Here is a 217,072-nt window from a genome sequence, read left to right on the forward strand (position 1 = left end):
TAACCAATAACCTGAAACTGACACTGGGACAAATAGAAGAGGACGCCTTCACCCCAGTATGGCTCCCCTATATCACATACACAGCCCAACAAGACAACAACAAGAATCCACCGACAGCATAGGAATCAATCTAGCTTCCCTGACCCAACAAGCCCCCCCCCACTCACAAATGCAGCCAACTACAGACAACCAGCCACACCCTGGACCCCCCCCCCAATCCCTCTCACTACCAATCAAATGTAATAAGCAAATAGAAAGAGAAGCTGCCCAGTTGACAAAACCCCACACATACACTACACACAGCCTCACCACCCCACCCCACCTCTCTCCCCTCTTCTTCCCCAACCTTAGACTGTACTCAACACTAATGTCTCCTCACAACAAACGTAACTGATGTGTGAGAAAGACTGCACAACCTGAAAAAGAGAGAGAAGGCATGTACTTTTGTAAACCAAGAAAATCTTTAATAAAAAAACAAGGAAAAAAAGAGGGGAAAACTTTCAAGAAATTGGAGGGCAGAATTCAGCACATGACTTCTGCAAATGATAGATACAGGAAGTGGAGGAGGAAATTGGTGCAGATGAATGGGGGGCGGGGGGGATGGAAGTGTGACCTTTGAACTGAACTGGTAGCCAGCCTAAGGCAACCTGCTGAGTTCATGGCTCAGGCAAGATCTGAACCAGGGACTTCCCAGCTCACACTTTTAGTCACTGTATGACATCACAAGCTCTGGTATAAAATTCCTATACACCTGAGGGGATTAAAAGAATAAAACAAAATGCATAGTACAGTCTTAAAATACGTTTCAATGGTAGGAGGGTTAGATGAGTATTGCCAAGTGGTTTACACCACAAACAGCCTGACCAAAGTCAACGCATCCAACCGTTTTGATCATGTATGAGCCAAAGTCATTTATGGGGTTATAAAGGGATCACTCACACTGTACTGGATCACATATTGCATTGAACTATGGTTTAGCAAGATGTGCATGAGCACATGAGAGCCTGTGAGCCTTGAGCTGACACTCTCCCTTCTCTTTCTCCTGTATAGCTGGGAGGAGAGGTTTCGCAGCCTTGTAACAATTCTCTACAACACTGGCCTTCAACTGGTGGGTCACTGATTTTGAGACGAAGTCCTGATTTCTTAGTTTCCCCTGAATGTGCCACTTTTCCTTAAAAGGTAAAGGACCCCTGACAATTAAGTCCAGTCGCGGATGACTCTGGGGTTGTGGCACTCATCTCGCTTTACTGGCTGAGGGAGCCGACATTTGTCCGCAGACAGTTTTTCCGGGTCATATGGCCAGCATGACTAAGCCACTTCTGGTGAAACCAGAGGAGCACACGAAAACGCTGTTTACTTTCCCGCCGGAGTGGTACCTATTTATCTACTCACACTTTGATGTGCTTTCGAACTGCTAGGTTGGCAGGAGCCAGGATAGAACAACAGGAGCTCACCCCGTCGCGGGGATTCGAACCACCAACCTTCCAATTGGCAAGCCCTAGGCTCCTTAGGATGTCTTTATTTTCATTGAAGAAATTTTGGAGGGTATGGAGTTATCCGATCCCCGAGCTGTCTGAAGGCAATCCTGTACAGTATAGGGAAGTTTTTTAAATGTTTAGTGTTTTATTATGTTTTTATATATGTTGGAAGCTGCCTCGGGTGGCTGGGGCAACCCAGTAAGATGTGTGGAGTATAAATAGTAAAATTATCTTTATGGAATGGTAAATCCCTATTTTCATCGGAGAAATGTTGGATGGTATGAGATTAAGAAACGGGCCCACAAATGCACGTTTGGGTTATAGGTGGGTCCTGGGTCTGAAATGGTTGAAGATACTTGCTCTCCACTGACTAGCTCTCCAAAGTTCCAGATAGGAGCCTTTTCAGGTTGTGCCTGGAGAAGCTGCCGATTGAACCTCTATGTGCAAAAGAGGATGCATTACCTTTGAGATATGGTCCTTCCCTAAAACATACTTCACTTTCCTTGGATCTTGGTCTGTTGTGCCTTCAGCAATGAACAGAATTTGGTTATCTCCCCCCCTTTTTTAAAAAAATCAACCAACAACACTTCTTTCCTGGCATAATTGTGTGGCTTGTGTGTTTGTGTGGTTCTGGGTGGTGAATTTTAACACCACAATTTTCTCAACCAACTAATCTACTTTTCTGGCATAATTTCTTTTGCTTTGGGCACAGAATATCAGGGTTTTTGTCTGCATGAAAAGCATTTGTGCTTTGTCTGTACAAATGAGATCAGGTTCATTATTTGCTCTGAGGCAATAATCAAGAGCAGAGGGAATGCTCCGGTGAGCCTGCTGGGGTGAAGACTGCATTCCTTTGGGACTTTGGCTTTTTAACAGAGGAAGTGAAGAGCGTCATGAGTCGTGGAAATTGAGGGCACAGCGTCATTAACTTACGTTGGAAACCAGTCAAGACTTTCTGGTTGACACCCCAAAATCTTGTTAAAAATGCCCTGTGCTCTTTAATGACTACAGCCACTCGTGATTTCAGTGGAGCGTTTCACCTCCAAACGTCACACCCACACTCAGCAGAGAATAGTTCAGCTAGCTCCCTGGTTTAGTTAGTCCAAAAAGTCTTTACAGTAGAATTCCTCTCCCAAATTGACCCAACCAATGTACAAAGATACCATTTCAAATTTCTAAGAGTGGGGAGATTTCAGGAAAGGTGTGCTAAGGAGCTGCAGGCTCCCAATTCAGTGGCAGACTTAACCGCAGGGAGAATCTCAGGGTTGCTTGTCGCTTGCAAATCCTAAGCATAGCTTTGGGGGACTAAGCAGAGGCACCAGGGGCTGTCGCTGGCCACGTTGGTCCAGGGACACTATCCGTGAGACCATGATGCTACAATCCATGTTTAACAAGAACAAAACCTGATTTCTCATTCGGTGCTCTAGTTGGCATGCTGTACCTAATTTTTGCCTATTATCAAAGCCTGCCATTTGGATGGCGGAACATCTGCTTTAATAATTAGTACCAATATTAGCCTGGTTCCAGATTTAATAGTTTTACAAGTATGCATTGAGTTTCAAAATATACATATGCATCATCATCAATACTTTATTGCGGTCCAAATACCCATAAAACATAAACCATAAAACAATTTCAAAACTAGATACAGTTAAAACGACCAAACATACAGATGGTAGAACCAAGGCAGTCATTTTGTTTTATCTAGGGCATAATCTTTCTTTCTTATATCCTCCGAAAGAAACCTTGCCATGGCCAGTGTAATATCATTTGACCTGTCTTCCAAAAGATATTTAATATGGGCGGCTTCAGATTTTCCAGGGAAATTTGCCAGTAAGGGTTTGATCAGTTGATCCCTTGATTGCTCATATTACCCACAATGCAGTAGGATTTGCTTCATACAATCGATGTCATGGGAACATAAACAAAGCCTATTCTGATAAGGGATGCCTCTCAGTCTGCCATTTAGAACCTCCGAGGGAAAGTCTGGCTTTGGTAAATAAATGCTAATAGGTAGGTACAAACAAATTCCTAAGGTGTGAGGATACCTATGCAAAATTCACACAGATATAAAAATAAGAGGAACCTGCAGGCTGCAGCAAAATCCTGCCGTGTTGGTCTCCTCTTCAGAATTCCAGCCCCTTCCTAGGATATTCCATTCCATTTCCTTTCTTTCCCCTTGTTTTCTGTCCTCTAGCCTATTTTCCAAATTTCATGCCCACTAAGTATACTCAGACTGCATTGGGCTGTTTTGAGGGTTCCCTCCTTAGGATTCCCCCCTAAGATGCTTTTGTACTTTTGCAAACTTTAGGGTTTTCCCAAAGTGAGCTGATACCCCTCCCTCAATGCATGAGTAGCACCATTTTAGCTGCGTGGGATTTAAACTCAGATAATGAATTTGCTATTTATATACAGTATAGCAGTTTTGGGGAACCTGAGGCTGGAGGCCAAATGTGTCCGCCAGGCTTCTATGTCTGGCCTTCAATATGCTGCCCAGGGCACACACACATAACTGGTGTGGTTTGGACCCTCCTGTAGTGATGTTACCTGGGTGGAATGTGTCCTTGAACCATGACACAACACATCTGAAGGCAGCGGGTGGGTGCGATGTCTGGTGCTATTTCCTTGTTCAAAACCAATGACATTGTGTTTCTGACCTCAGCCTGCTATTGACCTGGTTGTGGAGGGCAGGGGATTGCCCCAAACTCTGCCCAATAATTGAATCCTGGAGCAAGCAGGGACAGCTCAAGACATTTTGCTGCCTGAAGTGAAGGACCAAATGGTGTCCTCTCCCAAGGTTCATGCAGAGTAGAGTGGTAGTTGACTCTTACTCCAATACTGGTGAAAGGACCGTATCTTTTGTTGCACTTGAGGGCAGCAGGCTAGCATTGGGAGCACAGGGCGGGCAGCAGGTCCCATCACCTTACTTCGGTTTTTGCCTTCTGAGGCAACTGCCTCACTTCGCCTCATCACAGAGCTGGCCCTGAGAGCAAGGCACATAGGGAGGCATGTTGCTGCATGGGTGTGCTTATTTTTTATAGCACCTTTTCAGATACCATACTCAAGGTAGCAGATAAGCAGATACCATACACTTTGGGTGACTTTGAATTCCCACCATATGAAAACCACAGTGCTACTACTGCTAAACCATCACCATAGTCTCTTTGAATATGTCTAGAGTGAAGCTTAATTAAAAGGAAGCTAACCCTACATACACTTATGCAAAATCAATTATTGCTTCCCATCCAGTGTACTCCTCCCGCTCATGAGTTTCCTAAGGTGCTATTTACTCCCACTTACAAATCATTAATTCAAGCCTTTCAATCTGGATCTGCTGCAATGCTGACAAGACGCTTTGTCCACTTCCCCATGGCTTGACACACTTGGCCATCTTCTCCCTGTGTTTATAGTTCCACAGTCAGCTGCCTCTGCACGTGAAAGAGATCCTATCTTTCTCAGCCTCTTGAATTGATTAATAGTATTATAAGTAGGATTTGACAAGGCTCAGTAGCAAAGACTTAATCCAGTTTCAATATACTGCAAGCACTGCAAAGCTGTCTTTGCTCATCAGGAACACGGTCTGCTGGGAAGCTGTCCTATATGCAAGCCTCACTGAAATGAATGGAAGTGGCACGATAGATCTCCCGTTTTTGTTTTAGTTCTATCAGAAAAGGCAATCAAATTAATTTTGAGCAATGAGTTGTTCCCCCTAATTCTATTATCTTCATGCTCAGATCTAGTAAAAGCATTAGACAAAATCCACTTTTGAACCATTTAAACCAGCTCCCAAAGGAAGGTGATAATGTCAACATTAAAATTGTGGGATTTTGAATAACCAAGAAGGGGCATTATGGCCTGTCCACTCACTCATCTTGTGTCTTTTTGGACCCCTGCTCTTCAGAAGAACCAACATCTCTGAGTTACAGCTATTTTTAAGCGGTCTCAGGAAATGCTCTTAGAATGTACTGGAGTGGTAGCCCTTTAACTTTGCACAAAAGAGGTATCTGGATTTTATTCAAATGTATATTGTTTATTACCCATGTCCACTTCTTCAAATTTCATATACAGTGGTACCTCGGGTTACATACGCTTCAGGTTACAGACTCCACAGACAAATCCACATGCAATTCTCTTTGTTCACTTCATCTCTTGTTCACCTTGGCCCTCCTCTTCTACCCTTTCTTCCACTTTAACTTTATGGTTTCCCAACTCTCATCACTGAGGCTGGGGCCAACCTTTTTTGTCTGTGTACATCAATGGCACTACGGTACATTTATCAATGATAGTAATGAAATGCTGGCTTATGAACACCTGGATGTTAAAAGTATAACAACCTCACAATACTCAGTTCATTTCTTTGCAGCTGAAGAAAAAAAGGAGTTGGAACCATATTCTCTTCTTCACCATGAAAATATCAAGATCATCTTCATAATGTGAAAACTTTGATTGCAACAGTTTAATCCTGTAATGCCCACCCTCATTAATTTGTGGGGGAGGGATTAAGACTAATCCTGGAGAGCAGAACATGTCAGACTGCAACTCCCATCATCTTTGACCATGGGCCAGGCTGGGCTGGCCAGAACCACTGGAAAGCACCAGGTTCTCCAGTCCTGTGCTAGTCAGTTTTCTGTTCTGCTCCAATTAAGCACCAATTTACTGTTATTTTTAATGAAGTAATTTAATATTAAGTCAAAATGTTTTGCATGAACTAAAGCACATAACTTCATTTTGTAAGTCCTTGGCTCCAGATTATCCAGCTGTGCAAGTATAAAGAATGATTTATTCAACAGATTACATTTAGCATCACCCTTGATTAGCCTTGGAATTAAAATACTTCATTACCTTTGTGAAACTGGATTTCACCACCCAGCTTCTTTCTAAATACAGAAACATTTGTTGTATGCATGTATAAATAAACAAACAGGTAAGTTTCAGGGCTAATATTTCAGGTTACCAATGGGACAATCAACTCCAGCAGTTCCCACAGGTGAAGAGATGTTATTTTCTGTACGTACACAAGTTTATTTGGCAGCTGCTATGACAGGGCTAAGACCCACCCCCCACAGCATTACAGCAGTAAATCCAATGCATGCCCAACAGTAAGGTAAGGTAAAGGTAAAGGGACCCCCGACCATTAGGTCCAGTCGTGGCGGACTCTGGGGTTGCGGCACTCATCTTGCCTTTATTGGCCGAGGGAGCCGGCGTACAGCTTCTGGGTCATGTTGCCAGCAAGACTAAGCCGCTTCTGGAGAACCAGAGCAGCACACGGAAACACCTTCCCGCCGGAGTGGTACCTATTTATCTACTTGCACTTTGACGTGCTTTCAAACTGCTAGGTTGGCAGGAGCTGGGACCGAGCAATGGGAGCTCAACCCGGCGCGGGGATTCAAACCACAACAGTAAGGTAGAAAGCGTAAAATTTGTAGCTGTCATTGAAACAAGAGATGTCAGAGCAACACCAGCATGATGGTGATGGGTAGAGTTGCCATACACCCGGCTTCTCACAGACACATCCTCTTTTTCAGCATTAAAAAGTTTTTTCAGGCAGTTTTTTAAAAATCGGAAAACTGTCTGGGTTGTTTTGGGTTGGTCAGGGCTAGGGAGTCCCAGCTCCGGGTGTCCTGCCAGCTGATTGTTGGAGCTGAAGGGAGTGAGCAGGGCAGAGAGCGGGTGAGGAGCCAAGGGCGGGGTCGGGTCCACTGCGCTGCTCCTGCTGCATTTCAGCCTCCCTCCCTCCTGCCTGCCACCTGTCCATCCCTCTGTCCCTCTCCCTCCCTCCACGCCTGGCACACCCCACATTGGCGCCTCCCGGCCTGGCTCTGGCGGCAGCGGGTCCTAGGTGGCACACATGACAGTCAGCAGCTTGCAGGGTAAGGCAGCATGCCTCAGGAGCAGCAACCAGGCACAAAGCAACATTCCCGGAGTTTGTAGGCTGCACTTTACTTCCACCCCCAGCACACGCTGCCCGCCTTCTCCCCGCACAAGTCCCTGACTGGCTGCGGGGACAGGAGGGAGCACCCAGGCTGGGCAGAGCAGGAGGACTGAGAGGCCTCAGAGGCTGCGGAGGAGGCCTGCTCAAGACGCCTGGAGTTCTAGAGTAAAGCCAGGAAGACTTGCTTCGACACCTTCTAGTGTGAGGATTGGGTGGGAGGGAGTGTGGTATGTATTGAAGGAGATGAGGAAAGCGGGGTAGGGGCTGGGAGCTCCGTGTGTGAATAGGTGCTTGGGGCATGCATAATGGGCGACAACACAAATAGGGGTGCAAGATCATTCTGTGCCAGCGCTGCAGCTCCAATGTATGTCAACCCTGGTGATGGGTGTGTGCAGCAGTTTAGGGCCATGAGTTTTTAAATATGTTTTCCAGACCTCTGTGTCCCTGGCTCTAGAAGTCTGGCAAAAGCAGGTAGAGGAGGAGTCTTGAAGATTCTGGGTGGTTTTTAAACTGAGGGTGCATTAAGACACGCAAAATATTGCCTTCAATTTCCTGATTATAATGTTAGCATCTCTGTCTTGTTTCCTAACATTCCTTTCACTCTGTTATGTTGTGGAATTGTAGGTTTTTGACCACTTTACCAGACCACTCAGGGGTCAGATAACCAGAGTCTATACCCTCTAACAGAAAAATTGGGACATCCTAAGGGAAAATGGGACGTTCCGGGATCAAATCAGAAACCGGGACAGCTTCTCTAAATCAGGGGCACCCCTGGAAAATAGGGGCAGCTGCAACTGCCCCCCACCTTCAAGTAAATAAATAAAAATACTTAGGTAACTGACCAATTGCATCACAGATAACTTGGTTCTGCCCCCACCCCAACATAATGTAAGCAAAACATGGGGGTCTAATTTGAGCAGTAGAATGTTTGGTATCTGGCTTGTGTGTTCTGCTCCTGAATCAGCCCCTCCCTTCAGTGACTTCCATTAAGTTTCATTTAAGGGGGACCAATTAACTACCTCTTCTTGTTTCTTGCCTCAGACTTGCCTCATGTTGTTCTGTTTAGTTTCTCTAATTATGTTATTTCATTACACTTTTCTTTATTATTAAAGCTTAGCTAACATTTTCGTGATCCACTTAGGAAAGCTGTCGAATGTCCTCAACTGCGTGAGTGAGGGGATATTCCCAGTTTGCCAGAAGGATTGATTTTGTTAATCACCCCCACCTCCACAACACACAAAGCCTGCCCTCCCCTAAAAAAATGCTAGCTATGCCCATGAACATGGTCCTGATTAATATTGAGCCTTTGGTTGCATTTCAATTATAAGCTGCTAGGGAGGCTAATATTGACTCAAAAACAAGAGATAGACAGGTAGGCATTCCAGATAACAGACCTGGCCCGGAGAGAGATGCTTTCTCTAGACATCTGTCCTCTTTTCGGCTACAAGTGAGTTGTGCATGGACAAGTAGGCTACAAAGCCACTTTAGAGATCTAACTGCTAAGTTGCAATAGAGCTGGAGAAGGCAACACGGTACCCTCCAGATTTTGCTGGATTCCAACTCCCATCAACCCCAGCCAGCATGGTCAAGGGTCATGGATGATGGGAACTGTAGTCCAACAACATATAGAGCTTGTCAAAGTGTCTACTCCTGCCCTAAAGCAATCATTAGAGAAAGCCTATATCAGGCACACAGACCCTGCCCCCCTACCATGACACCAGAGGAGGATTGCTTGTTCTGCATACACCACCAGAGTAAGCACTGTCAGCTCCAGTTGGAGAGAGCCCTCAGTAAAAATTTCTGGTGGGATTCCATTTGTGAGTCCTAGTGGATTTATCTGGTGGCAGAAATAGTGGCATTCCAAGCAGTGGTCCAAACAGCAGTGCCTGGCAGCTGGGTTTAGCTGCAATATTAATTTCTGACAATGCTCTGGGGTGACACTACACTGGAAGCACTGTGGGAACACACCTCCAGGTCTGACCTGAAGTCTTCATGTTTACCTGAGCCCCTCCAGGTGATAGATGGAGGGCTGGAATCACCAGAAGAATGAGAGTGCCTTTAATAATCATAATAAAACATTATTAAGAAGACTGTGTACACAGCATGCAAACTTCAGCCTGACAGAAGCTAGCTACGAATTATAGCATAGTCATGTTGGGGAACCTGCCCTCCCTCTGCTCGCCTCTACCAATTAACTGTCTGCAGGCCCACCCTCCTAGGTCACAGTTTTGGGCTCTGAAATTAGAGGGCCAGGGATGCTCCTGACCTGGCAACCCTAGTGGGGAGCCACAGGCAAGGCATCCATAGTGAGCCCTGGGAGGAGGGCTCAGGGATAAGCAGTGGAATGAACGTTTTTGTTTCGAGTACAGTGCTACCTCAGCTTAAGAACAGTCCCGTTTATGAACAATTTGGTCTACAAACTCCACAAAACCGGAAGTAGTGCCCCGGTTTGCGAACTTTACCTCGGTCTAAGAATGGAGTCCAAACGATGGAAGGGCACCGGCAGTGGGAGGCCTCATTAGGGAAAGCACGCCTCAGTTTAAGAACAGTTTCGGTTTAAGAACGGACTTCTGGAACTGATTGAGTTCATAAACTGAGGTGCCACTGTAGTGAAAAAGCCAGGACTGTGCATGGAAGAAACCAAACTGAAACAGGAAAGTCTGGAGGCAACAGAAACTAAGGAGTTGCTGCCGCAGTTGTTATGTGAGACAGGTGCAGTGCTGTTATTTGGTGGGTGCTGCATGCGGTACAGCAAATCAACCTGGCGCAAAGCGGAGGCCTGTGGGTTCTGGCCCTTCAGTCAGTTGAGCCTTGCCACCTCCACCCACAAGCTCTCAAGCAAGTGAGTCTCTCACTTGCAGTGAGTCATAATCAGGTCAAAACTGGCACCAGCCATTTATCCGTCCCAGAAGGTAGTTGGCAGTGCCTGACTGCAAACTAATTCCCAGACCTGCAATTACAAATTAACACTTTCACCTGTGCTACAAGAGCACAGCCTCTCATCCCAAATGCTGGCTGGCCTGACTCACTCTCTGCTCCTGAGAACAGATAGGATCACAGCTCAAGGGGACGCAGTAGTGCCCGGAAACAACCCAGTTCCTCTGTTGCTGTCTGCCAAGTGTATTTTCACAGTGTATTTTTTCTGACATTTGCCATTGATCCATCACTGCTATTTAATTTCCTTAGCAAAGAGCATGCTTTATGCTTTATCTCACAGAGCCTGCAAAATAGAATGACTATTCACATATAATAGTGCTTTGGTGTAGTGGTTAGAGTGTCAACTAAGGACTCGTCACACTTCAGCTTGTTTCATGCCTAGAAAGCACAGGTTTAAGTGTTTTTTCTGCTTGAGCCATGCTTTCTAGAACTTCCCCGTGCCCCACCCATTTCCCAGGGAAAATCAGCTCTTTAGCTCTCAATCAGAGCAAACATCAATCCGGAGAATACCCGATTGCTGTTTGCTCTGATTCAGTGCTAAAGAGTGGTTTTCTCTGGGGGGAAGCAGCAGGACAAAAGGAAGTGTGGATCAGCCCTAAGATGTGGGAGACCAGGTTCCAAATCCCCACTCATCTGTGACCTTGGACCAGTCACTCCCTCTCAGCCTAACCTTCCTCACAGGGTTGTTGTGTGGATTAAATGAGGGCCACGAGAACCATGCACAGCACCAAGAGCTTCTGGGAGGAAAGGTGGGATACCAATGCAATAAATCAAATCAACCAACCAACCCTTCGATCAAATGTATGGTGCAAATGTGGCCTTAAAGAGAGAGAGGATGCTGCAAGATGTGTGCCTTCAACTTGGTGAGCAGAAGTGCTTTGCAGTGGGGCTGCTCATTTCCATGAAGACTGCTCCTATCTACTTCATGGGAGAAGGTGGGCATGGAACAACAGCTAGCATCCTCTTCTCATAGTGGCCAACTGAACGCCTATGGGGAGCCCATGTAGGGATGATCGCGGAGTGGGCAGTGGGGTCCGGAAGGAGCACACTCCCCACCAGCAGGCAGCCACAGTCTGCCTGCATGCGTGACCCTGGGATGCGGGGCACCCCACCCCACAGACAAGCCACAGCTGTCTGAACATCGTTCCCTCTGTCTAACCTTTTGCGGTCTCAGTAGTCTGTGGTGTCCTGTCTGTAACCTTTGTCTCTGAGACCTTTTGTCTCCTTCGTCATACACTGTGCAAGGGGAAAATGACGCGGTGGAAACAGGTGCCAAAATAACTTTGTACCACCCCACGATCTTGGGACCGGAAGATGTGTAAAGGTCACAGCCCAAAATGTATCTGCTTGGGTTTGCATATTTGTCTCAATAAAAGGAGGCTCCACAGGGCTGGCCGGCAGCTTGCATGCAGCCCACCTGTGCACAGCTCACCTGCATTATCAACTCCCTGCCTCATGTCCTTCACTTCAGCCCACAAGCAGGATGTGAGTGCAATGACAGCCCTCTCCCCACCTGTGTTCCCCAGTAACCAGGACTCAGAGGCATATGGTCACCATCTGTGGAGGCAAAGAATAAAAATCATGGCTACTTCTTATTTAATTTATTTTAATTTGTGTACCCCACTTCTCACCACATGTGGGTCTCAAAGCAGCCCTTTCCATCTATTGCCATAAATGTTCTATTTCCCTTTTAAAGCCATCCAAGCGATCCTATGGTTGCAAATTCCATAGTTAGATGCGCTTGCATAATTTGACTTATTTTATTTTATCTGTTTTTATTGGGTAGATTATGATCATTAGATATATAAATTTAAGCTTGTGTAACTTCTTAGGGACTTATTTTTTATTAAGTGGTTCAGAAATTTTGGGTTGTTTAAAACACACGCATGCACAGACACAATTCCTGTTGGATGAGGCCCACCTAGTCCTCATCCTGTTGGATGAGGCCCACCTATAGAAAGTTCACAAGTAGGACATAAGCACAACAGCACCCTCTCTCTCCTCCATGGTCCTAACAACTGATGCTCAGAGCCACACCATTTCCCATACTGGAGGTGGTTCATGGCCATCATGACTAGTGGTCACTGACGGCCTTTCCTTCCAAGTGGCTTCCTTGGCACCAACACCCTTATATTTTTGGCACCAGGCAAATAACTTTTGATTCTCTGATATCTTTCTCGCTACTTTTAATGGTAACTTTTATTGTTGTTTTAATGAATATTTTAATGACTACTTTATACTCATACTTAAAGGCTTTTGTTTGTTTGTTTCAGCAGTATTACAGATGGGTGGATCTTTCAAGTTTGGGGAATTTCTTGCCGATTTTTATATGCAGTTTTATCTAATATACACATTTTTGCACATTATTATACTAGTATAATCCATTTTGCATGTTATTTTCACTAATATAGGTATCATCATCACCTTGCTTAGATGCCTAAATGGGTTCTAAACAGTTTGCAACTGTAATACCAATATAGAATGCCAATACACAATTAACAACAACAACATCTGTCCTCCAAATGTTAAATTTATACCAGTTTAAATGTCATGTTTCCCCCACTCCCCAAAGCCAGAGAATTTGGTGAAGTTGCTGGGAATTCTCAACTAAAGATTCCTTGCTGCCTCACACTCCTCAGGGAGAATTCACTGTTAAACAGGCTGAAGTCGATTGTATAGAGATGCTCAGCACATGAAAGAAAGAGGGAGTGCAGTCATTACAGTGGTACCTCTGGTTAAGAACTTAATTTGTTCCGGAGGTCCGTTCTTAACCTGAAACTGTTCTTAACCTGAAGCACCACTTTAGCTAATGGGGCCTCCTGCTGCTGCTGCGCCACCGCCACACGATTTCTGTTCTCATCCTCAAGCAAAGTTCTTAACCTGAGGTACTATTTCTGAGTTAGCGGAGTCTGTAACCTGAAGCGTCTGTAACCCGAGGTACCACTGTACTGGTAACAGGACAAATGATCTTTGCTGTTTTATTAGTAACCACCTTATATTAGTTAATGGCTTGTATGGGTGTGGCAACTTTAGAATCTTCTAGAATTGTCAAAAGCAGGGAGCAGAGTTTGGAAGTTCCTGTGGACAGAGCCCCAGTCTGGTGATGTGGCTCCCTGCCTGCTCTCTCAAGTCTTTGGTCAACTTCAACTTTGGTCTACTTCATCCTCTGACTTTGAAGTTGGTGCTCAGCTCCAGGTCATGGCTGGCCTAATACCACCTCGCTTTTTCCTTAATCCTGCTTCTGCCAGGCCATCTAGAGCTAAGTCATGGTTTGGCTCAGTCTTACATGTGAACTCAGGCTTGTGGTTTGTCTCCCCTGAACAAACTGCAAGTAGGACACTTAAAACAAACATTGGTTACAACTCTTGGTTTGGTGGAAGTGAGACAAAGCATAGCTTAGAGGAGGAGGAGGAGGACCAGGGAGGAATGAAGCAGCCATTTTCACTCCAGTACCTGTACACTGTCTCATTCACACTACACGTATCACGTGTGAACCAAGACGTCGTCAGCACTGGGCAGGCTGCCCTGGACTCCTTCAGAAGAAAAGATGAGATATAAATAGAAATGATGATGAAGATGTGGCGTGATTGTTATATGCCCTTTCAGCATATAACACCTTTGCTCAGGCTCACACTGCTTCCCAATTTGCTACTGGGCCAGGTTCAAGGAATAAGTATTAGTATAGAAAGCCCAGGGCTTTTTTTCAGCCAGAACTCATCAGAACTCAGTTCCGGCACCTCTCAGGCGGGCGCCATTGCCATTCTAAGTGAACAAGGGAGGTGTTCATGGCGAATGCTATTTTTGCTATTTTTCTAGCAAAACATGGCACCTATTTTGCTAGCAAAATAGCACTGAGAAAGCCCTTAACAATTTGGGACCAGTTTACTTGTGCAATCGTATATCTACCTACTTGACTGCTTTGATTTGCAGAACTGTTGCTGGTGCCACATAATACGTGTTCTGCATTTGCAATAAATGAATCTCTGTACTCTCTTCAGAACATGCTAAAAGTATGTTTAGGTAAACTTATCAAGACATGTAGAATGTTGACATGTGTTTTAACCTGGCTTTTCACTTATTCATTTTAGATTTTAGTTTTCAAAAAAACAGTTACAATGGTTGTATTTAACTGTTTTTTACTGATAATTTCATTGTTTTATTCTTTTTGAAAACTACTTTGAGGTTTGCTGTTGTTTTTACAATCAAGTTGTATAATTTTTTATTAAACATATAGATGGCATTTCACAGGTGGAGTAGCCGGAGCTGTAAAGAACCTGAGCCTCTCTCAAAGGGGGCCTGTGGAGAAGGATCTCACATGATGCTAGTAAGGTCTAGGTATATTTTTATCCAGAGAGGTGGTCATTAAGGTAGGGTGATTCTTTACAGGCTATAGCCAACATCTTAATTTGGGTCTGGAAACATCTTTGCAGGCAGTGCAGGGTTTCAGGTGCAGAAAGACCTTGTATGTCACCTGATCGGTTTACTGGAGACACCTGGGAGCTTCTGCATGTACAGCTGATGTTCTGTCGCTGAGACACAGCCCCACCTCTCGTCTTCTGCCTGGAGGTCCTTGAAGGGAAGACTGGAGACACAGACGATGTGCTGAGGTCTGGAGACTGTTGTGCTCTTCTGCCATGTGCAGCCTATGGTGAGAAATTATACCTCTTACCTGGGCGGGGCCGAGACACAATGGCGAGGTGCTGGGGTGTCAGCGCCTGCCTCCTAGTGATGGTGACCTTCACCCTTAGGGCTGCCAACCCATCCAGGCTCCTTTCACCAGCAAAAAATCTCCATGCAAGCAAACCCATCCAACCAGTCAGACAGCAACACCCCCTGGGAACAACTGAGACAGAGCCAAACCAAGAATCTCAGGCACTAATTAGCTCCGCAGCCCAGTCCACGTGACACGAGACTACCTGGGCGGACAATTCTGTGCTGGGAACCACCCAGGTCAACCCTTCTGGTACCTTCTGTGCTGGATTTAAAATAAAGAAACCTCGTGGCCTGACAGGGATTGAGTTCAGGACCAGACAAACTGGCAACCACCAAGCCACATACTGTCTGCTGTATATATGGAGGCCCACACCAGGAGCAATTTGCTGCCCATGAGGGAAGCCTAAAATGGAGGGGGGGTTGTCAAGTGCTTGGCTGGTGGGCTGGGTTCAGTTTTGGGGGCATGTGCATGTCCAAAGTTGTGCCAGTGGGTGTAGAATATAGTAACTGTGGCTAACCCTAAACCGTATTCTCCATGCATTTATCCTCTTTTTGAAGGATCCAAGCTGGTGGACATTACTGCTTCCTGTGGGAGGGAGTTGCATCCTACTTCATTCCTACTTAAGTCAGCATCTTACTCTCCTCTCTTGTTACTTTCCCTTGTTTTCCCCCGTTTACTGCTTCCCAGCTCTCTGCTTCTTCATCCTCCTCACCACCACCACACATTCCCACTCCCTTCCAGTTCTCCCTTCCCTTTCTCAGTGGTTGGGACCCACACCCAATGCATCTCTCACCCCACCTTTATCCTCTGCTGGGCCTTGTGGTTCTGCATCCTCACTGAGGACTCCCTGGTTCATCCCTTTCAGTCTCACCAGCTCACCTTCTGGCCAGACCCCCAACTCCTCTACCTGCCAGAGAGGAAGCCTCCTCAACTTCTCCCGGTACAAAGGTGATGCATTTCCCCACTTTTTGGTAGCACCTGAGTCATTAATTTATAGAAATGAGCCAGTGTCCTTGAGGTCATGCTGCTTTATACCAGATATCTGCAAAACGTCTGAAGACCCTGGAAGAAAACCCGGGGGGCGGTGTCCGCTTCTTTTCTTGCCCGTGCTCAGAATTTTAAAAATGCAAAAATTGCAGGAAGGAAACCTGTGCTGCTGTGCGCGCACACGCACACGTACACACACGCACACACACACACACCATTTTTTACCTGGCCTTCCCCACTGTGCCAGATTTGGGTAGACCAATGAACAATCTTTGAGGGGCTTTTTTCACAATCAAGTAGAGTTTATAAAATAAAAACTGGATCCCTCCTTCTTCCCTGCAGCTTCCTTCTCATTGGTGTTGCTTCCGCCCACCTGCTTGGCCTCTTCCTTTGGGCTCAGTTCACCATGGCCCCCCACCTCTTCCCCCCTCCTCTTCCTAATATAACACTAATGTCTGAACAAATGAAACTGATCTGTGGAAAATGTAACTTGAAAAAAGAGACATTGCACATACTTTTGTAAACCAAGAAGTCTTTAATAGTAATAATAATAATGACTCACTCTACATGAGATACTTCTTAAAAACAATACTGCAATGAAGAGCTATTTGGCAAATGTCACATCAAGTTTCAAATGTCTGAGTATGAAAACAAAGAACTCTCTTGCTTCCACCCAGGGAGGATGTTTGTATGACTTACTGTAAAAAGATTCCACAGAAATACAGCTCCTTTTCAACTCAGCTCCATCAGTTCCTGAAAATTGTCTCCTTTAACAACAGTCCTGGAGACAAGATCTCCTTTGACCAGGATGGGGAGTTAGTGGCTGGATTTGTTATTATAAACTGGATTATTTCCTCAAACCAATCCTTCCATAGAGTGAAAGTTGGGAGAATGGATCTCCAGGGTTCTCTAGACCAAGTTTTCACCATCAACAAGAAGAAGAAGAAGAGAAGAGTTTGGATTTGATATCCCGCTTTATCACTACCCTAAGGAGTCTCAAAGCGGCTAACATTCTCCTTTCCCTTCCTCCCCCACAACAAACACTCTGTGAGGTGAGTGGGGCTGAGAGACTTCAGAGAAGTGTGACTGGCCCAAGGTCACCCAGCAGCTGCATGTGGAGGAGCGGAGACGTGAACCTGGTTCCCCAGATTACGAGTCCACCGCTCTTAACCACTACACCAGATGCCATCACATGGCACAATTGATTTAATCAGGTAGGACTCAATTGAGAGCCATCCAGTCTCGTCTAATGGACAATGTTCAGCCCATAAGAAATACCGAATTTTGATTAGAAAAGATACAACCTGTGTAGAAAGTAAGACACAAAAAACATCCGCACTGTTTCCTTTGCCATTGAATATATTAAATGTGGTGAAAAGAAAAAAGAAAAATTAACTTGACCAATGAGAGGTAAGGTAGAGATTGCTGCTGCTCCTCTCACAGCAGGAAGAGGGCAGGTAAAGAGGCAACAGGATGGTCAGCCACGGGTTGGTGGTGAGCTCCCGACTTGGCAGGTGCCAGCCCCAGACACTGCCCCTGTTACGCAGCACTCTATTACTCAAAGTGGCACTTACTGAAGTCCATGGCTGCCAGCCTTTTAAGGCCTGGAGGTGCACTTGGATTTTTTTTTTTCAAATATCTTTATTAAACAGTTTTTTTAAAAAAAAACAACACACACACATACCAGAGAAAAAAGGAGAAAGAAAAAAAAAAAGAAAACGAAAAAACATATACACTTACAAACAATAGACCTCCATTCAACTCGGTTTAGGGTTACATAAACTTGTACAATTTCTGCAGTTATTCTAACAATAGCTCTACACGTCGTAGATATTAGTTACCGTCTGCTGTTAAATTATTAATTCCCAAATTGATCTCAATATAGCTTAGAAATTTAGTCCACTCACTTTTTAGTTTAGCAACATTGTGATACCTAATTCTTTGTGTTAATCTCGCTAATTCTATGTATTGAAACAACCTCGCTTGCCACTCTCTGATCGTGGGTATGTCGGGGGATTTCCATTTTTGCGCAATTAATATGCCGCCGCCGTGGCATATTGGAAAAAGGTTTGATCTGCACCTTTTATCTCCTCACCGATCATACCTAAAAGGAACGCCTCAGGTAATTTAGGGAAGTTATACTTCAATATTTTTTTTAGTTCCTCATAAATTTGTCCCCAGAATTTCTTCACTACAGGTCCACCAAATATGAAAGAAGGTCCCTACCTTATCTTTGCATCTCCAGCAAGTGTTGTCTACGGTTCTGTACATTTTCCCCAGTTTTGCCGGGGTCAAGTACCAGCGGTACATCATTTTCTCTAAATTTTCTCGGAGAACTGCACATGCTGTAAACTTCATACCTTTCTTCCAAAGTATTTGCCATTTATTATATTCTACATTGTGCCCGAGATCTCTATCCCATTTGACCATCACTCCTTTCACCTCTTCCTCTTTGGTGTCCCATTCCAGTAATTGTTTATACATTTTAGAGAGGAGTTTATTATTGCTTTCTAAAATTTCCACCTGGAATCTCGACTTTTTTTCGCTCATCCCTAATTTCTTATGTTCCCCCCACAGTGCATTAATTTGATGAAAATGTAGCCATTCCTTGATCTTGTCCTTCATTTCACCATATGGCCTAACCTTCCACCCCTCTTCCGTTTTAACTAGAAGATCTTCATACGTCCACCTTTCACCTGTCATATTTAATTTTTTTATTTTAATAATATCAACTGGGGAAAGCCACCAGGGTGTGCCTTTTTCAATCAAGTTTTTATTTCTGTTCCAGACTTCAAGTAGCGGGCCTCTAATGATATGGTTAGAGAAGCCTCTGTGGACCTTACCTTTCTCCTGCCACAAATAGGCATGCCAACCAAACCTGATGTTGAAGCCTTCTAGATCTAATAAATCTGTATTCTTTAGAGTGGCCCAGTCCTTTATCCAGCATAGGCAGGCTGCCTCATAATAAAGCCTTATGTTTGGGACTGCAAAACCACCTCTCTCTCTTGAGTCTGTAAGATGTTTAAACTTGACTCTAGCCCTTTTCCCCTGCCATATGAACTTGGCCAAGGTTTTTTGCCAGTTCTTAAAGCATGTAGTGCCCTTAATTACTGGAATATTCTGAAATAGGAATAGCAGTCTCGGAAGAATACACATCTTGATCGCTGCCATCCTACCTGTCCATGATAATTTCAGCCTGTGCCAAGTATCTTAATTTCTTGCCATACCTTATTATAGTTGTCTTCCACTAGGTTTATATTTTTCGGGGATAACCAAATTCCCAGGTATTTTACCTTATTCACAATCTTAATGCCTATCTTTTGCTCCAACCGAATTTCATCATGGTCATCCAAGTTCTTTGTTAGAATTTTAGTTTTCTTCCTATTTAATTTAAATCCTGACAGTTTACCAAAATCCTCTAAAAGTTCTACTACACTACTGGCACTATCCACAGGGTTCTCTAGAGATAAGACCAAGTCATCGGCATAAGCCTTCTGTTTGTATTATTTTTCCCCAATTCTTATCCCCCTTACATTTGATGTTTCCCTTATTTTATTAGCGATTACCTCCAAGACCATAATAAACAACAGGGGTGACAGTGGACAACCCTGTCTTGTTCCTTTCATAATCATAAAAGACTTGGACAGATTATTATTAATAATCAACCTAGCCCGTTGCCCTGAATATATTGCCTTGATGCCTTCCATATAAGGACCTTCTATTCCTGCCCTTTTCAAACATTGTAATAAAAATTCCCACGAGACATTATCGAAGGCCTTTTTGGCGTCAATAAAAATCAGAGCTGCCGGGATGTCTGTCCTCATATCTAAATATTCAATAATGTTTAATATATGACGGACGTTGTCTTTCTGTTGCCTATTAGGGAGGAATCCCGCTTGGTCTTTATGGATATATTTCCTTAAATACTCCTTAAGTCTATTTGCCATAATATCTGCAAAAATCACTATTAAGCAATGAGATAGGCCTATAGTTTCTTATATCTGTTTTTTCAATTTCCGTTTTTGGTATTAAGGTAATATATGCCTCTTTCCAAGAATCAGGGATCCTCCCTCCTTGGAGAATATTCTTAATAACGTCCGTAAGCACCGGCGCTAGGTATTCCCCTAACGTTTTATAATACTTCGAGGACAGACCATCTGGCCCGGGGGCCTTTCCGGGCTTCATCCTGTTAATAGCCTCCTTGATCTCATCTACTGTAACCTTCTTATTCAGTTGTGCACTGTCCTCTTCTGTTAGATATTTCCCTCCACATTGATCCAAGTAGTTTCCTATTTCTACACTGTCTTCTTCTCCTTTTTCATACAACTTCTCAAAAAATTGGATAAACCTTTTTTCTATTTCATCTGGGTCTTCTGTGATGTTATCCTCCGTTGTTAATTTATTAATCACATTTTGTTTATTCCTTTTTCTTAACTGCCACGCAAGTAGCTTCCCCGTTTTATTTGCCGACTCAAAGTATTTCTGTTTCATAAATTTAACTCTCCATTCTACCTCTTGGTTTAGTAGGGCTGAGTATTCTGACTGCAACACTTTAGAGGTTTGATTAATCTCTTCGTCTCCCGGGCCAGTTTCCTCTCACAGTCTCTTAACTGGATAAGGATGTCCTCTTTCTTCTGCTCCCTTAATTTCCTTCTATGACTATTTTGTTGTATTAAAAAACCCCTTAAGACTGCCTTGCCGGCGTCCCATACTATATCTATAGGGGTGTCCTTATTCAAATTTAAATCAAAGTAATTTTTCAGAGTACTTTTGGCCTTTTCCGTCACCTCTTCAATTTCAAATAGATGTTCATTCATCCTCCACCTATACTGTCCCTTTACTTCATTTTTTATTTCCAGGACTAAAGGGCAGTGGTCAGAGAGGGTCCTGGTTTCGTTACATTCAATGATAATACCCTTGACACCCAAATCTGATCAATTCTGCCCCAACTCTGGTGGGGTTCCGAGTAATGGGTAAACTGTTTTATAGTAGGATTTTTATGCCTCCAAATATCAATTAAATCTAGGTTCTCCTCCAGGTCATTAAAAGATTTCGGTAATTTCCCCCGATTTGATTTCCCCTTCTTTTCACTTCTATCCAAATCCGGTACTGGGACACCGTTCATATCTCCGAGCAGGATTAATTTATGGTCTTCAAGTTCTAACAAAATGTGTTCTAGTTTCTCAAAAAACTCAGCTCTATTTGTGTTCGGGGCATAAACCGTCACAACATTAATTTTTCCCCCCCGGTAGTTTAATTGAATTCCCAATATTCTTCCTTCATCATCTTTACAAATTAATACGGGATCCCACTTTTCTTTAGCATAAATCATTACTCCTTTTTTCTTCTTTACCTCTGAATTAATAAATTCTACTCCCAATTTTTTATTCACTAAAATATGTTTGTGTTTCTTAGCTATGTGGGTTTCCTGAAAGCAAATCACATCATACTTCTTGTTTTTCAAAGCTTTCTCAATTTTATTCCTTTTAACTTTCTCATTCAACCCATTCACATTCCAGGACAAAAATTTTAATGTGTGCGCTATTATTTACCTTTATCTGTTACGGTCTCTCTGACCGAAGTCTCAAACTATAATCTAACGCCTTTGTTTCCTAGGAGCTCCTCCTCCTCTGCCGTCCCCTCTCCCACTATGGCCTCACCTTCTTCATCTCCCGAATCCTCCACTCTCTCTTCCCCCCTCCGTGCTCTCTCCTTGGATTTTTTTAACTGAGTGCTGTGGGCCCCACTCCCTCCAGGCACTTCTTTCTCCTCCCTCTGGATCAGCCTCTCTGCACACAGGGAAATAAGGAGAAATGTGCACACAGTTTGCTTTCCCAAGCAATCTGGAGGGAAATACGGATCCAGTAGAATTAATCAAAGTCCAAGTCAAAAGAAGAAGTAGAGCATCTCTCTTCCAACTTCCTGCTCCAGCTCTATGTCATTTTCAGGGATGGAAAAAAATCACTGTCCCAGGAGCGTAACATGGGGGTGCCAGGAGCCCCCAAGCAGGAGACCCCAGCATGGCCTGGTGTTCCTCTCTGCCTGCCAAGGGTTGCATTGGCTGTCCGGGCTCCCCCCTGAACAGGTGAGCAGGTAGCTCAGTGCAGTCCCACTTTGCTCCGGTGGAGGTGGGGTTACTCTGGTGGTGTTGGCGCTGAGGGCTGGGCTGGCACCCCCTGCCTGTTGCCCACATGTCTCCCCCCCCCATGCATGCCCGCTGCACTGCTGCACCATCCTCATTACCCCATGACCAAAGCAGCAGTGAAGGGTGAGGGCTAACAGGCTTTGTGGGCACCATGTTGGCAATCCCTGGTTCAATCTGTAGGTTGATTTAAGTCTTAGCTGTAAATCAGATGAAAGGGATAATACACTGGATGGGAATGTTGGCCCTGTAATATCCACCTTGCATGGAGAGATTAATGCTTCTCTGGAGGTCAGGAAAAGTCAGAATTCTCCAAAGCAAAAATGGGGGGCAAGCAAACTCTATGAAATTTGCACTTTCTGAAGCAATATGTGATTTGCAACTCCCACTCATTCAAATTTTGTGATGCAGTTCTCCAACCAATGTTTACCAAAAAAAAATGCATCTGTCTGGGAGAAAGTGTGTATAACATACAAAAATGTATTATATTTGGGGGAACTGCTTCAAAAAAGATGTACGTTAGTCAAAATGACTTATAACAATGTGTTAATTAGGAGACATTTGCACTAAAATGCTGGTGAATTTTCTTGAGGATTTTTTCTTTTAATTGCTGCAAAAGTGGAGAACAGAATTTAAGACCTGAAAAATTGCAAACAGAGAAAACTGAAATGGACAGTTCCTTCCATTCCTGGCTGTCAGTAAGGTAGGATCAAAGTCCAGTTTGTTCCAACAGGAGTTACGGCTGACGTGGCCTCAGCTAAAGGAGCTTGTTCTGAGAAAAAATGAAGGAGGCGCCCACACCTTCTCTATCTCAGCAAAGCACTCCTTCTGATTAGCATCCGTTTTTTTCTTCTACTGCGCTGTTATCAGCCTATCTCTCTGCATCCACAGTACTGATTTGAAGTGGCCACACTTGTCCCAGCTTCTGCTTAAGGCATTGTGGTAACTAAAGTTCTGTAACGGGAGAGAGAGAGAGAGAGAGATCTCTAATTTAAAGTTCCCTCCCAAAACCACAGTTCCCAGCACTCCCTCGGAAGAAGCCATGACACTTAAACCAGTTTAAAACCGGTTCAGTAGCACAGATATAGAGAATCAGAGAATCTTGGGTAACGTGGGTGAAATCCCTCACATGTCGGAGGAGAAGAGGGACAACAGCTGAGGCAGATTTGGGAGAGTACAACTTGTTCGGTCATACTGGGCATGGAGCATTGGGGGCACTGCAACTATGAAGTAGAATTGTGGGTGAGAGGCGGGGGGAACTCCCCCATCGTCCTCCATCAGCTGGAGGGAACTTCTGAAGTGAGGAGCCTTTTCCCTATCTGATCCCCACACAATTTAGAATCTTGATTTTCTATGGGCCCAGAAGGCTCTGCTTCAGAGTTATCCCTCCAACTTATGGAGGTGGTTTTGGCTGTTGGGCAGCAACAGGAGGAGGCAGAGTTTGTAGCCTTCTTTTTCACTCTCCTTCATCGTGTGAGGACCTCCATTATGAAAAAAACTTCTTGGCCTCAATTTTGTACACATGCCCTGTTTTCCCCCCTGTGGGCTAAATGATCACCAGATTTCAGATCATAGAATCATAGAATCATAGAGTTGGAAGAGACCACAAGGGCCATCGGGTCCAACCCCCTGCCAAGCAGGAAACACCATCAGAGCACTCCTGACATATGGTTGTCAAGCCTCTGCTTAAAGACCTCCAAAGAAGGAGACTCCACCACACTCCTTGGCAGCAAATTCCACTGTCGAACAGCTCTTACTGTCAGGAAGTTCTTCCTAATGTTTAGCTGGAATCTTCTTTCTTGTAGTTTGGATCCATTGCTCCGTGTCCGCTTCTCTGGAGCAGCAGAAAACAACCTTTCTCCCTCCTCTGTGTGACATCCTTTTATATATTTGAACATGGCTATCATATCACCCCTTAACCTCCTCTTCTCCAGGCTAAACATGCCCAGCTCCCTTAGCCGTTCCTCATAAGGCATCGTTTCCAGGCCTTTGACCATTTTGGTTGCCCTCCTCTGGACACGTTCTAGTTTGTCAGTGTCCTTCTTGAACTGTGGTGCCCAGAACTGGACACAGTACTCCAGTACAGATACTTTAGGTGGTGTGCAAGTATATATTATAAAATAATATATACTTAGGGTGGGAGGTAAGTAGGTACAAATACCTCTTATTTGGTTTGCTAGCTTAGGTTTGCTAGTAAACAGAAGCCTGATAACTCTGGGGACACTCTCCATGTCTCCATGCTTTGAGAGAGAAAGCAGTGCTGGATTTCTAAATAGGCAGAGTAGGCACCAAACTATGGTCCCCATGCCTTTTAGGGTCCCCGCGACAACAGATCAAAATTATATTGATTTCTTTTAAAAAATCATTTTTATTAAATATTTTATTGGGTTACAAAGTATGTGCATTGTCTCTATTTTCAGTTTGCAGAGTCTTTTCTACAGATCATTTACATTCAATGTGAGACATTAGTGTAGTACACAGTGTAAGGTTGGGGGGAAAGAAAAGGGAGAGGGGAGGTAAATTTATATTCTTTTACTTAGTGTAAGTGTGAAGTTTCTGTGTCCGCGTCACTTGGGGAGGTTCTCTTTCTATTCACTTATTATTTTTCCTTGGCAGTGAGAGGGGTTGGCATGGTGGGTTGCCTTCAGTTGACTGCAGTGAGAGCCCAGTGCCTTGAGGTGCTGCTCACTAAGGTGTCTAACCTATACCACTGTAAATAGCAGGGTTTTGGAGGGGTGTGTGATTGGGGCTCATCCAGACTTCCCTTGGGAAAACCCAGTCTTTACCACTGAATCAGAGCAAACATCAGTTGGGTTATCTCTTGACTGACGTTTGCTTCAATTTATCGCTAAAGAGGAACTTCCTGTTTCCACCTGCACCAGGAATGGAGGTCTCACTCAACACCACAGGGAGAGACAGATGGAGGTAGACAAAGAGTGATGGGGCAAACTCATTCATTGAATTCCTCCCTGGGTGGGAGAGGAGCCCTGTGGTCTGGCGCTTGCTTTCCTATGGAATGAGAGGGCAGGCAAAGGCACTGGCTGCATGGAGAACTCAGACTGCTGCGACCCCCAATTTGTTCCTGGAAACAGAGGATATCCTGCTAATTGGGCTTTAATTGGAGTAAAGTACAGGCATGCGCTAGAGGCGATGAGATTACAAACTGGGGAAAATCTCAGCTACAAGGATTTAATGGTTGGAATTGAGATAAGGTTTCATTTGGGTCCAGAGATTGGGGGAGGGGGGAGCCTACGGTTTTTCCCCAAAGTTTTTCTTCTACATTTTTGATTCAGCAACCCTCCTCAGAATGCAAGGTTAAAATATAATATAAAAAGTGAGGATGGAAGAAAAACATGAATTTTAACATCATACTGGAACTCTGTGTGTGAGAGGAATGGAATGGAGAGAGAGAGAAAGAGGGGGAAGTAACACCTTTTTAAAGGACTATGTTGGAATATAGAACGAAACCACCCCTGCTCTCCGTTATTTTTACAGGAATGTGAAGGAGACTGAGACAATTTGGAATGTAATCTAACTGGAAAGATAACTGACTATAAATTTTCAGCTGCAAGGAGGAAAGGAGTCTGACAGCTCCAAAGTCAGAGGTTTTCTAATTAATCATTGGCAGTTTAGAATCAGACCACTCTTCCTAGGTTGGGGGGGGTGGCGAGGACACTTTATTTCAGGGGTCAGCAACCTTTTTCAGCCATGGGCCGGTCCACCGTCCCTCAGACCATGTGGTGGGCCGGACTATATTTTTTTGGGGGGGGGGTGAACAAATTCCTATGCCCCACAAATAACCTAGAGATGCATTTTAAGTAAAAGAACACATTCTACTCATGTAAAAACACCGGGCAGGCCCCACAAATAAGCCAGAGGTGCATTTTAAGTAAAAGAACACATTCTGCTCATGTAAAAACAAACTGGTTCCTGGACCGTCTGCTGGATTTAGAAGCCGATTGGGCCGGATCCAGCCCCCAGGCCTTAGGTTTCCTACCCCGGTTTATTTGTTGGAACAGAGGGGTCTCTAACAAGCTCTTGAATCACAGGACAAAATGATGCAGAGGCTTTTGGAAAACTGTGAGACAATTGCTTCCCCAGAGTCATGATGGGAAATATCAACAGTTGGAAGAATGAAAGACACAACACCATATTGGGACAATATCATGGGGGGGGGAGGGAAATACCACACACAGGAAAGAATAGTGTTTACAGACTGAGTACCTCACTTGAAACTTTATAAATTATAGAATATATTAGCAAGAATCGAAACCATAAGATTGTAACTGTTGTATAAGGGATTACTATCTTGAAGGGAATGTAGTTGAAATTATTAAGATTTTGGAATGCAGGAAAAAAACAAAACAAAGAGGAACCCATCAAAACTAGCACATGAGGAATCACTTTAACTAAACTGTATACAGTGGTGCCTCTGGTAACGAATGCTTCTGGTTACGAACTCCGCTAACCCAGAAGTAGCTGCTCCTGATTGCAAACTTTGCCCCAGGATGCGAATGGAAATTGCACAGCGGGAGGCCCCATTAGCGAAAGTGCACCTCAGGATAAGAACGGTTTCAGCTTAAGAACGGACCTCTGGAATGAAGTTCGTAACCAGAGGTACCACTGTAATTTGGCATATAAATAATGGGTTTTAATAATTGTATTAATTGGATAAAATTGGCATTGTTATAATGAATCCGTTATTGGAAAGATATTGGAAAATCAACTTAAAATATTTATCACAATTTATCACCAAAGAGCAGGTTTTTTGGAGGGTGAGAGCAGCAGGGCAAGGGCAAAACCACTCAGACCTCTGCTTTCTAGACAAGCCCAAGTTTGGTTGAGCCTTTAATGTTGCTCCACTCTGAAATAAATGAAATTAAATGAAATCCCAGCACATAGTATGCTAGCATATCAGGGTAGAACTCTTTCCCCTGCCAAGGCACTGCTCACTTTTCTTGAAAGGAGGAACATTTGAAGATGTGAGCTGGCTGGTCTGGAGGCAAGTGGCCCTTCAGTGAAAAAGATGCCTCAGCTAGCCAGGCTCTCTGGATTTCACAGCCCGAGTTTCCCCATCTGCCAAGCTATTTCTTGGCTCGGGGTGGGGAGAGTCACTTAGAAGTTGACCTACTGAGACACACGTGCCGGGCAGAGGCTGGGAAAGGCTTGCCGTCTCCTGCGTTGTCAAACCCGACTCTTTCATCAGCGCTAAGCATATGCTTCCACGGCTGGAGCACATGGAGGCCAACCCACTTGGCTCTCCTGAAAATGCCCCTGAGCAAAACCAGCAAGAAACATTAACTTAAATATATAAGGCACTGTTGTTGTTGGTAATTATCCCCGACTTTGCCTGGCTGAGCTGCTCAACCTGCACGGCTTCTGCACGAGACTCTGGGGGTGGCTCTGGAAATTGTGGTGCGCCTCTCCGACTTGGTGGCCAGCCAAACAGCCGCCTCCCCTACAGGCAGCCCAGGCAGCACCAGAGAGTAGACTCTGCCGCCCTCGGCTCTTCCACCCTGGCTCCCTTTGAGTTCAGCAAGCCAAAAGCTCAATCCCCCAGCGGCTCAAAGATGGACTCAGCTCAGAGAATGTCACGAAGGATGGCTGTCAAAACAGCAGCAGTGGCAGGAGCGCTGTGTTCTCAGCGAGACAAAGGGCAAATGGGCTCCCACCCCCTGGCCCAGTCTGGCTTATGGAGAGCAGCAGAAGCCTTCTGTTCTATGTATTTTGTTTCATTTTTATTTATTTAAGACATTTAAGCCCTGCTTTTCACTACACAGTGGTACCTCAGGTTAAAAACTTAATTTGTTCCGGAGGTCCGTTCTTAGCCTGAAACTGTTCTTAACCTGAAACACCACTTTAGCTAATGGGGCCTCCCGCTGCCGCTGCGCCACCCGAGCAGGATTTCTGTTCTCATCCTGAAGCAAAATTCTTAATCCGAGGTACTATTTCTGGGTTAGCAGAGTCTGTAACCTGAAGCATCTGTAACCTGAGGTACCACTGTATTCCCCAGCTTGCGGGGGGAAAGAAAAGCATACCAAATTTAAAATGTCGGGAATGGAAACACTAGAACAACATTCACGGTGCAAAGGCCTCCCAGAATGAATGTACTTTACATGGCATCTGAAACTAAGCAGGGATGGTGCCTGCCTTGTTTCCAGTGGGAATTGGGCCCACTATACTAAGAAGATAAGAAGAGCCTGCTGGATTGGGCCACTGGCTGTCGAGTCTAACATCCTGTTCTCACAGTGGCTGAACAAATGCCTGTGGGAAATGAGCAGCAGGATTCAAGCACAAGAGCTCTCTCCCCTCTTGTGGTTTCCAGCAACTGAAGGCATGGATCCTCATGCTCCTCTAGGTGATCTCAGTGATCCACTTGGGACATACAGGATAAGGCATCCTTGGCCAAAGTTACTCAGGGCTTTGTACACTGGTACAGGACCCTTGAACCTGGCCTGGTAGCAGACGGGAAGCTAGGACACGTCTTTTAACACTGGTGTGATGTGTTGGTGGTAGTCTGTTACCATCAACAGTCTTCTACACTAACATTGTACAGTGGTACCTTGGGTTACAGACGCTTCAGGTTACAGACGCTTCAGGTTACAGACTCCGCTAACCCAGAAATAGTGCTTCAGGTTAAGAACTTTACTTCAGGATGAGAACAGAAATCGCACAATGGTGGTGCGGTGGCAGCGGGAGGCCCCATTAGCTAGAGTGGTGCTTCAGGTTAAGAACAGTTTCAGGTTAAGAACGGACCTCCGGAACGAATTAAGTTCTTAACCCGAGGTACCACTGTACTCTAGCTGAAGTTTCCAGACCAAACCCAAGGGCAGCCAGTCCTTATGGGTATAAACCTATCTGTGTTTTGGCCTTGGCCAAGTCATTTGCCTTGCTTGTGGAACAGCTCCTCACACTGAAAACATTTCTCCCGCCTATTTCTCGATCACAATGTATGTATAATTACAGGGCAGATCAAGCCTCTTTCAAATAGAAAGGTGCTAAAGGAAGCCTCCCTCCAATTTGGGAATTTTGGTGGGGCTGTTGTGTTACACCCCTTCCTCATGCACCACTATCCTGATTGCCCACAACTGCTATTTATAGTTTTTAAAAGATACACGCAACATGGTCAAACGTCTCGTGCTGTTTACCTCTTTGGGGTAGAAATGCAGTTTTAAGGAGGTCTTCCAGGCGTAGGCATCAAAATATATTGTGCCTTGTGTTATTTCTGGCCACAGAATTCTGGACTTGATAGACCATCGAAGTGATTTTTAAGTTCTTGGTATAACAAACAGGTATCCTGGCAAATTAAGAATACAGCCTGGCCATTCACAGTGGGGCGAAATAAACAAGTCATTTGGGTGAGCAGGCTAGTAACAATGCCTAGTAACAATGTTTTATTTTAATTCTTAAATATGGACTTGGAAAAGAGGTTACGAAGGTCTAATCGCCTTTAGAGCCCCAGCTGCTCAAAAGTTTGAGATGCAGCTATATGTACCACCAGATTCATAGTAAGATTAAGCATCATTGAGGGCCAAACTTGGTGCGATGTTAATTGTCCACAAGCAATTAATGTGCATGTTTTAAAAACATTGGTGAAAATCACCCTCTCCCAAAGGGCCTCAAAGGAGAGCTTCATCAGTGAGACTGTGCTCAGGCAGCAATTGCTGGTCTGAGAACACGTTTGTGAACTGAGCTTTTTAAATTAATATTATTTTTATTTTTATTTTCCCTGTGCAGTGTTAGAGGGTTCTGCATGCAATGCGGGGCCGGCCAGCAGGCTCAAGCTTCCTGTGCCCTGTGCTTTCCTCACTGGCATCTCCCCGCACGTGCAAAGGCCTGGAGCCAAAGGGGTGGAGGCGGCTTTAGAGGCCAAGATTGCAGATTGCGTGGTAGCACTGGGCTATTGCCTCTGCGGGGAAATGACAGGGTTTGGCTAATTATATGCCTGTGTTGTCATTTTCACTTCTTAGTCCTGGTGGGAAAAGCAGAGGAGTCACTTTTCACTGGGGAAATTTAAATAAATTAATTAAAAGAAAACAAAGAAATCAAAGAGTCATTCCCATCTCCACTGGGCTGGCCTACATCTGCCAGGGTTACCAGGTCCTCAGCTCCTTGCAGAGCTGCCAAAACCTCTAAATCCAAAAGACAGATTTGGATGCCACCCACAACTGACCTAGAAGACTTCCAATTTCAATATTTACACTGTGTAGTGCTAACATTTACATGCAAAAATGGAGGACAAAGAGAGTGCTGGAAATAAGATCGTTCGTGTTCATGTATTTTAAGGGATGGGGTTTCTGCCTTTAAAAGATCCAGTTCTGTCACCAGAAAACCCAAATCGGGAATTTGGCGCAAATTTAAATCTTAAACTATAGGTGGTGGCTTTCAACTAAGTTTTACACAATGGAAACCCTCTGAAACGATTGGACTTAACTTCACTATGTTCATTAATTTCAGTGGGTCTCTCTGAAACTTAGTTGAATGCCCCTTTGAGACTGAAAGCGTGAAACAGTGAAACTTCTGCTGCTTTTTCTGTCGGGATCAGAGCATACTCTCCGACATTTCTCTGATGAAATAGGAATGCCCTATCAGGCATGTCCAAAGTCTGTTTTGAGGGCCTAATCCGGCCTGCCTAAAGAAACCTTGACCTTGACAACTTCTATCCTAAAAAAAGCTCAGCAACGTTGGTTGGCCCTTTGGTCGGCCCTCATGGCCCTTCACTTCATCAAATCTGGCCCTCTTTGAAAAAAGTTTGGACACCACTATTCCATCGTCATTATCAGACCTGCTCATCTGACGGGGTTGCCCCAACCAGTCTGGGCGGCTTCCAACATATATAAAATATAATAAAACATTAAAGATTTCAAAACTTCACTATATAGGGCTGCCTTCAGATGTCTTCTAAAGGTTGTAAAATCTCCATGGCAAGGCGGTTGACATAATTCCATACCCTCCAATGAAAATAGGGATATCCAACTCTGGCATTTCTCCAATGAAAACAGGGATGTCCTGAATCAAATCAGAAACCAGCATGGCTTCTCTAAATCCAGGACTGTCCCTGGAAAATGGAGGGTCTGTCAGTAGTAAGTGGTGGGGACACATGGCAATCAGTAAAAAGTAAAGGTGTATTTTAAAGTTTGGAAACCCCCATTGTAGCCAACTGGGCAGTGGGTTCAGTGCCTTCTGAACAGCCTTTTGGTGGCTATTTTGATGTTCCATTTAGCACTTTCCCAGTGAACTGAAGTTATAAATCTCAGGTTGGTGCTCAGTCTGTGCCACCTCCTCCATTAAAATGATGAGAACGTAACATAAGAAGAGCCTGCTGGACATAGGAGTCAACTGCTAGGGGCCAAGGGTTTTTTTTGCCTCCCTCTAAAAACCTGAAATAAGGTACCGCTCCGGCGGGAAAGTAAATGGCGTTTCCGTGTGCTGCTCTGGCTCGCCAGAAGTGGCTTTGTCATGCTGGCCACATGACCCGGAAGCTGTCTGTGGACAAACGCTAGCTCCCTCAGCCTATAGAGCGAGATGAGCATGCAACCCCAGAGTCATCTGCAACTGGACCTAATGGTCAGGGGTCCCTTTACCTTTACCTAAAAACCTAGCAGTTCGAAAGCATGTCAAAGTGCAAGTAGATAAATACCGCTCTGGCAGGAAGGTAAATGGTGTTTCTGTGCGCTGCTCTGGTTCACCAGAAGCGGCTTAGTCATGCTGGCCACATGACCTGGAAGCTGTATGCCGGCTCCCTCAGCCAGTAAAGCGAGATGAGCGCCACAACCCCAGAGTTGTCCACAACTGGACCTAACAGTCAGGGGTCCCTTTACCCTTTGCCTTTAAAATATCTGATGGGCATAAAAGTTGATGGCCATTGCCATTCAAATGGTCTGCATGCGCTCCCCCCCCCCCAATATTTTATTCAAGTTGGCACCACTGCTGCTGGATCAAGCTGAAGGAGACCCATCTAGTCTGGCATCCTGAACCCACAGTAACCAGCTAGATGCCTGTTGGAAATCTACAAGCAGGACCCATGGTCCCCTGAAACTGACATTCAGAAGCACTGCAGCCCAGAGGCATCATGTGGGGGGAGCCAGGTTGACCATGGTGCCCAGCGCAAAATTCTGAGGGGGTGCAACCAGGCATCAGCTTCCATGGGTATCCCCACCCCACCCTGGCGAAGGCGGCAGAGCAGCTCAGGCCCTTGGTGAGTGGGTGCGGAGGGAGGGAGGCAGGCAAGGGGTGACCCCAGCACAGCCCAACCCGGTGCTCTTCTCCATGGGCGTTGTGTGGATTTGCCCTCAAAGTCAGCCAGGCTCCCCCCTACATGAGCAGGTGGCACAGCCCAGCCCCACTTGGCTCCAGTGAGGGGGTGCTCTGGGGGCTTCAGCAGCTTGCCAACCCTGGGCGCCAGCAACCCATGCTACGCCACTGCTGCAGCCTCCAACTGTGGAGGCTAGTAGCCATCAATAGTCCTCTCCTGCATGAATTTGTCTCATCCTCTCTTAATGCCATTTAGATCAGTGGCCATCCCTGCCTCCTGTAGTTTGACTAAGTACTCCATGAAGAAGTATTTGCTTTTATCTATCTTCTGGAATATTCCTACATTCAGCTCCACTGGATGTCCACAAGTCCTGGGGCTATGTTAGGGGGAGAAATCTTTCCCTCTATCCTCTTCTCCATGTTGTGAGGAATTCTGTAAACTTTTATCATGGCTTGCCAAGGTCTGGCATGTTCTGAACACATCAATGGTCTTTCCTTCCCGGTGCCATTTCATATTGCCAAAAAAAAGGGAAAGGTCTCACTAAAAAAAGAAGACACAGATTTACATAACAAGTGTATACAGTGGTGCCTTGGGTTACATACACTTCAGGTTACATATGCTTCAGGTTACAGACTCCGCTAACCCAGAAATATTACCTCGGGTTAAGAACTTTGCTTAAGGATAAGAATGGACCTCCGGAACGAATTAAGTACTTAACCCGAGGTACCACTGTATAGGTGTGCAAACTGGAGGGAGGGGGGATTGCGATAATTTGAATAAAAATGCAACACATCCCAACATAGCAAGGAAGAATTTCACCAGGTGACACAGGTGCTGCCCAGGTGCTGTTCCCTGCTGATGGGCATATTCACAGTCTCTCAGTATGTAGCACCTCTGCTCAGAGACCTGCTGACTCTATTACAATATTTGATAATACAATACAATAATAATACAATGAGACCTATTACAATATTTGCTTGTTAGGTTGCTTGCTTTTAAGTCACTTTGGGCTGCCTTGGGCAAGATAAAGCAACTAACAAATTTAATAATAATAATAATAATAATAATAATAATATAATAATAATAATAATAATAATAATAATAATAATAATAATAATAATAATAATTTTTTATTTATACCCCGCCCTCCCTAGCCAAGGCCGGGCTCAGAGCGGCTTACAAGCAATAATAAAAACAAGATGAATGATTACAACTTAAAAACAAAAATAAAATACAACATTAAAATAATGGAACATTAAAATATTAAAATGTAGCCTCATCGCAGGAGGAGAAGGAAAAATAAATAAATAAATAAATAAATAAAAGAGAGAGAGGGAGGGAATCAAATTGGCTCCAAGCCAAAGGCCAGGCGGAACAACTCTGTCTTACAGGCCCTGCGGAAAGAAATCAGATCCTGCAGGGCCCTGGTCTCATGAGGCAGAGCCTTCCACCAGGCCGGAGCCAGTGCTGAAAAGGCCCTGGCTCTGGTTGAAGCCAATCTAACTTCCTTAGGACCCGGGACCACTAGGGTGTTGCTATTTATGGACCTTGAGGCTCTCCGTGGGGCATACCAGGAGAGGCGGTCCCGTAGGTACGAGGGTCCTAGGCCGTGAAGGGCTTTAAAGGTCAAAAGCAGCACCTTAAATCTGACCCTGTACTCCACCGGGAGCCAGTGCAGCTTGAAAAGCACTGGGTGAATATGCTCCCATGGCAGAGACCCCGTGAGGAGCCTTGCTGCAGCATTCTGCACCCGCTGGAGTTTCTGGGACAGCTTCAAGGGCAGCCCCACGTAGAGCGAATTACAGTAGTCAAGCCTGGAGGTGACCGTCGCCTGGATCCCTGTGGCCAGGTCGGGACGGGAAAGGGAAGGGACCAACTGCTGGATGCGGCGAAGGGGGGGAAATGTCGCCTTGGCTGTTGCTGTAACTTGCGCCTCCGTGGAAAGGAGTAATAAGTAATAGTAATATATGAAGCCTTTAACAGCTTGGGACCAGTTTACTTGCAAGATCACCTTATTCCATATACACCCGCTCAACTGCTTTGATTTGTGGAACTGGCACTGTTTCAGGTGCCACATAATCCTCGGTCCACAGTTGTAAGAAATCAATCTTTTAGTCTTGCATTACTCACACTTTGGAACTCCTTACCTATTGACTTTAGGCAGGCTACCCTCCCTGTAATTTTTTTCTGTTCCTCCCAAAACGTTTTTGTTAAGGCAAGCCTGTCCAGACATGAGGAACATTGGCATGTGTATTAATCTAGTTCTCAACTTATGTTTTATTTTAATTATTTTTAATGTTCTAAATAGTTTTCTTTGCATCTGTTTTTAACTGGTAATCTTATCATTGTACACTTTTTTTTCTAAACAGCTTTGAGGCTTTATTACAATCGTGTGGTATATAAATCTTGTGGAAATAAATATATAAATTTCCAGCACCTTTAACAAACAACTTGCCAGGACTCTCCGTGACTATGAAAAAAAAGTGTAAGAGTCCTTTACAAGTATGGTGTGGATGTGATCCTGAGGAATAATCCTGAGGAATAATCAGATGTGGACTAAACCAATGGGATAGGGGGGAGAATGCTCCCCTGGCCTTCTCTGAAATAGTCTCTTCATTCTCACCCCGACACTCCATGGATGGCTATATTTTGTTTGCCACGCTGCCCAAGGAAGCTCGCCTGGCACCGATTAGTCTGTCATATTTTTGATGCTAGTATGAAAAATGTTTTTATTTTCCCAGTCATCTGGATTAATGGTCCTTCTTTTAACTGGTGCTTTTGTTTTCTGTTTCTGTGCTGGGTGGTGGCGAATATCCTTGTTTTTGGATGAATACTTGTTTTCTATTTGTACTCCGCTTGTGAATATTTTAATATGTGGGTTTGTATTCTATTTTCCTTGTAAATCGCTTTGGGACTCCTTTCATATGGGTGAAGTGATAAATAAACTAAACTAAACCAACAAACCAACTGAAGGGCGACAGTAATCGGCATGCATTTAAGGAATGAGAAGCAGCGAGAGTGCTCAGCTAATACGCAGGAGCATTATTAGATTATGTCTGAGCAGGAGGTTATTATTTCAACTGCACGGCAGCTGAGAGACGCTGCTCCCTGTGCCCTGGTGAAGGAGGCACCGCATCACCTCATTGAGCAAACGCTCATTAGCTGATCATGCCCCAAGGGCAGCCATGCCATTGCCATCCGCTCCTACAGGCTGCAATAAAAGGCAATGAACAGGAGGCTCCATGGGCAGAGGAGGAGAAACTGTGCTATATCAGATGGAGAGCTGTCTAAAGACGAGACAAGGAGATAAAATTCCAGCAGCAGAACCCTTCTGAATTCTGCACCTGGGCAATCCTCTGCTTACAGGGGTGCCAACGTCAGTAAAATAGGGGGGGAGTAACCCACAGGCCACATAATTGATCACACGACATGGCACAAACATATCATTTGAATGCCAATAACTTGGGGGGCTGGCCCCTTCAAATATTTTACTGGGGAGGTCTCCCTAGGAGTTGGCTTATATAGCTGCTTGCAAGCACAGCCAGGCTCCCAATTCAATTCAAGTTATAGGGTTTTGGGCAGGAGCAGTGGTGTTAAGGAAATAGGGAGCGACATGTACAGGAGGCGCACAGCATGCGTTTAAAGCACATGGCTTCTCTCAAAGAATCTTGGGGACTGTAGTTTACCCCTCACAGAGCTACAGTTCCCAGCACCCTTAACAAACCTTGGTTCCCAGGATAATTTGGGGAAAGTCATGCATTTTTTAGGTGCATTGGATGTGCTTCAAATGTTTGGTGCAGCTCTGCCCATAGCCTTTGCCACCTACGCCTCGCCTGCCCCCACCAGTGTTTTGGACCACATTACGCTGATGGGAGTTGTGGTTCAAGACAAACATCTGGAGGGCACTAGGCTGGCAGATGTGCAAGTTCTTCTTTCTTTCTTTCTTTCTTTCTTTCTTTCTTTCTTTCTTTCTTTCTTTCTTTCTTTCTTTCTTTCGTCTGTCCTTCTGTCTTTCTTTCTTTTTTTTCTTTTTTTGCCTTTTCACATTTGCCACCTCTTCCCTTCTCTTTTTTTTTTAAAATAATTTTTATTCGTTTTTCAAACACATAATAGAAAACAAACAAAACACAAAACAAAGACATACAAAACATTTAAACATGTATAATTTCATAATCTTATTTTCATGCACCTTCTTTCCCCTGACTTCCTCATACCTCCCATTCACTGCATCCTTGTTTTGCATTTCTTTAGCAACTCCTCCAGTCAGTTAACTATTTAAATCCCTTTCATTAAGTTTTCTTTAACTTGTTAGTTACAGCTGTAATTCTCTATTTCTTACTCCTTGACATCTTAACACTCCTCAACTTTACAACAATTTTTAAGGTATATTTTAAATTTCTTCCAGTCCTCTTCCACTGTCTCTTTCCCCTGGTCGCGGATTCTGCCAGTCATCTCTGCCAGTCCCATAAAGTCCGTCACCTTTGTCTGCCATTCTTCCAGAGTAGGTAGTTCTTGCATCTTCCAATACTTTGCCAGAAGAATTCTTGCTGCTGTGGTAGCGTACATAAAAAAGGTCCTGTCCTTCTTTGGCACCAATTGGCCAACCATGCCCAGGAGAAAAGCCTCAGGTTTCTTAGGAAAAGTCCACTTAAGGACTTTCTTAATTTCATTATAGATCATTTCCCAATAGGCTTTAATCTTCGGGCAGGTCCACCAAAGGTGATAAAAGGTACCTTCAGTCTCATTACATTTCCAACATTTATTATTGGGCAAATGATAAATTTTTGCAAGCTTGACTGGGGTCATGTACCACCTATAGATCATTTTCATTATGTTTTCTTTTAAGGCATTACATGCCGTGAATTTAACACCAGTGGTCCATAACTGTTCCCAGTCAGCAAACATAATGTCATGACCGATATCTTGTGCCCATTTAATCATAGCTGATTTCACCGTTTCATCCTGTGTATTCCATTTCAATAGCAAGTTATACATTCTTGACAAATTCTTAGTATTGGGTTCTAACAATTCTGTTTCTAATTTTGACCTCTCCTTCTGAAATCCTATTTTCCTGTGCTGCTTAAATGTCTCATTTATCTGATGGTAATGCAACCAATCTCGGACTTTGGACTTTAATTTCTCATAACTCTGAAGTTTAACCTTTTCACCATCTTGTTCTAAAATTTCACAATATTTTGGCGATTTAGAGTCCATATTAAGTTTTTACACCGCCTTAGCTTCCATTGGTGACAACCACCTGGGAGTTTTCCTTTCCAACAAATCTTTATATCGAATCCAAACATTGTATAATGCTTTCCTGACAATATGGTTTTTAAAACCTTTATACACCTTTGCCTTGTCGTACCATAAATATGCATGCCAACAGAAGTTATTATCATACCCTTCCAAATCCAAAATGTCTGTGTTTTCAAGAAGTAACCAATGTTTCAACCAGCAAAAAGCTAGACCATAGACCATATTTCTAGATCTTTCTTTACTTCTGTCCAACACTTTTCATAATTGTCCTTAAATAAGTTCACATTCTTAGATGTTAAGTTCACCCCCAAGTATTTCACTTTTTTCGTTATTTCCAAACCTGTTTCACTCTGGAATCTCTCTCTTTCTTCCATTGTTAAATTTTTTTCCAGCACTTTCGTTTTCTGTTTGTTCAATTTAAATCCTGCTACTTGACCAAATATCTCAATTAGTTCTAATACTCTTTTAGTACTAGTGTCTGGCTGTTGCAGAGTTAATACTAGGTCATCTGCAAATGCCCTTAGCTTGTAGTGTCTGACTCCGACCTGAATTCCTTTAACCAACTGGTCCCTTCTAATCATGTTTAACAAAACCTCCAGGACTGATATAAAAAGCAAAGGGGATATTGGGCATCCCTGTCGTGTACCTTTTTCTATAGGTATTTCTTCCGTTACCACATTGTTTACAATTAACTTTGCTTTTTGTTTAGAATATATTGCACCTATACCGTTTTCAAAACCTTGGCCTACCCCCATCCCTTGGAGATTCTTCTTCATAAAGCTCCAGCAAATATTATCAAAGGCTTTCTCCGCGTCCACAAAAATTAAAACAGCCTTCCTATTAATGTCCACTTCTAACAACTCCAAAATGTCTATAATGTTCCTCACATTGTCTGACATATGTCTCCCTGGGAGAAAGCCAGTTTGGTCCTTATGAATCTCCCCTGATAACACTCTCTTCAATCTTTTTGCCAAAATATCTGCAAAAATTTTATAATGAAACGGTGAAATCAGCTATGATTAAATGGGCACAGGATATCGGTCATGACATTATGTTTGCTGATTGTGAACAGTTATGGACCACTGGTGTTAAATTCACGGCATGTAATGCCCTAAAAGAGAACATAATGAAAATGATTTACAGGTGGTACATGACCCCAGTCAAGCTTGCAAAAATTTACCATTTGCCCAATAATAAATGTTGGAAATGTAATGAGACGGAAGGTACCTTCTACCACCTTTGGTGGACCTGCCCAAAGATTAAAGCCTTCTGGGAAATGATCTATAATGAAATTAAGAAGGTCCTTAAATGGACTTTTCCTAAGGAACCTGAGGCTTTTCTCCTGGGCATGGTTGGCCAACTGGTGCCAAAGAAGGATAGGACTTTTTTTATGTACGCTACCACAGCAGCAAGAATTCTTCTGGCAAAGTATTGGAAGATGCAAGAACTACCTACTCTGGAAGAATGGCAGACAAAGGTGACAGACTTCATGGGACTAGCAGAAATGACCAGCAGAATCCAAGACCAGGGGAAAGAGACAGTGGAAGAGGACTGGAAGAAGTTTAAATTATATCTTAAAAACTGTTGTAAAATAGAGGAGTGTTGAGATGTCAAGGGGTAAGAAGTAGAGAAATACAGCGGTAATTATTAAGTTTAAGGAAATTTAATGAAAGGGAAACAGTAGATAAACTGATTAAAGGGTTGCTAAAGAACTTTGGAAAAAGGATGCAGCGAAAGGGAGGTATGGGGAAGTCGGTATATGTTTAATGTTGGGTATGTTTTTGTTTTGTAATGTGTATGTCTTTTATTATGTGTTTGGAAAATCAATAAAAAATTTTATTTAAAAAAAAATGTATTAGCCATTCCTTCAGCGCTTTGTAATATCTAGCAGTCAAACCATCTGGTCCTGGTGATTTTCCCAGTTGCATGTTCTGAATGGCACCCTCTATTTCTTGTTCTGTTATTTTCTCATTCAGGATCATTTTACTTTGTTCTGAAATTTTTGGCAATCCATATTTTTTAATAAATTCTTCTATTTCTTGTTCGTTAACTGGCCCTTGTGCATACAATTTCTTAAAGAAACTTTGGAAACAATTACTTATCTCATTATGTTTGTGGATAATCTTTCCATCCATTTCTAGACTTGTCACAGTGTTCAATTTCTGCCTCTTTTTCTGTCTATCACTGCTCCTCTGCCTTTAACAGCAGCTGGACACACAGAAATATAGCAGTGAAACTTGGCGGGGGGGAATGGGGGTATAGATGAAGATGAAGAAGGCCAGAGAAAAGGTTTGGCCACCCCAAACACCTTCCCCCCTTTAATAAATGAAGCAAGGGTTTTAATGCAGAAATCTTGATGGATTTTCAGCCCCTATGACCAAGGTGTGGCTTTGGTGGTGCTGCTGCTTCCAGGGGCTGCCCAGTTGGTGCTGACCTATAACAACAGGGCTTTTTCTGTGGTGGTTCCCTAGCTGTGGAATCTCCTTCCCTAGTGAGGTGTACCTGTCTCCATCATTATTAAGCTTCAAGAGGAATGTGAAAGCATTCCTGCTCGGGTTGCCATATGTCCTCTTATTCCAGGACACATCCTCTTTTTCATGTAAAATGAGTGTTGTCACAGCAATCCTAAAACTAGAAGTCAGCAAATGTGTCCTCTTTTTTGCTCTTCAAAATATGGCAAACCTAATTTCTGTTTACCCCGATTCATTTGATGGCTGTTCCTGACTACCCTGAGTTCATTAACTGCTTCTACAATACTGTTGACTGTAACTGTTTTCATGTTTTTTGAATGTGCCTGTTTTTGGAATGTTTGCTATGTTTTTGTTTTAGATCCTGCATCTGTTTGCTGCCCTGAGCTCCTTGGGGAGGAAAGGATGGGGTATAAATTCAAAATTCTATTGCTATCTATCTGTCTTGAGAGGCAATGGAAGAGTGTGCCATTGGGGGTAAAGTCAAACTGTAGAGACCAATACAGGAGAGACATGTTTTACTGCAGCTGGGGCAGATGCACGATGCTGTTTATACTCTCTGTGCTGCTCCCAGCAGTCAGTCTTCCTCTGGTCACTGCTGTGGACCCGCGGCCTGACTGTCTCCTGGCACTCTGCCCATCTGCAAGGGAGAGTTAATGTTGCCAGCCTTCATGTCTCATTTGCAGACATATTTTTAATGCAGAGTTGGTTTGCTGTCAGACTCTTTGGACGCAGAGGAATAGTGGGAGGAACCAGCTAGAGAACCCCCAAGGAAAGAAGCCTTGGTGGTCAGAGGGAGAAGACTGGAAGGAGGAGGTGTTGGAAGCTGAAGAGCTAACCGGGCTTAGGGAGTGGGGAGAGTCTGTGGCAGAGTAAAGTTCAGAATCAGAGGCTGAAGCTGAAGAGCAAAGAGGCCAAGAGACAGAGATGAGCCAGGCTTGTGAAGAGGCATGTGTGTCTCCCCATCCTGCTGGGGAGGCTCCCTTCCACCCTGGTATCCCAGGACCAGGCGAGGCATGAAACAGGAGATTACTGGGGGCAGAGGGGACCCTGGAGAGGAGGAGACATAGCTGGCTGTGGGGAGACAGAAACCTTTAGTCTCACAACTGCCTCGTGGGGACAAGACCTGAGTTGCAGATCCTGCTTTGGTAAAAAAGAGTTAATTCCAGCTTGCTCAGTGTGATTTACTGCTGGATCGCTTCTGTGATCTGCCAACAGGCCTGGTGCCTGAATCCAGCTCCCTGTAGAACACATCCTGCCATCTTTCATTCTGTGTACTTGACTAAGCCAGCACAGACATTGCTGAGACAGAAGTGTGAACATGCTGGGAATGTGAGCTTGGAAGAGTTCATTTATTTATTTTTTGGCATGCAGTGCCAAAACTCTTCCTAATGCAGCGCATATGGAAGGCATTGAGGTGTTGCCCCTGGTGGTTTTAAGTTGCCCATGAGACTCACTTCCATAAAGCAGCATGTTCTACATGCAAGCCTGGTAGATCTTCATATTGGTCTTGGTCATTAGGATCACAGTCTTCCATACCCTTTTGGAGACTAGGCCATTGTCATAGCTGTATTACTAATGTGCTTCTCCAGCTCAGTGTCAATGGAAAGGTTGCTGGTTATGATGGAGTCCAGGTAGACCATATCATCTGCCACTTCAGGCATGTGGTCAGCAATGCTGATGTGTGGAGTGCTGGCAACATCCTGACTCAGGCCGGTCAATGGAACCAGCCAGATATCACAATATAGTGATACATCACGATGTTGAAAAGCGTAGGGAGGAACAAGCTGCATTGGGCCTGGGCCCGCAAGGGAGCAATGGCATTTGCATCCCGGTGCCTAATGGAGCTCCTTCCTCCCTTGGTGCGCTGGGCACTGGCGACAGTCTGTTCGCTGGCAACGCCTGGTGCGCCAAGGGACAAATGAGTTCCATCAACCACAGCACCTCGTGGGGCTGGGGCTGATGGAGCTCACTGCTCCATGCTGCATCAGCTGAGGGTCGAGCATAATGGCACCTTCACCTGAAGGTATATCACAGGTGAAACTGACTCAGAAGTGGTGGCAGTTTCACCTGTGATATACTGCCGGGCTCTGCCCCTCAAACCAGTCCTGGGCAATATATTGATACATTGCCCAGGCCTAGTCCTGACCCAAGATATTGGTTGTCATCGGGCTGATGGTGAGGCTGTACTCCAGACAGGCTTGGGGAAATGGTTGATGAGTCCATGCGCGGCTTCCTTGGATTGCACTGCCAAAGCTGCATCATTTGCAAACAACATCTCTTGGAGAGAACCTGCCACACTTTGGTCTTGGCCAGGTTGAAGAGACCCCCATCACCCCTTGAATGGAAGTACACACCATCTTCAGTCAAGCTGAAGGCACAAGAGAGTAGGGGTGAGAACACAACCCTGTTCCACACGGTTCCAGAGCCGTCTTTCCCATAGGGTTTAGTGGTTCGTGGTGCCAGGGCGCTGGCTTCTCAGGGGTGCCCAGTGAGTGGGGGAGCTGCATGGCTTTGCCAGCGGCTTCCCGTTTCCCTGACCACCCGCCAGCTGCGCCCCATCAACCATATGGCTGGCAGTGTGCAGCTTCCTTCCCAAGCCTCCGCGAGAATTGCTCTCCCGCAGTGGCATGGGGGTGAGTTGTGGCCCCCCCCCATGGCTGGCAGTGTGCAGCTTCCCCCTCCCCACTATCTGTGGTAATTTGGGGGTGCTGGGCAGATATTTGCACCCAGGCCGCCACATCTGCTAAAGATGTCAGTGAGTGACTGCATTATCTCCGTTTGGTGGGATTTTATTGAAAACAGAAAAAAAGAAAAATTACAAGTTTCACAATAAATTCAGAATAAGCAAGTTTCAAGTTACAGGTTTATATTTCTCTATATCTGACAAGTCATGGGCACCACTTGTTTTTTCATTTCTCACGACTGTACTCTCCACTTGCCTGCCTACATCTTATCACAAATATCTGGATAACCAGCTTTATAATTTCTTCATATGAATGTAACATCCCATGCCAACCTTGGTTTGGTTTGATGTAGTTTTTGTGTGTTTGTTTTATGAAGTTCTGTGATCAAAACAGAACTTGGGTTACATGGATAAAATCTGATAAAAATATGTATTAAAAATTAAAAGAAAGAAATTGGGTTAGCATACCCAGTGACCACCCCCAACGCCAAGAAGTGACGCTGCATATCCTCCAACATTTCTCTGATAAAAATAGGGATGTCCCATTCAATAATGATAATTTTACTATTTATGCCCCACACATAAAAGGTAAAGGGACCCCTGACCATCAGGTCAAGTCGTGGACAACTCTGGGGTTGCGGCGCTCATCTCACTTTATGGGCCGAAGGAACCGGTGTACAACTTTCCGGTCATGTGGCCAGCATGACTAAGCCGCTTCTGGCAAAACCAGAGCAGCGCACGGAAACGCCGTTTACCTTCCCGCCAGAGCGGTACCTATTTATCTACTTGCAGTTTGATGTGCTTTCAAACTGCTAGGTTGGCAGGAGCAGGGACTGAACAAGGGGAGCTCACTCTGTCACGGGGATTCGAACTGCCGACCTCCTATCGGCAAGTCCTAGGCTCTGTGGTTTAACCCACAGCGCCACCCGCGTCCCTTGCCCCACACATAATAAAACATTAAACATTTTTTAAAAAACTTCCCTACACAGGATTGCCTTCAGACAGCTCAGGTGTTGGATAATTCCAAACCCTCCAACATTTCTCTAGTGAAAAGGGACATCTTAAGGAAAACTGGGACATTCCCCAGAATCAGAAACTGAGATGGCTTCTTTAAATTAGGGATGTCCCTGGAAAACAGAGGCTCTGCCTCTCTTCAGCACACCAGCACATGCAGCAGAAGCCTTCTAATGTGGCCTTGGGGAGTCACAGCGGATGGGACAATGGCTTGGCTCAGTACAAGACAGACTCAGAACCAGTTTGCTTCTTTCCTCCTCCTGCCCTCCCTGCTCCTCTTGCCCCACTCTGGGCGAATGTGGGCCATGGCAGCTCTGAGCATAAGCACAACACGTGCAGCACCACCCAGCCTCTCCCATTCAGGAAGGACAAGACCACACCTGCCCTGTTCCACCCTGCTGGGGCCAGAGCTGACTCACAGGCCAGCAGCCAAGAGCCATGGCACAATAGGAGACGCAAGCGGAGGAATAGGATGGCGGTTTGGTTGGGGGCTTGGTTGGCAAGCTGAAAAGAGCTGGGGATCTCTGGCACACAAACACACGCACGTCCGCACACACATCGTGAAAGAAGAGCTTTGCTGGTGCTGAGTGGGAAGTGCTACAGCCAGCTGCTGTGGAAGACTCCCCAAATCACAGATGATAAGCAATACCAATAGCTTTTTAAGAAAGTATTCTTATTATCAAGTGCATACAGTGGTACCTCAGGTTAAATACTTAATTCGTTCCGAAGGTCCGTAATTAACCTGAAACTGTTCTTAACCTGAAGCACCACTTTAGCTAATGGGACCTCCTGCTGCCACGCCGCATGAGCACACTTTCTGTTCTCATCCTGAAGCAAAGTTCTTAACCTGAAGCACTATTTCTGGGTTAGTGGAGTCTGTAACCTGAAGTGTATGTAACCCGAGGTACCACTGTATTAAGAATAAGTAGGTGATTGCAACCACAACCCGTTTTTTTAAAGGTCTCAATGCTGGTGCCTGTAACCTGTAACAGGGGTGAGTGCATTCATTTGTGAAATCCCTGGCTGGTATATCATCACCCATAGAGGAGCCAGGTCACACTGGTTTATGCAGGATTCACTGGGTTCAACTGTAGGACTTTTAGAAGACATCTGAAGGCAGTCCTGTATAAGGAAGTGTTTAATGTTTGATACTTTACTATGTTTTATATATGCTGTAAGCTCTCTGGAGTGGCTGAGGAAATCCAGCCAGATGGGCAGGGTATAAATGACATAATAAAAATAAAAATAATACAGTCGTGAAACACAGCAATTTACCAAAAGATTACAAGTTAAAGCAGCGCTATAATCCAATCTGAACAACAATAAGAGGCTGGCATTTACCTTTAAAATCAGCTAAAAATTCAGTTCAATTTCAGCAAGGGATGCCATTGGATATTCTTCAAGTGGAGAGACCCTCCACCCAGGGGTGGCCTTACATTTACCACCTGAGGTGAAATGGGCATATGCTGTCCCATGCCCCCCCGTCCCCCCCAAGGGCATGAAAGACAAGTGGCAATGCCACCCACGAGAATCCCTCCCTCTTGTGTGTTCCTGGCAGTGGCAGAAGCAATGGAGTGAGTGGGGCACAATCTCTTGTGCTTTTGCCGCCTGAGGTGGGTGCTCCATCCTGCCTCATACAAAACAGCTCTGCATCTCAAGTCAAGCTTAAATAATTTTTAATAAGCCATGTCCAAAGAGGTTCTAAGCAGCTTCCCCAAGGAGCCTGGTGCCCTGTAGGTGTCTTGGACCACAACTCCCATGCTAACTGAGCCACATGAACCCGGCCTTGTCCAGGCAGCAGACCCCACTGTACTTAATGCCTGCAGCTCTTTAAACTCTGAGGATTTTTCAAGCTTTTGCAGTGTAGCTGGAGGTGGGGAGAGCGGCCTGAATCAGAGTGGGGACATTTCACAGCGTTGGCATGGCTCAATGTAGGGTTGCCATATTCAAAAAGTGAAAATCCGGACGCAAAAGTTGTTGGATGAATTGGATGAATTGACCTGCAGACCACATGAAAAGACAAGTCACACACAGGAATGCAGTGTGTGTGTGTGTGTGTGTGTGTGTTCCATTCAGATCTTTCTAAGTCAGTTCTTTTATGAAGCTCAGATCTCAGCCCCCACCTGCAGGTGGTGAAGGGAAGGAGCAGCCACACGTGTCAGCCAGCAAACTCCTTGCCAACAAGGAGTGGGAGCTGGGCTGAGTAGGCAATGGCTGGGAAGCCAGTAGTGCTTCGGCACAAGCAAAGTGGGTGAGGCTCCTCCACCCACTCCAGCCTGGGCGAGGTGGCAGTAGCGGGAGCTCGTGGCACAGGCAGGTGACAGGCTGGCCCACTTTAGGGTACAGAGTGGGAGAGCAGCCTGGGAAAGGTGAGGTCAGTGAGTGAGCATGGATACCAGACCATAGCTGTCAACGATTCCCCTTTTTTAAGGGAAATTCCCTTATTCCGAATAGGATTCCTCGCAAGAAAAGGGAAAAGTTGACAGCCATGTACCAGACTCTGCCCAGCATGTTGTCAGAAAGGAGGAGGCAGGGAGGGTGTGAAAGGGGGCAGCCATAGCCGGGTCCTTTGGCCAGGGTCCGCACTGCATGTTTTATGGCACATTAGCGGCAATTCTGATGCTCGTCTAGCCTGCAGGGTCAGGAGCATTGGAGGCGCACCATGTTTATTCAGTGGGCCTGAAACAAACTTGGTCACCTCACCACTGACCCATGACACTCTATTGTTCCCTGGAGGACTCCCTGGAGAGTCCTTCCATTGGGTGAACTCTCCTACTCTGTTTCCTGTTTCCTAACTGGTTACTGATCCACAAGAGGACCTCTCCCCTTATTCTATGACTGCTAAGCTTACTCTGGAGGACTCTGGTGAGGGACTTCATCTGAGCACGGTCAGAAAGAAGAATATTTGGCTACATCTAACCTCCATGAATTGGGACACGGGTGGCACTGTGGGTTAAACCACAGAGCCTAGGACTTGCCAATCAGAAGGTCGGCGGTTCAAATCCCCATGATGGGGTGAGCTCCTGTTGCTCGGTCCCTGCTCCTGCCAACCCAGCAGTTCGAAAGCACGTCAAAGTGCAAGTAGATAAATAGGTACCGCTCCAGCGGGAAGGTAAATGGTGTTTCCATGCGCTGCTCTGGTTCACCAGAAACAGCTTATTCATGCTGGCCACATGACCCGGAAGCTGTATGCTGGCTCCCTCGGCCAATAAAGTGAAATGAGCGCTGCAACCCCAGAGTCAGTCACGACTGGACCTAATGGTCAGGGGTCCCTTTACCCTTTGCCTTTAACCTCCATGATCTCATTCAGCAGGGCTCCTCTTATGTTCTTACAGCCCGTTTGTTCGCCTTTTTCCTAGATAGCCCGTGTTTCTGTGTGGAATGAAGACAGTCATCTAAGGGGAGACTTGAATTCTCTGCTTCCTGGACTCCAGACAAGAGCCTCGTCTCTTTGACATTGACTGCCCAGCAAAGCCCTTTCCAAATCTCTCCAAATTCAGTTCTTTCTCACTGGCTGGGGTGGCAACAGGCTGTCCTGCACTCAGCAGGCCTCCAGTGCTACAGTCACATCTCTGACCTACTGAGCTGCATTTTGCTATGTGCATTAATCCAGCGTCTCCCCTGGTTCCTGTCCCAGGCCTTGGGCATTAATAAGTCTGTTGTTTCAAGGCAATATATGCCCATTAATTTCAGCCAGGAGCTGTTAATGCAGCCTTTCCAAGCAGGAGGGAGGAGGCTGTCTATGAAAAGAGCAAGCTTGTTGTAATTTTGTTTTGTGTTTTTAATTTATTTTTATTGCATTTTCCATTTTTCTATTTGCATATCATACATTACCGTCAAGTATTCTTTCCATATAGACTTCCCAGCCTAGCCTTCCATGGCATTCATAATATACCTAGCGCTGCTGCATATCCATATATTAATCAACCCTACTTTTTCCTTTCTAGTCCTTCTTTGTATTTAACAGAGAGAATTACCGCTACTTGTAGCTTTGCTTTAGTATCAATTTTTCTTAAGTGCTTCCCAAAGGTATCCCATTCCATCCTGATACCTTGTTTTGGCTGCCATGCTCACGAGTTTGCCCTATTCTGTCAATTTATACAGCCATTGTTGATTTGTTGGTATTTCTTTTTCTTTCCGACTTTTGGCATAAAGTATTCTGGCCCAGCTTGTTGCAATTTTGGAACCTGCTTGGCGTGGGAGCCCCTCCAGGCACTGGTGATTCTGGGAAGTGTGGCAGGGGAAGGTGCTCTGGGCTGGCAAGGTGCCCATGTGTGGTTGGACAGGTAAGGCAGTCTCCACCAGACAGGGACAGGAGACAGCTGTGTGCTCCACAGTGCCGTGATGCGCATCCATTTGCATGCATGTGTATTAGCGGCAAAGCACCTCCACCCACAAACCCCACAAGCCAGAGAGATTTAATTGCAGAGACCTGGGAAACTATAACTGGCACAGACAAAATAGTACGTAACTGAACACCCCTAAAAGTAAGGTCAATGATTTATTAGTGCTGGAAACTAGGAAATTAGATCTGTCCTAAGTAACAGCAAGTACTGCACCCTGTATACCAGTGTTCCGAGGACACGGGGCAAATGGGAACTGCAGCCAGGGAATTTAATAACATTGCAAAAGCAGCAAGCCAATGCCAGATGATAAAATCCAACCAACAAAAACATGCAAATGCTAAACCCACTACACTACCTGCTAGAATGGAAAAAGTCCTTGTCTGGCACTGAAATGAAATCAGGGGAGACAACAGACAAGCATGTCTTTGGAGAGCATTAGATATGAGGAGTCACCACTGGGAAAGCCCCCTTCTTTCTGTTCACCTCCTGTCTGGCTTCCGCTGTTGAGAAGGGGTGTTGGAAGTTCAACAGCAGGGATCATTCCTTTACTAACCTAAGGGTTAATTCTGTTGACTGCTAGTCATCCGACCAAGAGGTGGTGTGGAGTTGTTGCCTAGCAAAAAATCAAAATGAATGATCCTTGCTTGCTACCCTGACTAAGGTGTTAACTACTGGATGTGCAGTTCTGAGGGAGTTTTCCCCTGTGTGTGTTGCTGAATACATTCCTGCCAGGAGTGGGATTTCAACCCTGTGAAATAAACCCTGTTGGGGATTGGGCAAGGCTTTCCTGAAACCTGCCTGTGAATGTGCCAGAGACTGCTTTGACCTTCGGTGGAGTCACACCATTGGTTCCTCTAGCTCAGTATTGTCTGCACTGACTGGCAGTGACTTTCCAGGGTTTCAGGAACAGGCACATCCCTGGCCTCACCTGGAGATGCTGGGAAGTGAGCCTGGGATCTTCTGCCTGGGCCTTTCCCCAGCTATGAGGAACCGTGGAAGATCTCTTCTATGGAGCCAGGCCATTGGTCCACAAAGATCACTATCATCATAGACACTGGCAGTCGCTCTCTGGCATTTCAGGCAGGGATCCTCCCTGGCCCTACCTGGAGATGCCAGGCTTTGGAGCAGAGGCCTTCTCATCAATGCACAGCCCTTTTCCATTTCGCTTGATTTAGGAATAAACCTGGCTGCCAGCTCCACAATCAAGCAATTTAAAGCCTGCAGAGCGTCCTTTTCTTTTTAACCACTCTAGGAATACAGGTCCATCGGTCCATCTAGTTTAGTACTGTCACTGGCTCTCCAGGGTTTCAGGCTGGATGCCTTCCCAGCCATAGCTGGGAATGCCAGGAATCAGACCTGAGGCCTTCTGCCCGGCAGGGGCTCTAGCCCTGAGCTGTGGCGCTTCCTCTTGAGCCACCTTGGTTAGGAGTATGGTGGGATGGTACACTCATGTCTTGGAGTTGGAAGGACATCTCTTGGGGTAGGCAGCAGTTAATTCAGAGGCCTGAGGTCCCCTCTCCAAAAGCACCAAGGAGAAAGGGAACATCAGACTCATTCTGAAAGCAGATAGCCTAGTAAAGATCACGGATGCATGTGCATATGAGAACACATGTGGAGAGAAATGGCACTGGGTAGGAAGTATAGGGAAGCCCACACCAACCTGTTACCCTCCAGATGCCAGTTGGCAAATGCTGGTCTAGGCTCTTGGACATTCCTGGGCCCCTCATTCCTGGGCCAAACATTTCAGCTTTCTTTCGCAAAGCGTCAACCAGCCTGGCATCCTCCAGATGTTTTGGCTAGCCTGCCATGGGTCATGCTGGCTGGAGCTGATGGAAGTTTTAGCCCAAAGCCTCTATACTTCTGTGATTCTGACTCTGTGTGATTCTGTAAGAGGTACCGGGTTGGCAAAGGCTGGTCTAGTGGCGCTGCGTGGCACCCACCTGATGAATCTTCCCGCTGCCCCACACCAGTTGCTAAGCAATGGGATTAAATGCTGCTAAGTCCTGCTGCCTCAGTCCCCACTGATCCTGTCAAGGCCAGCTAAAATTCTCCCACAGAGTCCAAAAGGATTAAGGAGCTGAACTCTTCCACCTCCTTCCTGTAGCCCAGGCGCCAGCAACACTCACAGGCTAAGCAGGATCAGCCAACACGATTTGGCAGGGAGGCTAATATAGAGGCACAAATCTAGCAGAGGGTGCAAAGGGTCACAGAGGTGTAGCTAACAAGGCCCCTTCTTTCGCCAACCCTTGGCACACAGGCTGTGGCATTTGCCAGCCGCTGCCCTGCATTAAGGAAGTGACCTCACAACTGAGCTTCCCACCATCCTCGGGAAGAAACACTGGAGGAAATAAAAGAAAGAAAACGCAAAAACCTGCTTCACACAGGACACTCTTACTCCGTGGAACCTGGTGCCACAAGAGGTGGTGACGTTGGCCAGGAGCTTAGATAAAGCCAGTGTGGTACAGTGGTTGAAGTGTCGGGCTGGGACCTGGGAGACCAGGGTTCAAATCCCAGTGCATGTGACCTTGGGCCAGTCACTGCCTCTCAGCCTGACCTACCTCACAGGGTTGTTGTAGGGGGTTAAACAAGGACCAGGAGAACTATGTACATCACCTTGAGCTTCTTGGAGGAAAGGTGGAATATAAATGTGATAAGTAAAATTAATAATAATAGTGTCAGAGGCTAGGTCTATCAGTGAGTACATTAGTCATGATGACGAAATGGAACCTCCAGCATCAAAGGCAATCAGTCTCTGAATACCAGTTGCTGAAGAGCTACCGTGTGTGTCTGGGGGTTGCTGTCATGCTGTGCTTGAGGGCTTCCTGGCTGCACCTGGTCAGCCACTGTGGCAAACAGGCTTAGGGCTCATCCACACCTACCTTTGCTCTGTGCTTTGCTTGCACAGGTCTGGGTTTTCTTGGTTTAACTTTGAGCGCTTTTATTCTGTCCGGTGCTTTCCCTGAGAAAACCCGCAATTTACCACTGAATCAGAGCAATGACAATCCGAGGAAAACCTGATTACCATTTGCTTTGATTCAGCAGTAAAACACAGTTTTTCTTGGGGAAAGCACCAAGACAAAACAACAACCCACTCAGACACAGACCTGGAAAGCCCAGACCTGTGCCTGGAAACGCAACACAAAATGGCGTGTGGATGAGCCTTGAATGGGCCTGTGGGCTGCTCCAGCAGGGCTCGTCTGATGTTCTAAAAACATGAGTTATATCCCAGAAATGGAGTTTTCTTCAGGGTTGTTATCACACATGTATTCTGCAGAGCCAGACCAAGATATTTTGCTGCCTGAGGCAAAGGATACAACACCCTATTCCCCCTGCAGATTCCAGCAGTTGACTCTTACTTCTACACTGCACATCATTCAGCTGTTCTGAATTGAGACATCATGGATTCACAGAAGCTGCCCTGGCTTTTGTTTGACCTCTGTGATGTCCCACTTCTGCCACCTCACCTTCTCTGGGTCAGCTATGGCAGCCTCCACCAAAGGCTCCACCGCCATTGAGAAGGCTTCACCGAGAAGGCTTCACGCTAGGCCACAAGAAGGCTAAGGCCTAGCCATAGCAGTGCAGAGAAAATCCATGAAAGTAAGCCTGAGGTGGGGTGGGGCGTGACAATTGGGCGGATGGGGAGGAGAGAGAGTGCCAGATGTCCTGCTTTCCCATCCCAGAAAGTCGGACAGTATGAACTGGCAACAGCAGAACAGCCTCCTCCCCTGGAACTCAGGGGGCATAGAGGACGAAGTGGCACACCCTTAGTCCGTCATGACACGGGAACCAGGAACATCGGATGAAGCTGAATGTTGGAAGAGTTGGGAGAGACGAAAGAAAACACTTCTCTACACAGCACCCTCCCTCCCTCAGGAGGCAGTGATGGCCACTAACTTGGATGGCTTTAAAAGAGCATTGGAGAAATTAATGGAGACGAAGGCTACCAATGGCTACTAAAGTGCTCAAATTCTGCTTGCAGGTTTCCCATGGGCATCTGGTTGGCCACTGTGAGAACAGGATGCTGGACTAGAGGGGCTGCTGGCCTGGTGCGGCAGGTCCTTTCCTTATGTCATTCTGTTGTCCCTTTCCTCCCCCCACAGCACCCACCACCTGAAGTGACTGCCTCCCTCTGCCAGCCCTGGAATTCTGTCACTTAGTGGAAGTTGTGTTAAGAGAAGGTGTGATGTGAGAATGGACTGGCACAGATGTGGCTCCAGGGCAAAGCTATACTCTCTGTTCACAGCTGCCTCTAGATGCAGTGCTTCCCTTGCCTAGTTTGGACAGCAGGAAGGAGGAGAATCCCTCAGTAGGAAAGGCAGAGGTGGAGGAAGGTGGTGCGTTGGGGCTGGCCCACCCCAGGTGTCATCCCTGAGGGGGGTGACATTCGGTGTGCCGCCTGCCCGTGACTCCAAGCGGACCCCAGCCATCGGGGGAAGGGGGGAGCTGCATCCCCCTCCTCCCAATGGCTTGAGGTACGCTTGGAGTCACAGGCAGGCAGTGTGCCAAATATCCACCATTGGCGTCTCTGCCTCCATGCGCGGCTCGCTCCACCTCTGGCTGCAGGGCACGTGTGCCACTCCAGGCACCCAAGCAGCTATCCCGCGTCTGGGAGGGCACCCTCCATGCCCCTCAGGAGCGTGTCCGCCCTGGGCTCCACCGCTGATGAAAGGCCCCACCTCACAGTCTGTGGCTAGCTCGATTGGGCATATATTCATGGGAAACAGCTCAGTAAGACTCCAGTGTACACTGTTCCACAGAAAATGACAATGAGTGCTCCACATTCCCAACTGTTTCCCTAAAAGGCCATTTCCTATCCCACACACTCATTTTTTGGGGTGTGTGCACATGTGATCCCCAAAAACTGGTGATCCCAAAAAACTGGAAGGTTTGATCCAGCAGCCGTGGCAGGAGAGAAACCTGTCTGGGGGAATCTGGAAGGAAACCAGTTCTCCTGCCCCGATGGCACATGGCAACCAGCCACGTGCGGGCAGAAGAGGGAGAGAGAGAGAGGCCTGCGTTGGTGGAGGGAGTTATCCAAAATGGCCCCGGGCACTTTCCCAGGTGGCAGCAGGGAAAAGTGAATCTGCTTAAGAGGGGGCGGAAATTGGTGTGACAGGAAAGAGCAGGGAAGTGGCTCTGGGCGGAAGCAACAAGGCCTTTCACCTCCACGAGGAAAGGGCAAGAGTGAAGCAGCAGCTGCGACAGGCCCAGCAAAAAAGCTCCTTGGCCAGTTGGCCTGTTCAGCACAGGAGCCTCAGGCAGCAAGGAGAGGCTGGCCTTTCTGCTCCCCTCTTCCCGTCACGCTCACACAAGGCCTGTAGAAGAGGGCACCCCCAGCTCTGCCAACAGACAGTCCAAATGGCAGTTTCTCTAGGGTCACCGCCTGACAGGAAAGAAGGCCAGGCCAGGCCGCTCTTGTGCCCTTAACAGAAGTTTGATGTGCATAAAACAGCAAGGGAGACTTTTCTTAGTCAAGGGAGAGTCACTGGCTTGCTCACTGCATTTATACAACTCCTTTCCTCCAAGGAATTCAAGGCACTGCACATGGGTCCATTCCCTCTGTTTTACTGTCACAACAAGCTCTTGAGGTAGGTTGTGGCAACAAATAGTGACTGGTCCAAAACATCTGCAGGGCACCAAGTTGGCAAAGGCTGCCTCAGACCACACACGGGGACCAACGCTTCATATACACTATCGTAGAATCATAGACTTGTGGAGATGGAAGGGACCTCAAGGATCACTTAGTGTAGTCCAACTCCCTGCACTGCATCCATGACAGGTGGCCATCCAATCTCTGCTCCAAGGAAGGAGAGTCTGCTATCTCCCAAGGGAGTCTGTTCCACTGTCGAACAACTCTTACTGTCCAAAAGTTTTTCCTGGTGTTAGTCAGAATCTCCTTTCTTGTAACTTGAAGCCATTGTTCGAGTTCTATGTTCCAGAGCAGGAGAAAGCAAGGATGTTCCCTCTTCCATGTGACAGCCCTTAAGATATCTGAAGATGGCTCTCATATCTCCTCTCAGTCTCCTCTTCTCCAGGCTAAACATACCCAGCTCCTTCAACCTTTCCTCATAAGACTTGGTTTCCAGACCCTTGATCATCTTGTAACCCTCCTCTGCATGCTTCTTAAATGATGGTGCCCAGAATTGGACACAATATTCCAGATGTGGTCTGATCAGGGCAGAATAGAGTGGGACTATTACCTCCCTTGATCTGGACACTAGACTTCTATTGATGCAGCCTAGGATAGCATTAGCTTTTCTTGCTGCTGCATCACACTGGTTGACTCATGTTAAGCTTGTGGTCCACGAAGACCCCTAGATCCTTTTCACATGTACTGCTAATAAGCCAGGTGTCACCAATCCTATATTTGTGCACCTGGTTCTTCCTCCCTAAGTGCAGAACCTTACATCTGTCCCTATTGAATTTCATTTTATTAGCTTACGTCCAGTTCTCCAATCTTAAAGTCATTTTGAATTCTGATTCCGTCTTCTGCTGCATTATCTATCCCTCCCAGTTTGGAATCACCTGCAAATTTGATTAGCATCCCCTCAATTCCTCCATTCAACTTCCTTATACAGACATCTTGCAACAGCCCCGTAAGGTAGGCTAGTGTTGTATCCATATATTAGAGAGGAGCTTGTCAAAGGAGGGTGGCGTTTCCTGTCTCTCCACCACCCTAACTCCAATAATATCATTTTCTGTTTGGGGACTGCTCCCCAAACCTCTGTGGAAGCAAATATGTGGCTTAGCTTTTTCCATGCAATGTTTAAGATGCCTTTTAAGACCTGGGTGTCAGCCAGGATCAGCCCAGCCCAACCTTTGGTCTGTCTTCATGAACTTCCTATCTACCTTCCACCCAGGCTGAGGTCTGGGATGTGTCACAGGGTTTCATGGTCTCCTGCTGCTGGTAATTACACAGCAGAGCAAGGCTTGTTTTCTTGATCACTGTCAGGTTAAAAGGTTGTCATTATTTCCCAATACTCAATATTCAGTACTTTATTATTATTTTAAAGAAAGCATGACCTTCTTTCTCTCCCCTGCAGAACTAGTTACACCTAAACCAGGAAACAATTTTCTTTGTTGTTCAGCTCTGAGTATTTTCCCACGCCGCCTGTCTGGTGTGGCAGGGACAGGAGTTTTGCCTTTGAAAGCCCAGAAAAATTCATTTCCCTACTAGGCAATTTACAATTCCAAGCAAGTAAGGCCTTTCCAGCCCAATGGGACTTTACAGCTCGGCAAATGTGTTTGCAGCAAAAGGCTTGTAGATGATAAATATTCAGGTGCTCCAGCGCAATGGGCGCTCCCCCAGAACTCTCTGCAAACGTCCATCAACTGAAGTCCTGTGTTCTGAGTCCTTTCAACACACAATTTAAGGCTTGCATTCTTTCCACAATTGTTGTATTGGTCTTCCCTTTTGTTTTATGGAGGTGCCATATTTTCTGAGCACACAAAGTGCATCATTTTGTAATTATTATTTTTTTAATACTGTACAAAAACCCACGGCAAGGTTGGGTGATCAAGAGTGGGTGATGTTTAGCCCTGGGTGGAGCCTTCTAAAAATCTAGATTTTATTGGCTGATTGGGACTCCAAGACCGACAGAACATGGTAGAATATTGGTCAGATAAGAAGATATTGGCTGGTTAGCAACCCTAAGAAATGCAGTATCCTCCCTGCGTTTCTCCATCACTACAGGTAACTGATGCAGTTCCCTTTTTGCTTTCATTAGGGGTTTACACCTGATTAAAACATTTTTTTATAGTCCTACACTTATATCAATGAATTGGTGTATTAAATTTCAATAAATCTTTGTGTTACGAAACTGTCCCAGTATAGATTTCTTTTTGGAGATACTAGAGGACATGTGAGAAGGTACAATTTGATTTATTTTGATTTCAACAAAATTTACATACCACTTGATTGTAACAAAAAATGTTTTAGCAGATGCTGGAAAGAGTACATTTCATGACTGCGTCCATGGAAAGTCCCAGCCTAGCCAAATATAGCTCCTCCTTCTTGCTTGTGGCTTCTTGGAGAACTGGTTTGTCCATTCTCACCTAAACTGACTGTCTCTCATTCACTTCCTCCAACCTCTGTCTGAAGAGCTGGCTTTGGCAACCCTGACACAGGGAAGTTAGATCAAAGGCCCTGCTGCAGTTCAGAACAAGGGCTATTGGGGGCTGGCCTTGGATCAGAAGAGGAAATCTCTCCCCCCCCCCCCCGCCGCCCTCCTGTCTTGTCCAAACTACTCTTGCTTGCAGTTTGTGCAACTTGAGCTTTCTGATGGGTGAAGCGTTTTCTAGCATGAATATGCACTTATGAGAAAAGCTTCACCTATTGACATTCTGCCTGCCAATCTCCTTGGTACTTGTGTTGCGTGTGACCTCTTGTTTATTTTTATGTGGAATATCCCATTGGATTATTCCGTTGGGTCAGATATATATCCACCTCTCACACTGCTGCCTGAGATTTCACTTTTCCTCATCGCAGAGTTGTCTCTGATCCAATGCAAGATATTCCAGTTTCTCTGTCATGTGGGATCTCCTTCTAAACTGTTGACTCTCAATCCTGCATACTGAGATATTTAGGGTGGTTATTTCATTCCTTCCCTCAAATGATGCCAATATGTTTCATATAGCTATTTATCTATATCCCTCTACATCAGGGATGGGAAACTGTCTTGAACAGAACCAGGCTCTTGGTCCATTGAGGCCAGTGTTACCTGTTCTGGTTGGCAGCAATTCTCCAGGGTAAGATCCTTTTGATTGAAGCTGCCAGGACCTAAGCCCAGGATCTCCTGCATGGCAAGCGGATTACCCCTCCCCACCAAGGCCCATGTCCCCTGTGCAGTCATGGCAGTTTGTTAAGGGTGCCGACAATTATTAGGAGACCTATTCCACTCGCAGAGCTACAATCTGTAGAGTGGCTTAACTGTCAGTCTCTTTATCTGCAAATTGTGGTTCTGTGAGGGAAGCAGGGGTCTCCTAACAACTCTCAGCACCTTAGCGAACTACAGTTCCCAGGATTCATTAATTAATCTGTAGTCGCCATGTCCCGGTTTCATTTTTGCATTTTTTGTTGGGCTTTTACTACCAAGTGTTTGTTTGTTTGATTGCATTTATATTCCAGCTGGGAGGGGCAAGTCTCACTGGCACAGTCCCTGGTGTCATCTTTGGCTGCCACCCTTGCTCATTCATTCCAATCAACCCAGCAACCAAATCAACAGAGTTATGGGGCAGTGTAGAGTTATGGGTGGTTAGGGAGTAGGACTAGGAGTGGGGAAGACCTGGGTTCAAGTCCTCTCTCAGCCAAGAAGCTCATGGTGCTCTTGAGCCAGTCATCCTCTTTCAGCCTAATGAAGCCCTCACCAACAATGGCGGATCTAGAGGAGTGTGATCAGTTTGGACGCACCGGGTGCAGAGCATCTGGGTGCCACAGCAGGTGCCGCAACTGTGACATCCAATAAAGAGCGAGAGGTGGAGGGTGCTAGATTTTGGCACTGCACAAAGCACCACTGAAATTTGAGGTGTCAATATCTGCCACTGTCACCAGTGCGGTGCCTCCAGATGTTTCTTTGGGCTCAGTTTGAATCAGTGCTCTCTACCAGCTTTGAATGCCAGGTTCCAGCTCAAGACAAGATGGAGTACATAAGCAGAATGTTTTTCCTTCACTCCCAGTTAAAGCCCAGGCAGTGCCCAGAGAGCATGGCACAGCTCCCAATCCTGCTCCCTTTCTAGACACAAAGTGGTTGTGTCTTCCTTGCATGTTCATTGATTATAATCCCTATTCATCTCTTTTGATATGGACTTGGGCTTGACTCTGGGCATTTAAGCACATTATATTTTTTGAAAGGACAACCAGCATGGTGTAGTGATTCGAGAACATTACACTAAGACCAGGGTTCAAATCCCCACTGGGACGTGAAGCTCACTGGGTCACCTTGAGGCCAGTCACTGCCTCTCAGCCCAACCTACTGTGCAGTGTTGTTGCGAAGATTACAGTAAATGAGGAGGGGGAGAAACATGTATGCCCCCTTGAGCTACTAGGAGAAAAAAGGTGGGCTATAAATGCAGTAATTAAAATTAAGTGTACACTTAAAAAAACCAAACACATATTTAAAATATGAATATGACTGCTTGCAAACATGGGCATTAGCCTATAGGTCTACTCGTTGGAGAGCTGATAACAGGCTGCCCACTTGGCCACACACTATTTCCACATTGAATGTGACACAGGGCACAGCCTCATGCTTTCATAAGCTGAGGTCAGCATCAGGTGCTTTTTCAGGAGGAAAAGCCCACACATTTTCAAAACCTCCCTGGTAGACAGGAGGACCCACACACAGTGCGTAGCCTTCCTGTTTCCATCACCTCATGGCTTACTGAACTGTGTAAGGCAATGTTTGTTGCTTCCTTTTCTGAGTGCAAGACAACCCTGCCACTCCTGCTCTCGCCCCCTCCAAATCATCCAAGTCTTTGGCAGCCCCCTCAAATGTCAGTCCACCCCCCCCCCACCAACCCAAATTCAAAGGCGGAAGTGAGATAAGCACCCACCCTTTGCTAGAGAACAGGTGGGCAACAGTTCACCACTACTGGATGCCAGGAGAGAACCGCACACAAATTAAAGGCTTCCTGAGAACCCACAATAGAGGAAGTGGCCTGCTGGGTCTCTTTACGAATGGCTGCTTGGGCTTTGCTTCCTTGCAGTCAGCTGGGGTGGGTGGGAGGTAACTCTGTTGCTTGCAGTTGACCATTTGAGCATTCCCACTGAACCAAAACTGCCCATCCCTAAGAAAGATAGCATTTTTGTGCCTCTGTAGGAGTTCTTGGCAATGCTCAGCAGCCAGCCATTCATCAGGAAATGCAAGGAGTGCTTATTCCTTTATTGTAAATGGAGTCTTACACCGCAAGCCTTTATATGTCTACTCAGAAAAAAGTCCCACTGTATTCAATGGAGCTTACTCCCAGGTAACTGGGTCAAGATTGTACAGCCTTACACTGCAATCCAAAGCATTTTGACTCAGAAGTAAGTCCCACTGAGTTCAATAGGATTTACTCTCTGGTATGTTCCTGATCATGCTCACCGATTGATTGATTGATTGATTTCCCACCTTTTTCCCTTTTTCAAGACAGATTACCACAAACATTTTATTTCATTCCATTTATGTGTGGTCTTGTACAGAATCCTTTCTCTTGCAGATTTTTTTATTACAACCCTGTGAGGTAGGTGAGGCAGAGAGCTTGCCATTGCCTCAAGGTGAGTGATGTATCTGTGTATATAAGGTCTATGTGTGTGGCGAGATTAAATGCGGGAGAAGCCTCCTGATGGAGAAGAGGACACCCCTATTTTCATCAGAGAAATGTTGAAGTGTATGCTCTAAGAGAGCCTAGGCCAGCCAGGTGCCCTCAACTGTATTGGACTAATTGTGTTCTTACTGCCACTTTCATTGGCTGAGTATATGAAGTAGGCCTTAGGTTCTAGGAAGTAAAGTACAAGGTTTGATGCAGGCTCATTGAGCATATGAGGTAGTAGGTTGAAAACCTCCTTTACCGAGGACCATTTTGTTTCCATCTTGAAGCAAGATTTTGTTATTTATGACTTTAGCAACATACAAATGAACTTCCTCACACAGGTGTAGAGAAATGTATTTAAACCACTTTGAGTGCCCTTGTTAGGACCTCTCCTTGACACTACGACTACAGGATCCTCAAGACATGTGAATGCCCTGTTGTTTAACCTGTCTAGGATTCAAGGTGAGCTAGGCTATGCTCCACAAACTCTTCACAGAAGCTGACAGAAGTTTACAGACTAGAGACAGAATCTGAAGGATTTAGGTTTCCTTTACAGGTTTACAGACAAGCCCATTCTTAGATGTTATATGGTAGCATGCTGCAATCTAGTGGTACATAGATGAAACAGCAACAGTGAAAGGATCACACAGAATAGGATGAAGTCAGAAAGCATCTAATCAACATATATGCAGAGTGAACTGCCAATAAGTTAACTAGCAACTTTCACATGATGTTCTATCAGCTGCAAAACTACAGTCCTATGAGAAATGTTTTCATGTTTTGCCTGGGATGCTAATACACTAAGAACTACTATGCTAGGTTATAAAAAACCCAACTTGTTCAAGCCATTTCCTAGATGTCACCAAATTGCCAGAGCCAAAATTTCATGCCCAGCCAAGGATTTCAGTACAACAGTTCCCTGCCCTGTCCTACATACAGGATGCAAAGAGAGAGACCTTTAGAGAAAAGGCAAGTAAGAGGTGACACAACAGAAGTTTATAAAATTGTGCATGACATGAACAGCGTGGATAGACAAGTGTTTTTCTCCTCTCATAAAACTCCGAACTCATGGACATCCGATGAAGATGAATGTTGGACAGATCAAAGGAAGCACTTTTTCATTAAGCACATTGTTAAACTATGGAACTCACCCTCAGAGGAGGTACTGATGACCACCAACTTAACGGAGGATTCAGTTACAGATAGGTAGCCGTGTTGGTCTGCCATAGTCAAAACAAAAGAAATTCCTTCCAGTAGCACCTTAAAGACCAACTAAGTTAGTTCTTGGTATGAGCTTTCGTGTGCATGCACACTTCTTCAGATACCAAACTTAACGGAGGATTGAACAAATTAGACAAATTCAAGGAGGATAAGGCTACTGGCCATGATGGCTTTGCTTTGCTTTGCTCTGTCACAGGCATTATCCTTCTGGATTCCAGTTCCTGGAAGCTACAGAAGTGCTCTTGTGCTCAGGTCCCATTTGTGGGTTTCCCACAGGTGTCTGGATGGCTAGTGTGAGAAGAGGATGCTGGACTAGATGGGCCACTGGCCTGATCCAGCAGACTCTTATGTTCTTAGAGAGCTTCTTTAGCCCTGGGGAATGTGCTCAGAGCAACGCTTAAGTGGCAACTAGTCAAGACTTTTAGAAAGTAAAAATAGATCCAATTCACTCCATCGGCTCAAGACTTGTGCAGAGCTACTGGTTGATTTGGATGGACATGGAAGATGCCGATGGAAAGCAGGCTGTTGAAGCTCAGAGGTACAGCACCTACTTTGTATACTCCCAGGTCTATCCTTGGCATCTTCATGCAAGGCTGGGAGTGCCCCACACCTGTAACCCGGGAGAGCCACTGTCAGTCAGTGTAGACAATACTGAGCTAGATATGCCAGTGGTCTCATGGGCACTAAGGCAGCATTCTATGTTCCCATGCCAAAACCACATACACCTGGTTTAAAACTTCTTGTTGTTAGGGCAATAGCTTCCTTGCCTCTCTCCATGACAGGCAAAGCCAAAGAAATGAAAAATCGTAAACGGCTTCATAGCAAATTTGCATAAGCAGCTTTTTCTTGTCACAACACATGAATTGCTCCAGTACACAGTTGTAATTTGTTGCTGACACAGAGAAGTATGGATTTCCGTAGGTCACTCACAAGTAACAGGATAGCTCTGAGGCATCCTTTCAGTCTTTCAAAGTCCTATATCCCTAGTCTCACCTTCATAACTTTTGGAATGATGTTCCTGCCAGTGGAATGACCTTTTTTAGGTCTTGATGTGATAGTATGAGAAGGTGCAATACACGGCTGCATTGCTGATGAGCAGCAAGGAAACTAGCGCTGCATTTCCATTTAATCCCCAGGACTTAAAACCACCTTTGTTTTTGGAGAGAGAAATGTGCATGGGGCACGTGACAGATGTTCCACACAAACAAAAAAACCCAAATTGCTCTAGCGGAAGGTTTTGTCCCATTCATTCCCAAAAAGGATCGACTCATGGGGTTGTCGTACCAACTGGTTACCTTTATTGGTGCTTTGGTTCTAATAAAAACACGAGCTTTAATTAAAAGCATCAGTAGCTATGTTTAACAGGCCAAACTGGCCACAGAGCAAGACCAAAGGGGTCTTCATGCACAATTTCATCCCACCCCCCAGATACAGCCGCCTGAAACTCTCAATGCACAGAATGAGAGGGCGGGAAATGCACCCCATTTTTCACTGGCACAGAAGTGGTTCCTTGAGGATATTTATATACATCAAGCTTCACTTGCGATTCATTCTACTTTGCATTCTTTGAGGACAGTGAAAGCAGCAGAATCCTCTCACTGTAGAAGTAGGTACCCTGGGTGTTTACCAATGACCCACTTCAGGACAATTCAGCTTATGGTGCCTGTATCTGGAAGGAGAACACTGGCACACGCCTTTGCTTCACACAGAACACAATCGAAGGCAGTAGTGCACATGTATAGCAGGCATGTAGGAATGTCATCTCCCCCGCCAGCCTCAACGATAAATGAAGAAGTTGAGACTCACAAATTAGTACATTCTAGATTGTGGAAGAAAACCAAGCCAATGATAAGTTATTAAAAAAACTGAGAATATGTAGGACAGATGCATGTGTATCTTCAACTCCCCCTCCTCTCCTGAAAACCAAACCTTTTGTGTTATAAGATGTTAAACTTTACTTTCTAATCTACTTTTACAGATGGTTTCAAAGCCTTTCATGCCAAAACAAAAGCATGTTAGACACTTTGACCTTAGATGCGCGCGCGCACACACACACACACACACACACACTAATGTCAGGTATTCCAGTTCTATTCAAGGGTTTCCCAGAGGAAGCTCCCCACCACCCTGGAAACATATTAGAGAGAAGTCGGCAGCTAATAGGCGCTTCTCCAAATCCAGTGACGAAATCAACCAAGAAAACCAACTGATTTACGGTTGACACAAGCAGATCCTGTTTCTGCTTCGAACAACTATAAATGAAACATTTGGGGCTACCATCCGTTTGACAAAGGGAGTAGAGTAACTCCAGCCAGAACTTGATCCAGTAGCTGTTGAATGTTATCAAGCCAAGGAGGAGAAAACAAAACAAGATGCATAAAAATATAGCCTTCCTTCACTCTGCAGGTGCCAGAGATGCAACAACACCGCTGACCCAGAGCCTGACAGTGTCTGCTTCCAGCAGCCTGAAGCTGCATTCGGTAGTGCCAGAGGAGAAAAAGGCACGTTGGCAGCAGAGCAACACACTGCACAGGTGGCACACACAGGGCCCCAAGAAAGCATTCAGGCCCCACTGAGGATGCAGAGTTCCTGCCCCAACAAGAAGTCTTTTGGATTGGCTTCACTCAACATGCCAGTGGAGGCACTGCAGGTGCTCATGTGCCACAGTTACCTGTAAAAGGGTCAAGGCTATGGTGGCCCTGCTGGTTTTGCAGGGCCACCTCTGAAAGGCATCTGGCAGCACCAAAGGAATGGCGGGGATGTGTGTGAAGAGAAAAGGAGAGAGACTTTTGCCATGAACATCCCCACTGGGGAAAAGAAGATCACCAGAACACAAGTGGCACACAAAATTGCTTTACAAAGTTGCTGAGCCTGGCTTCCAATGGCAAGACCACTGCCCTCTTCCGAGATGGCACAGGAGAGGGAGGAGTTATAGAGACAGGAAGTGACCAGCTGAACTAAGGTCCCAAAGGCATCCCTGCAATCTTCATCCTTTCCAGTCTGCAGAATGAAAAGGCGTGGGCTGCCAACTCTGAGCGGGGTTGGGGAGCACTCTCCTTTAAGCATAGTCTATCTGAATAGGGCTGCAGGTCCCTTCACCTTTGTGATCCTGGCTGGGCATGCTGGCCTTCCCCTCCTTGCTGTCACTGCTGCCAGACTCCAGGGACTTGGCAGAAGAGATATAGTCCTTCACTTCGATTTCCATGTTCTTGGCTTTCAAAGCTGCCATGTGCAGTTTTTCCAGGAAGTCTGGCATGCCTGAAAAGGAAAGAAAGGAGGAATAACAGAGAAGTCAGCCCATATCAGACTCTCAGCATAAAAGGATTACATCCTGCCCCTCACTCACAAGCAACAGATGCACAGTTCCTTGAGTCATTCGTCACTTGAGACCAAGGTGGCCTCAGTGGCTAGGTCTGCTTTGGCTGCTGCACCAACTATGACTATTCCTGGACAGAGAAAGCTTAACCAAAGTTATCCCCATGCCCTGGTAACTTCCACACTGGAGTACTGCAATGTGTTCTATGGGGCTTCTGTGGAAAATGGTCAGAAAGCTGCGACTAGTACAAAACACAGCTGCACACAGCACCAATTTTGATCAGACTGGATGCCTATCATCTTCCAGGACAAAGTTACACTGCTTATGTTAGTATTGAAAGCCCAAAACTACCTGGGTCCCTAGAACATGAAAGAATGCCTGCTCCCATACTGCCTAAATATTAAGATTTGTGGGGAAAGCCCTGTTAGAAGCTCCCCCACCCAATGAGATATCTGGGGTGGTGATCCACAGTTGGGCTCTCCTGGTGGTGGCCCAATGCCTCTGGAATGACCTGCCCCCTGTAGAACCATGGCAGTGTCATTATTTCCTTCTCAGCTGAAGATGCACCTCGCTGCTCAGGCTTTTGGGGGAAAGGCAAGGCACACTGGTTTGGACTTTTATTGCTGCTGCTTTATTTGCATGGAAATTATACCGGCTGTTTTTAATTTTATTGTTTAATTTTCCACCCTGGGACCATTAGGTGGCAGGCAAATCATAAACATGGAGAATAAACATTTTTTTAAAAAATCTGTTCCTAAACCCCATGGTTGTGCCTCTCAGAGCACTTTGTTTTGGGACTCACTGAAGGCCTGCCTGTGCCATCTTCCCTGTGTAAGACAGTAACATCAGCCATGAGCAGATGACTTTGCCATGTGGACATGCGATACCCATGGCATCCACAGAGTGTGGCGTCTTTGGTGCTTTAAGAAATGGAGGGAGGCGTTAAGTCCAGGCAAACTCAAGGGCAAATGCCACAAAGTCTGTGGGCAGTTGCTTCCACATAAACCTGGATATGACTGGTACTTTAAAAAAGTTATATGCAGTAATTCAAAAGGCAACGTGAGTATCTCCTGTGAAAGCACTCTGATGAAAGCATCTAAGGGTTCAGGAATCATCTTTCTAAAACAGAAGCAAACAGCCCTCAAACAAAAGCACCGTGACCAGCAGTGCTGCAGAACAATGCAGCCCTACAAGCCATCATGCTGGATCAGGACCTTTGATCTTAGGATCTAAAGGACTGCTTATGTCAGGAAGATGCTGATACCAAGGAATCCCCAAGGAACACAGCAGTCACTTCAAGTCAAACCCCTTGAATGGCCCAAAAGGCAGCATTTGGCAACCTGGTGCCCTCCTGATGTTTTAGACTGCACCTCACCATCAGTCCCTGCCATTACAAAGGGAGTATTTTGTCACTGATAATTTAATCCATGCCTCTGGCATGCATCCTGATTTGAAAAATGAGAACTTTTTGATCCCATGGCAAGCATTACACATCTGCTGGCAGAGAGTTCCTCTGGCCAACAAGGTTTTTTTGCTTGTTAAACTGAGAGATCCCAAAACAAAAAAAAATTCCTTCCAGTAGCACCTTAAAGACCAACTAAGTTAGTTCTTGGTATGAGCTTTCGTGTGCATGCACACTTCTTCAGATACACAGCATGCACACGAAAGCTCATACCAAGAACTAACTTAGTTGGTCTTTAAGGTGCTACTGGAAGGAATTTTTTTTGTTTTGACTATGGCAGACCAACACGGCTACCTATCTGTAACTGAGAGATCCCAATGCAGTGACTCACCACTGGAGACCATCCAGCTGACACAGTACCGGGGGAACACTGTCTGCGGGTTGTCACTGTATGTTAGCAGGTAGTCAAAGCCATTCTGAAAAGAGAAAGGGAGTTAGCAGGCCCTTCCTGGGAGGTCGACCAGCAAGGACAACTCCATCCCTTTATTCACTCAATTTCTCACATACACTTCTACATAAAGCCATGGAGAACAAATGAAAAACACAAACCAAAGCAGAACCGCTAGAAAGACTAAGGTAGCATGGAAATATTTAACAGAAGAAAAACCACACTCCAGGACCACCAGGCTCAAGGTTCTGATGGGCAAAGGCAATTCTTGGGGAACCGGACTTCTCAAAAACGTAGCACCAACACAAATAGGTAGCCAATCTGTAATCCATTTGGCAGGGGCTGCTAGCTTTTTGGAACCTGTGCCATACTTGCAAACTGAATAACCTGTCATAGGCCTCAAGCAGACACCACACCCTGTTTTCTTGGTGATCTATAGGAAGACATATTCATAAGATGGGCATTATGATTGGAATTGCTTTCATTCAGACATGATAGCTTGTACTCATCTGTGGGGGAGGAGGTTATTCATGTTGTTTATATTTGAAATTTAACAAAATGAAGAAAAGAGGATTAGACAAAATCACTGAGCATAAGGCTACCAATGGCTACTAGCCACACTCGCTATGCTCCACTGTTAGTATGCCACTGAATAGCAGTTGCTGGGAATCTCAAGTGGGGAGCATGCAGTTGTGCTCAGGTCAGATCCACCTTTCGTGCTTCCCATAGGAGGCATCTGGTTGGCCGCTGTGGGAACAGGATGCTAGACGAGGTGGGCTAATCTTATGCAGTGGTGCTGCACCACAGGCCCATAGAAAATTAACCACCCCTTTCCTACCTTTGTAGGAATTCAGATCAGCCACAGTGTTCTAGGTGAGGGGACCTTCCAAATGCATTTTCATACTCTGAGGCCTTGATATGAGTCTCTCCAGAAGTCATCCGATACAGGGCACATTAGAAGTTAGAGGAGGAGGAGTTACGCTAAGACCAGACCATGTCATTACAGAGGAGGCAGGTTTAGTCGTTGTCTGAGGACTATCCCTGCCTCTGGGTCTGGTCCTGACCGGATGAATACTAGAATCAGCAAGGGATACCCACATGACCTGAAAGTGTTGCTGTGCAATGCCAGGTCAATGATTCATAAGACCACTGCCATCCATGACTTGATCATGGATGGAGGACTTGACCTGGCATGTGTAACAGAGACTTGGTTGGATGAAGCAGATGGGCCTGTCCTTGCCGCTGCTTGTCCACCAGGTTTCTCTTACGCACAGCAACCCAGGTCATGTGGGCGGGGAGGGGCGGTTGCAGTGATTTTTAGGAAGTCATTAGTTTGCACCAGGCGTCCTATTGGGAAGACCCAGTTTTCTGAGTGCATGTTCTGGAAGTTGGGCAATAGGGGCAGTACAGGATTCCTTTTGGTGTACCGACCTCCCCGCTGCACCAAGGATTCCCTGCCCGAGCTGCTTTAGGTCGTGGCGGATGTTCTCCTGGAGACACCTAGCTTGGTCGTCCTAGGAGATTTTAACATCCATGCCGACACGACCTTACAAGGGGCCGCTCGGGACTTCGTGGAAAGCATGGCCTCCATGGGGCTGTCCCTGAATAAGTCTTGCTCAACCCATAGCCGCGGACATGCCTTGGACCTGGTGTTTACCTCTACGGATGTTGGTGATCTGACACTAATTAAAAGTGAAACGAAAGAAGTGCCATGGTCAGACCACTTCCTGGTGCAACTAGACTTCTCTGCGACCCATCCCCTCTGCTGGGAGGTGGGACCGATTCGGATGGTCCGCCCCCGCCACTTAATGGATCCAAATGGTTTCCAGAGAGTGGTAGGGGATGCTTTATCCCATGTTGATGGCCTTTCAGCCGATTCCCTGGTGGCCCGCTGGAATGTGGAGTTAACCAGGGCTATTGACTGTTTGGCTCCGAAGCGCCCTCTCCGATTGCATGAAGCCCGGAGAGCCCTGTGGTTTTCCACAGATCTGAGGGCAATGAAACAATCGTTGAGACGGCTAGAGCGCCGGTGGCGGATAACTCATTCTGAATCTGACCGGACACGGGTTAGAGCTCAACGTCGAGCCTACCAAGTGGCGATAGCGACGGCGAAGAAGACTTTCTTCACCGCCTCTATTGCATCTGCAGAAAACAGCAGCAGGAGACTCTTTCAGGTGGTTCACAATTTAGCGGAACCACCTGTAACATCGGGGCCCAGTACGGGCCACATGTTCTCCTGCAATGATTTTGCAAATTTTTTTGCAGATAAAATCGCTCAGATTCGGGAAGAAGTAGACTCCACCGTGGGAGCAGGGCCGGGGCGGGAGAGTGCTAGAGTCCTGTCTGGTCAAGTTGTGTGGGATCAATTTCAATCTGTTACCTCCGAGGATGTGGACAGGCTGCTTGGACGAGTGAAGCCAACCACCTGTCTCCTGGATCCTTGCCCATCCTGGCTTATAAAAGCTAGCCGGGAAGGACTGGGCGATGGGCTTCGTGGGGTGGTGAATGCTTCCCTCCGTGAGGGAGCCTTCCCAGACCCGCTGAAAGAGGCGGTTATCAAACCGCTTCTTAAAAAACCATCTTTAGATGCGGCCACGATGGCCAATTATCGCTCAGTCTCAAACCTTCTATTCTTGGGCAAGGTGATTGAGCGAGTGGTTGCTGAACAACTCCAGGCACGCCTGGAAGAAGCGGACCATTTGGATCCCTTCCAGTCGGGATTCAGGCCTCATCATGGGACTGAAACTGCCTTGGTCGCACTGGTTGATGATCTCCGGCGGGCTAGGGACAAAGGTGAGAGCTGTTTCCTAGTTCTGCTGGATCTCTCAGCGGCGTTTGATACCATCGACCATGACATCCTTCTGGACCGTCTTGAGGGGCTGGGAGCTGGGGGCACTGTCATACAGTGGTTCCGCTCCTTCCTCCTGGGCCGTGTTCAGAAAGTGGTGGTGGGGGATGAGTGTTCAGACCCCTGGCCGCTCACTTGTGGGGTGCCTCAGGGTTCTGTCCTCTCCCCCATGCTTTTCAACATCTACATGCAGCCGCTGGGAGGGATCATCAGGAGGTTTGGGCTGGGTGTTCATCAATATGCAGATGATACCCAGCTCTACCTCTCTTTTATTTTTTTTTATTTTTTATAAATATTTTATTAGGTTTTTAATAAACAAATTTCCACTTTCAAATACATACTTCCGTAAATCCAATGGACTTCCCCCATCTCCCGAGCACTGCATTCCCTGTGTAACCAAAACCTCAGCAATTTGTTGACTTGTTTTATACATAACAATATATCTTCCATTTTATCGTGTTATCTGTTGTAAACATTTCGATACAATTGCATTAATTTTTAATTTCCACACAATAAAAATATTTCGTTACCTCACTTCTGTCTTATAGTGTCTTATTTATCAATTCAGAAATTTGCCGATACTGAAGGTATACCTTCCTAGAAAGGAGCATTTTTTAACATTCATACAACTTATAATACTTTTTCAAATAGTCCTTAAAATTTTTCCAAACTTCCTCCGTTTCTTCTTCTCCCGAGTCTCGAATTCTGCCAGTCATTTCAGCCAACTCCATATAGTCCATCAGCTGCGTCTGCCATTCTTCCAATGTGGGTAGATTTTGTGTCTTCCAGTGCTTTGCCAACAGAATCCTCGCTGCTGTAGTAGCGTACATAAAGAAAGTTCTATCTTTCTTGACCATCCTCTGGTCTACCATGCCCAGAAGGAAGGCCTCCGGTTTCTTAGGTAAGGTGAATCTCAGCACCTTTTTTAGTTCATTATGTATCATTTCCCAGAAGGCCTTCACTTTCGGGCAGGTCCACCAGAGGTGTAAAAATGTCCCTTCCTCTTCCTTACATTTCCAACATTTATTATCGGACAGGTGATATATCTTTGCAAGCTTGACTGGGGTCATGTACCACCGGTATATCATTTTCATAATGTTTTCCTTCAAGGCAGTACATGCCGTGAATTTCATTCCGGTGTTCCATAACCTTTCCCAGTCTTCAAACATAATGTTATGCCCCAAGTCCTGTGCCCACTTTATCATAGAGGATTTGACAATCTCATCCTGTGTGTTCCATTTAAGCAGCAAGTTATACATTCTCGAAATTAGCTTGGATTTTGGCTCAAGCAACTCTGTTTCTAGTTTCGATTTTTCCTCCTGGAAACCCACTTTTTTGTCTGCTTTAAAAACTTCCTGGATTTGAGCATAATGCAACCAATCTCGCACCTTGTTTTTTAACTTTTCCATACTCTGTAACCTCCATTTATCTCCAATTTTTTCAATTATTTCCCAATATTTAGGCCAGTGGGCCTCCATATTGAGTCTTTTACGTGCTTTGGCCTCCATCGGTGAGAGCCACCTCGGAGTTTTACTCTCCAATAAGTCTTTGTATTTTGACCAGACCATGAAAATTGCCCTTCTGACAATATGGTTTTTGAACAATTTATGAACTTTAACCTTGTCATACCACAAATATGCATGCCACCCAAAAGCATTATCAAATCCCTCCAGGTCAAGGACGTCGGTGTTCTCCAATAGGATCCAATCCTTCAACCAGCAGAGGGCTGCAGCTTCATAATATAACCTCAAGTCCGGCAGGGCAAACCCCCCTCTTTCTTTCGCATCTGTTAGTATTTTAAACTTTATTCGGGGCTTTTTGCCCTGCCAGACAAATTTAGATAAATCCCTCTGCCATTTTCCAAAACATTCCACCTTATCCACGATCTGGAGGGACTGAAACAAAAATAGCATTTTCGGCAATACATTCATCTTTATAGCAGCTATTCTGCCCAACAAGGAAAGTTTTAATCTTGACCATGTTTCCAGATCTCTTTTTATCTCTGACCAACATTTCTCATAGTTGTCCTTAAATAAATTCAAATTTTTGGAGGTCAAGTGCACCCCAAGGTACTTTACTTTTTTAACCACATTTAGTTCTGTTTCTTTTCTGAACTCCTCTATTTCAGTAGTTGTCAAATTTTTTGCTAAAACTTTAGTTTTTTGTTTATTCAGCTTGAATCCCGCCACCCGACCAAAATCAGAAATTAATTCTAACGCTCTTTTAGTACTAGAGGCTGGCTCCTGTAATGTTAATACCAAGTCGTCTGCGAAAGCTTTCAGTTTATATTGTTTCTCTCCGACCACAATTCCCTGTATCAACCGGTCATTTCTAATCATGTTCAGTAGCACCTCCAGGACTGAAATAAACAACAGAGGAGATAGAGGGCACCCCTGTCGTGTCCCTTTTTCAATTTTAAACTCCTCTGTCACCACGTTGTTTACTATCAATTTGGCCTTTTGTTCTGAATAAATTGCTTCTATTCCATTTTCAAACCCCCGCCCTACTCCCATCCTTTCCAAATTTTTCTTCATAAACAGCCAAGAAATGTTGTCAAAGGCCTTCTCCGCATCAATAAATATCAACACCGCTCTTGTGTTTGAATTAATCTGTAAAAACTCCAAAATGTCAATGATGTTTCTTGTGTTGTCAAATAAATGCCTACCAGGGAGAAAGCCTGCTTGGTCCTTATGAATCACTTCATTTAAGACTTTCTTAAACCTACTTGCCAAAATGTCTGCAAAAATTTTATAATCCACATTTAGGAGTGAGATAGGACGGTAGTTTTTAAGTTGAGTTTTTTCAGATTCTAGTTTTGGGATCAACGTGATGAAGGCTTCTTTCCACGTTTCCGGTGCCTTCCTCCCCTCCATAATCTGGTTGCAAACTTCCAGCAATGGTTGTGTCAATGAGTCCTTCAGTACCTTATAATATTTGGAAGTAAGCCCATCAGGTCCCGGAGATTTGCCCAGTTGGAGGTTCTGAATGGCGCATTCAATTTCTTGGGTTGTGATATTACAGTTCAGGGTTGCTCTCATTTCCTGGGGTATTTTTTGTAATCCATTAGTTATAACAAATTGGTCCACCTCTGAGCTTTTTTGTGGCCTTTGAGAATAGAGTTCTTTGAAATATCTCTGGAAGGACCTTCTAATTTCATCGGGTTTCTGAACCATTCTCCCTTCAATCTCTAGATTTGTAACTGTGTTAAGTTTTTGTCTCTTTTTCAGCTGCCAGGCTAACAATTTTCCACATTTGTTTGCAGATTCAAAGGATCTTTGTTTCATTTGTTTAATTTTCCATTCCACCTCTTGATTTATCAGTTTCGAATATTGTGCCTGGAAAAACTTCACTTCTCTCAATACTTCCTTTGATTTAGGCCTGGATCTCAGTTTTCTCTCTCCTTCTCTTATTTTCTCCAAAATCTTCTCCTTCTTTTCATTCCAGAGTCTTTTTTTAATCGTGTTCTGTTGTATTAGAAACCCTCTTATCACTGCTTTGCTTGCGTCCCAGATTATTCTTTTTTCCACATTTGTCTTTAAGTTTATTTCAAAATAGTCCTTTAAAACTTTTTGGGCCTTCTTAACAATCTCCTGATCTCTTAACAAGGCGTCATTCATTCTCCATCTGAACGATCCGGTTGTATTTAGTCTCAATTCCATTCTCAAGGCGTTGTGGTCGGAGCAGGTTTTTGGGCAGATTTCCACTTTTCTGGTCTTAGGTGCCAGCCCTCTAGTTATCCATATTTGGTCGATTCGCGTCCATGTCATATGGGCCTCAGAAAAGAAAGTTCCTTCTTTCCCTAGAGGGTTCTTGATCCTCCATATGTCGATCAAATCCAAATTGTCAGTCATTTCAAAAAAGGTTTTTGGAAGTCTGCCATCTTTCGTTATATTAGCACTTTGTGACTTATCCATATTCACTGAGGCGACACCGTTCATATCTCCCAACATGATAATGTTGTTATAGTCCAAATAGTCCAGCATAATCTCATGCAGCTTCTTAAAAAATTCCGATTTTCCATCATTTGGGGCGTAGATTCCTAGAATTAAAAACTTTTCTCCTTGTGTCTGGATTTCAATTGCCAAAATTCTGCCCTGTTCGTCTTTAAATACAAATTTTGGGGACAAGTTCTCCTTTGCATAGATCACCACTCCTCTTTTCTTAACTTTATCCGATGAAATAAATTCTTGGCCTAACCTTTTATTAATTAGCACTTTTCTATGGAGTCTTGTCACATGTGTTTCTTGCAGGCAAATAATGTCCAATTGTTCTTTTTTCAAAATATGAAATACTTTTCTGCGTTTTTCTGGAGAATTCCCGCCATTTATATTCCAGCTAAGAAGCTGTAGAGACATCCCGGTCTACTTCTTGGGTATCACAGTTGGGTATCTAATTTGTCTTCCTTTTCCGGAAGCTGTGGTGCCGGGCCGCCTCCAGATGGTATGGATCCTGGTGGTAATCCCGGTGGTGGAGGCCAAGAATCTACGGCTCTCTTTTGGAGGTCCTCCTCGTTGTCGTGTAGGAACTTCTGGTGGTCTTCTGGTGTTTTAATTCTTACCTTCTTTCCTTTATAGGTGAATGACAGACCTTGAGGAAATTCCCACCTATAAGGGATTGCGTTGTATCTTAACAATTTGGCCAAGTCTGTGTATGTGGCTCTAAGGTCCAGCAAATATTTAGGAATGTCTCTATAAATTTCTGCCCTTTTACCTTCGACTTCCAGGGATTTTTTAAAGTGTTGGCCTAATATCTTGTCTCTTTCCTCTCTTGTTCTCAAACAAACCAAACAGTCTCTGGACTTATCTTTTTTAACCGATCTTCCCAGTCTGAAGGCCGTCACAATCTTGAAATCTTTATCTTCTTCAACCCCCCAGAATTTAGAAAACAGCTCCGTCAAGAATTTCTCTAGGTTGCCCTGTTCCAACTCTGGGACAGCCCTCAGCCTAAGATTACATTCCTTACTTTTCAGTTCCACCATTGACAGGTAGGCTTGCTGTTCTCCTACCTGTCTTTTCAGAGGTCTTACTTCCCCTTTGATCTCTTCCACCTTCTTGCACGCTTGCTCAGCTTTTTGATTGGCTTCCGCAGCTAATTTGTAGTTCTCCGCCGTAGCTCCTTGCAGTTTCTCAATAGCCTGAGTGTGCTGCGAAACCTGATCTGTTAACTTGCTGATAGTAGATGTAGCTCTATCAATTTTAGATGACTGATCGTCCACCTTCTTATTCAAAAGTGCCAATTGTTCCAAAATTTGTTTCAGGACTGGATCAGTTCCTCCAGCTGCCATTTCTTCTGTAGCAGGCGTTTCAACTTCCTCCTCCTGCGCCGTCAACACAGTTGGCACCGAGGATCTACGATGATGAATCAAGGTTGTTTGGACAAGCTGTCCAGCTCTCTTGTCTTTTTTCTTTTCTTTAGCTTCCTCAGCTAAAGCTTCCTTAGCTTTAGCTGCTCTTGTTTTCGCTGGGCCACTCATTCCCCAGCTGCTGTTCAAGGTCAAATAGTCTTTCAATCCATGAGAAAGGCAAGTCCAGAGTATAAACAATTAAACCACAAAAAATCCCAATAAGATACAGTTCCCAGGCCACTATGCCTCCGCAAATCCACTAGGGGGGGTTTTCAAAGGAAAGAAAGTTTCTTTTCCACCATCAAAGCTCCTACTTCAACTGAAATCCCCAAGTTCAGAAAGGAGGATTTCAGAAAGTTCTGTTTCAAATTAGTGCCACAAGGTAACGGAGAGGTTTCGATGACAGTATTAAAGCGATAGTGTATCCATCAATGCAACAGTTTATGTTAAGAGAAAAGTTTCAGCAGCCTGACAGTACTCATTTGCAACACTGGCAGTCCAATAACTCGGTTATCCCCTTCAATTCCACATCTCTTCACAATAGGAGGAAGATTCTCTAGCACACTGAACCAAAACATTTATTTCTTCACTCTTTTTCAATTTCTAAAAACACACAGTCTATTAATGCCCCTTCTTACTTCTTTCGAGATCTCTTTTTAACGCTTCAGCCCGCATCGGGTTCTTTGCTTTGCTCCGATTAGCAGGACCGGAAGGCGGACTTCCTGTTACTCGCCTCCCGTTTTCAGCCGAAATAGACAAATTTAAGCTAATCCTTAATCAATTCTTTGGTACCCCTTACTCACGGGTAGATTGCAGCCAATCTCGATGTTTTTCAAGAAGAAAGGTCGGCGCTCATCAGCAACAGCAGCGCGGCTTCACTTCCGCGAAAAGAGCGATGAACTCACAGCGCCGCTCCCCCGTTCACGATCCGGAGCCTCTTACGAGGTCCCTTCCTCGCTTCTGGGGGGCTTCTGGCACCCGCCGAGTCCCACGGCCACAGGCTCGCTCTGCCTGCGGTTTATCTGGATGGGTCTCCGCTTCGCCGTAGCGGAGGACCCTTTTTCGCGGAGCCCCTCTTCACTGAGTAAAGAGGACCGCCATTGCCGTTTTGCGCCGCCTCCGGAAGTGTGTCAGCTCTACCTCTCTTTTAAATCAGAACCAGTGAAGGCGGTAAAGGTCCTGTGTGAGTGTCTGGAAGCGGTTGGAGGATGGATGGCGGCTAACAGATTGAGGTTGAATCCTGACAAGACAGAAGTACTGTTTTTGGGGGACAGGAGGCGGGCAGGTGTGGAGGATTCCCTGGTTCTGAATGGGGTAACTGTGCCCCTGAAGGACCAGGTGCGCAGCCTGGGAGTCATTTTGGACTCACAGCTGTCCATGGAGGCACAGGTCAAATCTGTATCCAGGGCAGCTGTTTACCAGCTCCATCTGGTACGTAGGCTGAGACCCTATCTGCCTGCGGACTGTCTTGCCAGAGTGGTACATGCTCTGGTTATCTCCCGCTTGGACTACTGCAATGCGCTCTACGTGGGGCTACCTTTGAAGGTGACCCAGAAACTACAACTAATCCAGAATGCGGCAGCTAGACTGGTGACTGGGAGCGGCCGCCGAGACCATATAACACCGGTCTTGAAAGACCTACATTGGCTCCCAGTACGTTTCCGAGCACAATTCAAAGTGTTGGTGCTGACCTTTAAAGCCCTAAATGGCCTCGGTCCAGTATATCTGAAGGAGCGTCTCCTCCCCCATCGTTCTGCCCGGACACTGAGGTCCAGCTCCGAGGGCCTTCTGGCGGTTCCCTCCCTGCGAGAGGCCAAGTTGCAGGGAACCAGGCAGAGGGCCTTCTCGGTGGTGGCGCCCGCCCTGTGGAATGCCCTCCCACCGGATGTCAAGGCGATGGACAACTACCTGACATTCAGAAGACATCTGAAGGCAGCCCTGTTCAGGGAAGTTTTTAATATGTGACATTTTAGTGTATTTTTCATTTCTGTTGGAAGCCGCCCAGAGTGGCTGGGGAAACCCAGCCAGATGGGCGGGGTACAAATAATAAATTATTATTATTATTATTATTATTATTAGACTCAACACAGTTTAAAAAAACTGGGTATTTTAATTCAATGACTACCACTTGGTTCAGTCTCGCCTCTTGGGTAGATAGTTCTGGAAAAACCACCCAAACAAACTTTCTCCTGTAAAAGTTGGGCACTCACCTCATCAAACGAACTGTGAGGGCGGATAACCATTTGAGATTCATAAGTTTGAACACGGACAAATTCGGGATCTTCAGGGACACTTGGGTGTTCAACCGCTCTGGCAACCAAACAGGAGAAAGGACAAACATTTCAGGAAAAAACTTCAAAATTCCCCTCAGGTCTATGTGCACAATTCATCACAGTTAAATAAATATTATAATCTGAGTAAAAATATCTATGTCCCACCTTTCCTCAAACTGGGACCCAAGGCAGCTTACACAAGTTAATGTAGATAAAATATGAAAAGCTAAATACATATAAAAGGTAATAATTAAAAATAATTAAACTGAAACAGAATGGAAACAAATACAGTAAATAAATAAACAAATAAACAAATATATTAAAATACTGCAAGTTGAACGTATTCCACAGCTCAAAGATTTTTAGAAGAGTAGTGAGGAAAGTTCATCTAAACCAATCAAAAAGTATTACAATATAAATATATCTCAAACATATAGGTATTATCAGGTGCAACCAGCTGTAGGGCAAGTAGATGATACCTCCAGATGCAATTTTCATGTCTTCATCTCCTTTCATTTCCCAGCATTTCCCCCCATAACCTCTCCAAACCTTGAGGACAGAATTATGCAAAGTAAGTAGCTCTATAGAGAAGTTTAATTTGCAGAATAAATGCAGCTGTATCTTCCACTTGGCCCAGGATCCCTTACCGTGACACAAGCACCATCAAATTGTTCTCCTGGTCCACACTGTACCGTCGCACATACACATAGTCCCGTGAGTACATTGGATACTGAAAGGAAGAAGACACAGCTGTAATCCTGGAGCAGCTGCCATCAACACACCAGTGTCATTATATGGAAGGCAGAGAAAGAAAAACTCACCGGAAAATGAGTTACCCAGTGAATAACCTCTGATCCAGTGTCCTGGTCTCTCTCAATCACCTCCAGTTTGATGACTAGTGAGTCCCACTTCTTTCGATATTCTGTATCCAGCTAGAAGATAAGAATCCGGAAGAGTTCCCTTGAGATGATCCTACAATTTGTTTCTTACTTGTCGAAGTGCCAACTAAGAAATGATGAAATACTGTGACAATTCACTAAGAGGCAAGATGGGTTTTATGCCTCCTGGTTTAATCTGCATTTCACACACCCAGGGGAGGCAATGAAGCGATGTCACTTGAGCTTGCTGCGCCAGGTGGAGAAGCTTGTCCCAAAGGCCCTCACCTTGGCTACGAAAGGTATTAACTCCGAGTCCAGTTTCCCTTTATTTCCAAGGAATGCAAATTGAGATCACTGCATTCTGGTGCCCTTGACGCTCCCCCTAGTAGTCAGACATCTCAAAGAACAGGAGCAGCAGCAAGAACAGGGGCATTCGAAACACAGTATGAGTTGAATCTTCATTGCACCAGCCTTTGCCAAACTGGAGTCCTCTAGAGGTGTTTTGGACTACAATTCCCATCAGCTTCAACCAGCACAAAATGGACAGGAGGTGTAGTCCAAGGGCACCAGGTTAGTGAAGGCTACATTAGAGACATCCTTCACTCAGTGAGGGGCATGGAAGAGAGATGAAAATACTCACTTGCACATTGAAAAACTGCCTAGGTGTCACATCTGTGTATGTCCCAAAGACTGCAAAGGAACGACAAGACATAAATTGTTTTTGTAAATTGTTAATGTTCTATATGATGGTTTTTCTACAGTATACTGCATTTATGTTTTTGTCAAAATGTAAGTCTAATGCAACTAATAAGTTTAACAATAAGTGACTAACAAGTTTACTGCTGGCAGTGATAATACTACTACTATGATTAATGCATGGATTTCAGTTACTCTGTACATGCTATTCTCTTTGCTTCTCATCAAGCGAGTCTCCAAACCCATCCTCCCATGAAGATGACATCTTTTCTTCTTGCTGTTTACAATTCTGATGTGTGTTTGCATAGTGCCCATAAGCCAGTACCACTTTTCCAATTCATGTCCATCTGCAGACTAACTCCACAGCTACCAGCAAACATGTAAACCATGCATCATCTATGGTGTTTCCCCTGAACAATCAGGTGTCCACACCAAACTTCCTCACTCTGCTTGCCTTCTGGTGAGAAAAGCTACCCACAGCCTCCAGCCTGGCTAAGAAATAAACTGCAGGTGTCCCTCCTGCCATTTCCTTCCTTATCCAAACTGCAGCACAAGCAAGGGTCTCCCTGGAACTCTCCAGCAAGCAAGGGGCTCAAGGAATTGGGGGCAAGGACAGAGGGGTACTGCATTTCCTGTGCATTTCTCTCCCCCCCCCCCACACAAATGCAGAGACTTTTGCATTTGTTTCTGCTGGTTAAAAAAAAGGCCGTGAACCCAGCCCAGGTTAAAAATAGCTGTTTTTATCCCCTTTTTCAGTCTGTGTTCTTCTGAAAGCCCCTTAAGCCCAAGTTTGCTGTTTTTTTTTCAAGTGTTCTTGCCACACAAATGGGCTTCCAAGTAGGAAATCCAGGAAGCAGGAACTACCTCGGTACTGATACAGATGAGTCCCTCCAATTGGGCGCCGCCATAGCTTGAAGTGCTTCTTGTCCATCACCATTTCCCAGCTCTGATCCCTGGAAACAGAACCTGCATCCTTTGGCTCCTGTGTCTGGCTCATTCCTTTGTTACTCTGGAACACACTGATTTCTTCCATGCGTTTCATCTCTTCTGCAGACCTTGTGATGAAAGGAGGACAACAATCATCAGTTAGGGCTTGCTCAGTCTGATTCAACCTATCAGGACAGCTTAGATTACCATAATCATCCGATTCTTTGGTTTAGAGCTGGGATGGGGAATGGGATGGCATTTTTATGAGGGCCAATGTTGTGTGGAAGCTGCAAGCAGGATGTAGGCATGAGCAGCACCAAGTCCACAATTGTGTTGTGTAATAACACCCATTTCCAGTATTATCATTTATTTCATTTAAGAATCCCTGACATCCTTGCCCATCTTGGAAAATATTCAACAGAGCTAGCTATGGGGTGGCTTCTAATACCTGTTTAGTTATTTTGCATATTTATTGTAGCACTGGTGTCGAAAAGGGTTGAATTTGGGGGCAATCCCACACGTGGAGATATGTACCAACAGAGGTGCAGCCTCTCCAGCATTTTGGTGAGGTTCCTGGGTGTATCAGCAGCAACTTACATGGTGTTATGTAACATCTATAGGTAAGTTTCAAGGTGAGTTCCCTTCTTTTGGCTGAGATGGATTTAAAGGGAGGTTTAGACCACAGATTAATTCATTGGGTAGAGTTTCTTTTGTAGCCTATGTCATACTCCCATTGTTTTTTGATTGAGATGAGGAGATTTGTGGGATTCTGGAGCAGTCTTTGTACATTGTGGATGCCATCCCCTTGCCATGTCCCTCTATTGTCAGCAGGTTTTCAAAGGTGGTCAAAGGCTTAGTGGCTGCTGTTTTTACTACTGGGTTGTTTAAGAAGCATGCAGTTGGCAGTGTGTTAGCCAGGGCATTTGGGTGCCCCCTAGTTTGTCCTGTATTTCTTGTGTCAGTATGGGTTTATTATTTTTGTAGAAGCCTGTTAGGCAATATAAGCCTTTGGCTCATCAAGTTCTGTTAGGTTTTGGACTGTGTGATGAAATAGTGGATGGTTTTCCTAAGTTTGTTTTGAAGGAATGGATATCCTGTGGTGGGAGCGTTTTCAATTGTGTCTATCCAGTGTTCCAAACTAGCTGGGCACCACCCTTTGTGCCTAGCATCTCCACCTGTCTGGCTGCAGTGAGCTGGTCTGCTGGGCATAGTGGCAGCAAAAGATGTGCGTCTTTTGCTGCCATGCTATCCATGCGAAACACCTGACTCTCCCAGCAGCGCAGCAGCAAAAATACATTTCTTTTTTGCAGCTGTGCAAATCAGGAGTTTTGCTGCCACGCTGCTCTGCAAACCCCCTGATTCACCCGGCATCAAAATAAATAAAATATAATAAAAAATATTTTTGCTGCCAGGGGAATCAGGTGTTTTGCAGGGTAGTGCAGTTGCAAAAGATGTGTCACAAAATCCTAGGTAGAAGGATTACTAAGTATTGGAGGGGTCATACCTTAACAGTAGGACACATGCTTTGCATGCAAAAGATCACCGGTTCAATCCCTGGCACTTCCAGCTAGGGCTGAGAGAGAATCCTGTCTGAAATCATGGAGAGCCACTACTAAGCAGTGTAGAAAACACGGAACTAGAGGGAGCAATGGTCTCGGCTCTGTGGTTGCTCCCATGATCCTATCCTAGATAACTCTTGCCCAAATCTTATTCACTTCAATGGAGTTTGCACAGCTCCATCCTGGGTTGCTGGGCCTCTGCACTAATTTAGTCACACCTAGCTCTTGTACAGTTCTATCCTCAAGGATAAAGGTATTTTTTTATTTAGGTACTTAAAGGCTGCCTTTCAGGGTTGCTCCACTCAAGGCAACTCAAAACACAATCCAGAATACATTAAAGGTAAAGGTAAAGGTACCCCTGCCCGTACGGGCCAGTCTTGCCAGACTCTGGGGTTGTGCGCCCATCTCACTCAAGAGGCCAGGGGCCAGCGCTGTCCGAAGACACTTCCGGGTCACGTTGCCAGCGTGACATCGCTGCTCTGGCGAGCCAGAGCTGCACACGGAAACGCCGTTTACCTTCCCGCTAGAAAGCCGTCCCTATTTATCTACTTGCACCCGAGGGTGCTTTCGAACTGCTAGGTTGGCAGGCGCTGGGACCGAGCAACGGGAGCGCACCCCGCCGCGGGGATTCGAACCGCCGACCTTTCGATCGGCAAGCCCTAGGCGCTGAGGCTTTTACCCACAGCGCCACCCGCGTCCCTTCAAGAATACATTACAAACTGCTAAAAAATGAAAGCATTATACAGTAACACATAATATCAAGAGAAAATACACATAAATGCATGCAGCAAAAATAGCAAACTAAAACAACAGTGGCAGATAACTACCAGTTTAAAGTAAACCATGTAGGGGCCAAATGTAGCTACTTAGAGAGGGAATTCCATAAGCATGGGGCCACTACTGAGAAGGCTGCATCTCTAGCGCCTGGCAATCTAATACTTCTTAGCAGAGGGCCCAGAATTGAAGCTTCATAGAGGTTTTATTACATAATTTGTTTGTTTGTTTGTTTGTTTGTCAGTCATTCATCAGCTGTGTAATTCTCACAGCCCACCAAAAACAAGTTGATGATTGCAGCAAAGGAAGACACTGATACTATGTTATTTTGGAAGCTGCTAGAAAAGATAAGAAGAGTACAGCTGCTTAATCTTGACCTGGTTACTAGAAACAGAAGCCTTAACAAAAGCAAGTGCTATCATCCAGCTGGTTTCAGGTGGCCTCTTGGGACACTGCAACTTGAGCATGATTACACAAAGGATGAAACATTTACACAAGGCTTAAACATGCAGAGAGCTGAAGTCAGCAATACAGTCATACCTCGGGTTAAAGACACTTCGGGTTAAATCTTTTCAGGTTGCATCCCTCGGCGACCCAGAAGTAACAGAACGGGTTACTTCCGGGTTTCGCCACTTGTGCACGCGCAGACGCTCAGAATGACGTCACACTCATGCGCAGACGCGGCAAATCGCGACCCGCGCACACGCAGATGCGGGTTGCGTTCTGCTCATGATGCGAACGGAGCTCCAGAATGGATCCCGTTTGCATCCAGAGGTACCACTGTATGCTAATATCTGAAAAGGTTACCCAGAAGATTCCTTTAGACTGGGTCAAGAACAGGTTTTCCAACACATTGATAAACAAGTTCCTCTCTATAAAAGCTGAGAGCATGTCAAAATATTAAACACTATTTAGGGTGAGTTTGAGTAAAGTTAGCCTCATTTCAGTAGAAAAAGCTCTTACCAGCCACACACCCCCTTACAGGCACATACTTGAAGACTGCAGTCCATCTTGATGGTAGGAGGCAGGGTAGCAAAAAGCCACTCACACCAGCAAACTAATGAAGCTGAAATTTCATTGAAATTTCCCAGAGGCCAACCAAACATGCTTCCAAAAGGCTAAAGCTGAGCACTTTTGCAGAGTCTGCAGTAGGACATGCTAAAACTCTCTCTCTCTCTCTCTCTGTGTGTGTGTGTGTGTGTGTGTGTGTGAGAGAGAGAGAGAGAGAGAGAGAGAGAGAGAGAGAGAGAGATTGCATGCCAAACATGCACCATGAATAGCTAGCTTCCTTCACGCTTTTAATCTCTGAACCAGATTCATGAATGTAATCATTAAGAGGGTGCTGCCATCAAATCTTTGAAGAACACTAGGGGTCACAAAGGGAGAGAGAGTCCACCACACAGATGTCTGACACACAGAGATGTCTGATGCAGGCACTTTGCAGCATCTTGGGATCCAAGAGGAAGAGGGGGGTCTGGAAGGCAAGCCAGCCATTCCCAGGTTTTTACCTCTAGGTTGTTGTTGGCATCCGTCTGCCTCAAGAAACAATGGAAGAGGGCACCATCTGGGGTAAAGTCAAACCGTTGGAGTTACAGTGCCTGTTGTGGCTGCAGAGACCAATACGGGAGAGACATGTTTTGCAAGAGAATTAGAGATAAATTAGAGTGATGGGTCTATTGCTGGTTATTAACTTAATGAATCACTGGTGGACGTAATGATTTCAATGTTTTTATAACAGTTAAGTCACTTACAGAAAACTGTTGTTATGTGGCATATTAAATACTTTTAGAAATCAGCGCGGAGGCAAGTCAAGATAGGGCATGGGAAGCCATATTTCTGGTTGCAAAGATAGTTTAAACTGAAAATAAACTGCACCTCTGCAAGACAAACGGCAAAATCCCCTCAAACTGGGATTTAAGGGGAGGAATTGCCAGCCCTATTTTACTGCCCTTATTGGGAGAATGAAGATGGTTCAAGGATAGTGCAGCTCCAAGGGCCTTCTGGCGGCTCCCTCACTGCAATAAGTGAAAGTACAGGGAACCAGGCAGAGGGCCTTATTGGCAGTGGCGCCCTCCCTGTGGAACACACTCCCTTCAGATGTCAAGGAAATAAAGAACTACACAACTTTTATAAGACACCTGAAGGCAGCCCTGTATCAGGAAGTTTTTAATGTCTGGCATTTTATTATGTTTTTATATGTGCTGGAAGATGCCCAGGCTGGCTGGGGCATAAATAATAAAATTATTATTATTACTACTCCTACCACCATCAACTCATCATCCCCAAGAGATATGCAGACCTATCCTGTTCCCACAATATCATCTGCCACTTAACAGCTGCAAAAAGTTTCCATTGACAGTGCAGTTGGTTTTATAGGCTACTAAACACATCATCCAAGGAGGATTCTCCTAGGTTGTTTTTGCTGCTGTTGAAATACTGTAAACCAGACTCCATTCTTTTTATCCCAGATACTAATCACTCACCCCACTCTTTACCATAATTAGCTAAATGCTTGCAAGCGTACTCATACACACACAGCTACTCATGACAAGAGTTACTGTATTTTTCGCTCTATAACCTGACCATAACACGCACATCGTTTTTAGAGGAGGAAAACAAGGGAAAAAACATTCTGAATGAAACAGTGGATGTATCATTTTTGTGCTTCATGCTGTGGCCACAGACATGTGATCTGATGGTGAATTTGGGGTGACCCAATGCAAAAATCCTGAGAATCCCTGTGGATCCATGCTTTGTAACCACGTTTTTGTACCATTGCAGTCCCAGGCAACAGTGGGTGTGTGATTTTGGGGGGGGCAGGCTGTAGCCATGGACATGCTATGTGCTCTGATGGTGAATTTGGGCTGACCCAATGCAAAGATCCTGAGGATCCATGTGGATCCATGTTTTGTAACCACGTTTTTGCACCATTGCAGCCCCAGGCAACAGTGGGTGCGTGATTTTGGGGGGGCAGGCTGTAGCCATGGACATGCTATGTGATCTGATGGTGAATTTGGGGTGACCCAATGCAAAGATCCTGAGGATCCATGTGGATCCATGCTTTTTAGCCACATTTTAAGTGGGGAGGGAAGGAAAAACACAGAACGGACAAGGAGCACGAGAGGGGTGTGCAGAGAAGCAGCTGGCTAAGAATGCAGGAGAGGGGTATAACGGGAGGAAAGGAAGGCAAAAGTTTTCCCTCAACTACCCACCCAAGCCAGCCAGCTCTCTCTCTCGCGCGCTCTCTCTCTCTCCTGCATGTTTTCAGCAGCACTCTGCTTTCCCCTCTGCTTGCCTGGAGGGGAGGGGCTTTCCCTGCTCTTTGTTCCGTTTGAGCAAACACAGCAAGGAAACAGAGGTGGGTGGGCAGTAAGACCCTGAGGCAGAATGCAGGAAAGCAGCCGCTTCCTCTTTTCAGGTTTCCCTTCTCCGAGACGCGCGATTTGATTTTTGCCTGATTTTTTTTGCCATTTGGCTCCAGGGACCACACATTCGCTCAATAACACGCACAGACATTTCCCCTTCCTTTTTAGGAGAAAAAATCTGTGTGTTATAGAGGGAAAAATACAGTAATAGAACAATTCTGATCCCAAATACCCAATCAGAGGAGTAAAACTCTTTCCTATCTAGTGCTCAAATAAAGAGGTTGACTAGGATGGTTGCAAGGGAGGGGAACACTTGCGAAGTCCAAAGAGGCCCCAACATGGCCCAATGTTTGTGGAACATTATGGAGTCACCTTTTGGGAAATCCTCCCATTCCTCCCCACAATCAAACATCAAGTAAGCCACATTGCTCCTTCAGGACAACATTATTATTAAATGTGTACCCAAGCTCCCCATACATGGCAGCTAGCACACACAATGTACCCCCTAACCCTGCCCTCCAACAACAACAGAACAAAATAAGAGAGCAGCCACTAATAAAAATCTGCAGAAGGCAAACAATCACCCCCTCAAGTCAAAGACCTGCTTGAACAAAAAGCTCAATGTATGCCCCAGCTTGTAGTTTTCTATTGCAGCAGATGGCAAGGAGGGGGCAAATCTGAGAGAGGGCTTTCTCCACGGCAGCACCCTGTCTCTGAATTCCCTCCCCTAGTAGATCAGGCACTTTCCTAATCTGAATATGTTCAGGCAGAATTTGAAGACATTTTTAATTGCCCAGGCTTTTGGAAGGATAGGAACACTCAGGCAATTTGGATTTTAAAACCTGTCATTTTTATTATTATTTTGGAAACGGTCATCAGAAGTTATGTTTGTAGTTTCCCAGGACACCCATTTTATGGAAGAAACAGTTGCCCAGGGTGACGGACTGGGTTTCCCTTGGGAAGGAGTTTCAAACACTTGGTGTAGCCGCTGTAAAGGCCCTATTATACATCCTCACTTCAAATGTTTGCAGTACACAGAGATCTTAGAAGCAAGGCACTTCCATACAGGGGAAGGGAATCCATCAAGTATCTTGATCCTAAGCCATTAGAGGCTTTAAAAGCCATAAAAAGCACTGTGATTTTTTCATGGAAATGCCTGCAATGTCAGTTATATTATTCAAACAATAGAGTCATGTGCCCTCCAAAATGGACCCTGTCCTCAGCATTCAGGACCAACTAAAGTTTCCGAACACTTTTAAAGGGCAGACTCATAGTCAGCCAAATGAGATTTAGTTAGGGTAATATCCTCCTTCACAAATTACAGTCTAGCCTTTGGAGATTAGCCATTTCCAAATACAGAGTCTGTAGTCTATCCTTCACTGCCTGTGGACAGCTGCACAGGGTGTTTCATTTAAAGATGCCCCGTTGAGGTCAGGGGAGATTCTCAACAGGCCTTATATACCCACTACTAAATCTGGAATTGACCCCCCCCCCAAAAAAATGTACAATGCAGGCAATCCAAAAAGCCACACATCTGAGCAGAACACCTCTGGTTTTTTTTTAAAAAAAAATGCATCAGGGGCTAAATAGTATAGTGAAGAAAAAAGTAGTAGATTTTAAAAGGAAAGTTAACTAGTGCTAAATTGCTATGCCAACCTATCTAGAGCCAACCAATCATAGAAACATTTACTGGTGTTCAAAATAGATACATAGTTGTCATGGACTGGTTGGATGCAGAGAAGTGGTGGGAGGCCCAGTTGGGGAACCCCACAGGAGGAAGGCTCAGAGCCAGGGGACTGGTGATGGGATGAGGACAGGTGGCCAAAGGGAGAAGATTGGGGGGAGGATGTGTTAGAAGCTGTGATCAGCTCTCTTCCCCCCTGGTGTCCTAGAAGACGCAGAGAAATGAAGAGGGTGGAGCATAGAGAAACAAGACAAAGGAGCCTTAGTTTGCTGGGGAAGGAACCTTAGACCAGTGTTTCCCAACCGGTGTTCCGCGGCACACTAGTGTGCCGCGATACGTTGCCTGGTGTGCCGCGGGGAAAATTCGAAAGATTATTTTTTTTTGTAAAAGTCAAATTAGGTCCTAATCTATCCCTCGAGCGCCTCTTGTCCGTTATTGTGACGCATGAAGCGTGTTCCCGCCCACTCCCCACCCTCCCTTGCTTCTCTCTCTCTCTGTGGCGTTCTCCGCCGCTTCCTGCTGGGCATGCGCAGCTCGCCTTGCGCTTCCATTCCGGCCCCTCCTTCCCCCAACTACCCCGCCGCTCCGTTCCTTTCTCTTTCTCGCGTGTCAGAGAGCGGCGGCGCGAGCGCGGCAGTTCCCTCAGGGCTGACGGAGGGCTCGAGAAGGAGGAGGCAGGACGTGGAGGCGGAGAAAGCGGCGGCGGCCACCCCCCACCTCCGGCTCGAGGCCCGCGTAGAAAGCTGAGGGGGAGAGATAGATAGAGGTGGGCGGCGGCGGCAGCGGCGATGACCACGACCAACCGCCACAGTAGTTGTAGCGGTGGCGACGGCGAGCAGGGACTCCCGCTCTCTCTCCGTCGTGTGTCTCTCTCTGTCTCTCTCTCTCTCCCGGGCCCGTCCGTTGAGTCTCCCACGCGCCTCGGCTACAAGATGAGCAACGAGATCCCGCCGGGTCTGACTGAGCTGCTGCAGGGCTACACGGTGGAGGTGCTGCGGCACCGGCCGCCAGACCTGCTGGCCTTCGCCGCCGAGTACTTCGCCAAGCCGCGCTCTCCTTCCTGCCTCGCTTTGCTGCCTCCTCCCCCCCACCCCCAAAGCTTGGAGGTTCCCCGGCGCCGACCCGCAGGTTTGACCCCCTTCTCACACCTGTTCGCGCTCCTTGCACGGAATGGGGCGGATGGGGAGGAACGGGGCTCGCCGCTGCCTCCGCTCGCCCTCCCCCCCTCCGCCGGCGGTCCCGCGATTCTTGGCTTTTTGGCGGTTGGCACAGAAGGAAGGCAAGGGGGAGGGGAAAAAATTGAATCTTACACTTTCCTGCGTCCCTCCCGGCGTGACGCTGTGCGCTGACGTCACGGGGCTGTAATGGTGGTGTGCCTCGAGATTTTTTTCATGAAACAAGTGTGCCTTTGCCCAAAAAAGGTTGGGAAACACTGCCTTAGACAGCGGTGGAAAGGCAGGGATCTTTAGTCTTCACAACTGCCACAATTTGGGAAAGACCTACTGGGGAAAAGCCTGTACTGTTTTGGTTTCTTTGAATAGAGTTAACTTAACTGAAGCCGGGCGTTTTATTGCTGAACTATGCCGGACTCCGGCTCCTGACAGAAGTTTAGAAAACACAATTTCAGCTATTTGAGACTATGTAGGATGATGAAACCTCTGCGCCTTGACTGTAAGCCATAAGCCATCACACCTATTACTACCCATCTATCACTTCTCTACCTATTATCACTTTGCTTGAGTATTTAAATATTCCTAGCCAAGGATGACTTATAATTTTTTTGAATACCAATTAACAGGAATGCCAACTTCAAACTGCAGCAAGATTACACACAGCCCTATTATTCAAAGGACACTATAAAAGAATCACTGGCCAGTCCTCCAAGCCAGGAGCTGGTCAGTCTTGCCCCACTGTTGTCCAGTAGACCCGGAAGAACTATTGTGCCACTAAAGGGACAAGGCTCCTCCTCCCCAACTCAGTCACAAGTTTCATTTGACAGAGAAAAAGATAAAGTTTGTATAGTCATCCATAGAGCAACAACCATTTATTTGGGAGGGAACCACGACGTAAATATTCCACCTCATCTGGCACTGCCTCCAAAAATACAGATCAAAGAAACTGAAATACTAATTTTAGAGCAAAACATGAAAACAGAAATAAAAGGAATATGCCATGTTATCCACAAAATTAAAGAGCATACAATGTTTTCTGCCTATAATGGCCCTTAGAAGGAAAATTAAGACCCACCTTTTCAGCTCCTCTTCTTTGATCCTCTCCTCTTCCCACAAGAACACACCTGTGACGGCTGCCATCAGCTTGCAGGCACTGGTATAACGCCCTAGGAACTTGCGCCACAAGGAGCTGAAGAGGCTTTTGCGTGTTCTCTCAGAGTAGATGTTACTGTACAGCTGTCCAATCTGCTGAGCACGCAGGACCCTATGGCCGGTCACATAGCTGCACTGGTTGGCCAGCAGCGAGAGTAGTTTTTTCTGCCTTGGACATTGCTCTGTTCCTTTCCGTAGCCAGGTGAGCAGCCACTGGTACCTGTCTTTCAAGGACTTCTCATTTTGCCAAACAAGTTGTAGTTTCCCTTTGTAGCCGATGAAGCGGGCAGTATTCATGCAGTAGGAATAAATGCTGGAGGGAGGCCTCCAATGAAGTGGGTGGAACATTCCTGCCAAGCCTCACGGACTTGGGAAGAGAGATCAGAACAGAAAATTAGTCACAAAAGATGCCAACAGAAGTCTTTCACACCTACGTGCTGAGAATATGCCCTACTAACTTTGCAGCTCTGCCGTTCCCAGGCTTTAGTCTCACGCTAGGCTTCCAAAAGCCACCAAAGGATCAAAGAAGCAAGTGTAGCCACATTGGAAAGCACCACTACCTCCCACCAACAATCCATCAAAACCTTGACAGAAGACTTATTTACCTCACTAACATCAAATAGATGAAGAGCAACTATGGAATTTCAGTTACCTGAATGACAGTAATGCAATTTTTAAAAGCTCTCACCATAACAGACCCTTGCTTTGTTCAGTGTGAGTATGCATGATTTTGCATAGCAAAAAGTTTCTAAAAATTATTTTGCCCTGCTGTGTTTTATAGATGAAATCACAAGCCACTTCATCCAATTAACATATAGCACAACCAAGAGGATTAGTGTGCTGTTATTCCCAAAGCACAATTGCCGTTACTATTTTAGTTAAGTCATTCTATTTATTTTAAAACAGAATTTACTCAGTTGCTTGAAATTAGACTAAGCAAGCTCATTTAGGCCAAAAGAGAAGGTGGCCAGGAAATTTATAATACACCAGCAGATAGGTCAGCTTATGCATTGTTTAATCTGTGGTTTCTAACTTTCCCTTCTGTTCAAGCACAGTTTTTCTTCAAGTGGATACCAGGCAGATCCACAAGAAAATATACAAATTAATGATTAGCTTCTGTCAGCCAGCACAGTAATAGTCAACAGGAAGAATACAGAAAAGGTGGAGGGGGGGATTAGTCTGAAAAGTGTCATTTTGAAAGCTTGCTTCCAAGATTTGAGCAAGTAGTTTATCTAAAAAAATGTGTCTCCCTAAAAGCAGTAGAATCATTGATATGGCTTGCGGGGAAGAAATAGAATAAACACCACCAAACTACACAAATCAAATGAAAGGGGCAAATTGTTCACTGCATTCCTTTGCCAGAAATTCTGTTTATCAAACTGGAGAAACACCCTCCCACAATTTTCCAGTGACTTGACCTCCTCTCCAATCAGAGAAGGAGCCAAAAATAAACAGGCTCTCTCCCAGCTCCACCTTGCTTTCACAATACAGCAAAACCTGGCAGGTAATCTGTATTAGCAGCATTAGCTTTCAGTCTTTCAAACAGCCTAAGCTTAACAATCACCCAGCAATGACCCTGGTGCAGGACCATTAATAGTCACGTCTGTACTCTAAGCATGAAAGAGGAAGAAGTGTTTGACGGGCATCTTTTTGCACACAAGGTATTCTGCAGCAGCTGCAATGGAACACCCTCACCCAGGATTGCTTCAGGGTTTGCACAAGAATATTTAGGTAACAGATAAATGAGCAGCAATTGCTTTTCTCTTTCAGCTGCTGTAGCTGATCCCAAGCACAAACCTGTTAGCCCCTTAATGGCCAAGAAGTTTGTGGACAGGAGCAGGAAGCTCTGGGTGCAATCTTAAAACTGACATTCCTATCAGCCTTCGCAATTCTGTGCTGACAAGCAGCCATTGATTCTGTGACAGGACCACAGTAAGCCACTTACAGCCCTAACCTACATTGTGAGTTGAATGGAGATTAGTCCCAAATAAGTGCAGCCTAATTCTTTCAGGTGTCACAGAAAATTTGGGATTTAATACAGCTGCTTTGAAGATTAGACATTAGCATGCCTTAAGGTTACAGAAGCCCTCCAACTCATCTAGTCAGATGCAAAGACCCTTCCTCCTGTAAGTCTTTTGAGGCCTTTTGTGTGTCCTGGACAGAGGGTAGTAAGCAACTAAATTCTACTCAGTGGAAACCCACTGAAAGTAATGGAATAATGAAATTAATGGAATAATGAAATTAAAGGGGTCTACTAAGTATGACTGTTGGATACAGCCTAGATCATCCTGCCTGCAAACCACTAATAATCTTTATTTGGGCTACTTTGTTTGCTGATAAAGTTCTGAGTAAACAAAAACACCAAAAAATTGCTTTCCTCCAAATTCTTTACATGGAAATATTTAAATTTGCAAATTATTTATAAAGGCTTTGAGTGGCACATGAGATGGTTACAACAAAGAACGGAAGCGAAGAGCAATATTCCTTAGGTCATAAAGCAAGTAAATAGCAAAGCTTCCTTCAGGAATCTAGGTCCAAATCTCTAGATCAGCCTTCTTAGTGGCATAGGAACTGCACCCAATTCACCACAGGAGAAAAAGAAATGCTACAGATTGTCTACCTGACTTTCTAAACTTGATCTGCACCAGTTCCTAATTTGTCACAGGGCCAAATTCAAGGTGTAACTATGGGTATATAAAGCCCTTAACAGAACAGTAATAGATTCTCCAGAAATCTTTAATGATTTAGTTAAACATGCTATCACTGTGTAATTTTCCATTTAATTAAACGCATCAATTTTAGATTTTTATTCTTTTCAATATTTTCCTAGATTATTATAAGATCCAACCTTATTTCAGACATGGTGATACATTGGGATATCGATGTTTAGCTGGCATTATACTGTGATATCGAAAACTAGAAATTATCCAGCCCTAAACACAGTACAGTGGTACCTCAGGTTACATACGCTTCAGGTTACAGACTCCGCTAACCCAGAAATAGTACCTCAGGTTAAGAACTTTGCTTCAGGATGAGAACAGAAATCGTGCTCCAGCGGCGCAGCAGCAGCGGGAGGCCCCATTAGCTAAAGTGGTGCTTCAGGTTAAGAATAGTTTCAGGTTAAGAACGGACCTCCAGAACGAATTAAGTACTTAAGCTGAGGTACCACAGTATAAAAACACACAACATAGTAACAAGATCACGTGGCCCGCCAAGCAGCTCTACTCCGGCCCCCAGCGAGGCACCCCCCTGTCGCGCCCGCGACCTGCGCTCTGGCCTAGGCGTGTGCTGGCATTCCACTGAGAGGCGTGCAGAAGGAGGCAAGAGGGCCCCGCACGCAGAAGCGCCCCTTCTGGGCTAGAGGGGAGAAAGGAAGGGCCAGGCTGGGCAGGGAAGGAAAGAGGCCCAGGCCGCTTAACGGGGGGAGACGTGAGGGACTTCGCTTGCCGGTTCTTCCTAAGGAGCCTCTTCCCGCCAAACTAGGGCCTCCCCGAGAATTCGGCGGCACCGACTCCCGAGCCCTCCCGCCCGCCCGGAGGCTGCAGCCCTCGCCGCTTCCACTCGCTGTTTTGCGGCAGAACCGGCGGCGGGCGACCTTCAGCCCCGACTCACCTGGCGACGTCCGGCCCCTCTCGCGGTTGCCAGGGGCGACCCGCGCCCAGCGGCCTAGCGGACTGAGAGGCGACGCGCTCCGGGTGGCTCCAGCCTGCCGCCCTCCGCTTCCCTCACAGCCAAGAAGCCTCCGCACCAGCGACGCTCCGCGCGCTGCGTCCCGCCCCCTGCCCTCTAGGCCCCGCCCGCCGGTCCTTCGACAGCGCCCCGCCATTGGCCGCTCCCTCACCGTCCTCGCCGTCCGGTTGGAGAAGAGGGGCATCCGTCTTCTTTCCGCAGCCAGCAAGTTCGGCTGCCCCAGCTTCTTCGTTTGATCTTGCTGTCAGCCGCCGCCAGCCCTCCTCTCTGCCTTGTGACCCGCTCAAGGGCGCCTTGGAGACAGCAGGTCCCCACTCGGGGCTGCCCCTCGCGATGCCTGCGTGCGTTGCTGGAGGACTGGCTGTGTTTTTTGTAAGGTCAGGCCACCGCCGCCCACTCAAATGTGGACGCCTTTTCCCCCCACACCCAGCTTCAAAAACAAAGCGTCTTATCGCACTTAAGAACGGCGTAACTGCGCCGGGTATGAAAATCAGCAAGCGCTACCACCACCCTTTGCTAAATCTTCATGTACTGAGGAAAACATTTCACCCTTCTGCATTTATTTATTTATTTTTGCGTACAAGCGACCGAAAAGGCAGTGCAGGATAATGGTTGAGGCGGGACACCAGCGTCCCAATCCCCAGCCAGCCTTGAGGCCCTCCTAACTCAAAGGGTTGGTGTAAGAACACGGCAGTCCCTTGTACACGTCATCCTGAGCTCAATTATGAGTTAGGCAATCATGAGTTACTCAAGTTCAATTAATTAATGTTACTACGCTGCTCCTTCTGCTCCCTCTCCACCAGGTTCGGAGGCTAATATTTCAAAAACTTGGAACTCCTGCTGGGACCCGGAGCTTAGAAGCCACACGCTTCCATTACAACAAGGAGAACCTGCGACCCTCCAGACATTGCTGGGCTCCAACTCCCAGCAGCAGCCAGGCAGGCAAATAAACTGGTGATGGGAGTTGTAGTAGTGCAGCATTCATCCCTGCACTGAAATGGCAGTAGAGGAAACGTTAAAAGATGTATTCTCCCTTGTAGGCAGCAATCAAAATCAGTTTCAGTAAAACTTTTAATCCTAGATTTTCAATAATTCTCATAGGCTTTGAACACATGTTTGAATCATTTTGCACTGCTATATTGCCATAATGGGGAATACGCTACATGGATCCAGAATTTTAAAGATAACAAATCTAACAAGAAGTTTTTATTAAATGTGAAGTTATCATATCACAGGGAAAACTTCCCTCCCATCAGGATCTTCAAAACAACAATATTTGTAAAGGTAAGATAAAAGAACCCAGGACAGTTAAGACCAGTCAAATTTGACTAGGGTGCGGCACTCATCTCCGTTTTCAAGCTGAGGGAGCTGGCATTTGTCCACAGACAGCTTTTCCTGGTTCTGTGGCCAACATGACTAAGCCACTTCTGGTGCACGGGACACTGACGAGTGCCAAAGCGCATGGAAACGCCTTTTACCTTCCCGCAAAGGCAGTACCTATTTACTCACGCTGGTATACTTTTGAACTGCTAGGTTGGCAGGAGCTGGGACAAAGCAACGGGAGCTCACCCCATAGCGTGGATTTGAACTATCGGCAAGCCCAAGAGGCTTGGTGGTTTAGACCACAGCAGCACCCACATCCTCTTATAAAGATGCATATTCAAACCCAAATGTGATCAGTTGCTTAAAATACAGAAGTTAATCACTTTTTAAAAAAGTTTACGTAGATGCCACCCTGCAGAACATTTGTCTTTGAATTTCTGTTGGGTAAGATGTTGCCATACCTTTTGAGTACAGTATTTTACAATTAGGTTGATTGGGGGTGGTAGCGTGAGAACAAACAAATCTAAAATACTTGGATGTGAGATGCTACCATCCTCTCTGGGGCATAGATGTTCAGAGAACAAATAAAGCAGTATTTGCTCTGAAAACGTGTACCTTGTGAGAGAACTTGAGTTGACCAAGGCATTACAGTCAAAATAACTTCAATCAATATACCACTCTATATAATTGCTCTCATTTTGCAAAGCCACAGGCACCCAGATCTTAGTGCAAGAAAATCCACAAGACCTCTACTCTGTAACAAAGTATTTCATTCTTGTCTTGGCAAATTCAGGACCACTTCTATCCCCATCCTTTTCATGTCAGCTGTGAAGCCATGACATACACTATACCTCTCCCACCTCCTGGAGTCAAAATTTAGACTGTACGTCCCTAATAGCAAAGACCTTTGTTTTGTGATTATCTGTCTATCTCTGCAGCTATAGAGACATTCTCTTGGTAGTGTGTATATTGGTGTTTTCACAGGTAGTTCCACAGCTTTAAAACTGCCTTCGTCCAGAGATCCAAGTGCCCTCCAGTAGTGATACAGGACCCCTACATATATCACTAGCCTTCATAGATAAGAGAGACTAGAAATTCTAATTCCGGAGTCATGCATTAGCCTTAGAAGCAACCAAGTTCAAGACAAGTTGACAAGTTGGCTAAGGAACAATTTGCACTAAAGGACAGTAGTATAATGGTTTTGACAGCAAAGTTTAAAAAAAAAAAAAGCTTTTTAAGATGCACATGCAAGGCAGTGGCCTTTGGTGACTGACAGACAGCTTATACACAAGCAAACAATAGGCAGGTCTGGTTAATGCTTTCTAATGGTGTGATGGTGTGTGGGTGAACAAGATTGCCCAGTTATGTGGTAATTTCTCTCAGCCATAGTATAAACACCCAAAAAAAGACTATTTACATCCTTATTTTATTTTTGGTAGAAAAGGGTATTCAGGATTTTACAGATGGATTTAATCAACAGTGCTTCATGAATGTTGTTCAAGGTCTAAAAATGATCACAGTAACCAAGTACACATGGAAACCAGTTTTGGTCAAGTCCCCTCTGTGGAAACAAGCTGAATGGAGCCACCTCCATACTGGAGATAAGTCAAACTCCCTTTGGCACATGGAGGTGCTGCCAGTGTTGCTTTCCCTTCTCAGGGCCAGAAAAAGAGAAGACTGCAAGAGTGACCAGCAAAATATTCCCGAGACTAACCACTGGTCTCTTCGATAGTCAAAGATTAGAGATTAGGTGGAGATAGTAAAATTATGCATACTATTTACAGCCAAACTCTTTTCTCATATGCAGCAGTGGGGAGGGGGAGGAGAGAGGGGGAAGGGACAGTCTCTGCTCACACCACATACAAAAGGAGCTACAGAGTCAGCTCTGCTGACATGTGGAAGGCCCTCCTCTGGTAAAGACAGTGAGCAATAACAAGAAGAGAACACAAAATCAGAATGCACCAGTGGCACATTCATCATTCACTGGACTGGAGCTGAATGAAAACCACTCTTTGTCTAATCTCCTACAAGCTGCTTTTTAAAGACAGACTTCTTTCAAATTCTACAATTTAATCCCATTTCTCTATCTTCTGAAGGACACAGAGAGGGAAGCACCTTATCAGAATCCAATTAAAGCCCCTGTTTTCAAGCGATTAGGATAACACAAAGGAGTCACTCCTCATTGTGATGTGTAACATTTCATACTTGTAGCAGGAAAATCTCAGCTACACTGCACATTACTTTTGCATGAACCAGTTCTAGACAGAGAGAAGCTAGCAGACTGAAATCAGATAGACATCTGAAAGACAGGAGTGTCCTCAGGATATAGCTTCAGTATATCCTGAATGGCAACCTGTTTCATGGAAGTTTCACTGTTGAATCTCTTGTCTTCCTAAGTTAAAGCAGGTCTTGTTTTTAGTTCTCCAAAGTGCCATCCCCTTATTTTTATTCTAAACTGAAACAGGCATCTCTTTCATCCACTCCCCCCACCTTTTCAGTTCAACATGACATCCCACCTAGTCATCAGAAAAGAGCTGCAGTGAGTAGGTCACGTTCCTGGCTTATTCAAAGCAATTTTAGTTCAAAGCACTACAGTACACAAAGAAAAAGAGGATGTCAGTCATTACACAGAGCATCATGCAGCATCTTGCATCACTGCCTGCAACTATCAGGAATATCTCTGCCTCTCAGTTAAACAGTGGCTTAAGTTGGAAGAATTGCCTTTTGGGCTGGAGAGCTTAAAAACCAGAAGTAAATATAGTTTCAATTAAAATAGATTAAAAAATTAAAATCAAGCCTAGGATCAGATTTTGCATATAGTCTTGTGATAAACAAATAGGTGCCAATACTATTTCTCAAAAACTGGGACATGAGTGTGCACAGAGGTATGTACACATGTGCCAACACAAACACACACACCAGTGCCAACTGGAATGATAACCCTTTTAAAGGTGCTGTTCCTTTACCTCAAAAGGTAGCCCAGTCCACCCAGGAGATATTTAGTAGTGGCAACATCCTGGAGGTGGCTCTGCCAAGTTTTGTTGGTTCTCCCCCCCACCCTTCCCAATGCCTATGGAGGAATGGGGGTTACAAGAACAGCAAATAAAGTGCAAAATGTTTCTCTTAAGTAGCATGAGGCAGAATGTGGGAGAGGAAGAAGCAATGGTGGCAGCAAGCTTACCATGCCTTTCAGAGAGCACATGAATCAACCCAAATGTGTCACCTCCCCACAAACCAGTGCATAGAGAAGGATTCCCACCTTCTGATGTGCTAAATGAAGAACATCTTTGCCCCCAGGTGTGAATATCAGTGAGAGTCACATTCCCCCCAAAGAGGCAGCACCTCTGTGTGCGGGTGGATGAACAGTGCAGGACTGCTGAACTCACGACCACAAGTGTGCATACTAGTGTGAAAGATCTTATCACAATGCAAAAAAAACTGTGGACCCCTCCCCCCTCTTCCCAAACACTTAAGTCAAGCTTGCACATGCCATCTCTTTCACATACAAGGCAAGACCTCTCCCGGAGTAGCTGTGCTTTGCCTCTCTGTACAGGAGGACACCCAAGTGAGTGCAAGTGGCTGGACTGCCTGGGTCGAGTCTGTTGAGTCACAAAAAAGCACAAACCTATAGCTGGGTCACACCAGTCAGTTCATTGAGTCACTTGCTGTACGAAATGCAAGGGGCTGGGAAAGAAAAATCACCCACAGGGCTGCTTTGGAAGTCACAGCATGAGCAAAGCTTCAGTTTGCAGCTCCAAAGTGAGTTCTCTTCCTGGCTGGGAGGTCATAAAAGTGAGTGAACCACCTGGGAAAGAAAAGCACCAGTGAGTGGCTCCAGGCAAGGGAATGCAGTCCCAAGTGATTGTGTGCAGTTAGGATCTGCAGCTGGGCTACAAGAAAGCCTTCTTTCCCCCAGCCCAGTCGTTCAGTGGTAGCATTATGGTGTATATGCTGGAGGTGGCTGGAACTGGTTGATCACTTCGTATTCTGCTGGATAAGGTTCATTCTCTTCCATCTCGGAGAGGAGCTCCAGTGCCTGTTCTTCCTCTTCAGTTGGGTAATGGCGCAGTAGGTTGGCAGCTGTGGCAAGGATGGAGGCCCCACCAGCTCCAGCCACCAGGTAAAAGCTAACGGCAAAGGTAACATACACTTGTGAGCCATGGTATTTTTTGTGCTGCTGCTGCTGCGCAAGGATGAGCTCCGAGGCCCAATAACAAAACCCAATCACAGTGGCACACTGCAGCACTGAGGGAAGAAGCAAGAGAAAAGAATTAGACACTGTTCCCCAGATTCTAGACTTAGGTATTTTTATCACAAGCATTGCTCAGTGGAATTCGTTTGACTCTAATGCAACCTCTTAAAAGCTTGTGGATATGGGTAATGTAGCACATAATCCTAGAAGTCGTTTATCAGAATGGTAACACATTTACATTTGACTAATTTGAATTTGTGGATGTGCATTTTCTTGTTTCTATGCACAAACATGGAGATTTAAAGATGCAAGCTATTTATCAAGACTCCACCATGGCTGAGCATGTTCCTGTTTCTCAACTCCACCCTCTTGCCTGACCTCAGAGGACATCAATGGAGCTTTGCCTAGTTAGTGAGGTTTGAAGAACAACTTCAGGGAAGACAAAAGGATGACAAAAGAAAACAAAGTAGGTCTCCCAAAGCTGAGGTTTGCCCAGCCCTGGCCTAAGTAATGCATGCACAACATCTGAGATTTTTCTGCGCAAAATTCCTAAGTCCCAAACCAAAGAACTCAAGGTAAAACTCAAGGCAAAACAAGGTACCGTATTTTTCGCTCTATAAGACACACCAGACCATAAGACGCACCTAGTTTTTGTAGGAGGAAAACAAGAAAAAAAATATTCTGAATCCCAGAAGCCAGAACAACAAGAGGGATGGCTGCACAGCGAAAGCAGAGATCCCTCTTGCTGTTCTGGCTTCTGGGATAGCTGCGCAATCTGCATTTGCTCCATAAGACGCACACACATTTCCCCATAATTTTTAGGAGGGAAAAAGTGAGTCTTATAGAGCAAAAAATATGGCATTTTATTGTTACAAGTGTTCTAATATTTTTATTACTATTTGTATAGTCTTCAATGTACATACCACTGTATAGAGTAATATAAGCAAAAGGCAGGTCACAGGAATCATGGAATTGTAGAGTTGGAAGGAACCCCAAGGGTCATCTAGTCCAACCCTCTGTAATGTAGGAATCTCAGCTAAAGCACCTATAAGAGGTGGCTATCCAACCTCAGCTTAAAAACCTCCAAAGGAGAGTCTACTGCCTTCTGGGGGAGTCTGGTCTACTTTTGAACAGCTCTTACTGTCATAAAGTTCTTCCAGGTGTTTAGTCAGAATCTCCTTTTTTGTAACTTGAAGCCATTGGTTCAGGTCATACCCTCTGGAGTGGGAGAAAACAGGCTTGCTCCATCTTCCATTAGGTATTCCTTTAGATATTACCAATATGCTTCTTAAATTACCTAGAACCAGACACCAGATGTGGTCTGATGACAGAATATAGCAGTACTATTACTTCCCATGAACTGGACACTATACTTCCATTGATGCGGCCTAGAATAGAATTAGCACCTTTTTTCTGCATCTCATGGTTGACTCATGTTAAGCTTGTGGTCTACTAAGACCCCTAGATCCTTATCACATGTACTACTGACAAGCCAAGTGTCCCCTAACTTATATTTGTGCAGCTGGTTATTCTTTCCCAAGGTAAAGGGACCCCTGACCATTAGGTCCAGTTGTGACAGACTCTGGGGTTGCGGCGCTCATCTTGCTTTATTGGCCAAGGGAGCCAGCGTACAGCTTCCGGGTCATGTGGCCAGCATGACTAAGCTGCTTCTGGTGAACCAGAGCAGCGCGCGGAAACACCGTTTACCTTCCCACTGGAGCGATACCTATTTATCTACTTGCACTCTGACATGCTTTCGAACTGCTAGGTTGGCAGGATGCCCAAGTATAGAACCTTGCATTTCTCCCTACTAAAATTTATTTTGTTAGTTTTGGCCCATTCTCCAATCTGTTAAGGCCATCTTGAATCTCTGTGTATTCTTCTTGACATAGGAATGGGTAGCAGAGGGAGAATGTGAAGATGAAGTTGTGTTTTGGTTCAGTTAAAAGGCAAGAGGTTAATAGAAAAGGAGGGTTTGGATAAGGAGAGAGGTGGCACTCCAAAGGAACCAACCTAGGATACAATTTAGCAGCCACATAGGTCTAGAGAAATTGCAGAGGCCATGAGTAAACTATGAACCAACCACATGGGCAACCCCTTTTTGAACCATGGCTTGCATGCATAAGCTTCAGGTGCCCAACACAGTAAACGGAGCAAGCAGATCAATCCCCTTTAACATTACCTGTGAGGATGTGGGCAAATGCGTAACGTCGTGTGATCTTCAGTGCAGGATGCTTTGGTCCAAACACATCCAACAGGAAAGCTGAAAGGCTGCATATGATTCCCAGGAAGCAGAAGGCAGCAATAACCCGAAGCAACAACACTGTCTGGGGGTTCATGCAGTACTCTGCGTGGGGTAGGGGGGGAGAGAGAGAGAATTCAAAGTTAGATTTCACATATGTAATTTACTGTTCCTAAGACCAGCTGCTTCCTGGAGCATTCTGAGAATTAAACATATCAGTCTGTAGCTGTGCCAGGATTTACGTGGTACTTGGCATTCTTTCCAAGTTATCTACACAATATAAATTCTGCATCTATGATGGGCTAGGCAGAAGTGAGGCTGTTTCTGTCCATACAGCTTAGAGCAGTTTTGCATTTGTTAGCTGAAGATGATGAATTGCCAATGGCTTGCTGAAGACAAAAATAAAAGTTGTCACCATTTTAATGAAGTATTATAATATTGCTGGATCAAGTTCTATGTGCCATGCTGATCAAACTGCTTGACACCTCTGTCATAAGAGCACAGATGTGAAAATATTGTAGTCTGATGTGGGCGTTAAACAAAGACAAACCTTTTCTTCTGTGGATAAAAAGGAACCTCTCTCTTCCAGACTCACCAAGGGTTATTGCCAAAAGTCATTGCGCAAGCTGAATAACTTCTGCTCATAGAACATAATTTGCCCTCGTACTCCATTTCCCACCCCCTAAATCAGCTCTGATGCTTCCCTCAACCCTTTGGAGTAGATTTGGAGTAGTGAAGGTAGTCATAGGGAAAAGAAGGGGAAGTTGTGGAAGCAGTATTAGTTCTACTCTGTGATGACTTCACTTTTGTGGATACAACCACAAAACAAAGGACAAACAAGCCTTATCTGGTCTTATTTAATGGCTGCGTAGTCCAGCACATATTTGATAAATGAGACAGCTTTTTCCTTGAACACATCACTGACACGTCAGTCCCCTTTGTTTGAAATGGGAATTGTGCCCAACCTCCCAGGGGTCTGTGGGAAAGACTATTATATAGGACTTTTAATATCCAATCACATTACAAGTAGAATATTGGTTATGCGAGAGCACATTTTGCACTATGCCACTATGCCATCAGAAACAGACCACATTTTACAGAAATAAAAGTACTGGGATATCATCCAGTCATTTATAAAAGCCTTCACAAAAAACACAATGCACTTTTCAAGCTATATTCCACAACCTTGAGGATCGCAGATGTGCTTTCTTGCTTTAAATAAAAATCATTTTCAGAGAACCCAACGACAGAGGAGATGCACTACAGAAATTTACAATTTTGAATTGGCTACGTTAATAACAAATAAAATGAACTTGGGGAACTTGCTGCTCTAAAATCACATTATTTGCCATTGGCACAAGCAGAGTTACTCTATTATACGTTTGTTGCAAGATTCCATCATAGACTGCTTCTAATTGGATTCCAGCAGGATGTCTTTCTCAGTCTCAGGTTTTTTCCAGCTTCCCCCATGGTTGGGAATTTTTTTCTAGGCTTGCATTGATTTGATAATGTTGATCATCTAATATTTCAGCCATTCCAACCCACAAAAGGACTTACTTCAGTCCAAAAGCCTCGTACATTCTATTTCCTCAAGGACATTTTCTATAAGTTTAACAATGGTTTTTCTTGTTGCTTTTCACAGCTTACAAGATTGCTATGTGCTCCCTAAAACATGGGAAGGGAATACCCAACACAAATAACTTGATCCAAAATATACAAGGAGGTGGAGATCAAGCTAGGTTAGGAGGAAAGAGGGTGCTGTGTGTTACTTGGGCTTGAACAGGTTGTGGTAGCCATGTTCAATTCTTGACTGAACAACTGTCTGAAAAACTGACATTCTCCCCCAATGCCATCATTTAAAACTCATTCCAAAACTCATGTTTGCCATACTGAATGGAGTGGGGAGAAGGGAGCTGCTGTTTAGAAGTAAACAAAAAGCCTCCTGGGCTCTGAAACTCATTTCACAGTACAGCAGGCCAGCCACTTATGGTTCTGGGGGTATGTGCGCCAAGGCAAAATCACCCAAAGTTGGGAATCCCTGAACTGTCCCGCTACTGCAAGGGGCTCTGAGACAGTTGCAGAAAGGCCTTGGAAAGCTCCCAGGGCCCTCCTGTACCTTTGAAGAGCCTGGGAAGCAAGGAAAACCCGAAGGGTGCACGGGTGGGTCAGTGAGTGAAAATACATGGAGGAGAGAATTGAGCGCACTCTATTTATTTATTTCTTCCCACCCACATAATGTTATGTTCATGTAAGCAAAGTGAGTGCAAGTTGTGGGCTTACCATACTCTGGATTCTGGCCTAAGTCACACACTTCTTAAAATAATCTTTTGGTCACCTGCAGTGCCCGCTTATCCAAACAAGGGCCTTCTATTGCTCCGGAAAGGATAATCACTCAGATTCATTCTAGCTTATACAGTGGTACCTCAGGTTAAGTACCTAATTCGTTCCGGAGGTCCGTCCTTAACCTGAAACTGTTCGTAACCTGAAGCACCATTTTAGCTAATGGGGCCTCCTGCTGCTGCCGCGCCGCCAGAGCACGATTTCTGTTCTCATCCTGAAGCAAATTTCTTAACCCAAGATAATATTTCTGGGTTAGTGGAGTCTGTAACCTGAAACGTCTGTAACCCGAAGGACTACTGTATTGGGCTAGAATAACTACTTGTCTGGGCAGCAAGGGTCACTTCCAGGTGACATGGCAAGGGAGCATTTGTCAACTGGGAGAGAGCTGATTCCTTTTTATTTAAAGCTACAAATCTAACAAAAAAGAAAAATGTGTGGCAAGGAGGAATTTTCATGGATTACTTGCTTTTGCAGACCTCTTTGTAGGGGTCTTTAAAACTGAACCCACAGTGCTTTATCTTCTTAAATGTGAAAACTGAAAAGTCCTGAGAAGTGTAATTATTTCCATTTTATTAAAATTTAAAATAAAATTTAAAAAACATTAAGTTCCTCACATTTTCCATCCTTTCTGCAAAGAGCTAAAACAATTTTAAAAAAAATGAAACAGGGATTCTGAGATTTCTAAAGGAGCCCTGAATCTACCTAGACTTTCTTCAACATCTGTTGGATGCAGATGCTCCCAAGACTACAGGCTGTTTTAGGGCAGCTTCTTCATGACGATGAGCACCATAAAAACAGTTTAGTAAGATATACTGTGCTTTGTTTCAGATCAATTCATTTGCATCTAGTGCAGCAGCCACATAATCTAATACCAAAGGCACATTTACTTGGAACCGGATGTATAAGGCTAAAACACCACAGTACCAGCCATACCAGAATGAATCAGCCTCATTTGAATAGGAAATCAAATTCCTCTTGCTCCCATTAAGAGAACTATGGCAGGTATTGACTGTCCATAGCAGGGATGTGTGGGGGGAGGGGGCGCTGCTCACGATGCCCTCCTCAAGGCAGCCCTGTGTGGCTTTGTGAGGGTGGCATGAGAAGGACCCCAGCCTCAGCAAAAGGCTGTTATGTCCTTCTCATGTGCCCTCCCCAAGCAGCTTTGAGAGGAGCATTTCCATGGTGCTCTGGCCACCAGAAAGACACCTGACACAGTGGACTCCATTTGCCCTCAGGGAGGGTGTGTAAAAAGGATGCAACAGCCATGTGCCCTTCGATCCAGACTGAATTCTAGGATCATTTTGCCCTTCCTGAGCGCTCCAGGGCACCGTGGGAATATGCTCCACTGCTGGTTCATAGTGCACTGCAAAGTACCAAAGTTAAAAAGGTAAAAGGTGCAGACGCGGGTGGTGCTGTGGTCTAAACAGCTGAGCCTCTTGGGTTTGCCAACTGGAAGATCAGAGGTTCAAATCTGGAAGATCAGAGGTTCAAATCTGCATGGCAGTGATGAGCTCCTGTTGCTCTGTCCCAGCTTCTGCCAACCTAGCAGTTCAAAAACACACCAGTGCAAGTAGATAAATAGGTACCGAAGTGATGTTTCCGTGTGTTCTGGCACCTGTCACAGTGTCCCGTTGTGCCAGAAGAAGCTTAGTCATGCTGGCCACATGACCAGGAAATCTGTCTGTGGACAAACACCGCTTCCCTCAGCCTGAAGCAAAATGAGCGCCACACCCAACAGTCACCTTTACCTTTTTACCTTTATCGCAAAGCAACTGATACAAAAAAGCAAACAAAACAGCCCAGATCCAAAGCGCTTACAATCTAAGCACGGAGAGTGGCGTAGACAAAGGAAGGGGAGAAAGGAGAGAGGCATACGCTACAAGGGATGAATAAGAGTCGCTGCAATTATTCACACAAAGGCTTCATTTCAGTTGGGTATGAGAGGGTTTAAGTAACATGCATCATGGAAACCTTGGGTTTCATGGAGGTTATGGAAAGAAGACAGGTGGTACAATATATGTTATATATAGGCAAGCCCACATGCATCAGGGTTGTCCTCCCACTGATTCCCCATGTCCCTGTTGCCCAGGCATAGGCAAACTCAGCCCTCCAGATGTTTGGGGCTACAACTCCCATCATCCCTGACCACTGGTCCTGGTAGCTAGGGATGATGGGAGTTGTAGTCCCAAAACATCTAGAGGGCAGAGTTTGCCTATGCCTGCTGTTGCCCAACTAAGTAGCCAAAATAGCTGAGAGATACTGCTCAGCTATTTCTGTGCTAATCAGCTCGGTGGCAGAAAGGTGCATGATGGCATCTCCTCACCGCTGATGGTGAGATGAGGTGTGGGTGAAAAAGAGAGGGGTGGAAGGGACGCCTGACCCACAGGCTACATGTGCCTTCAACCCACCATCTATGATTGCATGGTAGGTGCCATTGGAAGCAAAGAGGTTGCCTGGCCCTGTAGGTGTTCTGGAATTTTCAGGCATAGTAGGCAGTGTGAGTAAATGAAAGAAATTGCTTTGGCAGTTGTAGAACAGAAGCAGCAAAGATAACTAACCAAGGTACTCAAAGGCACCTATTTTAACAGTAGGAAACTACTTTGCCTGCTAGAAGAGAGCTGTTGGGACACAGCCAATTGTTGGGTTGAATGTTAACCGCACACATGGTTGTAAAAAAAGTTATCTTAATTGTTTGGTTACTGGCAAGGTCTGCAAACTCAGTTGGGTTTCCTCTTATATGCTTAATGCGTGGTCTGACCTTGGCCTCTCCAGAACATAAGCATCACATTAAGCTACAAGGGAAAGGCAATTGCAGGTGGTAAGAGGGAGGAAAAGGAATTATTGAAGAAACAAGTTTTTTGAGCCCGCAAGAAGTTGCAGTGTGCATTCTTTTTAGTAGTGACAAGCTTCTTGCCAGTTATGGCCAAAGCTGGGAATATGAAATTGCATGGGATGTATGTTGCAAGATCCAGCCAGAATTTAAATAACACATTTATGATTTAAGCGCATGTCTAACTTTTGTAAACCACTTTGAGGTTTGTTTGTATTTACAATCAAGTGGCATATAAATTTTATGCAGTAACTTTATCCCACTGCAATGAATGGAACATTGGCAGTTAAATTTTTACAAGATTAGTGCTCAAAAACACTGAACATTTAAAATATCATTATAACAAAATTGGTACAAAGTATCCTTTTGACAACAGTTCTACAAAAAGACAACTTTGGCTGCAGTCCTGTTTAGCTGTAAGTAAGCTCCTCTGACGACACTGGGATTTACATCTGAGTAAACATGCAAACAAGAATGCACAAACTGTAGGGGTAGGTGGGGCAGCAAGTTTCATTCCCACAGGGACCTATCCCTCCATAACTTCTGGGTTGGTAAATATTTAATAAGGAGAACCATGAAACAAGAATCAACTCCCCTACAGGCAGTTGATTTTATAAGACACCAGGAATCACACACACAGAATTCACCTTGGTGAGCACAAGATTACACTGAATAGCTACTGTGTGAACCAACCTACACCAATTTCTGTTTAAAGAATGCACACTATACACAATTCACTCTCACCTTTAAGTAAATCCGGGTCTACATATCCCAGCACATCAGCAACTCCCAGCTCCTGGCGAGAACAAGTGCCCCCATGAATCCGTAGCCAAGCAGGCTCTGCTAGTGCAGTACACAGGGCAGTTATTGAGAGGGCACCAGGCAATGCAGAAGCCAGACTCCTTTCTGGCTGCTTTGGCAAGGCACTCCCATCCTGGCCTCTTCGCCTGCGCCCACTGGGCAACACCGAGCCACTTGGGGTGTACATGGATCCTCTTTCTGAGATTAGGCCAAATAAATCCAACGAAACACACTATGGACAGAAGCCCTTGGGATCTTCTGGAATGGGTGAGTGGTCAATGACTGTAGGCACCAGTCAGGGGGAGCAGACTCACAGAAGGCTGCAGGCAGAACAGAGCACCAGATGAAGCGTCTCTTCTGCACGCAGAAGAACCTGAAAAAGACAAACAGATCAAGCCTTGTAAATAGCCTCACACCTGTGGCAAGTTAAGGGCTGCCTCAAGGTGACCAAGTCTGACCAACATTTCTTCCTTTTTTGGTACAACTGAGCAGACTCACTGATTTCTATGGCGGTTCCCATGGTTAAGCAGATGAAATACAGCAGTTTCCCTGCACCCCGCAAACACACAATGCCAAGAAGCCTGGGTTTAAAAAGTGGTCATTAATTCTCAGGCCAAAGGAGATTAGGGCCAGAGTTCACAAAAGTGGCAAAAATGTTGCTAATGAGTCCTTTTAATAAAAGAACTTCAGAAAAACTACAAGTACTATCATGTATAATAGACTCATTATTTTCCAAGATTATATTGCACAAAAGCAGTGGTTTTAAGAGAACTTATTGAGGCTCCCATTTTATACTTCATACAACAATACTAGCAAACCAAATCAACCTGTCAAATGGCAATGGCCTATTCAGCATTTGTAAAACTAATGAGTTGGTCATGGATATTAGACATTCCTGTAATGATGTATGAATGTATGGCTTGAAATGAGGAGGAGCAGTAGCCCCCCCCCCATAGCATTTCTTTATTTTTAGGCAAGTGGATTTGTGCCTTTGTTATGCATATGCACCTTAACCAACTAAATTGCTTCTAAACAACAGTGAAGCCAAGGGTGCTCCACTGAGACAGAGAATAAATGGAGCACGTATCTTGCATATTATCCCACTGAACACTTTCAAAAAACAGTTTGTAGATTTCAGCTGGCTGGAGAGAATCAAACATGGTGTATAAAAGAGCTGAGAGACAAAGGGACCCTCTCTTGTACTTTTGTCAAAATGGCACCTTTGTTTATCTACACGTACACACACACACACAACTTTTAAGCAGAACAATTAGTGCCTTTGACAAAGCCACACTGTGTTGTTCATTTAATTATTGCAAGTCCAATGAATGCATCACACAAGAGCCATTCAGGTTGTGTGAGGTCAGAGGAAATTAGACATTTTCATAAGGCACATCTAAGTATTTTGGAATAAAGAATAAAGGGAAATTATCACTCAAACCATCACAGCTCAAGCAGCTGAGTCCATTTAACAGAAACCATTCAGTTTACTGAATAATATTAGACCTGATTAAATGGTAACCAAGTCAAAGTAACACAAGCAACTATGTATTCTTTCTGCTTTACCTTCCTCTGTTTATCCTCTCATTTGACACAAGGAACCCTGTACATGCTTTCACCAGCCAAAAAAGGAACAAAGATGTCTTTTTTAGTTTGGTTTGCTCCCACTGCTCCTTCCAAATCCCCTTTCCTTTTGTGTTGTTTTTTTTTAAATTGTAATCCTGAGACCAGGGATCATCTTAATCAGCATTATAGCCTTCTTCAGGAACTTGTATTTTTGCTGAGGAGCGAGGTACACATACTTCAAGTACACATGTAACTTGGAAACCATCCTGCCCTCACCTTTCTTAAACTGCTCACTCTCTGAACAACGAAAAGTACCTTAAAGGCTTAACAAGTTTGTTACAGAGGAAGCTTTCACGGACTAGGGCACAGCTGGCAGACTTCAGTCTTGTGGAATCTCATTTATTTTTCCTTAGAACCCCAAGACTCACCACCCGGAGTCAGGCGCTAAGGGTTGTCGCCAACGCTAGGCCCGTGGAAATCAATGAGCTTGAGTTACTCGTGCCCTCTGATTTCAGTGGGTCTACTCTTGAGCAGGACTAGCATTGACTACAACCCCCAGAACTAAGGAATCCTAAGGCCAGGGATTTGTTTTGGGTAGGAGAACTCAGCTCGGACATCTTTTTTAACGTCAGGAAAACATCCACTCGGGGCTCCCCCCCCCCCCATTTCAGCGAGTGGCAAAGAGGAGGCGTGATTTTGTTGCCGTTATCAAAACACATCGGAAGCCGGAAATCCAGGCCCCTGGACTTGCGACCCTCGAGCCGGGGAGCCCGATCCACCTTCCCCCCACCCCTGGGCCCTCCTTCGCCCCGGCGCTCTCCCTCGGATCCTGCCCCCGGGGGCCCCTCGGAGACACAAAGGGGCGCCGCCCTGACCTGGCCGGCCGGGCTCCCCCACTCACCGCTCGGCTCCCTTCCCGGGCGCTGAGCCCCGTCGGGCCTGGCCTTCCTTCCAAGGCCGCGCCGCTCCGCGGGGGCCGGCGCCTTCCTCCTCCTCCTCCTCGCCCGACGACAGCCCGACCCCCCCGCTGCCACCAAACAACAGCCGCCGGCCACTTCCGCTTCCGGCCGGCCGCGCGCACGACGTCACGGCGCCAGAGGCGGGAGGAGGAGGGGCGGGCGCCTCCTGAAGGGGAGAAAAAGGTGAAGTACTAAAATTCACCTCAGCGTTTCTCAGCCCTGACTTGTTGGTGTCTTTTTTGACTTTTTCTTGTCTTTATCTTTTGGTAAAGCGCTTTGAGGGGTTATTCTTTTTCTTTTTCCTTCAAGGGGTGAAGTAAAATAAATAAATAAATACAACAACTTTGTTCCTTTGAAAGTTGCAGGAGGGCCGGTTCAAGAACCGAGTAAAGAGATGCGGCCCATCTTTCCTTCCTTGTGTCTTGTGTGTGTGTACACACACACTTTCTCGCCTCACACTGACTCTCGCAAAGCATGCTGGGAATCGTAGTTTCCGCGTGGTGTCGTCACTTCCGCTCCGGAGAGGGGGGGCGAAACTCACGGCGCGGGAGTGGGCTCCAGGGGGCGCTGTGGCGTTGCCCTGCGCGCCTGCGCCTAGAGGTGCCCTGTGGGAAGCGCGGAGGAAGCGCGGAGGCAGGTAGGAGGCAGCAGCGGAGCTGGGAGGCTTCCTTGGGCTGCTGGAGCCGAAGGTACACGGTTCTTTCCCCCCTTTAATTCCCACAACAGCCCTGTGAGGCGGGCTGGCCCGACGTCGCACCCAGTGGGCGTCATGGCTAATGGGGGGGGGGAGAGAGAGTTGGACGCTGCTCTCCCAGCCCAGGCACAGGCGAACTCGGCCCTCCAGGTGTTGTGGGACTACAACTCCCATCATCCCTAGCTAACAGGACCCGGTGGTCAGGGATGATGGGAGTTGTAGTCCCACAACATCTGGAGGGCCGAGTTCGCCTGCGCCTGTCCTAGCCCGACACCCCGCTGCACCGCTCTGGCTCTCTCATCCAGCTATCAGACTAGACTTGCAGCAGGAGTCCTTTACTACCATTTATCTCTTTTCTTTTATGCCCAAGACACACAGCTGATAGACCTTCCTAGTCCAGAGGCAGAATACCTTTGCATAGCAAACTGCACGAGTAAAATAAAAGAGAAGAGCCGCTGCTCTCAGAGGCATCTGCTGTAGGAAGTGAGATGCTATGCTGAGTTGAGCCTTGCTTTGGCCAAGAAGGAGAAGTGCGGCGTAGGGATAGATAGATATGGCTGCATACACGTGATAGCTGTGAATGAACTGTTGTGTACAGAGGCTGTGGAAACAAGTGACGCTGGGAGTGATCAGTAAGGTTTGGTTGTTGGTCCTGATCTGATGCCCCGCTTTGTGGCTCCCTGGAAGAGTGCACTGGCTGAGCACTTTGGGAAATGGGATGCCAGACTCGGTGGGATCTCACTGTGAGCCAGCAAGGTTCGCACACAAACACACACACAAATCTTTTTTCGCTGGATAGCTAACTCCTGTGGTTTTGGATGTAGCTCAAAGTGTGTATTTTTCTTGGCCCCCACCCCACCCTCTGCAGTGGCTTGATTCTATAAATGTTGACTTCATCTAACGGTCTGCTAAGAAGTCTATTTTGGAAATTAATAAATAATGCAATAGGAATTGGGGTTTATTTCTGGCATGTTCTTAGGTACTGCACATTATATATAGCTGCGGGGAAAAATTAACTCATAAAATTGTAGAGTTAGAAGTGACCCTGGTTATCACCTACTCCAATCTCCTGTAATACAGGAATCACAGCTAACGGGTTACATACCGAATCAAACCAGAGAAATGTAATGTTGAATTGTGTGATATATTTCTTCTTCAATTTGAATATTCTTTTCCTTTCCTTTTGAATGACATTCTCAACAAATGTTTTACCAGGCCTTAATTCAAATTATGTAGCTTCTGAGAGCCACATAAAAGTAACCCTCTACAGCAGTGTTCCCAATTGGTGGTCCACCAAATCCACCCAGGAGGTCTGTGGCACATACCCATCAACTGTCTGAACATCTCAATTTGGGGTGCCCCCCTCTCCCACAGGTCGTGCATCCCAGTTTGCGTTGGGACATGTTGGAGGGTATGGTGGCGCCACTCACATAACAAAAACTCCCACAGAGATACCAACAATTTCAAAGGCTTGGCTTTTGGAAAACAGGGTCTTCAGTACTTAGCTACAGGCTTGTGGCCCTTGTCCTCCTGTGATCACAGAGTCAAAAGGAAACCTACATACCATATTTTTCGCCCCATAGGGCACACCGGCCCATAGGGCGCACCTAGGGGGTTTTTTTTGGGGGGGGGAATAAAGAAAAAAAAGCTTCCCAAGCTTCCCCTGACCCCAGAACAGGCTGCTATCCGCAAGCCTAGGGAGCCCGGCAGGGAGTCACGCCGGGCTCCCAAGGGTTGCAGAGAGCTGCCTAAAGCCCACGACACGCTCTTCAGCGCGCCCCGGGCTTTGGGATGCAGGCAGCTCTGCACAACCCTTTCTTCCCTTGTTTCTTCCCTTGTCTGCAAACACAGTTCTGTAGTGTACCAGTTACCAAACTTTCTGCCCCTCCCCGCAAGGACCACTTGAAACTTGCTGATGATGTTAGCGGACTACTTTAATGATTTTTCTGCCCATTGTAGCAATTGCAATGCACTGTGCTAGATACTGTATACTTTTAAATTGCATTTTTATTGATTCTTCTATTGCACTGTAGTTTATATTCCATAGAATTCAAATCATAATGCAATAAAAGAAATAAAAGAAGCAGTAACAATAAATATTACTATTGGATGAAGACATGATGTGACCCACTGGAGTGAAGGTTGCAGATCACAGTTTTAAAACACTTGCATAATGCAAAAGGCATGTGGGCTGCATGCCTGGAGGATTTTCATTACACACCTTGATAAAATAAAGGCTTTATTCTGCAGTTGCAAATCGATGTTAGAATGCTGGGCACTCTTGTTCAGGAAATGCCTGAATTACAAGTTTTTAAATCATTCTTACTTTTTGTTGGTCTCATTCTTTGCTGCTTCATAGGTTCTGCGGGGACAGTTTGGTGTTATGATGAAGGATTCCCTGACACTTTTGTCTCGCATCCCAGCACACCCAGATTCCCGATGCTGGTTTCTCGCTTGGAACCCTACAGGGAGTCTCTTAGCTTCCTGTGGTGGGGACCGTAGCATTCGAATATGGGGGAAAGAAGGTGAGCTAGTCTGCCAGTTTGGACTGCAGTCCTAACATAATTTACTTGAACTCAGTGGGACTGAGTAGACATGGTTCAGATTGCTCTCCTTGTTGTCATTCCTTGAAAGTAGGGGGAGAGAAACAGACAACCAAGTCTTTGGTCAAGGATGTTCATTGTGCAATTAGGAGAAGCATTGCACTCTGGATTCCACGCTGCATCTTATGCTGGGAGGGTAGAGAGAGACTTGTGACCCACCTATAGATGAAAGACAGGTGTCAGGAATCTTTGGACCTCCTATCCCTTGGCCATTGGCCATGAATTTCTGTCATCCCATATCAGTACCTAGGCCTGCTTAAGACAGCTATGACAAAAAAGAGTGTTTCAGTGCCCAAGGGGAGTTGAGTGGGCAGGACTTTATTAGATCTCTTTCCCCATAATGCTTTTTAACTTGGGTGGTGGTAACAGCAGCTCTTGATTTTTCTGGGTAGTTTAGGTGGATCTGATCCCAGTGTAAAGCTGAACCAGGTAAACACCTCTCTAACTTGGTTTATGTAGTGACCTCTGAGGTGCCAGGAGGAGGGAGAAGGACTCTCCAGTGGACCCAGAGATGTGTCACAGCTCCTAATTGGCTTTCTCTCTTGGCAGGTGATACCTGGGTGTGCAAGTCTGTTCTGGGTGAGGGACACCAGAGAACTATCCGCAAGGTGGCCTGGTCCCCCTGTGGGAACTACCTGGCTTCTGCCAGTTTTGATGCTACCACCTGCATTTGGAAGAAGAACCATGAGGATTTTGAGGTGTCTTGAATCTCCCTTTTGGTTTTGTTGCTGCTGCTGCTGCTGCTTTTCTCATGCTTTTCAGTTGATTAAAATCTGTCACAATTGAATACATGCACACATGCAAACACATAACACATAGCAAGAAACCCTCCAGATCTTGCTGGACTCCAGCTCCTGTCAGCCCCAGCCTGCATGACCAATGCTCATAGATAGTGGGATTTGTAATCCAACACTGTCTGGAGGCACCATTTCTGCTGCCTCCAGCAATAGGAAATGTTTGTTGTGTTTTCAGGTGTCTCATCCTGCCACATTGTCAGGTTTTCACACAGTTTCCTGGTTACCCTTCTCTTACCTATACCCCTTTTTCTCTTTGCAGTGTGCAGCCACTCTGGAAGGCCATGAGAATGAGGTGAAGTCTGTGTCATGGGCACCATCTGGTAGCCTTCTGGCCACTTGCAGCCGAGACAAAACTGTCTGGGTTTGGGAAGGTGAGAGCCGCAAAAGTGTTTTGAGAGGATGGAGCTGGGGCAAAAGGAACTGGGATTTTCAATGTGTGTGAATATACTTGATGCATGATGGCTGGAGCACAGACATGGGGGGGAATCATAGAATTGTAGAGTTGGAGATGACCCCAAGGCTCATCTAGTCAAACACCTTACAATGCAGAAATCACTGCTGAGAAGTGCCTTGTTTCTTAAACTGTTCCCCTACATCCCCCTCTTCTGTGCTGCAGTGGATGAAGAGGATGAATACGAGTGCATGAGTGTCTTGAATTCCCACACGCAGGATGTCAAGCATGTTGTCTGGCATCCCAACCAAGAGGTGAGTGTTCCCTTCCTGTATGGCGGACAGCTGGTATCCTTGGGGCCGGGTGTCTTGGAGACCTATCAAATGGCTGGTCTCTAACCAGGGCAGTGTTTCTATAGCCCCCTGTCATAAACTGTAAACATTTATATTTCTGTCCTTCCTGCCCCCTCCCATTGATGCCTTATAGCCCTCCTAATCGAACAAGAATACCCTTGTGTTGCAATTTTTGCACTCTGTTGCTGCAGTCTCCTGATGCTAATGGGGTGTGTGGACTGGAGTATTCATTTCAACATGGGCATTTGAAGTAAGACAGGAATGACATGGCTGATCCATAAAACTGCATCCAGGGAATTGTAATGAGCACATAGCAGCAGCTCTCCTTGGGCTTCCCAAATCAGACATTGGGAAGATGGTCATCCCCACCAACTCAGGGTGGATTAGGGAGAGACCTTTGTGCAAGGAGCCCTGTCCACTCAGGGCTTGGCTGGCAGAGGGAAGAAGACTCCTCAGGAGCCGGTCCTTCCAAGGGCTGACCCAGCACATTTTGCTGCCTGGGGCAAAGGATCAAATAAGGTTGGTATCCAACCTTTATTTCTTTGACATCTGATGGGAGGGCATTCCACAGGGTGGGCGCCACTACTGAGAAGGCTCTCTGCTTGGTTCCCTGTAACCTCACTTCTTGCACTGAGGGAACTGCTAGGAGGCCCTCAGAGCTGGACCTCGGTGTCCAGGCTGAACGATGGGAGTGGAGACGCTCCTTCAGGTATACTGGGCCGAGGCCATTTAAGGCTTTAAAGGTCAGCACCAACACTTGGAATTGTGCTCGGAAACGTACTGGGAGCCAATGTAGGTCTTTCAGCAAGGGCTGAGAGGCTGCAGTGTTTGCTTCACCCACTCTGAAGGAGGGATGGAGGCAAAGGGCTCTTCAGCACCCTTCTTGGTGTGACCACCAGCAGTGGGGCTTTGTCATCTTCACAGGTTAGGTCTGTATTCCTGTTTCTTCGAAGTTGCTTCTTCTCTATGGATCTGTTTCTCCTGGAAACTACTGCAGGATCCTTGATATCTTTGTTGCCCTCAGGCAAGGATTGCCAAAGTGGTTTGCCCCCCACGCCACCCCCATGTTGCTCAGCTGCAACTCTCATCCTCCATGACTGTTCTGACTGGGATTGATGGGCATGGGAGTCCAACATCACCTAGAAGAGAAGGCACACCACTGGCTACCCATACCCTAAGTGCTGTAAACATGCTTTTGGCTTTAAAATAAATTCCGGGATTATCAGGGAGCTGAGCTTTGTGTCTTACACAACATTCTGCATTCCCCTCCATGCTCTCATTGAACAGCCTTGCTCTCAGTTTTGCTCCAGAGGTGTTTTGTTCCAACACTTACCTGTGATTTTTCCTTTCCACTGCCAGCTATTGGCATCAGCGAGTTATGATGACACTGTGAAATTGTACCGGGAGGAAGAGGACGACTGGGTGTGTTTTACCACCCTAGAAGGGCATGAGTCCACGGTGTGGAGCCTGGCCTTTGACCACAGTGGGGAGCGCCTGGCCTCCTGCAGCGATGACAAGACAGTGCGCATTTGGCGCCAGTATAAGCCAGGCAATGAGCAAGGTCAGTGGCATTTGCAAAGATGGAATGGATCTGTTCAAGGAATTGGATCTGCCTAGTTTTCCAAGGGCCATGGCAGCTAAGATTTGAAGTTTTTGTTGCTGGGGCAGCTGAGCCACCCTAAGGAATTGGCTTCTGTAGGGTCTGAAGAGCTGTTACTGGTGGCAGTGTAGAAGTGCAGCCTCTCTTGGGCTTTCCACTGCTGTTTTTTCATTAAGTCAAGGGTGTTGTTTGACTCTGTCTCCTATTACTCACAGTCAGCATAGCCAGTAGTCAGGAATGATGGGAGCTGTAGTCCAGCAGTGCTTAGGGGACCACAGGTTCCATATTACATAGCTAAAATCAACCACCACACATGCCAATAGTAAATGCCATTCTCTGTGGGCTGGTTCTGAAGTATGCAAAGCTACAGCATCCACAAACAAGAAGCACCAAGGTTTGCAGATACACAAAAAAATATTTAGGAAAACAGCCTAAGGCTGATAGCTCAGTGAGAAATGGGCATGCTCCTTGGATACAAAATGCTGGTGGTGGTGTGGAAGTAAGTCAGTATTATTTTCCCCTATATTACATATGGGGAACCTGGGGCTGAGAGAGCATTTATTCCTGCCTAAGACTCAATGAGTTTGTGTTAGAGGTAATGTTTGAACAGGGGTGTGCGTGTGTGTGTTCATGTTCAAATATACAGCTCAGAATCTTAGCCACTGTGCTATATTACCTCTCCATACAGATTCTCTGAATACAGACACACACATACACAATTTTGTATTCTTTCATCTTCTTTAACTTCTAGTTTTTGTGATGGTGGAGATGCCTGAAGCATGGAAGTGTTATCTGAAAAGGGGGTTTGGGTAGGGAAGGCAAGTGTCTCCGCTCTTATCACTGAACCCTTGTTGAGTAAAAACTGTAGTGGGAGGGGAGGAGTGAACCCTATTCTGCCCAATCTCATGAGAGAGTGCAGGTATGAGAATCTGTGTGGAAGTTGGAGCAATCTAGAGTTAATTAAGTGGTGTTTGAAAAGTTCAGTTCCAGGGTTTTAGTACCTAAGTTGAAGTGCTGACCAAAGACAAGACTTAAGTGTGTCAGGATCTCCTTGCTCCAGGATGTAAATGGGGAACTTCACAGCTTCTGCATCCAGTGGGGACACTGCTTCCTTCCATACACTTTAGTTTCTGAAGTGAAAAAGCATTGGTGGGGTCTGTAGAGCTTCAAGTTGCCTCTCTTTGCAAGAAGCTTTTGGCCTATGAAGCAAAGCAGACAGGCCCAGCCTAAGGAGTTGTTTGTGTGTTGCAGGTGTTGTCTGCAATGGCACAGATCCTACCTGGAAATGCATCTGCACCCTTTCTGGCTTCCACACAAGAACCATCTACGACGTGGCATGGTGAGTGTACATGGTAGGGGAGAATTCTTGTGTAGCAGCTTGCAAGTCATTCTGGGGACCAGTCAATCTGTTCCAGTCAAGTGGTAAAGCTTTTCTGTGATTATATCACAGGACCTTTGCACAGATCACCAGTGTGTTCAGGCCCATAGTCCATTCTTTGTTTCATCCCCTGCAGGTGCCAGCTAACGGGAGCTTTAGCCACAGCTTGTGGAGATGATGCCATCAGAATATTTGAGGAGGAGCTGCACTCAGACCCCCACCAGCCCACTTTCACCCTTACTGTCCACATGGCCCGGGCTCACTCCCAGGATGTGAACTGTGTGGCCTGGAACCCGAAGGAGCCTGGGCTGCTGGCTTCATGCAGCGATGATGGAGAGATGGCATTTTGGAAATACCAGCGCCCTGAGGTCTGCTGAGGGTCCAAATTTCCCAGCTCCCTCTGACAATAACACAGTTCTAGTAGTGTAACAGTGGCACACCTGTGGGCAGCAAGCTGGACTGCATCCCCTCTGTAAAGGCAATTAAAAAGGTGGTATCATGTAACCTTGTTATGAAGTACCTCCCCCCTTTCCACAAGAGCTGCTGTGCCAGAGCGAACACCTAGTGGGGGCAGCGGAGGGCGGCTGGGTCTTCTGCACAGATTCATGTTGTTGACCAAACAGGGTCTTGTCTTGCAGCTGGGTAGAAAATCCCCCAACTACATAGGCTGGGTTTTCTTAGCTTCATCACTCCTTTAAAACAAAGCCAGGGTTGCCTGCAGAAAGACTGGCCTGCTGATTAGGCGTTTCTTACCAGTTGGGAAGCAACAGGCTTTGTAACTGCTGGTTTTGTACTAAAATGTGGTTGTATAAGATGTAGGTTTGGATTGGGAGGTGGTGCTGCAGAGGGAGAAGAGCAGTTCTGAGCAAATGAGCTTGTGACACATGTAAAATTTATTTTGACCATGTGCTATTGTATGTCTGCTCCTATTTCTAAATGGGTTTTTATGTTAAAAATACAACTAAGACTTTGCCATGCCAACTACTTATTTGACAGACAGGGGTCACCATCCAAGAGAGAAAAGTGCTGTTCAGCTATCAGAAATTATTGGCAATTTGCCCGGCTGATTCCAAAAATGAAAATGGCAACATAGCTCAGCAAAGATGGGTTGAGTTGTCCTTGTCAGTTCATTTCCCCCCTCATTATGAAATGTGTGGGAGTTTCCTCGTGGGAAAGGTATCTTTGTCTCATCCGTGTCAAATGCTTCAACATGTGAGGCAGGGAGAGGTTGTTTCACAAAAAATTCTGCATGAATTGCAACCTCAGAAGGCAGAGGGAGGAGTCAAGGAGCCCTGGTTGAAATGATTTCCAAACTTCCTCTACATGGTACTGTCTTTTGGGTTCTTGTAAGCACTTCAAGATGGTGGTGCTCACAGCTCTCCCCATTTTATCCAAAAAGCAACCTTGTGATGTTGGTTAGGCTGAGACACCGTGACTAAAGCCCATGTGACCTTCATGACCAAGGTGATCTTTGAATTCTGCTCTGTCCAAGACTCTAATAACCACGACATCATGCTGACTCTCCCTGGACACATTTGTTAGGGCTGATGAAAGTTGGGTTCCATCACTATCTGGAAGGCTGGAACAAGGTAACGCAAAGGAATTGTTTCCAAAGAGATATTTGTGTTAGTCTGTTGCAGCACAAACAAATTGGAAAGTCAACTAATTGCAGAGACAAGTATATTAGTTTTGCATGAAGAAACACATGTATTGATTCTGCCAGCAAGGTAATATTAGATGCCTGCACTAGAGAGCAGAGACATAGCCACAGATGGCTGTGCTGCTGTTTCATATTCTCCAATCAGGATAACTTTCTTGCTCATACTAGCATCTTAATTAGCTTCCTGCACCCGAGATAGGATCCTAATTACAAGCCAGAAAAGCAAGTGTCAAAGACATACTTCAAACCAGGGCTAGGACAATGGGACAGCCCAAAAGGCTGCGTGTGGTAAAAATACATGCAGAGAAAGTCTAGGACTGGGTAGTCAGCCATTTTATACCTACCGCCCACTAATGCATCTTTCTTGATGGTAAAATTTCCTTTACCACCCACCAGTGCTCGATGGAAGCAGGATTCAGCTTGTGCTGTAGAACACCCTACCGTAAGGTTACCAAATGTCCCCATTTCCTAGAGACAGTCCCCAGATTTACAAACCAGTCCCCATACAAAATCCATAGAAGTTGGAAAATGTCCCCGGATTCATTGAAAAAAAATTGGTAACCTTACCCTACCACCCACCTAGAATCCTGAAACACCCACTAGTGGGTGGTAGGAAACAGGTTGACAACTCCTGGTCTAGGAACTAGTTTCCTCTCCCACAAGAAAAGGAGCAAGGAGGTTGTTCCTAAAGATCTTTATTTGGGAAAACAAGTAGGAACACAGCAGAACCAACTGAGTCCACTCACATAAAAATACTGTGCACAAAACTTTGAGTTGCTCAGAGTTAAAAAAAACCAAAAAAAAAACCAGGAAGGGCAGAGGTAATTTCTCGAATGCCAGTTGAAAGTGAACAGAAACAGTCAAGTACGGAGTAACCTAACTCTCCAGCCAGCAGGAAGCAGAAGTTCACAAACGTCTCTAGAAGCAGATATTGTGGACATCCCATTTCATGGAGGCTCAGAACTGCACTCATACAAGACAGAAGGTGAAGGCCCAGCTCAATCCGTATCGCTGTCACTCTCCGCCTCCTTCACATCCACACTGAACTTGTACTCCTGGTCGCAGCCCATGTAGGCATCACTCATGAAATAGAGGGTGTAGTTGTGAGTCCCAGTGGCTGGTGCCACAAAGTCCAGTTTCACCTAAAAGGAGACAGAGCATGAACTGGGGTGTGAAGGGTTTGCTCCACAAGGAAGAGATGGGGTGAGAAGTAAGCTCAAAGGAATGGGGCTCCATGCACACCCTGTGCTGAGAGCTGGGCAGGAAGGAACTGGAAAGGTCGCCCTCTGATATGAGGGTATAGACATTGATATGACCTGCCTAGCAGAGCAAGTGGCAGAAACAACCCATTCCAGGATTCCCACCTCCTTGCAGGGGGCCCTTTGCAGACTACTCTTCATTTTGAAGTGTCAGATTTTCTGTCAATCAGTGACAGTTATGATAAGCAGGATTGTGGGTATTCTGCAATTTAACAGAATGCAAGAAACACAAGGAAATTGGCATTGGGCGTAAGCTGCTGCTTCTACCAAGTCTTGCCTCCCTCTCACTCTTATTGCATGGGGTGGCACTTGCGGCCCTCCAAATGTTGCTGAACTACCTCCCACCAGCCCATGGGAGTTGCAATTCAGCAGCAGGTTCCCCACCCCTGCAAAGCCATGTTTTAAAGTGTGTGTACAAGGCCTGCTAGAATCCCAGAAGCTGCAGGAGACGGGTTTTCAGCCCAATCAAGGATCAGCAAACCCCAATTTGCACATGCTACATAGATCACATAATGCACTTGGATTTCCTGGGGCCAGGAGGAGTCCAGACCCTTGAGCATAAGCATAATTTAATTTTCAGTGATCCCAAACTTATCGTATAATCTGAAAAAAATGTTGAAACCAGTAATACCACGACATGGTCAATAAAGCCAACAAAAATCAGACTGCCTCAAGGTGTGTCAAGCTGTCCTTTTGGGAGGAGTACGAGTTAGCTAAGGATCCCACCTCCAACATCCCACACACTACCCATCCTCCTCCACCCCCCCCCCACATGAATTCTACATGTACTATTCCTGTGATCCAAAATACGGGTTTATGGGGTGGGGGTTTTAGAGGTTGAATCTTAGTCAAAGGTCTCTCCTGACATGGTGCAAGAGTAGAGCAGGCCTCTCTGGGGGTGGGGGAGCTAGCTTTACTGTGCCATCCACTATGTCCCTTCCTGCTACTTCAGCAGGTTTTCTGAGCTGCTCAATTTTTCTGTTTGCAGCTAAGAGGCAGAAAAGAATCTCAATTGTTTTACATGAGTGATTGCCCGGATCCCTGTTACGCTGCAGCCTGTGGGAGGCCAAAGAAGCCACACCCTTATGGTCTCCCTCACTGGATGACTTTAACCTCCCCTTTTGCTTGATAATTCTGTCCCATTGGCCAAAAAGCAGGTGGTCCTTGACCTACAATGTTGAGGATGCCCTGGCCTAACACAAGGCTCACGACAGCAGCAATTATGCCTCCCCATAAGGCTCTTCTGGAGGTGAAATGAGATCATCATGGTTGTTCCCAGATCACTCACCTTAGCCTTCTGCTGCAGCGTCAGTCTCTTGATGGAGATAAGGCTGTTGGATTTGGAGTCTCCAATCACCACCCACCAGCCTTCCTCGCGTTTCTGCAGATGAGAGGGGGAAAGTGAGGAAGACGACTTGTGACATCCTCCCTGCCCCTCTGGATCACAACCCTGTAGGTTTCAGCCCCATCCTACCCTTTGCCTCCCACAAGTGGGCCCAGCTGGACGGCATCAGCACAGGCTGGGCAGGACTCAACATACCTGTGGGAGGTAAAGGTAAAGGTACCCCTGCCCGTACGGGCCAGTCTTGCCAGACTCTGGGGTTGTGCGCCCATCTCACTCAAGAGGCCAGGGGCCAGCGCTGTCCGAAGACACTTCCGGGTCACGTGGCCAGCGTGACATCGCTGCTCTGGCGAGCCAGAGCTGCACACGGAAACGCCGTTTACCTTCCCGCTAGAAAGCGGTCCCTATTTATCTACTTGCACCCGGAGGTGCTTTCGAACTGCTAGGTTGGCAGGCGCTGGGACCGAGCAACGGGAGCGCACCCCGCCGCAGGGATTTGAACCGCCGACCTTTCGATCGGCAAGCCCTAGGCGCTGAGGCTTTTACCCACAGCGCCATCCGCTTACCTGTGGGAAGAGGGGCGCAATTACTGGTCCAGTGACTTCTTCCTCTCTCTCCAGCTGCACCAGCACCACCACTGGCCCTCCGCTGTAGAAACAAACCAGGTTAGACACACACACCTGGAACAATGTGCTAAGGGGGAAGGAAACCCTCTGAAAGGGCACAAAAAATGAAGAATAATGCCCCCCCCCCCCGCTAAGTAACAAGAACTGCTTGGTCAAGTTTACATCTTCTGCCTTTATTTTTCATTGCTATGCTCCATTACCTGCGAATACCATCCTTCTCCACCACTTCATAGGAAAGCTCAATGTTAGGGTAGCGGTTACAGAAGCGGGCCACATCAGCAATTTGGGTATCAGAGAGCTGCAGCAGGGCGTTGCGGTCTTCGTCCTCCATTTCCATGATGTCGAATACACTCTCCACTCCCTGCAAAAGGGCAGACATGGGATAAGCCAGCCTGGGTGGCCAGGAAAGGAGCAGGTTCCTGGTAACCGCACTGAACAGCTGCAGTGGAACAACCTCCCCACCTCCCTGCCTGAGTCTGCTCTCACCTTCTCCGTGCAGCGCTTGATGTGCTCAGAGGTGAAGTGGGGCAGCTGCTTCAGGTAGGAGTCCTTTGACCACATGGCCTGGGTGACCATCTGGGCCAGCTCCATGGCAGCCAGAGCAGGACTCAGCCAGCCGTTGCTGGACAGAACATCCACGCAAGCTTGGATCAGACGTATTGCCTGGGAGAAAAGACAGAACAAAGGAGCTTAGCATCCCAGACATCAGCAGAAAAGGGGGAACAATGCCCTCAGCTAGCCAAGCTTTGAATACGAGGCCAAATGGGAATAGGCAGCATCTGTTGTGAACTCGCCCTGAAGCAGCAGGCAGCTGTGGGTGCCCTTCAGCCGTGTTTTTGCTCTCCCCCAATACCTTGCTGAGAATCTCCTCTGTGTCAGACTGGAGCTCTGCACTCAGCTGCATACGTGACAGATGAGCCTGAAGCAGAAGGTTCGTTTTGACATGGGGGTCGTTGAATTTGGGGTTATTCAGCTTGTGAGGCACTTTCTGGGCAAGCTGAGGAAAGGAGAGAAGCAACATTAATGTTCTCGACTATCTCTTAGCACCAAATGCAATCACACACACAATTTGCGGGAGCAAGACAGATTGGAACCCAAAGATCAGCACCCATCACCCAGAAAGGGAGGGGGCTTGAGATGCAGCACAAAAGACAGGCGACACGGCCATGTGGAGGACAGGTCTAGAGCTGGCAAAGATGTAGCCAGCAGGATGCAGAGGCCCTGCTAGCCACATTGGCCCACGGATCTACCATTTAGTGGTATTGGGATATACCGGTATTTATTATTCAGTTTTAAAAGACTTCAGAATTTGAAACTACAGAAGTGAAAGTTCTCTACGAACGAAACAGAGGACAAAATGTACACAATGAATACAGCCTGGAGAACATAGATGCACATGTACAGCCCAGTAGGTTAACTGTATTTGGTTCCATAAGCTTAGCTCTCAGCCACTGGAAATTTTACCACTCTTACATGCATAATATATTTTCCCCAACAAGTACCAACTTGTATTTTGGTTTTAAGCTGTTGTTTTTTTAAAGCAGATCACATGCTTAAAAAATATTTGCAACGCACATAAAGCAGAAAGAATTTTTCACAAATGAACCAACTCCACACAAAAATCTCTGTTCAGACAAGAGCAATTTCCCAGTTATTTAAAACCAGGTTTGCCTATCTTAAAAAATATGTACATAAAAACCTTTCCTAAACAATTCAGTCTTCACCAACTTCGCACAAGAAAGGCCTTAGGAAGGAACTCCTAGTTATGGAGCCCTGCTCTGTATCCTCATGGATTTATCTCAGGCAGGTGGATGCTAGAGCAGGACCACGACCATTTGCCCTGCACCTAACATCTAAATACTACTAACTTGGGTTAAATTATTTCTTCCAAATATATCTATTTTTTAATGTTTTGCTAAACCAGAATTTGAGAAGGCCTGTGGTCCTCTGCTCTTGGAGAGAAGCCAATGGGCTGTATAAAATTTCCCAACCCACCCCCACCCCCCGTGCCCATCAAACTGAAGAGCTGGCTCACCTGGCGCAGGAGGTTGTCCTCATGGTGCCGGATGGGAATGTTCTCATATTCAGCAGCATTGGAAATGATTTCAATCAGCCCTCGCACTTTAGTCTTGGCATTCAGGGACATGCTGAAGAGCTCTAGAGGTGGTGGTGGGTTTTTAATAAAAGAAAAGGTAGCATCAGGTATGAGGCTGCAGCCTCAGACAACAAGCAATGCGCAGCATGCCATGCACAAGTGCCATGATGTCCATAACTCCCAGCACGCCCCTTACCAATGGTGGTGTAGTTGATGTAGTAATAAGCTGCAATCATGCCCAAGTTCAAAGGCGCCACATCCATCTCATCCTCAATGCTGATACACTTGGACTGCTCAAGGTCACTAAGCGTCTGCTCCACCAACTCTGACAGGTGGTCACTGAGATGCCTGTGCGAAACTCCTGAACAAAAGAGACAAAAGAAGACAGATGCTGTGCATCTACAGGGGCTGGAAACAGAGGACCTTGAAATAATCTTTGTGTTTTATTACTTCAGAACCAGTACGACTTTGAGGAAGGACAGTGTGAAAACGTAATAAATAATCCTTCTCCATTCCCCTCCCTCTTGTCCAAGTGTGTGGCAGACTAGAGGCACAAAGCAACAAAAACAAGGGGAGGGGTTGGGATTCGGCTTTCCCACCTTGCAGGTTGTAGTAGTTGGGATTCTGGGTCATCCTGCGATACAAGAAGGTCCAGGTGAGATAGTCGACAGCATCCTGCTTGTTCTCAATGGTCTTGGTGACGATCTCAGCATTGAAGTGATCATGCATGCAGTGGTCTAAATGAGACTCCACTGGCAGGGGCTCATATAGGAACTTCTTGAAGAAATCCTTTGAGTGGGAGAACCAAAGTGGCATTTTTAGTGTGTCAAACAATTTACGAGTTTCATAAAGATCTCCACTCTGAACAAAGGAATACTCAAATCCAGACTGGAAGAGAAACTGTGCCTCAAGCAAACCTCATCCAGGGAACATATGGAAGAAATGTGATTCTAAATTTCTTCAGGCCCCCAGCCCTAAACAACATGCAAGTCCACTCATTCCCTGTGGTTTGCTCACCTTCTTGGATCCCTGGCACATAATGACACAGCGCCCCTCATCGTCCTGCAGTGGGCGGTTTGCATGGCCCACCATCTGCAGCACATCATAGATGGGGTAATCCACATACCTGGCACATAGGGAAGTAAATATGTTAATAGAAGCAGAAGGCAAAAAGTTTAGAATTCTGTAGAGGGGAAACTTTTGCAATATGCATGTCATGACAAATTCCAGATTCAGTCTGACTGGCTGAAAGTTAAAAAGTCAGACTTAGTCTAGTTAGTTCATTTTCTGCAAGGGATGGAGGAGATCCAATGGGTTGCTTCTCCTGCTCATCCATGGATCTCCCTCCTCCACTGCACCAAATCATCACATTCCCTTGTGAAGAAACCAGGGCAGGAGCTTGGAAAACTGAAGAGGCAAAACATGCACAGGAATCTTCACCGAGGGCTGAGGGTTCCACTTAAAGAATGAAAGGCCCACTTCAATTCCTTCTGGCCTCTTATGAGGGTACCAGTACCTGGCCAAATCACAAGAACCAGCAATGTGTGTTGTTGATATGACTTTTTCAATCTGCAGAGGAATTAATACTTGGACTCTGGGTCAGATATTATATTCTGTAAACCACAGCCAAATTCAAGCTATTGATAAAGGTAATGAATGAAACACATGAAAACCCATTTTTTCACATCAGTGTCACTAAGTGTAAGAAATATACATCTGGTTGACCAGCTTCTAGACTATTCCAATTGTGCCTGAGCAGCCAGGATGAAACAAGGCCTATCTTAACAACAAAATCAAAACCAGCCCCAAATGAGATGCTCTCCTTTAGTGTCTGGGGTGAGCCTCACTTTCCCTTTCACCACCCTGGGCTTCTTTTCCCAGTGGCTCTTACATTCCTCACTGCATAGCCCAGCAGTCCTCACCTTTCCCTTGGGCCCAGAACCCAGCAACCCAACTCCCTTCACTCACGCATGGATCTTGCCATTGTAGTACTGCGTGTCCATGATGATCACCAGGTGAGAAGCTACATTCATTCCCCAGCAGAGGCTCCGCGAGGCCACCACCACCTGAATGGCACCTAACAGCAAAACAGAAGAGCAGAACTAGATGAGAACCAATTCACAGCCCAGCTGAATGTGGGGGAACACACATAGAAGCAGCGCGGATCAGTCAGCAGTTTGCAAAGTATGATTCAGACACCTAAGCCCTTTCATGACATTATCCGGTGTAGCAAAGAACATAGTTGAAGGGGTGGAGCCTGCCACCACAATGCCACCCCCTGACAATTCTACTATATCAGATTACATCTGAAAAAAATCTAGATTTCTAATTTCCTACAGGTCACCAAGAAACCTAATCATACACTGAGAATATTATTTAACAAAAGAGATTGTGTACATAAAGGAAGATATGCAGGTTGCTTGATGTGCATCATAGGATGGCCAATTACTGAATTCTCAGGGGTGGCAAACTTGATTTTGCACACAAACTGAGTAGTTGATCGCCTTATTATTTATTGAATTTACCGTATTTTTCGCTCTATAGGACGCACTTTTTCCCCTCCAAAAATGAAGGGGAAATGTGTATGCGTCCTATGGAGCGAATGCAGGCTCCCTGGCTTCAGCGATAGCAAGGCAAAGCCTCCGAAGCCTGCGCTACAGAGGCTTCGCGTTGCTTCCGCTGAAGCCAGGAGAGTCTGCTCTTTGAGGCTGGCGGTGGGGAAAGCAGCGCTTCCCCCATCGCCAGCCCCAGAAGATGGGGGGCAGCAGGAAGGCGCGCGACGCCTTCCCGCTACTCTCCAACCCGGCTTTGAGGCTGGCGGGGGAAAAGCAGCGCTTCCCCCATCGCCAGCCCCAGAGGATGGGGGGCAGCAGGAAGGCGCGCGACGCCTTCCCGCTACTCTCCAACCCGGCTTTGAGGCTGGCGGGGGAAAAGCAGCGCTTCCCCCATCGCCAGCCCCAGAGGATGGGGGGCAGCAGGAAGGCGCGCGACGCCTTCCCGCTACTCTCCAACCCGGCTTTGAGGCTGGCGGGGGGGAAAGCAGCGCTTCCCCCATCGCCAGCCCCAGAGGATGGGGGCAGCAGGAAGGCGCGCGACGCCTTCCCGCTACTCTCCAACCCTCCTGTGGGCTTTTGCGGGAGATGGGGGAATTCCCCCACCTCCCGCAAAAGCAGGCAAAAGCCGTGCGCTCTTTAAAGAGGCTCCGTGGCTTCTGCAGGCTTTTCTAGGAGGTGGGGGAATTCCCCCACCTCCTAGAAAAGCCCGCAGGAGCTGCGCACCCTTTAAAGAGCGCGCAGCTCTTTGGGGCTTTTGCCCAAGGAGGGAGAAGGGACTGACTGGCCGTTTCAGTCCCTTCTCCCTCCTGGTCGAAAAGCCCGCAGGAGTCAAGCGGGGCTCCTGTGGGCTTTTGCGGGAGGTGGGGGAATTCCGCCACCTCCCGCAAAAGCAGGGAGAAGGTCTTGGAGTAGCGCACAGGCTGCGTGCAACCTGTCCACTGCTCCCAGAGCTGCGGGGGGGGGGGGGAATCATATTTTTTCCTTGATTTCCCCCCCTGAAAACTAGGTGCGTCCTATGGTCCGGTGCGTCCAATCGTGCGAAAAATACGGTATATACCGCCCTATACCCGGAAGTCTCAAGGCAGTTCACAATGTTGCTGGAAGAAATGCTTAGGAAGAAAAGCCTCTCAAATACAGAACACATGAGCTCAGGAAACACATACATAAGCATGAGAGGTGTAACATAAAATGCTCAATATCTCCATTACTTTAAAATATTTTTTCCCTTATGTATGAAACATTTCAACAGTGAGGCGGGTGGTAAACCAGCAGAATCCCTAATCTGTCCTGATTCCCCAGTGCCAGGAACACACACTCTAGATTCCCCCGACTGGACAGAGAGCCTGGAGATAGAGAATCTCTATAGACCACAGCAACTCCCCCTCCCTGACCCTTGAGTATGGCCTGATGCTGCACTGAGCACCCAGGTGGGCACAGCTGGGTGAGACCAACTACACCCTGTTCACAAACCCAGGTTTCAGTGATACATGCCAGATCAGCCTCCTCATCCATAATCAGATCATAGATGAGGGAGATTTTATTCTGGGTTGACCTGGCATTCAACAGCAGCAGTTGCAGACCCAAGGGTTGGCTGATATGACAACCACAATTCCCCAGGTTGGATGAGGGGCTGGCACACGGTATAGTCACTAATTGCCTGAGCCGCGTGCCCCTTACCTGGCCTGCCCCTCCTCCCACACCATACCTCCCCCTACCCAGAACCACTGTAAATGGGGCTCCTCCTGCTCTCCTCTCTCCTCTCCTCCCAGGCACATCCCACAAAATGCCCTTACAACTCAGTTAAAAACAGTTAAAACACTAAAAAAAAAAATATGAAAAGCAATTTAAAAGAAGTATCTTAAATAAATAAAAATCAACAACCAGGAGCCTGATCTGACCTTTAGTCTTGTACACAGCCATCCCTGATTTACATCTTAGTTACTACCTTGTGGGTTTTTGGAATTTCCCCCCTGAATAGACACATTTCTTTATGGTGCCTGATAATCCCTCATTTTCTAAATTGACCCCTAAATCTGCAGTCTGCTTCCACCCCACTTTACCTGAGCCAAAAAGCTGCTCCACAACTCTTCGCTCCATGGAGGTCAGTCCCTCATGCAGGTATCCCACCCCGTTCACCAGGGTCTCCTTCAAGGTGTTGTCGTTCAGCTTGTCCAAGTAGGGAGCCACATCCTTCTCAGTGCAGTGCAGGAACCTGGCAAGGAGCAACAAGCCAGACCGAAGTCAGGACAGCCGGCAGACTAAGACAAACTTCCTCATTCAGTCAACAGCCTCCATCCTATCACCCAAGAGACTGGTGAAGGGTGAGCCCCTCCTGTCCCCAGAACCTTAAAAGCAGACGGGAACCATCAACTGTCAGTGACAGAGTTTCTCATCAACACTTCTCATTTCCCTCAACAGCTTTTGTAAAGCAATAATTCTGCTGCAGCAGATTTAATTTCTGGACAGAAAAGTAGCAACTTGAGAAACTCATCTCTGCAAAATCCAGTCTACTTCCAACATCCTTTGCCCATGTTTGGCCCTCACAAACTTCATTACTTCCATATTGTCTGTCCCAGACTGAGCTAGATATCCTCCACCCCAGATCCTCCAGCACGTAGACATTAAGCACATACACATCCAGCCAAATACAAATTAAGTAAGTGAGCCCATCACACCCATTCTTTCAGATTATTCATATAATTTCTTTGTATAAGAACAAGCACGAAGGTTTCCCAGCCCACTCACAGGTCCTTATAGTATCAGTGGAAACAGTTGGTCCTAGCAAGTGTTAACCACTTTCAATTTTAACCTGAGGATGGTCATTTGCCCAGTTTAAATTTTAACTGTTATTTATTTGAATTAATTTTGGGATGCATTTTAGTCAATTGATTGCATTATTTATATGATGTTAGCTGCTCTGAGCCCAGCTCCGGCCGGGGTACAAATAAAATTTTATTTTATTGTTTATTATTATTATTGTTATTATTATTAGCCAAAGTCACTGAAAGATTGCAGAGGGAAGGCGTTCTAAAGAGCGGGTCCCTCCTTATTCTACTCTAGTGTAGCTCCAGTGTCCTTTTATAGCTTCTTGCCCCTTCTCAATTACTGAAAGAAGTACAATAAAAAGGAATCACACACAGGCTGCAAAATTCAGCTTCTCCTCTTGTATCATTAAGTTATCTGGAGTACAGATTACATGGTGTCCTGCCCATACCTTTGTCTCTGGACATCTGATGCGCAGGTGGTGAGGATGTCAATGGCTGTGAGGCGCGTCTGCTTGCGAGACGGAACAAACACGATCACTGGCTTCTTTGGAGAGTGCTTCATGATAGCATGATAGACTGGCTTGGCCATGGACAACAGGCGGGTCTGGGTGTGGCTGATGTTGAAGCCCTTAGGAGCAGCGAAAGAGGAGAGAGAGGGTGATGGTGATGCCAAACCTCAATGCTTGGAAGAGGCTAATGGAAGGGTCCCAGGTTCGATCCCTAGGGTCTCCAGGCAGGGCTAGGAAGAAGGCCTGCCTGAACCTTCAAGAGCTGCTTCCTGCCAGTATTGACTGTACCAAGCCGAATGGCCCTTTGAGCTAGATGAACGCCAGCTTTCTATGCTCCTGGAGTTCCCCACAGGTGGGGGGTAGGAACTTACTTGGATGTGTAGCTCCAGGGGCACAGGGCGCACGTTGGGGTGGAAGTTGAAGGTGGCCGTGGCACTGCAGCCTAGCCAGTGGGCCACATCCTTGGCGTTGGACAGTGATGAGCTCAAGGCCACAATGCGGATGGGCCGCTCAATCTGGGAGGAGATGTAGCGCATCCGGGAACAGATCACCTCCAAGACCGGCTGCAGAAGGAAGCCAAAGACACCTGGGTTATTTCAAGCACCCTCAGCCATTCCACATCTAGATATTTTCATCAGCATTGATTTCATGTCGCTATCCGCTCCTCCTCCATCACCACTACTAGGATCTTCAGTTTCCAGCTCTATGCTCAACCATCCCACCTCCCTTCGATCTCTTAGGCAAACTGCAGAAGAATTCCAAGTGATTATACCTCGGTGCGACCAGTTAATGTGAACAGGTGATACAATTAACAAGAGATCTTGGCAGGCTGTTTTTCATTTTGAGTATGCATAGATATGTAACTTGTATATAATTAATTAATCGACTTTCTTTTTACAATGTTGAATATTGATATATTGCTTTTGTTTTCAGATCCCTCAAAAGATACTGAGCTGTTTTGAAAATAAAACTCTAATTTGGCAGCACATTAATATATATTCTCCTTTGTTTTGGGGTTCACTTTGAATGCTCAGTGGTTTTTGCATTTTCTTGATGCAACCACTAACATTAATATGTCCACCCTCTGGAAGGCAGATTTCTAGATGATTGAAGGACCCTGACTTTGACTAGCTGGGTAGGCAGAAAGCCTCCAAGAGAGAGGTGACAGCTCTAGAGGAAAAGCCCACAATCTTCACATCCAGCTGGCACCTGCTACTGCCAACTGCTATCAACAATTACTAAAATTGACAATTTCAGTCATCATTTTTGATGCCCAACTGGTTCATTGGCAATATTTATTACTCAGGGGAGGGTGGTAGAACTGAGTTTTGCATCCAAATGTCACCATGTTTAATCCCTACTATTTCCAGGTAGGTCTGGGAAAAGCTCCCTTCCGAAAACCTCAAGAGCTGTTGTTAGATTGTGTAGAATGCTGAGATAGGTGGTTCAAATGCCTGCTGATAGAAGGTGTCTTCCTATCCCTGGGTACGTTATCTTTGAAAACCATCAGCAATAAAATACATGGACCTGTTTGGATGCCTCACATTCTGCTCAGCACACGCTGGCTGTGGGAGCTACTTCTAATTGCAGCCCCTCGTGCAATGTCAGGTGCTGCACAAGATGCTGGGAAGGAGAGGGGTGCTTAGGGGATGCAACGGTTAGATTTCTGCCTCCTTCTGTTGCCCAGAACAGGAAACTCCTCAGTACACAGGATACGCAGCAGCTCTGCATGGGAAACCCTCCAAGAAAGAAAGGTCAGTGGGCTTCCGGGTTAGCGCGATCGGGTAATGGCGGATTCCCTCCGAGCTCCGGAGGGAATCGGCTCTACTGAAGACGGGTCTTGCCGCGGCGGCGACGCGGGGACCCTCAGAAACCACAGGCGCTGAAGCCTGCGGACTTGGTGACTCGGCGGGCACCTTAAGCGCCCCCCGACCCACGAAGAGCCTTTTTAAAGGCTTCGGAGAGGGTACGGAGAGTGGCGTGGTGCTGTGAGTAGACCGCTACTTCAGTGGAGTGAAGCCGCGAGCCATGGCCGAAGAGCGCTGACTTTTTTCCTTGAACATTTGGACTGAAAAAGAAATAACCCGTGAGTAGTACGGAATTTGGACTTGAAAATTTCTTTCTCTTTGAATTCGGTACAATTGGGGGAGTGTTAAAAAGGAAGTCCGCGCCCCCCCTTTTACAGACACTTAAAGCAAGAATCGGATAACTAAGGTGGAGAGACTACCTTTCTCTGTGTGAGATAAAAGTTATTAATTTCACAATTGACATTAGAAGTTTTGAGCTGGAGGATAAGAACTGAATTTCAGAAGTTGATGTGCAACCCCCCCCGACCCGGGAGCGATCCACGAGTGAGCCTGTTGAGGAGACAGAAGGAGTTTGACAGCTGTCAAATGAGTTGTCAAACGAACTGTTTAAGCTAGAAAAATCTGTGACTTATTTTGCAGACCAGATGGGTTACATTTGATTTAAAGTTGTTGGAAACAATGAAGAAATAAGTAATAGTAATTGATTGCTGGAGAAGGATTACTAAGTAACAAGTATCCCTCTAGGGGGGATTCTGAGGCACTACAATGGCTGCAGATGGAAAATTACAGGCCGAGTTGGAAAAAATGTTCTTTCTCGTGGGAAAACTTCAGGACCAGAGCACAGCTATGGCTACAATGATTGTGACCTTGAATTTTAAAGTAAGCAATCCTGTTGCCTGTGTTAAGGACTTGACAAAAGAAAACTCTGCAGTTGAACCAGAAGACGTGACAAAAGAAAACTCTGCAGCTGAACCAGAAGAGATATTTTCAGAGTCAGAGGAGAGGGGAGGAGGAGCGGAAATACTTCAGGAGGAAAAGGCCAACCAAAAACCTACAAATGGGGAATACAAAGAAAATAAGACATGGATAATGAGAATCTGTTTGAAAATTAAGAATGAAGAAGAGAGAGATCCCCTTATGGGGGGATTGAAAGAACTATGGATTACAAATTTGTGCAAGATGAAAGAGGGAGCTCTTGGGACATTCGGATTATTTGGACTTAAAAGAAGTAAGAAACATGATTGGGGCTCCGCTTTTGAAGATGGAGGGCTGGTTGGAAGAAACACTGATCTTATTGGGATAGAGCTCCTCCGAGACTTGATGGCCAACATAAAAGATTACGAACAAAACCGACGAAGAGGGACTGATAGAGATTTGAAGGCCTCGGACGTGAGAAATCCAGGCTAAGAACTGATATTATGGACACCTCTTTGGGGGATCGAAACCTGGAAAGAGGGGGGGTGAGAGTTCTCTTTTTCTTTTCTTTTTTTTTGAACTTAAAAGCAATATAAGGTTATGATTTTTATGTCTAGTTATTATGCTCAGTAATTAATATGATAATTGAGAAACTGTTGGAAGGGAATTTAGGTCGACCTTTGGAAAGGATGTAATGATTATAATGGATCTGTATAAGTTAAAATTGGATAATTAAGAAGAACTAAGTTTTTTTAAAAAAAATTATACTAATATTGTAAAGAAAAGAGATAAGAACTTGCTGAACTAACTACTGGAACTAGGATGCATGAAGAGGGGATGCGGGGAAGTCAGAGAATGTGGTTATGAAAGCAAGAATTTGAAATTGTACATGTTTGTCTGTGTCTTTGTGTGTTTGTTATGTTTATATAAAATGTGAAAACTCAATAAAAAAAATATAAAAAAAAGAAAAAAGGTCAGTGTCCTGCTTTCTCCCTCCGAGCCCCTTTGTGGTGGGCTGCATTGCCCCATGAGACTCACCCCATTCTCGCCACCAATGAGATGCACTTCGTCCACAATGAAGAGGTTGACGTTTTGCACGTTCTTGCGTTGCTTCCAGCGCCGGGAAAGGATGTCCCACTTCTCAGGGGTGCTGATTATAATGTTGCCTTTGCCCAACAGCTTCAGGTCAGTGCTGGTCTCCCCCGTCAGCAAGACAACTTTCTTGAGTAGGCGCTCTTGGAACTTCTCATACCAATCCAGGAAGATCTTCCATGGCAAAAGGAAGAACAGGCAATGTTCTTAACAGCCGTCCTTCCAAGCACTCTCTTCCTCATACACACAAAGCACACCTTCTCTAGTTTTTCTAGCTTACAACCAACAAAGTGATCATCCAGACTTATCCACATATATTCTGCAATGCTTTTATTCCATCTTTGCAGAATCTGAACTTCACTCACAAAGCAAGGAGAATAAGGAGGACAATGGGGAAGTAGAGAGAGCTGTGTAAAATATACTTGAGTACTTGTCCCAGCTAAGGCCAACAGCTACCCCTCAGATCACCCTACCCAGACCCTCTTCTTTTGTTTTTCTGCCTGAAAAGCTTTCAGTGGGAAGAGCAATTGACTAAAGCTATTCTTATCACCCTCCTGGAAAGGGCAGATTTAAAAATGGTTAGGGAGTGCTGTACCTGCTCAGCAAGGGCTTCCATTGGTGTGATGTAGACACAGCGGCCTTCCAAATTCTGCAGCAACATCCTCAGAATGGCAAACTCAGCACAGATCGTTTTTCCACTGCCTGTGGGAGCTCCCACAAACACATTTTCATCGCTGTTATAGACAGTGTTGAAAACTAGACCGAGAAAGAAAAGGCAGTGGAAAATTTCCCTATGGCCAGCAACAGTTAACTCCAGAACCCACAAGAACCGAAAAGTATCCTTCCCCAGATGGTGCCCTCTAGATGTTTTGAACTGCAAATCCCATCAAATCCAGGCAACACAACTGGGGCCGATGGGAACATCATAAGAATCATAGAATTGTAGAGCTGGAAGGGACCCCAAGGGTCATATAGTCCAATCCCCTGCAATGCAGGAATCTTTTGCTCACCGTGGGGCTCAAACCCATGAGCCTAAAATTAAAAGTCTCATGTTCTACTGCCTGAGCTCAGAGGCTTGCTGGCTGGGGCTCATGGGAGTTGCAGTTCAAACTATGTAGAGGGCACCAGTTTGGTGAACGTTGCTAGAAGTGTCGGTACTTAAGAAAATAAGAAGAGCCTGCTGGATCAGGCCAATGGTGGATCATATTCAGCATCCTGTTCTCACAGTGGCTAAGCAGATGCTTGTGGGAAACTCACAAGTGAGATCCAAGCACATAAGGACTCTCTTCCTGTGGCTTCCAACAACTGGCATTCATCATGGCTTGTCGTGAACTTCCCCAGCAACAGACACAGCATCTGAATTTGTAACCACGTCTCAAACAAGCACCACATACCAAAGGTATGTTCACAAGGCTGAATCCCCCAGCTATGTGATGGAATGTCTGACAATTAAGACTGCAGTTCTGAATTATGCCATTTTGTCTTGCATGCTCCAGGCTGTTGGCACCTAGTATATAATACTATGCAGCTTCCCCCACCCCCTGCTAAGATGGTTCCTATTTTCTTGGTAGCCCTCCTCTTCACTGACTCAAGACCCGGCTGCACTGCCCACCTTGAGTCTGGATAGGATTGAAGAAGGGAAACTTGTCCTGGTAGAGGCTCTCAAAGGCGCTGTTCCGCAAAGCGGAGACAGGCAGTGGCTGCAGGTCCAGCAGCTCGGTTGGTGGAGGGTACTTCTCTGGAAGGATCAGGTGTCGGAAGGACACAGGCAGCTGTGTCTCACAGGCTGAAATAATCAAGCACATAAACACAAAGAAGATGAAAACAGAGGATCTAGATCTGTTCTCTGCTTTTAAAAGAGGTATGCTTTGAATGAGAAGATCAACAGAGAGAGGTCAGACCCAGAATGTTGTAAGAGGGCCTGGGGGAGTCACATTTTAGCCCTGGCTTTTGCTTGTGCCAGGATATGGCGCTCTTAGCAAATGTTCAACAGGATCCCAGGTCTGTCCCCTAAACCCTGGAACATCAGGGTCGTCATCTTTCTTTTGTACCTTCTGCACCCTGAGCCGCAGACTGCAAAGATACTTGCATACTCAGATGCAGTCCGGGCACTCGCGTGACGGTAGTTAGGGGTAGTAGACCGGTGTGGGTCTACTACCCCAAAGCCAATAATTAAATGTCCTACGCCAATTCTGTCATTCAAGAGAGGGAAGATTGGCATCCAAGAGCTATGAAGCGTTTGGAACACAGGATGGAACAAAAAAAAATGCTTTAAGAACTTGGACTGAACAGCTTCTGTAGATCCAAGGTGAGCGTCTGTCCAAATCTGCACCCCACATAATAACTGTGCTAGGGGTTAGCTTTAAACACTTCAAGTGCTGAAGATATAGGATTGCCACCTTTTTTCTTTTCTTTTTTTTTGAAAAAGCATGTCCAAATTTTGGCACTCTGAGACACTTTTTCCTTTTGTATTTCTGATGTGTTGCCCTGTTGACTGAAGATTTGGACCAACATATTTAAAGACTTTAACTGGTTATCCATATACCATCTGTGGGCCCTGTAGTGTCTTCAAGACTTTGGTAATTCACAGCCAGCTATTCCTTTTGACCGTATTCTGAGAATGCCCTTGTCAATCTTCTTAGGCCAACATTTGTTTGAGATATGAGTACCGTGTCATCAGCATATAGTAATAGATGGTAGTAACTGTGTAGGAATTGTGGCCAACCAGTAATAGTAATTGTGGCCAATTTAGGGGCATGATACTCTGGGGGTGTATATATAAATTAAATAATGCAGGAGCTAGGATACAACCTTGCTTAACTCCCTTTGTAGCTAGTATGCAACCTGCGAGCTGCCCGTTTGTAGAGCAATGCACTTTCAGCATGGTGTCTTTATGTAGACATTTAACCAAGAAAAACAATCTTTTATGTATTCTCAAAGGATTTGACTTATCCCACAGTCTTACTCAAGAGATTGATTTGAATGCAGTTTTCAGGTCTATGAAAGCTGCAAATAGCACACTACCCGGTTTCTTAACATATTTATCTATAAAATGGGCTAATACAAAGCAATGGTCTGTGCTGGATCTACCTTGTCTACTCTAGCTAGCATAGTACAGGTGATGCGGCCTTTCCGGAAAATTTTCAGGAGTTAGGGTAATATACACTGGGAAATTTTCAGTTTGCAACATGAAAATTTCTGATGCCCTAAATAGTAACTTAATTTAGCATGTTTATTCTATTTAGCAAACAAAGCTTAAGAACTGCCCAGCTTGCTTAAAACTGCATTTGCAGTTTGCATCCATTCTTCATTACCAATGAACTTAGGATATAGGACACTTTCCATGGAAAAATTTCCACTCTGCATCACTCCTGTGGCACAACCGACCTCTTATGAACTATTGAAAGAGGTTATAGGGCAGCCACATTTTTCCAAACATGAAGTACTGAGGGGACAGAATTAACTATGCAGGTGAATGCAAACAGTACGGCAGTGATGCTTTTAACTCCTCAGTGTGGCAAAGGAAGACGAAGGGGAGGGCACAACATTGGAGGGGCTTCCCTATCATATGATTCCATGCAGGTCTGTGGCTGTTCAGAGAGGAAAGTGAGGTCCTGATTTGGCCCCACCTGGACTAGCAATGTGTAATGTGGGTGGTGCTGGTGGGCTTTCATCTTCCGGGGAGCAAGAAGGGACAGAAACAGCTAGAAAAAAGACTTGACAGGCAAAGAACATGTCTGGGCTTCCCCCTACAATAGACTGTTCACACTGCAGACCCCAGCTGGGGAGCTGGAGAACATCCTTCTGCAAAAGAATGGGGACTTACAGAGCCAGCGATCTGAGACCACCCGGATAAAATATTGTGGGGGGAGAGGCTCGAAGACCGGCACAAAGAAAGTGATGAGGTGTTCATCCTGAGCATACTTGGCCTTCAGAAGGAAATACTCATGATGTAGGATCACTTCACTGTCCACATCCTCCACCAGGATCCAAAAGGCCTCTGAAGAACCATGCACCTGGCGCAAGAGAGGAGAAAATTTGGGATTTAATACTGCCCCCAAGTGAAAATTCTTGCTCTCTCCATATAGTGTTTAAGGAGTGCAACTTGTACTGCTGCTACCATTCAGTCCCCATCAATCCCCATCAATCCGTTCCATGCGCTGCCTCCACATCAAACTAGCTACCCAGCAAACCTCCCCACCCACACCTTACTGGTGGTCATTACTTCAGACCTCCAGGGGGGTCCCTTTACCTTCTCATCCCACTGGAAATCTGGGGTAATTGTCAGCTCTACTTTCAGAGTGGACCTGGTGATGGGCTGCAGGTGGACAGACAACTCCAGTTTGGGGAACAAATGGACATATTTGTGGATTGTCTTCCCCATCTTTGGCATCCGAATCAGCTCCCCTGTAAAAGGATGGTATTAAAGAAAAGACGAGTAAGCATGTGCACAGATGGAGATCTGAGATGAACTGCATGCATTCAAGATTCTCAGCAGGTCATAATCAAGTTGGGCCATATTCTGTGGAAAAACTGAGAGACCCTTTAGCCAAGAAACACTGATCCCCTCCACTGCCCCCCCCCAAACAACCTCTGCCCACTGACCTATTTCATTGTGATTCAAGTCATAGAGTCGTTCAAATGGGAAGTTTTTCTTCTCAATTTTCTTCACCACCTCTTCAGGCAGTTTCTTGAATTGACGAAGGGGGCACATGGATTGCCACCTGCATGAGCAAGAAGCACCATCAGGATTGTGCCAGCAATGGTGGTTAGTAAGTAATGGAAGAGAAATTTAGGCACCTCCTAAGTTCCTTGTGTTTTGCCCCGCGCTCTTCCTTCAAATTGAGGAAGAAAAGTGAGGAGGTTCCTCTTCAGCCTCAAAATGGGCCCTCTGTGTGGCCATCTGTGCATAGCCCCACCCCAACCCGCAGCCCCACAAGGCTTCCCATTTCCGGTGCCTTTGGCTTGCAAGCCTGCTCAGGAGACTAAGCCAATGCTCTTCACACTGCCATCGCAAGAGACTTGGGTTGCCTGAGGGGGGCTTGTTTCTTGCCCCCTGCCCTGGCACAAAAACAAACACCATGGTCTGTCTCACTTATGGGAAGTGACTCTGGAAACCAGTACGGATGCAATCACATAACTGGCTTTCTAGGGCAGGACATACTGCTAATTTTGAAATCCCAGAAACTCCAGTCTTCTGGTCCTTAGGGTGGCACAAGTCCTTTCCCCTCTACAGCTGCTTTCCCAACCAACACTTTAAAAAAAAGGGTATACGACCCTACACTCAAAGGTCTCAGGGCGGTTACAGCATGAAATCACTTTTCATCCCTCCCTTTTGACTCCACCTATCTATGAAATCAAACCACTGCCCACCCACTGCCAAAAGACTGCCCAGGATGAAGTAAGGAGCATGGTAAGACAGCACAACTGGATCAGGCTGGTGAGGCTGCCAAGCTGCTGGGGTCCTCAACCAGTGCCCAGCCCGGCTGAGTGCTGCTGCCAGGCCGAACTGCATGGTAGGGCACTACTAGATATAAAGTCTGCAATACATAAAGATTAAGAGTATGCTCTGGAGTCACTACATACATTCGTTTGTCAATCATCTTGCAGAGGTTCAAAGTCTTGTCAGTAAGCTGCGCCCAACCACGGTTGAGGACAATCTCAAAGATTGCACGCATGAGCCGCCCAGCAGACTGAAAGTAGGACAAAACAGATGTCAAATATCAAAGAAAGAAACCTCACAGGGAGGTTTTAGTTGATTTTTTATTAAAATACAAGCATGTATCCACATCCATCTAAAGATCAAGTTTTGAAACTCTGCTTCCACCCTGCAGGTGATCAGGCCCATTAATATAATACATCTGACAAAATGGCTCACAAGAAAAAAAGAAGACCTCCAGGTACCTACAAGACTCCTTACTGCAATGAATTTACAGGGCCACCCCTTTGGAATGAAGCCATCTCACACCAAGTTTAGCCACTGGTCCATCTAGTCCAGCCTTTGCCAAACTTGTGCCCTCCAGATTCTTCGGATACGCTGGATATGGCTGTTCAAAATGTTAGTGCAAAAACTCTGGAGGGCACTGGGTTGGCAAAGGCTGGGCAAGCTCTACAATGCCTACTGCAGTGACTTTCCCAGTTCTGCTCCTCTAGATTGAAGGGATGCAACCTGGGGCCTTCCGTATATAAAGTATGGGATCTACCACATGACAAGCTGTACAGGCCACCAAAGATAGTAAGTAAAAGTTCCTCTTTATCTATGCACAACAGAAGGCTTGTGATAGCTAAACAACAAACTTATTGTGATGGGATCTTTCTCAAAGTGGTGGATTCATGAAAACCTTGTAAATGGAGGATACCGGAGCACAAAAGAGCCACTTCCAATCTGAAGGGTTACTCACCTGAGTGACATACACCATGTCTGCCATGAGAGCAAAGCCCTCCAGCTTCAGCTGGGAGATAAAGGCCTGAAGGAGCACATTGATCTAAGGAGAAGACAATAAGGGGCATTAACATCCTCCAAAGAAGGGATGAGGAACCTTTTTCAGGCCCACAGCCACATTCTCCTGGTGTTGGCCAGACCCACAAACAAGCACACACACAACATATTAAATGTATATATATGTAGCTTTGCAAGTACACTCAAGTTTCACCATAGATTTTCTTCATAGGCTTGCTTTTTAAAAACTGAAGTTGGTTTAAAACAAAACAGCTCCCAAGAGGGCAGCCAGTCAGTTACTCCCTTGGGTAAAATGACTCCCTGAACAAGTAGAACTAGTCAGTGGACAAAAAAATGGGGAATTCATACAACTCAGGAACTTGCAGAACCAACCTCACACTGGATATAAGCTTGCCCTTGAAGAGACAGGGCTTACCTTAGCACTAGGCTCCTCAATGCTTTCTTTCACTGGGATTGGGACCCGCTCAAGTAGCTTCTGCAGTTCCAGTTTCTCTTCCTGCAGTTGTTTTAAAAATAGTAATTAGGAAAGAACAGAGTAGGCTAGGCCACTCTGCCCAGCCTACAACAGCACAATATCCTTTTGAAATGAATAAAAAAGTAGGCCACTCATCCACTTCTGAGGGCCACAGATCAACAACTGCAGCAAGTTTGCATGATTAATGGAGAAATATGTATGCAGATATCCGTTTCATTCTCGATGGGTTTTCCACTGAGCTAAGCACCAGTACTTTATTCAAATTTCATTCAGTTCCTTATCAGTTTAAATACAAACATAGAAATGACGGCAATTTGAAAAAATCAGAACAAGTTGTGTTCCCTGGTTAGAGCCTTGCCGATCCAGTACCTTCATGTTTAAAAGTATTTATAGTCACAAAGACTAGGAACGTCTTCTCCACTCCAGCAGTAAAAACAAGACCTTGAAGAAGAGGATACAAACTAAACACTAACAAAAATAACTACAAGGGCAGGAGGTGGGTGTCCTGCCCCACAGATCTCTGGATTCATACCTCTCTCACGGTGATGTTCTTAAACTCAGAAGAAAGTGAGAAAACCCGGAAGAGTTCAATCTCACTCAAGGTGGGCTTGAGTAGTTGGTTGTAAGTCTGTATGGTCTCATTGGTGATATAGTAGTGGCTGGCAATGCGGCCCAGCTCCGTAACCTGGGGAGAGAGGGAGGAAAGCCACTTCTGGTTAACAAAATGGAGAGTAAAAAACAAACCAGGCTTAGGTTACTGAAACACACAGGTGGGGCAGCCCTCAATATTTTGAAACTTCGGTTCAAAATAGGGTGGGGAGGTTGGTGCACTGGAATGAGCGAGTTTTAAGAGATTTAAATTTTAACAGATGTTCATTAGTGCCCAGACTGCTTTCCAAGCATAACTGAAGGTGCAAGTTTTAACCTTAAAAGCCCCACCAGGTCTTGCTTCGGGCAGGTGTCCGCAAGGCTTGGGGCGGCAGCCACGGCTGGGGGGGAGGAATAAATGTTTTTTTATTCATTTCCCCCCCAAAAAACAAGGTGCGTCCTATGGGCCAGTGCGCCCTATAGGACGAAAAATATGGTATCTGCTTATTCTTGGGAGCCACCTAGGAAGCCTTTGTGGCTGAAGGGTAGCATACAAATAGTAACACATTTTATTTTAAAGCAGCAAAATAAGTTTTGTTTGATAAGAATATAGCGTGTGAAGATGCGCAAAGAGGCTGGCAAAGCAGCTGCAAATAAGCATCCTGGGCAGCCAGACTCCTGATAAGACTGGCAGAATGCACCTGCAAAGAGAGTTTGAACTCCTCCACTCTCACCTGGAAGTTCCCTGTCTTCTTGTCGTACTTGACCAGGTTGTTCTTATCTAGCATCAGAGCTGCAGTGTGCACCAAATCCAGCCGGCGCTGGTCCAACAGTGGGTCTCCTTTCAGGTCATCATGCGATATCCCGTACAGAGTTGGGGAACGCAGCATTCGTATGTAGAGATAAGTATAGCCAAGCCAGTTTACAGCATCCTGCAGCGGCCAAGAAACACAGTATCAGAGTCAGTAGTTTCCAGCAACCTCAAATCCTGGAAGGGATAGGATGGGGCAGAGGCCACAGGGACATCACAGCATGCTTTAAAGGCCACCTCTGCTGGCCATCAGGCAAGGGCAGGCATAGGCAAACTCGGCCCTCCAGATGTTTTGAGACTACAATTCCCATCATCCCTGACCACTGGTCCTGTTAGCTAGGGGTGATGGGAGTTGTAGTCCCAAAATATTTGGAGGGCCGAGCTTGCCTATGCCTGGGTAAGGGCTTTTCCCACCTGCCTTGTCCCATCCTCCAGCCCTTTCAGCCCTGGAAGCTTTCAGAAGGGAGTTGCTGTCATGACCATTATGCAAATGTGTCTTCTGATGAACTGAGTAGAAGACTATGAGTGATGGGGTAGAGTGTGTGCATGTAATTCAACAGTGCTTAGTTTGTTTTTGGTTGTTAGTTTGTTAATGTTGTTTTGTGGATTATGAGTGCTGTTGCTGTCATGCTTTGTGAATTTTATAATATGACTTTTCTTGTGGTTGTGCTGTTTAGCCTATTTTTAAAAATTGGTTTTTTAAGAGCGTTTTATAGAAAGTGGTTGTTTTACTGATAATCTGTAATTGCTTTACTAATGATTTGTTTATTTTTTATATGATTTACGTTGTAATTTGTGGTGTTCTAATACATTATTATTTACTGTGCATAAGATGCTTTGTGACTTGTGTGAGTGAAAAGTGGCATAGAAATATAATAAATGGAATGAAAATGCAAAGGACAGGTCCTTCAAATAATAGTGAAGAGGGGCACATCTTTGCAGATTCATTAACTAATGTCACATCCACACCAGCCATTTAAAGCACAATTATACCACTTTAGCAGTCATGGCTCCCCCCCCCCAAAGAATCCTGGGAATTGTAGTTTACCCCTCAGAAAGCAAGAAACTACATTTCCCAGGATTCAGCCAGGGTGAGGGAGCCAAGACAGTTAAAAATGGTGTAAGACTGCTTTAAACTGATGGTGTGGATGTGGCCCTAAGAGAAGAGGGGAAGACTGAGGATCTTATAAAATGGAGCACTAAGATGTCACTGGTGAAATGTCTGGCAACAGAACATTGTTTTGCAAGAGAATGCATAAGCAGGTGGCTCTTTGTTGTACCATCTGTTGCATAATGGGTTTCCACTAGTCATCTGTTGCACTGGATTCCTATTTCACAGCATTAAAACTCACCGTCCACAGCACAAGAACCCTTGCTGACAGAGAATACTGGATAAAGCCCTGAATTCTGAAATTGTCACGAACTAGGCTGAGAGGCTTCAGAGCTGAACTTCTCTCACACACAACCCACTAAATACCACGACTACTGCCCTGCATGATTCTAGATGCCAGATTCACAGCTGAGTATCTAGCCTCCCAAAATGTGACTCTAGAATCATCTGACGGACTGTTACATTATACTTTATACACACACTCAAAATCCCTAATCAGGTGTTGTGACTAAGTGGTCTCCCTAACACAGCATCCCCCTTTATGTCTACACTGAGACACTAAAAACAGAGCAGCCACAAGTCATGACTGGGATCTCTCCTCCTCACCTTTGCATTTTGGACGTTGCCCAGCACGACCTCTGCATTCAGCATGTCTGGAAGCTTCGCCACCATTTGGCTCTCAATGGGAAGCTGCTGGTTCAGCAGTGAGAGGTAATACTGCAGCTCTCCATGAGAAGTGATCAGGATTCCCTCGCCCTTGGTGTCGTACTGAGGTCTACCAGCACGACCCAGCATCTTTAAAAAAAAACACAAGTCAGAGAGGTAAGTTAGACCTCAAACAGAGTTTCTAACATTAATTAACAGCCAAGAGTCTTAAGAATATTTCTGCAACATCTAAAGAAACACAGAGAGAAACAGTGTCCTTAATCCTAAAATCCACTACAGTGTGTGCCTGTGTCCCATAGGAATTACCTGCAAGATGTCCAGGGCACCCAGTTCAGTCCAGCGACCTTTCTCTGGGCTGTACACCTGTGTCCCCTTGATGATAACGGTGTGAGCAGGAAGATTTACACCCCAAGCCAAAGTTGCTGTGGATACCAAAACCTGTAAGGGGAAAATATCAGGGTTGAAAGAATCTTCTGCTTAGTTTCAAAGGAACTCCCAACAATGCTGCAATGCACCGGGGGGGGGGGGGGATTAAAAGAGGCACCTAATTTTAATAGAGCTTCGCCAACACCCATCTTTGGAGACTGGGTGGTAAGCAGGAGAAGAGCAGGCAGGCTGTGCTGCATCAGTTTAAAGCAGAGAGAGGGAACCATGACAAGATTGTTTTGCTTCAGTGCTGTGCTAGGAGAAAGAAAAGCTCCCCACACTCACCCCTTTGTCTCCCAAGTCTGCTCTTCCAGTCCCTACCCTTGCTCTTTCTGCCCACATCCCACTCCCTCAACCTATTTCTCCCCACAGAGCTCTTAACCTCTTTCCCCAACCCCTAGTTTCACTCTCCATTTGTCTTCCATTCCTGAATCTATTTCTTTCCTTTCCCAGTCTCTAGTTTTGCTCTCTCTCCACCACGACAACTTAAAGGTCTCGTGTGCCTCTATGTCAAGCATGTTATGCCTGTCATGGTCTTTGGGTTCTGCCTGCCCCAAGCCCCACCTGCTGTTTGTTGCCTTGCCCTCTTCCCTGTCTTTCACCTCACCGGGAAGCAGGGCTCCAACTTGAATAAAATATTGGGAGGAGAGTCAGGCATGCCCTGCCTTCCATAATCGATCATATGGTGCCATGCATGGACACCATTTGAATGGCAATGCCCATCAACTTTGGAGGGAGTGACCCCTTCAAATATTTTGCTGGGGGAAATCTGCTGTCATACCTGGATGTGCTTGTCTGCAAACAGATCTTCCACCAATGTTCGGTCCACCCTGGTCATGCCAGCATGGTGAATTGCAAAGCCATAGGGCAGCAAGTCTTTAAGCTCCAAATTCTGTGAGCAAAAAACAACAACATTGCCGTCAAAACCCCCCAATGATTCCTGATTTTCTGTAGCTGAGTGAAGGGAGAGATGCGAACTTGTTCTAGAGAAAGAAAAGAGATGCTAGCAAAGCACTAAAGATATTATGGTGAAATCTTTCTCTGAATTCTATCCTATGAGGAGCCTGAGTTGACCTTCCACTAGGGGAAGGGACTCTTTTCCAAGACTTATGAAAAGAAAAGGTTTCACTTGGCCTTTGAAAGCAAACCGCTTTATTTTCTGGTTCTGACACAGATTTTGGCGTTGTTTCTTGCCAATTATTTTTTGGTTTTGTTATTTTGGTATTAATTTATATGGGTTAATTTGTGAATCATTATAGAAATTAAATATGACAAAATGGTAGATAAAGGTTGAATAAATACAGAAATAAATACCTTGCATTGCTCAGCTTCTGTCCTCAGGACCTCGGTGGAGGCAGAGCCCTCTCGCAGGAAGAGACCCAGGGTGTCTTTCTCCAGACACATGTCCCTGATGGCTCGAGCAGTTTTCCCGGTCTCCTTCCTGGAGTGGACAAACACTAGCACCTGATTGGAGACAACAGAAATCAAAGTTATCAGTCCATGATAGCTATGCAATGAGAAAGCAAGCCAGTGGGGACGGGGATCAAAGAGGACAGTATAATTACAAGCGGAAAAGTCCAAAAGGTGTTCTGCCTCATGTGATCAACATCATTTGAGGAAAAGGGAAGAACTGTATTTGCTGGCGTTGCATTCTCTTCTAGCCATATGGGTGAGGCCTGCAATGGAGAGCTTGCTCTGTGCAGGTAGGCTCCAGATGCGATTTAGACCCCTGTTCATTCAGATAAATGTTCTAAAATCTTGCAGGGAGCCAACATGATTTTTGGTTTATAAGAATACACACGTTCTGAATAAATGGAGAGCACCAGAGTCAATTAACAGTGGCATAGAGGAAAACAGCCCCTTTCCCACTCTACTGTGTGAGCGTAGACTGTATTGACATGTCTGAAAGCAGCAGCAGCAGCAGCAGCATCTGCTGGAAAGAGAGAACCCCAAAACACAGATGAACACTATGTGCACAATTCTGCCTGCTCTTTCCTAAATGTCTGTACAAAGAAAAGCTGGATTAGGGCTCAAGAGGAGAGCCGTTTAGAAGGGCTTACAGGCACTCAACAGATATACCATGCTAGGTGCTTCAAATAGACAGCAGCACACCCTCTTTTTGTTTACACTATAAAATATAGCTGTAGGACCAGGCAAAAAATGGGAGGGAGCACAGGTTTTTGTAAGCAGAAGATTCCAGGTCTTGTTCATTTAAAGCATTTTTACCGCACTCTTCAGCTGAAGAGGCTCCCAGTGTTGATTAAAAGTCGCTAAAAAAAGCGAAGGCAGCTTCTGCTCTCAGGCTTGCAATCTAAAACCCAGATACCACCAGTTAAAAAGACCTCGGCACTGAGAATGACACCTGGAGAAAACACAGGAAGCTGCTACCTGTCAAGGTAAGTTATATTGGGTCAGACTTGGCATGTTCAAAATGTGCCCAATGTTAAAATTGCAACTCTTGTCCACTTAAGTTCATTGCAGTTACAACCAAGAGACCCATAAAAATAAATAAAGTCAATGTTCAACAAAATGGGGAACTCCAGCTGGGTATTAGAAGAAACACCATAGAGGCTATAATGCAGTTCCAAATCAGCAGCTACCCAGCAGCCAGGACGACATTCCCAACAACACATGCCTCTTCCTGAGAAGATGCACTTCACCACATCCCTGAGCCAAGAACAGATTAAGAAATGATATTTTGAAGTGGGGGAGGGGATAGTAAGCAATGGCCAAATAGGATGCCTGGAGGTAAAGAGGGGTGCACAGAGATGCCTCCACCCATTTGCAAGTTGTTCTTCCAAAATAATAATTTATTATTTATACCCCGCCCATCTGGCTAGGTTTCCCCAGCCACTCTGGGTGGCTTCCAACAAAGTATTAAAATACAATAGTCCGTCAAACATTAAAAGCTTCCCTAAACAGGGCTGCCTTCAGATGTCTTCAAAAAGTCTTGCAGTTGTTTTTCTCTATGACATCTGGTGGGAGGGCATTCCACAGGGCAGATGCCCCTACCGAGAAGGCCCTCTGCCTGGTTTCCTGCATCTCTGAGATGCAATCCCTCTCCCCACACCCACTGCCTCAATTTACCCAGAGACGAGAACCTACCTGGTTCTTCCCAGCATGCTCCATGATTTTCTCATACACAATCTCATTCATGATCTGGAAGCGCTTGATTGCTTTCTTCTCAGTGATTCCCACATAAGTCTGTTCCAGGGGCACTGGGCGGAAACTGCAAAAAGTGTCAGGCATCAAGTAAGTGACAAGCAGAAAGGTAAGATCTACAGAAGGCAATTACTTTCTCAGAAATCTAAAGTGAAGGAGCAAAGGCATATTTATCTACCCTACAAAATACACTGCACATCCCCTTCTTGTTTGACATTTAAAAAACAACTCCATAGCCACAGACAGGTCATTTACCTAGAGAGCAAATATATATAGGCAAACATAATGCACACAGAACTTTGTGCAGAAACCCTTGGTTTTTTGTGGCAGGGACTGTAGTCATACATTACCCAGGACTAGTATGAGGGCCAGAGCATGATGGCGGCTTCACCCCACAGTATCTCGCGAGTGAAACCACTGCCGCTCCCAAGTCCCACTTCTTTAAACTGTCCTGCTGAGGGGCACATGGCTGCACACACCTCAGCAAAGCTGTTTAAATAAGCCCCGCCCCACCAGCTCATGCCCATCCTGCCCCCCCGTGCGAAGCCAGCATTTGAGGGGTGCCTCAGCACCTTCACCGCAGCTAGCTGCCGCTGTGCGCTGGGGCTGAGGCACTTCCAGGCTGAATATGATAGAAGGTTGGACAACTTAGAGAAATATATTAAAACAAGAGGGAGGAGAGTTTAAATTAAACAAATTAAGGTTTTATCAGAAAGTTAACAACATGGATACAATATAATCATTTAAATGAAATATTTAAGAAAAACAGAATACAAGGGTTTGGGAAACAAATATAACAACTAGAGAGAGATCTGTTGGAATGCAATGTTAAAGTGCTGTCTAAAATGTGTAAGGTATTATTGGAATGGGAGACAAAGGATGAGCAAGTAAAATCTTCAATGATACATTGGGAGATAAATACTGGTTATAATATAGATATGGAAACAAGGGAATGATTGTAGAACACGGATATAAAATTTACAGCATGCTATGGTTTAAGAGAAAACTACATGAAAATGTTATACAGATGGTATCGAACACCGAGTAAATTGGCAAAAATGTATAAATCAAAATTGATTAAGTGTTGGAAATGCAAAGAGAAAAAAAGGTATTTTTATCATATGCGGTGGTCCTATAGAAAGGTTAAAGCTTAATGGGAAATGATATATAATGAATTGAAAAAGATGTTTAAAATAGCATTCGTAAAAAAACCAACGCTTTCCTCTTGGGAATTATAGAGGTAGAACTACCTAAACAGTATAGAAATGTATTCATGTGTGCGACTACAGCGGCGAGAACGTTATTTGCCGAAAAATAGAAAGAAGTCGTCCTGATGAAAGAAGAATGGATACAAAAACTTATGGACTATGCAGAAATAGTGAAATTTAGTGGAAAAATAAGAAATCAAGATAACAAACTTTTTATAAAAGAATGGAAATTGTTTATTTAATATTTACAAACTGTAAACAGATAAGGACATTGAAAGGATTATTGTAATAACCTGCAGTTTCATAAGAGTATATATTTAAAGTAGATGAATAAAAGAGTAAGTTAAGTTAATTTAGAATATGCAGGAAATGGTAAAAATAAATTTAAGGAACCGCAGAAAGAGGAGGAATGAAGTTGAGTTTTGAAATGTGAGAATGATTGTAAAATTATTGAAATGCATATAACTGAAAGTCATAAAAAATAAAAAAGAAGACTCTCCACAGCACACACACCATACCTGTTGTCAAAGTAGAACAAGCCTTTGGTAGGCTCCACCCTCAAGAATGTAGCCACATCCTCGTAGTTTGGGAGGGTGGCACTCAGCCCAATAAGCCGCACATCTTCTTGAGTCATCTCAATGTTGCGAATGGCTCTGGCCACCAAGGCTTCCAGAACAGGGCCCCGGTCGTCATGCAGGAGGTGGATCTCATCCTGTAGAATGCAGGAAGCATTACCCTCCTTGCTCAGGGAGGTGCCACACCATTTACACATCCCCTATAGAGCCCAGAAACCATTACATTTGGCTGGTTGCAATTCTGAATGTCTCAAATGTTCTCCCACCCAGAAAATATCCCCAGCATGCCATGTGTAGCAGAAGAACAGACCCTCATCACAGCTCAACGAGAAGCTTCGAAGGCAACTCACCAAAATAATGAGGCGCACCAGCTGGGTATAGGTACGCTCCCCTCCTTTGCGGGTGATGATGTCCCACTTCTCTGGAGTGCAGACAATTATCTGAGTGGCGTTTATTTCTTCCTTGCACAACTGGTGGTCCCCCGTCAGCTCAGCCACAGTGATGCCATAAGTGGCCAAGCGCTAGAAGGAAAATTGGAACACAGCTATAAATAACAGATGTGCATTCATAGGGTGCTTTCAAGTATTCCACACACATTACTGTTTAAACCCTAACAGCAATTCAGTACTACCTCTAAATTACAACAGTGTGTGGTTGAGAGTGTGGGGCACACCTGAAAACTGCCTTCCACAACCTAGAGCCTTCCAGGTGCTTTGGACTACAACTCCCAGCAACCCTAGGCAGCATGAACGACAAGGCTGCCTTAAACTGATTAATAGGCCTAAAGCAAAGATTCAAAGAGCCCCCAATTCAGACTCTTAGACACTATTCTCTAACAGCTCTCATTAGGTGTCAACTCTTCCCCCTAGCATCCATAAGAGAGAGAGGCAAGACAAACAAAGCTCTTTCCATTGGCTGCCTGGACACTACTGCTAATAGGCCCAGCCCTTCTGAGCAGATGGTTAAAAAAAAGCTGGAATGGCCACAAACAAAGTAATGTTGCTTGTTTTCCTCTTCCCTCCACTACTTTTTCCTATTGTGCTGCATCTATTACATTGCAAGTTGTTTTGGCAAACACTTTTCTGTTTAATTCCTTGTACAGTGCTTGTTTTTACTGATCCTTTTTGTTTTACTCTTTCTATTTTCAAAATACTTTGGTTGCTTTTATTTTATAGGTTGCCTTGATCCTTTTATTGTTGGGCTGCCATATAAATTTAAATGATAAAAGGTAAAGGTAAAGGTACCCCTGCCCATACGGGCCAGTCTTGACAGACTCTGGGGTTGTGCGCCCATCTCACTTAAGAGGCCAGGGGCCAGCGCTGTCCGGAGACACTTCCGGGTCACGTGGCCAGCGTGACATCGCTGCTCTGGCGAGCCAGAGCCGCACACGGAAACGCCGTTTACCTTCCCGCTGGTAAGCGGTCCCTATTTATCTACTTGCACCCGGAGGTGCTTTCGAACTGCTAGGTTGGCAGGCGCTAGGACCGAGCAGCGGGAGCGCACCCCACCGCAGGGATTCGAACCGCCGACCTTTCGATCGGCAAGTCCTAGGCACTGAGGCTTTAACCCACAGCGCCACCTAATAAGCACAAGTGGAAAAGCTCCTCAGAACACTGGGCACCACCTCTCCTCCAAGTTCAGGTTCTCCTCCATCCACTCCCACCTGGTGAAGGTCTTATACAAGCCAATTGCTGTTTCCTCTTACCTTCCCAAAGCTGCCCACCATTTCCTGGACTAAAGACCTCATTGGTGCGATGTAGATGATTTTGAAGTCATCCACGTTGATTGTTCCATCAAGGTTGATGTGTTTCCCAATCTCACGCAGCATACACATCAAAGCCACATTTGTCTTCCCAGCACCCTGGAATGAAGAGAGTGTCAAAGAAAACCTTCACTCTCCCATCCCTCCCCTCAAACAGGAGACCAGAAAGACATTTCCCCTAGTAAAAATCAAGGAACAGGTGCAGAGGCTCAGAAAGATCCATCATATTTGACATCATAAAACGGAACACTCACTGTGGGTGCACAGAGTAGCAAATTTGTATCTGTCTCAAGGGCAGCACGGTACAGTTTGCTCTGAATCCGGTTCAGTGTTTTGAATCCCTCAAATCCGGCCTGTGCATATTTGGGGAGCTTGTCCACAGGAAGTAGTTGCTGAGAATAAGAAAAGAAATAATAGTTTTGTTCAGCAAGTCAGTAACGAACTCATGAGACAGAATCCTTATAGGCAGAACAGAAGCAGTTCAAATCCACAATTCACTCTGAAGTCAAGTTAGAGGAAAGAGCCTATGCTGCCCATTGGCCCATAAAAGCAGTGAAGCAATTAAGCAGACTAAAGTTGTAAAGAGGATGACAAATCTTAGATGGGCAGCAAATGCCAAAGCAGTTCTTCCAAGATGACCCTGGTGACTGGAAGGACATAGAGCCTTGACCAAATTCCTAACACATCACTTGCTCAACAAAGACCTCAGCAGCAGTTAGTGGCTACAATGTCTCCTTCATCAACATCATTATCATTTTATTATTTCTACCATGCTCATCTGGCTGGGTTTCTCCAGCCACTCTGGGCGGACTACAGCATATATAAAAACAAAGCATTAAAAATCTCCTTCAGGTGTCGTCTAAAAGTTGTGCAATTTTTTATATCCTTGACATCTGAAGGGAGGGCGTTCCACAGGGAGGATGCCTAGTTCCCTGTAACTTCACTTCTCCCAGTGAGGGAACCAGCAGAAGACCCTCTTGATGGATTTCTCAGGTTTCCAAGGTTTTCTTTTTTGAGAGCAAAGCTCCAGTCACATGGCTCTCTCAATGGTGCCACCTAACCTCCCTAACTGGGTCACCTCAACAGTTTAGACCGCTGTTATAGACTTTATTTGTCCAGGATTTTTAAACTGGAGCTTTTCTGGGGTAATACTGCTGCTACTGCTTGGTTCTGTTTACAGTCTCAGGCTATTGTCTAGTCTGGTATCTCAATTTCTGCTTTTTTCTCTATGGTCTCTCTAATGAGCAACAGAAAAAACGCAGAGGCTGAGTTCATATAAGGAACCCCTGTGCAAGCACCAGGACACTAGACAATACAGTGGTACCTCGGGTTAAGTACTTAATTCATTCTGGAGGTCTGTTCTTAACCTGAAACTGTTCTTAACCTGAAGCACCACTTTAGCCAATGAGGCCTCCTCCTGCTGCCGCGCTGCCAGAGCTCGATTTCTGTTCTTATCCTGAAGCAAAGTTCTTAACCTGAAGCACTATTTCTGAGTTAGTGGAGTGTGTAACCTGAAGCGTATGTAACCTGAAGCCTATGTAACCCGAGGTACTGCTGTAGATCAGTAGTTAGCATATACATACAACCTGCTACCAGCCTGAGAGACCAAGAAACAGCAGGATGTGCAAAGGCGGCTTCATGATTGCTGAAGGCATCCAGCAAGGCTGCTAGTTTGTGAATGAGTGTATTTGGTACTGTACAGTCAAGACCACAAGCCCCCTGCCACAAGCGCTGTCTATATAGAGGGGGGAAAAAAAACACATCATCAACCTCTTCTGAACCAAAGGGCTTTGGCTTCAGCGCAGGAACATGAACTTCCTCGTAGCCTTTGCGTTGTCTGCGGAAAGAGCCATCCGGCAGCTGGCATCGCTTGTTGGCCATGAAGTGACTGCCTTGGGCAAACACAAGGTCCTCCAAGTCTAAAACCTGCCGAGGGGCCAATGCCTGAAATGGACAAAATGGAAATGTCCATCAAAAATAGTTCATTAAATTAAGAAGTGATAGCACAGAAACCCGTAAAAACCCCACCCCACCAATCTTTCATTCATAAACAAGCAGGGGAGTTAAGATGAGGAATGATTTCCCCCCAGTTTGTGTAGCACCTCACATGTAGCTCAGACCCCCACCTAAGAATATTTGATGAAGCAAGAGTACCTCTCCTCCTTGATCCAGATCCATGGTTTCCATGTCAGTGTCCATGCGGGACTGGCGGACACGTTCTCTGCGAGAGCGTTCTTCCTGAAGTGGGAGGACACAAACTCCACGTTAGGGTGAGTTTTTGTGCCAAGGATCCATACCAGGCTGCTCAACAATGGTGAGCTCCTATATACACTCAGCACTTTCTCCTCTCCTGACATCTTGTAGTAAATTGTGTGGCTGATTTGAACTTTGCCCTACTAAAGCTAGTAACTCTAATCCTTCTTCCTTTCCACTGCCCATTGTGTGTATGTCATTCCCTATAAGGCACAATAATAAATATTGTAAATATTGTAAATAAATAACATAAAACCCACTGAACCAAAGTTAACATATATAGTAGGATTGTTACAGACTCACAATATAGAGTAATGGTTCCCCAATATTTTCAGACCACTGCCCCCATGGTTCCATAAACTCTTCCCCTGTGCCCCCTACCCTAAACTATAAAAAAAGCTTTCAGAATAGCAGTTTCCATGACCCACTAAGGAAGATAATAGCACAATGAAATTCAAACCAGCAACAATTAATCACATATGTTCAAAATCCAATTAAAACTATTTAGTTTAATTGATTCAACAAAACTGATGAACTTGTTCCACTGCAAGCTTTTCAAAGCCTGATAGTAATTTACCCCTCCAGTGCAACAACACCCGCCCCCCCTCCGCTGTCCCCTTGCTTCTTAGTGCCCCTCTAGGTAATACCCCCAGGGGGGAGTAATGCCCACTTTGAGAACCACTGATATAGAGAGAAAGTGAAGAGGAAGAGATGCCTGTTTAACAATATTTTTAAGCACTTAAAATCTTCAGCTTCAGCAACACTATTCTGAAACAGTGTGACACAGCACGAGTATCTGATATGCACACTGAGTGAATGGGAAGGGAGGCTGCAGTTGAAACTGCTGCTTGGTCTTATAGTGTACTAAGGGCCTGAGCAAGTCGATCAGCCAAGACTCACTCTCTCTCATAGTCTGACCTGCCTCACAGAGCAATCATTGGAGTAAAATGGAACAAGGATGTATTGCAACCCACACTGATGCCTTCAGGACAAATATATAAGCAAGACACCACAATTAAATCATTTTTGCTCCAGATTCCTTCCCACCTCCATCCCCAATCCTTACCCGGATCAGATCTTCCTTCTCCGTCTCATGCAGCTGATACAGGAACTTTGACAACTCAGGGTCAGATTCCATCTTCCCCATAATCCTCTCCTTCTCAGCTTCACTCTGAGCACTAGCCAAGAGGGTACAGTACAAGACTGGGGGAGAAAACAAATAATTGTAGTATCTTATTCTACTCCTGCGAACTCCAGACAAAACACACAACTGAATCTCCCCTAAGGGCAAACAAAGGAAACGAGTGGTGACCAACTGTACTTTTTTGTCTGTGCTTCCCAGAGGCAAATGATCTGGTGCAGAATTTGTATTCCTAGGGATCTGTATTATCTTTCTTCTAATAGGTATTTTGTGCTCAGTTTAATTTTTAAATGTCAGCTACCTGTAGAAGTACAAAATAGCGCAGCATCTTTTAATTCTGCACTGCTGTCTCTTCTCTCCCATGTTTTTTATTAATAGTCCTCAACTCACACAACTAACCACATTTTAACACTATCTATGCCCTGCAACAGTCCTGATCTGGATTGGTGGACACACAGCTGCTATTTAATACACAAAAAAGCAACCACACAATAATGAAACAATGTACAGTTGTACCTTGGATCCAGAACGCCTTGCAAGTTAAACATTTTGGCTCCCGGACGCCACAAACCTGGGAGTGTTCCGGTTTGCGAATGTTCTTTGGAACCTGAACGTCCAATGGGGTTTCCGCGGCTTCCAATTGGAAATCGTGTCTTGGCTTCCGAATGTTTTGGAAGTCGAATGGACTTCCGGAATGGATTCCATTCAACTTCCAACGTACCACTGTACTTCATATCATTCAAAGTTAGGCCATTCTTATCTAAATATCTTAGTGCAAATGTGATAAGACACCACCTCTCTCTCTCAAGTCTTTTGGCATGTGCAGAGGGCTGGTAGGGGGTGTTATTTCACTTGCACTGCTTTTTATAGAAGGTAAGAAACTGCTAGGTAAGAAATTTCTCCATACAACTCCAAGTTCTCTGTGCACGCCAAGATTTCAGACAACCCAATATTTTGAGATCTCTACATAATAACAATATAGCAAGCACTCACTCATCATTCTGTGTTGCCTCAACACTTTGATGAAGTCAAATGTATTAAAACCCAGAAGCAAGACAAGCTGGTTTTCACATTCTCTGTCATCGCTGGCAGTCTGGGGAGACATGAAAGGGGAGAAGTGGAAATAGGTCATGTGACAAAGGAAATTGCTCAATTGCTTCTCTTTTCCCCTAAGAAAGGCGTCATGCATCTCCCACCAGTTATTCAAATCCCCAGGAATGGCTGACAGGAAGATGCCAGGAAAATAGAAAAATCCAGTTTACACTTGAATGGCCCATCTCCCTTTACACCAGGGGAGGTTTGTCCCCTTCCCAAGCCTCTGGCCAAAGTATTCCCTGCTCACCTATGAAACATGACATTGGCTGTCATTGGTCAGATGGAGGTATGTACCACTCACTCCAATGTGGGGTGAGAGAAACATCAAAAGCTGACCTGTTCTATGCAGCTTTGTCCCCTCCCTCTATCAAGTAGTCCACAAATGTGTTGTCCACAATGCAGTGGCAGCTGACCATTCCCCCTGCTTACTCATAAGTAGACTAGAAATACTGTGTTTTTAGTGAATAGGTTAGAGGCAACCAGGTTTTGAGCCCCAAGCTCTTTTGTTTTCAGAATTCTGTTTCAACATCTATCTGCTTTACTGCCAATTTTTAAGTTTCATAATTTGATGAGTGGGAACTGTGTGCATTTGCTAGTCTTGGAATTCTGAAATCCCCACATCTTTAGGCCGTTTGACACTACTGGATGTCTAAGATATGGGTTAAAGACCAGCACACTGCTTTTACTTGGGGAAGACTGGGAGAACGGACTACCTTCCTGTGTAAACTACAAGGGGTCCGAGAGAGAAACAAGCATGCTGCTTTGATCTCCAGTGTAGGCTACACAGCTGGAAGCCAGCCCTATATTGCCCAACAAGTCATCAGAACTTTGGCCTGAGAGGGTGGCAGGGAGTACTGACTTGAAGTCCCTTTAAAAGAAATTGCTGAGGAGCATCCCAGGTCAATCTCTGCTAAGAATGTACGGTCTGACAAATTCCTCCATTGCCTCGCTGACAATTTCATTTTCCAGAAGGTGGAAGAACCAACAAGGGGATCATCTATCTTGGACCTGGTTCCCACCAATAGGGAGGAACTGATCAATGAAATGGAAGTACTCGGAAACTGGGAAGGAAATGATCATGTTCTCCTGGGTTTCAGGATACAGAGGCAGGGGGAAACTGAGTGTAGTCAGAGAGACACTCTGGACTTTAAAAAGGTCAATTTCAAAAAGCTCAAGGAGCGACTTATTGTCAAAAATACTCAAAGAGAAGGGAGTCCAAGAAGGAGGGGAGTTTCTAAAAAGAGAAACATTGAAGGCCCAAATGCAGACAATACCAACAAGAAATAGTCTGTATAAACTTACAGATGAGCTGAGAGTTAAGGAGGGCATGTACAGTGGTGCTTCGCAAGACGAAATTAATTCGTTCCGCAAGTCTTTTCATCTTGCGAGTTTTTCGTCTTGCGAAGCACGGTTTCCCATAGGAATGCATTAAAAATCAATTAATGCGTTCCTATGGAAACCGCCTTCAGACCAGGTCCAGGGACAGTCTGTCCCCCGACCTCTTCTGAAGCCCGGCGGGGGGCAAAAGTCTTTGCTTCCCCCCCACCTGCCTTCCCAGGAGAGTGGAGAAACGCAGCGCTGCGTTTCTCCGCTTTCCCGGGAAGGCAGGCAGGGGGGACAAAGACTTTTGCCCCCCGCCCGCCTTCGGAAGAGGTCCTGGACCTCTTCTGAAGGCTGGCGGGGGGCAAAAGTCTTTGCTCCCCCCGCCTGCCTTCAAAAGCCGCCCGGGGGCTTTTAAATCGCCCCGGGACAGTCCCGGGGAGATTTAAAAGCCCCTGGGAAGGCAGGCAGGGGGGACAAAGACTTTTGCCCCCCGCCCGCCTTCGGAAGAGGTCCTGGACCTGGCGGGGGGCAAAAGTCTTTGCTCCCCCCTGCCTGCCTTCCGGGAGAGTGGAGAAACGCAGCGCTTTAAAACGCAGCGATTTAAAAGCCTTCGGCCTTCCTGGACCTCTTCTGAAGGCCGGAGGGGGGGGGGAAGGCTTTGCTCCCCACCGCTAGCATTTAAAAGAGGTCCCCGGAGATTTCCCTATGGGCTTTCTTCTTGCGAAGCAAGCCCATAGGAAAATTCGTTTTGCGAAGCGCCTCCAAAACGGAAAACCCTTTTGTCTAGCGGGTTTTTCGTCTTGCGAGGCGTTCGTCTTGCGGGGCACCACTGTATAAGAAATGGAAGAAAGAGGAAATCACAAAGGAGGAGTATATTCGAGTAGCCAACAGTTGTAGGGGAAAAGTCAGGCTGGCTAAAGCTCAGTATGAGTTCAGGCCTGCAATATAGGTTAATAATAATTTTTTAAAAGGTTTCTTTGGCTATGTCCGAAGTAAGAGGTAGAACAAACAAGTGGTAGGTCCTTTGCATGAAGAAGACGAAGAAATGCCATTGGGTGACAGAGAGAAGGTGGAATTATTCAGCACCTACTTTGCCTCTGTTTTCACCCAAAAAGAAACCATGCCCAGCCTAGTGATAACAGAATAAATGATGTCAGGAGGGAGCTGCAGCCCATGATAGGAAAAGAGATAGTAAGGGAACACATAGCTACTTTAAATGAATTCAAATCTCCAGGGCCTGATGAGCTGTATCCAAGGGTATTAAAGGAGCATGCAAATGTAATTTCAGAAACTTTGTCTATGATCTTGGAGAATTCTTGGAGCACAGGTGAGGTCCCTACAGACTTGACCAAAAAGGGGGGAAAGGAAGACCCAGGAAACTACAAACCTGTGAGCTTGATATTGATACCAGGGAAGCTCTTAGAATATATACCACACTTTTGCAATCCTCCCCCCAAAAAGGTCAACAACTCTGGACAATCCTCCCCCAAAAAAGCTTCCTGCATTTTCTTATACACTGAAAAATACGGTAATTCAACAGTCGGTCTGTGAGCACTTAGAAAAGGATGCTGTGATTATTAAGACCCCACATGGGTTTCTCAAAAATAAGTCATGCCAGACCAATCTGATTTCTTTTTTTGATGGAATTACAAACTTAATGAATCAGGGAAATGCTGTGGATAGTGTATCTTGATTTCAGTAAAGCTTCTGACAAAGCCCCCCGTGATATTACAGGGAAGTAATAGTGCCACTCTACTGGAGGTTTTTAAGCAGAGGTTGAATATCCATCTCTCATGGAGGCTTTAGCTGGGATTCCTGCATTGCAGGGGGCTGGACTAGATGACCCATGACTCTTGGGTCCCTTCCAACTCTAAGATTCTATTATTCCTCTCCCACCTCAGGAGAGAAAGTACCCAGAAGACCATGACTTGAGGTCTCAAGAGGAAGACAGGCACAGGTTCTGGCACTGGCCTTCCAGATCCCAACCATTCAGGGCAGATTTTAAAAATGATGGAGAGAAAGCAAAACCTAAAAGGAGCTGCCAAGAGAACCAAAGTAAAAGTAGAAAAATAAGAACAAATAAAGCAGGAACCTGAAAGCAGAAATCTAAAATGCAGCTCTATATAGACAAGGCAGAGACTAAATTGAGGAGTCACCCATCCCACGTTTCAGGCAAAGATCCCTGCCTCTTCTAAGCCGGAGTGTATGAGTGTGTTATCCCATTGTTGACACCTGCACAATTCCAGGAATCAAGGCAATTCAAAAGCCAGAGCACCTGGGAAACTACACACAGTAGGTCCAGGTCTTCCTCCCTTCTTAGAGAAGCCACACATGCAATATATTGTTGTTTTTCACATTAAGGTACAAATATACAATAACAGCTAGCACCAGACCAGGAAAGAAGCAAGCAACCAGAAAGAAACAGAAGAAAACAGAGCACCTTTAAGATTTCCAGCACTTCATCAGCTTTTTTCTGGGATACGATGGCATCATCATAGAAACGGCTCAGTTGCCGCTGCAGCCAGAAAGCGTCAATGTCTCGGGGGTGCAGGTCTTTCTTTTTGGAGCTCATCAGTTCACCTGAGGCCACAAGCTAAGAGAAACAGAATTATCTGCACAACTTACTTGGCACACAGACATGAACGCTTACAGCACACAAGGCTTAAAAAGAACTTGGTGAGGAAGGCCACATACTTAGCGTTTTCCTCCACAGTACGGCATATTCCCCTAAGGAGTTAGGAAGTTCTCCTAATCCACATAGTATCAGAGATTCTTAAGTTATTCTGGACATATGCACACAGGCTATTGACAGTCACCACCCTAACAAATGGCAAAAGCCTTTGAATTTTTCCCTGCATGACTCACATTGGCTGAAAGGGTGCAGCGAACCACTGCCTCATCTCCTTCCATGTCATCGTCAGAAGCCTCATCCCGTACTTCACCGTAAACATCCTCATCACCCTCCTGTGGGTGCAAGATAGTTCATGTTCAGTGCCCTTTCCAAGGACATACCACAACACTTTCAACCACATAACATCTCTGTTAGGAGAACCAAAGACCGCCACTGTTGAACATCTACCAGAAGTGATGTTACATTAAAGCAAAGGCAGGCAGGAGTTGAGGCCTAGAAGAAAACCTCTACTTGGAACTAAATACAGTGGTACCTTGGTTTACGAACTTAATCCGTTCTGGGAGTCCGCTCTTAAACCAAAGCAAAGGCAGGCAGGAGTTGAGGCCTAGAAGAAAACCTCTACTTGGAACTAAATACAGTGGTACCTTGGTTTACGAACTTAATCCGTTCTGGGAGTCCGCTCTTAAACCAAAGCGTTCTTAAACCAAGGCATGCTTTCCCATAGCAGCGGGGGACTCAATTTACAAATGGAACACACTCAACAGGAAGCGGAACATGTTCTGCTTCCAAGGCAAAGTTCACAAACCAAAACACCTACTTCCGGGTTGCAGCATTCTTAATCCAAGTTGTTCATAAACAAAGCTGTTCTTAAACCAAGGTACCACTGTATTGTTCGCTGATCAAACTTTTTTTTTGTTATTTATATTTTATTGAAGTGATTATAATTTTTAAAAAAAGATACAGAAAAAGGAAAAGAACAAAGATAAATATAAAAAGGAATATATATATATATATGCGCAAAAATGCAGTATGCAATATTCCCATACATTCTTCTATAAATTGCTACAGTCGTACCTTGGATCCCGAACACCCTGGACCTTTTCGCTCCTGAACACCGCAAACCCGGAAGTGATTGTTCTGGTTTGCAAGAATTCTTTTGGAAACCGAACATCCAGCGGTGCTTCCACGGCCACAATTTGGTTTTCAAATGTTTTGGAAGTCAACCGACTCCCAGAATGGATTCCATTCGACTTCCAAGGTATAGTGTTATTATCCTAATTCTTATGTAAATGTTAATAGCCTACTACCAGGGTTCAAATTCTCACTCAACCAGACATTCACTCTCACCCTAACCTACCTCACAGGGTTGTTGGAAGGATAAAACAGAGAGGAGTGGAAGGAAATACCATGTAATCAAGTCAATTGGTACAAAATAATAAACAGTAGTATTGCAGCTACCAGTGTCACTTTAATGTTAAAAAAATCAAATGTAGAGTTTTCTAACATGTTGGCAACACTTCACAAACTCAGGGTTGTATTCAACTAAGTCCCTACTCAAAGCAGACCAACTGAAATTAATGAACCTAACCTAGTCATGTCCACTAACATCAATGGATCTGCTGAGCAGGACCAGCACTGACTGCCACCCATAAACTGGAAAGGAAGATAATCTTAGAAAAAGGACATGGGAAGACAGAGAATTGCTTGTGTGATTATTGGATGTCTACATTCAAACTCCCATCATTGTGAAGAAAATGGAATGCTCTTTCTCCTTGGGGGTGCATGCAGACAAAAGGGCCACCCTCTGCTTGTCTGGAATATGCATATCCATTGACACCAAATGAATCACTCACCTCTTCATCAGACTCAAACTGCACATTCACCCCATAGGTCTCGTCAATGTTGTCATCTACAAAGGAGGACAAAAATCAGAAACAAGCAACATCAGGTGAGGAGAAGAGGTCACATGTACTACATAGAAGAATCCTGAGCTTTATTTGAAAAGCAGTGTCCTCTGAAGGCAGGCAAGCAATGACCCATGCTCATAAGCAACCTGTAATGCAGCTGTGCAGAATGTTAGACTGTGCTCTTCAAAAGCACTAGTCACAACTTTGCATGCTACCACTAACCAACATTTAAAGTGGTTTGTACTGGCACATAAGCAGCAGAATTCAGTGCATGGTGGACACCTCAATAGATGGAGGAGGCACCTGGGAGCCAACATATGAAGCTAGCCTACTATTAAACTCTGACTGAAATTGGCTCCTCAAAGGAGGAAATTCCCCCCGCTGGGGTTACCCAAGAAGCTCTAACTGGAGTTGTTAAGGGTTGAACATGTAATACACGTGCTCCATCAGTCAACTATGCTGTCTCCTCAACATGAGCTACCCTGCCCAACAGCCACCACATTCTGCCATGAGAACACATTAGCAGAGGCTTCCAAACTTATTCACATCTCAGTGCTATTTGATGTCCAGGACTGGGAAACAATACTTAGCTCCAATCTCTCTACTACCTATAGCAACCATTCAGGAACAACTTTACAATTTCACTACTATAACTTCCAGGTGTGCTAAGAAATCAGGCTCCTCCCTTCATCAACTGCCACCTGCCATCAGCCGCCACATCATGCTACAGCAGAGGAGAGAAGAGAAGGGATTCAGGGCCACTCCATCAACATAGGTCATAGAATCATAGAACGGGGAGTTGGAAGAGAGCATGAAGGTCATCGAGTTTTAGTCCAATTCCTGCAATGCAGGAATCTCAAACTTTTAGCTCCTCTCCTTGAACATTTCCATCCTAGCTAGTCATGAGAAGAACTTCCAACTAAGAACTTGTACCTGAGTTTACTTATTTTTTCCTCCGTCCCAAACCACTTTCCTTTCGTGTCATGTATTTTTAGACTGTAAGCCTGAGAGCTGGTGCAGTATTATATGAAGTAATTTTTAAGTGGCTCTGAGAACCTTTATTATTCTGTACAGAATTCAGTATCCAACTGATAAACACAGAAAACGCTACAGGCCCTACCCATGTTCTGGATCTCCTTGTCTCCGCCATAGTCTGTGATCTTCTTGCCCAAGTTCACCAGCACATGATAGCGGGTGTCATCCGTCTGTCCCAGCAGCAGATCGATTTCTTTCCGTCGCTCCTTGTCGCGTAGTTTTTCATTCTTGAGGACCGCCAGGACTTCATCAGCAGCTCCACAGAGAATGTCTCGGGGCTGCAAGAAACAAGACTTGACTTACTCTAGCGCCCAACTCAGGTGATGAGTGCCAACAAGACTGGAGCTAAAAGGGGTAACTGACAAACAAGAGGTGCATCAACAAGCTTGGGAAAATGTCAAGTTTTGCAGAAATATAAAAAGTACTTTTAAAATTACACTTTCTGACAGGAAGAACTGTTTGACAGTGGAGCAGACTTCCATGAGAGGTTTTTAAGCAGAGGCTCAATGGTCATTTGTCATGTATGACCAAGTTGATATTCCTGCATTGCAGGGGGTTGGACTAGATGACCCTAGGTATCCTTTCCAACTCTACAATTCTATGATGACCCTCTCCACCCAAAAAGTCAATGAGGATTAAGTATGCCCAGTTGTCACAGAATGCTGACTACCAGTTGAAAGAAAAAAATGGGATATGGAAGGATAAATGCCTCCCTGAGCATCAGACAGAATAAATTACTTGGGGATGTGGGTGGTGCTGTGGTCACTGAGCCTCTTGGGCTTGCCGAATAGAAGGTCAGCAGTTCAAATCCATGCAACAGGGTGAACTCCTGTTGATCTGTCCCAGCTTCTACCAACCTAGCAGTCTTAAAGCATACCAGTGCAAGTAGATAAATAGGTACCGCTACAGCGGGAAGGTAAATGGTGTTTCCATGCACTCTAGCACTCATCACGGTCCTCTGTGCACCAGAAGCGGTTTAGTCATGCTGGCCACATGACCCAGAAAGCTGCCTGTGGACAAGTGCCATCTCCCTCGGCCTGAAAAGCGAGATGAGCGCCACACCCCATAGTCGGCTTTGACTGGACTTAACCAGGTAAGTCCAGGGGTCCTTTACCTTTTACCTTTACCTACACTACAATATTTCATTACAGGTCTGACATGTATTTCCGAGTACGTCTCCATATACCCGAGTTTACTTCAGGATAAGCACTGTTTTTTCTATGGTGTGAAACAAAGGGAAGCAGGTGCAATATTTCAGATGGTGGACACATCATGCAGACACAAGACCAGAAAATCATTTAATAGAAATAAAATACATCTCTGAGAAATGTCCCCATTTGTTATTATTTATTTCTTGTATTCATTTGCATTTCTACCATCTCAGCTCCACCACGGAAGCAAGGAAATGATTCCTAATTGCTAAGCCACATATATTTAGTGTTAGCTGATTACATTATTTGCTAGGCTTGTGCAATTAAGTTAACTGAACACATAATGCCCAATACTGGTATAACTACAGAAAATTTAAAATGCTTCATATGCTTACATTATTACTCTCTTTGGTCCATACACAGAGCAGAACACATGGGGATATCAGGCATCTAGTTAATCAATGCCCCTAGAGGATTACTTTCTTCACTCACCTGATCTCCAAGAGCTGCCTGAATGAAGCTCAGCAAGACTTCATAGGTTTCTCGGGTCTCCTTGGTTTTGGGTTTGTAGATAATTCCCACCATCTCATCAATGCCCTCGGAAAGCAGAGTGTAACCTTTCATCTTGTTAATGTCATGTCTGTCCTCATCTCGTTTCCGCCTCCTAGAAAGATGGGAAGATCGGTGGCACACAATCAGGAAAGAGAACACCTGACCAATTCATAGCCAGAAGAGATAAGTACATGAACACATACAGAAAACACATGCTTCTTTCCCGAAGGCAGCCATGTTGAGGGAAATTTTTAATGTTTGATGTTGTATTGTGTTTTAATTTGTTGGAAGCTGCTCAGAGCGGCTGGGAGAATGTAGTCAGATGAGCGGCATATAAATTTGTTATTATTCTTGTTACTGCTACTACTATCTCAGAGAATAATTTTTACTGACGTTGGAGTACTACCCTGTTTCCTGACACAGTATTTCAAGGGTGTAGCTCAGCAGTGGATCATATATTTTGCATGCAGAAGGCCCAGGTTTAATCTTCAGCTACAAGGATCAGGGAATAGTTGATGGGAAAGATAGGAGTTGCTGTCAGTTAAAATAAAGGAGCAGGCTAGAAGTTCCCTGAACAACTTAAATGCCCCTATAGCAACGATGGAAATACAACAGGTAATAAACCAACTCAAAATAGGTAAAGCGCCAGGGCCAGATGGACTATCAGCAAAATATTATAAGAAACTACAGGACTCCTTAATCCAACTACTGAAAGGTGTAATGAATTAAATTTTAGTAGCAGGAAATGTTCCAGATACATAGACTAATGTTTATATTACACTTATTCCGAAACAAGACTCTGGTTTAATGTCAGTTAAAAATTACAAGCCGATCTCTCTATTGAACAATTGACTATAAGCTATTTGCATCTATACTGGCGAAACAGACGAAATCCGTATTAAAGGACATAATACATCAAGATCAGGCCGGATTTCTCCTGGGCAGGCAGTTGAAGAATAATGTAAGGAACATAACTGATATTATAGAATACCCTGAAGTAAGAAATGATAACAAGCAGCGCTGATGTTTACAGACACAGAAAAGGCCTTTGATAACATTTCATGGACTTTTATGACAGACCTTTAGAAAAGATGAACTGTGGAGAGACATTCTTGAAAGCAATTGAGGTAATTTATTCTAACCAATATGCTATGCTGATAGTTCTTTTAAATTTTTCTGTTAAGACATTATTTACTAAGGGGACAAGAGAAGGCTGTCCCTTGTCACCATTATTGTTTATATTGGTTTTAGAGGTTCTGGCTAAAAGAATTAGATCTGATGGAGAGATAAAAGGGCTAACAGTGGGGCAGAGAACATATAAACTTAAGGCATTTGCCAACAGTGTGGTGATATTGGTAGAGGAACTTATGGTCAGTATACCAAGGGTTATAGAATAAATTTTTAAAGGTAATTATGTGAAAATCTAGAGTTAAGAAGAGCCTAGAAATTTGGGGAAGGATAAACTTGTCACTTAAAGGGAGGATATATGTGATAAAAATGAATGCGCTACCAAAAATGTTGTTTCTGTTTCAAACAATACCAATGATCAGCAATACAAGATGCTTTAAATAATGACAGAAAGATATTACTAGATTTATCTGTCGGGGAAGAAACCAAGAAAAAGTATAAATTACTGACAGGTGCCAAAGAAAGAGGTGGATTCTCCTTAACAGATATGAAATTATATTTTGAGGCATCTTTTCTTTGCTAGTTAAAGGAATGGATATCATTGGAATGCCTATTTGTGGTATGACAAGGTTAAAGTTCATAAAGTTCATAAAGCTTTTTTTAATATGTTATAAAAAAACTGGTAACTGGTGGCTCTCTCCACCTGAAGCAATATTGGTTAAAAAAAAGGAATATGAGAAATGATCATGCAACATATAAAGAATTATTAATAGAAGTAGATCAAGATTTAAAATTAAGAAGATTTGAAGATATAAGAGAATTAGTAACTGATTGGCTGCAATATCACCAACTTAATGAAGTGTTTGACAAAAAGAAGGGTTGTTTAAATAAAACCTCCCAGTTTGAAAGGGAACTGTTAGAGAATAAACTAAGTTAATTTCTAAAATGTATAAACTTCTATTAAATTGGCAAATTAAAGAACAGGTCAAATTGGTTATGATCTACTGAGTGAAGCGTTTTGGTTATAATATGGAATTAGCAGTGTGGGAGAATATGGGCAACAGGATTAAAATTTACAGCTTGTTACACTTTGAAGGAGAACTATATGAAAATGATGTATCATTGGTATTTAACTCCTAGTAAATTAGCTAAGATGTATAAATCAAAGTCTAAAACATTTTGGAAATGTAAAAAGAAAGAGAGTACTTTTTATCACATGTAGTGGTCATGTAAGATGACTTATGGGAAATGATATACAATTAATTGAAAAAAAATATTGGAAATAACTTTTCCTAAGAAACCAGAAGCTTTTCTCTTAGGCATTATAGGTCCAGAGACCCCGAAGGACCAGATGAAACTATTTATGTACACAACCACGGCTGTGCAGATTCTGTTAGCCCAGAAATGGAACGATGGTACAACTCTGACCAAGGAAGAGTGCCAGATAAAACTGATGAACTATGTTGAGATGGCAAAACTTACAGGAAGGAATTAAAAACCAAGAAGAGGCGGACTTTAATAAAGAATGGGGAAAGTCTACAATGTATTTGAAAAACTACTGTAAACAATTACACACATTGGTAGGACTGACAGAAAACTTGTAGTAAAAATTTGAAGAATGGAATGATAAAGGATTTGTAAGAATAGAGTTATAAAAAGAGATGCGGAGGGGGAAATCATTATATTAAGATCCACGATAGGGGGAGGGAAGTCAAAGGGGATTTTATGTTTATGTTTTATTTCGTTTGTTTATGTAAAATAGAAAATACAAAAATTAAATTATAAAAAACACAAATTAAAAAAGAAGTTCCCTGAACAAAGGCCTGAATATGATAAGCAAAGACATTCAATTATTGGATCCAACTCTAGAATTCAGTGAGCTATTACACAACAGACAAAAGAACATATTAAACAGTCTTCACTCACTTTGCTCGTCTCTCCTCCTGCATCTGGGGCTTGGTCCTCTGGGCCTTGTCACCCATTCGAGTTCCTTCCAGCTTCCCCACCAACGACAGGACCTCTCCCGTAGGTTCATCACGCCGGGTCCTGTCAATCAGGGAGCGATCAGCTTGAAGTACAAGATTAGAGTTCTGGAAGAATCAAGAAGACAATGGGAGGGGGAGAGAAAATCTCAAGTTTAAGAAGAAGAAAATGAAACATATTGTCAAATATTCTGCTATTAGAAGAGCCTCCTTTGCCATACCCCTCCCACAATTAATGGCTTCAAGAATAAAAGTAACAGATGGCTTCAGCTCTAGGATTTCACATCATTGTCAGCAGCAGTTTGCAAAACAGCACCTGCTGTAGTGGTTAAGAGCTTGCATTAAAATCCCAAGATCTGTGAGTCAAATTTCAGCTCACTCAAATTCACTAGGTGGCATCAGGAAGACACCTATTCTCCACAATAGGAAGGGGATAGAAAAAATGGTCTGAGAGATTTGTATATGATTTGCTTTGAACAGTAAAAATGTTACGTAATTCCTGCTATTGTTATTAAAATGGGCAACTGTGTTACTTTACCATGGAGGGGAGGAACCTATGGCTCTCTGGAACATGTTGGAATACAACTGCAATCAGCCCAAACCAGCATGACCAATGGTCAGGAATGATGGGTGTTGTAATCCATCATCACCCGGCAGCGTCCAAAACTCCCATAGAACTAGGCATGTTTTGTGACAGGGAATTTCATTAGTGCAAGCAGTTTCTGAACTCTCGGTGCAGTATACTGCGCCTAAGATTTCATATTTAAATTGCCACTGCCAGCACTGAGGGTGTGGGAGGAGAAATTCCTCCTGCTCAACTTCCAAGAGATCAGTGCAGCAGCATCATGCAAGCTGATAGTTGCCACCTCTCAGCTGGCCTTACAGATTGGGCTGCTTCCTGCCTGCCCTGCCTGCAAGGAAAGGGAGTCAGGGGGTCAAAAAGAGCTTCTTCATTCTCGCCACACACACAAAAACCAGCAACTTTTTCCTAGTAATATTATAAACAATTAACAATACTAACAATCAACAATATTTATATGATTTATATAATTTATAAAGCACCTAAAAAGTACTATACAAGGGGGAGCCAAAGCCTTCTGTAGGGGGAAACAACGCTTTTTGGGGGGGTGAAGGGCGCTTCTCAGCCCAACTGCCGGCATCCTTGCGGCCGCATTACAACGTCGCCTCCGACACGCAGCTCTAGGCGGAACCCAGTTCCGGCGAGTTCCGGTTGAAAAAATTAAGCCCCGTTTGTAGCCATATTGAGAACAGGCCCACTGAACTCCATTCAAGTTTCCGAGGATGTGGTCTGCCTAGAGCAAGCGGTGAACACTGCCCACTAACAACACGAATAAAAAAGAAGCCTGGTTTACAGCCCCGCCCGCCACTCACCGCCTTGTACTCGTACTGCAGGCTCCGAGCGGTGACGTCCGCCATGGCGGCTGCCCCGCAGCCCCGCTACCGCCCCGCTTCTGCCCCGCTCGGCCTCGGCGGCGCCTTCTCCCGCTCCTCGAACGCTGCGAAACGATCCCCACACGCAGCGGGCTGCTTCGACACTTCCGCTTCCGGGTGAACACTACAAGTTCTTCCTCTTTCAAACTGGCTCGAAGGGATAGAGGGCAGAAATGAGTTCACAATCCTAGAGCGGCCTGTGCACTGCGCTTCCGGGTTCTGATTGCCATGGTTCCCTCCCTTCTCTTTCCATAGAGGGTGCAAAGTGACAGCCGCTCATGGAAAATAACGGAGAGGGCCCGAAGCCTCGGGCTGCCACCTTGATTCGGCCAAATTACGGGACCGGGTGAGGGGAGGGCTACGTTTCTGTCATCTGGTGCTGAAGTGACTGCAATCCATTACAGTCTATTGCAGCCCAACAGGATGGTCCCTCTGGAATTTGTCACACACAGACGAATGTGTAAATATATCTCTGCTTGGCTGCCCAGATCTTAAATATTTAAAATATTTAAAAATATTTTAAAAATAATTTTTATTAAAGAATTTCTTATTTTACAAAAGTACATGCATTGTCTCCTTTTTCAGGTTGTGTTTTCTACAGATCCGATACATTTGTTCTGAGACATTACTGTTAAAATCAAACCTTGGTTCCCACATGCCGAAAACCCAAAAGTAAATGTTCCGGTTTTTGAATGTTTTTCAGAAGCTGAACGTCCGAACCTGAGAATAACCCTATCCCTAACCCTAACCCAAACACAAACCCTAACAGAACCCAAACCCTGGCCATAAACCTAAGCCTATCCCTAACTCTGTTCCTTCCAAGGTCCTGGTCCTCCTTCTGAGGCAGGGACCCCTTGGGGAGGCAATTAAATATTTATTTCAACTCTAAGGTATCCCTACCCCTAAAAGTACCCAATGCCTAACTCTTACCCTAATGCTAGTCCAACCCTAATCCTAACCTAAGGTTATCTAACCTAATATTTTTTTCAATGAATCCGGGGACACTTTTCAACTTCCTACTAAACAGATGGATTTTGTCAGGGGACTGATCTGTAAATCTGGGGACTGTCCCTGGGAAATGGGGACGTCTGGTAACCTTATCCTAACCCTGAGAATAACCCTAACCCTGAGAATAACTCAAACACCAACCCTAACGCTAACCCTACTCCTTACCCAACCCTAATTTTAAGCCTAACCCAAGCCCTATTCCATAACCCATAACCATAACCTAACACTAACCCTTAGGCTATCCTAACCCTAACAGTAACCCAAAGGCTAAGCCAGTATTTCAATATGAGTAGGAAATGAGAGAACTCCTAAACATTTTTAGGGGTACTGCCTAACCCTAACCCTAATGTGGACACAATCCTAACCCTATCCACTACTGTAACCCTAACCTACCCCTAAACCTAAACCTAACCCTGAGAATACCCCTCAAACCTAAGCCTAAACCTAACCCAAACCCTAATGGAACCCAAACCCAATCCCTTGCCATAAGCCTAATCCTATCCCTAACTCTAAGGTATCCCTACCCCTAAAAGTAACCCAATGCCTAACCCTAACGTGGACACAATCCTAACCCTAACCCTATCTGCAACTGTAACCCTAACCACTAACTCTAACCCTGAGAATAACCATAAACTGGACACAACCCTAACTCTTATCCTAAGACTATGACTAGGTCTAAACCTAAGCCTACGTTTAAACCTAAGACTAAGACTAAAACTAAATGTAATCCTAAAATGCTAACCCTAACCCTAATCCTTACCCAACCCTAACCACAACATTAACCCTAACCCACCCTAACCCTAACCTAACCCCTAACGCTAACCCCTAACCCTAAGGCAACCTTAGCCCTACTCTAACCCTATCTCTAACCCTAAGGCAATCCTAACCCAAAACCTAACCCTGAGAATAACCCTAACCCTGAGAATAACACTAACCCAGACACAACCCTAACCCTGAGAATAACCCTAACCCTTACCCTAAGCCTGAAACTAAAACAACTAAAACTAAAACTAATCCTCAAATGCTAACCCTTATCCAACCCTAACCACAACATTAACCCTAACCCTAATGCTTACCCAACCCTAATCTTAAACCTAACCCAAAACCTATCCCTAACCAAGGAAAACGTCAACCAATATTTTCTTTTTTAATCCACCCTGAATTTCAAAGTGCAAACTTTATTGTATGCTCACACTGATCTGCCCCGTCAGGCGTCATGGAACCTAGTCCCCCCCACGGTAGATTGCCAGGAATAGATAGACAAGGAAAGTTCTTACCAAGGTCTTTTATTCAATATTCAGAAAGAGAGTCTTAGAAATGTTGCCTCTTGGAGTAATTGCATTGGTCCAAGTAATCTCCACCCCCCTTATCTCCTCAATCATTAACAGCACCATCCACCTTATGGTGGCCGCTTAGGGCCATTTGTCTCCAAGCCTTTGCTCTCCTACTTTCAATGCTCACCAGGTTCTGGGAGAAGGGGGGGTCTGGAATGCTTTCTAGTGATAACATGTCAGCCAGCTGCTCTGGCTCTGCCTCCTCCTCTCCCATTATATCCCAACTTCATCCCTCATCTACCTCTAAGCTGTGACCTCCCGCAAACCACTCTTGTAAATCTATAATGTCTTCCTCTTCTCTGGAAGGTTCAAGCTGGGGAGGCGGTCTCCACTCTTCCTCCTCTGTTCAGTCCCTGATACCTCCTCTTCTCCTGTACTCTTGTTTTCCTTGTGTGGGCAGGGACTATGTTTTTATTTTGGTTTATTTACCTTAGTTGCCATTAGTTCAAGTAATCAATCACGAGGATAGGTGTGTGACATCAGCATTGCACAATTTGCACGTACATACACATTTTTTTAAGTTAAGAGGAGGTTTGGAACATGGCAATCTGGGAAGAGGGTCCCTGCCCTCTTCTGCAAACAGCATCCAGTCCCAATATGCTCATTAATGGAGAGGTTGATGATGGTCCTCGTCATCCAGTCCAGGAATGGATGAATGGCTCTATTCAGATGCTATTTGCTTAGTTGCATAAGCCCCTTTCAAGAGTCCCACTCAGCTAAAAGAGGAAAAGCCAAGAGCAGTTATACTCCTGGTGGGAATCAATACGTCCACATAACAAGAGAGTCTTCGCCCATCCTTGATTCTAGAATGTGCGGCTACATTCCACACATAGCCCAGCCTCCTTTTTGAGTGCTGTAGTTCTGGTCATCAAAGAGGTAAAGCAACAAGCAGCCAAATTATGTAGCACTATGACACTGTAAATACCTGAATGAGCCCTACATCTAAGAATCAGTGTAAAAAAAAGATGAACAGATGAACCAGAAGTCAACGGGTGGTCTTCTTAGGCTTCACACACGCCTCATTTGCATTACTACTACTACTACTACTACTATATCATTTACTATAGAAGTACTATACAATTTTAAGCAACTGTGATTTCCCCCCAAAATCCTGGAACTGTAGCTTTTTAAGGATGCTGGGAGACCCTTCTTTCCCTCACAGAACTACAATTTGCAGCGTTCCCAGGGTTGACTGTTAAACCACTCAGTGTTTAACGTTTAAAATTCCAAAAATGTTCTAAGAAAGCTAAACCGTTACAGTGCTACCTCTGGTTAAGAACTTAATTTGTTCTGGAGGTCCGTTCTTAACCTGAAACTGTTCTTAACCTAAAGCACCACTTTAGCTAATGGGGCCTCCCACTGCCGCCACACGATTTCTGTTCTCATCCTGAAGCAAAGTTCTTAACCCGAGGTACTATTTCTGGCTTAGCGGAGTCTGTAACCTGAAGCGTATGTAACCTGAAGTGTCTGTAACCCGAGGTACCACTGTATTAATTATGGAGTTTACTGGTGATACTTACACCCCACATGAGATGGGGGAGCCCAAGTCTGGCATATCCACAAGACTACAGATCAGTCCTACAGGGGAGAACAGTAAGAATATAAGGGAGACAAGAGGGCTTGGGATCAAGAATAATCTCCCATGTAGACTGAAGGACAGATTTACCACATAAAATTGCATGGAAAAGTCAATTTTCTGACTATACCTGTGGATAAAGGGTGGTAAATAAATTCAACAACAACAACAAACATAATAATATTTCCCAGTAATTTTTTTAAAAGTCCTGAGAGGAAGGAGAGACAGAGAAATGTTCTGTAAAAATAAAGAAGACACTATGCCCACTCCAGACTAACCAGCTGGTGTGGAAGCACCAGAATAGAAGAAGTGAAGGGTTCCAAGGACTGGAATGGTTGCAGGAATGGACTGTAATTCGGAACTGAAGAATATGTGCCAACTAATTCAGGGCTGTATCTTCATGCTATGCCACTGATCAGGGCCTCCACTGTAGCAGAGTTACATGGGAATTCTCAAACACAAAGTACCTGTAACTCTAGTTCCTCACCACATCTCAGAACTGAGGGGCTACATGCCCAACAGTAAGCCAAGCTTGAGCGTGAGTGAAACTGTAGATGTGTCAGTAACATGATGCTTTCAGCTGGGCAGGATCTCCGCAGATCTTCTCCACTGGTGCCACACAAGCCCCTCCTTCTACAGCAGAACTATAAAAGAGAACCGTATTCAGGGGTCTTTACACAGCACAACCATGTGGCACCTGCTTCTCGTCACTCTGCTCTGTGGAGGTCCGGCTGGTAAGCACTGGGGAAGGGGCAGGAGAAGGATGGGGCATCTTTTCTCCCATGATCATTAGGAACTTCAAATAGAATGTTGGAAGATTCAGGACAGATAAAATAAGTAACTTATTCACGCACCACACTGGTACTCACACAGGAGGCAGGGATCACCACTAACTTAGTGGCTTTAAAGGAGGATTAGACAAATTCATGGGGGATATCAATGGCTACTAGACATGCTTGGTGTGCTCTACCTCCATTGGTTTGCATAGTGTTCTTTAATTTTTTATCATTTATTCATGTCAATTTATTAATGTCACTTAATTTTAAAAGGTCCATGGGGTCACGAAGAGTCGGAAATGACTAAACAACTAAACAACAACAACAACAATTTTTTAAAAAAATCCCAAGTGAATTACTTCCAATAGTATAAAATATGCAAAAATTAGCATTAAAACAGTATATATAATAAATTTATCAAAATATAGGTAAAAAAAAAACCAGTTAAAAATAAAAGGACCCAAAATAAGCAGACAGCAAGAGTAGATGATAACAATATTTAATTTAGGAAGGTTTAATTTAGATAACTGAGCTAGATGAGCTGATGTTCTGAGTCAAGGTAAGGTAGCTTCCTATATTCCTGATACCAGACAACAGAGGCAAGTCACCCACAGGGCAGGTTTAGCCTTCCCCTGGTGGGGGCTGAGCCTGGTTCCTGACAAAACCCAATAGCTCCAGCCATAAAGAATCCAGCTTACTCCTCACTGAATTACCTCCCTCTCTAGAAAGACAGCATGTTGTAATAGTTAGAGTGTTGGGCTAGGACTGGAGAAAGACACAGATCCTCACAGAGCCAGTTAAGCCATGAGCCGGTCACACTTGCTCAGGCTAACCTATCACACAAAATTGTTGAGTGGGGGAGATGCAGGCACTGCTACCCTGAGCTCCTTGGAGGAAAGGAGGGGTTAAAATGGAAGAAAAAAGAGTGCAACAGAAGGCAAGGTAAGAGCAACTGGTAGGGTTGAGTCCACACCCTCTGAAGCCTGGTAAGGTCCTGTTGCCTTCTCCTGCGCTAGGAGTCCCAAAGAATCTCTGACCACAGCTGGCTTCTAAACCAGGCAGCCTCTTTTGTTTCCACTCCAAATATTGGACAAACCTGAGTAAACAACCTAAGTGGTAAAATTTCTCAACCATGCCCTGATGCCCCTCCTCATCGTGCGGCTGAGGAAAATTAGTCCAGGAGAGCCTGAGCTGCAAACACTGGAAAGACTGAGATTGTTTCCCTCCCTGGCTTTTCAAGTGCGTCAACTGAGATTTCATTGTGCTGCTTCCTGTGGTCTATGACTCAGAGACTTGACTTGAAGATGAGCATTGTCGTGTGTACCCTATTCCTTGAGCACAAAGAGACTTTGGGAGTTCCAGTGCTTATCCAGGGTTCAGATTCCTTGGAATGGTCAACAGAAACTGTGGTTTCTTTAGGATATATGGTTTTATTTTCATGTATACAGTCTGTGGACAAACGCCGGCTCCTTCGGCCTGAAACTAGATGAGCACTACACCCCATAGTCACCTTTAACTGGACTTAACTGTCCAGGGGTCTTTTACCTTTACCTGAGCATTGGATGGAAGGGTTTACAGCATTAACACCTCAGCAGATTTGCTTCCCCATCAGGTTTCCAGGGGAGCCCCAAGCCCAGCACAGAGCAAGACATGTTTCCATCTTTCCAGTTTCCCGAATCAGCCCAGCTCTCACATACACAGCCCTCTCATGGCCTATTATTCTACATCCTAAGATGATGTATCATCCAGACAGGTGAGGTGGGGAAAGGGCTCCTCGTTTGTCTCTAAGGCAATAGCGCTCACCCTTTAAGGTGCAGATGACAGGTGTATTCTAACCTCACATATGCAGGATCACAGGTTTGGAAAGGATCACGTGTGTCATCCAGATTCCAGACTGATCTCCACACCACTTCCCACCAAACCTATAAAACAATATTATCCTGCCCACATGATGATGCTGCTCACAAGGGCATGTTCTTCTCTGCCCTTTTCCAGTGCTGGCTGGCAAGATTTCCATTGAGGATGGATGTGCCAAAGGTCCTACATATTGGTGCAAGAACCTCGTGACGGCCATCCAGTGTGGTGCCTGGGAACACTGCATGCAGGCTGGATGGAACAGTGCCACCCAAGTGAGTTGCTGCTGTTCTCTCTCTCTCTATCCCTCCTCTGACTTGACTTTGGTGCAGGAAGTTAAAACTTGGGGGTGAGGTTAGTTGGGGACAGCTGCACTGTCTCTGTCTTTGGCATATTGGGTAGCTGTGTCAAGAAGCCCAATGGTTGCCTGCCCACTTTCTGCCGGTGACCCAGGGTTTTGTGACAGCTGCATTTTCAGGTTGCCCTCATTTCCTTAATTTTTCCTCCAGGAAGACACTTGTGCAGACTGCAAAGAGATTGTTACCATCCTTGTTCGCATGGCCAAGGAGTCAACCTTTAAGGTAACCCAGGTAGCTGGAATGTGTGGAATTAGTGCTGCTGCTGCCCACAAGGTTGTTCTCTCTCTTTTTTTGCAGCAGCATTTAGTCTGTACCTTTTGTTGACATTTAACCCACATTTCCCTTCATACCATGGAGAATCCTGTAAATAAAAATAAACCATTATGCATCTGCAGTCTAAAACATGTGGGTTTCAGGCTGAAACCCTACATACTCATTTATTTACCTGGGAGTAAGTGTCACTAAATTCAGTGGTTCTTACTTATGAGTGAACATGTGTCGGGTGGTGCTGTTATAGAGGACAGACCAGCGAGAAGAGGGCCATTACACTCAGGTTTTGCTTGTGACGTCTGGTTGGCTACTACGCAAACGGGCTGTTAGACTAGAAAGGGCTCCCTTGGGGGTCTTCTGATGTTCTTAGCTAAGCTGATTGTATGAATAGTCCCAGGAGAGGCAGGCATTGTGAGAGACAGCTGGACAGAGATCTCAGTCTTTCCCAAATAGCTCCCAGACACCAGAACTTAGAAACATCCAATGAAGCTGAGTGTTGGATGAAATAAAGTTCTTCACACAACACACAGTTAAATTATGGAACTTGCTGCCACAGGAGGCAGTGATGGCCACCAACTTGAATGGCTTTAAAAGAAGCGAACAGAATAATAGCTGTCAAGGTTTCCCTTTTTTAAAGGGAAATTCCCTTATTTCAAATAGGATTCCTCGTAAGAAAAGGGAAAAGTTGACAGCTATGAACAGAATGCTGGACTAGGTGGACCATTGGCCTGATCCATCAGGCTTTTCCTATGTGTGGGGTAACCAGCCTCATATCACAAACATGCATGTCTATTTAATATAGGAAGAGGTTAATACCATAGTGTAAGCTATACTGCCAGGCTTAGCTATGTCCACGTCCCACCACCTTGGGAGGAACTTTGTTCTTCACTCTACTTGATTGCTTCCGCTCATCTGCATGAGCCACTCTTGAATTCCTATAGGAAGTTTCACCACTTGGCAAAGTTTTACTCCCTGTATAACTATTTCTGAAGCACATGACTCTCACCTATGGAGAATTTGTAAGTAAACCATTTTTTAAACTTACGAAACATGTGGTCTTTTTCCTATGCTGGGGAAACAAGGAAAAGAAACATTTTAAGGGGACATTTTGGAACTCATGTGGAGGGGCACATTGTAAAGGTATTACAGCCTGTATTTCCACACTTTACTTTGCTGCATGTTTAAAGTATCTGCTGGGGTTCTCTCCCCAAAAAGTACTTCCCCTAAACTTGGATCTTGGCACCCAGAAATTGTCCTATGTTCTCCCCTCTACTCTCTTAACATTGCTGTTCCCACACAGAAGGCCATCCAGAACTACTTGAAACACGAATGTGCGGCTTTTTCACTTCAGACCTTAATCCCAAGATGCCAGGAGCTTGTGGATACCTACTATTCTCTATTCATCACCGCCTTAGAAGGACAGATTGTAAGTGGCCCTTTCCCCACACACATCAATGGCAAATAATTTCTCCACAACAAACAGCACAGTGGCTGTTGTGTGGAGGGAGGGCAAGGGAGGGAAAGCAGAGGCTGCTCTGTCATGAGGTAGTTGGTTTTCGATGCCCTGAAAGGGCAGCCAAGCAGCTGACAGGCTCATCTGGTCCATTCCACTGGGAAGTTCTTGCACATTTCAATGGGGCTTGTGCAGGAAAACTTCCCCAGGGCCTGTGCTGCAAGGACCACCTCTTCATACCCTCCAGCATTCCTCAGATTAAAATAGGAAAAGAAGCACACACACCAATAAATGTATTTAAAAATAAATAATAAATATATTTTAGAAAGAGGCAAGATTAGATGTGGATGCTGGAATCATTTAAAAAAACAACAACCCTCAAGGCTTCTTTTCACACTGCTTATCTCCCCCTTTCTTCCTGCCCAGGGCAGCCCTGTCTTCTGCCTGCACCTCAGAGCTGGTGCGTCATGGGGGGGGGTCCCCTCACAGGTGGCAGCCTCTCTTCCTCACCTGCAGTCCAGCAGCTGCTACAAGCTGCCCAAGGGCGGAATCTGGCAGCGGTAGCCATGGAGAGACAACAGGATGCTCCTTCGCGGCAGCCAGCGGGAGAAATAGGGACATTCCAGGTTCAAATCAGAAGCTGGGGTGGCTTTCATAATTCTGGGACTGTCCCTGGAAAATCAGGCCACTTGGTGGGCATGCCTCTGCCTTGCCTGTCAGAGTAGGGCAACTGGAGATGGAGTATTCCTTTCTCATGCCTTATCCCTTCTGCCCTTAAGCAACCTGATGCTGTATGTGCAAAGTTTGGCCTCTGCCAGTCTGACCCACTGGAGAGCAAGGACATCTTTGGTCTGCTGGTTCAAAAGATGGCAGAACAGATCCAGCTCCTGCAAGGCAAAGCTTTTATTATGCCCAACAACAAGACCCAGGTAAGGAGAGCCTCTTCTGATGACATGAACTCCAGTCCAGTGAAAGAAAATTGTATGAACCCCTAAGCCAGCCTTCCACAACTTGGTAACCTCCATATGTTTGACAGTACAACCCACAAACATCTGGAGGGCATTGGGTCAGAGAAGGCTGATCTAAGCAGTTGTCTAGGAAAGCATCTTGCATCCTACTTCATTCTACTTTCCCATCAGAATAAAATTATAATGGTTTCAAAAGAGAGCCAGTGTGTTCTAGTGGCTAGAGAGTGTCAGACTAGGACCTGGAAAATCAGGGCAAAAATCCCTATTCAGCCATGACATTCACTGAGGTTGGGCCAGTGACTGCCTAACTTACTCCATGGGGTTGTCATGAGGAGCACTTTGGGCTTCTTGGAAGAAAAGGTGCTTCATAAATGAAATAAAAAAATAAATAAAATAAATAAAATAAATAAATAAATAAAAATGTATTTGTTTAAACATTTATATCCTGCCTTTTAGAAAAACCTTTTTACAGTTTGGTGCACAAGAGCATATATAGAGCCACTTTGAAACCATTATAAGGCAACAAATACGGTACCACTGCACTGCAGTGGGCAATGCAGGAGGGAAGATAGAAAGGAAGAGGAATGAGGTAAGGGTAGGGGAGACTGGGCAGAGAAAGAGTCCAGTGGGTGGGTCAGTAGGAGAATCAATAAACCTAGGTAAAGGGACCCCTGATCATTCGGTCCAGCATGACTAAGCCGCTTCTGGCGAACCAGAGCAGCGCATGGAAACGTCGTTCACCTTCCTGCCGGAGCGGTACCTATTTATCTACTTGCACTTTGACGTGCTTTCGAACTGCTAGGTTGGCAGAGCAGGGACCGAGCAATGGGAGCTCACCCTGTTGCGGGGATTCGAACCACTGACCTTCTGATCGGCAAGCTCATGGCTTTTATGGTACATAAATGGCAAAGCTGGGGGGTGGGGAGTGCACCCCTCAGGTGGGTGCAATGAAGCAGCCAAAGCTAGAACATTTATGCTCCAGTAATAACAGGGCGTTAATCTTCCCAAAATGAGATCTGCTGTTTCACCTTTGATTAATTTCTGTGGCTACAAGACTTCCTATTTCCTATTCCTATTTCTTTTCCCAGGATAATCCCAAGGAGGAGCTGCTCTTCCCTTGGCCCTGGCGTTATGTTTTGCCTCAGTGTTGGCTGTGCAAGAACCTTGTGGGCCGGATTGAATCCAGCCTCCCCAAGGTATCGTTTCTTTGTGCCTTAATTCAGCCTCCTCCAACACGATGCCCATCAGCCCCAGACAGAAGAGTCCTATCATACTGGGTCTGATGGATATTTTGGTCTGAAACATCTGAAGAAGGCTGCTTTACACATCCAAACTCTGGTCCAGAATGCAACATCATGAGACTCTAAATTGTTCTTTTATTTATTTATTTTTTAAATGTTTCTGGACCTCAGCATTAAGCTTGTGAAAGTGTCTGCAACCAAAGCTCAGGAAGCTAAAAGTTTAACTGATAGAAAAGATGGAATAGAAGCTCCAGGGATGAGTGAACTGGGCAGGTCTTTGTCTTTTCAACTTTCAGCCTCTTTTGTGGCATCTTAGCCAAAACTGAGCTGGCAAAATGTGGGGAAAGTGAAAAGGAAGGAGTCCTCTCACATAATAGCCAAAATATGTGGTGAAGGCCACCGATTCCTTTAAAAGTGACATAGGAAAGTCCATGCAGTAGTTGGCTTTTAATATATCAGTAACTAGCTGCTGGCTTCCCAAAGGCACCACTGTGGGGAATTTCAACTAGATGGACCTTTGATCCAGCCGGACTAATAAATTCTATGCACATCCTGTAAACAGGCCCTCCCAGGCCACTTTCTGGCTTTTGAAGCCTTTATCCAGAATGAACAAAGACATGAAAAAATGATGACATGAAAATAAAATAGGACAGTGTGAGTTATTATTTGAATGCTTTTTTATTTCCACATTTTTAAAAAGCATTTCTATCTAATTATTGAGGGGAAATCCTGCTTTCATGCAATGTCACAGTCAGTGCTTTTTTTCTGGAACAAAGGTGCCAGTACTGTTACAGTGAGTGCCACGCTTGTAACATGGTGGGGAGAGGTGCCAGTGCTGTGTGCCCTTTTACTACTCCCAGGAAACAAAGCACTGCTCACAGCTGATATTAAGTATATGGAAAATCTATGTCAGAAAAAACCCCACATCTCTGATTTGCTTACTTAAATTTGCAGTTCTTAGCTGAGAGAACATGTCACAATTTGATATGATGAACAGCTGTGAAACTTACTGAATGCCGGAAATTGGGGGCCCCCTTTGAGCTTGAGGCCACTGGCCCCCCACAACCCTAACTGGCCCTATGAATAAAACCCTGTGATGATTCTTGGCATCTTCCTCGGTTCCACCTTCATGTGTCCTAAACTGCAAGGCAGGCGGCAGCTTTCAAGTTGATAATGATGTCTCCGAGTCTGGATTCAGATGCAGGGCAGGCCACTAACTTCACCCCAAGTCCTTTGTCTTCTTTCTTAGGAAGCTATTGGCAAATCCATGGCCCAGCTGTGCCGCTTTGCACCAGGAGCCGCTGCTGGGATGTGCCAGTGCTTGATGGAGAAATACACTGTGACCATTGTGGATGCAGTTATGGGCAAGTTGGGGCCAAACCTGATCTGCGGGATGATGCTCATGTGTGCCACAGAAGAAAACTGTGGCCCAGGTACAGACAACTTAAAACCTTGGTGGGCTAGGTGGTGTTTTGGGATCAAACGCTAGTGTTTTGTGGTAATCTATGATGTTTGTCAGGGACACAGGTGGCGCTGTGGGTTAAAGCCTCAGCGCCTAGGACTTGCTGATCGAAAGGTCGGCGGTTCGAATCCCTGCGGCGGGGTGCGCTCCCGCTGCTCGGTCCCAGCGCCTGCCAACCTAGCAGTTCGAAAGCACCTCCGGGTGCAAGTAGATAAATAGGGACCGCTTACCAGCGGGAAGGTAAACGGCGTTTCCGTGTGCGGCTCTGGCTCGCCAGAGCAGCGATGTCACGCTGGCCACGTGACCCGGAAGTGTCTCCGGACAGCGCTGGCCCCTGGCCTCTTAAGTGAGATGGGCGCACAACCCCAGAGTCTGTCAAGACTGGCCCGTACGGGCAGGGGTACCTTTACCTTTATGATGTTTGTCACTCTGAGAAATTTCGGGACAGTTTCCATCATTTTGGCTGGTTCTGTGTGCAGCACCTTGCCATCCAGAAGCAGCAGCAGCCTGGCCACATACTCACCTCTGCTCCTCCACAGACCACATCAGGCTAAGTCAGGGGGTCAGAAAATCAGGACCAGGGGCCAAATATGTGGCCCTCAAAACTCTCTCTAGGCCACACCTCTCACTGGCCCTGCTTCACACTAAGGCCTAGATTAAGCTAAACCAGCAGAAGCCAGAATTTAAGATTCTGCCTGGTCTTCACTGAACCTCCATCCTGATCGGTTTGTGTGATGTTTGCACATCTTCCCATTAACCATTGCATTATTCCACACTTTTCAATGCATTACCATGTCACTTACCCAATTGCAAAAAGTCTGTATTTTTCTGTCTCCCAAGTAGACTTGTACTAGGATGATAGTTTTTATTCACTTTAATACTGCCAAACTAGATTTTCCCCATATGCCCTTGAATCCCTCCCCCCAATAGTGACTGCCTGGAGACGCCTAGCAATGGAATGACAATTGGTATGTTTGGCCAACCCAGACAATTGGCCAACCCAGCTATTCTCTACAATGGGCAAACCAGCTTTGCATACGATTCTGGGAACAACAAAAAGTTTTTAGAAAGCAGAGGCTGGCTCTGTTCACACTCCTGTTTCCTGTACATTCTCTGCGTTCCCAGTGCTGGGTTTTTGATCTGTGTTCGCAGTATCTTACCCAAAATGCAGGAGTAACCTGTACTTTGCCAGTTTGATGCATTAGTTCTCAAATCAGCTGCACACTTGAGTCCTTAAAACATTCCTAATTTGTCTCTAGCCAAGGTGTGACCCCCTATGCAAACAGTAAAGACATCCTCTCCCTGTGTACATCTTCTGTGTACAGAAACAGAAGGAGGCCCTTTGATGTGGACAGCTGGAGGAGGGGGAGAGCTGTGAAACATGGGGGTGGGGCTTTGCTACCCTCTTAGGTGGTAATGTGGACACCCTTTGCCTCCCTGCCATTCATTTTCACTAACTGCTGCCTCCTACTGCAGATGGCAAAAATGAGCAAGCTCATTGCAGGTAGGCATGCACCAAAGTTGGGGTGCACTTGGCTGCAGGGCACTAATTCTCCCCAGAAGGTGCTGGAAGAGGAGGTTGTGGAGGGTGGGGGTCCGCCAGTTTGAACAAGCATTTGATTGGGTGGCATGCTTGTCAGTCCAGCTGTGCAAACAGCATCCTTTGACACTTTGCCTGTATTCTCCCACTGTTTGACAGATGCAGAGGCTTACCTAGGGGTTGGCTAGGTTGGCCCTTGCCAATGGTGCAGGCCCAGGGAGGCGGCTGAGAGTGGCTAGGAGCCCGCCCACCCACCCATGTGCACACTCCCTGGGCTGCTTCCCTGATGCTCTGAGCGGCCAACATCTGCTTGCCAAGGGGACAAGGGACGTGGGTGGGAGCACCAATACATCTCATTGCTAGGGGTGCAAGGTAGAGCATCATCTCCTCCCCCAGTGCAATTGCACTAATTGCACTGATTTAAGTCCTTAAGCTGTTCCTAATTTGCCTACAGCTAAGGCAAAGACATTCCCACCCCTGTCAATTCCCCTTGGTGTGTACAAAAACAGAAGTGAATCAGACACTAATGAAGCCAACAGCTTTGGGTTGAGTGTGGAACTTCATTGCCCTCCGAGGTGGTAATGTGATCACACCCTAGGACACAACTTGCTACAGCAAGTTGGCTGCTTAGACTGAGATCCAACTGAGGACAGTGGGTAGCTGGGAGAGTATAAAGCTTTTGTGTGGTGTGTGTGCGCACGCGCACAAAACACCGCACTGCTCTACAGCCCTGCCTCTTTGTGCTTTTCCCCCTTGCAGAGACCCCTCCACTGTCACTCTCTGGCCCAGCTGACAGCTGCCAAGCCTGCCTGGCTCTCAAGACCCAGGTGAAGGCAACCCTCAAGCCCAACAGCAGCAGGGCTGAAATGGAAGCAGCTCTGTTGACAGCCTGCAGCAACACCTTTCGGAGCTGGGAAGAGGTGGGTTACCCTAAAGGGCAGAAAGCCACAGCCTTCTTCAAAGGATTGTTAACAATATTGCAAAGGCCAGTTCCCATACAAACATGGCATGAGATGAACACTGCAAGGCCTTCCTTGTCCTCCTAGCTGGAGGAAGAGGCCCTGGACCCTCACCACACCCCTTTATGCCGCTGCTTTCCCCCCCGACTCTGATGCAGCAAGGAATGAGCGTGTGGCTTGCCCCGTTTCACAATCACAAACGGGGACCCAGGCAGTAGCTGCCTTTCTTAAGCTCATAGTCCTTAACTGCCTTCCAACAGTTATTAAACTCCCATCATCCCTAACCATTGGCTATGCTGGCTGGGGATGATGATGATGATGAGTCTTTTTATTTATTTATTATATTTTTATCCCAGCTTTTCTCCCAAGAGCTCTAGGTAGAATACATAGTTCTCCTCCCCACAGTTGCCTCACAACAACCAGGTGAGGTTGGTTAGGTTATGAGTGGCTCAAGGTTACCCAGCGAGCTTCATGGCTGAGTGGGGATTTGAACCCTGGTCTTCCAGATTCTAGTCCAACACTCTAACCATTACACCACACTAGGAATTGTAGTCTAATGATATCTGGAGAGCACCTCACTGGGTTTGTCAGAGGGGAGACAGAACTAAATGTGTCACTTCAGTTAGGCTTCAGTTTCAGCAGGATATGGGGAGGCTAAGAAATTGTGAGAGAGGTAAGTTTTGAGGGATTTGAAAGATGGTGGTCTTCCATAGATATGCTGGGAAGCAAGAGAGCAAGAGAGTAAGGACAAGATCACAGCTTCCCAAAATTCTACTTGGGGACGCTTCACAATTACATCAGCCTTCCTCAACCTGGTGCCCTCCAGATGGTTTGGACTACAACTCCTATCACTGTAAACATGTAGGAGACTGAATAATTACTGCCACTTATAAAACAGCCTTACCCAACCTGGTGACCTCTAGATTTTTTAAGACTCATCAATCGCAGCCAGAATGGCCAATTATCAGGAACAATGGGAGTTGCAGCCCAACATATGGGTACCACATTGACTAGCCCTGCCCATGAGAAAGACATGATAGGAGCAAGGAATGGGGGCAATCATAAGACTCTAAAGTCTCAGTGTTGTTGTTGTGGTTGTTATTATTATTAAACAGTGGAGAGAGGGATGATTCCTATTTTCTATTTGTACCCAACTTCACTTGTACCAGCCCATGGACAATAGATAGTGAAATAACCAGTCCCAATACTCCACTAACACCCTCTGTGCACAGGTGGCCAAACTAAAGGGGCCAGATGAGCAGTGGCTCAATATTTACTTCTTTTCCTCCTGTTTTGTAGTGCAAAAGCTTCATTGATCAGCATGAGCCAAAGTTGTTCCTACTGCTTGCCAAGCCTTGGAGTGCCCAGAGGACATGCCAGGTACGAGGCTATCATCCTTGATAGAACAACAACATTCAATTTCACATTGCTCACTGTTGGTGTAGCATTTTCAGACATTATAGTTGAGGAGCACAGCATAGAGGGTTTGGAAAGCATTTCCAAAGTGTAGCAAGCTGACACTCAGCTTTTGGACATGTGGATCAGTCCCCAACTGAACAGCAGACGCTCTCCTGAACATAATTAAACTTTCCGGAAGTTGGTTCTTAAGTTCCCCAAGTACAGCATACCTTGCTTACTCCTGTGTACTGTATTGACATTTGGTCATTGCCCTTCTGGCAGGTACTCTTAAGCGATGGCCAGCAGAACCAAATTCAGATATGGGAAGTTGTCAGATACTAAAACCTAAGATGACCTGTAAAGCAATCAATGCAAAAGAGGAAGATGAAAAGCCAAATGGGTGCTGCTAGAACATCAGGGCGATGGTCCTCTATAGCTCCTTGAAGCTATAGAGAAAGAAGAGGTGGGAGTGGGGAAAACCCCTTTTCAAGCCATTCTAACCATCTCAGAATCTCCCAGAGAGGCCCCCAATTGATACTATCCCTATATTGAAACAGGAAGTTTCTAGCAACAAAGGTGAACACATTATGTCAAGTAAAGGTGCCAAGCAGCATGGACTGCTCTGCCTCTTCTCTTCATAGAATTGTAGATTTGGAAGAGAGACCATCATCTGTTCTAACCCCTGCAAGTTTTTCCCTTGCTAACAGGAACTAGGAGCCTGCATGGCTGAGAAGCCTTTTCCAGGAACTACTGCCTGTGCCCAGGGCCCCACTTATTGGTGCTCCAGCCTGAGCACTGCTGAGGAATGCAAGGTGAGAATGGAGTGTTGGTTCTTTGGGTTTGTAATGTGCCAAAAGAAGAAATCTATCTCCAGATGCCAGGATTTTGCCCTAACCGTCTTTGACAACAGGAAGCTTTGAGACTGGTTCACTAAAGGCTCATCTGCTTGCCCTGCTGCTTTCCCCTGGGGAAACCCAATCTTTACCACTGAATCAGAGCAAACATCACCCAGTTTTTCCACAGATTGACATTTGTTCCAATTCAGCACTAAAGAGCAGGCTGGAGAAAGTGGTGGGGCAAGTGGAAAGCCACTTGGACCCATGCTTTCTAGGCAAGGGGACAAGTGCAAGTGTGGACAAGCCCTAAGAAACAAGGAAAAAACCCACCGGCAAAGGCATTTGTGGGTGAAGTCTTTGGGCATATTGTAAAAATAAAACAAGTCATCCTTCGCATCTGTGAGATAGATAGATGGATATAAAACTATTACTGTGTGCTTCCATGTTTTAGTGTTTTTCTGTTTATTAGTAGACATGTGAAACACCCCTCCTTGCACAGAAAAACAAAGCTAGCTGCAATGTTTCAAAAGTTTCCATCTGTCAATGGCTACCAAGATGGCTACTGTAGGACAACAGCTTGGAATCCCATGGAAGCCCCTCTCATTATATTGCATAGAATTGGCACAGGAGGTCCTGGTGAAAGGGTGTAATAAGATTGGGCTTTTGCAGCACTTGCAGTCTATAAATGCAACCATTTCCCACAAGTTAATTCCACTTTGAGCTGCTAAACCAGAGCTTTCACATGCTCCCAGCACAGAAACTGCAGAGACCCTGAAGTTCCTAGGTAGCTTCTGTACCTTCATCTACTACAGAATGTCTGCATTGCCTCTTTTGGGTTTGGATCTAATTTCTCTCTTCTCTCCCTTCTAGGCTGTGCAGCACTGCCAGGATCATGTGTGGCTGTAGCCAAAGAACAGGGAACCAGCAGCATTCAGCGAATAGGGGAGGGTTACACAGCCCTGCCCCACAAACCACTTGCTTGGATTCTTCCTGATGACTGATCATTGTGGCAGGGAATGAGGGAAACCATGAAGCTCTCATACTCTCAACTATTACAGTTATGCCTCTTCCCCCAATTTGTGTTTGATTTTATTTATAAAAATATTTATAGGCTCATAGCAGGGCAGCATAGAGCAAAATTTACAAGAGAAAGAAAATACTGTTAAAACCATTCCAAATGATCATGAAAAAGGCAGGTGGATCTGAAAAGCTTAAACTGATGAACAGACCTGTTGACATTTCTTCAAGAGACTCCAGGAGGCAAGGATACCCACCTAATTTCTGTTGGAAGACTCTTCCGCAGCATGGGTCTGATGACACTAAATGCCCAACTTCTAGTTGAGACCTGCTGGGCCTCTGTAACACAGGGGACAACAGCATTCCTCTGGATGACCTCAGTGATTGAGCTGGGATATAAGGGCTCAGGCAATCCTAAAGGTATCCTGGACTCAAGGTATTCAAGGATTTGTATATTAATGCAGGAACCTTGATACTTGACCCAGCAGATGAGCAGCCAGTGTAGATGTTTTAACAGAGGTGCTATATGCTGGCAGCTATTTGCCCCCATCGGTAGTCTAGCCATTGCATTCTACACCAGCTGGAGCCTAAGGGCAGCCCTGCATGCAGTGCATTGCAATAATCCAGTCCTGAGGTCACTAATGCATGGAATGCAGAGGCCAGGCCTACCCCAGGTTCAGAAATAGCCAAAGTTGGCAAAAGTTGCTCCTAGGCACAGTGGTCGCTTGGGCCTCTAACAACATGGATGTGATCCAGGAGTGCCACCCCAACCCATGGACCTACAACCCTCACCAGAACAGACACATGAACCTCCTACCCACAGAGCCTCCTTCTTCCCTGGATCCAAACTTAGTTTATTGGCCCTCACTCAGTCCACCACTGCATTCAGTGATGTGTCCAGGACTTCCACAGCCTCTTCCAATTCAGATATTATGGAGAAATAGAGCTGCATGTGCTTCAGAACTCAGTATTAGTCTTACCAATAAAAGTTATATCCCACCCTTCCTCCCAAAGAAGCTCCAAAAGTCCTGCTCTCAATAGCTTTATGTAGATATTAAACATTGGGGACCAATGTGGAACTCCACAGCACAAGTGCAAGGGAGCTGAACCCCCCCTCCCCATACTGCTCTCGGGATTCAAGCCACACAGTTAGGAACAAAGCCACTGTAAATGGGCCTCCAATATCCATCCTGAGCAGTTGGTCCAGGAGGATACTATGGTCAAACTCTTGGTCTAATTTCATATGTGTCTGAGCATGAAGCTGCTGCAGCAAAGGGAACCGGAAGACCATGCTCCAGTTTTCAAGCATCATCGATTCAAACATTTGTTGTTAGCAATACCTCAATGAGACACAAGTTCTGAGATGCTACTTGATGGTTAGAACTCTTGTCTGAAAGTTATAACTATTAGCAAAAACAGTGTCCAAGTTAAGTGCTACTTTCCAACTCAGGTGTCTAAAGGTATTTCTGGTGTTCCTCCAAGTGGAAATGGCACCTGATTGGGATGGTGGTGAAGGCAGAGTGTTCATTCTCCACTTGCCATCATAATCCTGCTTCACTACATTAAGGGGAAGCTATTGTGGCAAAGGAGGGAAGGGGTGGAAATTAATAACAACTACAGAGAGTGGACATGGCCTAGGGATGTCATTGATGCAAATGAAGTTAATAAGAGGACATGGCCCCTTTCACCCTTCAGCCACACTCACTTTAGCCATCCCTGCACTTGCTCATCACGTCACCATTTCTGCTGAATGCTAGTCCAGTTTTCAGCAAAAGGGTTTGCTCTGGAGAAAAGACATACCATATTAGAAAACCAAGTATACACATTTAATGCACACAGGACTCAGAAGTAGGAGCCTTGAACAAAACACAAGGGGAAGGCCTTCTTCTGTCGCCCCCTAAAATTGATTTCAGCACTAGATAGACTTGCTGGACAGTGAAATGGGATGCAATTAGCTGTGCCCAAAGAAGTCGAGAAAATACACTCTTGCCCTGTCTTCTTGCTAGTTCTTCTCCAATGAAAACACAGTCAGGACTGAGCTGCCAAGTGGCACCAAGGAGTCCATTGCCTGCTGGGCTGCTTAATGAGCAGAGCCAGCAACAGGAAGAGAGAGGCTTCTAAAAGACAACACCAGCTTGACTGACCGAACACCAAACACCAGTCTCCATTTCACAGTAGAGGTGATGCTGTGATTGCATCTGCATCCTTCTGGCGCTCTCCGTTTCCCTTTTCAAGCCCCTTGCTGGTTGGTCTCCTCTTTGCTATCTCGTCTTTTCCAGATCTACGGAATTGAAACACATTGTAAGCAGAGATTGCATGCAACCAAACTTTGTTGCCTACTTCAGCTGCCTGTGCAACTGCACTCAGGCTTCTTCTTATGCCACCGAAAGGAGTTACTCCTGTTAGAGCCAGACTGATTCCAGCCCACTTGTTTAGGTTTTATGCTTTACCCCCAACAGCAAAATCTGCAAAGCTTGCACACAGAGGGAGATGTCACCTGCAGGCACCTCATTGCTGCTTGTGTTGGGACCCTGCAGGGCCTTTTTGTGCTCTTGAGGGCTCCCTGGGACCTTACAGTGGCAAAAGGCACAGCAGGCGGTTTCCATGGGATTTCACTACCTAGCAAAACTAGAGCTCTCTTCAAAACCCCACCACCACCATCAGCAAAACCCAGTACCAACCTGAATGTAAGCCTCAGAGAGGGTGATCATCTGGGGAAGAATGTCTGTCACCTGCAAATCCTGCAGCTCATACCACTTGCCTGTGCCCTGAAACACCAGGAAGGAAAGCCACATCAGGAGAGAGGCTAGCAAGGAGAACAACATGGTAAAAGAGTTTGCTGCTGGAACTTGGACCGAGTTAAAGCTGCATTTTGAATGCCACTTTCAAAATCTCAGGAGTCAACAAGAGCAAGTCTGAGCTAAGACTCACATGGTGCAATACATGTATCCGGTAGGCCCCTTCTGTTGGTTTCCCATCATGCACGATGTTTGCGATGAGATCATAGGTTGTGTTCTTATGTACAGCCTGCACTTCCTCAGACAGGTATTCCCGGAGATCTACATTCCTACAGCAGGAAGGGAGGCAAGTGAGAAACTGTAAGATAGAGGAGTGCCTGCAGCCTCCCTTTTGAAAGGCAGATGCCCATACAGTTCAGAAAGTTGCCTGCCAGCCTTGAATGGTCATCCCAACATGCTCAGCCTAGAAATCCTGCTTGCTGGGCTCGAGTGGTGCCACCACTAGAGCTGCTGCAGTGCATCCTGCAAAAGTCACACTTGCATGGGAGAAGCCCCCCTGGGAGGGGGCTGTTGACAGCTACACACTTTGACTAGTAAGCAAGCCAAAATGTGTGGACCCCTGCCAAACAGAGCGCCTTCTGCTTCAGGTCTGATAGCCTGGTTCAAAGTCTGCAACGTCCAAGGGTTAGTAACAAATATATAGGTTTGTATGCTGAAAGAAACAGGAAACAGAGAGAAGGTACGACCTCCTTTACTTGACAGTTTCAAGAGCCAGTGTCCAATTATTTGAATGCCAGCATGGGATGGGTCAAAACTGTGAGAACCAGGAGACTAACAAAAGTGAAATGCGGAAAAGGCTCACTCCTGCTGAGACCCTGCTCAGAATGCTGTAGGTGATACTCAGAAGTGTACAGTAAGAGGCAACGTCTGTGCCACGAGCTACAATCACGTATAGAGCCATTGCCATAAACTAGTTTTAAAGAAGGGGCTAAGAGGGTGATATACAGGCTGCCCTCTCCCACCCCAAGTGGGCTGCCAGCGAGTGGTTTCCACTGTCACTACTTCCAGCAAACGGCTCTCTGGCCTTTGAATTAATAGGCAGCTGCAGAAAGGAGAGAAACAAGCTATTAACTTGGTGGTAGTAATGGTGGTTCCTGACGGTAATGCCCCCCCCACTGCCACTGCACTGAGAAGGTCAGTGCCCCTGCCAAACAGCTTGATGAAAAGCAGCTTGATGAAAAGTGGTGTGCAAATACTTGAAATAAAAATGGAAATTAAAATCCCTGGCCTCCCCAGGTATTATTATTTAGAGCATTAGTACCTCGCTCTTCAGCCCCCAAGGCTCCCAGAACAGCTTACATACAATCAAAATAAGACAGTCCCTGTCCATAGGCTTACAATCTAAAAAGCATGACATACATGGCCAGCTGTTGGCACAGTTCAGGGGCAGAAGGTGCTTGATGGAGGCGGCCTCTCACACCAGAGCCAATGGAGTGAGCTCTGCTTTGCACTCAGGGGGAGGAAAGACTGCTGGGGGAAACTCTGGAGAGTCCTAGCCAGTCAGTGTGGACAATACCAAAATAGATTGACTAATGGTCTGCCTCAATATAGAGGCCTTCCGCAATTTGATGCTGTCAGGTGTTTTCAACTACAAATCTCATCAGCCCCAGCAAGAAAGGCCATATAATGCTGGAGCTGATGAGAGTTGTAGTCCAAAACACTAAGAGCACCAGGCTGGGTTAGGTTGGTATAAAGCAGGGGTAGGCAACCTAAAGCCTGGGGGCTGGATGTGGCCCAATCGCCTGCTCAATCCGGCCCGTGGACGGTTCAGGAATCAGCATGTTTTTATATTAGTAGAATGTGTGCTTTTATTTAAAATGTATCTCTGGGTTTTTCTGGGGCATAGGAATTCGTTCATTTTTTTCTTCAAAATATAGTCTGGCCCACCACATGGTTTGAGGGACAGTGGACTGGCCCACGACTGAAAAAGGTTGCCGACCCCTGGTATAAAGCAACACAGTGGGAACTGGTCATTTTAAGAACTCTAAGAAAAAGTGCCTGGGTTTTCTCTTTCCCTTCTAAGCCATTTCCCTTTCTGTGTTTTCTCTTTCAGATTGTAAGTCTGAGAGCAGGGACTGACTCAACACTGATATCTGCAGGCAGCTCTGGGAGCCTTTGCATCAGACAGCACCTCAAGTTCATGAAGACAAACCAGGACACAGGTCACGGCCGCATCCCATTGAGAAAGGCAGCACCTACGTGATGGGGAAGTTGACAATGGTGGGGTTCTTCTCCACAAAGAAATTGTTTTTGGTGAACCTCTTGATGCAGAAGATGAGGTAAGGCGGCAACTTGGTGAGCTGGAAACGCTTTAGGAAGTTCTCCTTATAGGTTTTATATTCCTGAAGGAGAGAAAAACAATGCTTGGAAACATACTTTTCTCAGGGAATCTTGCACTGTGCTGAACTCTGTGACTTTGGGATCTCTTTTCATCTAGAATGATTGCCCTGCATCCACCCAAAGCACCACTTTTATGTGAGAAAAAAGTAAACCATGTTTAGGAACAGAACTAGAACACTGGGCTTCCCTTGATAATCCCCGCTTGGCCCAGGGCACTAAAGCCCACCTTCCCCACCCTGGACATCCCCTCCCAATGCTTTGGACTACAACTCCATTAACCCCAGGCACCACAGCCGTGCTCCCTTCTTACAGCTGTAAAAAATATCTGGAGGGTACATGGCTGGCAAAGTCTGCCCCAAGTGAGCCCTTCCCCCAAATGGGAATCCAAATCTCAAGAGTTCTCTCACCAAAAACTTCAACATTCCCTTTTTGTGGGATCTTTCTTGGGATTGTTCTAATAAAAGTCAGCTTGTTCCTCCCTTCTGCACCCCAGTGCCCTTTGTTTCCCTTGTTATTTTATTGATTGCACTTATATCCTACACAGTCTCGTGTTCCCCATTTCAAGCCACGTTTTTCTCCACTGATTAATGAGAGTGTCACGATACCAACATTTGGAAGGTGTGATGCCTGAAGTCAGCACCACGGACCTCTCAATCTGGATTGTGGCTTCCAGCTCCAATCCTCCTTGGTGGGGGATGTGGGTGTGGAAGCAGAGAGGGGAGAATGTACAGTTACCTTCTCTGTAATTCCGTTGAACTTGGCCAGGATGTTGAAAAGCGGTACTTGGGGAATGATGAGCTGCTCCTTCTCATCCTTGTACAGGGGAGCCGTGGGGAGGTCCAGGGTTAGATACATGAAAGTGGACTCCACCATTTTCTCCTGGTATTCGTCATTCTGGAGCAGCTGCTCCTTCTCCTCTGCTGGCTGAGAGAGGGAGACACAGAGAATGAGAAAAACAAAGCAGGTAGTGCAGAAGAAAAAGACTTGTGGCAGACACAACTGGATGCAAGGCTCCAGTAAGAAAAGTGTGAGGAACCTTCAGGCCACCAGACTTTGATATATACAGAAGTGTTTACTGACTGCTTACACCGGTGTTTCCCAAATCTTTTCGGGACCCCACCCCCTTGGTTCCATAAACTCATCCCCCAGAGCCCCCTATCCTATTAAAAGCATTATTCAGAATAGTAGTTTGCACAACCCACTAAGAAAGATTGTAAGACAATTCAAAACAGTAGCAACTAATTGCACATTTATTAAAAATTGAGTTAAACCTTTTTAATTTAATCACCTCAACAAAACTGATGGCCTTGATCCAGTGATACCAGCTATTCAAAGCCTGATAGCCATCTATACCTCCATGTAGCCTCCTCATTATTTATTCTTCATTAGATTTGTATACCCGTAAAACTCAGGGCAGTTCACATAACATTACAATAGGAACACAAAATGCATAATAAAAACAAAAACAAACTGATAATACCCCCTTCCACAACACATTTAAAAGGGATGTCAATCAGCCTGGGTAAAGAGGAACCTATTTGCCTGGTGCCTTCCCACATAATTTTTATTATTTGTTATTAATGCACATCAATAAACAATAAATCAAACAAGACAACACAAATACAATGATTTCACATCCTTTTCATAACTTCTCTTTTTTTTTGTACTTCCCTCAGCTGTTCCGTAAATCATCCGTATTCAACATTTTTAAAACGCATTCCATAGATTTGTATTGACATTTTTAAAGCTTTTTCCCTCTTACTCCCTTTAGACAATACTCTTAGCTTTTTTACAGTGCCTCTTTAAATCCCTTAAGCGTCATCTGTCCTTGACATAGATGTTCCAGATACTCTACATATTTCACCCAATCCCCGATGAATTTTTGGTCTTTTAAGTATCTAATCTTCCCTGTCAATTTGTCTAGCTCTGCGTATTCCAACAATTTTATTCTCCAATCTTCTATGGTCGGTATTTCTTGCTGTCTCCATCTCTGGGCCAGTACCACTCTTGCGGCTGTGATTGCATACCTAAAAAATTTACAATCTTCCCTTTTTATCTCCTTTCCCAGTATTCCTAACAGAAAGACTTCTGGCTTCTTTTTAAACGTGTATTTTAATATCTTCTTTAACTCATTGTATATTTTCTCCCAGAAGTCCTTCACCCTCCCACATTCCCACCACATGTGGTAGAAAGTGCCCTCTTTATCATTACACTTCCAGCACCTATTGCATGTCTTATACATCTTTGCCAATTTCACCGGTGTCAAATACCATCTATAAAACATCTTCATTGTATTTTCTTTTAACGTCATGCATGCAGTGAAATTTAGACCCTCCTTCCACAATTTTTCCCATTCCTCAAATTGTATATTGTGACCCACATCCCTTGCCCAGCTAGTCATTACCGACTTAACCTCTTCATCTACCAGATTCCAGTCTATACATTTTAGATAAATTTTTCATATCATTGTCTATAACCTCGGTTTGAAATATCGATTCCTTGTCCATAAAACCTCTATCTTTACCGTCTTTCTTAAACATCTCATTCATTTGGAAGTAGTGCAGCCATTCATATACATGTTCCTTAATCTGCTCGTACGGTTTTATTTTCCACTTTCCCCCTTCTTTAAACAGTAGTTGGTCATATGTTATCCACTTTCTTCTCATATTTATTTTCTTGACACTCTTTGCTTCTTGAGGTGAAAGCCAACGTGGTGTTCTAGGTTCTAATAGATTTTTGTATCTATCCCATACTTCAATTAAGGGACCTCGGAAGATGTGGTTCTCAAACCCCTTATGGACTCTCTTTTTTTCATACCATAGATAGGCATGCCACCCGAAAGATTGTAAGACAATTCAAAACAGTAGCAACTAATTGCACATTTATTAAAAATTGAGTTAAACCTTTTAAATTTAATCACCTCAACAAAACTGATGGCCTTGATCCAGTGATACCAGCTATTCAAAGCCTGATAGCCATCTATACCTCCATGTAGCCTCCTCATTATTTATTCTTCATTAGATTTGTATACCCGTAAAACTCAGGGCAGTTCACATAACATTACAATAGGAACACAAAATGCATAATAAAAACAAAAACAAACTGATAATACCCCCTTCCACAACACATTTAAAAGGGATGTCAATCAGCCTGGGTAAAGAGGAACCTATTTGCCTGGTGCCTAAAGGGGTATAATGAAGGTGCCTCCACAAGCAGGGAGCCACTGCAGAAAAGGCCCAGATCTCAGTGTCCAGGTAGGTTCAAATGGAGATCCTTGAGGTCCTGCGATCTTGAGACATTTCAGGCTCTTAGCGTCACCCTGGTAACCCCACTCCCCCCCAGAGGATGATATTGCCCACTTCGGAACCCACTGATGTACATGGTCAAACACAGACTTAGGACTGCTTGTGTCACTACTTAAACTCTACAATGCACTTTCCTGCAGTGATAGGCTCAACAAGCATTGGCCACCTCTCACCATCAAGGTTTTCCCGACCCCATGTGCTTTTCCCTTTTGTAATCAAGAATCTAACCCTTACAATAAAGAACTCACCAGATCAGGGTGTGGCAATTTCTTGGTGAATATCCGCATGGAGCCCTGGAAAACGTCTGTCACAATGGCTACAGACATAAAGAACAAAGTAAAGGAAATTGCTTTTCATCCCTTCTTGCCAACCTCCTCAAAGTTTGATATATATGCTTCTTTGTTATACTAATTATTCTAATAGTTTATGTTCCATTTTCTTCTGTTGGCCATTAGTCACTTTGCAGTTTTCTCAGGAAGGAAAAGGGGGATAAAAGAAATAAATGCAATGAAAAAGACATTAAAGGTGAATGCCAGCCCTTCACATTTATCCCAGTTCATTAACTGGTGACCAATGGAATTGGGGTGCAAAATCAGTGTAAACATCTACTTCTTTAAGGTCGATCCTGAGAATCTGGGAAATGATCATCTGATTTGGAAGATGGTTTGTAGCCTGTTCTGGACTGGAGTTGCACTTGACACCTTGAACAGCAGGTTTCGAATTAGGGAAGGGTACTGGATCCAGCCATATCACTAGAAGCACATATGGCCTTGGACAAATGAAGACCCTTCCTCTGGGCTTACGTTCATCAGGTATGGCTTCTACTAGTCAGAGGTAACCTAGACACAATTACTTTATGTTATTGTCCTACTTGGACTACTGCAAAGCACAGCTTGTTGGACTGCCCTTGAAGACTGTCTGGAAGCTACAGCTAGTACCTGAACTTCTGTACACTGCAATAACTGGGACAGAGCAAATGCCCTGCATCTTGCCAGTCTTCAATCAGCTTCATAGTCTGTTTCTAACCCCAACTCAAGGTGCTGGCTTTAATTTCAAAGCTCTCAATGTTTTAAGACCAGGATACCTCAATAACATGATCTTTCCATGTAAACTTTCTTTGTAGTAAGACACTCAGGGACCCTTCCACTGGTCCCACCTGTGGTTAAGGTGTAAATAGACAGTCCTTTTCTGTTGTTGCACCTACCTCTGGAACTCACTCCCTAGGGAAGCTTACTTAACAGTCCCTTTGCTCAGATGAATACTTAAAAAAATAAAAGATCACCCAGGTCGTTTAGTTTTCACTGCCTGATTTCAAATGGCTACCTGTAGTACTGCATACATCTTTAATGTTGTATATTTTCCTGCATTTTGAGTGGCCTCTTTTACTTACTCTTTTTCTTCTTCTTTGTCCCCCCAAGAGCAGAATGCAAGGCATTCAGGAACCAGGACAGAAAGTCAACCCCATCACCTGCAATGAGGGAAAAGGTAGAGATGAAGAGCATGAAAAAGTGACAACTTCTGAAGGCAGTTCGAGGTAGAGCAGGGCTGTAAGCCTAGCACACTGCTGGGCACAAGGACTCTCACCTCTTCAGCAGCCTTCTGTAACCAGATCTTTTGGACTACAACTCCCATCAGCCCCAGCACTGAGGCAGGGAAGTCTGCTCTACAGTTAAAAGCCAACCTCCTTCCTATGAGGTGGGCAATCATGAGCTTCAGTCCTAGCAAAAGAAGGGGCCAAGGCGCTCAGCATTTACAAGTCCTCCCCCTCTTGTTATTTATTTACACTCTTGTTCTTCTCCAGAGGAATCCAACCATGCAAGAAGAGGAAGCAAATACTGAGTGGGATGGAGAAAGGGCCTGGGGAACAGAGGGGTGAAACGTAGGTTGACAAAGTAGAGCAACAGTTGAGTTGAGCTGAAGGTGGAAAAGGCAGACAATGGTTTGGAGAAAACCACTAGAGCTATGGACAGAGGTCATAGAAGGAGGGTTCAGAATGAGGGGAGGGCAAATAATGAGAAATGCTTATCAGGTACTGTGCAACTTCCTTGGAGGAAGAGGAAGATGAAATCCATTAAAATAAATAAAACCCTCTAGAGAGTTGCCTGCCACTACAGTGGTACTTCTGGTTAAGAACTTAATTCGTTCTGGAGATCCGTTCTTAACCTGAAGTACCACTTTAGCTAATGGGGCCTCCCCCTGCCGCCGCGCGATTTCTGTTCTCATCCTGAAGCAAAATTCTAAACCTGAGGTACTATTTCTGGGTTAGCAGAGTCTGTAACCTGAAGTGTCTGTAACCCGAGGTACCACTATATTTAAGAGTAGCTACATCTGATAAAGCTGGCCACCACAGCGTTCCTTTAATCTCTTAGTACCAGCAGAACACAATAAGCTCCCCCCTAATGTCCCACCTTGCTTGGTGATCTGGAAGTTCTTCTTGCTGCAGAGAACCACAGCCTGCAGCATTTCATGGGGGGAGACATGAGCTTTGAAATTTCGAGGATTCCATAGTTTCCTCATGAGCTCTCCAAACCTCTGAACCAGCAGAAACATGATGTCTCCTGGAGGGCGCTTGATGTTCTTGTAGTTCTCCTCCTCCAAAAAATAATTCCGCAGTGGTGGGACATTAGACAGGGCCTAGGCACGGAGAGGTTAAAGATCAGGGACAAAATACCCCACTTATGTCAAAGTACAGCCTCTCCTACCACAAAAACGTATCAGGTTAAAAATCTAACATTTTGTAACCCATTCAGTTAATTTAAGATACACTACAAATATCAGAGTGCCACCCCAAGTCCACCATATCACCTTGCTCCATTTAATTTTAAAAACTGTGTATTCCAGGCTTCTCATGCATGATGCCCTCAAGATGTCTTGGGCAACAATTCCCAACCGCCCCAGCCAGCACTGCTGTATGATGGTGGGCCGAAAGAGTGTCGTGCTGACTGGGGTTGATATGGGGTTACAGTCCAAAACATCTCAAAGGCTTAGGTTGGGGAAGGCTGGATTATTCCCTTTCACCCATTCTATTATTTTAATCTGTGAATTATAGGAACTCCAGCATTAAATTTTGTAATCCTGCCAGCGCCAATAAGAAAATAGTAGTACTAAGTAACTGTTATGAAGGCATGAATGATGATTGCCAGGCACAAACTGAACATGCTCAGCTGGTAGTGAATGAGACTCCTCACCTCAGGGCCATGGGTTTGAGCCCTATGTAGTGCAAAAGATTCCTCATGGTCCCTTCCAACTCTATAATTCTATGCCCAAGCCCACCCTGCCCATTATCTTGAATTCAGTGTCTGTATTTGAGCTGGTAGCACCAACAGGTCAGATACAAGCAAATAAGATGTTCAAGTATCTGGAAGAAGATAGGCTGTTAGACACGTAAACAACCACACAAACCATGCTGCATATTCCTTGGCTTCCACATTTTGTCTCTGACCCAGGGTCAGGTCAACAAGCAAATCCCAGAAACACAATGGAGCAAAATTCCTTTACATGGAGAAGTTTACACTGACGCTATAGTGATGGATTTCCTAGTCACTCAGTGCTCCCAAGAAAAAAAGGAGAGTTGTGAAAAACGATTCCATTCTCAAAAGAAAACTCGTGGAACTAAAGCAGCTTTTGGAAAACAGAACAGATTTCTGACAGCTGGCTAAGACTACTGTGAGTACTTTCAATACTTAGAATTATAGGCTAGGAAGGGACTTCTCAAGTTCAGCCGTGCTGACAAGGCAGAAAACCCAACTATTATATAACCATCCCTAATGGGTGGCCATCAAACCTCCCAAACCTTCACTAAAGTACCTCCCTCGTCTCCATTTCAAAGATGTCACAATACCTGGAGAATCGCATTAGCATAATCATTTGCTTTGATGTTGTTCAATCCCACAATGCCCGGCAGGTATGTGGTGCCATCATAGGCTCGAGAGAGTTTGGCTTGCTTATCCAAGTTGGAAATGTGTTGCTTGGTGAAGGTGGGCTTCAGGACATACTGTGAGAGGCGGAGAGAGGATAAACAGGACTGAATATGCTGCTGAAAACTCCGGTTTGACCTTTATGTTAAGATAAAGTCTATTTATTTATTTTTTTATAAAGAATTAGTTAGACTTAGTTCTCACTAGATTAAAACAAAGTCTACAAAAATACGTATCTCTAAAGTTGCATTCCAGACATAGGTGAGACATGCTCAGGTAAAGACAACTTTCTGGGGCACAACATAAACTGCCTCTGAAACTAGGGTTGGGGACAGCAGAAAAAGCACATGGAAGCTCAATGTGGCAGAGTCACAATGTTAGGCAAGAGCCTACTGTTTCCACACCCCCACATCCTTCATAGGGAAGACAACATACGGTGATATCCTCAAGTGAAGAGTCAATGATTTCATAGTTGTCTGGCAGACAATAGAACTTCAAGGTGTGAAGGTTGAGGAAGACGTGATGGCTGAACTGTACACTGTGAATGTAAGCATGGGATTTCAAGCCCCGACCTGCAAAGAAGACAGGAGGCAAGCAAGGAACAAACAAACTGTGAATAAGACAGGATTGCAGTATTGGCTTCTAGTAACTGAACTTCCCTGAGCAATCCCAAGAACTACCCATGGATATTTGTTATCTGTATTGTACTGTGCTTGTGGTAGTAAAGCTACAGTGATACAATTCACAGTTGACAAATAACAACCAGCTGCTTTGGAAACTAAATAACTTCAAATCCACATGAAAAGGAAAGTTTTCAGCTTGGTCCAGATTTAAGGAAATTAATAACGAGGGGATTCAAAGGCAAGGAAGATGAAGGAAGAGAGCAGCAAGGATTCAGAAAGCAGAACCAAGCTGGTTGGGAAATGAAGCTTGAGAAAAAGGGCTGAGACAATAAAGAACTGAGAGAAGATGCATCATGTTTAACAGGCTGGAGGGCTTTGTGCAAGTGAGAGGAAAAGTGAGCACCAGGGAGCCTGGGCAATGGAAGGGTGGCTGAAGGAAATGGCCTGGACTGCAATGGATAGTTGAGACAGAGAAAGGAGAAAGGTAGACCTATTTGTAGAGGGGCAGCCAAAGGAGGTTTGGAAGGCTGTGGATTATGGGCCAAAGAGGCACAGAGTTGCTAGAACTGACATCTAGACCATGGGTAGGCAAACTAAGGCCCAGGGGCTGGATTTGGCCCAATTGCCTTCTAAATCCGGCCCATGGACAGTCCAGGAATCAGCATGTTTTTATATGAATAGAATGTGTTCTTTTATTTAAAATGCATCTCTGGGTTATTTGTGGGGCATAGGAATTCATTCATTTGCCCCCAAAATACAGTCCGGCCCCCTACAAGGTCTGAGGGACAGTGGACCGGCCCCCTGCTGAAAAAGTTTGTTGACCCCTGATCTAAACCCTGATGGGACTGTTGCCACCTCTGACCTCTGTTGCCACTGCAGCATTGTGACCAGCCAACCCGAAGGAGCAACCAAGGGTAGATTAACGCCTGCATTTCAAATGCTGATTTCAGCAGATCAATTTATTCCATGACTGCAGGCTTCTAGCAGTATAGTAAAAAGATTACAATAGATCACCATCACCCCAGCCTCATTTGTGAGATCTCTTTGATCATAAGAGTCACATTAGCAGTAATGTCAAGCAAGGCATTTCACGTGACAACTACTCCTGCTAGGTTGGTCCCAGTTCATTTGCCACAGAGGTAGTGTAGTCACACTGAACTGGTATTCTGTCTGTAAAGGAAGCATACAATGTCAAAGCATACTTACTTACCCTGAAAATATTTCCCACACACCAAACAAGCATAAACGTTGATATGGGAGAGCGAGATTGAACACAGCTTCTCGAAGTCAAAATCGAGAACGCTCCTACAGTGGAAGAACATTGGTAAATTAATCCCACCAGACAGATACCCCAATCAAACACTATTCAACTTAATCCGGGAGGAAGCCAGCATGGTCCACATGACACTACACACAAAAAACTGGACTATAAAGGTACTGCTCAGCTGTGGATTTTGGAGGTTTTTCTTGTGGACCAAAAAGGTCACCTTTGCTTTTTATAAATATACGATGCACTAAAGTGCTTCTGTACCATGGTGTACGTAACCCATAACAACCTCAATTTAGATCCAATAAGTAAATATTACATGTATTTCAGTTAGTCTTGTTTAGTTTACTAATTGTTCCGCATAGTTTGAACATTTCCAGAAATTCTACATCTTTGCTAAAGTTGCAAACTGCCTATTTGAATTTTTCACCACCACCAACATGGTTTTAAATCTCTGCATGTGCATTGCGACAATATATACTGCTCCCTGCTTTGCTTCATCTTGGTACTGACTTGTTTATGGTGTCCAAGTATGGGCAGTGCCTGCTCCGTCGGTCCTCTGGGTCAAATCGACCATATTTCACTGAAAGAGGGGACCAAACAAGAAACATGCTTTATTGACATTCTTATAGATACACACACACAAATTTAAACTTTTATGAATATATATATATGAGATATGCTAGAGTCTTTAGCACGAAAGAATAAAAAGCATACAGAAGTAGTTTTTAAATATGCAGTAATTTGAACTACTGCAAATTGAACTTGTCCTTGGCCAAATAATTATTTGTATTGATTAGCTTCCTTAGTTACTCTTTTCAGCAGCAAAGTGACACAGAAGAAGCTAATAGCAGAATAAAAACACACCACAGCAACAGACAACCACTGTATTAGAATCCCCTGTGCAAATTTATCTAAGATAGCACAAATTTATGCAATTTAACCCCTTACAGTGGGATAAAGATGCACTTTCAATAATTGTCAATAAGCATCCTAATACTGAATACATGATCACAGTAGTGTGTGTTTAAGACAGCAACTATCTAGGAATGAAAGCATCAACCACTTCAATTGTTGTCATTAACCTTGGTGCCAAGTATTGATCATTAGCTTGGCTTTAACCAGATGAAGAGCCTGACATACAGGTGAAACTTGAAAAATTAGAATATTGTGTAAAAGTTCATTTATTTTAGTAATTCAACTTAAAAGGTGAAACTAATATATGAGATACTCATGACATGCAACGTGAGATATTTCAAGCCTTTATTTGTTACAATTGTGATGATTATGGTGTACAGCTGATGAAAACCCCAAATTAACACTCTCATAAAATTAGAATATTAAATGAAATCAGCAAAACAAGGATTGCAAATAGAGCAATATTGGACCTCTGAGAAGTGGAAGCATGCATATGTACTCAGTACTTGGTTTGGGCTCCTTTTGCATCAATTACTGCCTCAATGCGGCATGGCATGGATGCTCTCAGCCTGTGGCACTGCTGAGGTGTTATGGAAGACCAGGATGCTTCAATAGCAGCCTTCAGCTCTTCTGCATTGCTTGGTCTCATGTCTCTCATCTTTCTCTTGGGGTTCTCTATGGGGGTTCAGGTCAGGCGAGTTTGCTGGCCAATCAAGCACAGCAATCCCATGGGCATTGAACCAGGCTTTGGTACTTTTGGCAGTGTGGGCAGGTGCCAAGACCTGCTGGAAAATGAAGTCAGTATCCCCATAAAGCTCGTTTGTGGAAGGAAGCATGAAGTGCTCCAAAATCTCCTGGTATACGGCTGCGTTGACCCTGGACTTCATGAAGCACAGTGGACCAACACTAGCTGATGACATGGCTCCCCAAATCAACACAGACTGTGGAAACTTCACACTGGACTTCAAGCATCTGGCATTGTGTGCCTCCCCATTCTTCCTCCAGACTCTGGGTCCATGGTTTCCAAATGAGATGCAAAAGTTGCTCTCATCAGAAAAGAGGACTTGGGACCACTGAGCAACAGATCAGTTTTTTTCTTTAGCCCAGGTAAGACGCTTCTGACATTGTTTCTTGTTCAGGAGCGGCTTGACAAGAGGAATATGACATTTGAAGCCCATCTCCAGGATCCATCTGTGTGTGGTGGCTCTTGGTGCACTAACTCCAGTCTCAGTCCACTCCTTGTGAAAGTCCCCAACACGTTTGAATAGTCTTTTCCTGACAATCCACTCCAGGCTGCGGTCATCCCTGCTGCTTGTGCACCTTTTTCTTCCACACTTTCCCCTTCCGCATAACTTTTCATTAATGTGCTTTGATACAGCACTTTGGGAACATCCAACTTCTTCTGCAATTACCTTTTGAGGCTTTCCCTCCTTATGGAGTGTCTCAATGATGGCTTTCTGCACAACTGTCAGGTCAGCAGCCTTCTCCATGATTGTGCTTCCTACTGAACCAGACTGAGAGACCATTTAAAGGCTCAGGAACCCATTGCAGGTGTTATGGATTGAATAGCTACTGCACCTTTTCACAATATTCTAATTTTCTGAGATTGTTAATTTGGTGTTTTCATCAACTGTACACCATAATCATCACAATGATAACAAATAAAGACTTGACATATCTTGCTTTGCATGTCATGAGTCTATCTCATATATTAGTTTCACCTTTTAAGTTGAATTACTGAAATAAATGAACTTTTCCATGATATTCTAATTTTTCGACTTTCACCTGTAAGCTTAAAGATTCTATCTGTCCACACTACTAAATAAAGAGTTGTGTAGAATTCAAAAGCATGCATAGTGTTTCATCAACAGGGACTCTTGACAAACTGTAACTCCACACAGGGGTCACATAAAGGAGTAATGGCAGCAAAACAATTCATATTGACTAAGTGGCAACTTATGAAATACCCAAAGACTTGATATTTACAGACATGGCATCAGCACCGACTGACATTTTTAATTTATGAGTGGTTTACAAACTGTATTGTATTAAGCCACACAGTCAGCCAGAACTATGTGCAACTACTGTACTACTGCTTCTATTTTACCAATAGAGTGGCTAGGTTTCAGGGAGAGATCATAACTCAAACAGAGACAATTCGATCTCTACCTAATCTGGAAGAGACCCCTGTGTGGAACCCTGGAGAGCTGCTAGATTCCTTCTAGGCCTATTTTCAGCTGCAGTTGGACAACCAAAAAGGCAGCTCACAAGCAGAGCAAAAATGCCTTCTGCCCTTAAACGTCCACTACTCTGAAGTATCGTGCATCTGTGCAGAGAGGCTCCAGATACCAGCAAGTAATGCAGGAAGCTGTCCCACACCCAGGCTACTTGTCCATCCACCTCTTCTCTGCTCAGACTGCAGCAGCTCTCTAGAAGCAGTTCCCCCTTTTCTCCGCCAAGCCCTTTAAACTGGGGGTCGAGCGTTCTGCAGGCAAAGCAGCTGCTCTACGGCCACCGGCGCACATCATGTGGCAGTGAGTTCCACAGGTTGGCCGCGCTGATTGATGGACGGGCGGCTCCCCCCCCCCGCACCCACCGGTGGGCTCGTCGTCGTCCTCCTCGTCGAGGGGCTCCTGCTTGACCTGGGGTTCCTCGTCGGCGGGCTCCCGCTTCATCCGCAGGCCCCGAGGCGCGCCGCCCTCCCCGCCCGGCTCTGGCGGGCCGCGGCTGGACAGCGAGCTCCGCGCCGACAGCGGGCGGGAATCCCGCTCCCGCTTCACCCGCCCGGACATCGCCGCGGAAGCGCAACCTTCGCAGGCGCACGCGCAGAGGAGCCTCCGGCGCGCCGTTGTTGCCGTCACGTGGAGGGTAACGGTCGCGTTACGTGAGTCACTTCAGAGAGCGTCCGCAACGCGCGTCGCCCTTCATCTGCGCATGCGCATTCATTTGCCCTTTCCTGTAGCTTCTGTCTAGCTGCTGCGCAGGCGCATCGGAAGCGCGTTTGCTCAGGCTTGAGTCAGCCTTGCTCCGGAATGCGATGGGCGCCCACATCTGCTCTGTTGCAGGAGGCCAGCAGCAATTTGCAGTGCATCGTGGGCTGCATTACCCGGTGCTTTTTCTTTCTTTCTTTCTTATTTATTTATTTATTTATTTTATTCATAAAAATATTTTATTTTTTGCTCAACAAAGCATTTAATATTCCTAATATTTATGAGTATTAAAAAAAAGATATCCAAGCGGTGGCCTTTCCCCAGCTGGTGCCCCGCAAAAGTTTTCGACGGAGGCTGGCTGCCTCAGACAAGTGGCCAGGAGCACAGCCTCCGAGAATTCGCCTGCTTGTCTTTCAAAGCTGCATCTGATGGGAGTCTAGCAAAAGCGGAGGGCTAACGCTGTCATAAGAAATTAAGACTTGCAGGCGTTGCATGAAAGGCCCTTTGATGCTTTGGCTTGCAAGGCACAGCTAATGGCTACAGCTACGGAACAGGAGCTCTCAGCGCTGCAACATTTTGCTGCGCTTGCACTAGTCTAGATGTCAGCCGCTTTTGTTCCAGTTGCAGCGCCTGACACTTTTTAGCAGTGGCTCCCAAACTATTTTCGGGCCGCCATCCTCAACCCTTGACTCTCTAAACTCACCTCCCAGGGCCTTGCCCTGTAAAAAGCATCTTTTAGAATAGCGGTTTCCTTGCACGACCCCCTAAGGAAGATAACAGCGTGACAAAACTCAAAAACAGTCACAATTAATTGCACACATTTCTTCAATAGCCAATAAAATTATTTTGTTTAATTCGACAAAACTGATGAACTCGATCCAGGGCTACCAGCTTTTCACAGCCCGGCAGTCGTTTTTACCTCCAGCGTCCCTTCGCCCCTTAGCACTACCCCCCATGGGCCTATCCAGGATTTGGGCGGGGGGGCGCAGGCCTTTTGTTGTGGTCGGGGCAGAACCCCAGCTATGTATTTTTATGGATTTTGGGGGGGCACCTAAATTCGCTACGCCTATGTCCCTCTCTAGGTAAACCCACCACCCGCTTTGACACCACTGCTTTAGAGGAGGCGGCAGAGGAGGCAAAGTGTGGTGGGAAGTTTCAAATAAACATTTAAATATTTTGGTGTAGTGTATAGTAGGTATCAATTACTATTATTATTATTTGCACAATATGTGTAGATATCTTTTGAAAATGGGAGCAATAGCAGCAAGTGGATACTTTTGTCAATCAAGCGGCGCTAGCTGTGGTATCCAATGTATTTCTTGTTGTTGTTTAGTCGTGTCCAACTCTTCGTGACCCCCTGGACCAGAACACGCCAGGCACTCCTGTCTTCCACTGCCTCCCGCTGTTTGGTCAGACTCATGTTTATAGCTTCGAGAACACTGTCCCACCATCTCGTCCTCTGTCGTCCCCTTCTCCTTGTGCCCTCCATCTTTCCCAACACCAGGGTCTTTTCCAGGGAGTCTTCTCCTCTCATGAGGTGGCCAAAGTCTTGGAGCCTCAGCTTCAGGATCTGTCCTTCCAGTGAGCACTCAGGGCTGATTTCCTGAAGAATGGAGAGGTTGGATCTTCTTGCAGTCCATGGGACTCTCCAGAGTCTCCTCCAGCACCATAATTCAAAAGCATCCATTCTTGGGCGATCAGCCTTCTTGATGGTCCAGCTCTCACTTCCACACATCACTACTGGGAAAACCAGAGCTTTTACTATGCGGGCCTTTGTTGACTTTTTAAGATGCTGTATTTCTTACGCCTAAGAAAACTCGCTGTGCCGCAAGAAGCAACTTTCTGTTCCGAAAGTGCGGCCCAGAGGGGAAGAGTTCGCGGCTGCTGGAGACGGGTCCCTGCCCCGAGGGCCGGGCAAGCGGGGCCTGCCGCGCTCCTGGGCTCCTGGCCCGGGGGCTCCTCCCACCCCGCTCCCGCCGCCCGCGCCATCCAGCGGAGAAGGCGGCGCCGGGCCTGGCGGAGGCCTCCCTGGGGGCCTGGCGGCGCGGCGGAGGCTTCCGGAGGCCGAGAGGGAGGCGGGCCGGCTTCGATGGACTCGGCGGGGACGCGGGCGGCGCGGGAGAGCCCGGCCTGGGGCGGCTGCCGGCCGGGAGGGCGCCTGGACATGAGCCACGGCTTCGTGCGGCACATCCGCCGCAACCAGATCGCCAGGTACCGGCGCGGGAGCTCCTGGGCCCAGCGGGAGGCGCGGAGCCCCGGACCCGCGTGTCCGAGCCGAGGCCCCGCCGATTTTGGCCCTTCCCTTCCAGGAGGGCTTCGCTGCTGCTGCTGCTTTGGGGGCGAAGGAACGGCGGCAGCAGGAAAGCGATGGCTAAGAGAGCTCGCTTGGGAGGCCCGTCTTGTTCTGATGCTCCCCACAACCCCGTAAAGTAGGCCATTGTCCCGCCCCCCCGCCCGCCCCCCGCGCCGTTGCTGAGGCCGGGAGGAGTTGCTTGGGGGAGTTCATGGCAAAGAAGGCTCTTCCTCGCAGGTCTGGGGGGCGCGATGAGGACCAGACCCTTCTTCGGTTGTGCTGCATCTCCCTTCTTTTTATTGTTGACTATTGCAGTGTGTGAGAAATAACACCAGCTTGAATAATTCCGGTTTGGGTGATCATTCCATTTTCCAGGTGGTTTTTCAGTAACTTATGCCAGTCCTGTTAGGTAGGTCAGTATTTTCTCAAAATCAAAGTGAGATATGATGTTGATTTCTCTAGGTATGTATGGAATATAAGTCATTGGTCTTCTTTTGCAGTTTTTGCTGTTGCTAAAACAATGGAACTGTCTGCGTACGAAAAGCACGACTGAAATCCAGTCCAGTACTATCACCGCAATCCTACTTAGAAATCTTACTTAGAAATCCGAGGGAATAAGGCAGCAATCCTGCTCCCACTTACTTGGGAGTAAACCCCATTGAATTGCGTAGTACTTGCTTCTGAGTAGACATGGTAAGGATTGTGTTGCAAGTCCTGTGGAATGCAGTGGGCTTTACTACTAACTACACATGCAGAGAATTACACAGCTATTAAATAGTAAAAACAAAAATGTAGGTTTCATTTCTGAAAACCTTTATCTGAGACTCTGAGTAAGTTTATTGAAATCACTTGGATTGGTCTCTGAGCATGTGTCCTATAGGGTTCTTTTGGTTGTTCATAGCCAGTGGAGGGAAAGATGGTGCTCATCTTGCAAGACCTTAATCAATTATTGTAATAATAAAATGTATCAATTGACAAGCTAATTCCTTTTATAACTGCTTGCAGGATTGCGCTCAAAGGAAACAAAGTTTTGGCCAAACTTGGGTTGGGTATAAATGAAGCTTGTTTTAAAGGATTTATTGGTGAGGAGACTGGACTATTTGACAGGTCTGGAGTACCACATGATATTTCTTCCCAGCAATTGTGCATTTCTTCAACCCTCCAAAGTGTCCTATGAAAAGACTATGTTGTCTTCCCACTTCCTCTCCAGGGACGACTATGATAAGGAGATGAAGGAAGCTAAGGAAAAGGTAAAGAAGAGGCATACACCAGCCCCAGCCAGGCCCAAGAAACCAGATCAGCAGGTCTATCACCCCTGCCGGAGAAGTGAGTTAACTATCAACTATCCATCTTCCCATGTTTCTGTTGTTGTAACAATTACTCTGGCAAAGGGAGATGTCAGGACTCCATATTCCGTGCTTCAAAGAACAGGGCCTTTGAAGGTTCTGCTGAAGCTTTTATTGGCACAAATAGGATGGAGCCAAGATGTGAATACCTTTTCCTGGGACCACATTTTATATGTGAATGCCAAACAGCAAGACACACAGCTGCCTCCCTTGCCATTTCCTGTTTGCTTTTCAGGTAGAGCTGAAACCATATCTGGCCTGGAGTATGAGGGATCCAGTGAAAGCAGCTCCAGTACAGAACCAGACCAGCTCTCTTCTGGACCAGCTCTCTTCTGCCTGGAATATGAGGCTGACAGTGGAAAGATCACTTCCATTGTTGTACACCAGGTACGTGACTGGGTGACATGCTGGGGCAAACCTGGGTTTCCTTTTGCATTGCCATCATGTCTGCTGCCTGGCCTCTTCCTCCAGATCCATAGTCCTTTGTTCTTCATCTTAATAATTTCATTTCATTTTTACTGCTAAAACACAAAATAAAATGTAGGAAAGAGTAAACTGAAGGATTGTCCTATCTGGAAAAAAAATGAAATTACTGTTTAAAGGATGGGTCTCAGTAATGGAGTAATGGGTCTCAGTAATGGAAGAAATGGGAAGTTGATTCCAGTAACACTGAGAGAAGTAGGACCCATTTTAAATGGTACTGCATGAAAAGACTTTTGCTAATTGAAAGCTACAGTCTTAAGCACACTTTCAAGGACCAAAAGGAATTTGCTTCTGAGCAGTGGCGTAGCGTGGGTTGTCAGCACCCGGGGCAAGGCAAATAATTTGTGCCCCCTAACCCGTGAATTTGCGCCCCCTAACCCGTGGATTTGCGCCCCCTAACCCTAACCCCCAAATGTTGCGGCCGGCCCCCCCCCTGCACCCCCCACGCTACGCCACTGCTTCTGAGCCTAAAAATATATATCTTAAGATCTTGGTTTTGAGATTGTGGGATTTTTGTGCGGAATATAGTTATATATTAACTGCTGTGTAGAACCATCATTTTATTCTTCTTTTCTTAAATGAAACTAAAAAATATAACTTAGCATATTTTTCGTCCCATAGGACGCACCTGGTTTTTTTGGAGGGGGAAATAAAGGAAATTTTCCCCTCTTTATTCCCCCCCCCCCCAAACCAGGTTGGGGAAACCAAACCAGGTCAGGGAACAGCGGGATGGCGGCGCTGCGCCTCCCCGCTGTCCCCCGAGCTTGTGGGCCTGGCCGATGTCTGCCCGAAGCGCGGGGCGCTCTGCTTCAGGGCATCCCTCACGCCGGGCGGCAGGCTGCTATCCGCAGCGTGGGGAGCCCCAGGGGAACTCCCGCAGGGCTCCCCACGCTGCGGATGTCTGCCCGGCGCGTAGGGCGCTCTGCTTCAGGGCACCCTGTGCGCCGGGTGGCAGGCTGCTATCCACAGCCTAGGAGCCCTGCGGGAACTCCCGCGGGCTCCCCAGGCTTGCAGATAGCTTCCTGAAGCCTGGAGAGCGAGTGGGGTCGGTGCGCACCCACCCCTCTCGCTCTCCAAGCTTCAGCGAAAGCCTGTATTGGCCCCATAGGACGCACACAGATTTCCCCTTCGTTTTTGGAGGGGGAAAAGTGCGTCCTATAGGGCGAAAAATACGGTAATACAAGTTCAGGAAATATGTTAATTCCATTTACGAAAATAAACTACAGTTACAAGTTACTAAAAATAGATTGTCTTGCAGAAGCTTAGCACTAGGTTAGGCCAAAATAGTGCACTTCAAACAGAAGTTTGCAAATCACCCAGGAAATGCATTCATTCCACTCAAGAGTACAGGCATCCCTCCTTTTACATGGGGCTACATTCCGGGTCCCCGTGCATGTAGGTGAAATTGCACAACATAGGGAGAAGCCTCTATAAATACTTTAAATGCCTGCTTCCCCCTGCTCTCCACCCCCTCTCCCTCCCTCTCCCCTGTTCTCTCTAATCCAGACAAAAATATCTAGAGTTGAAGCTCTGGAGCTTGCTGAAGGATGTGCGGGGAAACTGCAGCAGCAGCTGCACTACCCCACACATCAGCTGTTAGGCAGGGAAGCCGAGCAGCCTAAATAAAGCCCCTCTGCACCCCAGGCCTGTTTGGGGCTTCTTCCACCACAGTGTCCTCTTCAGGTCTGAGGAGGGTTTCCTCATGAGTCATGAGGACTCTCCAGCTCTCTTCCACCATTTTCTGATATGATTCTATTTCTTTCCCAGCACCTTGTGTCTGTGCGGTTGTGCGCAAGTAGAACTTGTGTAAATGGAGGCATGCCTGTAGTTATTCTGTATTAATAACCTTCCACATATATCCAAAGCTGATTTATGTAATATAATAAAAACAGGTAAAAATAGTTCCAAAGCTGTTAAAAACAACAATGGAAGAGAAGATTCAAACCATAGAAAGTGGATGTATATGGCAGACACCTATTCAGCTGCCTGAGAAAGCTTACAAAATCAACAGTACTTAGGAAGCTGGCTGGCTTACATAAAACCAGGACACCCCAAAATTGTTTGGCTTCTTTTTGTGAAACCACCAAAATTACTGACCTTTTTTAAAGGAAAACCCTAAAATGCCAAAAAACGTGATTTTTCGATTGACTTGCTTAAGATCCAGGACAAAGTGCCACCTTTCGGAAATGCCCGCCAGACATCAATTCCGCCTTTGAAATCCTGGTAATGTCCAGCAAAATCCGGACATATGGCAGCCGTAGCTTACAGGCTTTTCAGCCATGAGGTGGAGTGCAAAGGGTTTTGCTTTCGGAAATCTCCCTAGTGGTTTCCCATTCCCTGTGCATGGTAATGTAGATGTTTTGAACCTGCCATTTTAATGGGGCCTTTCCTTCTTTCCCATAGGACAATGACCCTGATGAGGTAGCTGAGAAGGTCAGTGCTCAGAACCAGCTGGAACCAGCTATGCGCGAGGCCCTGAGGCAGCGGGTGCAGGAGGAGCTGGAGAAGCGGCGGGTGAAGCGCTGAGGGACTCGTCTGGAGGCCTGTGCTGTTTGCTAATGCTTACCTGGGAAACACTTTCTGGGAAGGGGCCAGTGCGACATGTCCCATAGCTGTTGGTTTGAAGCCTTTAAGAGGGGCAGGGAATTAGCTGAACCCTGGCACAAGGTGGGACTGGCCATTGTAGCTTCCTCCTCCTGAGACACAGCTGAGACACTGCGCCCTGGATGAGTGATTTGGAGGAGCAGTAGGAGAATCTCTTTTGTGAACAGCTTGCGTTCTCTTGGAGACCTACACAGAAAGAAGCAGACCAGTTGAAACTTGGTCAGACGTCTCCTTTATAGCCCTGGGCAATTGGCTTATGACCAAACCTTCTGCCAAACCTTCTGTCTCCCCTCTCTTGGGATTAGCCAAACTGCTGGCTGTTGTATCTCTAGGTATTAGGTGAATACAGACCAAGGGGGACATTTCATCTTGTTGCTCAGCAATCTTTCTATGGGTGAAAAGTGCTTGAACCCATGTCGTAGCATTTGGGTGAGCACTTACTAGTTCCCTGCAATTTGTCTGGGCAGGAGACATAAACAGCTTTACAATTGGAATGCCTTAGGGTGATTGTGATTTGACCCAGCATCTCTCGGGTGGGACTGGCAAGTCAGTCTTCCAAGAGCACTGGAGGGCTGCTGGTCCTTGTGCTGCATTATGCAGAAGGTATTCGACTTCAAGGGGGCTGTTGGAGTCAACAAACCTTGTTCAGACTTAGACATGTCCTTTCTACAGCGTATTTTTTCTGCCTGTAGACTCTTTCCCCTCAAAATAGGGCTGCATAGGTCGATTTTTAGCTTTCATTTATGTTGTTAGGATATGGGCAATTGACTGCGTTTCATCCAACATTTGGTGGGATTTTCTTGGGGCTAGGGATGCTGTTGTGCAGTGCTCTTTTCATCAACAAATCTTCTGAAAAACACGCCACATGATTGTTAATAAACGCATGCAACTTGCTGTTTCGCATTAGTCCTTTGCTGCAGCTAAGAACAGAATCCTGGAATTTGTTCTAAGGGCTTTGATCCTCCCATGACCCTTCCTCTGGAAGGAAAATATATTTCTGTCTGCCTATGTTTCCTGATGCAATTCTTTGTCTCCTTTTATATTTCAAATATAATGCAGTATCTAGTTTACAGCATCCTCCATAAATCTGCTTTGAGATTTAGCTGCCTATAGAAAGCTTATTTTCTATAGGAAGCTTATTTCTGCCAGTGCAGGCTACTTGTTCATCTAGCCTAGTAGCTAGTTCTAAAAGGAGAAGGGATTTTATTAAATTGAGGTGAAGGCACACAAACACACAGCAGAGGGGGGTAATAATGGAATTTCACTCTCATGAATACTCCGTGGATTTTCCATAGTCAACATTTGGTGTTTGCAATCCATTATTATTGGAAACTGGACTTGGAGGCCAAGACTCAGGCCCAGCCGCTTGTCTTGCCTGAATTGGTGCAGTGCCAGCCCACCAGAGTTCAGGCAGTGACCAGCAGGGTAGATGAGAAGCAAATACCTCAGAAACAAGTTCAGGTATTTGTTGACTGTCTCTTTGCTCTTTGAATCTCGGAGCTTACGTCTGTAATATTTGTATCATCTACCCTGCTGGTCACTGGCTGAACCCTGGTGGGCTGGTGCTGCACCACTTCAGGCAAGGTGAGCAACTGGACCTGAGACTTCCTCTTGGATCCAGAAACTAATTGGCAGCTGTGCAGTCAGGGCAGGATCAGTGTAAGATGTTCAAACCGTCTTGCCCCGGTGAGCAACCTGGCTGCCAAATTCTGCACTTACTGAAGTGTCTGAACTGTTTTCAGAGACAGCCCTACATATAACGTATATCACTGTGTTGCGATTTCAGCTCTGCAACACCATCTGGTGCCACAGTGTTAAAATGCATTTAAAACATCATAATTTGACTAATGTAGCTAAGTCCCAGGAGTGGTTTAGCAGACAATCCTCCTTTCCCAGGAGCTCTGGGAATTGTAGGCCTGGGAGGAGAATTAGGGGGTGGGGGGTCTCCCAACAACTATTAGCACCCTTAACAAACTACAGCTTTGGGGGAAGCCCTGCCCCTCTTTTTTCCCCTACTCACTGAGATGCAGAGGACTGAAAGAGTGCCTGGTGAATGGGAGGTGCCAGGAATAGGTGGGGCAGTGACAAGCTGTAGGGAGACTAGAAGTACCTCCCCGTACTTACGTCATGCGGCTTATGGTTTCCATCGCTTGGTGCAATGCCAGCGGCTCCTCTTTGATAACCTCCTGTTGTGGGGAAGCACCCAGCATGTCAGGGAACTGGAGACACCATCCCTGCCTCCACCACATTATTATTGGAAACTGGACTTGGTTGCCCCTAGTTCCTCATTCATATGAAAGCGGGGTGGGGTGTGTGTTGTATGTTCACTAAGCGTTTGGACACCTTTAGATATTGGCAAACTTTCCATGGTGGTTTCTGACTAGGCAGAAACCAGATCCCTTTCGGGTTCCCCTTGGCAAGTCCTGTATCATACAAGGCCAACTCCTAGCAATGCAGAGCAGAACAGGGGCAGCCACCTAGAAGTCCCTGCTCCATGTTACACTGACCTCATATGATGCAGGCCTTGCCAAGGGGAACCCAAAAGGGATCTGCCTAGTCAGAAACCACCATGGAAAATTTGTTGACAATAAAGAGGTGTCTGAATGCCTAGTGAACATACAACACCCCCCCACTTTAATATGAATGAGGAACTAATGGCAACCAAGTCCAGTTTCCAATAATAATGGATTCCAAACATTAAATGTTGACCATGGAAAATCCACTGTGTATTAATGAGTGAAATTAAAATTATAATAAAACATCAGACATTTAAAACTTCCCTAAACAGGGCTGCCTTCAGTGCCTTCTAAAAGTCAGATAGTTGCTTGTTTCCACAGGGTGGGTGCCACTACCAAGAAGGCCCTCAGCCTTGTTCCCTATAACTTCGCTTTCCGCAGTGAGGGAACTGCCAGGAGGCCCTCGGAGCTGGACCTCAGTGTCTGGGCTCAATGATGGGGGTGGAGATGCTCCATCAGGCATACTGGGCGGAGGCCGTTTACGGCTTTAAAAGTCAGCACCAACACATATATTTTTTAAATGATTTTTTATTAGTTTCCAATTTTATACATCTTATCTCTCACACATATATCCAATAACAAGGTTCTCTGAACCTTCTGACTTCTCTCCCTCCCATAGGTTCTTAAATTTTAAAAATTAATTTTTTGCATCTTACACTTTTCCCAACTATTAGTATGTATTCCTAATTTATCACAATCAATTTCACATTACAAATGTCATTATAATGCTGCCAATGATTTTAACTGTTTAAATTGTGTTTTTAAAATAAACTACAAATTTACTCCACACTCTACCAATATTTGGTCATGTTGGTTTCTGATCTTCCGTCAGTTTCGCCATTTCTGCATAGTCCATCAATTTTGTCTGCCATTCTTCCTTTGTTGGTAATGCTTCTTTCAATCTTTGGGTTAATAACATTTTTGCCACCGCCATTGCATACATAAAAAGTCTTTTATCTTCTCTTGGCACTTCATGTATTAAACCTAAACTTCTTAAAACCAGGCTTCTGGTTTTTTAACAAATGCATTTTTAAACATTTTCTTTAATTCATTATAAATCATTTCCCATAAGTCTTTTACCCTACAACATGTAAAGGTCAGCACCAGATAAGAATGTATTTATTTTGTGTGAGTTTCATAGCAATTATTATTGTTGTTGTTGTTATTTATACCCCACCCATCTGGCTGGGTTCCCCCAGCCACTCTGGGCGGCTCCCAACCAAATATTAAAAACATAATACAGTGGAATACAGTGAACGTGATCCGTGCAGGAGGCATATACACAACCTGCAGCGCCACGTATGCGCATGCGCGGGTCGCAACTCTGTGCTTCTGTGCATGCGCAAAGCGCAATTTAGCACTTTGCATGCGCAAGTGCTGAAACCCGGAAGTAACCCGTTCCAGCGCTTCTGGGTTCGGTGTGGTGCGCGACCTGAAAATGCGTAACCTGAAGCGTCTGTAACCCAAGGTACCACTGTACAGCATTAAACATTAAAAACTTCCCTAAACACGGCTGCCTTCAGATGCCTTGTAAAAGTAAGGTAGCTGCTTATTGCCTTGACATCTGGTGGGAGGGTGTTCCACAGGGCGGGTGCCACTACCACGAAGGCCCTCTGCCTGGTTCCCTGTAACCTCACTTCTCACAGCGAGGGAACCACCAGAAGGCCCCTGGTGTTGGAGCTTAGTGTATGGGCTGAACAATGAGGGTGGAGACGCTCCTTCAGGTATACAGGACTGAGGCTGTTTAGGGCTTTAAATGTCAGCGCCAACACTTTGAATTGTGCTCGGAAACGTACTGGGAGCCAATGTAGGTCTTTCAAGGCTGGTGTTATGTGGTCTTGGCGGCCACTCCCAATCACCAGTCTAGCTGCCACATTCTGGATTAGTTGTAGTTTCCGGGTCACCTTCAAAGATAACCCCATGTAGAGTGCATTGCAGTAGTCCAAGCGGGAGATAACCAGAGCATGCACCACTCTGGAGAGACACTCTGCAGGCAGGTAGGGGTCTCAGCCTGCGTACCAGATGGAGCTGGTAGACACCTGCCTTGGACACAAAATTGACCTGCGCCTCCATGGACAGCTGTGAGTCCAAAATGACTCCCAGGCTGCGCACCTGGTCCTTCAGTGGCACAGTTAGCCCATTCAGGATCAGGGAGTCCTCCACACCAGCCCGCCCCCTGTCCTTCAAGTACAGTACTTATGTCTTGTCAGGATTCAACCTCAATCTGTTAGCAGCCATCCATCCTCCAATTGCCTCCAGACACTCGCACAAGATCTTCACTGCCCTGGTTCTGATTTAAAAAAGAACTGTGGTCTAAACCACAGAGCCTAGGGCTTGCCAATCAGAAGGTCAGCAGTTTGAATCCCCACAACGGGGTGAGCTCCCGTTGCTCGGTCCCTGCTCCTGCCAACCTAGCAGTTCGATAGCACTTCAAAGTACAAGTTGATAAATAGGTACTGCTCTGGTGGGAAGGTAAACACCTTTTCCGTGTGCTGCTCTGATTCGCCAGAAGTGGCTTAGTCCTGCTGGCCACATGACTTGGAAGCTGTATGCTGGCTCCCTCGGCCAGTAAAGCGAGATGAGCGCCGCAACCCCAGAGTCGGCCATGACTGGACCTAACAGTCAGGGGGTCCCTTTACCTTAGAACTCGGTATCATCTGCATACTGATGAACGCCCTGCCCAAAACCCCTGATGATCTCTCAGCGGCTTCAAATAGATGTTAAAAAGCATGGGGGAGAGGACGGAACTCTGAGGCACCCCACAAGTGAGAGCCCAGGAGTCTGAACACTCATCCCCCAACACCACTTTCTGGATGCGGCCCAGGAGGAAGGAGCGGAACCACTGAATAAAAGTGCCCCCAGCTCTTCTAGACAGTCCAGAAGGATGTTATGGTTGATGGTATCAAAGGCCGCTTAGGGAGAATTAGGAAACAGCTTTCACCTTTATCCCTAGCCCACCGGAGATCATCAACCAGCGTGACCAAGACAGTTTCAGTCCCATGGTGAGGCCTGAATCCTGATTGGAAGGGATCCAAATGGTTTGCATACCTGGAGTTGTTCAGCAACCACCCACTGAATCTCCTTGCCCAAAATGGAGGATTTGAGACTTGGCGATAGGTGGCCATATTGGCCAGGTCTAAGGATTATTTTTAATAAGTTTAATGACCGCCTCTTTCAGCAGATCTGGAAAGGCTCCCTCACAGAGGGAAGTATTCACCACCCCACAGAGCCCATTGCCCAGCCCTTCCTGGCTCACTTTTATTAGACAGGATGGGCAAGGATCAAGGAGACAGGTGGTTGGTTTCATGTCCTCAGAGGTAACAGATTGGAATTGATCCCACACAACTTGACTAGACAGGACTCTAGCACTCTCCTGCCCTGGCCCTGCTCCCACGGTGGAGTCTACCTCTTTCTGAATCTGAGCAACTTTATCTGCAAAAAATTTTGCAAAATCATTGCAGGAGATCTTGGGGTCTTTATCAGGCGCCGATGGCAAAGGTGGTTCTGTTAAATTGCAAACCACCTGAAAGAGTCTCCTGCTGCTATTTTCTGCAGATGCAATAGAGGCAGTGAAGAAAGTCCTCTTCACCGTCGCTATCACCACTTGGTAGGCTCAACGTTGAGCTCTAACCTGTGTCCGGTCTGATTCAGAATGAGTTGTCTGCTACTGGCGCTCTAGCCGTCTCAATGATTGTTTCATTGTCCTCCACTCTGGGGAAAACCATGGGGCTTTCCCGGCTCCATGCAATCGGAGAGGGCGCTTCAGAGCCAAACAGTCAATAGCTCTGGTTAACTCCACATTCCAGCGGGCCACCAGGGAATCAGCTGAAAGCCCATC

The 217,072-nt window shown here is 45.5% G+C and overlaps 7 protein-coding genes and 1 long non-coding RNA gene across 10 annotated transcripts; 4 read left to right on the forward strand and 4 right to left on the reverse strand.

Annotated features, from left to right (window-relative positions):
- Nucleotides 1-59,896: 59,896 nt before the first annotated feature.
- LOC309375592 lies at nt 59,897-62,252 on the forward strand. The gene is made up of 2 exons (XR_014170970.1): nt 59,897-60,716; nt 60,870-62,252. It is a non-coding gene; the product is annotated as an uncharacterized lncRNA (long non-coding RNA).
- Nucleotides 62,253-63,562: 1,310 nt separating this feature from the next.
- STARD7 (StAR related lipid transfer domain containing 7) lies at nt 63,563-92,337 on the reverse strand. The gene is made up of 9 exons (XM_081921340.1): nt 92,176-92,337; nt 88,487-88,930; nt 78,795-78,985; nt 77,875-77,924; nt 77,178-77,288; nt 77,004-77,086; nt 76,294-76,393; nt 65,835-65,919; nt 63,563-63,983 (listed from the first exon to the last, which is right to left on the reverse strand). The coding sequence occupies exons 2-9, from the start codon at nt 88,909-88,911 to the stop codon at nt 63,784-63,786; spliced, it is 1,245 nt and encodes a 414-aa protein (XP_081777466.1). The 5' UTR covers nt 88,912-88,930; nt 92,176-92,337; the 3' UTR covers nt 63,563-63,783.
- A 2,646-nt stretch (nt 92,338-94,983) lies between these two features.
- On the reverse strand, nt 94,984-108,925 carry TMEM127 (transmembrane protein 127). 3 transcript variants are annotated; one of them, XM_081921395.1, is made up of 4 exons: nt 108,709-108,925; nt 105,925-106,354; nt 99,951-100,115; nt 94,984-97,821 (listed from the first exon to the last, which is right to left on the reverse strand). In XM_081921395.1, exons 2-4 carry the CDS (start codon nt 106,166-106,168, stop codon nt 97,514-97,516), a joined length of 717 nt encoding a protein of 238 aa, XP_081777521.1. In that variant the 5' UTR covers nt 106,169-106,354; nt 108,709-108,925; the 3' UTR covers nt 94,984-97,513. The 3 variants fall into 3 exon arrangements, with proteins under 3 accessions (XP_081777521.1, XP_081777519.1, XP_081777520.1); XM_081921393.1 differs by lacking the exon at nt 108,709-108,925 and adding an exon at nt 108,449-108,597; XM_081921394.1 differs by lacking the exon at nt 108,709-108,925 and adding an exon at nt 108,423-108,597.
- Nucleotides 108,926-109,077: 152 nt separating this feature from the next.
- Nucleotides 109,078-117,289, forward strand: CIAO1 (cytosolic iron-sulfur assembly component 1). The gene is made up of 8 exons (XM_081921364.1): nt 109,078-109,143; nt 111,560-111,725; nt 112,353-112,501; nt 112,860-112,971; nt 113,217-113,305; nt 114,704-114,905; nt 116,196-116,283; nt 116,459-117,289. The coding sequence occupies exons 2-8, from the start codon at nt 111,584-111,586 to the stop codon at nt 116,697-116,699; spliced, it is 1,023 nt and encodes a 340-aa protein (XP_081777490.1). The 5' UTR covers nt 109,078-109,143; nt 111,560-111,583; the 3' UTR covers nt 116,700-117,289.
- Nucleotides 117,290-118,661: 1,372 nt separating this feature from the next.
- On the reverse strand, nt 118,662-167,945 carry SNRNP200 (small nuclear ribonucleoprotein U5 subunit 200). Its single transcript, XM_081921248.1, has 45 exons — nt 167,784-167,945; nt 166,336-166,499; nt 163,222-163,393; nt 161,664-161,856; nt 160,490-160,545; nt 158,870-158,968; nt 158,445-158,597; nt 154,580-154,679; nt 153,512-153,648; nt 152,347-152,430; nt 151,963-152,136; nt 150,447-150,584; nt 150,136-150,291; nt 148,781-148,951; nt 148,374-148,567; nt 146,591-146,714; nt 144,800-144,949; nt 144,267-144,377; nt 143,366-143,497; nt 143,000-143,188; nt 141,206-141,403; nt 140,416-140,568; nt 139,824-139,904; nt 139,350-139,433; nt 138,535-138,641; nt 137,554-137,672; nt 137,201-137,355; nt 136,775-136,964; nt 134,561-134,734; nt 133,544-133,704; nt 132,895-133,122; nt 129,505-129,696; nt 129,074-129,252; nt 127,920-128,071; nt 125,273-125,381; nt 124,322-124,430; nt 123,904-124,093; nt 123,501-123,665; nt 123,245-123,366; nt 122,063-122,206; nt 121,696-121,872; nt 121,410-121,570; nt 121,150-121,231; nt 120,530-120,622; nt 118,662-119,124 (listed from the first exon to the last, which is right to left on the reverse strand). The coding sequence occupies exons 1-45, from the start codon at nt 167,826-167,828 to the stop codon at nt 118,981-118,983; spliced, it is 6,411 nt and encodes a 2,136-aa protein (XP_081777374.1). The 5' UTR covers nt 167,829-167,945; the 3' UTR covers nt 118,662-118,980.
- A 4,409-nt stretch (nt 167,946-172,354) lies between these two features.
- SFTPB (surfactant protein B) lies at nt 172,355-185,953 on the forward strand. Its single transcript, XM_081923230.1, has 11 exons — nt 172,355-172,495; nt 174,533-174,666; nt 174,901-174,972; nt 176,321-176,446; nt 177,253-177,402; nt 178,530-178,637; nt 179,932-180,115; nt 182,444-182,604; nt 183,943-184,023; nt 184,749-184,853; nt 185,748-185,953. The coding sequence occupies exons 1-11, from the start codon at nt 172,450-172,452 to the stop codon at nt 185,781-185,783; spliced, it is 1,203 nt and encodes a 400-aa protein (XP_081779356.1). The 5' UTR covers nt 172,355-172,449; the 3' UTR covers nt 185,784-185,953.
- Nucleotides 185,954-187,698: 1,745 nt separating this feature from the next.
- On the reverse strand, nt 187,699-203,882 carry USP39 (ubiquitin specific peptidase 39). The gene is made up of 13 exons (XM_081923229.1): nt 203,659-203,882; nt 200,658-200,727; nt 200,088-200,182; nt 198,690-198,826; nt 198,179-198,331; nt 196,746-196,971; nt 195,728-195,805; nt 194,586-194,653; nt 191,768-191,956; nt 190,892-191,034; nt 188,826-188,961; nt 188,576-188,662; nt 187,699-188,175 (listed from the first exon to the last, which is right to left on the reverse strand). The coding sequence occupies exons 1-13, from the start codon at nt 203,852-203,854 to the stop codon at nt 188,125-188,127; spliced, it is 1,629 nt and encodes a 542-aa protein (XP_081779355.1). The 5' UTR covers nt 203,855-203,882; the 3' UTR covers nt 187,699-188,124.
- Nucleotides 203,883-205,804: 1,922 nt separating this feature from the next.
- Nucleotides 205,805-211,726, forward strand: LOC309376537 (UPF0561 protein C2orf68 homolog). The gene is made up of 4 exons (XM_081922943.1): nt 205,805-206,203; nt 207,496-207,611; nt 207,867-208,018; nt 210,518-211,726. Exons 1-4 carry the CDS (start codon nt 206,082-206,084, stop codon nt 210,638-210,640), a joined length of 513 nt encoding a protein of 170 aa, XP_081779069.1. The 5' UTR covers nt 205,805-206,081; the 3' UTR covers nt 210,641-211,726.
- Nucleotides 211,727-217,072: the final 5,346 nt, after the last annotated feature.

This window comes from Podarcis melisellensis, assembly GCF_964234715.1.
Source record: "Podarcis melisellensis genome assembly, chromosome: 8".
In the NCBI taxonomy this organism is placed as follows: domain Eukaryota; kingdom Metazoa; phylum Chordata; class Lepidosauria; order Squamata; family Lacertidae; genus Podarcis; species Podarcis melisellensis.

Excerpts from the sequence above, each read along its gene's own strand:
- CIAO1 (XM_081921364.1), top strand. The coding sequence starts at position 111,584 with ATGATGAAGGATTCCCTGACACTTTTGTCTCGCATCCCAGCACACCCA. Across the intron at positions 112,502-112,859 it reads AGAACCATGAGGATTTTGAG|TGTGCAGCCACTCTGGAAGG; the intron begins GTGTCTTGAATC and ends TTCTCTTTGCAG. Across the intron at positions 112,972-113,216 it reads AACTGTCTGGGTTTGGGAAG|TGGATGAAGAGGATGAATAC; the intron begins GTGAGAGCCGCA and ends TCTGTGCTGCAG.
- SFTPB (XM_081923230.1), top strand. The coding sequence starts at position 172,450 with ATGTGGCACCTGCTTCTCGTCACTCTGCTCTGTGGAGGTCCGGCTG. Across the intron at positions 174,973-176,320 it reads CCAAGGAGTCAACCTTTAAG|AAGGCCATCCAGAACTACTT; the intron begins GTAACCCAGGTA and ends GTTCCCACACAG. Across the intron at positions 180,116-182,443 it reads AGAAGAAAACTGTGGCCCAG|AGACCCCTCCACTGTCACTC; the intron begins GTACAGACAACT and ends TCCCCCTTGCAG.
- TMEM127 (XM_081921395.1), bottom strand. The coding sequence starts at position 106,168 with ATGTACACCCCAAGTGGCTCGGTGTTGCCCAGTGGGCGCAGGCGAAGA. Across the intron at positions 100,116-105,924 it reads AGACCCGGATTTACTTAAAG|AGTACTGCATGAACCCCCAG; the intron begins GTGAGAGTGAAT and ends TACCCCACGCAG. Across the intron at positions 97,822-99,950 it reads ATTTGCCCACATCCTCACAG|TGCTGCAGTGTGCCACTGTG; the intron begins GTAATGTTAAAG and ends TTCTTCCCTCAG.
- LOC309376537 (XM_081922943.1), top strand. The coding sequence starts at position 206,082 with ATGGACTCGGCGGGGACGCGGGCGGCGCGGGAGAGCCCGGCCTGGGGC. Across the intron at positions 206,204-207,495 it reads CGCCGCAACCAGATCGCCAG|GGACGACTATGATAAGGAGA; the intron begins GTACCGGCGCGG and ends CTTCCTCTCCAG. Across the intron at positions 207,612-207,866 it reads CTATCACCCCTGCCGGAGAA|GTAGAGCTGAAACCATATCT; the intron begins GTGAGTTAACTA and ends TTTGCTTTTCAG.
- SNRNP200 (XM_081921248.1), bottom strand. The coding sequence starts at position 167,828 with ATGGCGGACGTCACCGCTCGGAGCCTGCAGTACGAGTACAAGGCG. Across the intron at positions 129,697-132,894 it reads TCATTGGTGGCGAGAATGGG|CCGGTCTTGGAGGTGATCTG; the intron begins GTGAGTCTCATG and ends TTCCTTCTGCAG. Across the intron at positions 119,125-120,529 it reads CGCTGCAGCAGAAGGCTAAG|GTGAAACTGGACTTTGTGGC; the intron begins GTGAGTGATCTG and ends GTCTCCTTTTAG.
- STARD7 (XM_081921340.1), bottom strand. The coding sequence starts at position 88,911 with ATGTTCCACCCACTTCATTGGAGGCCTCCCTCCAGCATTTATTCCTAC. Across the intron at positions 77,087-77,177 it reads ACTGGGTAACTCATTTTCCG|TATCCAATGTACTCACGGGA; the intron begins GTGAGTTTTTCT and ends TCTTCCTTTCAG. Across the intron at positions 63,984-65,834 it reads CAGCTGGATGGTCTCCAGTG|GCATGCCAGACTTCCTGGAA; the intron begins GTGAGTCACTGC and ends TTTCCTTTTCAG.
- USP39 (XM_081923229.1), bottom strand. The coding sequence starts at position 203,854 with ATGTCCGGGCGGGTGAAGCGGGAGCGGGATTCCCGCCCGCTGTCGGCG. Across the intron at positions 200,728-203,658 it reads GGACGACGACGAGCCCACCG|TGAAATATGGTCGATTTGAC; the intron begins GTGGGTGCGGGG and ends CCCCTCTTTCAG. Across the intron at positions 200,183-200,657 it reads TACTTGGACACCATAAACAA|GAGCGTTCTCGATTTTGACT; the intron begins GTCAGTACCAAG and ends CTTCCACTGTAG.